At 36.3% G+C, this 288,358-nt stretch overlaps 1 protein-coding gene across 2 annotated transcripts; it reads left to right on the top strand.

Annotated features, from left to right (window-relative positions):
* Positions 1–117,977: 117,977 nt before the first annotated feature.
* Positions 117,978–251,868, top strand: TUSC3 (tumor suppressor candidate 3; the record flags this gene model as incomplete). 2 transcript variants are annotated; one of them, XM_082051659.1, is made up of 10 exons in its annotated part: positions 117,978–118,103; positions 162,681–162,850; positions 173,133–173,250; positions 175,545–175,685; positions 175,939–176,079; positions 187,088–187,177; positions 227,519–227,582; positions 240,521–240,595; positions 242,946–243,036; positions 251,749–251,868. In XM_082051659.1, the coding sequence occupies 10 exons, from the start codon at positions 117,978–117,980 to the stop codon at positions 251,762–251,764; spliced, it is 1,032 nt and encodes a 343-aa protein (XP_081907785.1). In that variant the 3' UTR covers positions 251,765–251,868. The 2 variants fall into 2 exon arrangements, with proteins under 2 accessions (XP_081907785.1, XP_081907786.1); XM_082051660.1 differs by lacking the exons at positions 117,978–118,103; positions 173,133–173,250 and having other exon boundaries at positions 162,713–162,850.
* Positions 251,869–288,358: the final 36,490 nt, after the last annotated feature.

Raw genomic sequence — 288,358 nt, 5'->3', positions numbered from 1 at the left:
AATCTTGTGAACAACCAGATTAGGCAGGTATTCTCAAGCACAAGCAAACCTGGTACCGAACACCACATGAAGTGGTTATATAGTAGAGTTCATTAAGGTGCACAGTAGGTTTTTTTTTTCAGAAAATGGCAGCCAGACAGAGCACTGCTGATACTACCACTGTTTTATCTAATTATATCACTCACCCAAGCTGGGAAGGTCACAATTCATTCTCTTCACCTGTCAGGAGGGATTAAAATTCACACCTAATGTCTCTTCTGCAGGTGCTTCTTCATTAGCACTTTATTTTAGGTTGGTGGTGTGCTTTTGAAGAGCCCTTCCTTGTGTCTCCATTTAGTGCCCTGTGGTTAGCATTGTCCAATAGAGACTGACATGCTCGTGGACTTTCATGTAGGCTGTTGTTTTGCAATGATGTCTGGGTTCCCTTTATATCAGATAAACAGCATAAGCAGAATTAGTATCTCCAATCATGGCTCTTTAAGTCAGATATAATTATTACATGAAATAAATAACAAACCAGTAGTAAGGTTATTGCAATAGTCTGAGGGCTGATCCTAAGTAGCATTTACAGACTATTTTCAGGAACGTGCAGAGATATTACTTCACTTCTAACGCATCAGGATAGTTTGAATTTCTTTGAAATTTCCTTTTATTTGAAATCCAGAATTACACTTTCTAAAGGCAAAAAATAATTATGAGAGTCAAAACATAAAATATGAATAAGACTGTTCTTTGCATTGGGTTTTTAAGGAAGTAATAACTTCTCAGACTACTATCTACATCATGGGACTTGTCTGCCCTGACCTATTTCAGTGAATGATACTCAAATAAAATATGCAGTAAAAAGTAATTTAATAAAGGTTATAGATAATTATAAAGAGCAAATAAGAAAAAAAAAAATGTGATGGATAAGAAATAGGACAGAGACACTAAACTTATTTGCTGTTGCGTAAGCTCCCAGCATCCAAGAAATATGGCTATCACTGCTGGAACAAGTGGAAACTTGACTTGCAGTATCTTTCTACATTAAGAACATAATACTACTCAGTTTGGCTTTTTGATTTAGTTACAGCCAGATCATTGAAAAATAGACTGGAAAATCATAGGTATAGGTAAAAAAGTTCTTTTGCTGTGTTTATTCTCTGCAGTACAGAGAGTTACTGCCTAGGATCAACTGATGGTTAATTGATGAATCAATATTTCATCCAGACTGTCCATGCATCGTTACAGCGACAGGAATAATGACGTTCTGATATTGCAATTGAAACTTCTAATCATTGTGCATTCCACAGCATTGGGGCAAATATTACTTGCATAGTCATACACATATAGTAAGCAAGAGAGAGTAATGAGTATTAATAACTAAAATATCATGTTAAACCATTCTACTAATAGTTCTGTAAGAGGAGGAGGATCAGCTGATCTTGACTTGAAAAAAAAGTAATCCAGCTGAAGTAGGAATGTCAGGAACTCTGGAAAGACTCTTCCTACTTGATACCTTGCTTTCTGAAAGTAAATTGACATGGACTGATGTGATCTAAATCCAGCTTGTGTATAGTTTTCATGGTTGACCAATCCAGCATACTGTAAATGTCCATGCTACAGTCTACCTGATAGAATAAAAGAGTAATTTCTGGGACTGCTGATAGGCAGAATTATTCTCAATACTGCAATCCCTTGGGAAAAGGTTTTTATCTCATCAGAAACTTTAGCCCCAGCCTTAAAAATACGTATCTACTAATATACATATGTATCTACATCTGCTTATCAGTAAAACAAAACCTCTCTTACTTCAGAATGTGCTAATAGTCAAATAAAATGCATTGTTAAAACTAATTATCAAATTAACTGAGTTTCATTTCACAGTTCTGTATATTAAATATATTTAGGATTTTCAAAGAAAATCTAGCTTTTAGATCATGGCAAAGAACAGTGACTGACCAAACCATTTCACATTATGTCGTGCAGTTCAGCAAAGATGCAGATGTACTCCATAATTTTCCTTGTAGATGAACCCTCCATGACTCCCTCAAAACACCTACTAATTTAAATGCCAGTTTAAAAAATGATGTAACAAGGCAATAACGTTTTCATTGGCTGTTCTGTTATTATGTTAATTGCAGCACATAAAGGAGACAAGTCAGAAGACACTATCATTTTATCTGTGTAACACCATGGAACTCCAAGTGATGGAGACTTTCCAGACCTAGTTAATTATTGTATCATATCTTACAGTCAGAAAAATCCTTCATTAACGGATCATTAATGTAATAAAGTCTAATATACAATAATTAGAAAACAGAACTAAGGTTGACTTGGAAATCTTAGATGTACTGTTTCTCTGCATATGCACTAATTTGATAATTACTCCATGCATTTGAGGTGAGAGAGAATTTGAAATATGCTAAATGTTTCAAAAAAATGCAGATACTTCCCCCTTAATAAGCTGCAGTGCTTGAATTAAGTCTGCAGAGCTATGAATAAAGCAAATAGAACGTAAGAGATATTGAGCTCCATATAGCTACTGAAATCCAATGGGGAACCAAATTCAGGCCACACAAATAAAAGTACACGCTCTAGACTACAAACGGTAGTCCAGGCCACAGGCACTTAGAAGATGAGAGCATACCTGATTGCACGTACCTAGTTGCAGTGCTAGGTGCGCTCGTCATTGTCTTTGTGAAGGTCACACTACCAATCAAACCAAAATCATGGAACAGATGAAGGTGGACCCTGTCAGGTGATATGTGTCTGTTTTAAACTGTAAACTAATTATAATGGTCTCCTCTGACCCTGAACCATGACTCTTTTGTCATGTTGGACTTAAAAAGAAATAAAAGAAATGTTCAGGAATCTGTCTGTTTAGCTTTCCTACTTTGCCTAGAATTATGATTTCTGAAAATCTTCTAATGTTCTAAAACATGTTTTAAACCTCACAACTGATAATGGTTTCTGTGTAATATTTCATGTTCTTTACTTCTCGGTGAGAATACTTTTAAGGAGCAGTGGAGTTTCTCTACCTTCTCGTTTTTTCCTTCTCTTTATTTTTCTTTTATTTTTCCTCTTAGCCTTCCTTCTCCCTTTGTCTCTTTTCTCTCCTCTTCCTTTTTTTCCCACCTTCATTTGGAGACACAAAAGAGGGAGAGTTAAGCCAAAGAAAAAAGTTTTTCACTTTGCTCTGAAGCAAAGTGAAATCTGAAGGGAGATTTGTGGTCATCCTAATCTCTGTTGGTCATGAGTCCCCAAGCCTGGGTGCTGCTGTTGAGCAAGCCATCTGCTGCTTTTATGGGCTTCACTCTCATGATTGACAGCTTCATTGCTCCTAAGAAATGCAGATGTCAGGGTATAACTTTGTTGTAAAAAATACCAGCAGCCCCAAAAGTAACCAGACAAATAAAAATGTACTCTCCGGCATGTGTGGACGTAATATCTCTGATTGCCCTAAGCTAACATATATTTAAGCAGAATAGAAACCAATGTGTGTTCTTTTAACACATTTGTTCTGAAATGCATGTGATGGAAATAAACGGGAAGCTTTTTGTGTGACTTTTTTTTTTTTTTTAATCAATGAAATATGCAGTTATGAGCTGGAAGAGATGCATACTTCTATGGGCCAAATCCTTGACTAAGAAGATGCTATTTTTACTTCCTCATTTCCTGAGTGCAGCTGCACCTTCAAGCCAAAAGCAGGAAGCCTGTAAAAATAAGTCTAGAGTTCAGTTCTTAAATCCATTTTAAAAGCCTTATGAAGACCTATTGTTTTAAACTTTGAGTTGGTGGAAGTGTTATGTACTTTTGTGACTCAGAATATTCCTTCAGGCACCTAAATTTGGGCCTAAGATCAAACACTGAGCATACTCCCTCAAAATCTTTGTTTAGCTATGAATTTCTTCAGATGCTTTTTGGGCTCTTATAACTGCACCATGGAAGTTGCTTTAATTTATCTCTGAAAGACTAGATAAGATTTAGTATTTTGTATATGGGTTTTGTTTATTGGCACATTGCAGTGTAAGAAATTAGTGATCAAACCGAGCAACATTCCCCTCCCAACCTTTTCTGTTACAAATAGCTAAAGGAAACGCTTGATATGCTTCGTTTTTCCTAAATTCTATTATTTCAAAAGAATCACCATTTAGTGTTTTCAAGGCCATTTGTCTTTGATTAAACATTTTTGTTGTGTTTTGTAACAGAAATTTTTAATGCTCAATTCCCAGTGCCATGTCCCTCACCATTTCAAACTATTATTTGAAGCCTTTGTGTGGCAGTCCTGGGCCCCAGCTGCTCAGCTGTTCACAACATTTTCTCCAGCAGCAGCAGCATCTGCTGGCTGCTTGGCAGGCTGGGCAGCAGCTGTGGAGCCAGGGCTGCCAGCACTGCTGGGGCTGTGATGCGGCTGCTGTGCCGACAGGCTTGGGTACCCCTCTAACTCTTCAGCAGAGGACTTTGTGCACTTGCCTCTGTTTCAGTTCAAGAGGCTTTAAAAGGCCATTAGAAGATTTTTTAATTGTTGCAATAAAAATGAGGTCACTGCCAGGTCATCGCAATTTCCTTCCAGAGTCCCAGCCTTCAAACTCATTCTCCTTGAATGTTAAAATTTCTTTGCTTGATAGGCAGGCAAGCAGGCTGTCTACCATGCAAAAAAAACCTCTTGGTTTTGTGCATGCGCTCTCACACACGACCCATATATTTGTGAACAGGTTTTCAAGGATGTCCCCAGGAGGCATTATGCCTGCGATTCCTTGCCACCTGGAGGAGTTCAGGTTAAGCTGGAAGAGCGTCTCTACCTCCAGTTGTATTCTAACTGTTCAGAATGGCTCTCAGATTTCATTTGGCACCCCTGACAGAGAAATTAGGCTGGAAAGCTAGGTTTAAATATAAATAAAGGTATATGTGTGCCTTTGTCTGTGTGTGTTTAAATCATGGTTTATTAAAGCAAAAAAGAATGGATATCAATAAAATATGACTTCTCTTCTCAGTAAACCATGTTCACATTGCTTTATTACCTTTAATCATGTAGTGCAAACACAGCTGGAATTCTTTCTTTATTCCTCCACTTTCTTCATTCTAAAATAAGCCTTTTAATTTCATTATTATAAATAATATTAATGAGATATGTAAGAGCTTTAACATTTTATAAACTCTGCTGTATGTCTGTTTACTTAGTCATTTGCATATTCAAGCAGCCTCAGCAAGCACTAAAGCCCTGTTATGTTTCAGGTTCTTAAATATTCAGATTTAAATATCAAACCTCCGGCTACCTAATAATTATGATGAAATGCATACTGTTTTCTAGAATGATAATAGACATTCCAGTAAAAGATATGCCATCAGCATTCCAGAGATACTGAGACTGGTGTGTCACATGTAGTAAAAAAATCTCCTCCTATTTTCTCTGATATTTTGCCAATTAAAGGCATGTTCTGTTCCAATGATGTAGGGTTGGTAATAACATTTCGTACATGCTTTCCCTCCCCGCCTCAAAAGAAGGAAAAAAACTCACCTATTCTCCCCTCAGTTCCTACCATTATCACACCTGCTGGTAGAAGGTCTGACCTATACACTCCCCAAGTATTTTTTAAAGAATATATTTACTTAGTAAATATTAGTGAGTTCTGAAGGCAGTTTATAATTCAGATCATGGACTGGATACACATTGATTCTTCGTTTTCAAGAAAGATTTAAAACATATACTGTTAATGATTTAGCTCTCTAGTCAACAAATGCATTACATGTGAAAGTGCAAATGCCCCTGGCCAAGCACCCTGGGAGACAGCTCAGATGAGCTGTGCAGTGATTTGGCAAAATTCCATCTCAGGTCTGTACACCTCTTTAAATGAAGCTTTAAAATGGTACAGCATAAAATGTCTCTCTTTGGCTTATCTCCCTTTTCACACAAAAGATGCTGATGGGGAGATGGAAATTAATTTTGAGGCACACCTATAGCCTACTATTTTGCCATTAGGACCACGCATCAGCAGGTCAGGTCTGCAGTTCCAGTCTGGAGCACACACCTGCACATTGAATGCAGCTCCAAAGGTCCTGCCACAAGCTTGTTCAGCTTGGTCCCTCCACACGTCCTTCCCTCCAGGGCACGTCCCAAAGTACACAAGATTTTTGTAAAGAAAACTACTGTGGAGCTGCACTACTCGCAGGATTAAACCCTACCAGTTACTAAGTTTGCAGAATTGAGCTCTGATTCATGCAAGAGCAAATAGTTCCATCTACCAGACTTCCTTCCTTCTGATTACATTAGATATATCTATTACAAGCACTAACTTTTCAAACTGGATGTCACTTCTAGGCATTTTGTCCATAAGCACTCAGTGACTGTAGCAGTGAAAGAGAACTTTCAAGGCTAAAAGGAGGTTATTTAACCTAAGATAGAAATTCAAAACATTCCTGATTTTCCTATTAAAAAAAAAATCCCTCTCTCGCAAATCAAAGCTAACAGAAAAGATAAATAGCTTTTGTTGTTACATTTTGAATAGAATCAATCAACATGTCCTTCACATCCAATATTAATATTCTATTTTAAATCCTTCAGGCCTAATCTAGCTTAATATTTTATTATTTAGTTTAAAGCTATGTGGTCTGACAAATTTTCCTTTTGCCTATGAGAGTAGAATTGCTTAAGCATGTCTGTTATTATTGTGGTCTTCATCATATCACCTAAGCTCAGACTTGCCTGGAAAGTTAGAAACAGGTTGGTATACTCATCTGAAAAAAGCCTCACTTGAAAAAAATATTTTCAAGATTCAGTTGATTTAAATGTTTTAAAGGATTTCTAAGAATTGGGTAATGAATATTCCGTTTCAAAATTATCCACAAGCCACTAAATTTAAAATTTAGATTTTAAAATTGCTGAACACCATCTCAGCTCAGAAGAAAGCTTATTAAAAATATACCCTGGCAAATTAAAGCAGCCCTCCATCCCTTAATTAAAGCTCCATTTCTTGCTATATTTTCCATTAAAATTTTAACAGACATTATTGAAATCTTGACGATTAGAGCTCAATTATAATCTCTCCTCCACAGAATTAGGTCTTTCTGCTTGCTTTTTGTCACCTAAAGTAATTTCTCTTAAGACCTTTCCTTCTTCACAGATCAACCATCACTCAGTAATTTTGTCATATTTTGGCAAGATCTTTCTTTTCATTTTCCATATCTTGGGCTTTCTCTTCTTTTTTTTTTTTTTTATATCTGGAAAGGTTTCTGCACTTCTCTGGGCTTCTTGTCATCTCCTGTAGGCTTTTGTTGTTTCATTTGTTTGTTTTGTTTTGCTGTTCATTTGTTTCATGTGGTTTTAGTATCTGGTTGGATTTACTACTCCACTCCTTTTATTTTCCTACATTTTTTCTATTTACCGTTTTCCCGTATTCATCTTCCCCCTCATTCTCTGAAGCTGGCTTTACTTGTTATCATTTGGCTTTATCTTGGGGAATTATGAACACTTGCAATTTGCCATTAGCTGGTGTGCCATGAGAAGAGAAGGACCCAAGAGTTGTATTTAAGGTTATTTGAATCGCTTCTTGTTAATGGCGGCAAATAGACAGTGGAAGAAGGGACTGTCACCACTCACCTGGAACTGGGGGGACTGTCCTTATCCCCTTGTGCCTCTTGGAACAATGAACTGTTACACGTTTTAAGCAGATATCCCCATCTTGAGTCATGACTGAAGAAAGCCATAGCATGATGTGTCTTCACACAAAGTATTGGGCACAAAAGTTTAAAATATATGCTCTAGTGAAGGAGCCTCCGGTCACTCCCCTCCACTCCCTTGCTAATAGATTGTGCATCAGACAGCTGGAAAGATGAAGGGGCTGGGAAATTTCTTGAGGTCAGACCTTCTACCAGTAGGTGTGATAATGGTAGGAACTGAGGGGAGAATAGGTGAGTTTTTTTTCCTTCTTTTGAGGTGTGGAGGGAAAGCATGTACGAAATGTTATTACCAAGTGGAATTTTGTTACCTAAAGCTAAATTTAGCAGAATATTAGACTTAATTGCTCTTCAGACAATTTCTAAGGGAGCTCAGATAACCACAGGCAGTTCTTTGGTTTACTAATTTTTCATCTTCGTGGGAGGACATTGTTAAAGTGTGCAGGCAGGGGGCCCTGGCCTGAGGTTTACTGAACAGAAAATGAGAAACTACTGAGCAGAAATTGCTGGACATAACAAATAACAAAGTGAGAAGCTGATAAAAGTTACAGATAGAGCTGGGAGGAATGACCAGCTTTCGCAGACGGTTAAGGGGCAAGTATGCGAGAAATGGCCAGTCTTCACAGATAATTAAAGGGCAGCACTGAGGACCTTTTGGAGTGTACAACTTTGTGTTACCAGCAGCACCTAGGTAAGGGTATTAGTAATACCAACTGGGTATATCAAGTTAACCATAGAAGTAATACGAGTAAGTCATACTATATAACACTGATCTTACCTAGGAAACAGTACCAGAAATACCAAATTTAGGTACAAACATGGCAAAGGCACTGGGGAAAGTAGTAGTTATGGCTGGACTTTTTGCTTGGAAAAGAGCAGAGAAAGGGAGGGGGTCAAGGTGTTCGGGGAAAGAACAAGAATTGGAAAATGGAAAGGAGGACTAAAGGGTCTGCTCTGGTGTAACTGATCATAACCATGCCTTTATAAGCACTTGTTTGTGCCTAAGGCTATAATACACTGTACATATGTGTGTGTATTTATATCACATAAAGTTAATCCATCTCTTCTTTCCCTCAAAGTTTTGCAAGGTAATATGGCAGCAGAGGAACACGATTTAAAATCTACAAGGTAGAGACATGTTCCACAAAGTCTTGAGAAGGCAAAACTGGATTGCATTTTACAAGTTTGATAGAAAGCATGTCTCCTGATACAACTGTGTCTGTAGGACAGACAGTGATTTCTAAACAGGAGCATTAGAAATACGAGTTTGCCAACCTGTATGTCTTTAGCCTGCATTAACATTTGATAACAAGCACCAGGTCTTGGAAGCAAGTTTCATATACTGCTTCAACTATTTATTGACTGAATTTATAGATTGTATAAGATACATAACCTACCGGTGACAAGGGCATTGGTTTTTTTACCTTATGTTAAGAATTCTATCTTTTTCTTTTAAACACAAGTACCTTATAGGATGTTTTTAACTACTTTTCTATTGTATGCATTTCCTGACATAGGCTCAAAATAGGTTTTTTTTTGAATGATCTAAATTTAAATCTGTTGTTGTAATGAGAAGTCTTAAAATACAAAATATTTGAAAAGAGATTTGAAAACATTTAAGATTTCTAGTTATGTACCTATAGTTATTTGTAACAAGGAGAGGTAGGAGATTATTTTTGTACTTTCACTCTATGGTGATACTATTTTACTTAGACAAGTAGATTCCCGTAATCTTTAAGCCCCTAATGTCTGGAAGCAAGACTGCTGAAATACTGGGAAATTTTAATCAGGTCTGAACGCAGGTTAATGAAAATTCTCACTGTATATCACATGTCCCTTAATTTTGGCTGTATTTGAGAATCTTGGATAATGAAATTACAGTTCCACATTCTAATATATTCCACCTAGAATACAGTGGAAAGGCTGAAGAAATAGTTACTAGCTGTAAATTAGGGAAACCCTATCAGATGCATTCTCAGATTAAGCTTGATACAACACAGCTGGGGCTCACTTTTGTGTTTAATTCAGTGTCATAAATCATAAACTCCTCTTCACTCAGCAGGCTTGTTACTGCACTTTCAAATTCTGGTTGATTTGGGTTTCTTGAAAGATAATCATGTTCATTTTAAAGAAAGTAGAAAAAATTGACTGCATAAATGCCTGTATTCTCACATATTGAAGTTTTTGTAAATTAGAGCTTGTGAAAGAAGATTCTCTGCTTATGTATTTGGGCAGAAAGTAAGATTTCCCAGGAAGAAAATTCTAATTTAAAACAGAACCAGGTGTCACTAAAAGTTGATAGACTTCAATATTTTTTATATAATCTAGTCAAGTTTTAGATTTTTTTTTTATAATGAGTTAGATACTTTCAAAGCTACTCATTAATGTCAGCTCTCTCTTGAGCAGAGCTCTCAGCTCCATGAACATTGCTATTTCAAAGCCATTGTATCACCTATGGAAGGCCTACTTGAGGTCATAATAAACTCAGCAGTAATGAAAGCTTCTCTAGTCGTAATGTACATAAACTCTGACCTGGATCATCTGTACAATTAAATTACCTGATTTTCTAAGTATTTCAACTCTTCAGTCACTTTGTAGAAGCCAGTCAGTTTCAATACAACACCTTTGCACCATTAAGTGGATCCAGCACCGTTGATTCACTTAAGATAAAATCACTTAGTTACCATAAAGTCCATCATGTCCATGGCTATAGAAAATTTGAAGCTTTTTTTTTTAAAATGGATACAAAAGTCAGAATGTTATCTGAACAATGTTTGTATTTCTGAAGTTTCTAACTACCCTGATGATAAAGCAGAGTCTCCTCCAGAGAAGCACTTATGAAATAAAAATAAATCTGCAAATGTCTTGAATCTCATTATTTTAAATGCTTACTATATCTTCAATAGAATAAAATGTAAAAATATTAAACTTCTAGAAGGTATCTGTGTATATCTAAATCCGAAGCAGAAGTAGATATCGGGAAAACATAAACAAACTCATTTGCTGAACAGCTCTGTGTCTCTTAGTAACTCAATGTTTCACCTTTATAAAATGCAGATACCTACATGAACATGCACACATTCCTGCACATGCTTATACATGTGTGTATAAGAATACATGTATTCTTGTTCTGCACTGGTTATTTGTTCAAGGTTAAATGATTCACGGGATGACCCAAGAGCAAAGCATTTGAAATTAGAAAGATCACAAACTTACAAAACTGTCTTATGTTGTCATTGGAAACAGAGAATATTATTCCAGTTTCTTAAGAAAATGGTGTAACAGTAACACAGAGAGTGTCTTTAACACTTACTACTCTAGAGAAGCATGATTGTCCATAGAGCTTACCTAGGTACTTTCTTTTGACATTTTCTCTGTGAATTATGCTATCAAATGTTGTATTATTTAGCTTTTCCATTACTCATTTTCTTAACATGAGTTGAAATAACATATCTATTTGAAGAACCTGTATTTGTAATAGATGTGTTAGTGCTTGACTTGGGTGTCTTGGGTATAAAGCATTTAAAGGACCTTTCAGATTTGAGAGCTATGTTTCTGTCAACCACAAGTAGAAATACAGCCAGTGATCTCATTTAATTTCTATTTGATACTCTTTTCACAGTGAAGAACCATAACAAAATGTAGCACATTATTTACAACCGGTAGTCTCTAGTTAGAAAAGGCTCAGGGCTGGGATCAGAACAAGCTATGAAGGTCAGGACTGAAATACATTCATTTTTAAGGATGCGATAGAAAGTTTGAACTTCATTTGCTAAGGAGTATGGGTCACCGACTTTGCCCATTCTGAACAAAGTATGTGTCAATGAGATTGCAGTGAAAGGAATGCAAATAGAATCTGCTTTATACCCATGGATAGTGCTCCTTCATTTGCAAGAATGTTGAATTAATTCAAACAATGAGAACATGCTGAATAAACAAACATCCTTTTTTTATCTATTTCATTTTCTCTCGGAGCTATTCATGTCACCATCACCTAGGATACCCTGGAAAGGTACATCTGCTCATACTTCTAACTCAGCCCAGGTGGGAAAAATTGCAGAAGTTTGGAGGCAGGAATTGTCTTCTTTTCCAGGCAAATAGCAGATGAGATATTATTATTATTACTATTGTTATTATTATTGTTACTATTATTATTATTATTATTATTATTATTATTATTATTATGCTCATTTGCTTTTTTCACTTATCATTTTCCTGGAGCATCAGATTTAAAGGAAGTAGGTAACAGGGCATACTGAAGTAGTGCTTTATCGGTACACTCACATGTGACTCCTCCTTAAGGAAGGCACTGTACTTCAGAGAAGCTAAGTAAACCTAGGAGTGCAGTACTGACTGGGATCTAGCCGACTAGGGAGCAGCTCTGTGGAAAGAGCTCTGGAGGTCCTGGTGGACAATGAGCTCCATGTGAGTGACCAGTGTGCTGCTTCTGTGGCAAAGCAAGACAGCGGAATGCTGGCTGCATCAACAAGGGCATCACCAGCAGAGAAAAATAAGTCATTGTCCTGCTCTACTCAGTGCTTGTCAGGCCACACCTGGAATCCTGTCTTCAGTTTTGGTCCCTGCTACACAAAAAAGACATGGACAGGCTGTAGAGTGTCTAGAGAAGGGCCATAGAGATGATCAAAGGACTGGGAAACTGCTGTATAAGGAAAAGCTGAGAGAACTGGACTTGCTCAGCCTTGAGAAAAAAAGGCTTAGAGGGGGACCTTACCACCATGTTCTAGTGTCAAAAAGGTGGCTACAGAAAAGATGGAGACTCCTTATTTGCAAGGAGTCATCCGGGAAAGATGAAGGATAAGAGATACAACTTAACCCTGGGGAGATTCTGGTTGGACACAAGGGGGAAATTTTTCACAATGAGATCCACCAACCACTGGAACAATCTCCCAAGGGAAGTGGTGGATTCCCCAACACTAGAGACTTTTAAGATTCAGCTGAACAGGGTGCTCGGCTGTCTTGTCTAGACCTTGCTTTTGCCAAGAAAGGTTGGACTAGATGATACTTGAGGTCCCTTCCAATCTGGTATTCTATGATTTTATGATTCTATGAAATTCTGTGGGATTAAACATATAGCATATGCTTGAAGTTCACTGTCATTCAAACTTTCTTTTTTTTTTTTTTGAGAAAGGCATATTACAACGATAAATGCTAGGGGAGGGCTCTAAAGTCTTTATCTCAGCATGGTAATAGTGTATATTACTTTGAGACTCTTGTCTTGTTGCCTCCTTCAGTGAACTTTTGCAGGTAAATTATTGTAAACAGCAAAATACTTCTTTCTGTCTTACTTCCCTAATTAGAGCAGCAGGCAACATGGTTTTATGGAGGCAAGTATGGTCTGGAATTCAAGATGCTGAGGCTTCTATTTTCCATTTGTGACTGTCAGGTTCAAAGATGTGGATCACTTTGTGAATAGCCAGTATTTCTAAGAACCTATAACTTCCTTCAGCTCACATAGAAAAGGAAATACCTGAATATTTTCCAGATGAGGAACAGAAATAATCTTTGCTTTTGTTCTTTTATGTGTGTGGTTGTTTTTTAAATAAACAGCCTAGAATCCATTAAGATTAAATTTAAAACTTTCTTTTTATCCTAAGCTCTTGTGGTTTTGAAAAACTTAAACAGAATGACATGATAATATAAAGTCTGTTAGAAAACTAGAAACAGTAAAAGAAATATGCAAAAAAAACTGGCTTTAACCTTTATTCAAACCAGCCAAATTAATATATTAGTTCTGCAGTAATTCATCCAAAGCAGCACAGTCAACACCAAAGAGATCTAAACACATGGCAAATGCCATTTTTTCACAACTGTTCTTCCAAATATTCCTTTATGTTGACAGTATGCCGTATGGTAATAATATACCTATAGGCTCTACTAATAAGAATATTTTATGTTTTATAACACTTATTTTGATATGAATAATGTATTTCTTTTGGTGCTTAATAACAATATCTTATTGCTGATTGAGCCAAAGGATAACCTGTGTTTTAAGATAGATTTCATATAATAGATTTACAAAAATTTCTAGCTAGTGTTGCTTTCAATAACAGGTTGTGCTTACATATCAATTTAAAAATACTATATCCTGGTGTTCATTGAGCCCTGATAACTCTCCAAGTAACATCCTCTTTCTATTCCAAATAATGTTAAATCCTGACTAGGACGAACTTCTAACCTAAGCATTCACTGTTTCTAGTTTAGAAATATATAATAAGTAGACCCAAATAACAGCTTCACTTCCTCTGAAGTGACTAGATAGAGTTCATTCACTCTACTAGGTGGTGAAGACTTGTTAAAGTCCTGTGGAAGCAAATCCTGGGAGGGTCAGATATTTTTCTCTTGGTAGTGAGATTTTTGGTGGAGGTAGTGGTGGTTTTATTTTTTCTGTGACTTCATTAAACATATTGTCAGCACACTCCTATGCAAATCCAATTGCAAATAATATAAAAATAAACAAACAGGAAACATACGCTTACACAATGTAATGGTAAACTAGAAATTTAATAAACAAAATCAGAACATCTCTTATTCTTCTCTTTTCTTAGTTACAAGCATGAACTTTTTATCTATGCAACATTTAAAGTCCTGGAAATATATATACATGGAACTTCACTGAGGTAAGTAAACCAATCTAATATGATGGAAATCACTAGAAGCACAAAATTACTTGTATGTATGAAATGGTACATTTGGGAATGATTAGTCTTCTTACACATGTAAGAGACTGTTTTTTCAGACTTTTACAGAGGTTGGAGGTTTCATGATCAGGATCTAAAGCAACTGTTTTGTCCACAACCATAACAAACTGCTGATCAATGAAGAAACACAGAGACAGGGAAGAAAAAGACAGAAAACATTCAGGAGGGGTTGCTTTTCACAAGGATCTCTATAAAGAAAAGATGGTGCTGTGTGAAAAGTAGGATTCATGCCCCACAAAGTGTTCTCAGTCTTCAGAAAGACTTTATTTATCTTGAAATATGACAATGCTGTTGTGCCAAAAAATATATGATAGAAGCAGTTCACTGAAGATAGTGAAATGTTTTGTTTCTAAAAATTTATTCCAATAAAACATTTTCAAAATGTCACTGTGTTTACATTTCAGAATACCATTTTGTTTTGAATTTTCATATAGAATATAAACATGCTTAGCTGAAAAGTACATTCTTATAATAACATTAAAAACAATTTAAAGGAAAGCACACATTTTTTGTTAGAAAAAAGTGATGAGAAAATATTTAAAATAACTGTAGAGCAGTATCTGCACCCTGGAAAAGTCCAAGAGCATTGCTGCATTCTGTGGTAGATATAACTGCTCTAATTACTTCACATTCATCGTGGAGAGTCAAGTAAATGATATGTTCTGTTGACACAGGCTCTGACAATCAATTTGTGTTAATTGTACATACTGGAGGTTTACACGTATTAATAACCATGGTCTTCGTGTTGTGCTATTCTGCAATGCATAGTTACAGCGAGTTTTTTTGAAAAAACTTTTCCCAGAAAGATATTTTGTATACCAATACTGATAGCTAGAACCCTGATGGCCTTCTGACTGAATCCGTATTGTGTGGTCTGTGGATGCCACCTAGTCTGAGTTTCCAACTGCTGGTATTACACTGAAAGTAAATATATGGACGTAATTCATGTGAAAGACAAAGAAAAGTAATTTCTTGAGAACTGACACTATTATTAAGCAAAAAGAAATTGCTGTGAAATCACTATCTGAAATACAGGGAGCATCTAACTTTGTCTACCAGTAATAACCTTGTCATATGAGTAGATCCTCATCCATTCATTCAGAAATAGACACTCTTCACACTCTGACCCCAAGAGGAAAAGGCAGTGGGCTTCCTGGGAGGAAAAGAGTATTTATATTTTTTTCTCTCTTCTCGTCCTTTCACTTCCTGTTAAGGCTGCTGAATTATTACTGGTGTACAAGCACACTTGGATAATGTAATCAACCTCCTAGTTATCTAATTACTTATTTAATTAAAATGATGTTTGGCCATTGTGACTAAGAGACTGCTGATATCTCGGAATCCACATATGTTATTTACTAACATTACTATAATATAAAATAAACACCCATTTTACCAAATTCACTAAAAGGCCAGTTTCCTACCTACACAGTTTCTGTTCTGAGAAGAGGACTAAAGTATAATGATAATTAAAAAGCCTAAAAAGATTTTATTCTGCTTTCTAGTTCACAAATTAAGCTCAATGTACTGTTGTCTCATTATGTTTGGTGGTATTGTTGATTGCTAATACTCTATTTAATCTATCAACAATCGCACTTCACTGAAGATGATAGCATGCTAGACCAACTTTCAGGTTAAATGAAGGAATAATTAAATGTCTTCCTATTTGGACATATCTGAAAGAATAAAAGCTACTGATAGAGACACTGGTCTTCATAAAGAGGCTGGAAAAAAAAACTCTGGAAAAGTAAAGTTGTGCCTGGAACAGATAACAAATGCAATGGCAAAGGAATTACCAAGCGGCATGGAAAGTCTCAAGGGTAAAGGATTGAAAAGTTAGAAATAGTGAGTTTAACTGAAGGAGGAAACAGCTTCTTCTAGGCAGATATCTGGCTGGAAAGAGAACAGGAACTTCTGAAGAATGAAAACTGTCTTTTGTTGTTTATTCCACTTCTGTCCAGGGACATAGGAAATATTTTGTAGGGAAAAAAACAAACAAAACCACACACACAAAAAAAAACAAAACAGAAAAAGAAAAAAAGATGCAGTCATGCAAAATATATTCCTGACTGTATAAATCAGTTTCTCCTCTGATTTGAAACAGATCTTAGGCATCAGCTAACCAACCGGACTACAGGCAGCTATTTTACACCTGTCAAGGAAGAGTGGTCTCTTGCCTTACATTGTGTACTGCACAATGTCAGATAGGTGACAGATGATTACCTTGTAGTTTGCAAGCACTTAGTAGTACTTGGAAGTGGTTCTGGGAAAAGGAATGTAATTTCAAATAAATCTGAATTTTTGAGGTGCCAGTATCCATTATTTTACACACACATTAAAATTCCACTTGTATCTTGGTTTCACTGGCAGAAAGGCCATCATGTGTGTCCAGTAAAACCTTAAAGGTAGGCAATATAAGAAATACTTTGTAACAAGAATGATGGGGAAATGGATGGGATCTCTGCATCAGCAGAACCTGAGGCAGAAATTCACCGTTCTCCTAAAACACTGATGTTGCCTCTTCCTCATTGTTCTCAACAGAGGAATGAAGAGCATCAGTGTGACATTGTTTCTGACTGAAAAGATATATTGCCAAGATGATTAGTAGATAAAAGCTACTACTAATGAAAATCAGTAGTGTTATGGCATGACGCTTATATATCAATTACATTCGGCTATATTCACGTGTTGTAGCCACATCACAGCCAGTGGTCATCGCACACTTAATTTCTATGATCTACATACAGATAAAATAAACACATCAGAGTAAAGGATGTCAGACAGCCAAAAACCCTGTAAGTGTGAAGGATTTCCAAAGAGCACTGATGCTATCATGAGCATGCCTCATGGATTTCTGTTTTCCCAGTAGTATGATTAGTGTTTTAATTTAGCAGATATAAATCTTTTACTGCTGACCAGCGGAAAGCACATGCTTATGCAAAACTATCACAAACTGTTTGTTCAGCATACTTGTTTGTGTCAGCTTTGACAAACTCTCAGTATAGAAATGAATTTATTGGTATTATGAATTAAGTACTTGCTCAGGAGCCCCACAGCACCTCCAGCTCGAGCTGCTCTGCTTTGTGCCTTTCTGCCAAAGTTCAGGGGATCTCCTGCCTCTTGGTGCAGATTTCACTCCTGTCGTGGGAAACTGAGTTACTGCTTATATCAAGACAAACAATCCATGCCTGCCATCCCAGTAAGGGGGATTGATTCTTCCTGCCCTTTGTGTCTTCTTTATCCATGAAATTACTGGCTTTGCTGGATCCTGCCTTTCTGCCTCACCCTTTTCTGCTTTTCCATGTGATCTCTGACAGACCTCTTGCTTACTCCCAAAAGGAAAGTGAAGCATTTAAATTTTATTTAAAAAATGCTCAGATTTTTCAAAGCTTTTGTGGAGTGGCGGAAACACTATATACACTGGGTCTACTCTTCTAGTTCAAGACAGTTCAATGAACAAACATTAACTGAACTCAAGTATAATATGCTAAGGACAGGTCACATGAAAAAAAAGCAAGCACAAGAATTGTTAAAGTTTGTGCTGTTTAACACACTTTAAAAGCAGATAACACAAAAGTCTAGGTGAAATTCTAAATTTAACTGTAATTTGATGCAATTCCTTTTTCAGTTAAGTGGGTTGTATAGTTTTGTGTCACATTGGAAGAGAGAAGTGTGCCAAACTATAGCTAAAATCTTGCAGGAAGAAGTCTTTAAAAAAGATGAAAATTTCTGAAAGTGATCCATATGGTCATACTGCTAAGGTTAAATGTGTTCTCTGAACCAGAGACCACATAATAGGACCAGACTTCTAAGATTATCTTCTGACCAACTCTAGTTTTAGTATTTACTTTAATTTCCTTGTAGATTTCTGTAGCAAAGAAGGGTACTGCCTTCATGAGCCTCCATTTAATATAGACTGTTCCTCCTATGAAGTTTTGTTTGCCTTCAATAATGCATAAATTAGATTATTTTTAAATCAATTAGATGGATACAAGCTAGACTGTAATACTGTTATTGCATTTATGAATAAATGTTTTCTGCATTTTCATTACAAAAGTCTATATGATCTGTAAGAAACCTTTCTATTTTTACAAAGAGAAAGCATAATCCATTAGATTCATGCTCATGTCAGTTCTCAGTAACCCCAATTAAATAATGCAGCAGTATTCCCATGAGTAAGGCTTTGTCCTGTTGTCATAAGACAGAATCTATAGCTATATAAAGATATCAGACAAGAGGATTGTTTCCCCTCTAAATCTGATTATACCATATACTCTTCTTTTTGTTGTTTAAAGATATATTCTGTCAATAAATTTTATAATTGATTTTATACACATAATTATATACATTAATTTAAATATTTCTTGCAGCCACCTTCTAGCTAGTTCCAGTATCTCAGATATTGGACATAAACTGTAAGGAATATAAACTAAATCATAGAAAACCAATGAAAAGTAAAATGCAGTGCTGAACAGAACAGCATTCTGCCTCAAAAAATTACCTCAATCTTTTTTTCCTATTAAAGTCAATCTTTAAATGGTTGAACCTGTAAATAATGTTTAAGTGAAGCTCTGAAACAAGAGAAGTGAGAATGCTTAATTTATTCTATTAATATCTGAATAGATATTAAAAAAAAGCTATTTTCTACCGAGCATTTTTTGACTGCCTACTTAATGATATTGTTCTTGGAAGAAAATGGAAATTCACTTCTGCTTATGCAGCCAAAGCAAATCAGTTTCGATTTTCTCTCTGAGAAAATTTTAAATTCTACACATAAAATTTCAAATACAATACTCTTAAGATGTGTTTTATCAGTTTGTGAAAAAGGATTATAAGACAGTTATCCACCACAGAAAATTCAATGACCCAGAAGACACTCTTTGTCTTGTGCATCGAGATAAACAGACTACAAAAAATTCTGTTTCCATATACTTAAAATCTTGCTATTTGAAGAAGTAAGCACTCTTCATAGTGCTTATTAGTATTTTTTTTCTCAATTTTTCAATATGCAAACATTGAACTCCATCCTGCTGGTTTTATTCTCAGGAATAGTTTCTGTGGAATCAAGCACACAAAAGGATCCCAGCCTAGCAATATGCCCTCAAGTGCCTAGTTTCATGAGAAGTCCTATTGATTTCAGTAAATTATTTGAATATATAAAATTACTCTCAAGCTCAAGTACCTGTAGCAGCTGTGATCTAGGAAAAGCAGTGTAGCTTAAGAACATTTCCTGTGCTGTCCCTGCAATTAAATTCTATACATAATTTATCATATTCTACAAGTATAGCCCATCTAGTCTAGTCTATTTAATTTCTCTAACATATCTAACATCCATATACATACAGATATATAGCTTAAATATAGAGTATATTATAGTATCATAGCATTACTCAGGTGGGAGGGCCCTCTAGTCCAACCTTCTGCTAAGGAAGCAGGTCTAGCTGTGAAATCAGCCCAGGTTGCTCAGGGCTTTACCCAGCTGTGTCTTGAAAACCTTCAAGAATAGAGCCTGCCCAACCTTTCAGGATGACACAATGGACTTTCCTCATGGGGAAAACATTCCTCTAGACATGCAGTCTGAACCTCACATTTCAGTTTACACCCATTGCCTCTCATCCATGCACCAGTATGAAAACCTTGGTTCCATTTTCTCAATGTCCTCCTCAAAGGTGCTGCAGGGCTGCTCTTAGGTCTCACACAGTAGAAACTTCTCCAGGTTGAACAAGCTTTGGTCATGCAGCCTCTGCTCAGAGGGTTAGTGATCCAGTTCTTACCAGCTTGGTCTGTTGTTCTCCCTTAGACTTGCGTCTTTATTGTATTTGGGGGCCCAAAGCTGGATGTGATCTGAGTGCTGCATAGAGGGGGATAATCCATTCCCTTGACCGACTGGCCATGACTCTGCTAATGCAACCCAGGAGGCTGGAGGCCCTGTCTGCTGGTCAAATGCTAATGGTTTATGTTCAGCTCTCTGCCCACCATCACCCCCATGACCTCTTCCACAGAGCTGCTCCAGCCCAGCTGTCCCCAAGCTGTATCTTTGCAAGGAAGTGTTTCTTTCCAGGTGCAGGAAAGAAACAGGTGCCTTTGTCCTCACTGAGTTTCACAAAGGTCCTGTTGGCCTGTATGTCCAGCCTGTTTAGGTCCCTCTGGATGGCAGTCCCGTGCAGGAGCATACCAACTGTTGTCCCCAGAGTGGTGTCATCTGTATATCTTGGTTATGCACATATTTTTTTGTAGATATGTGCATACATACATAAATATATATACTTACACACATTATAGTTTGTCTACCAGTCTATCAGACATAATATACTGCACACAGTATTTAAAAATAAAAATAATTAAAAAATAATAAAAATTAAAAATAATTTAAAAATAATAGTTATAGAATTCTGATTACACTTTAGTTGTTTCACCTTGTGTTCTCTTATTTTGGCCATGAATGAGGGACTAGAGTGCACTGTCAGCAAGTTTGCTGATGACACCAAACTGGGAGGTGTGGCTGACTCGCCAGCAAGACCTGGACAGGCTGGAGAGTTGGGCGGGGAAAGATTTAATGAAATATAACAAGGGCAAGTGTAGAGTCTTACATATGGGCAAGAACAATCCCAGGTTCCAGTGTAATTTGGGAAACGACCTATTAGAGAGCAGTGTAGGGGAAAGGGATCTGGGGGTCCTGGTGGACAGCAGGATGACCATGAGCCAGCACTGTGCCCTTGTAGTCAGGAAGGCCAATGGCATCCTGGGGTGTATTACAAGGGGGGTGGTTAGTAGGTCGAGAGAGGTCCTCCTCCCCCTCTGCTCTGCCCTGATGAGACCACACCTGGAATATTGTGTCCAGTGCTGGGCCCCTCAGTTCAAGGACAGGGAACTGCTGGAGAGAGTCCAGCACAGAACCACAGAGATGATTAAGGGAGTGGAGCACCTCCCTTATGAGGAAAGGCTGAGGGAGCTGGGTCTCTTTAGTTTGGAGAAGAGGAGACTGAGGGGTGACCTTATTAATGTTTATAAATATGTAAAGGGTGAGAGTCACGAGGATGGAGCCAGGCTCTTCTCAGTGAGAACCAGTGATAAGGCAAGGGGCAATGGGTATAAACTGGAACACAGGAGATTCCATTTAAATTTGAGAAGAAACTTCTTCTCAGTGAGGGTGACTGAACACTGGAACAGGCTGCCCAGGGGGGTTGTGGATACTCCTCTGGGGACATTCAAAACCCACCTGGACACATCCCTGTGTAACCTCATCTAGGTGTTCCTGCTTTGGAGAGGGAATTGGACTAGATGATCTTTCGAGGTCCCTTCCAATCTCTAACATTCTGTGATTCTGTGATTCAGTGTGATTCTGTGAATGCTTGTTCGACTTTTACTTCAGCTGGATTTAGGTAGCCTCTGGGTTTTGTGCTGTAATAATTACCTAAATGCATTTTCAAAACTGTTTGGATACCAAGTATACTAACCTTTTTTTTTTTTCTCTCTTTTTTTTTCTCTAAGTCTGATTAATATGCACCTAAACATCTGATGGAGTGTAGTGATGTTAAATTAAAATAGAACTCAGAGAGCGTAAGATGCATACTTTCAAAATTCACATGCAAGTTCATCTTATTAATAGTCTTCTCTAAATGTTTCCTTTATTCCTCCACGTCTTGTATGGAATTCTACTTTGAAAAATGATGTTTTGTTAGTGTTAGTGGAATGCTAATTAACTCATCATTAAAGAGGGAAAAATCCAAAGCTATGAAACAACACTATCAGAGATAACTAGGTGGTCATTTATCTGCAGAAGTCTTGGTAAGTCTATTCAAATTTTTCTGAGAGTTAATTTACCCCTCTAGTTTTAATGCATGAAGAATCACTAAAGTTCAGTGGGCTACCAGTGTCCTGTTAGGAGAAACCTTTACAGAACATTCCCACCTTGAATTTCTGTGGAGGATCCTGAAATTGTGCTGTCTTGTGGAAGGTAAATCACAGGTGCAGGTTTCCACTTTTTGTGGAAGATCTCTAGCTGACCAATGAAGAGCTGAGCTTCCTATGCTAGCTTACAAATGCATCCTTATTTAAAGAAACTCTTCTTTACAATTTGTCTCCAAACGCTTTAGAAACTTCCGCAAACCTTAATAAGTTCATTACATATGGTGATTTAAAGTCATCCTATATGCTTCTTCATGTAAATAAATGCAATTACACTTAACTATTTTATCTGTCTTCTACGAGCATATTTTTCATATTCAATCACATTTTGAAGTCTTCTTGTCCTCTCTTATCCACAAAGTCTTTAAGAAAATAAAAGGTTTGTGGTTAAATGCTGTAAAGGTGGAATTCTAGCTAAGTGCTGCAAAGTTGTCTGAAGGCTTCTTATCATCAGTAGGTGACCTCGATTTCCAGTGATTCTGCAGAACATTTTCTTCCACCAAGGAAGAATTGCTCATTTTCTTTTCTTGGTATTTTTCAACAACCCTGAGTAGAAGATAGAGAGTTAAGAGGAAAGGTAATAAATATGGTGCTAAAGACCACTATGTAGAATTAATAAATGAACGAAGCAACGTTTTGAGATTTGCCTGTGAATAGACCTGGGTCTGTCCACCTATACAAGCAAGTAAGAAGCAGTCAGCAATTGACTGAAGGGATGTTACATCAGCTGTAGAGACCACAGACAGTCTATTTACTGGCAAGGTCCTGGGTATTTTAAAACTTAATATGATGAAGTCATTCATTTCAGGCTTTGAAGTGTGTGGATAACATAGAGCACATTTTATGATCATATTATCTGTTTTGAATACAGATCAGAAGACTATGTATAGTATATAAACTGTGTATTTTATGTTCTGATGGAAACATATATTTAATATGAAGAACAACACAGTACAATAGATTTGATGAAAAATGCAAGTTGATTTGCTAATGGCTCCTCTTTAAAGAAGACTGAAAATAGTCTAAATGGCATGCATATTTTTTTGCTGTTTCTTGGTATTACTTTATTATTGAGGAAAACAGAATATATGGTATTCAATCTTTGAAGAATATAAAAAACACAAGCATCAACATGTCAAATGCAGGAATGCGAAATTCCAGAAAACAACCAATTCTGGCCCATATTCAGTAAAGAGTTAAACATTGCTGAAGAAGACAGAACTACAAAATTATAGTTGTTATGTTTTTAGTTTCTCCATACTGCATTTAAAATGTACATCCAGCTGCTTCATTTTTTTACTGCTTTCTCACATTCTCTACTTACATTCTGAGCTCTTCTTTATTTAACATAATTTTGTTCTTTTAATAAGATTTTTTCATATTTTCATGTGCTTTCTGGATTTTTCTTCAAGCTTTTTATATCAAACTACAGGTTCTGGAAGACTTGATTTACTTAAGCACTTTCCAAATCTTTTACTTTGCGTTTCAGTTCTTTCTTCATGGCTTTACTCTTTGTGCCTGATCAGACCATCATAAGTATTTTTAGACAGGTGGTATCTAGGCACCCTATTACTATTAAAGGTATTAGAAAGTACTCTAAAATAATGCTATAAAAAGAAATATTCATCAGGAGGAGTCATGCTGCAGAGATACAAGAAGTGCTGACAAAGGGCTGGTTGTTCTAGCTCCCATGAAGTACAAACCTGCAGGACAAACAGTCTCACAGTTAAATGAAGCATGAAGAAGTGATTTGGCATAACTCCATTTTTTAACATGATGTCACTTTTGTACAAACAGTGCTAACAGGCGTTTTACATCAGTAGCACTGCACAGGCACACATAGCTAACAGACTGAGAGGATATTGGGAAGGGATACAGAGAATCTTATAATCCTGCAGACCAGTTATGAAGTTGGTCAGTGAAGATGAGACACAATCCCATTTTCTCACCTGTGCCATGTCTGGTCTAGAAGAAATCTTTTGCCCCATTCTGCTCATGTAAGTAACACAATAACACCCATTCCAGCCTAAGAATACACACCTATGTATACACAGTGCTGTTGCAACTCCAGAAGAGTAACAGATGATGCTGCGCTACATGGAGAAGCTCCCATTCTCATATCATCATTATTATCACCAGCTTTTCATGCAAAATGGTAAAAAGCATTTATCATTTGTCATGAAAGAAACCAACTGCCTCACACAAAATCAATCCTGATCCTTCCTCTTCTTTTGCTACCAGGATTCCAGCTGCAAAACTTCTTTGTAATCTTTCCATTTTATCAGACCTCAGGAAGGATGGGATTTCTTTCATTTTGTTGCTACTTTTAATTACTTCACAAGAATAGTACTACCCATCCCCCTGCTGCTTTACTCTCTGAGATGAACTAAAAGCTCTTAGAAGCTGTCGTGGTGATGCTGCACAGATTTCTGTTGTAAACCTGAGGTAACTACTGTTTCTCATCTCCACTTTTCCATGTTGTAAAAGAGGTGAGATGGAAAAAGGTATCATGAGCTGGAGGTGATATCAGTGAGTAACTGTTACCTGACAAAATAGCACTCAGCAGCCTGCCAGTGCTGGATGGAGGCCAAGAAAGAGATAATCTGGCAGCTCTTCTTGGCTAGGAAAGCCCTGCTGCTGCTTCCTATACATTTTTTAACCAGAGATGCAGCCAAAGAGTTACTATCCAAGTGTAAAATCAGACCCACAAACCCTCAGTCACAGGGTCAGCATTAGTTCTGAAGCACCTCAGAACACCATTGAGTCAATACAGTAAAAATCACAGGGAAGATAACATCCAACAGGAGTAGGTTCCCAACACCATGTCAAATTATGTTTTGACCACAGACATACGCAAAAAAAAAAAGGATTAAAATAATTTAAAGCAAATGTCACTGCCAGTTCCTTCAAGCTTTCAGAAGTCTCTGAGATTTCATGACCACATACATTATTATATTATCAGATTGAAACAGAGAAAAAAAAATTCCCTCCTTTTCTGCTCTTATTTGATTTTCCAGCTTTGAATGAAGTTGTCATTGAACTGATTTAGTCAGAAACGGAACCAAATACTGTATTCTTCCTGTACCTGCAGAAGAAGAAACATCTGTCAAAAAATGGATTAGTACTCCACTAAAACAATTTCTAACGTTAAGCTAATAACTTCTACTTCATTGTCATTAGCAGTTAGAGCAAATACTTCCTCATTGTTCTTTTTTAATTTAAAGGACAATTAAATTAATCTAAGTTCATACTATTTGGGATGTTACCTGTCTCCCATTTTTATTTTTAATATATGTTGGTTTTTACCTGCTTATATATTCATTAAAACTTCCTTGCTCTCATTCTATTTGCATTTTTGCTGAAACACTGTTGGAGTTAATCCTGAAAATCATAAACTAAGTTTGCCCTTTTCTATATAAGAGGGCCACGGACCACTGCCAGGTCTTGTGTGCAAGTGGTCTTGATTGGCTGAATTAATGGTATATCAAACTTTTATCTGTCCTTCTATAGGCCCCATCTGCTGCTCACATGCCCCTAAGGGGAGACTTACTGTCTGTGGAATCTGGGGTGGGTATTTTCAGTCCAGAGTACGTGACATGAATATGACAGCGGTGTTGCAGCACCAGAGTTATTTTTACCTCTCCTGTAGCATTTTCTGGAGTATAGTGGGAGGCTATGTGGGAGACTTGAGTCTGTTAGGAGAGTCCAGAAGACTCTCTAGTCTAAAAGGAAACAAACTTGTTTCTGCCTTGCTATAATTTCTTTTGGAAATTGTTGTCTTGGAGTCAGGAAGTAAGTTAATAACTAAAAAGGGTGAACAGCTGGTGGTCCCATGCTTTGGCATGCTCTCTGGTCTTGCTTTATTTAGCAGTATTTATTGTAGCTGTCTTGAAACAAGGGCATGCTCTGAAATAATGCTTTTTAATAACAGTGTGATTCATGGCAGGAAAGATTCTCAGTGACTTTCTGATTTCTGGCCTCCTTGCATAGGTAGGTTTGGACAGGCACTGACCAGTGTTTTCCTAGTATTGACATAATCTGCTGGAGCTGACAGCCTTGGGCTAGAGGATGCTGTGAGTCTGTGGTGGTGCTCACTGTCAGCCCTTTGAATTCTCCTGTCTTGGATACACATCTGCCCCTTTCAGCAGGCAGAAAATCAGCATTCTTCCTGGTTTTGGTAGATACTTTCCAGATTTGGGATAGGCTATTAACATTAATGTCTACTGTTGCACTGATTTAGAAAGCATTGCTTCTCACCATGTCTTGCATAGTGCATGTAATATTTCAGGTGTCTAGTACACAACTTGAGAACTGGCTGGCTGGGAGTCAGATTCAAGTGCTCAAAGTGCGCACAAAGATCATAAAATGCTTTCCTTGTTCAGATGTGGGATTTGGCTACTCCATTCCTGTCAAATGTCTCACAGACATTCTGATCTACTAAGGCTTGTTTTCTAAAGTCCATTTAATTAACCTTGTCACCCATTGTGATGTCACGGTCTAAAACAATGCACATATGGTTGCTGCTGTTTTTAAGTTGATACAAAAATTGGTCTGTCTATCACCTGGCAATTCTGTATTTGCCTATAACATAAAGGCAAATGTGGCAAATCATCCATATACACACTTGTTTTTGTAGGCAAGGTTACAAATGTGCCTAAGACATGCCTGAACTGTCAACCCTACAGGTCACTCTCATCCAACAGAAGTGATACAAACTGCCCTTTTCCACTTATATCATGACCTACCACTTGTAAAAACAAACATAGTCTAGTTTTTGCTTCTTGATGCTTTCTAGTTTGTACAAAAGTATATACATTTTTGAGGTCATGATTCATAACACTGTTATAAAAGGCTGTAGTTGCAATGAAACAGATTATTTTTCTCATCCACTGGAAGAGTCTGATCAGCATATACTAGTTTCCCTTTGTACTCTTTCTCTTACACTCCGTTTTGTTTCCTCTTTTCTTGGCAACTGCATCTTCAAATTATGGCCATGTTAGTTAGCATGGTCTTCATCTAACTGGCAGTAATTAAATATATTTTAAAAGTAGGTTCCCTCCTTTAAGCTTTTGTTTTCTGCTTGGTACTTTTTTTTGTTGCCAGCAACTGCTTTGCTCAATTACATCCACCTTTCTCCCTAACGACTAAGGTTTAGACAGAAGCTACACAAGGCTGTTGGTGGACATGACTGAAATACCAAGATGTTGAAGCTTGTTTGCAAAATGAGGCAGGTTGGTGGAAACAATAGGGAGAAGAATCAGTCACGGTCCTGAAGTCATACCCTTAAAATCATAGGGAATATCTTGGGGCACAGGAGCATAAAAAAAGAAAAAAAAAAAAAAAAGAGAGCTCTTCATAATACCTCAGATGGTTTTCCAGGTGGTTCAAGAAGTGTGTCTCTTGTACAACCTTATAAAAACACGTTTGCTCTAGATATCTTACCTCATGGTTTTAAGGCAGAGAGAAACACTGAATTTCAAATGTACTCAGTAAGTTCGTGACAGTTTCTTTCATTAGAAAGGAAATGAAGTTTGAGATTGTCAGAAGGAGCCAGTTCCCTGCCTGATCCAGGTGTTTTTTGGTAGAGTTTCTGAGGTTGAAGGTTTTTAAAGGGTAGGAAACGGCTGCAGACTTGAAGCAATCTTAATGCTTATTCTTTCAAAATATGTTTTAGGTGTTTGGTCAGTAAATTCTTCACACCGTTTGACTCGTTCATGCACAGACCTTAGTGGAAATTACAGTTTCGTATTTTGAATGTTCATTTTCATCCACCTGTATAATTCTAATATCACTGGAGTATTTCCATCTTTGTAATCTTAAAAGTTGGATTTTTAAGCAAGGCAGATATCACTGTATATGGCAATTCTTTTGTCATGGCAATTCTTTTGTCATGGCTATATATGTCTGCTTGACCTTGTAAGAGACATATAAATAACCATCTTGTATAGTTATTGGGCCATCTGCTACACATTTGCATTTAAGAATAAAAGACTGCAGTTTGGTGGTATGTATCATCCCACAAGGAAAGAATTTGGGTATGTGCATTCATGTGTGAATGCACGTACATATTTATTGTCTTGATTAAAAAATGTACCGACTAATGTCACAGGAACTTTAGCTTCCAAACCTGATGTGCTGAGTTGTTAAATACTGGTAATGTGTCTTCAGATTCACTACTACAAAATAATTCATAAAGCTGAGTCAAGAACTGATGTTCTAAGTTTAATTTAGAGCAGGTTAAAACTGAATCGTTACACTTCCATTTCCTCTCCGATGTACCTAATGAACCAGTTTTTCAAGCAAAAAAAAATTAACACATTTCATTAATGCTTCTGAATATATCCTTTTCACGAGCCCTATAACCTCTCAGAAATTGCTGGAATATGGTTATAAAGCAATTTCAAAAAAGTTCAAAATACTGAATTAATTGCTGTCTATTATCCTGACAGCTGTGAGATGAGCTGTATTTTAACATTTTGCTGATCATGTTTCTCCTGGAATACACCATGATTAATGATCATGATGATAAAGTAAATATTTATTAAAGGTAACGGTTAAGCAATTAACAGAAACAACAGCCAACAGCTATACTGAAAAGTATGAAAAAAACTGAGTCCTTTTGACTGAGCATTCTTGTGGATTAACTGTAAAGGAGAACAAGACATTTGACAATAATTAATTTTAGATTCTTGCCTTAATATTCATGATAAAAAAACCTATTGTCCTGGCTGTGACAGTCCCCTACCAAGACAATGCTCTGGAATAGTCGTTACAGCATTATCTCATCTCATCAAAAGTTTTCATCATTTGGAAGAGCAACTGCAAACCAACAGTCTCACCATTCAGTGCATTTTAATGTGTTGCTGTGTGTTATCACCTGTCCCTGTGAAATTTCTGTGTGAATCCACTATTCATAGATATACTTACATTACATTACAATAGTGTCTAGTTTCCCTCTCTGAGACCAGAGTGTTATAAATTCTCCAAATTAAATGAAAAACAGCTTCTGCTCTTGGAAGGTTACCATCTAAACAGAATAGATGGGCAAAGATCAGAAGAAAGGAAATATTGTTAGACACATATAAAAGGTGAGAGGCTGAGGTGCAGACTCAGGAGATGCGTGAATAATATATTCTGTGGGAGGACTGAAGAAAAAAAAAAAAAACAACAACACCAAAATCACAGTTCTTTTTATTAAAAAAAAAAAAATAAAAAATTGTTTTATATTGAGAAGTGTGTTTCATTCAACATGAAAAAAAACCCAAACAAAACCAACTTTTTTAAGGAAAACCATGGAAAGAAAGCACTACATTTAAAGGCTGTCACTCCATTTCTAAGAAAGATGTCTTGCTCCCTTCTACCCTTAATTTTAGTTATAGACCTCTCCCAGAAACAGTTTTCTCTTTATCTTAGCTCTACCTTACTAGTCAAGTTCCTAATCACAGTACTCTTTTATATGTTGAAAGAGTATGAAATTAAGTAATTTTTTTTTCTATTGGCTTCAGTTCTACTTTGTATAAATACCTAAAATATAGAAGTCTGCCATTTTTAGTCATCATTAGAGTTATTATTTCTCTTTTTCAATGCATATGTAAGTATTCCACATAAGATGGAATGTCTTCATTGGAAAGCAGTTGAAAGCAGTCTACACCAAGCTGTTACGCAGAACTTTAAGGGATAAAAACAAAGTGTTCAAAGTCTTCCAGGATGAGGAGATAATTGAGGGAGGTTCCGTTAATTTCCAGGAAATTACATTTTATATAAATGCTGGAGTTTGAATTCTAAGGGGTTAGAGAAAGCAGACTTGATTTTCTCTTATTTTCATCAAAAAGTTTTCAGAGTCCAAATGTTTTGGTGAGAAATAAGGTGATTTTCTCAAGTCACATGTGAAGTTTCTAGTAAGGACAGAATAAGAAGCATGTGTTTCTGTACTCTAGTCCATATCACTCATTCATTGATTATTGAATTCAAGGTACAGAAAATATGGCATATAACTTTAAAAAAATTACCATTTCATGACGCTTCTCTTAATTCAGATTCCTCACAGACATCAGCTTTTTCAATGTCTAACATGGAGTCACGTTTGACTCCAGAATCAAAATGCAGCATGACTAAGAAAAGAGTAAGAATATTTTTTAACTTCAAAGACTTGAACGTCATGAAATTTTGTTTCCTGGGAAACTGCAGATTTTACTTTGGTAGAGGCTACACCACAAAGAAGGTGTAAAAGCCATCTTGTAAATTGTCTCTACAGATATAAAAGCCATATACAAGATACTCTGGTTTAGGAATACCCTCCTTCCTGCCACCGAACAGAAGTGAAGATAATTTCTTTCATCTCATATATATGAACTCACAAAGGCAATAGTTCTCTAGTGTCAAAATGTAAGCAAATCAGAATTTAAGTATTATTGCTATCCATGAAAGATAAAACTAAAATCTGAAACTATTTCCAGAAGTCACAGTGAGGCCCATTCTCCTCTATGGAAATAATGAAAATCTAGAACATCTCCATAATTTTGACTGGAATCACATTCTTGCCTTTCACAGTTGTTTGTTTTGTTTTGTTTTGTTTTTTTTTTTTTTTTTACATGCTGTAAAGGGTCATCACCAGTAAGAACCCATGTCATTCTGCTAAAGTTTAGTGTTATAATGATTCATGTCAGCTGAAAAGTTGATATCTAGACTATGGTGTCTCCAGTAATATTCACAACAGGCCTCCTTTGTAGCACATCACTAAATGCCACTAAAACCAAATGCCTGAATATAAAGAAATATGTTGTTTATATTCTCTGACATTTTTCTTACCAAAAAGAAAGTCCCAATACTAGATCTTCTGTGCTGAGAATACATTTTTTCAAATAAAAACTCTCACCACTACTTCTATAAATTGCTGTGAATTCATGTTTGTTTCTGCCCTAGTTGATTCCCAAAATCAGTTCATTTAGCATGACGTTACAGCAGTAATTAACAAAATGATGACTCAGTGCTTTCATTTGTAGTGTAGCGTGGTGAGATTATACAATATGCTTTTCTCTTATTACTATTTTTCCTTAACCTCTGTTGTCTTCTTCTGTTTACTAATACCTCAGATTTGGTGAATCAAACTCTCAGATACTGGAAATACTCCCTATCTTAAAGGAGCAGCAATGAAGATTTACACAATTTCTGGAATCAGCTATAAAATCCCAATCAGATAAACTTTCTTGGAATATCAAAATATTCTTGGATTCCTCTAGATGTAAATAAAGTATCCTGTATATTACACAGAAAAACTGAAACTATTGCACATATCGTATTTCTGAAGAGTCAGCCACTCGTAATATGAACCTCACATTCCCCTAGTGACGGATCCAACACCATCAGCATGTTACACCCTCTTCCTTCTGTTAACTGCTTTCCACAGTTGCATGTAAGCTTTATTTCAAGTATGTATTGATGTTAACTATTAGTTTGAGTAACTCAGAACAGAGAATGACTGTGCATAACAGGATTTAACCTTGTGCACAAGCCATAACTAATGAGTAAAGGTCTTCAGAAACTCCTGTCCTTACAGTTAAAGTCTGCCCTCTAAGCTGCTGACATTTTAGTGATAGATACTAAGCACACTTATCATTCAAGCCAAGAACCTCCATCATAAGTAGCACTGGGAATAAACATTCATCATGTAGGCTTTATTGTCTGCAAGGGTTGTTTTTATGTGCTTAGTTTAGAGCTCTCTTTAAAACATTTTGGCTTGCATTGCAAAGTAAGTGAGAAAAAGCATTACATTTACTATTAGATGGCAAGAGCTATATTTTGAATCTGGCATCTAGACCATACCTTTCATAGGCTTCACTGATAAAGATGTTAATATTCTTCCAAAAGCTATGGATGCCTGAGATAGAAATAACAGAAGTCACTACATAGCAAAGAACAGTTAGATTTTGGGGTGTTGGGTTGGTTATGCCTGGAATACAAGTTGTTCCATGAATACCTTAAGGAAAGATATAAGTCTTTGACCTGTGCCCTTCACACGGTAATCCACTCATGAAATAAAAACCAATTTCTTATAAAGAGTTAAAATTTTATTTTGTTCTGCATCTTAAATTATTTTTTGGTGCCAAGGATGAAATTGCACCTTTACCCCTAAGTAGCCTGATTAAATGATCCAGATTTAAACCACTATTCCAAAAATTGCTGATTGGGACCACAAGCCCCAGTCTCCTCTTAGCTGGTGCTTGTCTGTTCTAGGAGAACACTCCTTTTTATGAAATTCCTGAAAAAACATCCCATATAAAACACTGTCTTCAATAGATGAAACCACATTTGGAATGGAAATAACGACTTAAGCTATTACTGCTGTCCATACTCCATTTGGCGCTTCCAGTAGGTTCCATCAAATTGGATGGCTATTGGAACGTCCCCTTTTTTTCTGCAAAGAGTTTTCAACCAGACAGTTGCATAACAAAACAAACAAAGAAAGAAAACATAGCCTCAAGGCCTTAAAAATTCCAAATCCTAGTACAAGGGGAGCAGCTTTAACCTGATGCTCCATTAAGGTCATTATGGAAGAGCACATAGATAACTAAGATACACTGCATATTCTAAAAAAATAAAGTCGTTATGTGAGAGATTATTAATTCTGAATTTATTTGGTGATCTCCTCATTACTTTCTTGATTAGCTCAGCGCACCTCTGAAGCTTGGCACCAAAGAACAAAGACAATGTTTTAAAAAAATTGTGCAAGGTCCTGGCTGATTTCTTGGCTGAATCAGCAGCACAGGTGGGACGTAATTTCAGGCAATACAACGGCCTGGTATAACACAGAAGCCACAACATAATTTTATGTGAATAAAAAATTCCAATGAGGCACTCCTGTTCTCTGATACGATTTTAAATGCTTTTAAAAATGTTCTGCCGTTCATATTAACTTTATTGACATTTGCTGTAGCTATAAATGAAACAGATGAAGAGTTGGAGGAGTTCTTCTGAAATTACTGTCAGCTGTGAAGAATATGGTAAAGCTTGTGAAACTTCTCTTTAGCGATTTCAAGACCTGCTTCTGAGACAATGAAGTGCATCTTATACTATACAAAGTAGGGAATAATTTCCATGGAAAACGCTTTGAGCAGAGATATTTATCATGATGGCTACAATTTGCTTCAATAATTTTTTGATTGCATGGAGGTAAAATATATGAAAGTAAATGAGAAGAGCAGATAGAAATTGTTATTAATCTGTGTTGCAGATTTCGTTTAAAACAAAAGCCAGATCTTCACCCAAGTGAAACGTCCATTCTGCTGCAGCTAGGAAGAAGGTAGCCCATTTATAATCATACTATTCCAGAGCTTGCTAAGGACCATTTAAGTGATAAAACTGGCTTCAGCTGCTCAGTTACTCTATTTTATTCTCAACTGCAAATTCCTTCAGTTTTTCTCAAAGCAATCAGTGAAGTACTACCATGCAATGTTCTTGCCCCATGTATGTGTTAAGACAATGCAGCCCACTCACTGGCCAGGGAGAGAGTGCACATGCCTTGCTAGTCCTGCTGTCACACTTCTTCATTCCTCCTCAGATTATCGGTGTCTGACTGTGGAGAGTGACTCTGGACCACCTGAATTTTTAAAAGTGATTTTACGGGCAGGCTAGGTCACAGACCAACACTCTTAGCAAAGAAGCATTGCATACACAGCAGTGTATATAGCTCATAACTTCCAATCATGACGAAAAGGAATTCTCTAATCATAGCAATAAGATCCACCAATAACGTAGATGAAAGATGTCAAAATGTATGAGGCTTCTAATATATTATTTTTCTTACATTAATACTACAGGGCTGTAGACATTTTTATTCAGGCCCTTTCAAAATTTTTAGCTGTGCTATAATAGTTATCCTTTCTATATCCCCCTTCACAGAGGAAGCTTTCTAAGAAATTGAATCCTCATGGTTTTATGGGGAAGTTTCCACCTTTCATCTAAAAAATCAGAAACAAGACAGCATGTTTATAAGCCAAGGGGAAGATACATGTGCTAATTTTATCCTCCCAATTTTCTACTTTAATGCTGAAATCGATTCAGAGAATAAAGGACCTAAAGTATGCCTTAATAAAAGTATCCTTTAAAAAACAAACAAACAAAATTTGAGGTTCACTCTCTGGAAATTTCAACAGTAAACTTTTGATCCGTTATCTGTTTGGCAATGCCATTATCCAACTGGCATCATGACCACATAGAAAAGATCTTCAAAAGTTCCTGAGCAGAACAATAACTAGCAGAATGAATTTATACCTATGTATGTGTGTGTGTGGTTTTTATTCAGATGAATATTTGCAAGATGGCAAATATAGATATATTTTAAGGGTTTGTTTGTGGTTGTTTTGGGTTTTTGCAATGCAGGTAGGATTTACTCTACTATTACTTTTGTGAATTTGTATGAGAGCTCCATCATTTAAAGCAAAATTTTATATGAATGTGATCAGTGTCATCCTTTTTCATAAAGCATAGTTTATGTTTTTTGTGGAGGGAATTTGAGAGATTTTTTTGTTTGATGGTGTATATTCACATATAGAGAGACTGAAAAGTAGACCAAAAGTCTGTATGCTCTTTAGTTAATAGCAGAAAGGGAATGATATAGTTAATTGCTACCTATCTTCTCTCTGCAACAAACATAATTAATATGAAAATACAATATTATTAGAGAAGAGACTGAGTTGATCAAACAATATGAAAAATAGAATTTATGAATGTTTATTACAAAGCTGGTTTTTTCCTGGTATCATTCATCATATAGCTTGGTGAAAATCAGGATAAAATGTTTGCAGAAGTATGAACCAACATTTGATACAGAGGCAACTATAGCATTGTACTGAAGGTAAATTTGTAATGAAGGAATTAATTTTTTTCTGAGGATCTTTCAACAGTTTTCAGCAATAACTGTTCACACAATCATTCTCTGCTATCTGTAGGTCTGGGACCAATGATCAGATGAAAAGATCCTTGCTTTAAATTAATATTACTAAGCAACAGGTCTGGAATAAAAAAAACATTATTTATGAAAACAACTATATGTATACACAGGTTACAGCACATGGAGTAAGAAGATTGGAAGACAGCAAACCGTTGAGATAGAGGAAATTAACTCCTAGAGGTTCCAGCAATTCTCTGCCTGCCCTTGCCAAAGGTTGGTTATGACAAAATTAATGAAATGACATAAAAAAACAAGTCTACACCCTGTATAAACAGAAAGGCAATATTTACGTGACATCCAGACTTCTCATAAAGGTAACAACAAAGATGCTAAGAGTTTATGCTAAAAAGATAATACAGAATACATAATTTAATCATTTCAGAAACCCAGACGGACGGGTCTCTCCTTCAGATACAAGATTTCATACATATAAGTACAATTATAGAATGAAACAACACAAACACACTGTTCCTGGGAATATACATACGAAACCTGGGTATGGGTCCTGTACCTGAGGCAACGTAACATCATTCCTGATTACCCCTTTCCTATCTCCACAAAAGTACTTTGATATTTTATCATGAAGAAACATAAGTGGGATATTAAATCTCTGTAGCTGTCGCACTGTATCTGACTGGATTTAATGCATTTTCTCTGCCTCATTATCTTTCCAATGTCGTATGGTTTAGCGTATCAAATTCTTTCACATAGATGTAGAAACCTGCATTTACAGTACTGAAGATCCACGTCCCCCAATTCTTTCCATATGTACATTTTTTGACGGTGCTTTACACTGTATCTCTGATTTTCATAGCTGGTATTGAGTTTATCTTCCATAAGGTGTAAACGCCTATACACTGAAAAATTAATGTCATCCATTTTAGCTCATTATATCATCTGCTAATGGCCTGGTATCATCATACATTCATTGACACTGCTGATTTCATACAGCATCAGCTGTATGTAAGAGATTTTCCTATTGTATAGTTTGTTTCACAGTTATTTATATTATTTTCCTGTATGAAAAAACATGTAAAAACAACACATAAAGGAGAGAGGTATGACTTCCTGAAAGATTTATAGCCATACATGACTGAGATCTATGTTCAACGGAACAGTGCCCTTATCATAAGGTACTTCTGCATTGCCCTTGAGTAAATCACCTGCTGTGTGTTGGTAGACTGGCATGCTTACAATGTTGTTATTAATTTAATTACTGAAAAAGCCAAGCACATTTTTGGATCAAGCCTTGGGGTGTTTCTTAGTTTTAAGTGCAAAATAGACCTTTTGTGTGATCTGTGATCATTATTCCTACACCTCGCCCTCAGTGTGGCCTCTCCCCTTCGTGACCGAGCGATCTTGTGGCAGATGTGAAGAGCTTTCAGAGCAGTAATTGTTTGTGTGCCCTTATGGATATTATACCGAATTACACATCAGTCTCTAATTTAAACTTAGCCCACTGATGTTTTTCCCTCTTGTAATGTCTATAAACATTTGGCCTGTACCCGGCTGAGCTATTGTAGCTAAAATTGTTGCTGCTGAGCTAGCACTGATATTTGCTTCCGCATAAATATGCTCTCTCTTGAAGCTTCTCATTGAAGCTATGTATTTGTTTGTGGTTTTCATATCTCCTTTAAAATATTTTGACTTTTAAAAGATTTTTGTGGATGTTCATTTACTTTACCAATTTTTCCACACTTTCAAAACACTGTTTCCTTTTCCATTCCCTTTCAGACATGCAAACTGGCTGTTGATTGTTGCTTTTGTGGTAGAGCAGAAACTATTTTAAACTATGCATGTATATTTTTGTTCCTATTTATTATAAACAGAACTTGAGGACTGTTTCAACTGTTTTAGAAATATTTACTGTTCCCAGTAAATAAAACTCAGCAATAATTCTTTGATGTCAGAGATTTTATTAAAAATATCCTATCTCAATTAATTTTATACATACCATTAACACAGATGTCAATTTTTTCCTTTAACATTAAAACTCAGATGTTCTGATATCTTCCATTTAGTTACAAAAATGCATGTCATATGCAGTTTTATCTTTCATGCTGACACTGACTTTCATCTCTTCATCTGGCATATAACACTAAATGTCTTTACCTTTTTCTCCAATAACATTAGACCAGTAACAGAATCCATCTCTGTCTGCTTGGATTTTGCCAGTAAATGTCTATGCAAAAGGAGTAATTTCTACATCTTTAGAAGACATGTCCGCCGGTGGTTCATTCCTAGCGGTCAAATTTTAGTAGGCTTGGGTTACTTTGGCATTTTTAAAAGACTGCATCATGCTTTGGTATTTTTGTTTGAATACTGCAGTGATTTAGGTTCTGTGTCCATTAATTCATCTTGAGATTATGATCTCAATTTTCATTAAAAGAAAAAAGCTGCATATTGATATTTCCTATTCTCCTGCTTTTCATTTTCCATTTGAACTAAAATTATTAAGAAGTTTTGACAGAGAATAACAGTAGGTCAATGCCTTAAATGTTAAGGTAAGCTAGATGGTACGTCCTAGTGATAGTGCTGGGAGAAAGCTGGAAAAATCACTTTGGATAAGAAGTTTCCTAGTAAACGTCTGTCATTACCTGCAGCAGACTTGTTAATGAACTACACCACAGCTGGAATACAAAGTATAAGGCTAACGTATGGCATTTGCTAATTTTGGCTGCTTAAATCTAGAGAAGATCTATCTGATTAAAATGTGGTAAATTTTGCCATTCTGAAAATAGGTTTTGCAAAAGAACCCTGCAAAGGAAAAAGAGTTGATTATGCCTGTATTTCCCTCAGCTTTAACTTTTAATCAAAACTAACAGATTAAGTAGCCACAGAAGTCAACCTGTCTCAGTGTTTTATTTGTGCAAAGTAGAACAGACAAACTTATACTAAGGCAGAAGGTTTGGGTGAGATGTAAAATGCACTGGGACAGAACTTGCAAGAATTGCTGAGTTTCAGGCTGAAATTCTTAAGGACTGTATTGAAAAAAAAAAGATCTCCAGACTTCATGCTGGCCTGAGCATTGCCTCACCCCCCATCAGAGCTCCAAAACAAACAGGTGGAACCTGAGACTTCTACTGGACCTTTTGACAATAATTTCATTCAAAGAAATGTAATCTTAAGGAAGATCCCTTTCCTTTTTTTATTATTATTATTTTTATTTTATTTTTTTTTACTACGTTATCTGTCTATGGAATGTGCTATTACCTTTAGCTTTGTAGTGACAAATATGAGAATTTGTTTGCATTTTTATTGAAAGAACAGAAATAATGAATATTTATTACAGATGGGGTCTATAGGGCATAAATTACTATTAGGTTAAACTGTAAATAAATGCATTTTGGTTATTTTTTAAATTACTGCTTTTTTTAAATAATCAACTTAAAATAATTACGTGCATTACTTTCATTCTCTGAATCTTGATACTTATGCTATGCACTTGTTTTATTGTATAAAGCATTTCTAGATACTCCTGGTTTTAATGTTATTAGAGTAGTTGCTTGGGGATCACTCCTGACATTAAGCATAACTTTATTAAAATTTAATTAGAATCAAATTCTAAACATCTCAGGAACAAAAGTCCTTCACAAGTCTGTTTATGGGCAAATTTTTGCATACTTCATACTTTCCCTGAGCACTGGCAGGAAAATTTTATCTTCTGATATGCAATAACTTAAGTTGCATATTTCTTTATTTTTTAATAAGAGAGTATAGAGGTCCTGCAGAGTGCAGATTACTCTGTTATACTCAGTGTTAATATATTTACAGTGGAACTTAGACTATACATACAGTAATTGAAGGGTTTTTAGGAGAAATATTTAAATAATATTTAGTTTTAACAAAGAAATTTTGAAGGTGCACACACTATTTTGATTTTATATACCCATCTTGTGTATGGCATATGACTGTACTTTATACATTAATTCTTCAGTAGGGAAAATGGAAAATTTTCAACAATATAGGCAAATAGGACAAAACACCCAGATGATGTAGACAACAAGGTAATTGCTGCTGCATTTTATACTACAGAGAATCAGTTATTACAAAGTAAAACAGTTGAATTAAAATCAGGACTATCTTTTTTATACTGTTTGTTGATGTCTGCTAAAAAAAGCCCAGAAAATTTGAGTAGAAGGTAATGAAAACGTATGAGTGTGTGTGTGTTGCAAAAAGCAAACACATCATCAGCCCTAGTATTCAATACTTTTATAGTCCAATTAGAACTCAAATAAGAACATTCATTACAATTACATCAAATGAGAAGTCTTGACCTTTGATATTTAACAATATTAATCTGGTAAACACTTTCAGGAAGCTTGAAAAACACATCTTTATTTAGAAAGTAGAATAAAAATTATCTTCCTGCATTTTGTCTAAGTCAAATGGATGTTAACAGTTCAAACAAAAATGCCTTTAAGGATGAATTGTGAAGTAATGCATAGCAGTTGCTCAAGTCCTCACTGGTTTACACAAAGAAATACTCGTGAAATTAAGAAGTTGATCCTTTTGAACCTGTTAAATTACTGTTTACATTTTTAAAAATGTCAACTTGCAGTTCTTTCCCATGCAAAACCTAACTTTGAAAATGCAGACTAGCTTAAGTTGAAGGCATAGGCTGAATGAAAATCATTACCTTTCCATAAAATTAACAAGATTTTCCTGCTCTCCCACTAATAGCCTTATCCTTCAGGGATGACATTTAAGAGCTGTGAAACCCCTATGTATGTTTTTGTATTCAAAATCTTATTTCAACTTTCTTCAGTTCCATGAAGGCATAGAGACTTCACAGAAATGAAAACTGAATCAGCCAAATCTTTATTATCTGCCTTTTTTTTTTTCTTTTTTTTTTTTTTCTTTTTCTTTTATTTCCTTCCTAGGGGATAGAGTCTTGCTAGGAGACCTAGTGGATTTTTGTGAGATGTTTCACTCTTCCAGGAAAAAAGAGCTAAGGGGTAGCTGATACTAACACCTTTGTATCCGAAATTCCAACTAACTTAAAGCTTCTCCAAGATATTTAGCTTCTCGGATCACCTGCATTTGGCTGGTCTTTGAGATGTTGGCTAAAAGCTTCATTTCCTTTTAACAGGATAAGATAGGGAAAGGATAGAGGGTAGAGACTGGATGTCTTCATGAACTCAGTAATCATGAAATTAGAACTTTTTCAGGCGACAAACATAAAAAGGACTGGAGAAGCATAAGATCATATGGAAAGAGTGCAACAGAAAGGGTGACCAAAAAAAAAAAAGAGATCGAAAGAAAGCAAAACGGTTATCTGATGAAAAGGAGTGAAAGCTGATTATATCAAAATATCATGTAATCAGTTTTATGGAAGAGAAAATCTAATGACTAGGCATTCATCTAGAGATATTACTAAGTTTCAGACACGATAAAGGAGAAGAACAAGGAAGGGATGCAATTCAGGTTCTACCTTAAAAGATCTATAGGCACCTACTGAACCTAGCCAATGCAATATATTTCAAGATCCATAATTAATAACAACTGATAACCTAAGGAGGATACAGAGGACAGAAAGATGCAGGAGAAAGTATTTATGTGTAGCACAGAAGCTGAGAAGGAGCCTTAACTGGAGCATGGGAGAATTCACTGATCACCCTTTATGCTGGGGTAAATTAAACTACAGGAACAAAACGCATATGTCTAGTGCTTGAAGATATTAGAAAAGTGATGACTTAGTGATATTCAGACACATTTTTCCAAGTCTTGTCAAAGTTGATTAGAGAGCGACAAGCTCAAGAATTTGTATTGTAGGGAATATATGACTACTGGGACCACTGAAGGAACAAAGGGAAGTTTTTTGATGGATTGATTCTACCTGAGGTATTAGTCATTTAGGACTGAAGCTGGCATGAAAAAGCACCTTTTACTAAAGCGAATGATTTCCACTTTTGGTTGTAATGATCAAGACAAGGGAAGTAAGGACACTGAGGGGTTCAAGAAAGGAAATGGAATTGACCTGTTAAAGGTGATTACATGAAGCCACATGGCCATTGTGTAGATGAATTCCAAGAAGTCAGACAGAAAATAATAGACGACCCTGAGATTTGGCAAAATATAAATAAAATTTTAACAGCTAAACAGAATCACAGAATCACAGAATGGTTGGGGTTGGAAGTGACCTCTGGAGATCATCTAGTCCAATCCACGTGCTAAAACAGGTACACCTAGAGTAGGTTGCATAGGAATGTATCCAGGTGGTCCTGAATGTCTCCAGAGAAGGAGACTCCACAGCCTCTCTGGGCAGCCTGTTCCAGTGTTCTGTCACCCTCAAAGTAAAGAAGTTTCTCCTCATATTCAGATGAAACCTCCTATGCTTCAGTCTGTAAAAAACACTTAGGGACTAACCTGAATTTACTCCATAAGCTTCAGCTCATCAGTTGGAGAGTTCATAGAGTATTTTTCATTTCAGTGTGTATGTATATGTATTATATACATGTGTATATACATATACACAGATATATGAATTACCATTATGCAGCTATGAAAGACCTGAAATACATTAAAAACAGTTGTAGATGTACAAGTGACCATGTGCTAAAGAGCAGGATGTCTGTGATCCATTGAATGGCTAATGAGGATCTATTCAAGACAGATGTAATATCATGCGTGGAGGATGAACAGATCAGGCAATTGCCCAATGTAGCATGAAAAGATTTGAACATTTAGCATCTGACCTTGAAAACATGCTTAGTGTTTGTCTAACCTAAATACCTATTCAAATGCATGATAGATACATGACAGAAGACAGTGCCAATAGAAAAACCTACGGATATCAAGAATAGTCATCACTTGCAATCCCTGGTTGCCAGCTGCTGAAACCTCCTGTGTGCTGTTTAATCACTGCTACACAATGTTATGCTTGTTATTTGCCAGGCTGTGGGATAAAGGACACTGAGTGACAGCTTTGGTATTTGACCAAGCTTTCTGGCTGGACAAGGTTAAGTGAGTGTTGTCTCTGGACTGATGTTAGAAATAGTTTCTAAGCAGTCAACTGTGGTTACTGAAGAAGGAATCTCTGCAGTGCCATTAATGGCTAATGAGCCAAAATGTCCAGTATCCAGTGGAAGACAGATCCTGAAACAAGGCACCAGCAAAAATACCTGGTTTTACTAGTGATGGGGAAGTATTAATATAATTGTTTAATAATATTTTCATATAAACTCTCTATACAATTCCAGGGCATTCATGTGCAAGAGGGGTTTTAGTACAGAGATGGGGTAACAGCAGAACCAGAGTACTGGTGGTCTTCTGGGAGAGTAAACAGACACGCTGGTTTACTTAATCTAGAAAAATCAAAGTCTGAAAGTGAAAACTGAATGTCCCAAGGACTACAAACCAGCTATGGGGAAGACTCTTTAAAATAAGCAAATTCAAAACAAGAAAAAATACATGTAGGTGTTGAAAAACAAATAGACAAACCAACTCAAACCAACCAGCCAAACAAACAAACAAACAGAAAAAGAAACACCACCACAAACCCAAAACCAAAACCCCCAAAATCCCAATAACTCATTTGGAAATTAAGAGGAAAAAAATGTTCCTCCTTTCAGTGCAGTGACCTTCCAAAACAGCTTTAAATAAGAGTGGAGTGGAGACAAACCACTTAACAAGCTTTGAGGCAGACCTTAGTAAACACAAGAATAAGATTATGTATTATGGTGATAGCAAGACAATGGGCAAAGTTCCTTTTACTGGTGCCAAGACTATTTTACATTCTTTTTCTTATAACCTTATTATTTACAAATGAATAATTTACTTCTTTCATACCATACCCTACATATATACATATACATATACATATACATATACATATACATATACATATACATATACATATACATATACATATACATATACATATACATATACATATACATATACATATACATATACATATACATATACATATACATATACATATATATATAAAACAAATCCAACCCCTTGTGCCTTTATTTCTGTGATATCCCTGTTGTCTCTTTCCAGCTAGTACAAATCAAATTCTGCCGTTAAATAAAGCAAAAGAGGCAGCAAAGAATAATGAATCAAGCTCTAGGAAATTTTCAGCTTAGGATATGCTACTACATAGAAAACCTAGAGCTACTAACACACTCTTCTGTTCTTTACCATAACACCTGAGGATAACAGAAAGCAAGAGGCCTAGTGCAGATTTTATCTTAAGACTATGCAGCAAAATGTTGGAGGCTACATACAAAACTACTGTGATTTCTTTGATGTTGCCAGGTGAGTTTTCCCATGCTACGTTTATTGCAGTCTTTCACTGCACGTGGACACGACTAATGCACATTTATTAGCATATCTATGTAAAAAGTTCCCTATCATATTGCTTACCTACTGGAAATGCCTAGTGACAACACAATGATATTAAGATTAACAACCTCGTGATTAATACCAGAGAACACATTTGCAATCAAACCGTCTATATCAATGAGGCATGTGGAGAACATTCTGTACATGAGTTCAGCAGTCCATGGAGTGGTGCCATTACTGACATAAAACCACCCATTATTCACCTCATGAGCTCTGTTGCAGTGTTTCAGAAAGCTTAATCTTATATAAAACAGTATTTCTTATGTCTTAAAATAGATTCTTGAAATATGGTTTGAAATTTGCACGTTGGCAGCCAACTTTGACCACTCTGTGAAACAGAGTGCAATACAATGTGATCTCTGCTCCATGACTGCAGGCAGAGAACTACAGAAAAAGGTCAGTGGACATTTTGCCCATTATTCAGATGAAGACGCAGATGTAGAAATGAACAACTGCTGTGTTGCTTTGGAAAATGAAAATCACCATTAACACAGTACAATACAGTGGAGGTTTTTCTGCTTCTGCCATTTCTGACTTTATCTTTGGAGACAAGTATTTCTTACCGACTTTAGGCACAATTTGTGAAACAGGTTGCTTTGAAAAGCAACCTAATTGCCTTTTGAATAAACAGAGAATGTTCTGTTCATTGTTTTAAAATATGCACTGTTTCTTCTAAAGATTATTTTCATAGGCAAGATAACAAGAAGAAAGAATTTTAAGAGTAAAGAGTGCAGATGCTGTGCAATCTGTTCTAGCTGTGTTCATGATCTCAGTTGCTGCAACTGGTCTTTTTCTATATGTATGTGAGAAACAGCTATTAGGGTGCTCATTAATCTAAAAAAAAAAGCCTGTATATACATGAACAGGAAGCTACTACTAGATCAAAGTACAAGTATATAGCAGTGAAGAATATAGGTCATTTTTGCTGAGGTTTACAAAACCTGCAGCTTCCATGCCAGCTTTGTGCCTGCAGATCTCAAGGATCTATGAAGAAACTCTTCCCCTGAAATCCCTGTCACGAGTCACCCCACTCCCAGGAGTTTAGTTGTGTGTGTATGATGGACCCAGGGTCCAACCCTGATGTGGCTTAGCTGTGCTACCTTCACTCAGAGTGCAGAGAAAGAGCCATGAGGCAATCTGCAGAGACAGAAAAGGGTAAACATTACAGAAGTAGAATTGCTGAGACAGGATCATTAATAAATCAAGAGGAAAAATGACAGTAAGGAATGGTATAAAGCTCCAAAGAAAAACAGGGAAGCTAGTCAGTTTTGCTGGAGGTTGTTGGGTCGAGTTGTAAGTGTTGTCAGTTGATGGGACACAGCAGTTCAGCAACATCTAAGACCAGACCCATGTAGGTATCAAGACTAAACCTTCTTGACTGGAGGCCACCTTTCTGGCACCTGTATGCTGTGCTGTATCATCTTGGTGTGCTGTACCAAGGGAGGTGAGCATGACAATGCTTGCCCAAAGAGCTCCCTAAAACTCCTTTATACCTTAAAGTTGCATGTACCCCCCTTGCAGAGTCTCTTTGCACCTGGGTAAAGATGCCTGGACAAAGAGTCCCAATGGAGGGACTGTAACATTACAACAAATCCCTTGTGCTTCATCATGGAGGATAGGTGGCAACACCTGGTGAAGTTCAGCTCCCTAGAGCATGTGGCTTTCTATTTGTCAGGCAGGATCTTAGTCAAAGAAAATGGATAGACCTTTTATCACCACGCCTTACTGAAGTGCAGACTCAAAGGGCAACTGATACTTTTACATTCGTCACCCAGTTGGTGAAACTCAGCTTTTCTGTTAACCACCCACGCTCTAGGGATTTTTCTGCCTGAGCTCAGCTATAAGAACACTGCAGACCTCATGTTTCAAATGTCATGAACAATGGCTTTCAGCATTGAGGAACTGGAACTATTTCTCATCTAGAAGTAGAGAATGACTGTAGAAAAATGCGGTTTCAGTTAGCACATTGACAAAAAATGCTGAGACTGTCTATGTAAGCTTTAAATTAAGCAAAAGGAAAGAAGTATATCTAGTTTTTCAAGCAATGACAGTTGAGCACTGGATATATTTCTGTATGATAAAGAAATGGGGATACGCAAAAACAATGATTGTAGCAGTATAAACTGGTAACTCAATGTTGGCATTACAGAGAAGGTTTGGGAACCTGGACTAAGACATGGCTGAAACTTTGCCTTGTTTATTACAAATAAACTGCTGTAGTCTGTTCTAAAGCAGCATAGACATGACATAGTTTAATGTATAATGCACTTCTGTGAATCGATGTTGACCTTACCCTTGGCATATGTCTTTAGTCTTCTATTTCTTTGCTTTGTTTCATTAATGATGAAGCTTCTCTCTATTTGTAAATATCAATGGTGAATGCACACCCAGAAGAAGAATACGTTTGTTTGTTTGTTTTTTTTTAATTGGACACTGAGTAGGGCTGGAGACTTTATTTTTGTTCATTTGAGTCACGTAATTGTAACATATATATCTACCTCATTAACATAACAGAAGATCTACTCCACTGCCACATTTGAAAATGTCAATTTCCAATTCAATATGAAGACCCTTCTAGTACAATGATTTATCTTAAGGAACAGATATAATTAATCTAAAGTGTCATAGTAAGTAATACCCTCTTCCACTGGTGTGTCTTCTTTTTGGTGGCATTATTTATTGTTGTTGCCTTGTTTACCCATGTAATATAGATTATCTTAAAGAAAAAGAATAAAAATACATATCAGGAAACACTGTTATTTAATTTCAATACTTATTTTCAGGAAAGGACCTTCGTCTACTCTTTCTTGTGCATCTAAAGACAAACACATCCCATTCAAAAATTATAATGACACATATATATCACATGGACCGACCTGGATTTGGAAAGTGCAGACAATAATAAAGGATGGTTTAAAGTGTCATCATCCAGCCAAAATAATTTTTAGCTTGAAAATAAAGTATGCCCAATGATATTCAATACTCAGTTATGAGCTTGAAATGATGTTTGTTTATTCCTTAGCTTTCATACACACCAAATATACAGAGTGTTAGAGCTCTTTATCTACAATGTATCAGTGTTAAAAAAATTTTGGTCAACAAGGAATAGTTAGTAATCTTGTGATTTTGAAACAAAATATGAATTTGTTCAGATAATGTGATTCAAAGTGATAACATGATGTAAAATACCTGTGATTATAGAAGCTTACTACAGATATCACTAAAAATTCCAAATTATAGCATACAGCCAGGTGAATGATTAGGATGTGGCCATGGATTGACTGCCAGCAGAGAGCCATTCCGTGCACCACCTGCCATCTCCTTTCCCTTTCGAGAGCCCTGAAGAGGATTTCCGTGTTTTGGTGAAGGCTTTCCTATGGAATGCCAGAGTAGCATTCTCAAGAGTCAGAAATGATCTGTCTTTCTCTACAGCATGCTGCTCTTTTCTCCTCCTCATAGCGAGGAACAAATTTAATCCTTTCAGAGTAGAAATCTCAATCCAGGTGCAGCACAAGAAGCCCATGTTCTGCTCCCATTATAGAAAACTGTACACTCTTTTTTATGTTTTTTTTTTCTTAATACGGTTGCTGTCAAGGACCAGAGCATTTTATCTGTGGGATTACAAGTCAAACTTTTTTTTCTATTTCATTGTCCTGTGGGATATTAACTATCCCAATGTTAAATAAATATATAATCTGGTATACTGTGTTGCTGAGTTAAAGATTTTTCTTCAAAATTATACATACAATAAAAATGAATGAAAATATAAAAATATAGTAGTGGTTTCCTAATTCTTTTGAATATGTTATTGACTTTAAAATATTTTCCCCTATTTATAAGGCTCCTAGAAATATTAGGCCTTAGTTCTTAATTTTTTCTTTTATTCCTTTTCCTAATGGTATAATTTTTAGGTCAGAACATCCTGACTCATGATTTTGTCCTAAATATAATTTAAAGACTGTGGGTGTCTGAGCTTTTAGTGTGTGTTTTCACAATGAAATGAAGTTCCTATTTGTATTTGGAAAGCTGGTTGTGGATTTGGCTTTTTAAAGCAGAACTTGAAAGATCTATTTTCTGTGTTGCTTTTACTTTATTGGGATGCAAAACTCTCTGGGACTCTGAGGATGGCACTTCATAAAGGGAATTTACTATTATTGCTTTTTTCTCCACAGTAAAAGCTATTGTTAGTGACAACTGAGTTGTAGCCTTACAGCTCACTGTCCATTATTATAACATTGCAAACTACTCCTTTTGGCTTCAAAAATCTTATTCTTAGGTTAAGTCAAAACATTTTGGTTGATTAGTTGACTGAAGCTGGTTCAGCTTTTTATTAGGTAGCAAAACGTGTTTCACAACCAGATTCTGTATGCAAACAAAACAGCATTTATTTAAAAAACAGAATGTATTTTTAAAAGCTTATTTTTCTTAGAACACAAATAACTTGAAGAAGTTGAAATATTAAAATCAGATGTTTAGCTGTTGTAAATATTGTAGTTTTATTCATTTAAGTGAAGCTTTGACTGTTCACAAATGTCAGTCCTTAAATGTCTGTCTCCTAACTGGTATGTGTCAATGAGGAATTATCATTCATAATGGACTGATCTTAAATGATGGGTGGGAGTCAGTGTCTGTGTGTGATTGTGAGTGCTACAAGTTACTTGTAAAATTAAGTCATAGACAACGTTAAACTTTTGATAAGTTTTCTAAAAGTCTAATTACAGTTAAAGAACAACTTCAAATTAGAAGTTTTTAAATGTTATTTTGTTCTCATCTCACTATTACTTAACATTAAACAGTAAGTAATTCAAAGGTTTAATTGTAATATAAATTCTATACAAAACCATTTAGTGCATTAATATGTAACTTTTAGGTTTATGGATTACTCCTTAATGAACTAGAATTATTTATTATGGCTGAGATTATCAGGGAGACTGTCTAAATTTTGTGACTCTTTTATGGTTTACTGTGTTCTGACTGTATATTGCTGGAGGCTGCCTGAATAGTTAAAATGGGTTTATGAAGATTATGTTAAGTAAACTGAAAGACAGGACAAGCAGCTGACACAAGTCAGCCTTAGGTGCCCTGTTTTATACAACTTCAGATGGAAGAACTTTTCAGGGAGAAATTGATTAACTGCCTATATTCAGCATAGGAGCCTTATTGTAATATAGGAAATGTTTTCCTCCTTGATAAAATAATTCTTTGAAAATAGACCAGTAGACCTAAAATTACTCAATAGTTTCTTCTAAAAAAAAAAAAAAAGGTAGGAAAACATAGATTAATACAACTTGGAAGAAAGTGATACAGATTCTCTTTATTTCTCTTCTCACCTAGTGGTTAGGATATTCATTTTGGCTGATGGAGGCACAGAATCAATTTTCTCCCCTGTTTGAAAGGGATTAATCCCATATTGTAACAAGGACTCCTTCCCACAATACCATGATGTATTTTGAGGTGGTTTACACTCAGTATTTCCCCTTGACTGTGACCCTGTAAGTATTGGATATGTATCAAGAAGACTGGCTCTAGAAGCTGACAGCTTTAAGTCATTCCCCCAGGTTTGACAGACTTTGTCTTCTGAGCCTAGTGGCATGTGTTAACCGCAGATACTGAGTGAATTCTGCCTTTTGAATATCTTCCAGCTTGATGATTTGACCTGAGACACAAAAATCTTATTCAGAACAAGCATTTCAATTAAATATGCCACACAATTAGGATATTGTGCTGCTGTCTTTCTCAACCATTGAACATTTAAGTAGAAAAACATCACCGGGTGAAACTGAAACTAGCTTACTCCAGAGTATTTTATTATATGGTACTTAGCACACTTCGGAGTTAGATGAAATCTGACGAGTCAGAGTACAACTCTGAATTTGGGTCAGGCACCATGGGGGGTAGGTATGGGGAGAGCACACAAATCACAGGATGTGGTGTACATGAGAGAAGGGCTGTCATCAGCATCACCTGTGAATGGTATTTCATCAGGCTCTTTTATTTGTTGTTTTTTATTTTTTTTTTTCCAGTAATTTTCAGTAATTTTTTCAGTATATTTTAAAAACAGAAATAAAATTATTGTGTTTCATATTACAAAAATATTTTGTCCATCTAGAGTCATTATACTTTGCTTCGCATTTCTGAAGTTTTATGTATACAAATATATTTAGTTTTGTGTGTGTGTATGAGACATATGTATATATGCATATGTGTGTACATAAATATCTACATGCATAAGCTCAAATAATTTTTTTTCTCATTTATAGGACCATGATAGATGGCATTTGCTTTTCCTATTTGCTGTGTTTTGCTGTGACAGATTCCTTCGAGTAAGGAGTGCTTGGATTAGGTGTAAATCTCTGAAATGAAGGGAACCAAGTGCAATCCAAACGCCTTTGCTTTTCCTAAAGAGGAAGAAGGTGGTGAGCTGAAAGGCCCTGAGAAGAGTGAAGTCTATAAGCACTTTGGGATTGGTCTATCAGAGTGGGAGCTGGCTAGGCTGGTAGCAGCATAAAAAAGTCTAAACAATACAGATGCTTCAGCAATCAGCTCTCTTTATTCTAAACGTTTAATACCTTTGAGGAATCAACAGAACGTGCTGTATTTGGCAAAAGCTCTATTAGTTCTTCAACCAACTTTTGCCACAGGGTCCCAGAAGGAAGCTCTTTAATGGAAACCTTAAAACTCCTATATTAATTCAAATTGGTCCCCAAATGTAGCTCAGGCTGTAGTCTGAGTGATATTTCTGTAGCATATTCTGCTGAAGGTCACACACCAGAGTGGGTGCACTCAGTGAGATCCTGCAAAGAAGAGGTCCCAAAAGGTGTCTCTTAGCTTGGTAACCATGACAATAGCTTTCCCAAATACTTTCTGCTAATGAGAGTCCAAAATGTCACATCTACTTGGTATTTTTTTTCAGTGTATTCCGTGAATATCATCAGTACTTTCAAAATGGAGATACTGAGGAAGAGCATGGTTGCGATCAGACATCCAGAGGTTTGTACACTGGGCAGGTGACATGGGGCCAAGCGGGAGAGAAATAGAGGGTTGTGTAGTGGGACAGAGAGGAGGTGTAGTCTAACTCGTCACCTAAGGAAAAACACGAATGACAGACCACAAGCAGCCAGACTACACATGATGAGATCTCACTGACCTATGAAGACATGTAAACTTATGGGAAGAAAAGTCTCCTGAATTATTTAAACAGCAGTTAGTGGTGTATTGAGAACCTGTGAGCAAAGTCAGTCTCCAAGGGTTGGTTAGTGTCTATATAACATAGTATCTGAAGTATTTTAGTCACAAACCAGAAAGCTTGCTCCTTCTGGGGGATAATGGGGGAGAGAAGATGCAGGTTGCACATGGAAATAAGTCTGAAAAGTCAACAGTGACCCTCAGGGATGGGTAATTGCATGCTGGCCCTTGGCCTCAGGAGGAAAGGCTGGCAAAAGCTGAGGGACTTCCCAACACCTTTCAGGTTGCGTTCCCTCCCAAGAGATGCTGTCTCAGCAGGCTTGGGGCTCTTAACCCTATAGTTGGACAGGATGAGCGTGGAGCCAGAGCCATGCAGCACCATACGGTATGTGATGGAAAGGTTTCTTCAGTTGTGTGCCAAAGGAGGCAAGCTCAGCAGAACATCTAGGCATCACACTGGGGTTTCCTGCTCCTCGCCTGCAGTGCCAAAATGCTGCCTCCAGCTGTGGATGTGATAGTGGATGACCATCGGGGGAAGGTGCATCACCTTTTAATCACTGATATTTGAATTAAAGTCCAATAAAATGTCAGTTCTCACAAACATTTCTCCCTGTTACACACTGCTACCTGTTTTAATGGATGCAGAAAAAAACAGTCCTTTTCCATGCCTATCTGCAAATATTTAGCATATATAACTTCTGTAGCTGTATTAAGATAATTCTATGGCAATGTTCATGTAGAAATACGTGTATATATATATATATGTATATATATATAGCATATCTTTATATTCCAATAAATATTCTAAGATTTTTGTTGGGTGAAAAAATACACAGTAAAAGGAAAATCTGATTGCTAATGTTACAGTGGACTGGATGATGGGTACCAAGGAGGGCTCTTGATGAGGGCAGAGTAAGAAATAAGCAACGTTTCCACAATATTTGAGAAAGGAGTGGATGTGTTCCTTTCATTTGGTATGTTTTTTTTCCATTTGAACAGATGCTGTTGTCTTTTGGCAAAGTACCCCTTCATAAGGTCAATTCTAAAACATCAGGATTACTCCTCTTGATTTATGCTCTTATTGTTTTCTGCATAAATAAAGCTATGGCCTCTTCCTTCCAGTTAATGTGTCCCTAGCTTAATTAATTTTGAAAGCGGAAGAGGGTGCAGAAGAGAGCAGATATTAATGAGCTGCACTAACAACATTAGAGACAGACTGAAACTAGTTATTAAAAATAAAAGTAAGGTTTGTTATATGCTTTGGAATAGCTGCAATAACTAAATCCAGAGTAAACCCAGAATTTTATGCTATATGCCTATCTGCATATAGCTATGGTATCCCAGGAAAAATTTTGATCCGAACCTGAGCTGTGTTTAGTCCATACTTTTAAAAGTCCATAAACATAAAATTCCTGCCTGTAAATGACTTCTTCATTTTGAAAGCTAACATTTCACTTACTGCTAAGAGAGGCCTTGCAGTTAAAATTTTGCAGTTTGATGGATCCATACTTCAGGGATTACTTTCTCTGGGGATAATTCTATTTCCTCATCTATTTTTATACTGCTAGTACCCAAGTGTCCCAGTTAAATGGCCATTGTGCTAGGTACCATACATTCATATATATTCAAAGCATGTACATTTTTCTGTCAAGAGCAAAATGTTGTGGAGAAGATGAGAAGAAAATAATGTAGCAGCCTCAAAGATATGCATGAAACACAAGAACAGCTAACGGCAGGAAAAAAAAAACAACAAAAAATCCCCAAAAAACAACACAACAACAACAACAACAACAAGCAGCTGATAATTCACAGTATTCCAACTCACTTTGAGGAGAATCTGCCCTGACATCTTCAAAATACGGAAACTGGGGAGACTACTACAATTACACAGCTAAATAGGTGGCCCAATCTGTTGTGACTGTGTTTTGTATTTATTTCATTTTTAATATCCTGTGAGTTGGAAAGATAGTCTATTACCTCATTAAACTCCATTTTGAGCTGCTGCTGTTCTACATGAATTTATTTCTTTCATTTCCTTGTGACTTCTTTTACTGTTCTGCCCCATTTGGGATCTTTTTTTTTTTTTTTTTTTTTTTAAACTTTGGTTATAAAGATTTCCCTCAAGCTTTTTAGCTTTGACCCGGCATGGTATTCCTCTTCTTCCTATTCATTACCCTCAGATGGTTACTTGGTTACTTTGGTCATATTTCTTCCAACAAGTACTAACCCTATTTATCACGCCCCAGGAAACATTTGGTCAAGCCAAGCATGAACAGGCTTTCAAGAGTTTGCAGAGAATCTAGGAAGGGGACTAAATTCATCATCACCCTGAACACAGTAGAAAAGGATAGATCAACATGATTAGATTTTGTATTCTCCTTGCTATGACTCCAGAGTATTTGCAGTACAAGCCAGAACAGTGTTCGACCAAGTCTTTCTGCCTACTGAGTGCAGACATATTCACAGCAGAAGTCATAGTACAGTGCTAACAGCTGATAAAAATGTCCCTTTTACTCTTTGACAGGAAAAAAAAACTCATAGACATCAGGCAAGAAGGCTGTGTAGTGAGAAAGGAAGATGCAGATGCTAAAAGAATGCCTTTCACATAAGTGAAAGTGTTTATCATTTCAAGTTGTTACACAGAAAAAGGAAAGAGAACCAAGTTCCAGGGCATAGGTGAGGAAAAGATACCCAACCAATTAGTCCTAGCTCTACAGGGGAAACTTTAACCTTGCTTGGAAGGGTGAATAAGCCTCAGTGCATCTGAATGAATCAAAGCTTACTTAGATAATGTAGAAATCTCCTTTCTCCATTGCTACCTGTATAATGTTTGGGTAGTTACAGCATATATTAGGTATTACAAAGCTATTATAAAGTTAGATTGCATATAGACAAAACATACACTTCCCTGTAACTCTCAGAAATAAAAATTATTTTTCCATTGTTAATTAGTTCCATTAGAGTGTATGCTTATGCAGGATTGATTATAGAGTAAAAATCATATTTTCCACACTGTCCTCCATGATTACTATATTTAGCATGTAATCATTCATTCAAGTGCTTATTCCTGTGAAGTGATATTCCATACCTTAGGATACTGTGATAATTATTCAAGCTGAATATCTCTTCATTTTGCAGATAAGGTAAAATGCCTTGCTCTTTATACTTCAAACCTAAGTACAACTGACATATATCCAAATCCCAAGGATAAGACAGGAGAAATTTTACTTCCTACATGGATTTGTCAAGAACACTGGCTAGTATGAGACAGAAGTATGCTTGCCATGACTTAGAAGAAGGTAACAGGGAAAGATCTTCAGTCAACAGAGCGAAAATCAGTTTACAAGGAAATATTAAAGCCTGGAAGTAGGTTATAAGCAGAATTAAGCTGTTGCAGCACAGCTTCAGGAAGCTCATGAGTGAAGTGCTTATCCACAGAGAGAAAAGGTAATATGCTTATGCCATAACAAAAGTGAGATAATAAAAGTGATCAACACATGGTTTTCTGTCTGCAGAAAGAAGGATGTAAATACAGACTTGCACAGCAAAGTCAAAGAAAATCTGGACTGAGTCAGGCATAATATATGCAAAAGAGAAGAGCAATTTTTATTTAGCAAATGAAATAACTCCCACAACAACCAAGATTCCATATGTGCAGTGGTCAAAATAAAGTTGGATGCCAGCAGCTATTCAGTGTGTTATGTAAGTCATTCAGATATTTTCTCTTCTAAGCAGTGTGAGTTGTTACATTCATTCGATGGCTGATGGCCTCAATGCGGCTTCCCATAAAGAAAAGGAAAGGAAATTAATTAGAGATGATATAATCCCTGGCCACACTAGGAATACTCACCATGACCTTTCTTTTCTGGTCTTTGTCACTGAAGTAGGCAATAACAGCTAAGTAACAGTTCTAGCAGTAGTAAATCTCCTTTCAGTACTGGACCAACTGCTTTGCCTTGGGCCTGAAAAAGGAATGGGGAAAAAAAAAAAAAAAAAAAAAAAAGACAAACTGGCATTCTTTGCTACTTGTGGAACATACCTACTATTTCTACTCTGTGAATGCACAGCCAAAAATTATCACATAGTTATAATTTTAACATCTGCAGAAAGATACCATTACAACGATGTATTTTCTGAATCTCAGCAGATGGGAAACTCACAAATTTCCAAGTGCTGAATTAAGCTTGCAGACTGTCATGAGGGATTTTTACTTGCATGCAATGTGACATATGATCTTTGGACTAAAGCAATCAGGTCAATTAAAACAAGTCGTGTCAGTGTGGAAAAGAAAAATAATTCTTAAGTATGAAATGCATTTTAAAACTCTCATCACCAAGATCTCTGGAATGGAAATAACACTAAGAAAATAGAAGGAGTAAACAGTCAAAAATATATGAGGAAAAAAGTTTAGACGTTACTTAATCATTGGTATACTAACAGTAGCACTACCATCTAAAAGTGGAAAGGTTTCTGCACAAAATATCTTTTCTGATATAAATCCAGAGTGACTCTAAGCCAATTACAATAGAGCCAGTCCAAGATTTACGTTCAAACAATGTAAACCCACATACTATTTGGACCTCTCTACTGGGGCTCCAATTTCTGTGAAAAAATGAATGCAGTGTATTCTGGAAGGGAGAGGAAAAAGAAAGTAAAATACATATATAATCTCCTTGAATGTAAGAAAGCATTCATATGACCTTTATTTTACAGTCCCAGTCACCCAGCCTGATGATCTCTAGAATTCTAATGTCTGGCAGAGGTTATTTTTGTAATGATTTCTATTGACGGTGAAATTATAAATAACTGTATGTAAGAAAGAATGTGTCCAATTCAATATCGCTATATACATCATTATGCATAGTTATTAGTAGTATCACCTGCAGCTACGCTTTCATGTTTTAAATTCCTTTTGGTTTCAATCACCCCTAGTATGCACAATACATTCTGAAGCCACGCTGTTGAATTTTAGTCTGTCATCAAATTAGTAATTTCTGTCTATTCTATTAATAATACAATTTTTGTATGACAAGACCTGGAGAAAGTTTATCTCAGCACCTTGTGTGGTGACTGTAAAACTGATATATCATTCACAGCACCAGCAAAGCAATCCCATATGAAAGTGGAATAAGAATCAGTTTCCATCAAAGTAGATTTTTGTTGTTGTTGTTGGGTTTTGGTTTTGGTGGTTTTTTGTTTTGGTTTGGTGTTGTTTTTTTTTTTTTTTTTGTTTTGTTTTTTTTTTTTTTTTCTGAATCTCAAGACATTCACCAAGGCTCACAAAACAAGAAATTATATTAATGCTGTCTGGCTTTATTTTAAAGGTCATAAAAAGCATTTATCACCCTTAACATCTTTCATGTCTCTGTAATTAAATTATATTGTTCATGTGTTTTTCAGACACTCCTAGTGTCAAACCCAGGGAAATATAATGAATACTATTTACAAGGGCAGAATTACAAGATTATTGGAATGAATGCTGTATTAACTGTACAACTTAAGGGTGAGTGAATTTCCATCAACAGTATTCATAATTATTACAGCTTTGTTACTTTAGGAAAGAGTGAACTACTGAAATAAATCTCAGTTTTGCCTCAGCACTTAGTCAAATATTCAGTAAGTATGGGCACAATACTTATTTCTCCTCAGTGGAATACGCTGGGCACAGCCAATGAATGCAGCTGTCAGAGACTCTGTCAAGGTGCTTTCACACTCTGCTGTGCAATAATCTGGACAGGGGGCCTGAATGGCAGCTATTATGGTTCTGAATTTGGTTATGAATAGGAAGTGGCCTCCTGCGTAGCTGCTTCTGGGATTTTGTCAGTCTCATGGTTAGAAGTCTTTTTCAAAGTTACTCTTCCCCTGTTAAAATACACTTGTTCTTTTAAAAAATGTTTTATGATTTTATACATGACTTTTCCCTCCCAGTATTTGTATTTTCTGAGTTTACTGAGAACAATGCAATTCCCTTACACATCTATTTTTTGTTAGGCTAAACAAGCTTTGTTCTCCCCTCAGGATTTCAATAGTCCTTCTCAGCAGCTGTTCTGGTACAAATTCATCTTTCTTGAATATAGGTGACCAGATTTATATATGGTATTCCAGAGGGAGCTTTAGCAGGTCCTTGTAAAATAACAGTAATATTTTGTAATATCAAGTAGAACGATCTTTCTGTTTATAGTCTCTACACCGTCTTCATGGTGTATTACTTTGATACACACTAGACATCCCATAAACAAGACCTGTAAATTGTAGAAAATCTTTAAACTTATTTCACATTGGCACAAGAATGTTATTGGTACAGGCCAATAACAAAACTGTTATCTGCTACATTGCAATAACTTTGTAATAATAAATGCCACCCTATTTCTACCACTAAACTCTAGGTTTTTTCCTATAGAATACTGCACTTCTCCAGCATTTTCATGATGTTTGCCAACTTAGTTATCAGCAAATTTCATAAATACAATTCTTAATTTACATCAAAGCAACTAGTGTTATTAAGATCTGTCCTAGAACCAAACCTTGCATAACTCCACAAAACATTTTCCCGTATCCTGATATTTCCCATTTCTCCATATTAATTTCTAAAGTTCTCCTTCCATATCCTGTCAACATCTGTAGTTTACAGTTCTGTACTTCTAAAGTTAACCAGTAATTTCCCATGTAATTAAGTATATGACTTCTTCAAGTAGATTAAATATGCAATCAGTTATTTCCTCAAAAAGACAATGCACTTGTCAATCATTATTCACTGTTGGTAAACACATTGCATTGTATTACTTTATTCCATTAGCTTATATAGCTTTAAATTATGACAATGTTAATGGGTTCTGTCAGGTTTTGAAGGTGGACATTTTTTGCCCTCTCACACTCAGCATGGAGTGTGCTAAATTCTGAGGTTTCCTTCCACTTGGCTAAACAATTCAGTTACTTTTAGCCATCAGGGTTTCTCTGTCTTTCCTAATAGCATATTCCTTAACAAAGTTTAGCTTTTCAGCAAAACTTACTTTGCCTTTAAAATTTAACCATCCCAAGTTCATAGTGAACACATTTCTTCTTTTCTTCTTTTTTATTTAACAGTTGTTTTTTTAAATATTGTTGTATTTACTATTTTCAAGATCAAATTGCATTTCCTTTCTTTGACAATCTGCTTTTTTATATCGTTGCTGCTGTTACTAATGCACTTCGCAATAAATTAGGTCTGGAATATTTTTTATTAAGGTTTTTTTTTTCTCCTTTATTTGAAACACAGTTTCCAGAAATTCTCTGTGCCTTTAAAGCTTTCATGCTGAGGTCTTTAATCTCTTCAGCCTAGATGTCATTCCTAATTCCTTTACTTTCTCAAAATTTTCCCATTTGAAGCTAATATTAAGTTGCAGACTAATCTCTGGTTTTATTAGACTAAGATAAAATCCGAAGTGGCATAATTTCCAGCTGGTTCAATGAAGAACTGCAGCAGGCATCACACCTCAGAATACTCAGAGTACATTAATGGTCTTCATTTTCCAGTGTCTATTTGAACAACAAGTTTGCAACACTGAAAAATGTTCTGGTAGGATATATTTCTCTAGAAACAGAATATTAAAAGAATATCTAAAACAGAATACATGCCTTTTTTCCCCCTCTACTGATAATACCCTGTCATGAGGCAATATTTGTGGAAATAGTCTAAGAACATTCTGTTAATCAATATTATCAACATCAAAACAATAAACAGGTAAGAGTAATTGCAAGCATAACAGTGAGAACATTTATTGGAAAAAAAAAAAATAATACTAAGCCTTTAACTGAAATCTCTGTTAAATATACATTCTTCCTGAAAAGAATCGTGATACTGGTTTTTAATGGAAGCTACACATTAGAACTAGAGAAAAATATTGAACAGTTTGCTGTCAAAAGTTGTAGTTTTGCCAAGACCAAGATGTTTTCCTGGAAGTATTCCAATTTCTGACCAACCCTATTATAAATACTTACTTGGGGAGCTGAAGGGTCTGGACTTTTTGCATACTAAGCAACTTTGGTCTCCAAAGTTTTTATTGCGAGTAGAATATCTTGCAGGGTTTGATCCTAAAGGAACTGTATATCTCTCTATAGTATCTACAGAACAAAATTCCAGTGCTGAATAAGCCTCTGAAAACTGACAGAAATTAGAGAAGAGGTTCCATCAAAGTAAGAATACAAGCTAAAGACTGTCTTCTGAATCCATAATCTAGAATAGTGAGTCCCATACTATTATATTTATAGCTTGGGGGTCAACATCCCTTAGTCTGATAAACTAGATAGGTACAAGAATCCACCATTTTAACAGTGAATACAGATTGTGCAAGATACAAACTAGAACTAAAAATATAGTCTGACTGGAAACTTGCCCTAAAAGTTATTCAAGGATAAAAGAGCTACCTTGGAAGAGAGATAAAAATTGCATAAAGAATATTTTCTACTAAAAAATACCAGTCACATTTTTTTTTGTTTTCATTAAACAGAGAAAAATGTAAAATTCAGTTATAAGCATCTGAAAAATGAAATTGGAACAATACTTTAAAAAAGGAAATGAATAAAAATCATCAGTGTTGAGGAGGTAGAGTATTGCTTGAAAATACATTAACATAATTTTTTCCTTTGATTCATCTGGTGCTTTCAAGACATTCTATAAGTCAAGCAAGTAGTTGTTTTCTGGAGCAATGGATAACTGATATCAACTCTAACACTGTATGGCAGATGCTGGCTTTTAAAATAGTGGTTTCTGTAAAAGCAGGATTTGGTGGAATCTTATTCCGTGAGTGTTCCTGTTTGGCCACATTATGAACCATTTATTAACATTCATATTCAGTAAGACACATGTTTAGTCCCACCTACAGGTTTCAAAATTGGGGCATCGTGTCAGTTTTGCTGCACGTGCAACATGGAATTAATCTACAAAAGTACTGATATAAAAATCTGATTTAGAGTGGTGCGGCTGAATGTTCAGAACTATTTAGAGTCTGAGATGAAGTATTCAAAGTCTGGAAAGATATTTCTGGCTGCTGCACTGGGTGGTTTTTGAAGGATTTGTGAACAGTCCAGACCTCTTGAATAACTGCTGCATGCTACCCAGCCAGATCATATTTGTGCTGACTGGGCATATTCTATGCACAAAGGCAACTCAATTCATTCCGCAACTTGGAAATCCAAAGCAACATAAGCATTGCTGTATCTCCACCACATTCTCTTCACTTCTGTGTGACAGAAACTTTCTCTCCTAAAGTTTACTCTTGTACAAAAAGGAGAGGCCTACCAATAGGAGGGATCAAGCTCAAAATTGATGATTTTTAAAATACCTTACATTTGTTAACTGTTTAATCAGCACTTGTTTGATACTAAATGAAAGAAAGTAATTTAAGCAATAAAATTATTCCATTTCCTTTCTCTACTTCCCGCCAAATCTATTTTGGTACCTACTAAAATGGATTATTATTATTGCTATGTGGTGCATAACAACTGATGAAAATGGTCAGACTACAAAGCCTAACAATGCATAGTGAAAGATGTTTCTTTTTATTTTAGAGTGTCTTTTATGACAGCAGAGCATATTGATTAAACAACTGATAAGGCTACATCATAAAACACCGAGATTCTTGGTACTTTATGAGGAATTAGCACTAAAAACTGCACTGGAGTTCTATCTGCATATAGTCTTATTGAAAAAAACGTGCAGTCAGTGTCTCATTATTACCTATTCTCTGAGATAACTAAGCAGTATGATGTACCTGACTTTGCAGACAGACAAAAAATGAAAGAGAAGTCTAGTCAAATGTCTCTAGCTTTCTGGTAATAATGATTTCTTTTAATTATTATTATTTTAATGTCATGTATGAGTTCACTATACTGAAAGAATGATTTTATGTTGCTTCAGTTCATTACTCTGTGCTGATCCTATCACAAGAATGTTATTCACTCCTTTCTTTGATAATTAATATTGATTGCATGTTAGCCTGTGAACAAGTAAAATGGCTTTCAGTCCCAGTCAATAGAAAATCTACTTAGAAATTTAATAGATATTTCTCTTCACATCTTTTAGCTTGCTTAATGGTGCACCTCTCTTGCCCAAAGCAGTTCTTATTGTAGTTAGAAGATGATGAGTAGAGGAGGTAACTAGTTTTATCGTTGCCCATCTACAATTTCATTTGCTTGCTAACGCTTCCACCTGAATCTTTCCAAGCTGCTTTCCCTGAAAGAAGATACAACACGGGAAAATAAAAGGGAATGTGAACAGACTTTTTTAAGCCCTAAAAGACCATTGTCCATCCAGTGCTTATTTGCTTTTTTTCCTTTCAATATTCTGTTGAATCTACTATATTCTGATAGTGGGAGCCCAACCAATATTCTTCTTGTTTTTCAGGAATATCCCAAAAAGGTTGACCTTAAAAAAAGAAAAAAAAAAAATTGTTCTGATCAAAGTGGAGGAGGGCCTGAACTAAAAGCACAGCTCTGAGATTCCTGAATTGTATTAGCATAAACCTCTGACTCCTAACTTTTCATCTTAGTTCCAGCATGACACTGTTGGAAAATGTATAACTCATTATACAAAACAATTATTTGAATAAACCAAACTGACAGACCAGACTACTTCACATTACAAAGAGAAAACAACAGGAGAAAATGTGGAAAAATAAGTTAAAAAATTTACAGATCAAATACCACGAAGTAAGATGTAAAGCGGTTATACTGGAGAATTGTTTTACTTTATCATTTAAGAGTTCTATATTTTTTAAACAGAAAATTGTCCAGCTACATACATTTAGAAACCAAGGCATGCATCTAATGGGTTGATAACAACAGCTTTAGAGTTCGAGAAAGACCAAAACCACACCTTTGAAAATGGAGAATAGGGAGGTCCTAAAATGATGTCTGTTTTGCTAAGCATAGATTTGAAACAGAGTCCTAGAAGACTGTGTCACTTTATTTAAATGTCAGAGAGTGGTAATCACCTGCTAAGCTGAGCAACCATTGTCCCTAAGAAAAAACTAAATTAAATCATATTTGAGTAGACAACAGACAACGAATGAAAAAGAATATTAATTGATAGAAGATACACTTTAGTAATCATGCTTACCACCAATAGCTATTTCCTCACAAGAATACCCTCATTTTAAAAAAGTATTTTCTATTAACCTATATACTGAAGAAATCTAATGGGTACCCTGAAGATTTGGGGTGACATTTACATTCCTAACAGTGGAGCATGTCTGCTGGTTACTGTGTATGAACATGGTTAAGATACTTTTTGCCTTTAAGAGCATGGGTTTTTTTGCTTTTCCCACAGATATAGACCAATGAGGTATTGAACCAAAGGCTACATTAGCATCTAGCCAGGCAGAAAATAGTCCTGATAAAAAGTAGCATAGATGAAAAAGGTAGAGGAAAAATGATACAGCAACATATAGCACAGACACGATTTTGGTTTGAGTGGGTAGCAGTGATAGACAGGCACAGGAACACCTGGCTGGCCACAGTTCCCCGGGGGCATGCTGCAAATAGCTGACCTAATTGCAGGTGCTGGGATTGTTGTTAAAGTCAGCAATTGCCAGCAGTTTCCAGAGAATAGTATGTAAGGAATTTTTTGAATTCCAAATTGTGGTAGAGTCAATTCAAACATTGTCATCAGCAGAAATTTTTTACATTCACTTTACCGTTTTTATACACATGCTATTCTCTCTTACTCTGCCAGCAAACTGGCTCTGCCAACAGAAATACTGACATGGGAGGAAAGAAAGAATAGGAGCTGCCTGCCAGCTAGTGTCATGTGAGAGCAAAAAGCCTCCAAAGATACAGTCACAACAGAAGTTAGGTGGCCCTCTAGCTATTTCTAGCTTGGTCATGGTCCTCCAAAGCACATTAAAAAAGTCCTGAATTAAAATTCTCAGGTGAGGACCATCATGCTTTTATGAAGATCACTTCCACATCAAATAAAAGGCATCAGTGTATTTCCTAAAGAAATGTATTTTTCTAAATTCACCCACAGATTTTATGGCTAGAGGGAGTAATTAAGAACAGCCATTCTGAGTTAGTGAATATCATGGAATTTCAAGGAGTAATTTAATTATCTCAAAAACATAATATGGATGAGTTAAAACAGTTTAGGAAAATTAATTAGCTTGACTTAAATTCTCCATGGAGTAGTTGATAGACACCCTCTATAGATAAAATATCTCAGAGATTAATTATTCTTACTGTTAAAATATGTGTCTTATTTCTAGTCTTGATTTGTAAAACTTTAGGTTCACTCTTGATACATCTATCTGTAATGGAGCAAACAGCCAGATCTTCTTTCAAGCTCTCCTGAAGCAAATATACCTATGCCTTGGAAAGAATAAATTTGAATTTGTAACTTAGCACACTCTGATTTGCAAATTCTATCCAGTGGAAAACATGACTAATCCCATATGCAAGAATAAGAGAAAAATAAGAGAGGTGATGCATGGAGGTTCGGAGATTAGGCTATTCCTACAAGAAACCCAGGATGCTTTTCTTTAAAGAAATGCCAAACATTCCTCTAAATTTAGTTAATCCTAAATAATGTAAACATAAGATGCATGTACGCATGGACTTGTTTATTTCCTAGACAATTACAAATAATTGTGGGACTGAAATGTAATGAATAGTATTTTGCTAAGAGGATAGTGAATCTAGCTATTCGGAAGCCAATGCCATCCAAATGAAAGAAGAGTTGACAGGCTATTATTGGGACATCAGAGATCAAATGTTTTTCCACTTCTTACTTTCTGTTTTTCACTTTGTTGTAGCTATTTGTGTAGCTGCTTCTCTTGCCACCCACGTATTTGCCCTCTGAATCCAGATACAGAACAGCGCATCAGATGACCTCTGTGTATTGGTGTGGTTGCACATACACTCCCTGGTACCGCAAGCTGTGAGAGTGAAATGGAGACTTTTTGCTTTAAAACACTAAGCTATTTAGGGAAAATATTTTAAAATATACTAAATAAATTGTGATGAAGTGGCAATTCCTAAGAACTAGTCTTCAAAGTGGAGTCATTTCTGTGCAGAAGTGTTGGAATATTAATTCTGAAGTCTATGAGTCCAAGTGGATCCAGTGTGGGAGGAAATCCTTAGCTCTTTAAAGTAAATAGAGTTTCAATATAGATACCAGTAGAACTCACAATTTTTAAAGGAAATTTAAAAGATCTTGGAGATGCCTGTAAGCTGCTGAGAAAGCTGAGACAAGGAAGTTCTAAAGAAACACTCATATTTGCAGAGAAAAAAAAGCACCAAATTTTATTTTTTATTATTTGGATTCGAATCGATAAAGCCAGTCTCAAGATGAGCATTTGTAGTGGTTAAAGAGTGTGTGAGCTTCGACTGCTTGAGTTTAGTACAATATAACACTTAAGAAACCTTACCAATACAAAACTCTGTCTGCCAACAGTATTTTTATCCTGCTATCTGAATATTCAGGCAGTCTTCTGAGAACAAAAAGTTTATCCTGAGAAGTAGAAGATAAGGCTATGAATCAGCTGGTAGTTTTTTTAGCCAGTGAAAATACTGACTGAACCATCACTCTTGGATTTTATACTGCAAATATACTTGCATCCAAATCAACTGTTATTAAGTAAAGAGCTTATTGAACTCATTGCTAAACAAAGGAATCTCCTCAGCGTACACATCTCCAGAACTTATAGGCTTGCAGCAGGATTAGTGAAATACCATTATTTGTTTCATCATCATCTTGTGCCATGGGGAAAAATATTATTTTTTTTAATATATAGTTATCAATTTTCTTCAGTCTTAAATAGAGTATTTTTCTGTCAGTTATATAAGCTGACATGAAGTTATTCACAGTATTTTACTAGGCAAAACTGCAATTATCAGTGTGTGTAACAAGAAAAACAAATTTTTACCAACAGAAATAGCTATTTCTGTCTAAATTAGGGTGCCACATTTACCTCCATTTCGAATTTTTTTAGTTTTTAAATACCAGTGTGATATAAAAGTGAACACTGAATTCCAGCACTGCCTCACTGATATGTTGAATGCTAAAAAATTTGTATCCATCTTCCCGTCAAGAACTGTAAATCTATTGTCACGTGTGGTATTTGGAAAGTTGTTTGCTGGCTCAAGTGTCTTATCATAAAACAGTTTTCAATTCAGTGTACTGACATTTTAATTTGTCTGTTCTTTACTGCTCAGAATTAAGGAAGGGGCATCATTCCAAGATATTTCTCCAATATCATTTAGAAGCAACATGTCTTTTGACCTCTGAATTAGACTGCAAATCTCTTTGCATACACAGTATTTTGCAGTGCTGAGTTACTTCTTCCATTAAATCTCCAGCTGGTTTACTTTGCCACAGAGAAAATGCAACCACTTGTTCAGCAAAAAGGAGACTACCATGAAATAAATTAGTGTTTTTTCAAGGAAATTAAAGGTTTATGGAACACCTTGACTCAATGTAGAGCTGTATTGCTATTCTAGAACCTGCTAGTCAGCTCAGCATAAAGCATCTTCATTTATTTTTAGTTATATACATAACAAGGAATATCAAGGTCAAAGTTTCTGTCAGGAATGAAATGATGTGAAATTACTGAGTTTATTTACTCCTCACAGTCACGTTGAATGTTATCTGTTATGCCTACCATATGTGTAACCATTAAACATCTGACCAAAGACCTTTCAAACATCTTAATTTCCATTATCTTTGGAAAACAGTCTCAGTCCTATGAAAAGACCCTTGTAATCAAGCATTAACACCTATGTAGAAGATGCTTCACTACAGTGTGATTCTCCCTGGAAACTGTTCTTAAAATAAATGTGTATTTTTAACCAAAAGAAGTACTGAGATAATGTGCTTAGGGACACATAGATCATGACCAAAAGTGGGTACCTAATAATCATGATGAAGTGAAAATAATTCATGAAAAAGAAGGAGGAGTAGAAAAGGTTGAGGCAGGGAAAAAAAGGTGGGGGGGCACATCTCATCAGAACTCTCAACTCAAAAGAATGTTATTTATCCTTACAGAAAAGTCCTATGAAACTTTAATGGAAATATTACAATAATGGCTTGGTCTTCTGTATGTTATTTCTCTAAGTAACTTGTGCATAGAATAATAACAATGAACAACAGTGTTTTCTTTCAAGAAGTTTGAGATAGACCTGGAGTTGGACCAATCATTGTCTCTCTGTTGTCTCTCCAGTAGGGAGAGCTCCGTTCACTCTGTTCTCTGCCTTTTCATCATTCAGGAACTAAATGGCATCAAACTACTTGAAGGGCATTTAATCTCATGGCCACCTGTAAGAAAATTGACTTTACCTACTTTAATGTCTAAACATTGATCCCATAGCAAGAGCAGTGGTAGGGAACATGATCTGCCCCGGTGTTTATACATACAAATTATGAAAAAAAAGGTATTTGTTAGGTCACATATATATGTGGGGCTGTAGTCCAACAAACAAGTTCCTGTAGAGGAAGTGGATTTCAAGTGTAGTGCCTACTCTGTGGTCTTCATTTGTGTAGGTTGCTAATCTATATTAAGTAGTACTGCTTTCATAAAGACAGAGAATGTAATGGAGCAGCTGAGGCCAACTTTAAAAACTGTCTCCTTCCATCCTATTTTCTAGTCTGCTGTGTAGAGATACTTTCCTTTGTATACTCCAACTCAGTGTAATTTATGTGTGGTCTCAAGAGATACCCCACAGCAGAACTCGATATGCATATTTTTGTCACCTCTTTAGTTCTGAACCATTCTAAAATTTAAGAAAAAGTAATCCATGCATTTATGCATGTGAGAACAGTGGCAGCCACTGTTAATGAAGTTATAGAGTTATAGAAAAAGAAAGGTATTTCTGAAGTGCAGCATGGAGCTGAGTCAACCCTGAACAAATTAACTATATTCAAAATTATGATGGAGACTCAACATCCATTGCAAAGTCTGGCAGAGATATGTGCAAGAATCTATGTGATCTCAGGGACACTAGAATCAAATGAAACCCAAGTCTGGGTTTATGAAATGAATGCTATTTATAACTTGGCCCTGTACTAATGCAATTATACAACCATTCTTTTGTTTAAAAATTGCATGGACAGATTTTCTGTGTTACTGTGGACTCTCACATCTAAATTACATCTAGTCCTGAGCTGGTGAAACACACATGCTGCTGTGCTATGTCATATATTTTTTGCTGGCTCTGATTTGCACTGCATTGTTTCTACCTTTTTTGATATGGTCACTGTATAGAAGTAATGCTCACATCTAAGAACTTATCTGCAGACACAGGATATTTTCTGTGTTTGTTGGTTTGTTTTGGTTTTTTGTTGTTTTTGTTTGGGCCTTTTTTTTTTTTTTTTTTTTTTTTTTCTGAAACATCCAGTTATTCCAAAAGCTTTGTCTTAATAGCACTCAACCAGGCCGTCATAGTTTGGGGCAGACATGAGCTACTGGCTTGGAGCTGGAGTAGACATGATAGGATTATTGAGGATCACGAGGTAGAAGGAAAGGTTGCATTTCTTCTCCTTTATATAATCTGTAAAACAGGATGGGCTGCATAGGTTCTTTTACCTAATATTTTACATTAAGAAAAAGTCTAAGATATGTATGTGGTCCCAATTAATGTCATAATGTGACACTGAATCAATGTCTCTATGCTAGGGTCTTCCCAGTAGGAATGACACAGTCAGTATGGAATTTCTCTCATGTATAAACTGCAAACATTTTAATGGGTAAACATCAGTCAATTGAAAGAATAGACTCTAAGTAGGTGGCATTTAAGACCTTAATTGTCCTCTGGGTAAACAGACAATCATTTTCTATCTAATTACCGTCTAATTGTTCTTTCATGGAAAAGAGAGGAAAAACATCAAGGAATGGATCTGAACAGCTTTAACTCTGAGGCTTCAATGAAAGTCTTACACAAAACGAGGTATTGCAAAAAATGCATCTGCTGCACTCATGCAAGTTTCTTATGACTATGCCTTACAGAATGCATTGTTCTACAACAAAACTACTAAGGTAAAAAGATATCTGTAACTTGGCAACATTCAGATACAACCAACAGAAGAAGTAGCTTTTGCTTACTGGTAAGAATGGAGCACTCCGCGGAAGCCCTTTCTTCATCAGTCCATGGTAGGTTGACCCTGGCCAGTGGCTACACACCACACAGTTGCTTGCTCATCCTCCGCTCTGCAACTGGATGGGGGAGAGAATAGCAAGGGCAAAAATGAGAAAACTCATGAGTCAGGCTAAAGACAACTTAATAAATGAAGGAAAGAGGAATTAAAAAAAAAAGTACACAAAACAAATTATACTAAGGCATTCACTTGTTGTCTCCTATAAGCAGGCTGATGCTCAGTCAGCCTCCAAGAAATGGCTACCTCCCCCAAAATTCTCTCTCCTCTTTATTTATTTATTTATTGATTGATTAACATAGTGTTATATGTTCCTGGTTGTGTCCTGGCTGTTTCCCTTTCAAACTCCTTGCCCACATCCAGCCTACCTGCTATGTGAGGTAAAGTGGGAAACAGAGAAAGCTGTGAGGCTGTGCAAATATTGCTAAGCCCAAACACTGGTGCTTTATCAACATTATTTTAACTGCAAATCCAAAATACTGCAGCATAGGGGCTGCTATTAGGAAAGTTTACTCCTTCCTAGCCAAAACCAGTATGCAGTCTTACCCCTTTCCTTTCTAAAATCAATCCTTGTATTTCTTCTCAGCGCACCCTTTTTGTCATTTAGTTGGGTTAGTGGGAAACGTTATCATCCTAAAAGGTTCTAGGGACATCTTCACCTTCTGTAGGTGTCCCACCTATACCTAGATAAGTGAGTGATATAGATCACTACATGAAGGTGTGGGTCTCTGGTTAAGATTAATTATTTTCTCCATCAGTCTTAGAAATGTTGCTGGACCTTAATATAAATTAAATGGACCACTAAAACTAACACGCCTCATAGAGTGTAGAGAAGGCAGTTGGCTTCTGGAATCTGGAAAGTCAAAAGCATCTCCAAATACCACTTGGTAAGTCAAGTTTCATTACATATTGGCCATCACCCAAGCCCAGTAGCATTTCACTAATCTGAGGTATTGGATGTACATCTGAACCAGATATTACATTTAGCTTCCAGAAATCAATACAGAAATCAGATATGCTGGTAAGGTTCCGGAACTAATGTAATTAGGCTGCAGCATTCTCTGTGTAATGCTGTAATGACTAACTGTAGCATCTTCCATAATTTGCCTTTTACTGTGTTCCATAACTGTTCAAGATCTGAGTCATTTGTAAAACTCTTCCAGGTTCAGGTGTTTCTGCTATAGAAGTAATCACATCCAAAAGCTTTTAATTAGCTATCCAACTTCTCCATGCTGGCCAAGAGCTGAGTAATCCCAAATGATATTTCTGGTCCTTTAATCAGATTTCTGAGGTTCCAGCTGCTTCTGAAACAAGCCACTTGCCATGTGTCTTCTATGTCTACCACTGTTTCAGGATAGTGACATGATAAATTTGAGTCCTTCTCCATTTTCTCACCAGCGAAGTCTTTTCCTAAATTTCCCTACGTGCCCATCATTTCAAAAGTCTTTAGACCACTAATTGATTTTCACCAATAGAAAATAACAATACCCGATTGCCTATTTCTCTATCAATAACAGGATAATCTTATTAAAAACTTGCTGAGTACTGCTGCTGACTGTAGTTTTTTTTCCAGTGAAAGGACTGGAAATTTCTGTATTTTATTTTGTCCTGATACATGGTTTATAACATTCTTATTTGTCATCCCTTGTTTCTCTCAGGATTCTTGAAGGTGGGTCAGCAGTGCCTGCAGGCTGTTTTCTAGTGAGTAACATAAAGGTTGAGAACTCTGTAAAATCTTCCAAATTTTGAAGATCTTACTGATTCCGCTGTGCAATAATAATCTACTTTTGAAATGTCTTGTTTAGTGTACATTTGCACCATGCAGACACAGTGTCATGGACAAAAAAACAACCAAACAACAAAACAAACCCACAAACAAACAAACAAAATCCCCCCACCTCCTCTCCAAAAAAACCAAAAAACCAAAATTAAATTGTGAGCACTAAGCAGATAATTGGGTGTATGGGGAAGATGAACATCCAAAACTGAAGCAAACACTGACACTAAATGAACCTGATGTAGGGGCAGCATGGTGAAAACTGAAGAGGTGTCAAAACAGCCTTTGCAATGGTGTTGCAGCTACTTGTGACCCCAGGTACCCAGGGGGTGGCACTCAGCTAATGCAGTGGACACAGCCCTGGGGTTGTTTGCCCACAACAAGGGATTGTCCTGTTCCAGCCTGGGACACCAGTGAGGGGCTGGCAGTGATTCCAGTAGGCTCCAAGTGAGTATAACCAAGAATCTAAATTTTTCTACTAAATGTATTTAGGGATGCAAGTACTGGAAAGAGGATTTGCCAGAACCGACTTTTGTAAATCTGTCTGTGACTCAGCCTTTAGACACCTGATTTTCCTGATGTGGAGGTTTCTTGTATATGTTTCCTGTTTCCTGTCCAAAGAGACACCATAATAATTACCTCTGTTACTGTAAACTTAGCCAGTAACATATCAGAAAAGAGATCAGCAAATTCAAAATTAGTTACTCTTTTTCTATAGCTGGAATATCAGATTGCTTCAGGTGAAAAAATAAACAGTTATTACTCTCTACACCTGGTAACACTAGAGAGCCAAACCAGCCATAGGGCTCAGGTAAATAGCTGAATAATGTGCTAGGGAGGGATTTCCATCTCGTATATCTTCAACAGAAGTGTTAACTAAATCCCATTAATGGTATCAAATTTTGCCTTCAATTATATTTGTGAAACCTAACAGAGAGAATAGCATTTACAGAGACACTATTTTGCCAATAAATACATGACAGACTGAAAGGATATATCATGTCTGAGATCTCAGGCTGAGCATGCAGGGCTGCAGCTGGGAGAATTTGATATTTTACCTAGAACATAAGCAAATATGATACACAGTCACTGATCACAAAAAAGTCCCATCATGATGCTATTATACTGACAGATGTCAAGACTGTTCTACAACTCAGGAAATAAAGATAGCCCTGTTGTCTCATGGTCACTGTATTCCAGCTTAAATTAAATAACACGTGTGTCATGAACCCAGCTCATATCTCAAAAAATCTACATTTTCTGAATGATTACATCATCACTTCAAAATTGGCTTGTTTACCGAGAATGGAATAAAACTTGCTGTTTCTAAGAAATGGCAAATACTAGCTTGAATATATTTTGTAGCCCCTCTGAAATGTCTGAAGTGTATATTTCAGAAACTCACATAGAAAAGAATGAAAAGACTGCTGTGCTGCCATTAAATAAGAAACCATATTGTAAAGCTAACATACTGTTTCCATGATTAAGGTGAGATTTCTCAAAGATGCTGGAAGATTGGAAATGAAGGGACACTTACCTGCTGAATGAGGCCTAAAAAGAAAAAAATGGCTCCTGTAGTACATGGCTAATCCTTTGCTATCACACACTGCTGTAATATTTCACTTTAAAGTTACCTAGAGAAAATATTTGTGAAGTTATTAACATTTGTAGTATGAAAGTCCCATGACAGCACTGCAGGGAAGTTTTGATGCAGTTGCTTGTATCTTTTCACAGAGCTCTGCACTGTGGATTCCAATGATTTTATAACACTTTTAGCATGCACTTAGGAAAAAAAAAATAAAAAAAGAAAAGAAAACACATTCCATCAACTTATATCGACACTTGCAAAGATCTCATTGCAGAGACCTTGTAAATCTAAACCCCAAGCGTTTAAAATACAATAAAAAAAGATTTCCATAGGTTATTATTTTTAGGAGAACATGATTTTTGAAGGTATAAGTTTGGGCATCTTGAGTAAACAGAACTCTTCCATTTCCTGGAAATCAATTTTATTTTACAGAAACATTTGTACTTATTGATAGAAATGCCATACAAAAACAGCCAATTACAGACAATAACAGAATCAAAGAATGGAAGACAAACTTTTGGAATATCAAAAAAAAAAGAAGAAGAAGAATATTGAAAACTGGAAGTTGAACTGCAAGCTCAAAGGTGCTACACAGTAGTAGCTTAGAGAGAAATATATTCAGACAAGTACTCACAAATGAATGACCTTACAGAGTCAATCACAACACAACCAGAGAGAAGTGCATGCAAAGAGGAGTGCATTCAGCTTCCAGTCCTCCCTGAGACACTTTCTGAGTGCACCAACAGACGCTGACACCTCTGATCTTCCCCACAGGGGACTGGGGCATCTGTACTGAAGGTCATCTCAGACAGCCCCAGCCCCACAGCCCTGCACCAGGCACCTCTGGCAACAGCTAAGGAATGCAAAAGAGCTGTGGGGGCCTCCACCCACACACCTTCTCATTGGCTTGGGAGCTGCATTTAAACTCCTGCTCTGGCTTTTCTTTCTTGTATTCTGCCTTCTAGGCATGTGTGTGCCTCACCTTCCATGTTGCTCATCCTTGCTTCACCTCAACTGGGCTTGTTGATTTGACTTCTTGGCTTGACCTCAGACCTGCCTTGTTGCTACAGGCTTTTTCAGCAGTCACTGAGCTGTGGCTGGCTCCAGTTACTGCTGTGGGACTTGCCTTGCTTTTCTGAACTGCTTAAAGGCTCTATTGTTTCCTAGTGAGCCTATCTGGACATCATCCTCAGTTCCTTGCTTGTCCTCTGTTGAAGAGTACCTTAACTCCAGGTGCTCCCTACCACCTTCCCAGTAAGTAAGTGTTTCAGATGTGTATAAACAGTCTTTACAGAGCCTATTGAATCAGTGAAGAGACCACCAAGCTGAAAAAATACTAGGAAACCACTAAAGCTTTAGTTCTGTAATACAACTTAAGGAATGTGGAAGCAGCTTTTTTTGAACGCCAAGATGTAAATAATGTGTCAACAAGTGAGGTATTTAAAGTAAATCAGACATTCTGCAAGATGGAAAATGATAAACACTAGCATCTAAGAAGTAGGATTTCAGTTGCCTCTTTGTTCTCTTCAGTTAATAGTTATACAACATAATAACATGGCAAAATATTTTTACTATAAATAGTCAAAGGAGATACCACAAATGTCCATTTGCAACACTTAAATTTTACAGGCATAGGTATGGGTCTACATGACTGCATAGGCCACTAAGGTCTGTATATAGACATAAGAGGTAAAGGATTTATCTGTTAGCCTTTGTCATCGTTACACACCTAAATATTTAAGGGCACTTTGGAATATGCCTTTTGTGGATGTAATGCTAACATCTGAATAGAAACAGACTTGTACATAAAAACCTTAAAACACTGATATTAGCACTATAATGTATACCCCAAAGGAAACAGACTGGTCAGTATTAGAAGATTCTGAATACTTCACATAATTATCTCCTGTAGATTTTTCCTGCAATGCTTGGAAATACTTTAAGCTTTGAAGACAAAGAATGAGGTCAACCATAGATAGGCTTTTAATTGTAACATTTGAATTGTGGCTTATAATAATGAATGCAGCTATAAGCACTCAGTGAATTTAGAAGCTATTTCTTCACCGTTATGCCACACAGAGAATCTGTTTAGCTACTTATCAACTTAAATATTTCTATTCCTGAAAGTCATCTTTTTCAAAGTGGAAAAGATGCTCAGATTCAGGAGGCACCTTGTGCATGTCAGAGTTGTCTTCTAAGAGTAAGTTTATTAAAGTCTAAATAAGATCATATAATCAGCTGCTTATACTACCAGTAAAGAGGCATGAAAATCAAAGGGAAGCAGAAATCTGAACAAGCTGTGTATAGTCTCTGCAAATGTTCTTGTGTTACACTCCAGCTGAATTTTGCTTCTGGTTAAGAAACTGTAGGGATCAGTCATCATTAAAACCGCAGAAAGCAAGCTGAGCAAGCCACTGCAGCATTAGCCTATGCTCACCCAGCTGAAACCACAGCACTACAGGTGCTGACATTTCTTTTCATTCATCTGTGCCTCTGTTACTTCTCAGTAGGCCACCCACTGTTTGCTTGCATATTGCTGTATATGCACATTGGAGATTATGCACTATCATGCTCTATTTCTCTAAATTTTCCTTTAAATAAAAAAGCCCTGAGGCTTTCTAGGTGCATGGCTTTCAACCAATATAAAGCTTGGATTAATGATGCCTATAAGTTAATCTCTTCTCTGATAGGTGTTTCTCAGTTTAACACATGCATATTTTCTAAAATGACAAGTTTACCACCTGTTGGTTCTACTAAGTAGTACTGGTGTCAGTGTAAGTACTGTTTGCTTATCAGAAAGATTCTGATGATTAGAAGTGTGGTGAAACTCAAAACTATTGAGTCAGTCAGATAATATTCTCAAAAATGAAGTTTTCCTATCAATAAGTTATTATCCTGGAGCAAGTACAGAAAATGAACTACACTGCATCTCCTAGTATAACAAAATTTTCATGTTTTCATGAGAGAAGTAGTTAGGGTGGCTGGTATTATGCTATTATCACTAATAATTAGCCGTTAGTAAAAAAAAATCAAAAGGGTCAACTGAAAAATGAATGCAGGCTCAAAAAATAAAGATATTCAGCTGCCTGACTTTAAAAAAATCCATTGCAGTATTTCTGCCTTTCTGACAAGGGCAATGAATGTGTTAGTCAAATCTGGACAATGAAGTGGCCACCACCAGCCTGTATTTGCACCAACGAAGGAGGATTTTAGGTTTTTATTTGTTAGATTTTCTCATAGTCCTCTTCAAATGTGTTTATGGGGCTTGTACATATGTATATCTTGCAGAGCTCCCCATGCTTCAGTGCATTGAATCCATCCTTCTCGTACAAGGAGAACCTTGTGTACTAGGGTTTAGGCAGAGGGAAGGTTCAATTGCAAAAATCACTTTTTGTCCAGCTGACTAGGATTTGGATTATAAAAGCCATTAGTGCCATTATCTGCCTGATGTTCTGACTTCCCTGCCTTTTTGCTAGGACATTTCTCTCACTTGTAGGTTAGGGACTGAAGTTTTGCTTGTTTTCCTACTTCAAACACTGTTGTACCCCGGGGTGTCAGAATGATGCTGAGCTTGGCTTTCTGGTCATGTTTCTCACACCAGCGATCAAAGCAGGTAAGAATCTCTCAATGAGAGTACAGTGTGTTTATCAAGGAGCGACCATAGGCACACAAATAAGATCTGTATGTGTGATACAAAAAAGCAAGCTGAGGTGTCTGTGTCAAACTAATAGTGGTGGAATATAAATTTGTAAAGACACATTGACCTTTGTTCCAGCAAAGATGTTGTGGATCTAAACTAGCAGTGACCTTGGCACTAGACTGAATTGGCAAACTGGAATCCAAACTTGTGCACACTTTAAAGGCAGTGCTGTGTAACCTTTCAGATTCTCTATGCCTCCATCAATGTAAATGTTGATATAATTAGCTTCTAACTTTCCACTATTCACAAGGAAACATAGCAGGTGCTTAGTCATTGTTTATCTGCTAAGAAAATGAATCAGTAATTGATTTTTTTTCTAAATATGTATATAATTCAAAGAAGTCTGTGCTAGTTTTAAAAATGCAGGGACTGGAGTTATCTTCTCGTTGACAGGCTGGCTGGATGGCTCTTACAGCTGCTGTGCACGCTTCTTCACATCACTCCCTGTATGTGTAGCACTGGCATATGAAGGTATCAATATCCATTTGTATCCTTCTGAGCCATGAACGCCCTCAAGAATTTACTATGATGATTACCCCTAAAACCTGGTAGCTGTGTGCTTCATGATAAAGCAACCTTAAAAGAGCATATTTCAGAAAATTAACAGCCAAAGAGCTTTATACTGTGCAAAACTGCTTCAAAGACAATTCTGAAGGTTTGGGTTTTTTCAAAGTTGAAATATTTGTCGCAGATATTAAATATTGCAGAGCTAAAGATTACTATGAAAAGCACTAGCTAGCACATTGTCCTGTGAACTAACAGAAGAGGAAGGAAAAAATATTAATCTCAATATAACATGTAACCTAGTTTTGTGATCAAAACTGAATGATAGATACCACACTACATAACTGTAAAGGCATTGGATTGGAAACTCTAGAAGATGGGGGAGAGGAAGCTCTGACTAGTGCTGTAAAAGCATTTTTGTCATTGTTTTATATTACACATTACACTGACACTTAACATCAACTTTAAAAAAGAACTTTCCAGACCCATTTCTGAATTCTACAGCAGTCATCCCATAAAGCAACTCTAGCTCTTCTGGAGATTTTTCTCATGACTAAAACACAATTAGCATATGAGGAGTAATACAATATTGATATCAGTCTGAAAATGTGTAGACTATAGATCTGTTTGACCCATTCTATATGGTTCAAAGAGCATACAACAGGAAAAGAAAGTCATTACTGATTTCTGTGGGGATGTTTCATAAAACTTTTAGGATGTTTTTTATTATTCCAGCAAATTCCTTCCTCCTAATATCAAAGTGAATAAGGTTTGACAGGTAGAATTAGTAATAACTAATGTTCTTTCTTTCATTTTCAAGAATCACTGAATATTTATCTATGCTTTGAATTCTAAGTGCCTAATTAATGGGATATCCAACCTTCTAATATTACTTAGACACAAGAACTAATAATTTCTGTGCATTAAGAGGAACATATTCACTAAATCAACAAAAGTTCAAGCTTACAATTTATTCTTTTGCATCATATACATATACATCTATTAACAGCCTTGGAGCTTTGCATTTTCTATAGAATTTTCTCTTTTTGTCCTCCTTTTAGTGAGTCTTTCTAATCTCTCAAACAGGCTTTTTTGTTACCTTACTATAGGGTGGTACTGTAAGAACTTGATTATGTGTGGGTTTTTTTGATTTTTTTTTTTATTATTATTTTTTCCCCACTTACTTTTCTAAGCACAAAGGCTTACTGATAACTCTAGGAAATAACTCTGAGAAACAACAGTCATGCCAAAAGAAAAGTACAAAAGTGAGAGGGGAATAGGTGAAGGTTTTGTTAGGAGCTGAGGCTTGGAAAGGAAAATAATCTTCTGAGGCCAAAGTTATGTATCTTAAGGACTGGGGAGAGATGGACATATAAAATGAAGAAACAGAAGATATTAGCTCCAGGATTAGAGTTATAGCATTGGGGATTTTGGAAATGTAAAAATGAATGAGACTTTTTGGGTGTTCCCTAATACTTCAAGAGCAAAATGAATGAGTAGAGCCCAAGAACAGATGAAGGAAGGATGAAAGAATCTCAGGCATCAGAAGACTAGAGGCTTTCAGAAAATTCTAGGATGAAAGACCTGTTTACACCTAGCTCTGTGAGCCTGCAGTCCTCACAGACTTCAAAATGGGTTTAAGGAACTGCTGAGATACATCTCTAGCTAAAGGTGCTGTGGCCTGATGAGAGACAGACACAAAGGGAAAACTGAAAAAAAGCCGTGATCCTACCCCGAATTTGAAGAATCCTGCTGTTTGGTGGTACTCTAAAGAAATAACTCAGTGAGCTGATCTATATGATCAGTGATGATATGCTTGATCTGTTTTGTCTGGTAAAATGAAATATAGATAACTTGTCAAAATATAAGATTTCTCTCTGGAGTCTGAAAGGATCAAAGACTATTTTCATGTCAAATATATTTAAGTGAAATGTTGGAGAGAGCATAGCATTCAACAGAAAGACTTGAACTCAAATATCTGTTATTGAAGGCCTTAGCTTATTGAATCAATTTTCCTTGATCATTCACTGGAATGAAGTTATATATAAAGCTATTTGTTAACCATTTTTACACTATTGCCCTTGTTTTTCAGCATAGGATTTTGGTAAATTTTGACTTGTAACTGAATATGTTGTGCTAAGGCTGTCCTGCACATTTTGCAGGAGTTTTTAACAATTTTAATAGTTTAGTAAAGCAGCACATACCAAACTGGGGCTATGATGTGAGGGCAGGAAGAGTGGACAAAGTGTAAAGCACTGCAATTTGCTCTTTCAAGCTGTTATTATTATACAACATGAAGTTGTTCAATTTGACTGAAATAGGATGTGGATCAAGAGGTACATCTGAATTTATATCTATTTGCTTGTGTTAGTTACACAGATCATTCCTATCCCAACTCCTATGTTTTTCCTCCTAATAAACCTTATGAATCAAGCTAAAAATGAAAGACATAAGGTTAAAACCTCTTCCATACACCAGTTCTAAGGTTCCAACAACTTTTTTGCAGCATGTGTTTAATAAGAGAGGAAATTAAGACACTGCAGAAGTCTGAAGGGAGTTGCTGGGTACTGAAGAATAGTAAGCATTTTTTCTATGAATATGGGTGCCAAAAGCTTTTCCTAATTCAACAAAAAATTCTCATGTCCTGAGATCCAGGCTTTATGGAATTTGTGATGGAAAAAAAAGTCTTTTGACTATCCCTTCTGGGACTGAATCTGACAAATTGGATGAATTAATGATTATTAATTTCTCAGTTTTGGAGACTAGAAGAAGAAATGTTATATTTCTGTTAGCAGAGCTATATCTTAATTGCTTTTTGTATTTGTAGGTGTATTGGCACTTGATAGATTTCCAGCTCCAAATCTGGAGTCACATGAACTTCAAACAAATTCAAGACTTTGGTTTCAATTAAGTAACTTGCTACAGTTTCTTTCCTACAGATATTTAGGACTTCTAACACCACCAGCAGCCATTAAATAAGATCAAGTGTTAGTGATGGAGACCACAAAAGAATTTGTGTATGGATCTACAGAACAGATATTTTGGTGGAGTACAGAATTAATTCCAAACAGCCTCGGTGCCATTACTGGGAATATAATGAAGAACAGGAACTCCAAAGACGTGAACGAACTATGTGCTGAAAGTCTATCCCAATATATTATTTGAACATTGAACTTTCCATGGAGTTTTCTGAAAGGTTAGTATCTGATCTCCTTTTTATCCTGCTAGCCTCTGACTCAGGGTTATGACATAGATGTGCTAGACAGACATCAGAAAACTGCAGGCATAATTATCTTTTGCAACATGTATGCAAATCCCACCAATGTGAATGGCTTTAGAGGACAGGATTTGGGTCCATGTTCAGAATTCTGTTTTCACCAGAAACAGTTATCTTTGGATTTAAAAAATGTTTTTGTTTTAAAATACAGTCCTTGAAGGGAAAGTCTGTTTTGTTTTGTTTTGTTTTTTTTCTCTTCTTGAATACTAGGGAGGAATATAGAAGCATATCACTTGTGCTGTGCTAAGAACTGGGTGAGAGGCAGTAGTGTTTAGACAGTGAAAAGCAGTTAAAATTTTGAGGGTTTTTTTGTAATGTAAATCAGCAAAGAGGGAGGAAAATTGTTCAGCAATTCTTTCCTTCAAGGACTTACATCTCTTTGTAGGAAGAACCACATAGGACTATTGTGGTATAAAATCCATGAACATCAATTCACTTCTCATCACTGTGCAGGAACAATAATCAGACTGTGTTCCAGGGCCAAGAACCAATTCCCTCACCAGACTCCTTTGCAGAGGCTCATTTCCTCACTGTTTCCAAAGTCTGGCTGTCTTTTCCTTCTTCCTCTTCACAGCTGGAACCACTCAATAGACTGAAGGAGCTACTGTTGTTGCCTGTTTTGGGAAGTGGCAGATAATAGATGGAATTAGAGCCCAACACCATTCTGAAGGACTCTAATACCATAGTTGGTGCTTAAAGTGATGGAAAGTGGCATATTCCAGCCTTTGGCTTTCTGCCCTTCTGTTTTCAGAGTATTTCTCCTTTTTGAGAGAAAGAACTGTGCCATGGTATCGCTTATTTCAGACACTCCAGGTGGACCTATAGAGCTAGGACATTCTCCAGTTGAGTTAAAGACACTGTCATTGTATGTGATAAAGTGGTGGTTACCACCCCTGCAAAAGGTGTTTGTACTACACTGCCACTGAACTCACAGCTGCAGGATTTTCCTACCAAACTCCCTCTGATCACAGCACTTGTCCAAGCTCTGACCCAAAGCAAGTGCTGACAACTGTATCCTACAGCTTTACCAAATCCCCTAGTGTACCCTTGTACCAAATAAAACCTGGAGATGACACTTAATATCTTCATTTCCACTAGACAGATAGAAATAAATTCAGACTTTGTTCAGTGAGAAATAAAGTCAGACCTGAACTTGCCTGAACACAGATGCAGACAGATTGCCTTGAATCATATTGCACTGAATATTAGATGACTTATATTTGGTAAGTTTTCTTTGTTTTAATTTGGGAGGGCTAAAAAAGAATTAAATACTAAATGTTATGCCAAAATGAGTCCCAAGATGGACATTTGTATAAAATGGTTATTAACAACTTTGTAACACTGTTGGCATTAAGAGCAGTTTAAGGAAGGCCTGGAAGAGGGAGTGTTTGGAGAAGAATAGTAAAGGGGTGGATAAATAAGGAAGAGGACAAGCATTAGCCGATAAACCATGTTTCACTTGCCATCTCCAAGTGATTTTTTTTTTTTCCCCCCCAGCATACCTTTGCTAGGTATAGAATGGATTTCTACATATAGATCTTTGTTCATTGATTCGTGTGGTACTTAGCTAGGAACCTTAAGTAATTGTTTTAAATTTGATAGCATAATTTTGGTGTTACACACGTTTAGTGGTGATTCAGCTTATTGATTGCAGAGAACATGGCACATTTCTGCTATTTATTTTCTGTCTCATAAAACTAGAATTTCAGTAACTTTTCAAGAAAGAATATTCTTAATATAGGACAATCTTGGTGATCATAAATGAATCTTAGGTGGAGAAATTTTACTTTAACAAAGTAAGTAGTTTAGGGTGCTTTCTGTTTCATAATATTTTGTTTCTTTCATGTTCCATACTTTCAGGAAATGCTGACAGGCTTTTTTGGGGAGCTCAGTTATAGTCTTGAAACATTCCCAAAGGCTTAGCAGCTATCCATCCCCTATAGATCTCTGCTTTCTGTGCCATTTTCAGCTGTCTACTTGAGAAGCTTCATTTCCATATGCTCCAGATTCAAGTAATTCCAGATATAGTTTCCCTGCTGAACTGAAAAATAATTTCCTGACAAGAGTTTCCCAAATAAGCATAATTATTTTGAGGAAAAAAAAAATCCTAACAAGACTGAAAAGAAACTTCTTCCTTTTATTTTTTTTTTTTTTTAAATAAACCAATGTTCTCCATTTAGTTGTGAGTGCCCTCCGTAATATACTGAGCCCAAACTGAAACAGCATCAGTTAATTGCCTATGCCTCTTTCCTAAAGTAAAAGTTCCTACTTACTCTCTTTCCCCTCGAAATACTGGGAAATGGCAATAGAGTTGCAAGAATCCACAATACTGATGACTACCACAGTGTTTGTTAATACATGGATATAATTTAATGAGTTTCATTCCTCTAACTTACTAATGCAAAGAAGTTTCATTTAAATTTCAGCTTACTGGGCAAGAAGCACAAGGTGAAGGAGAAGTTTCACTCTTGAGATCAAAGCGATAAAACCCATATAGATGCTAATCCTAGGATTTCCAGAGGCTGAATATCATTCTAGCGAATGCATTAATTAACTGTTACTGGCAAGGCTACAAATTACTGTTTCTAAGATCATTTTTTCAAGCTGTCATTTCTCTACAGCATAATGTACATGGAGTCATTTTGTCTTTCTAACTTTGGTCCGGTGCTGATAGTGGAGCACTGTAAATGGGGCAGCTGATTACCACCAGAAAGTTTACTGTTGTGTTTTGTAGATTTATATCTGCATGTTTAAACCACCAGAACTTAAAAAAAGCTACCTGCTACCCCATTGACAGAACTGCCAGACATGTGGGCTCTCCCAAGCAGTTTTTCCTATGAAGGATTGTTTTGGATGACCTTGAAGTCTGTTTGGGATTTCCAGATGTGTTGCAGCTCTGTGTCTACTTTGCATCCAGGAAATCCCACACAGGTTCGCCATGAGGAGGTCAGTCCAAGGGCACATAAACTGCACAGGGATGTTCTTGAAAGCTGTCACACTGACTGCCATTGCAGGAGAGTAGCCGGTCTGGGTTGTAGCAGACCCAGCAATGTTCAAAAGAGTGGAATGAAACACTGATGTGCTGCACATGTGCAGTAAGACAGTCTGAAACCCTTCAGCTGATTACACTGCTGCTGAGTTATGGTGACATGTACCTGCAAAACCAAAAAGGGGTTAAACTATTTTCTGGGATTTAAAGGCTACCATAGAGGGAAAAGAATGAATTATTCTCCATGTCTGTGGTACACAGGGTGAAAAGGAATGGCCTTAAATGGCAGCAGAAGGCTTCCACTCAGACATTGTTTTCTTATGTGTAAGAACTGCAAAGCACTGAAATGGGTGGCTTAGGGACTCTGGAGTCTTCATCACTGGAAATACTTAATGACAAGTTAAACAAGCACCATCAGGAGACAGATCTTGCTTTAGAGAGGACACTAGGCTAGATGATCTCCCCAGGTTCCTTCTAGGTTTATTTTCCTATGATTGTATGCATAATAAGTCTGACATGTCCCAAAAGTTTCCAATTACTGTGCATGAACAGACCATCTGTGCAAAGCAATCTCAATATGCCTGTTACTTCCTGGAAGCATTTTACTTACTGAAACAGAAATATAACAGCTCTACCCATTTATACGAATGTCTGTCCAGAGTCATTGGGAAAAAATCTGGTAGAGGCACCAATCCAAAAATGTTTTCTTTATTTACTTGGCATTGCCTGTTGAGTTTGACTAAGACCTGATTCTCCCAAGAACAGTGTATGTTGGAGATAACACTTCCAGGATATTGGGTAAGTTGTAATTATGCCTTTCCTTGAAAATCCCATCCTGTAAGCTCTTAAGGGAAAAGATTGCCATTAGTCAGACATGTGAAGTGGTATTTGTATGAGTGTTTCCAGGATCAGGTCCTTAACAAGAATTCTTGTTACCGTGCTGAAATAGTTGTTCTTGTTTCCTTCCTCATGGAAGGAAAAAAATACATCTAAAGCAAAATTACAGTACTAGTGGATAGTATTTGCTGTCTGTAACTACAGTGTCAACATGATAGGCAGTCATTTGTAAACACCTGAATTGAATGATTGAATGTGGAATCAAAGCCTTTAAGCAAATTGAAATTCCTCAGCTTCCAAAAAGGTGAAGTTGAAAATAAAAATTGCTCTTGGATAAACCACTTATCATGGAAGGTTATGTGGGTAAAGGCCATGACATTATGGATATTTGAGAGCCAGCGAATCAAATCTTAAATCCCGCCAAGATACTTTTGAACCTTTCTTAAAGTGATAAGCATGCCTCCAGCTTATATTATTCCTGTAGAGTTGCATTATTCTTATAGACATCAATATTATAATAATTTTTGAGGTTTACACAGCAAAGAAAACTATCAATACATACAGAATATTAAACTTTCAAGACTATTTGGTAAAAATATAATATATATTTAAGATAGGAACCTGTCTATTCCAAGAGTGGAATTCAGTAAAACAGCTTGATCTTCTTAACGTTAAGAACAACAACAAAGTATATGAAGATATCTGTCTTTTTCTCTTGTTCTCTGCTATTGCTGCTGTTCTTCTGATAGTAGTTGGTGGTTCTGATTAGATCTAGGGTAAGTTCAGAGACACAAAAAATGTATCTTGTCTGGTGCTCATGCTCCCATGAGTCTTGCAGTCTTGGCACCACTCTCATTTCTAAAGGGATAACACTGTGATAATAGAAATCAGGAGTTGGGGGGAATTCAGTATACCTATTAAGCCTAGAAGAATGAGGCAGAAAAAAGGTGGAGGATACACACAGAAAGAATAAGAAAATTTTCCCCAAACTCTCTAATATTAGTTTTGTGTTTTATAGTTACAGCTGATCTTGTTAAAGTTGCACACTTTAAATTGGACCCTGCTGAATCAACTGACACAGAAAGAAAGCTAACAAACACAAAATAATGTCTGAGTTTCACTAAAAACCCAAAGGATATCAGATCCATCCTTCAGCCATTGGGGGATTAAACTGAGTTCTATTCACAGGAATATGCTGAGAATCAAGCTTTCTAAACTAAATGTTTAGTATAAACATTTGGTGCATTGGTACATTAAAAATAAACCAAACCAAACACCTTTTTTAATTCATCCAAGTTGTTCTGTTTTTACATAATTAACTTTTTTAATAGCATGCTAAAAAAAAAAATCTTGGATGCCTGTTCCCTTTACACAAGAAAAGACAAAGGTCAAAATGAATAAAATGGATGAATGGGAAAGTCTGCATGTGGAAGCAGTGAAGGAAGGGTGTAAGAATAAAATTGGCATGGGTTAACAGCATCTTTGTCAGAAGGTCATGAATATTACCATACATCTACATGCAGCTTCCAAGACATCTAGGTCAGAAAAACAAGATGGCCTAAAACAAACAGCAAAGGAGACATTCCAAAGAAAGTGAGTGACAGATTGAACCAAGCAATCGGTTAAAGCTAGTAAGACATGACAGCAAGAAAATAAACACCCATGATGAGTGGAATCATTAGACCCTGAGATAAGGAGACACAAGCCAGTGAGTAGGAGCATCATGCTCATCAGCACCCCACCAGCAGAGATGCCTCAGTGGCTCACTGGCTTGAGGCTGGAGACAAAAGTTCGAAGCCACTGACAGCTCCCAATGGGTGCAAAAAACAGCACTGTGTCCCCAGTTGAAAAAGAACTTTGAAAAGGTGGTGAGGACTTGAAAGCCAAAGTGTTTTTTTTCCCTTTCTGCACCCTGAAAGAGCCTTTCATCTGGCACCTAGAACACTCCTGGGAAAGTGACTTTGGCCCCTGCAGTAGATGAAAGCTGAGACTTAGTCCTTTGCTTCCCAGCAATTGTTAAGAGGGGGAGCAGAACCCTTTCCAAAGACACAGACTTTGGGGAAATGGACGTGAAAAGGAAAAACACCACCCTGTTCAGATCTTTGGAAGGGAGGAAGGGTAAAGAATTTTTTTTTTAGAGGATTATTTTGGGTCACAAACAGAGAGTCACCTTAGTGCTCTGAAATAATATGCCTGAGAGAATTTGAACAAAACTTGTACCCAGTATTTTCTATTAACTCTGTGGCTTCCTGCTCAGCTTGCTGGGTAGCTATGTCCCTTCCCACAGCACTGACTTGCCTCCAGTTCTGTGTTGAATTTTAAGCTCCCTAAAGCAAGTGCTGGGCTTAACAGGCATCACTTGCAATAGTTTCATTCAGAAAACACCTTTTATTTTTTCAAGAAAGTTTAGAATCTTGTTCCCCTGCTAAAATTTAGAAACATTGCCTGAAGTACTGGGATTTGTTTGTTTGTTTTTTGTTTGTTTTTGTGGTGGTGGTTGTTTTGTGGTGGTTGTTGTTTTGTTGTTATTTAGTTGTTTTTAAATTAATTATGGGAACTGCTGAACGCTTCAGCTTAAATAAAGTTCTATACCTTCCAATTTGGAGTAAAGGTGGCAAGAAAATATGCTCTGTCCTTCTAGACAAAAAAAATAGCTGGTCAAAAGACATAATGCAAAGGGTGGTGGTCAGAATAGAAGTAGAGTTTAGTTGGAACAAGTTTGCAGTTTCAGGGACAAATTCTTAGAGTACATGAGCCTGGGTAGTTTCACTTTTATACTCCATCAAAGCCTGTATCTGTCATCATCTTCAGTAATTCTTTCAAAAGCAAGTTTTGTTTGCATCTTTGTTGCTAGGATAGCTCCTCATTAAAATGCCTTTAAGATAACTCAATTTGAGCAAAATTCAGGAGAGAAATATGTCTGTGGAATGCTACTTAGCTCTGTGCTCTATGACTCCAGTTACAGAGCTCCCTCTGACAGTTGTAAAGACAGGCTCTTTGCTTGATACAGTGTATGTTGATGAATTACTGCTTAACCACTAGTCTCTGTGTTTATATATATCTTCTTTATCTTGGAAGTCTTAGAGTGTGAAAGAGAAAATTCTTTTTGTTGTGGATTTTTTGTTTGGTTGGTGCTTTTTTTTTGTAGCAGCAAGCCAAAAGAGAAAATCAGGTAGTTGCAGTCTAGAAATTTGTAACAGCCTGATGATAAATCTGTGTCACTCCTATGTATGATTGAAGTATTTGGTCTGTTCATGGCTGCCTATTTTAGGATGACATTAGTTACTGCAAATTTGTAATCAAGCTAGATAAATCTGGGGGAAAAAAAGAAATATTACGGATGTATTGAACCATTTGTATGTCTCTGCCAGTCATAACAGCTGTTAGAAATGTCTGTTAGATGCTTTCATCAGCTTTGCTTTCATCCTGTGACTAACATGATAGCTATAAAAGGGATGTGCAGGCTTTTACACTTTCTTTTAAAATTTATTTCATAGGATGAGTAACTTCAGTAAGAAGTGAATAAGAGGACATGCAAGAAGTATACTGAATAAAGAAGAAAATTGAGACATAAATTATATAGTCAGACCCTCTCTCACAATGAAAGAACATTAAAAGAAACTGGAAGACAATGCACTGTAAAACTAAGTATATTTGCAGGAAAACACTAAATTAGAAGCACTACAGTTGGTATAGACTTGATCATTGGCTTTAATGAGCTTTAGTTTCTTGTTGTGGGATGAATTTGAAAGCTGAAAAAGGGAATATGAAAGGGACTTTTGCCTACTGGGAGAATTGCACATCTTGTTCTGTCAGGGTTTAGTTTTGCTATATTTCTGCCAGTGGAAGGCTTTGCATTGTACGGCATCAGCTCAAAGCTGGAGAGAAATTCCCTTGCTTTGATCACAGTGAAGGAGGGAGAGATTATTCTAGACCCCTACCAAAATACAGGTCTGTCTGTCACCAGCCTGAGTGCTAAGAATAGATCTAAAATACAGCACCAGAATTTTTGTTACAAGATATGCACCTGAGGCTAAAATGTATCCATTTCAATATGCAGAAGATCATCTGGCAAATTTGAGAAAATAATGCTTACCTGAAAATAATTACTTACCGGAACAGATGGGAAAAGTCCAGTGGGGCAGGCAGGCAAGGCAGTTAAAGCAGTGGAAACTTTTTATCTTCAGTGAATTTTTTTGACCTGTGGGAGGACACGGAAACATAACAAGGAAGTTGAACAAATGGCACAAAGGATAATAAATCTTCAAGGGAGGCTGAAGCACTTGGAAGTGTGAACAGAGAAGGAATTACTTATCTCACCAGCCTAGGGAAAGAAAATTTTTTGGGCTGAGGTTTGTCTGAACTGGCAAGAAAACCTGTAAAATGAATAATTTTGAGAGGTATATAAGTAGCTTTACAAATGACTATAAACACAGAGAAGCACTGATAAATGAGGGTATGGCAGTAAGTAAACCAGTGTCAGATATCGGAAAGATGTGTAGTCACAGGTGAGAACTTCAGGTAAGTAATATAATTAATGAAAGGCTTGGATGAGACAACAAAACAGGAAGCAGTAACTGAAAAGCTTGTGCTCAGTTCAGGACCCCAGACATTGAATACTGCAACCAGAATTACTAGTGTAGAACCTGAAAGCAGTTATTAACATGGCAATCATAGCAGAGCACAGCTACTGACAGGAACAAATCATTCAGGAAAGACAGATATAAAAGTGAAGATGATGAATACCACTGCATGTGGTACTATAATATATAAGAAATAAATAATAATAATAAAAAAGATAGCCAGGAATAAACTCTAAAATCTGCTTTAAGACAAAATTCATTTTAGGAAAGGTTAATAAACCAGATTGTACTGGGATAGTACTGTAATAGAGTCTCTGGATCAGATTTGGATGGAAAAAAATGACACAGAAATAAGGCATGAGAATAGTATAGAAGGCTATGTCAGTATTGTAGACCTTAACTTTTAAAATGATAGATCTGACAACATAGTTACAGGTCTGTACGTTCGTGAATCTTGTAGCTGAAAAGGTTTTTCATGGGCTAAACACTAACAAAAAGTGATGCCAGGAGTAATTTTGGTAAGATGTGAAAATGTGATCAAAACATAGTTAGAGAGGGGTGGGGAAAGGTGTGATCAACAATAATATTTTTTTTCTGTTTCTGTTAAATAGAAGATTGATAGGGTGATAAATTTTGGATTTCAGAGGTTCACATTGATCAGTGAAGAAAACTGGCTAGTAAAAGTATCTGAACTAAGAGCTTAGGGGCTTGAATATAAAAGAGGCTCAGAATTTCTTGAAATCAAATGAGTCTGATTTCTAAGCGAGGTAAAAATATTATCAGAAATGTAAATAGATTCAAAATTCCTTCACAGGGCATATTAAGATTAAAGGGCAAATTTAGAAAAAGTGGGACAAAAAACTTGATTCTTTTTTAAAATAGCTGAATGCTAGAGATCAAGAACTGTAGGGATAAAATGAATATAGCTTAAAGTGGGCCCAGGTTTGACCTTAGAACACTGAAAACAACAGTAAACATTAAACACTATATTAAAAAAAAAAAAAAACCAAACCAAACCTACACAGATAAAAGCAGAATAAAATAATAAGAGTAGTCATTAGCAGTTTGGATGATACTGATACGGTGCATTATTTAGATACAGTCCAAAAGACAAAATGAAACCTTCATCTCAGTTTTTCCTAAAAAAGAAAATAGTGTGTAAATTGGAAAACAAGACTAGTAGAAATGAGGATAGAGAAATTTCCGTTGCCGTTTCAAGCTGAAATCATTCTCTAGTAGTTTCATGCACTGGTATTTTAAGGAACCAATAAGCTCTTACTAGGAAATTGTGGAGAGGAAAAAGCAAACAAAAAAAAAACAACCAATGAAACAAACAAAAAAACAACAAAAAACCCCACCACAAACAACAACGAAAACCCCAAACCAAAACCCAAACAAACCAACCTCATTAATGAACAAATGGAGAATCTAGTTTGGTAGCAAGGATTTTTAGGTGGTCAGCATGTACTGCATGACTGTCTATGCACATAGCTAAAACAAAGATGACTTTTTTTTCCTAAACAAGGCTGAAAAGAAAGTTGGAAGATTCTTGATGAAACTTGTGGGTATCATTAAGAAAGAAAATTGTGTCAGTTCAGGAAACAGAGGAGATAATGTACTGAATGTGCTCAAAGAATGGATGGAAGTCGGTGCAACACGCAAGGTACCTCTTACGCATTAATAATTTCTACTTTGACCTCAGTCTCATTACAGAGAAATAACCGAGATGTAGAAATGGTTGAGTGGAGCATCCATGAGCTTGGTGTACTAGAGCGGCACAGGATACCCAGACTACTGCGGGCATGTGGCTGTGTTGCAATAGGAAGGGAGAGAAGCAGCTGTGGTTACTTGATGCATTGGTATTTCCAGTAGCAGTGAGGCAAAGAACTAGAAGTCTGCTCAGTTCAAGGAACCAATGTCTGAGGGGCTGAGATTTCTCTACATAAATAAATCGGGGGCTGGGGTATATTTTGGGAGGGAGCACTGTTTGAACTAAATGATGATGCTGGTGGAGAACAGGAGGTTTAAACAGGTCTCAAAAAATTAATCTAGAAGTTAGAAGGTTTAAGTACTGTAGGAGGGATGGTCTGAATGAATGAGGCTTGCCAACTGGAGCAGTAGGAACCAAGAAAACTTCTATTCCAGGTACTGCAGTCAGTCTAAGGAAAGAATTGCATCCTGTACTGAGCTGTGATACCTTAGGACTAAACCTAACAGCTAGGGAGGTCCATTCTAATTCCTTACTCCTGGAGTAACTAATTCTAATTTTTTCCAGTGCTTTTTCCTACAGAATTCTTCCCTCCTCCATGGCTTTTCAAAGAGCTTTACATGTCCAAATGAATTATGCACCTTCAATCTGACAGACTTCATTTTTATGTCATAGACATAATTTTTTTGGTGAAATTATACTGACTATTCAAACACATGATGCAAAAATCAATAGAAATTGAAGAAAATCTTATTTGGATGTACAGCTTATGTGTAACTCTAGTTACAGATTTTGTTCATTTGTCCTTTCAATAATTTTTGGGATACATTACTGGAAGTTATTGCAGAAACATTGAAAGGCATTCGAGCTATACTATAGTAAAAACAAAACCAAGAACCTAACAAAAACAACAGAAGCAACATCAAGAGAAGACTAAAATCCTGGCTCTAGCTATCAGTTTTATTTCAAAACTAGCTCATCCTTGGTTCCTGTTGTGTCACTTTAGCAGAAATGTTAGTGCCTGGGTCCCTGTCTGGCCTTTGCAGTAATTAGTGCTAAAGTTCTGTTCAAAGCACTTCTAAACAAGTTGTCATCCTTCACGCGGCTCTAGTTTTCAGCAGAGCTAAGCTTCTCTTCAAAGTATGAAACATCAAATGAGCCTTAGCATTTTCAGAAACAAACCTTAGTTTGATGCTCCCTGTGTCTTTTTCCCCACAACCTAAGCACTCTCGTGGTTCAGTGAAAACTAATTTCTTCCTCTTGGGAACTCCTGCCAAGGACTGGGAACACCACATAGTTTTGATTTCTTTTGCTGTGGAAGCATACAAGCACTACATTTCAAAGAACCTCCAGCCAATTTTATTAAGGAAAATGACATCACTCAGCAGTACTGAAATTCTAGTTCAGTGCACACAGGGGAAAAAAAGTTAAAGAAATGCAATAAAACCTCAAATAATTTTAGTTACTATATTTAAGTTTCAAATCTCAGATACCATAAAAAATAAACCTTTTATGCTTGTAAGCTATCTGCATAGAAAATGCTATTTTTTTGTTTTGTTTTGTATGTTGTTGTTTGTTTTTAAGCTGTTTGATAAACTTGTAGGAAATGTCAGTATCAGAGATGAAAAAAGCAATTAATTTGCTGATGTAACATATCTGCATACTTTTGCACACACATGAGTTTTTATGTCCACATGCTGGCATCACTGCAAACTACCAGCTGAAACATGTTAGACAATCCCAGAGCCAGTAAGATCTCCTTTGGGTTGCATGAGGCCCTTCATCTGGCAGATGAACTCAGTGCCTACACAGTATCACAGTATCACAGTATGTTTGGGATTGGAAGGGACCTCAAAAGATCATCTAGTCCAATCCCCCTGCTGGAGCAGGAACGCCTAGGTGAAGTCGCACAGGAACATGTCCAGGCGGGTTTTGAATGTCTCCAGAGAAGGAGACTCCGCAAACCCCCTGGGCAGCCTGTTCCAGTGCTCTGTCACCCTTACTGAGAAGAAGTTTTTTCTCAAATTTAAGTGGAACCTCTTGTGTTCCAGCTTGATCCCATTACCCCTTGTCCTATCATTGTTTGCCACCGAGAAGAGCCTGGCTCCATCCTCGTGGCACTCACCCTTTATATATTTATAAACATTAATAAGGTCACCTCTCAGTCTCCTCTTCTCCAGACTAAAGAGACCCAGCTCCCTCAGCCTTTCTTCATAAGGGAGATGCTCCACTCCCTTAATCATCTTTGTTGCCCTACGCTGGACCCTCTCCAGCAGTTCTCTGTCCTTCTTGAACTGAGGGGCCCAGAACTGGACACAATATACCAGATGTGGTCTCACCAGGGTGGAGTAGAGGGGAAGGAGGACCTCTCTCGATCTACTAACCACCCCCCTTCTAATACACCCCAGGATGCCATTGGCCTTCCTGGCCACAAGGGCACAGTGCTGGATCATGGTCATCCTGTTGTCCACCAGGATCCCCAGGTCCCTTTCCCCTACACTGCTCTCTAATACGTAATTTCCCAACTTATACTGGAACCTGGGGTTGTTCCTGCCCAGATGCAGGACTCTACACTTTCCCCTGTTAAATTTCATTAGGTTATACACTGCACTGTATTAAACATCATACAATTTGCTTGAGCCTTCGATGAATGTACTGTCAGACCATATCACTTCAAGGTATCTTGCACTGAAATTCAGACTTAATTACTTGTTGATTGTTTAGAATGTTTCAGTTTGTATGTACCCTTTATTAATTGGCATATTTCCCTCCAAATTCTGATTTTGTTCACACACTTAATGTTTTATGTCTTTTTTTTTTTTTTTTCCAAAAAACTCATTCCTTATCAATGATGGTTAGTTATTGCCTGGTACCTTTATTGCTCATATCTGTTTTTAAACACATTTCTGTGAAGCTGTCACTCAGAGCTGCCAAGTTTCCTTGAAGACAAGTAGCCCATAACATTAGTGGTAGAAGTCATAGAGTGTTTTTGGGAAAACCTATAAGAAAATACTGTTATGCTGACTTTTGCTCCAACCATTACAGTATCTATTTCCCTCTACTTAATCAAGACCCTAAAGGAGCAACAGTCTGACAGATTTTCATGCACTTTTAAATAGTCTTTTTAGATGTACTTTAAACAAGCACGTAGATCCATACCTGTCACAACCAAAATAAAAGTAATTCAGAAAGCTGTATAAAAAAAAAAGTCACACGCACACAAAAATGTATGGGTTGGTTAAGACCAGGGTTAAGCTTACGGGTAGTTTGTTGAAAAGACTCAACAACTTCATCTGGAGCTGAACTTGGCCCCTGAAGACAACCAAAACATTCTTAAATTGAATATCACAACATGTCAAGTATTGTATGGCACTAGAGATACATTTCTGTGCCTACTGCTATAATGCTTAGTCTTTTATCCCTTAGACTAGGAGAATCACCACTAGTTATTAGCAATGTTCTATTAATAGCACAAAATCAGGCAAGTCTGTTTCTGTTCAGTAGAAATCACAGATATGCTGCAGATGAAAACATTGATCACTCTAATGCAATATATTCTGCTTGACAATGATCAGTGTAAGTCGGAGAAAAATGCAAGAACAATGTGGTAACCTACTTTTAGAAGTTTCTTTTCAATTCCCCCCAGTTAGTGATTGCATGTGTCCTGAAGCAGGAAAATATCAATGGATTCCTTTCATTTTCTCTAACAAAACTGTGGAAGATCTTATGGTGAATTTTGAACTTGCCTATAGAATCCATACATTTTTATGGTGAATTTTGAACTTGTCTATAGAACCCATACATTTATAAAAAGATCTGTAGATTCTATAATGAATTAATTCCACATTCAGATAAATAAAGCATCTCCTTTATTAACTTTTAATTGTCTGTCTTGTAATTGGAGCATGGCTGATTTTTAATGACAAGATGAAGTTATTTTTATTTTAGTTAATTTTAAAATCAAATGCTGTGAATGCAATTTCATTTATCCTTTTCTTGTTTAGTTATTCTATTATCTTTAAGCAGTAGGAAGATTTTCTGTTGAGGTATACAACTCGATTTTCGTTTTGCCTTTCACTTCATAAAATAGTCTTGTAGTATGAAAGTAATGCTTCCATTTCTGGATGACTGGCTTCGGTGGCAATGCTGATTTCAGAAGTCCCTGTCACCCTTTGATCCCTCACCATGCCTGCTCTTGGTATTGCTCCTGCAACTCACGAGGTTGTCAGCTGTGTCAAACCTAATTATTGTGTAGCCATGTTCAACGTGGATCAAAATACTGTCTTTAAATGCTGATGTCTCTTCCTCCCTTCCTTTTTCTGTGTATGTTTATGTCCCCTCAGTCCACAGGGTAATCCAGCAAGCAGTTGAATGAAGGGGATAGTGAGCTGTCACAATTCACCAAGGCAGAAACTCCTTAAACCATACTGTTTTCACAAACCCTGCATCTTCAAACTGAGGCTTCTGTCTGTTAGAGAAGCTACTTACAAGATAGAATTTTTCCAGAGAGTCAAGTAGAAAATTTCATTGCTAATATATAATCATCTGGCAGGTATGCTGATGTTTCTGCATTAAACCCCTTTCAGAGAAAGAGCTTATTTCTAAACTTCTGCTGATAAAGGTACAGTTCTTGCAGATTATGCTTTAGTTGGCTGTAAATGTTACTTTAACTTGTTTGAGCAGACTTAAACTGATAGCTTTCCCTTGTACAACTCCACTGCTTCCCAGTTCACATCAAGTGAAGATCAGTTTCTTATTTCTCTTACAGTCTTTCAAATATAGGGTATAATTTTCCTTCTGAATTAGTCGGGGAAAGGTGGTTGTGTGTAGTCATTTTCTAATTTCATATAGAGCAGCCAATAACCCAGATTGTAGTAAATGATGTAGTAGATATTTGTCTGATAACAAGGTTTAATTTGCATTTGATTTGCTCAAATGTCTGTGAGCTTCATATTTTATTTCATGTTCTTACAGCTGTTGCTTAAGGCTTTGCAGATGAAGCAGCAGAGACCTGATACCTAAAAAAACTTCATCTTATAAAGGTTGAATAACAGTTGAAGCCTTCTGTGACTGTTCCAAGGAGGACAATTAAATTATTTTACCAGCAGCTTAGTTCATCTAGACGTGCTCCTTGTTCAACTTTTTTTTTTTCCTGAAATTTCAGGCAGGTTTCAGCCCATTATTTACATCCAGGATATGCTATTTCTGCCTCAATTCCAGTGATGTTTATCCTGATCTGTGGCTGAGTACTGTTTTTTTCTTGAAAGTTGTAAGCACTTAAATGTCTACAGAATCTAGTTGTAAGCACTTAAATATAATCTACAGAAGCTGTAGATCATGCCCCAAAATCACCTTGAGTTTACAACTGCACAGAGAAAAAGTATTTTCTCAAGTTGTGTAGGTCCAAAGATGTTAAACTTTATAGCAGCCTTGCCCACACAAAGTAGATGACATTAATGGTGGGCTTTCTTGTGCTAAAGACACTTTATATTTTTCTAGAAATCTAATTTTGTTTTGTCTTTGCATTACTAGAGGTGAGAACTGGTCATTATAGAAATTAACTAGATCTGGAATCTCAAAACCAGATTTCATCAGATTTTATCATTCAAATTTGAAACCTGAAATTTCAGCTTGAGACAAGGAGGGAATGAGAAACACTGACACTTTTTTTTCTACTGTGTTCTTGGATCACTGATATTTGCAGACACCTGGTCATGGCTATAGAGTATAGGCAATTCAACCAAGCAATTCATCTACATTAGGGCCAACATTACACCAGCTGTGCATGTATTCCACAAATGATTTGACTTGCACAGGGTGCATGGGATATATATTGTCCATACATTTGTAGTTCAAGTCTAGTTGGTCTGACTCTTCCAGAAGGTATGAGGCTTGCTGCACACATGCTAAGCAGCCCCTGTGTTCATACCCTTACTCAGAACTGAGTTCCAGCTAGAAACAAGGCAGTCTTTCCTTGAAAATTAGCTGGGAAGTATTCCGAAAAAGAGTAATGTGGAAAATAAAACTAATTTATAAACAGTGTAATTTTCTTTTTAAATTATAATACGAGTTAGCTGTACATAAAATGACTGTTATTGTGGCAAGTATTTTGGGGCGGGGAGGGGGTAGGGGGAAAGAAATGCACTTTCTTAATAAAAGTGAAGCATATTTGAGGCTTTCTTTTTGGCTTAAAGTTTAGCACTGAGTCATCTTGTTGAGAAATGGTAAAGGTAAGAATATTTTTAAGAAGAAATCAGTCCTTATTTAATTGATTAATTAATCCATTATATAATACATGGCCAGTTAAGAAATCATTATACTGTGAACAAAATTTCTGGTTTAATATCATGGATTATTTGGTTAATTGGAAGCTTTGCTGCTGATCATATTAAGGTGCATGTTTAAGAGCTGAAAATAATATTGATGCATATCACAAAAAATTGAGCTTAATTGTCCTTTAGAAAGGTGTTCCAAAAGATTTATAAGCATTTTACTTCAAAAATGTAGATGTGGTCATAGTAACAGTGACCAACATTCACTTTCTACCAATAAATTTTTTGTTTTTTTCTTTTTTAGGAGAAGAATGGAGAAGGGAAGAGGGAGAGGGGTGCCCAATCAGAGCTTTTCTGTAATTGAATACATAATGACAAATGCTAGTCCCAAATCCATTCTCTCCCATCAAACCTTGAGTGGTGGGGACAAAATTTAGCAACCTCACTGACATTTCGAATAGTGTTATTAAATAAAGATTTTTTAAAAATATCTGTTTTCAAGAAAACATAGTAATGCAACATTTGGTAGCTTTGTTTCTTCTTTATTAATTCCTATAGTGCCTGGTACAGAGGAACCCCATGGCCTGCTTAAGTGTTGTTAAGAAATGTTTACTACTAGTGATGAGAACGTTCTGTAGTTTTCCATTTATGTTTCTTCACCAAAAAATAAAGTGTATTTATTTCACGCATTTCACTTGCAATCACAGCATATGCTCACTCCGTATCTGGGTTGCAGGGAGCATTTGAGACTATTACAAAGTTCTTCATGTGAACAGTTATATGCTCATAATGCTCTCTACAGGGCTACTGTTTCCAGATTTGTGGAAACAGAAGAAACTAGGTTTGGCATTTTCTCGTTACTCATGGGACTCAGACATTTTCCCAGTCTTTAAAACTTCGTTAGAAACTTAAGCCATATAATTGACACAGATTTCTTTAAAAAATCGAAGGTATGTCTCTGCTATAGCTTGCAGCAGACTAATGGATGTTATCTATTATAGTAGGAACCCCCTAACGCAATGGAGGATGGAGACACACAATAAGCAGTGCAAGTGCAGCAGTGACCTGACCAGAGCTGGCTTTGGTGGCCAGTAACTCCATGCAACACATCACCTCTCCTGTCCTCAGTGACTGCTAGAATAGACCCCAAGTCACAGACTAAACAAACTGAGTGGACATTTTAGAGACTAAATGAATGATATCTATTTAAATTGAAGGAGGGGAAGGGGATTGGTGGTTAATGAAAACACACTGGAGAGTACAGGACCTGAGCATGGTGTTGAATAAGGGGAGGAGAATGTACTGGTTTTGTCTGGGATGGAGTTAGTTTTCTTTATAGTTGCTGGTATGGTGCTGTGGTTTGGATTTGTGATTAAAAGAGTTTTGATTGCACAGGGATGTTTTATCTATTACTGAGCAGTGCTTCCACAGTGTCAAGGCCTTTTCTGCTTCTCATGTTGCCCTGCCAGTGAGTAGGCTGGGGATCCACAGGAAGTTGAACAAAGGGATATCCTGTACCATGTGACAACATGCTCAGCAATAAAATCTTGGGGAAGATGGAGGGAGACATCTGGAGTTATGCCATTTGTCTTCCCAAGTCACTGTTAAGTGTGATGAAACACTGCTTTCCTTGAAATGGATAAACATCTGCCTGCCAACGGAAAGTAGTGAATTAATTCCTTATGTTACTCTTCTCATGCACACAGCTTTTGCTTTACTTATTAACCTGTCTCTATCCTAACGCCAGAATTTTCTCACTTCCATCTTTCCAATTCTGTCTCCCATCCCACTGGGTGTGTGTGGGGGTGCTGAGTAAGCAGTTGTTGCATTATACTCCCAATTCAAAATTTTATATTTGATATGATTAGATACTTGAGGCATGGTGTTACTAGAGTTGTTGACATGAAATGGTGACAGTTTGTATTTCTACGTATGACAGAAGTAATAAACCTTTTCTTAATAGCACCGCTCTATCATAGCACTGACTGAGCAAATCAAAACCTAGAGTGCAGAGAAACCTCTGATTGCCTTAATGCTTATCTAGAAATGTAAAAACTAAAAGAAAGGGTTCAATTCTGTGAGGAATCACTTGTCACTGGAAAAGAGTTGAAACTTGCAAAAGTAAAAGTTAGGTGAAGCAGATAAACATCTACTTGACACTGAAACTTTCCCATCTACAGGGAAGCTCTTAGATTGTTTCAAGAATACAAAGGGTTTATTGGGCACCGGTATGTAACAGAAGACATTGTTTAGCAGACTGGCAACCTATCCTGTACACTTTAAAAGAACTTTCTATGCTCACAGGGCGTACTTTGAGTTCTCAAAAATGTTACTCAGTGGGCATCTATGCCCTGACCTCCAGTGTAGAGAAATATGTGTTCTTTTGTGTTTTGACATTAAAAACTGCAGTCTATGCAAAGTCTTGTGGAAAGACATTTTGAACAACATGGAGGTTCAACACATCTTCCTCCTAGCTGTTATATTAAAAGATTTATGGGAGCTTGTCTACAAGTGGGTATTAGTACAGAGAATTCAAGCATGCACTTTACAGCACTTGCTATTTGATACTACTTCCATATGTTGGCACTAATAATGAGCATTAGCTGCTCACAAGCTAACTTAGCTTTCAGTGTTTCACTGCCCTGGGTATATGAGCGAGCAGGTGAAAGCAGATATTTCTGTCTACACTATCTCCAAAACAGAAATGCAAGGGAATAGAAACACTCAAGTTGAAAGGCTTGTCTCTGGATGCAATGGTTGGGTTTGTTTAATGTTAGAGATTAGTAAACTACACTCCACCTAGACCTAAGCTAATACCCTGTGCCCTTAGTACTCTAGGAGTCCATTGCTCAGATGAGTTCTTTAACTCATCTGCCTTCAGAACAAATTCAGAGTATACAGGCTAAGAACTAATAATGGTTCAGTTAGAGGAACTATAAACTCACAACCTAAAGTAGTTGAAGTTAACTTCAGATAAATCTTATAAAGGGTTGCTATTGTTTTATTTGGAGATGTAAGCTAAGCAAACCTTTTCCTTTTCTCTGTAGTAAGGGTTGTTTTAGAAAATTAGTTAAGTAGTTGTATGAACGGTAAACCATTAAAAACACTACTTTCCCTATCACTAATCTTTGTGAGAAAGATGGATATTTTTCTTTTTAGCATGAGCTAAAAACGTTATGTTAATGTAGAAATAGGGGTTATACAACTTTATAGCAAAAGGCTTGACAATTCAGAAAAGATCAGATCACCTTTCTAGGGCCCCAGCACACTCACTGGTAATTGAAGTGATCATTGTGATCATTCTTTAAGAGCTACAACCCTTCTTGCCACTGGCAAGTACCTTCAAAGATGCTGATAAGCCAAGAAGGATGGGTTTATTGCAAAAAAGCTGTATATTACCTCACAAGGGGCCATATTGTGCCCAGAAATTATGCAAATGTATGCAGAGAGAGAGGGCAATCAACTTTTTTTTCTTCATCCAAAGCCTGTGAAGCTTACATAAGGACAGTGCATAATTGCAGCCTTCAAACTTGGTGGAGCACAGGGATTTCTCCCTCACTACATTTCTAGAAGCATGAGACTGCCCCAAAAGGCAAGTGGGAGAAGAAGATTACTTCTTCTAAGACATCTGCATCAACTAGAAATATGTAGAGGAGAAAACATAGCTGACCACTTTGGAGATCAATTACCCAAGCAGCATTCAATTGCCTCGTCTTTATGGCTAAATACAATTAAGAAGGTACCTTATATGCAAATTATCAAAACACACTTGATTTACTCATTTGCCCTTGAGGCATTACTAAGAAAAACCCTAAGCTAATAGTGATTACCTCTAGGAACAAATTAAGCAATGTCTCAACTTATTCCCAAGGGTGAATTCCCTACATCAGTTTCTGAACTGTGAAGTCTTTAAGCTTAGTCATGAAAATGCAACTTAGATGTTATGAACCCTTTAATTCTGGTCAAAGAGTTGCTCATCAAAATCTACCTATGAAGTCTTGCAGTTACTTCTGAAAGTGAGATGTTCTGGACCTTGCTGTACAGACATAGGAATAATCTTTTATCGTAATTTTAATTTCTCTAAAAACTGTCTGTTTGAACTTTAAATTGACAGAACAAATATTTCAATGAAATATTTCAAACATCATTAAAAGAAACTTAATTCCTATCCAGACATTACATAAAACCCAATCCTAATTAGGAATACTAAGGTCTTGCATTCACATTTTGTTTTGGAGATACTAATGCTGCAATTTTTAAAATTTTACATTTTTAAAATTCTGTATAGGACTTACTGCTACCTATGTTTTTAGTCCTGGCCACAGAGCTATTTTACATGGCTAAATTACCCAATTAACTGGGTCAATTCTTATGTTTTAATACATAAATACCATAGGCAAAAGAACAGCAGAGAGTTAATTTAGCTAAGGAAGAAGAATTACTGAAATTAATGTACAGACTTTGATCCAACATTTTGGATAGTTTTGACTGATTACCATTGATTAGTTTGGCATGCTGCAATGTGGTGGGAGAGTATATAATGTGGTAGAATCTGCATAAGGAATAGGAGCAATCATATTTCTAGACAACATAATATGTGTGGTGAAAACCCATCTACCGGTTATCTGCTTCCTAACTGGATGAAGGATACAAGTTACTTCCTCTTGTTAATACAGGACGAGAACTATATTTTACTATATGCACTGTGCTATTTCTGCTCAGATTTTGTCCTCTTGACATCAAGACTCCAACTCAATTTATATACCATTGTTTGGGGTAGCTTTGTTTGCCAAAATATTTCACTCAGAGGTCTGATTGTAGAGTTCAACACTCAGAGAAGTAGATGCCTATTATTAGTATCTACCCTGAAACACACTAGTGAACACAGGTATTGTTTAGCTGTGTAGTTCCAATACTTAATATTCATGGGGGTTTTGGGGAAGATATTTTTTACTTGTGTTTAAGGCCAGAAGAAGCATTAGATCATCTTCTCTGACCTTATGTATGATATCTTCCATTGAATTTCAGCCAGGTGACGCCAACAGTTTATTTTATAAAAAGACATTTTGATCTTGTACCAAAGATCAACAGTTAGACTCTGTCTCTTTCCCTCACTTTGAGTAAGTGCACAAACATCCTTCTTCTTAAAAATGTATGTCTTCTTTTTATCTTGACTGCATCTGGCTTCTAGTTATTATGGTTTATTAAAGCCTTTCTTTGCTGACCTTTAATGCCAGGTATGTGCTTCTCAAGGAAAAACTTATGCATTGTGTCAAGTCACCTTTCAGTTTTATTTTTGACATGCTAAACAGATTAAGATTTTAAGTCTCTTTCTCCAAGGCATTTTCTCAGCACCCAGTGATTTTTGGCTCTTTTCTCTGCCTTTTCCAATTTGTCAAATGTGAACGGCAGTAGAATATGTAGTATTCCAACACTGCAGTCAGCAACATCACTCTGAGAGGCTAAGTCCTGACTTCTTTTTTTTACAGCAAAGGATCAGATAACACTGAAGTTACTGTGAACTGATTTTCTCTTGTAAATCCTTTTCAGGATTCCCCTGTCCATGACAAAGGGCCACAATTCTTCCTTATAGATGCATAATACATTATTTTCTTGGATATCTTCAGCCCGCTACGTGTTCTAAGTGATTCAACAGGACTGTTTTGTTATTATCACAAGTCTCCAGGTTTTGTCAGCAATGTGTTTAAAGACTTATAAAAATGTTTAATAGTAGCATTCAGCTGATCTCAGCAGAGCTTCACTAGAAGCATCCTTATTTGATGTTTCTTTATTAACAGATATTCTGATATGACAACTAGCTGTTCTAGGTCTACTTTATTGAAGCTACTTAATTTGTTGAAAACCGTGATGTTGTATGTAAAAAAAAAAAAAACTGTAAAAAGACCAAGTTTATTAGGTTTACAGCTACCTTTATTCCCCAAAACTGTAATATCATAAAAAGTTGAATATAGTCCATGCAGATACATTATATCCCAAATAATTCAAAAACTCAGAAGATTTTGATGGATTTTGAAACAGCTGTCACTACCGCCTGGCTCAATTTCACTAGGACATTAAGGATTTTATGGTTGTCATCCCAAATTTTTTAATGTGGAGCTTTGGGATGAAAATTCCCTATTTTTTCTTTCTTTATACTCATCTACAGTTTCTCAGCATAGTAAAACACACAATGTTGCTTTGTTTCTCTTGTATTATGCTATGTATTTCAATACTAAACACAGAGAATTTCAACAGAGTCAGAAGAAAATAAAAGGGCAAAACTTACAAACAAAACCAATGTGCAAGTGTAGCACATGTGTGCCTGTATCACCACACATTTTAGTCAAGCATCTGTTCAAGAAGTAGCTAGAGAGATTTAGAAAGTAACTGGCTGTACTTCCATATCTTTTGCATTTTTGTTGTTAAATATTCAAATAAAAATATACCAAGAGAACACTGGGTTTGCAAATTGAAACAAGCACACAACTAGGGAAATACCAACAGAAAAGCCTCACATATGCCATTGTTTCTAGAAGTCTGCCACATTAAGATTTAGATTGCATAGCAAGAATTTATATAGAAAGTCTGTAGCAAAGGTATTGTGCATTGTGAGCTTTTCAGTTTGGTCCAAATTCTGTTCAAATATCACATAAGGAATGAAGGAGCAAAGCCATGATGTATGATGTAAGAGCAAATTAAGAGATGTGTTCATGTGGATGGTAATAGGTACACAGCTCAAATATGTTGCCTTGCCAGTGTGTTATTTCTGAGTAATGAGGTACTTCATAATGCCTCAAAAGAAGTGAAGGTTGACAGTGGTCTCAGGAAAAAAAAAAACCAACTGTCTCTGGCATCAGTGAGCTAAAGTGCCTGCACTGCTCCATAAACCTGCATGGTGCCATGTACCTGCTCCTGTGAGCTCAGGCTGTTCCACTACCAGTGGACAATCCTAGAAGTATTTGCGCCACATGAAGAATCAGTGGGAGGCATCGTTACTCACATAGTATCAGAGAAAAAGAAAAACAAAACCCCAACCACACACACAGAATCATGTGGCCAGGGAGGAACTGATAAATAGCTGGTTTTATAACACCTTACTTCTCTTGCAAGTAGTGCTGACATGAAATAGACTGAGATACTTCTACCTGGAGTCCTAAAACCAGTAGCAGTGGATGAACTGTTAATGACAGATGTGCTGCAGACCTTGATTTGGCAGAAGAAATGAGTTCTACATAACATCTAAGAGTGACTGACATGGTAAGATGGTGGAGATAAAGCAGGGGAAATGGTTTTTGCCTAAGTTTACCAAGGAGCAGCACCAGGACCCAAGGAACACCACCACCAGAATGCAGACTCCCCTATGCATTAAGCTGTGTCAACTACAGCTTTGCATGTTGCTAATGAATGTAATCTGCATGTTGTTCAGTTGTTGATAGTAAAGTTACACTAGGTGGCATAGTGTGTCACTCTATTTGCACTTTGAAGTGTGAAAGAAAGCCAAAATAGCAATTAAACTTCACTCTAAGTTTTAATAAACAACCTCCTTTAAGAAAGGAGTGAATGAACTGTCCCCACAGTTGGCTGACCTTACTGGGGAGTGACAGTAGTCATCAGCTAATATATAACACTTATCACAGAAAATAGAAAAAGTAACTGGGAAAATCAACTGGAATTAAAAAGTATGTTCAAGTACTTGTGACCACCACATTACCCATTATTAGAAACCTAACTAGAAGGTCAGGAACATAATGGCAAAGACCATAGAAGTTTGCCATTCTCCTAATCCCTTAGAAGTTCCTAAGCAGCTAAGTGGATTTTGCTTTCTGAAAACAAGTAATGAACAACCAGGGAACAAATCTAGATATGTCAAACAGGAGTTGAAAACTAAACAAAAATGAGGAAAACACTTTCCAGAGCAGAAGTTTTGCAATATCTGCAAACCAGATCTCAGAGGCCCATTATGGATCACGAAACTGTGCTACATATCTTGCAAGCAATTTAGCCAGTATCATGTACAGATTACAATCTAACACAAATGACTTAAAATACATTGTCATTTATAGTTAAAAAAAAAGCAAACATATAATTGCTCAACTTAAATCACCTGTAAGAAATAAAAATTAGTATAGTAAAGGTAATTCCTTAGTGCATTATGCATAGCTAGTCAATTGAGAACGTGGAGATTTTTTTGTATCCAGCATTTTTTAAATCTATAAATGTAGACTTTGTGCAGACACAAGTTTTGTCTGAGTTGCTGCTAGAGAGGAAAACATACACATATTCTTATCATAGAATCATTTCAGTTGGAAGAGACCATCAGGATCACAGAGTCCAACAATAACCTAACTATCCGCTGTTCTTGCACATAAATTTGACTTGTTAATGGTAGGAATTTTTAATTTAAACTAATTTGGAAGTAACTTAAGACTAAGAGAATGTTACTCTCTATGTAAAGGAAAAAGTCACAGCATTGAAATCTGGTAAAGGCTTTAGGGTTAGTATTTCACCTTGTTCCACAAACTAGCAAGCATGAGATCACCATTCCTAAAGGCTGTTTCCAAATCTGGCTGTCCAACTATGTGTAATTGCAGTAAGTCACTGAGACTTAGTAAGCAATTGGTCAAACTAAGTTGTCAAAAGTAGTAAGACATTAGGTGCCATCCTTCTTGCCTGAGGATCAGTCTGAAATACCCAGCTGAACCCCAAGGTTCAAGCAAAAATTATATATATATATATATATATATATATATATATATATATATATATATAGGCCTTTCCAAGGGAACCCACCACCGGCAAGGTCTTATTATCTTTTTAACAATGAAACAAGGAATGTGAGTACAGTACAAATACTGAGTAGATGGAAGGAATTTCCAGAACATACAACGGGTGGCATTATTGACTTTACCTTTCAGGAGAGGCATAGGGGGGAGAAAAAAAGGTAGGAAGAAGATGAACTTGAACACTCAACAGAGCATAGCATTCAAAGTACCTACAGCTTTATTTAAGCTAAGACTATCCAGCAGCACATAGGAGACTTTAAATTCTGAAAATAGGCTCTTAATTCTTCATTTACCATATGTTAAGGGAATTAAAAAGCCAAGTCTTCAGATTTTGCTTAAAGAACTCTTCTGTCTTCTGTTATTGCCTGGTACTATATTGTACGACTGTTGTGTTAAGAGGGTAATAACTGTAGCAGTTAGCTTGCAGTTAAATAGAAACAGGTGATCTCAGCATTGGAGGCTTAACTGCCATCAGCCTGAAATTGTTTTCCCAGACCCTTAGGAGACTGTCAGTAAAGCCTACAAGATTAAGATGCTTACATGCCACAGAACTGCCATAAGGACATCTACTTCTGTGGGTTCCATAAGAAACTCTACATTGTTTCTTTGGACTTCAAGATTAGGTTTTTAAATTTTAAAGGTAGTATTGCAGTTCAAAAGTTGCAGATATTATTCTGAATTTCCATAGTAATAAGCACAGAAATCTGAGTAAAATATGCAGGCACACTTGTCTTGAAGGTTAGTTATCTATAGTAATGGAAGGAAGATGTATTGGCAAACAGTACCGTGTCAGTCAAGTAGCCAGTGTCTGTGCCCAAGTGTCATATGATTTCTAAAGCAGACCCATTTTACCTGTTTAAGTTGGGACTCCATCTAATTCTGGATGGAAGCACACTTGAAGCTCAAATGTTGAATAATGTAGGTGAGGCTTTGAAATGAATTTAAAGAACCTTGCTTTACCTTGGGCTTGCACCTAGTTTGGATGTAAGGCAGGTCTGGTGTGAAGTGTATGTTCAGGCCTGTGCTTAGAAATACAGTGCAATATATTCACTGCAGCTATAGTTTCCTTCATGATTATTTTTGTTCTCATCTTCTTTTTTTATGTTGTATTTTTTGTTCATAATGATAAACTGGTAAGCTCTTCTGAAATTTAATCCCCTGTTAGCTTTGTAGCTTCTATGTTAATCTCTTGTTAGCTTTACTGCTTGTACTCCTGGAGATGATTTGCATTCCTTAATCCAGAGCTGAATCTCTTTGCTCTGAGTACTTACTTTTGTATGGATATGTATATTTTAAATAATTAGCTGAAAGATCCTCCCCATAAAACTTAACACAGATTGAAGACATTTTATATAAGCTGATATTTAAATGGCTTTCAAGCCAACTATGATTTCTTTTTCTGATTTGTCTTTTCATCTGGTAACAGACAAACCGTATGTTTATGATTTTTAAAATTAATGCTCAGCTCTAATTCTATCATAATATTTTTGAGAAGCTTGCTTTAGTGCTTCTGAAAGGATTGCAGCAAAACTATGGGCTTTCTTCCATCTGACAAAACTGTAAGGTGAGTAGGCTGGACTTGTGAGAATCCTCCATTCCCTGGGATCATCAGGAGGCACAGATCTGCTGCCTTCAATGTATTGTAGCATTCATGCACCCAGAAAAAGGGATGTGACCACTGCAGTCTCCCACTTAGATTATTTGATTTGCAAATAGATCAACATGAACTAAAGCAGCTCTGCCTTGTGTAGCTAAACCAGTAGTGCCCAAAGATGCCCAGGATTTCCATCTCCTTGTCTCCCCAGTAACAGTGGCAATAGGAGCTCTGTTGTATCAGGAACACTGCAAAGACTGTATCAGTGTTAAAGAACAGATAAAATATCAGTTTTTCCAGATATCTATTTTCTTTCTGATAATTCTGGCAACATAACTCCCAGTCATACACTCCACAACATATATTACACACATTTTTATCATGATATTTTTACCATGGGTCCACAGAATATATCAATAGCTGTACTCAAACATGTAGCCTGATATCTGATATTGAACAGTGAGCAGTTGTAGATGACCATGGAAGAGTAGAAAAGTGGAATATAAATGGTATTTCTTGTTTCTTTGAGATTGCCATACTCTAATTTTGGTTAAAACTTTTAAGCTTTCAGTTGAAACTTTTTAAGATCCATTCTGTCCTTTTTGAACACCCTTCAGTACTGTACTTCTCATTTCTAGTTTAGCACTGACTCCAAAATGATCAGAGAACCAAACTGTTATAAAGCTGTTCTAACCAAATATAAGAAATTTTCCTTATTCCATAGTTTCCAGTTTTACTGATATTGTGGATTTACCAATTTTTAACATAACATTTCTGCTGAGTCACTTTTAATCTCTAACAGGAGCTATTAAATGGTTACTATTCTCATTTGTATATTTACATAACAAATGATTCTAGCTATGTAGTATAAAAATATACATATAAATAAATGCAGTCAGAGAAGATATTACTCGCACAAACTGGCTGCCAAAAAAGCATATTTACATGAATTTGACACATATGACCATCAACAAATGTATTAAGATGAAGTGAACCCCACTTAGCTGGAACTCACATTCAAAGGTATCTTCATGCGATAAATATGAATCCATGTCAGGCAGAATACCAAGGCACAGGACATAGGGGTGAAGAGGTTGGATTGGTTACCAGGACTAGAAGTTACCTTAAGCTCTTAAATGATTATACATGCAATAGAAATCTTACTGAATACCATAACAACCCAATCATCAATCCCTTCGAGAAGGCAAACTTGGATGCATGCCCTGTCTGTGGGACTGTAACCCAGCTCTGACAGGCTGGAGGAATTTTCTTGGGAGTTGGCCTGGCATCAGAGCCTGCTAACTGAAGAGAAGAAACTAGAAATCAGACCAATCATCTATGTCCTGTTGTACTTTTCCTGTGTCAGTTTCCAAACATAATATTTGATTTCACTAGCTTGGCCTTTTACTACAATAAATTTACGTTTTACATCAGAGCATTCCAGATCATATAAGTGATCTCAGAAGAGCTACCAAGTGGCAGGAATTTCATTCATTAGGAAGAGACAGATCTAAATGGTGAGGCTGGTTTATCCTCATGTGCCCAGCACAAGGTCAGATATCCCTTAACAGCTTCTCGAGGCTTCAAAGACCAACTGGAAGCCAGTATTACAGATAACTGTATAGGGAGAAGTACCTTGGAAGAGAAACTATTAGCTAAAATCTCCTTGCACTGCAGCAGAACAGTGAGGCTGCTGGTGGAATATTTGGCAGGCTACTTGAAGAAAATAACAACTCAGGTCATGACCTAACGTGAAGTTTATTATGTTCACGTGCTAGGCAGACTATTACAATGAAAAGCTAGCCAGCATTCCCCTTGATGCCCCTTCTATAACGAAATGATAACAGAATGGGTAGTGTTGTCAGATCACCACAAGCTTTTTTCTTTTTATTATGTTTCCTTCTTTTGTTTCCCTCAGGATGTTTCAGGGTTGTGGGTTTTTTTTGTTTTGTTTTGTTTTGGGTTTTTTTTTTTGTTATTTACCTCAATATATATTTTTATGGCTATAGTAATTCCTGAATGTTCACTTTTTTCCTATGGTTCACACTTGTATGTGCTGGCCTGTCAGTTATAAACTGGAAGCTGCAATTAGTTAGGCTAGGGCAGTACCAATAGTGGAGGCAGAGGTCACGTCTTGTAAGATCCCCAAATTGTGATTCTTCATAAATTAAATGGTAAGTGGTACTAGCAGAAACACTGTTGTTTTCTAAGGAATGTAACAGTCTGAACAAACCTTAAATTTATCTAGAGGGAAGAAATGCCTCCTTCCATGCAACCACAACAAAGACACACAATCTATTCACTTTTACCCTCACTATCACAAGTCCTGAACATAATTTATCAATTTAGTATGCCCGTATTATGTGGTTTTCTTACTTTGTTGCATTGACTGCAGAGCAGACACATACCCGGATGATTTTTCAATATCGTCTGATGTGACAAGCCATTGTGGAGGCTCCTCCAGGCCAGCACTGCTCTGAGACCCTGTGGCACACACAGCTCACAGCTGTAAAGCCAAATTAGCTCAGGTGCCCTCACACCATTTGTGTCACTGTGCTTAGATCCACACAATGCACATGTAAGTGGTGTTCAGATATTTTATGCTTGCAGTGTGGATATGTTCTTATAAGACAATGGTCACTCAGCTCTCACAAGTGTTTTTTCAAAGAAAAATGATCAAAAAGGTCAACAAATATTAACACACCTCATGATCCTGAAGGTACTAATAGTATAGTATGACAGAGAGTAGATTTGTTTATTAGACTGTCTATAAACTACACTTTTTATCTTTCTATGTGTACTAGAAAATATATTACTGAGGGAGAATATAATTTGTAGTGATTAGATTAATTAGACTGCTGGGATTCATATTTCAAGAGGTTCTATCCTTTTCATGCTTATATAAGCCTAAATTGTGACTAAGCCATCCTATTATTAATAATACAGAGCTGAAGAGCACTCACATCTCATATTTTTTTAATATCCCCTAATTGGGAGAGATGATTCAGTCCAAGATTTCCATTAAAGTGCTTTTTTTTTTTTTGTTTGCCACGATAATGATAACTAAAGTATGACACGACAGTTACCTTAAGTCTAGTCAAGAAATGAAAGTTTAGTTGTTTGTTTAAATATTAAGTGTAAGTCCTTGCTTATATAGCAAAAGATTATTACAACACTACTCTGTAAGGCTACATTTTTGCTGATTAATTTGTTTCACAGTGTATGGTGATACACTCATCTGCTGACATAACATTCATTGCCCATCTTTTAATTAAATTGTTAAAGAATGATGTAGGATACTAGATTGTGAGACTACTGATTATATTTTATGAATTTCAGTCCACTTCTGAAACATTAGATATAAAAGCTGATCTGGAGCCTGTGCACATTTAAAGTATAATGTCTTCTTTGGGTTTTAATCTCAACACACCTTTTCTGCACAGTTAGTTGGCACTTCATTTTTATACTCTGATAGGTGTTAAAAATCTATGCAAATCACATATTTATGTATAGGCAGAAATTAAGAATAAAGTTATTTTGGTACCAGGCATAAATTCTCAGGCATTATTGCTTCATTCAAATATTTTATCTATTGATATAATTTAAACAATCATCAGAGTGTAAATGGTAAATATAGGACACATTACTCCTGTCTGTGCTAATTTTTATCATGAATAGAGATCTAAAGAACTTAAGCGTATTGATTCTGTAGGACTGATGAGCACACCCAAATCATGGCAAGACAACCTTATTGCTCTCTGCAATGACCTGAAAGGAGGTTGTAGTGAGGTGGGTGTTGGTCCCTTTTCGCAAGTATCATAAACAAAGGATAGGATGAGAGGAAATGGCCTCAAGTTGCACCAAGGGAGGTTTAGATTGGATATTAACAAAAATTTCTTAATGGAAAGGGTTGTCAGGCATTGGAACAGGCTGCCCAGGGAAGTGGTTGAGCCACCATCCCTGGAGGTGTTTAAAAGATGTGCAGATATAGTGCTTAGGGACACAGTTTAGTGGTGGACTTCACAGTGCTACGTTTATGTTTGGACTCTTATAAATGTGCTTTCAGTTCTCTGAAAGAGGCCACTGAACTTCATTCGGTCACTCCTGAAATAAGCTGTAACTCTGGACTACAAAATATGTGTAAAAATAGTATTCAGTATTTATTTCAAATGATAGAGAATATCTAGAGAAGCCTTTCAAACTGCACATTGCTAATATTATTGGCATTTTGCACTTTACTTTGTTTGAATGAATCTAACTTCTGTTTCTAATCACTGCTGCTTCTTAATGTCTTTTTTGTATATGTTAAACAGCTATTGTCAGATGCCTTTTCTCTACAGATATACCTGTTGACTGTAATCATATTATGCTGTAGTCTTCCTTGGAATTAAACAGTTTGAGCTTCTTCAGGCTTTACTGTAAAATAAACTAGAGCTCACATTAATCTCATGAATAATTAGTCTTTATACATTATTCTGGCTTCAACTGTATTTCATGAACTGTAGGTACTATTAGATACAATGTTCTAAGTTTGGTCTCACTGGTTTCTATAGAAAAACAGTAATACTCTTCTAATTCACTTTGATATCTCTCATCTTATGGATGGAACAATTGTGTTACAGAACCACCACATGGCTACTACATGGCAATGTGAGGTCATATTATTTGAGTGACTAACATAACGCCTAGGTCACATGTAATTGCTGTTTTTCTATCCTGTAACTGTTCTCTAAATTTGTTCTTATGGTTTGGTTTTCATTTACCGTTATTAGAATGTAGCACTCAAGTTTAATAAAGCAATGTAAATGATTTTTTTTCTTTCTTTTTTTTTAAATGCAAGAGGATGCAGAATGAAGCTTCAAAAAGACAAGGATATCCTCCTGTGTTGTGAAGCTGATTCTATTAGTGGCTGCAGCTGTAATGAAGCTCACAAAATAGGTTCTTAGGAACCTGTTAAATATCATATCTGGCAGACTTCACTTAAACATGCAAGCATCTGAGCTCTGCTTTGACAGTGGTCTTACCATAGCAGCATCTGGTATTGGGTCACAAAACTACAGATAGCAGCTGAATCACTGTGTAGGATCTGTGTTATGTTTACAGTAAGCTGTTTGAGATGGATGGCTTACAGTTTTCTGTAAGAGGTCAGAGAGTATATCAAAGCTGGATGGTGAAATGGTGAGGTAAGAGGTTGTCTTTACCAGCTGAGGGAGAAAGGATGTATGACTGGCAACAGTGGTCCTTGAAGCTCTCAATATACACAGCTTCTGTAGGCATGTTAGCCCTTGCGTTAGGGTGGGCAGTCCTGATTGATGTTATGAAGTTCACAAGATGCAGATTGGCAGTTGTTACAGGCACTGTCATTTTTATCCTTTAAGATATCATCCCAACCCCCATTAGGGAAACAGAAGGACATAGTGAAAAAGTTGTCCATCAGTCCCATGTCTTCACAGACTAGCAGAGGAAGCAGAGTGAAGGGAGATTCTTCTCATGGCCCACAAGTCTTCTGATACTGTATTCCCTCTCTTCCCTCTAATACAGCCATATAGGTAAGCTTTAAAATATGTGTAAATGAAATGTTAAAAATTTATCTATTTATAGCTTGAAAGACTTGTTCAGTGGAGAAAAACTTTTTTTTTTTTTTTTTTTTAGTGTGATTATTACATAGCTTGCAGTATTCAAATAATGCTGAAATGATTTCAGAATGATAAAACTGAAGTGCTACTGGGGGACAATCATAGCCTGTAAACTGAGCTGCCATCCCAACGGTATCATCTACTAGTCTTCTCTACTTGGCAAATCTCTCCTGAAGACTTTCAGGAGAGTGACTAAGGCCTGTCTCCAGTGGAATTGAGTTTTTTAGGAAACAAATAGGTGTCAGCAAAAATCGCTCCCATATTAAATACAAAGTAGGAGACATAACATTAGTTTGAAATAGAACAATAGTATTAAAAGTAATAATAGTTAGAAGTTTAGGAAATTCAGTGTCATTTTCTCTCCACAATAAGTTAGAATTGCTTTCTGTGAGGAACAGATATCCACAGGGATGCAAAATAAGTTATTAAGAAAATAATATTTTACACTGATTATTATAGGTCATTAAAATGTTTCCATTACCTTCGCTTAATATCAGATGTTTAAAATCATCCTCATATGCTTGATGAACATAATAATTTACACATTCATGTTGTTGCCTATTTTAGCAAGTAAAATATCTAAGATAGTTAAACTTCCAAAATCCTTTTCTTCAGGGAATGTCATATGCAAGAAACTTCAATAAGCTTGGCTGGTTTTGTTATGCTGAAGAGATACACTTTATTCTAAGTTACCATGTTTTGCTTTTGTCTTGCTAGAACCATTTGATTTTTCTAGATGGTAGGGAGAGATATTGAAGGATGGAAATTATTATCTTAACTAAACTTATTGTTCTGGATAAAACAATAAACAATACAGAGGAGTTTCTTACAGACAGAATCCTGCTTCATCATTGAAGAATTTTGTTTATTTTTCTAGGATCTTAAAGAGGTTCATACATTGCTATCCATCCATGGTCTAGCCATCTCTCACAGAGTCTGGGGCCCTTTATCATATTTTCATTCTTCACACATCCTCTAGAGAAAATTGGAGCTTTTACATTCACATAAAAAAGTCTGAAAGTGCTGAGTACTAAAAAGGGGCAATTAAAATTTTGTGTGCTATCAACATTCACCTAAGAGTATGCTTAGATGAATACGTGTTAATTTTCTCCTAATAGCATTCCTTAAGAGATTATTTATAACAGGAATGTTGCACTCACAGCTGACTCTATAATTGCTCCTTTAAAGAGACTAAACACTGATTTTTAGTTTCATCTGATATTCTTGTCACCTTTGCAGATTAAAGATTGTTTTGAGTATCCACAATAAACTAAACAATATTCAGTGGTCCTTAAATTATATTATTTTGACTAATCAAACATTAATTTGTTCTTCCATGAAAAACACACAATCTGAACTGGTGTTTAACATAAATATTTAGTATCTTCAAGTAAAACAGCATCTCAATACTCTATTACAATTATTATTGGAACACATTAAACCTTATGCTGTGCAATAAAAAGACACATTATTGATGTGGAAATAATGTCTGTTTGTGTTAACTTTCCTGGAGAAGAAATAACTAGCATTCTCAAAGGTGTCATTTTTATTTAAACCTTTCCTCAGGGAGACAGGTAAAAGAGATTGTCACTGAAATAACCACCTGTGCTGCTTGACTGGGGATTTTTTCATATGTCTCTCTTTTTATTTGTTAATGAAATGTTCACACCTTAGACTAGTCAGTATTTTACGTCTTCAATTTTGATGATCCTAAAGACATAATACGAAATGACCTGTGAGCTTAGTGTGCTGCACCACATCCCTAAATTAGCATTCACTATGATAGTTCTAAGACAATGATTGAAACTGGGACTATAATTTTTCAATATTAAAAATGTTGAGAAGTTTTGTGCACTTTGTCCCTTAATATATTCCTGCCTTCCTCACAGGTTCTATACCAACTATGCATTTACTATTATTTCTCCAGAAATCGAAAGCCAGACTTTGTGTGGCATGAGAAAGCTCCTATTCTAGGCGATCATTAGGAAATGTGAGGTTCGAGGCTCTCAGGGAAGTAATTGTAGTGACTGTACTTCAAAATGCAGACCAGGTTACATTCGTTCACCCAAAATATTAAATTCACCAATTATATTTCTATGAATGATGTTAATTTGTCCCAACTTCTACCAATCAACAGTTTGATGCCTACTCTGAAATAAGCTGCCTATATCTCAATGAAAGTAAGTGCTCTCAAAGAGTGATTCATCTGATCCTCCAAAAAAAGTTACCTGAAATAGCTGGTATCTTTGACCAGTTTAGAAAAATCTAACTCAAACAGAATTAGGTGACCTTAGTCCACCCCGTATCACCAGCAGGGATCACATTGACATTCATGTCATGGCTGTTGGTGTTCAAGAAGCATTTGGACAATGCTCTCAGATACAAAGTTTAACTTTTAGGTTGTTGTGTGTAGAGTCAGAAGTTGGACTTGATGAACCCATGGATCCCTTCCAACTAAGGATATTCTACGATTCATATCAAACATCTATTTTGGTCTTGATTCTGGAATAAGCTATTAAAATGCATGAACAATTTCACATCATTTTTTATAACTAAATGCTCAACTTTGAATTTTCATATAAAATAGAATAGCTGTTGAGAGGTTATGGTGGCACTCTTTTAAGAATTACAGGTGACAATTGCAGAGTATTTAAGTTTTATTTTGCTACTACTTGCCAACAATGGACAATTTCGAAAAGCTTTTTAGCCCAGATGGTCATGAGCAAGAACTGGACAGCTGCTCCACAAATCAAATATACAGCTTCACCATCATTCTAACCTATTTAAGCTATTGAATACACAAACTTCTTAACAAGAAAATAAAATGTACATTTTTAATTAATTAGAAAAATTATATGAATTTGCAGTTATAGAGTTATTAATTATTTGCACATGATTTTGGTGTGCATTGGGGAACTTAAACATTTTTTCTGTATGTTTTGGTTTTAACTTTCCTAGCTCAATTTTTTTTTTACAATCCAATATTGTTGATGTACATCTGTAACTTTTCTTCGATGTTAATAATACTTCTATGATTTTATAGATGATACACCACTGCCTACATATAAAATAACTTTTGGAATAAGATTAGCCGAAACCATGTTAAACAACCAAAACAAGGTTTGTAACAAGGCTAAAAAAAACATTCAAAATACAACTATGAAGACAAAGATCCAACTATAAATTTATTCATAATAATAAATTATTTTCCTAATTTAGTCTTTAAGTACTCATATTCACAGAGAAGCACACTACATTGACACTTTCTTGATGCATAAAAACTCAGTCTGCTTGTAAATTTTTATTGCATGTACTAACCTAGCAACATTATGCATTATATTCCTGCCTGCCACATATTTTTTCCAGTAATGCAATCTGAGCTTGGGTCCTGCTCTTAAACATAGGAAACCTCATTGCTGACAAGGACCTATATACACCTACATATATGTTTATATCTTCACACAGAATATACACTAAGAAAATTCTTGGTTATGCTTAGATTGCTGTTTTAGTTTTCCTAATATATGGATTCTTCTATTATGGATGTGAGTCTGTTTATCCGAGATAATATGCAATGCATTCATCATAATAATATGAAATTAATTTCTGAACAAAGCAAAAGGAAAGTTTGCAAACCAAAAGAAACTTAAATGTATGATGTGTTGCTGTAGATGTAAATTATTTTGTTGTTCAATTCCATCTAGTAATTTTTTGTATAATATTTCTTGGAATCTTAGTTGAAGTTGGTGAAATAGGACAATGATAGAAAAATTTACATCACTTGTATATAAAAATAAGAAATTTACTAAAATTAAATGTAAAGAAAAATATCAAAGTGAAGATGGTATGAGGTTTTGTAGTCAATCTGGTTTCATAGCACTTATAAAGCAAGTTAATAAAAGTTATGTGCAACAATGAATATACAGTATGCTTTGTTGCAAGTACTATAGGAGTATTCCCAAGGAAAAGGTCAGTGCCCTGTTCAGGAAGAAAGATTAGGAAGATATTGTTAGCATGGTTTCAGTTAAAGAATGCTTTTTCAGCATTACCAGCCTGGCCCACCATTGCCTTTCTTTTGTTTAGAAAAAAACCCAAAACAAAACAAAACCAACCAACCAAACAACAACTAATAAAGGAGGAACCTTATTAGGTTTACTCTGTAAACTGACAAACTTGGATGGCTGACAGTAGCTAGATGGTTTTATCTTCTTTACTCAGAGTAAACAAAGTCCAGAACAGGCATCAGCAACTGCTACACTAATGCAAACAATATGCCCTGTACAGCTTTTTCTAATGGCGTGCATTAGGATCTGTGTGATCCCAAACCCCAAGAGCTTCAGTATCTTGAAAATCACGTCTGTGAGAGGTAGCAGTCCTATTAATGAGGGCAATTAATTAACAGCTACTCACCTCTCTGGGAGGCACCATCTCCCAGCAACACTGAAGTTTTCTTTTGCATGCTTCATCTTGAACAGGAGAAATAACAAAAACCACTCAGTACACCACCCTCCAGACCTGACATGGATGTGATGTGGCTCATCGGTCAGGGATAGATCAATGGGGCATGAATGAAAAAGAGCTCTCTGAAAGCTGATGGCTGAAAGCCAGAAGAGAAGATATCTTTTCATTTGACTGGAGTAAATCCATCCTTCAACACTGAAGTTTGTGACTTCTGGTCTGTGACTGTTAAATGACTATATAAAAGGAGTAAAAGATTGTCCTTAAGAAACTGTGTTTGTCCAGAAGTTTGTAACCTTTTCTCTTGGAATTAGCCCTTGCTACTGCCTTTGACACTTCGTCTGTATCATAGCATACACAACATACCCATCTCCTAAAGAACAGGATTATACTAATATGGATCACCTTCCAAGTCTATCACCTCTACAAATTCCAGATATTCTTCTTCTAGGGAACAGTTAGGCTACTGTTTTCCCCTCATGCAATAATCTTCACTCTTTAAAGATTTTTTAAGTGTTTCTGGGTTGCAAGGTCTGATTTGAGCTAATCTGATCTGTTGGTTTGTCATGTTCCTGTCGGCTGCTCCTCATTTTACTCTCTCTAGCCAAACTTCGCTGCACTTCTTGTCTCCAGAGCCACACATCGGGCAGCTGCTTGCTCCCCTACCTGTGTTCATTTGCTGTTGTTTTAGGCACCCTCACTCCATTGCTCCTGCACTCATCCTGTCTCTGCTGAGTCTCACGCTGCTTTTTGTTCTCTGATAACCACTCCAGCCCATTCCCACAGCTCTGCTGATGGGCTATTGTATCACCTCTATGTCTTCTCTTCCGTTTCCTTCTGTTTCCAGTCTTTTGAACTCATTCCTTCCCCATTTGCAAATGGGGAGCACCTATTTACTGAACAGCATAAATTTTGGGTAACTAAGATCTGGAGTGACATAATCTGTGATTTCTCAAAAAAAAAGGCACATGCACATCAATTTTTTTGAAGACTTATGGCAGCCCTGGTGCCTGAAAGTCAATAGTCAACAGGTGTTGGGCCAATCTTCCTAAATCCTTGAGAAGTAAGGCCCAGATTGTACACCACTTTTGATTAATATCATGCAATGACAGTCAGAATAGGATGGATGTGGATAACATGCAGTCTGAACTCTCTTGAACTTAAGCACTTGGATCAGTTTTAAGTGTCTAGTAGATTACTTGAATATGATCTATAATTCCTATGGATATAAGTATCTTCTCAAAGGCACACTGCAAATATAAATAAAGGGAACACAATGGCCTATTTAATGTTTTAAATGTTCAATGCTAAGACATCAACAGTATCATCAAATTAGCACCTGATATTATAATCAAAATACCATATAAAAATTCTGTGCCCAAAATAAACAGATACTTTTGAATACTTCCTCAGTGCCCCAATTTTCTATTTTATTATGGTGTTTTCATTATAAAATTAATAAAATTTTTGAGTGGTACAGCAAAATCTCTGAAGAAATTAATATTTCTGTCTTCAAAGTCTTCAGCACAGATGTATGTAAGTAACTAATGCAGAATAAGGCAAAGAGTTGGAATCCTAGAAAAAAAAAAAAAAAGAAAAAACTTAAGCATATGCTTATTAATTTAACATTACCAGGCCGTACACTGCAGTGTGTACTTTCATGGAAAAAAATATGCAGTCACTGACTTGAAGACTATGCCGTGAATGAGAGTATCAAATTAAAGCTGCATGGTTAATGCTCTGGGAATTAAATTCAAATTAATTGTATTAGTGTATTACATTAGTATTATTTTCTGCAAAGGTGGCTTTCTGTGCAAATAGTGAAGTGTAAGCATGTAAATGTGTGGAAAAGAAGGGTCTCCCGTCATATTTTTCTCTCTCTCTCTTTTTTTTTTTTTACAGAGTCTCGATTTACAATTGTACTTGTGCTTCAGGTAGCTGTGGCACAGAATTTGGAGTAGCAGGTAAAGCTACTCACCCCAGCCTCTCACGGGCTGAAATACCCCTCACCCTGCTGGGATCTACCACTCCTGCGGCCACAGCCCTAGTAGAACATCCCGACCCGTTGAGGTCATCTGCCTCCGTCATCCATCATCAGGGCTGAGCGTTTGGCCGCCTGCCAGGTGCCCAGCACCGAGGCTACCTCAGCCACGGCCCCGGGACCAGTCCCTGCCGCGCCGCGCTCCGGGCAGCGCCGCCGAAACGGCGTCGAGGCGCCTCAGCGGGCACGCGGCGAGGCCGGCGGGACAAGAACTACATTTCCCAAGAGCAGCCGCGCCCCGGGGTGATGCGATTGGCCAGAGCCCGAGCCCAATCGGCGGGGAGGAGGTGGGCAGCGGTGTCGCAGGTGCTGGCGGCCGGGCCGGGCGGCTGGGGGAACATGGCGCTGGGTACCAGGGCACCGCGACGGCTGCTGCACCTGCCGGCCGGGAGCTGCCTCCTCCTCCTGCTGGTGCTGCTCCTCCTCCTCTGCGGCCAGCTCGGGGGAGGACAGAAAAAGAAGGAGGTAGAAACGTTCGCTTCTTTCGCCATCGCGCCCGGCTGAGGGTCTGGGGCTGCCCTGCCGCGCTGTCTCGCCCGCGTCAGCGCCCCCGGGCGCCGGCGGCGCCTCCCTCTGCCCGGCGGCCCTCGCCCTGCCTCCCCGGCTCTCCTCCCGCCGCGGCCGCGGGCCGCCCTTCCCCTGCCCCGCCAGCTCCTCTCCCTCCCCTGCCCTGAGGGGGGCGCCCGTGGGGCGCGGGGCGCAAGACGCCGGGCACCGCTCACCCCGCCCCGCCGAACATGGCCGGCTGCCGGCGGCGGCGTTTCCAGGGCAGCCGGGAGCCGGCGCCGCGGGGCGCAGTGCTGGGTGCGCTGTGTCTTGCATTGAGGTCCCGGCCCGAGGGGATGCCATCCGTTGTCGTGGGCCTTTAACTCCCCGGTTTTGAGCACGTAAAGGCGAGGGCCGGCGTCCTCGGCTGGCTGTGCAGCCAGTCAGAGGTGAAGGGCACTGACCTGCGGCAGGAGGGGGAAGTTAAACCCCGTGTTTGTGGTGCCAGCTAAAAGAAATGCCCAGAGTTAATGATACTGAAGTCATGGCAGCAGGTGTGTGCGTGTGCTGGGGTAGGTGTTGATGCCGTCTTTGAGGCCTCTTCTGGGTAAGACAGACGTGGAGGAAGGAGCAGTTCTAGTTCAGTTTCAGTAGCAACAGCCTGTCTTCTGCAACTCGTGGATTTAAATAGGGAAATTTACAAATTTACAAAAATACTTGCCTTTTTCCGTTCTCAGTGCTGCTAGAGCTTTCTATACTTTTCTCTTCCTAGCTTGCCCTCAGTTTCAGGCCAGATTCTCATATACCCAATGCTTGGTCAACCAGTAGAGTCTCTTTACAGTTCCTCTATAATTTCATATAGGGGTGGAGACAACTTTTTACCAAACAGTAGAATTTTTTTTTAATAGCTGTTTTCTGTTGTTAGTGTTACTGGAGGGCCTGTGCTTAGTGGTGGTGGAGGAGAGGGAAAGAACAATTTTGCTAAGAGGTCCTCTCTGTGCCCATTCTGCTCAGACAAAGAGGAGGATAAACAAAAATTTTTTTCTTCGTGTTGATTTTCTTTAAAGAATTATGTAGGCTACTAAGGCTTATAGGTCAAAGAAGTAAAATGAGGGGGAGCAGAGAGGGAGGTGCTCCTGTTTTCCTTCTGGTGTCTGCTGACATGACTGAGGGAATGGCTTAAAACTGCATCATGGGAAGATCAGCTTGGATATTGGGAAAAAGTTCTTCCTTAAGAGTGTGGTCAAGCACTGGAACAAGCTCCCCAGGGAAGTGGTCATAGCCTCAAGCCTCTTGGTGTTCAGAGAGCGGATAATGCTCTTAAGTGTATGATTTAACTTTTAGTTTTCCCTGTGTGGAGTCAGGAGTTGGACTTGATGATCGTCATGGGTCACTTCCAACTCAGGATATTCTATGATTCTAAAAAGCCAAAGTTAGTATGTAAAATTCTTATTTAAGTGTCTAAATAGCAGTCTGTGGTTTTACCCAGTTAAAGCATATAATTGAAATAATTGAGATAAATCCCTGGATATCAATGTAAAAAAACAAATACTTTCATTCTAGGCATTCTCTTTTTCCTTCTTTCTAGAAAGAGTAGACAGTAATGTGTTGCTCTTCTCTTGCTATAATTAACTTATTTTCAAAACTTTGACTTTTTTTTTTTTTAATAAAATGTGTTTAACGCGTGACAGTCTTGATTCTGTCTTGCTGTGGTGCTGGCATTGCACCTTTTGTTGACACTTTCATGTGGAGTGGCAGGTGTGCTACCAAGGTAGCAGAGATAATCTTTATTTCTTTTTAAAGAAAGTAAATAATGGAAAATTAAAATTGGCATTTACAATTACTCTCTATGAAGTTTCCTAGTTCTACTGCAGAGGTGGTACATAACAGGATTGAAATTGATATGTTTTGCCTAGCCATTTGGTACTGTAGTTCAAGCTGGTATTTCTCCTCTGTGAAACATGTTTATAATTTTTTTTCCTTTTTAGCTGATTTAATTGGTTAATTAACACCTCTTGGTCTTCTGCATCTTTTCACCTCAATTTTTCATTGCTGTTTAATATTTTTCTGTTTATGCAATGGACTATACTGCTACTACAGACAAAACACTGCTTTTATGTAGACACACTGTATCTACAACTGCATCTTTGCAGCAGCTGGTGCAACACTGTAAACGCTTGCTTCACTTTAAATGCAAAGTTAAAGGAGAGTTCAACTTCGTGGTATTTGGGGTTTTATACATTGTACGTATATTAAAAGTATCACTTTGTATATGTCTGTATTATGTACATTGCAACTAAAGTCTGTCTCCTTTTCTTGCCCTACAGACCTCATATGGAAAACTATAGTAGTTTGCCCAATATATATTGGTGGAAAGCATCTGTATGCAAAAGATGAAATTGAACTTTCTTACAGGAAACCATTTGGAAATAACATTTAAAAACTGTTCTGAGGAAAACTGTATGAATTGAAAGAGCACAGGTTCTTGTGCTATGGGAAGTTCCTGTTCACAATACTGTTCAGAAACACAGTGATAAACGGCAAAGGTGATGGAGGTTAGATGTGTAAAGTGAACTTAGTTTTTCTACACAGAGACTGATAAGATTGCCATAGCTTTTGTAGAAGTTGGAAAAATGGTGGAACACACAGTGAATTGTTTCAAAGTGAACACTGCAAGATGGAAGTTAATGTAGTAGGGTTACAAGGTATATTTAATGAGATATTATAATAAAAAGAAGTCACATCTCAGTTTCCTCTTTCCTGCTTGCTTTATGTATGTCTTTGTTGGGATGGCTATCTGGAAAAAAGGGTTAAGGACTAGATCAAGGGTGTCAAACTCATTTTCACTGGGGGCCACATCAGCCCCACGGTTGCCTTCAAAGGGCTCAATGTAATTTTAGGAATGTATAAATGTAACTACTCCAGCATCGATACAGTCCTAAAATTACCCTGGACAAGAGAAAGGAAACTTCTTTCCCAATCAGCTTTTTTGGAAACCTTGAGTACTTGAAACGTACCTGAAAGTAGGAAGAACCTGAGATGTTGGAATTGGAATTTAAGCGATGAAAGTATTCTTGGTGAAGACAATGTGTGAATGTGTGTGGGTTGTGTTGTTGTTGTTTTTTTGTTTGTGTATGGGTTTTTTTGTTTTGTTTTTGTTTTTCCTTTTAAAGCATTGACTACATGAAAATGTTTGCATAAAGTTTGAATGATTAGAGATGTCTGGATCAATTGTATGAGCCTGGAAGATGGAAATAATGACTTTGCAGAAAGGAGAGGACAAAATTAAGGTATTAGGTGTTTTTGAAGGACTCATTGGTAGCAGAGAAAGATGAACTGGGAAATGAGAACACTGGCATAACTTTCTGTATTTATGGTGAAATACTATGTTATAGCTGTGTTTATAGTGGAAAATATGTAAGTTCTTAAATTACTAAGTTATAGTGTCCTATACAGTAAAATATTCTTAATGATAACTAAAGAAACTTTTTCCTGTGGCAAATTACTGAAAGGTGCTGAGGCCCAGCTTAAATTCCATTAAATTTGTAAAAAGTTAAAGAACTACTGGAGAATGGATTTGAGTTAGCTGATAGGATACTATACTACTTTGGCCTATAAGCCTTAGAAACCTACATAGTTTTTAAAGAAAATCAAACTAAACAAAAATGCCTGAATCTAGCACAGAGAGCAAAATTTATTTTTGAGCTCTCAGGTAGATGATTCAGAAGCTTAGTAAAACCACTAGTATGCAATTGGAGTAGCTATTTTTCTATAGGTAAATTTGCCATTACTGCTAAATGTAACTCAGGGAAGCTGTCTGTGTAGACCAGCATGTCAGTTTCATTCAAGTGGAAGTATCTGGTTGGGCTGAAATCTACTCCAAAAGATGCTGATGACATATAACAATGTTGTAGTAATCTTACTGTAATGTCTTAGTTTGCCCTGTAGTATCTTACTGTAATGTCTTAGTTTGCCCTGAGTATTTTTGAAGTGTTTCAAGACTGGTATCTCTATCACTGTTCCTTACCTTTTCTTCCCTGTGTCTCTTACCCTTTCCCCAACTGGGTGTAGAAGTCACAGCAACTGTGAGACGTTGTAGAAGTTGAGGTTGGAAGGACAGTCTAATTAATCCCATATCCCATAGCTCAGCGATCCTTTTATTGCTCCTGACAGATGTCTGTGTGATGTGCCCTGAGAAGCCTTTAGTGGTGGTGACTCTACAACTTCCTATAACTGTGTCCTATTGTTAAAAGGATTTTTTTCCTAAAGATCTAACCTGTGTGTTCAGTCCCCTCACTTTGAGCCTGTTATTTCTTGTCCTCCTGACCATAAGCAATAGATTATTCTTTGCATAGTCTTCTCCATTTAGATGGAGATTAAAGGTAGCATTTCAGTTTTTTCAGTTTGGTGTTTGCATTTTTTTGGTATTTGATTTTTTTTTTAATTATTATTTTTTAAGGCTTTGGGTATTAAATGTGACAATTTTCCTGAAAGAATCTTCAGTCCTGAACATACTTTTCTCTGTTTTATGTGAGATTAACTGGGATAGATTGGTGTGATCCTCTTGTTTCTGCACCATGTGTTCATGTTTTCCTTTGGTTTTACATATTGATCCCATCTTGTTTATTCAAGGTTATCGATGATTATTACTGTGTTCCTTCCCTTGCAGCCACAGAATCTTCTGCTTTAAAATGCCTTTCCTACTCTAATTTGTGGTGGTGTTTCACCAGAAATGTAGCAATTGTCAGCCTCTCAGAGCTCTGGCCCACAAAATGTGCAGCAAAGCCTGCAATATTCTGCAATAAATTATGAGAAATATGTTCTGGAGCGAATGGATAAAAACAGAAGAAAAAAGATAGATGATGAATGAGGAGTGTTCAGCATAGGTTCAATGGCATGTGTTGTATAAGAGAGATTCTTGATCTCTCAGGGTCTGTTATACTAGTTCAACAAAATAATAATAATTAAAACTTAAATTTCTTTTTATCTCTTGAAATTCTGTTTAACATTAAACTTGAATATAAAGTCTGTTTGGTCTTCTAATCATTAACATTTTGGGTTTGGTCTCCAGACTGTGGAGCACTGCGTGTTTTTGCCTTTTGAAACCGCATGCAGGAGAATGTTTGGCAGTTCTACTGAGTATAGACTCCTTTTAAAACTTTCTTGAAAACTGAGATGTGGCAAAGGTTGAACCTGTGAAGGGAAGCTCGGTCCTGACTATAGAGTCAGCTTCAAGCCATTTTAAAGATCTATTTTCAGTGGAGGGTTTATATCCAATTGTGTTATTTGCCATTTTATCAATTGTTGCTGTAGAGAGAGGAGTTTTTTTCAATCAATGCTTAGAGCTTTAAAATAGCTGTTCTGGGTTTGAAGTGAAATAACAGTGTTGAGTCATGGCTGAAAATGTAAAATTCTTTAAATGCAATTCTATATGTTTTTCTCTACTCTCTCCTAAGAAGAATGGGAAAAAAGTGTTGCAAGAATTCTTTATTTTCTACTGATTTTTTACAAGCCTCTGTCTTATTTGCCTCTGTCTTCTATTCCTAATTAACTGAAGTTTTGGTGAAACTTAACAAAGTTAACTAGCAGTTCTTATTTTAACAAATCTGTATATAAAACCTTGATGCCTACAGTGATTGCATACAATAAGTGAAATAAAGGATGCTTAAAGCAGCCTGATAGCATTTTCTAGTTGGATTACTGAAACTTTTCTGTCCTAGATGTCTCCATTTAGCATCCTTGCTGTCGTAAGACAGATGGCGTAATTGATCTTTTCCCTGTTCTGTTCTATAACCATTAATATAGCACATCCTGTGTAACCGCATGGAAAATACAGATTGTATCTGCTTGAGTTCTAAGTGCTCTGGCAAAATCAGTCAGTACAATTAGAGTGGGAAAACATTAGGGTTTTTTGTTATTGTTTTGGATCTTCAGATTTATTCTTTTCATTTTTAAAAGTGTTTTGAAGGTCACATTTTATTGGCTAAGCTAATGATCAGACCTAAACCAGGAACTTCACCTAGTATTTGTTTTAGGCCTCTTCCTCTTGCTCTATGAAGTCTGAAAGCAGGCATAATAAAAAAGCATTGTTATATTTTCATCTAATGCTATGACATATTTTAGGAGATATATAGATATATACATGTCTTCTGTAATGTTTAACTATATTGAATGTAATAACAATTTTTTTTTTTTTTTCTGTTAGAACTTTCACTAATGAGGGATTGCCATGAAATAAATTGAAATAAATTTTATAGTGATCCTTAAACCTGCATTTCAGATAGAGAAACTCATGTTTTTATATGCTATTATCACAAGTCCTTCACATTCTGAGAAAGATAAGCAAATTAATACTTGCATTGAATGGATTGCTTCTCTTAGGAGGGAATTAAAAAAAAAACAGGCAATATTTTGGTGACAGAAAATAAGCCCAGAGATTTAAGATGGAAAAGATTTGCACCCTTGCCAGTGCAGGCTTCTTTGTGGCAACGCTCATCTTCATGATTGCTGAAGTTGTGGCGGGACTTCTATCATTTCTCCAGGGAGAGTGTTCTCCCACCTAATAGGATTTACTGTTACGTTTGTGTTTTTTGTTTGTTTGTTGGTTTGTTTGTTTGTTTTCAATTTCTTGATGATGATTTTATCAATAATACCATTTTGGAATACCCCACGTTCTTCGTCTTTCTCTTAAGCAGTTTCAGTCCTTAGCCTAATTATGCCATTCCATTTCTTCTGAATCTAAAGCAACTTATTTTTGATGTACTGATTGTTAAGCTTAGCAGAGTTTGCCTGTATTGTGTAAAATATTTGTATATCAGTTTCATAATATGTGCTAATTACAGTTGTGCAGTCTCTTTGTATAATTACATTTTGAGCTCACAGAGTTGCTCAAGGTTGGAGGCTGTAGCATCTGCTGCTTGAAAGATTAAAACTGTTTCCTGCTCTGCTTTTAGTTTGGATTTTTAATAATTCTATATCACTATTGCTGTCTACACTACTATTACAAAATTAACATGTATTTACTTTCCTTACCCAGTTGCCTTACATAGGCCAAGTATGACAGGGTCTAGTCCCAAATCTTGTATATTTATATTTCTCTTTAACTTTTCTAGATACTGATGTGCGTGTGTTCATGTCTGAGCTATGTAAATGTCTCATCGTTTGAGATTTTTGACCTTGTAGAGCGAAGGTGTGGGTAATAGAGTAAAAAAATCTTGCTTGAAGTACAAGTTTCATTTCTGGGTTTTATTTTATAACTTCTACTGAATATTGTTGTAAACTTGATTGTATTATGAAGTCCTTTGATACTTAGCCTGTTTTTCATGAGTCATGAAAAGAAATGGACAGTTGTTCAGCTAATTAATTAGCTAATTTCCTCAGTGTTGCATGTTATCAGGTCCTGCTCACTACACATTCAGACTTTTTCACATATTTTGTTTCTTAGATCTTGTCATGGCAGAAATACATTGTGAATCTTAAGTTAAGCCTTTAACTCAAAGTTACACTGTCCTCCAAGAGTCTGTTTGTTGAAAATAAAGAATTTTTAAATTGCACTTGGTTTTCTGCAGTATGCTGAAGAATATGGTTATTTTAACAATAAAGGATGAGAGGTATTTTTTTGGTTGGTGCTGCTTAAACATTTCTCGGTAATTGTAGCTGTTTTGTTTACTTCAGTGGTTCAAATTATTACTTAAAACATTTTGTTCTTCCCTCTCTTAGTTATCATAAACTTTATATGGTCCTCCTCTACTTTTTGTAGTAAACTAGAATGAAATCTAAATTATATTTAATCCATAATTACTAAATTCACTGGGGTACTGATGCACTAAAAATATGTAACTTACAATAGTTATTCTTTTTAATCCTATTAAAGTATTTTTATGTGCATCTTCATCTTTCTATAAAAGACATAACTGGAGACTCACGTTCTTCAAGAGAGATTAATGTGGGGGATGATAAAACTGGGTAGACAGGATGCTTTGAAATACAGCTCCTTTCTCTACGCACTTTTTTCGAGATTATCTAACAATATAAAGAAGGTAGTTAAATACAAGTAGAAATCTGGTGACCGGCAGAGGTAATGTTTTTTGATATACCGCAGAAGTTGCAGGGCTAGGGCTGCATACGATGAAGGAATAAATTAGCAGCATATATGTAAGTGTTTGTCCAAAGAGAGGAATTCAAGCTATAATTTGGTGGGGCAATCGTAGAGCAACTTAGTAACAGAAGGCATAGGGCAGTACTAGGATTCTGCATAGTCAGTGATCTTGACCTAGGGAATAAGAAATGAAAAAGGACGTTTCCAAAATCTTGTCCTTCTCTAGAGTTTGGATAATACAGTCAGAACTGTAAGGCTGTGCTGTGCATGCTGTGCTCTCCAGAATTTGGTATAATTTCCTAATGCAGAAGATGTCCTAGTAAAGTATTACGCCAACTTTGGCTACAGGAGGAAACGATAGTGGTGATGACTGTATGATAATTCTTCAATAAGGACTATGTACATGGTCCTTAAAAATTGTAACAATAAAAAAGCAAAACAAGAATGTAATCACTTGATTAGAGTTGTGGTTTCTTTTTTTCCTTTCTCGACATGGTGATGTGTTTATGGTTAAAGTGGTGTATGTGCTGGTTTCTGTTCGGATTGTGTAAGGTGATGCAAGCATGCCTGTTAGTTGTGGTTTACAGAGTTTGGTTTCAGGGATTTTTCCTGAGATGTGGGTCTTGAATACCTGTGTGTTAATGAAGATCGTTACACTTCTTACTTGATCAAACAGTCTAAAATTTAGAAGAGTGCGCAAATGCACACAGGAATAAGCCAGTTTTTTTCTCAAGCATGCTTTTAAAGTAAATCATCTGTGATGCCTTTTACTGAGATATTTTTGCATGTCAATTTAGTATTTTCAGATTGTGCTTAAGATCAGAGGCCTAGGGAGTTAATATACTTGCTACCTACTTTATTAGTCTCTTTACTGGGGCCGTAACTTTATCTTACTGCAAAGTCTGGCATGTTTTAGATGTAGGGCACATTCAGAGGCCTGGAGAGCACTGAGAATTCTTCCTCCTCCTTTACTGCCATGTCCGAGAATTTTTTTACTTGTAGGCTATGCAATTTGGTAGTTGGATATAAAGCAGAATTACTACAAGTTGCAGATGCCTGTAGTTAATGAACTTCATTACCTTCTTGCCCACACATCTAGCTAGTGAAAAACAAGTTACCTCAACATGCAAACCTTATGTCCAGTGTAACGTTATGCATTCAGGTGACTTAAATAGAAATCCCATCCCATGTTTTCTTGAAGTCTGTTTTGGAAAACAAAGGCAACTTGCTGAAGTTAACTTATTTGATAAAGCTGTTTTTTTGTTAGTTTTGGGCTAGAGTATAGAAAAAGTACGAGGGAAAATAAAAACTATTGAAAGCTGTCCTGAAGTGAAGAGGGCATGAATTGCCAGTTTTTTGTTTTTTGTTTTTTTTTTTTTTTTTTTGTTTTTGTTTTTTTGTTTTTTTGTTTTTTTTTTTTTTTTTTTTTCTTATTTTACTACAATAACTAGACTGGAAGAATTAAGGGATATATTAATATGGTAATATGACACAGAATGCAGCGCTTTTACTGTGAAAGTGTGAATAAGTGAAACTTTTTATTTGCTCTTGTATTTTTCTGACCTAATTTCTTAAAAATGCTTTATATTTTCATTAACCATTTATGTTGCCTTTACACTGTAAGAAGGCTTTCAGGCTATCTATGAATCCAGAGTTGAGTATTATAAAAATCAGTTCAAAATGAATCAGTCTTTATGGTGATGGGTAAGTGAAGTTGATAAGATTTCTTCTTATTGGCTACCAGCCATATGCCTTAAATGGAATTGCTGTTAATGGCACATGAAACTTTGTTAGTAGGCAGATTCCTCCTGCATGTTCTCTCAACGAGTCCTAGGTTCTTCTAGTTTATGCTGGAATGTGACTTGCTCAGTGAGTGGCATCAGGTAGGGGTGTTGAATCTGATCAACTTTTTATTTTCTATGAGCGGTTGATCTGAATTTGAGGCAAAATGCCTGTGAAATATGGTGCCACCCAAATTACATGTAAAAATATTTAAAAAGCACACAATAAGAGACATGCATTTCTAAAATACAAGCTTTGATCATCCAAACAAATATTGTTTTGATCCAACAGGAATATTTTTATTGTGCTATTTAGATGTGTCCTTTTATTACAGTTAAGCAGTAGTTACCACAAAATCTAGATGGCAATATTTGCTAATTTCATTCAGGAAATTGTTCTAATGGTATTCTTTTTCCTTAAGGAAACATGACATGACCTTGCCATAAAAACAGTAAAAATGTTTATGAGGTTTAACTATTAAGATTTAAGAAAATCCAAGGTCAATGATCAAATGTGTTTAAAAGTGAGGGTCCGTAAATCTTGTAGTAATGTTAGAGGATAGAAACTGGTAGTGCTAAGTTGTCTGAATTTATTATTTTTGCATCACACTTTAAATATTTTAGTCATGGTTTGAGCTCTAGGAAACCGTCCAATGGCTCAGCTTAAATGCATTTAATTGGAAGGTTTTTCATCCTTCAGTTCTATGTCTGATTTCTACCAAAGCTTCCAAATGAAGTGGAAAGGGAACGGCCGGAGCTCCATTGGAATTTCAAGGCGAGCATCAGTCCTAGGAAGGTTAATCCAAACTCAAGACGTAGAACTGTTAATGCCTCTTTTTTGTCCACAGCAGATGGATTCAGTTACTGATAAAGTGAAATTGCTTTGAGTGGGTGAGGCAGAAATTGTGCAGAAATTCACAGGAGTGGTGCATTAATACTGATGTTATTGTGTAAATATTTTCCTTCTGTTGTGAGACACTTTCTATCTAAGCTAGGTGTGAATAAAAGCTCTTGTCTATATTTGTAAGTTTTCTTCAAATTCTGCTTATTTGTAGCAGTGCACTAACTTCTTTAGTGGGCAATTTGTTTAGAAACAAAGATAAACCATTATTAATATCCGCTGGACAGACTCCAGATGTTATCATTGTTTTTCATTTCCTTTATGCTTTTTGGTTTCAGGCATTGCTAATAATTTTCCACTTAAAATGCATGGTAGGTTTTCTCGTTTTTCTGTTTGTTTCCTCTAAGCTGGATAAATCAGTCAGTACAGATAGATTTTATATATAGATATATACACACACACACACACACACACACACACACGTAAATGCATACACACACTGGTTTGCCCTGGTCTATATGAAATAGCATTTACCTTTGTGTTGAAAGCTGTGAATTTTTGTCTTCTTATAACTCTAAACCTAGATCCTGTAAATGATTGAAGTGTTTTATCAGATCTCCTGGAGAATGTAGCTTTCAGAATTCAAAATTATCTAAGATGCTCTTGTGTAACGGTGTATTGGTTCTAGAGGCTGCTAACCTTATTCAATTTCTTTAAAAGTAATAGACATCTGAAGTTCTGCTTTTTCACATATGGAGGACAATTCTTATCTGAATTGGCATCTTGTGTTTTAAGCGATTCTGTGCACAGACACTAGGCATTCTTAAGTCATTGTTTGCTATGAACTTGTAACATTCGCAGTAGGATTTAATTTGTCAATGAAGTGCGACATCTCAACTTCTTAGACAGCAGCGTTGTGGTTAGAGCGTGTCTGGAAAACTGAAACAATGGGAACAGTTGATACTCATTTGATTTCTGGGAAGTGACATCCTGCTTCACATCAAGTATCCTGAACACTTGACTGTCTGCTCCTCTGGGTGCTTGGATCCTCTGAAGGTAGTTCGCATGATTGTTTTAATTCAAGCAGCAGCTCCTACTCTGAAGTGAATCACTTGTTTTCCTCCAGCAATGCATAGTTTGTGCTCTGAAATGGTCTCTTGAGTGTGTAAACTGGATTCTGTTACTGAAATAAATCTGAAGTGTGCACTCCAGAAATGCAGATAATGCACTCCAATTGCTAATCCACATACAGCCCTTGGAACCAGTTTAGAATTCATTTGAAGCAAAATTCTTCAGGATGTGGGTAATAACGTTTCAGTACCAGCTGTTTTGTTCTACAAACATATATGTTTTCTTTGTGCTACTCACTAATGTCAATCTAGTCAAACTGTCCTCTTGCACAGGTACAGAGCTTCAGAGAAAGATTCACTGGGCCACAGAGGAGCAACAAGAGGGGAGATAATTTTCAAGCCGAATGGTGATCATTTGGAAGAGGGAAGTCCTGGGTTCCCACAACTATTTGTACATTTAATCCAATAACTGTTTAGTGTAAAACATTGTAATACAATCTGTTCAAATAGGTTTACTTCTCCACCATCTGGACGTGAGTGTTGCCTGCCAAACCTTTAAGTTGGGGAACATATGGAGGGCAGTGAGAGAAATCAAAGTTAATTTTAAGTAGTGAGAGTTCTTCAGGGTAACCTCTGTACACTCACTTTTTCTATTTAAGCTGCTAGCTACCACCTTCTCAGCTGGAACTCCCTTTGTCAGTGGAGGTGGCTGAGAGAGGTATAAGTGCACTGTGCCCAGTGCTCCGAGTGCCAGCCCTGAACATTTGGAGGTCGTGGGGACCTTGCTGGGAACATAAAGGTGCTCAAATCAGCATTTTTCTTCTGCTGATCTAAGCTGTTTGTATATTACAAAGCTGTGGAGGAGATTACACAAAATCTGACTATACGTACCCAGTGACAGGCAGGAGAAGCTCATTCAAATCTGGCAGTGCCAGCTCTGGTCTCAGTTCCTGTTTGCAGTAGATCCAAATTCCTCAGTTAACTGCTTCTGTGTGGCTTAGTTAAACTAAGTACTGTGTTATACCTATAGATACCAACTGAAAGAGAGCATAGCACAAGATTATAGTGGTGTTTGATTTAATATATAGGTGGCCCAATATCACCATATTTGACTCTGTTTTAATGGTATGCTAGATGAGGGGAGAGGCACTAAAGCTGATAAATTTATTTTAGTGCAAAATATTTTATACTGTAGAAAACATATTAGTAATGGGCTATACCACAAAACAATGAGGCCTGAAGTCATCCCACTCTGGGCTTTTATTAATAGTTGGGATATTATTATTGGAGGCTTAGCAACCTTTAGTGCTATCACTGGTGGTACTGAGGAGACATTTCCACCCATATAAGAACTGAATGATATTTCCATCCTCAGCCTCTTCATAAATTTAGGACAAACATGCTGATGCCTTAGCCATGTTCATTTTACAAGAGCCTCAAGTGAACTATGATGGAGAGATTGTAAGTCCAATTATATGTTGTGTATTAAGATGACATGTGGAACTTTCATCTTTAATTGCATTTTTCTTGTCCCACCACGTTCAAGTCCTATAATTATGGATGTGTTAGTGTATTAATCTATTTGCATATATCTTAAATGATTAAAAAAAAAAAAATCTAGCTGAAGCTGTTCAGTTATAGCAACATCATTTTTTTAAACAATGAATGCATTGTGCTCTCATGCAGAACTCCTGCTTTCTTGGCTGAGGGAGAAAATTACAAGTTCATTAGCTGATACAGCAGCTTTGTTTTCCAAAGTAATTTGAAGTCTGTGTTTCTCCCAAGGAGTGAAAATGGAACTTTTCTTGAATTTAAGTAACTGTTCTGATGTAAAAATGTTCTGGAGGAAACACATTTTTACTCAAGTCTTTACAATGAATCTTGAGTCAACCAAGAGTTAAAAGAGTGTGTGTTAAAAATGAGCTTAGAGAGAGATTTTCAGCTGGTTTTCATCATTAGATCTATAGTCACTTTTTCTAAGAATGAAAAATGCATAGACCTTTAGAAATTTGATTTCAGGTTGATTTTGGAAGTTAATTTCAGAAAGTAAAAATTTAGACTTCATGTTATGTCCATGCTTTTTTGACAAGACAACATTATTTTGGTAAACACATCATGCTTTTAGTTTCTAATGTAGATGTTAATTCCAGTTACAGTTTCCTCAATGTGAGTTATTGAGTTATCCACTATAAAGTACTTGAATTTTTAATATTCAACACAGAAATTAATTCGGTGCTTGGGTATTTAAACGGCTTTTTCTTAACATATTTAAACCATTAGGTTTTGCATTGAAGCTTCCTTACTACTTGTACTGTTTTGATTTAGCATTCAACAATGAACTTCTGTTTTAGTCTTCTTAATTTCACTTTTCTATTTAGATCAAAATTATGTGATGGTATCTATGAATAGTCTTGCCTTTAATCAGAAATAGATCTGAAACTACAAAGTAATTATTCTATTAGGAGGATTAAGGGCTTTATCTGTTATTAGAGATTGTCTACCTCCTGTTGAACCACAGAATCCATTCATTAGTTTAGCACCATGCTATGTCCTTTGTCTTCTAATGAATGACTTACCAGAGAGGGTAGTATTCTGATGAAAGGAACTCCTGCTCAAGTAACTCTGTAATATTTCTGTTCTTTAATGTACGGGTAATTGCAAGCATGCAAGATTTTCATCTGGATGACTGACACAGAAAAAAGGAAAGCTTTGTAAAAGGTTTTGTTATTTGAAAATGTTGAGGTATTAGTCATAGAGAAGAAGAATGCTAAATTTAGTGGTTCTATTTTTTTTTTTTCTTCCTGAGAAATATAATTTTCTAGGAAGCTCTGACAGGAAAGTGACCAATAAAAGGATGGCGTAATAGAATAAAACTATGCAGAATAAATGTCAGAGATGGTGAAGACTGTATGAATAACTATTAACAATAAAGTGACAGTGAAATAATGTGACGATAGAGTAAATTTTTTCTCACGATGGGAACATTAGTCATGATGAAAATAAGTTAGAAGTATTAGGAGGTGTACTACTTTGAAAGATACCTTAACACCGAGATGGTGGGTACTGGCTCACTTTCTTTTGTAAGATTGTTTACATGTGCTCAGGGTCTAAGCCCCTTACTGGAATCTGTTTGGGCTCCATAGTAGATCAGCTCTTCATCAGCCAATTCAATTACGTGAAGTAGATTACAGAGTGGTTTTTGCCATACTGGAAAATTCATCTACCAAGACAAGCCCAGTGGATTTTGACTATATATGTGCCATGGGTCAAATATGGTTATCTTCCTGATAAGCCTATGGATGAAAAAGGAGGTAAATACTTGTATTTTTACCAACTATCCATCTTGTCTAGAGGGCTGATGCCAGAGGTGGGAACAAGAAAATGAAAATGATACTTGGAAAGTAGGAAGCAGTATATTTTCCAAATTAAAAAAAAAAAAAAAAAAAAAAAAGCTGATTTAGGATTGAAAATCATACTTACTATTTCATCCTGCCTTTCAAAGTGACCAAACTAATTTGTCATGTCCTTTCTAGCCATTATTATGTCTCAGAGCTGGAATAGAATCTAGGCTTCCTGACTGTCAATATTCTCTTGCTGATAGTGAAGGAAAAGAAAGAAAGGGAAAGAAAAAAAACAAAACAACAAACGGTAACTTAAGAGAAATGTTTCCTCTGGAGGCTGGGCTATGTAGAAGTGTCCAGTTGTGTTGCTCAATAGCATCTAACATACTGAGGAGTTTTTTTGATCCATGGAATTCACACTGAGGTCAAGACATTCCATGCTTCTCAGCTATGGAGTTAGAATTATGACTTGATAGTGTGGAATTCACTTAATGCAATCACGTTTTTTAGGACGGTTCATTGGTTGATGCTCTTAACACAATTTATGGATATAGAGTGTACATTCATTCCTTCTACAGACAGATGGGGAAAATGTGGAAATTGTTGCTGTGGCAGTGTGGGGACTATAAAATCAAATGCAAACATTAAAATGTACAATTTGATAGTTTAGGTGAAGGCTTCTAATTCTTTAAAATTTATGGGTCCATAAATTACATTAGCAGATTCTTCTGAACTCTTGTAGGAAACTTTTAAAGTCTAATTTTTCATAAAGTTCTACTCAAACAATTTTTGCTGGAAGTTATTGTGTATTTTAAAACTAATCACAATACATAGAGCTCTAGGTGTTTATTATTAACAAGACACTATATATTATATCTACCAAAGAGCTACATATTTAAATCTCTAAGGTCATACACTGAAATGTAAACAGGTTGGTCCAGATCATTGCTTCCAATACTCTGTTCATTTTGGTGATGGTAAATATCCAGTAAATTTGTCAAAATACTGCAGTGTGAACAGATCTAAGGTATCATACAGTTCTGTAGTCTCCTTTTTTTTCTTAGGAATTTCTCAGGGAAAAGCAGCATCTGCTTTCCATTCAGGTTGCTGGCTGCTGAAGTGGTCTCTTGGTTATACGGAGTTAGACATCCTGTGTTTTGCGGGCTCAATCTGACCTGTTAGAACAATCCATATGGTTTCACTGGTGCTGTCACTCTCAGCCTTTCTTGCAGTTCCTATGTCTGTATTACATTGTGCTCATCTGAGCACAATGAGTCTTTGTACTCCTGAAATGCACGTATGGCCACATGAAAGGTATGCTGGATCACATAACAAATACTCGAAATAATTAAATTTAAACTGGCTGTTAATAAAAACCTACAAAATTGTGGAGCACAAAGTGCTGTTAATTTTTGAGTATATGACAATAATATATATTTTAGGTGTGTGCCATAGATATATACCCACCTGAAGCAATAAATTATAATGTTCCTTCAGTAATGGATGACAAAACTAGTGTGCTATTACTGGTTTATCTAAATAATCCTCTGTTTAAGGAAAATTAGTCTTGTGCTTCAATTTTGGACTTATGAGAACAACTGGCTAAATTAAAAGAAATATTCTTTGTGACCTCCTGAGCTTGGTGTCTCCCAGTATGTCTGTTCTCTTAGGTGTAGTCAGCCACATTATACATAATGTTGTTCACATAAAAAAATCTTCTGTAAGATAGATATGAAATAGAAAAAAAAAAAACCCAAACAACTACATATTTCATGTTTCAGATTGGCTTCTTTTGCATTCAGGGTATATCCCTGTCCTTTGGTTGCTTTAGTCTGTCTAGTCATTCTTTTCTCTCTGCTTAATTGTTTTAGTTTCTTAACCATTTTCTCTTGGGTTAATTTTTCAAAAAGGGTGGGTTGTTTACTATGACTTCGTTTTTTTTTAATTATTATGTAGAAAGGGGAAATTTAGACCACTGAGAATATTGCTCAGTAATATGTCTGTGTGTCCTCTAGAGACAGATGGCCTAGCAGTTACCACATAACACTACGTGTTTGATGCAGAGGAGAAAGAGGTGTGCCTTACTTTTAATGGCACCATACAAAGAGACAGCAAAAAGCAACACTTCCTAGCAAGGGTTCCCAAGGAAGCCTGAAGAAAATAGTTGTAGAGGGATTTTTATTTTTTTTTTTTAACTTAAGTGGAACTAGAAGGTTTGTAATGAGTGGATCATAGATATGCTTCTGTGATACAGAATGGAATTTCCAAGCGCAGGTTATTTCATCGTCTAGATAATATTTAGGTCTTTTAATAAATGTGCTATCTCAGCAGATCCTCTTCATGTATCTGATAGTCATCCTGACCTATAATTTCTCCTTGAAGTTCCCCCATGTACTCAGAATATTTTTTTTTCCTAAATTTATGGTAAGGAATGCAGTTATTCTGTTATAGCTGTTGCTTTTTGCATTGGATTTCAGATCAGAAAAGTATTTATCTTTTGATTATTTGGACTGTTTTTATTGGCTCTCTTCCTTCTGTTCTTGTTATCCCTTTCTGTAGAATTCTCTGGGGTAGCAGTTTAGTGTACATGTTGTCCTTTGATATTTGTATATAAAACCTGTAAATAAAGAAAAAGCATAATAGCAGATCAGTCTCTCATAATCTTATTTTTTCCTCTTATAGAGATTTTGCAGATTTTTTTTTTAGAAATAACTTTCAAATCTTCTAGTGCAGTTTTTCATTGTCTTTTTTCTGTTTTTATCATTTGTTTTTTCAAAGAATAACTTGTCTTCCAAAGCCTCTGAGTTTTTCTAAAATGCAGTGTCATTATCTGCAGTCTCAATTCATCAAAAAAAAGTTACTTTTCTTCTTCCTGTGAAGAAAAAAACCAACAACCCTGCTTAAACAAAAAGTGTCCTTAAAAAAAAAAAAGAAGTCTGCTTAGATAAAAAGTCTACTTGTTTTCTTCCTGTATCCTAACTATTTTTCTGATTTTTGTTTGTGGGATGTGGGGTTTTTTTGGTGTGTGCTCTTTTGTTTGATTTGTTTTGGTTTTTGTGGTTGGATTGCTTCCTAACATTTAGGTCCTCTTTCTTTTGGTATTTATTCTTTTAGTTTTGTTATTATCTTAGCTTACAGCTTGTGCTGAAGAAAGTAATACCCAAAATCTGCTTTCCAGTTGCTATTTCGTGTGACTGAAAATGCCTAGCAATTCTAATCTGATAGCATATTCCTATGTATAATGTTCTCCTGGTGTTTCCAAACACTGCAAGGTAACAGTAAGGATAAATCCTTCAAGTACCACTAGTACTATTTCTAAACGTAAGATACTAAAGGACTTTTAGCTTTACAGATACTCAGCACAGTTAATCTGAAAGATAAAATGTTTTATTAGTTCTGTTGGACCTGGCTTTTCTAATAATGACATAAAGTGAAGGAATTGTCAGAGATTCAACACAATTCTTTTTCTCTGTGACCTATATCCTTTTGTCATTGAGATTTAATAGGTTCCTTATTTTTGGCTCAAAGGTCTTCATTGTGACTGATTGGTCTTGAGTTTGTTTCTTCCCTGAAAATTCAAAATAGGCTGCATGAATAAGCTCTATAAACTTATTTGTTTGCTACACTTGGAGAAGAAAAATAACTGGGATGACATGGTGTGAAATGCTATCAAAAGGAATGTGATCTCTGTTAGATGCTTTTATTTTTCCCTTTACAGTCCTTATGGCAATTCCCTGATATGTACAAGGCTAATAATGGATTCTGATCTCATCATGATCAGTTTCTGCATTAATCTATAAAAGTGATGATTCTCATTCATTAAGCTCTAATCATTGCCTCTCGTGTTATCCATCTATCGACAGGAGCCCTCACGGAAGTGATTTTTGTCCTGTTCCCTTGTTCTGCTGAAAATGGTTCAGATTGTATCTCTTTCCAGAATGGCAAGCTGTGTGCCATATTGTGATAATCAGAAGAAATCTTTTTTTTTTTCCCTTCCTTCCTGAGCAGTTGTAAAAATCTACCTTGTTCTATGAATATCTCATAATATCCAATCAGCTTGTATCTCAATATAAGATGGGTGAGAATGACTTAACTCATTCAGTCTGAGTTCACTTGTTCCCAATGTTTTTTTCTCAAACAGCATCTACAGATGAATGTCTCCGGAGGGGAAGTGTTGCCCCCTCACCAGCTCATAGTCTCCTACCCCTTACCTGTTTTGTGCTCTGGTTTTCTTGAGTGTAAATGTTTTCTACTAATGGGCCTTTCCATGAGGAATGCTAGTTCGCGATTAATTCTGTAGTCCTAGATCTTGCAACTCTCTTTCAATGCCTTACAGAATAAGACTGTTAAGGAATGTAGATCTGTATTACAACTGTATCTGGAGAGGATTGACGTGGCTCCAAACTGCAAGTATCTTATCAGATGTAAATTCTGCTGTTGTATGCCTTGTGTCGCAGGAATGTGTTCTTCTTAATCCAGAGGTTGGTGAAACCATGCATGAAATAATCTGTTTAGTTTTTGTGTTCATTCGGCATCCTCTCAGACACTAACACAAAGAAAGTGAATTTCAAATCCTCCAGGCTTGTCTGAGGAGCTCGGGCAAGTCTTAGGGTTCTCTGAATTTACTGAAGAGAGTTACTCTTCAAAACACCTTGCTCTGTAGATAATTTGTTCATTTCTGAGACCCTGTTGACCCTGTTCTGGCAGGAAGTAGATTTTTTTTTTTTTTTTTTTTTTTTTTCCCCTTTCTTAGCCTTGAGCTCTGAATGAGGTGAAACTACCAAATCAGTCTGGACTCAAACTTATGTTTTACTAAGCACAAATTCAGTTGCAATGATTCCACAGAAAATGCATTATTCAGAGAGGTTCAACCTTCTTAAGAGTAAGGTTTTCCTTTTTCCACTATATATGGCACCAAGACTCTACCAAATTATTGGTCTCTCTACTTAAGAAGCAAAAGAGCCCATTCTGTTGCTGAAGGGCATTTTTCTTTCAGGATAATTGGGCTGATATTTGGACATTTTATTATTGATATTCTTAAGCTGTGAACAGTCTTCTAGCTTTCTGGAACTGAGAGTAAATAATTTAAGATTGAGCGGGGAGAAAGCTTTTGGTCATTTGGCCTTTGAATTGGTCACTACCCTTTTATCTTGAAACAGATTGAAAATTGCAAAACTGGACTTGATTTTACTCTTACGTTTGGGTCTTCCTATGCGATATACTGACACAGAGATACCTGATATGGCATGTCAGACTTAGCCAGTTTTTCAGATGGTGTAAGTATTATACCTTATGTGCTCTGAGCAGGCATTCTTCCCTCCTGTGGATAATCATCCTTCTGCAAGTCATGTAGTTTTTGAATTGTAGAAGGAGCAGAGCTGTTCATTCTTCTTTTTTTCTCTTGACTTTTTCCCAAGAAACCTGAGTTGTGGACACGTTATCTGTGATCTAGTAGTTTGTATAGTGAAAGAACAAGCAGTGCGGGCCACGAGGTACAGCAAGAAGAAAATTTTCACTGTATTCTGAAGGAAAAAATTATTCATAATGAAGAGGATGCCCAGAGAGGCTGTAGAATCTCCATCCTTGGAGGCTTTCAGAACTCTACTGGACAAGGCCCTTGGTGACCTGTGCAACTCCTGAAGTTAGCTGTGATTTGAGGAGGAGGTTGGATGGGATTGCCTCTGGAGATCCCTTCTTACCCCATTTTTTACCATGGTGTTATAATAAATAGGATAATAGTCCTTCTTAAGGAAAATTGAGGTACTTATCTTCAATAATGGATACATTATGCAAAGAATAAGGTTTTGGTTTAGAAAGATAGGTCTTATTTTTCACCATTGCAACTATATGACTAAAATTAATTCTTCTCATGATTTCAAGGAGAGTAATTAGTTACCACAAAATGTTGAAATGAGAATGCATTCATAATAATTTTATGCACTTGAAAACCGTGATATATTCTGATTTATCAAATACTGTTATATTAACTTTTTTTGAAGGAGAAGTAATGTCTGTAATACTTGTGATGCTGTTCCTACTGCAGGACAGAGTGCTGCTTTGCTGCAAGGACTTATTGTTGGTTCACTGTTCAGTTTGTTGTCCACCAGGACCCTTAGATCCATTTTTTTTTTCTTCCAACTGGTGGTCCTGTAAGGTGTGCTGGTGCATGGGGCTTTTCCTCCCCATATTTTAAAGTGTGCATTTTCCATTGTTGAAATTGAAATTTCCGTTGGCCCATTTCTTCAGCCTGTCAAGAGTTCTTCTCATGGGCAGCACTATCATCTGGTTTATCAGCTACTCTGGGTCTTGCATCATCTGCAGTTTTAATTCTCTAAGTTCAAGACTTTCTGTAGTAAGTATAAGATTTTAAAAGAAAGTGTTTTGACTAGTTGGATCATACAGATTCTTGGACTATGCATGAAACATAACACTTTAAAGACCATAATACTAAACTTATACTTATTTTTCTTGATTCTGAATTAATCATTTCTGCTTGCATGGCTCTTATGCATCTTTTTTAAAGATTTCCGTAAGATAGTCCTGGATTGCTGTGGCTATGGGGAAAAATAATTGGGTAATAGGAATATAAGGAGACAGGATACAATATTTGATCACATGGTGTATGTCTGTGTAGAACACTGCAGTTTGTATCCATCAGATCATCAGTACTTCAACAGTTGATTTAAACCTAATTAGCAGATGTGTTCTAATGATGAAAATTCTAATGACTGCATTCTCTGAACAGATTATCTGCAATGCACTTCCTGATTTTACATGGACTTTTCATTTGCTTTGTAAACTGAGAAGTGACTGTTTTCATTTCATGTTTTCATAACTTTGTAAAAGTGTGCTTTCTAGATGCAGTATCAGAGTACAGTTATTCATTAGAAATTCTGTACTGAACGCATATGTGATGGATATGTGAACAACGCATTGGATTTGTGTATGCTGAAGGAGTGTACCTGGGATTCCTGGTTGTCTGTAGTAGTTCTGAAAGGTCCAAAATGTAAACAAATGTGAAAATTCCTCAATCTGCCTGGACCAAATTTCCAGGAAAAAACATTTCTGGAGAAATGTCACTGTTCTGTGTTTTTTCATCCAGAAACTGTTAAGTGCACAACTGCATACATTCATGGTAACCATGAATGAACTGTAACAGAAAGTGCCTGAAAGAAGTGATTTAAATATATGTGGGGAAAAAATATTAAACTTAATATGGCCAGTTGGTAAAGAGATGACAGTTGTCATTTGCAAGGTAATCTCCTACCATCTGTTCTGAAGCTTTATAAGAAAAAAAAATACACGTCCTTGAACAAGCAGCAAGATGATCTTTTGCCTGCATTTATTGCATGGCAAAAATTCTGGTTTTAATGACACAGTAACAGTTCATTTCAGTGTTGAGAACGGCCTGTGTGAGGGCATGAGATAGTACTTTCAATGGTAGTCTTTAAAATGTGGAATGAACTTGTGATGGAGGTCAACGCAGTATGAAACCTGACTGCTTTTGAAGTACATTAACAGTTTTTCTTGAAAAATTGAACTATGTTCATATCACAGCAGTTTACATTAACAACAACACAACATTGTTTTATGTTTTGAATGGGAGAACCATGTCCTGGTTCCCAAATCATAATTTAACTCTGAAACTACCTTAGTAAGAGAAATGAACTTTCATTATTTTGAAAAAGTAGCTGTCTATATTGTATTTTTATTAAAGATGGAGTAGAAAAAAACATGTGGAATAGGTCTTACACCTTCAGAGGAAAGATGCTGACAAAATATCATTCAATGTGTAAGATCCCCACTATGACAACAGATAAAATGAAACACCAAGAATATTACAAACAAAAAGATGCAACTCGAAGTTCATGGCACTTGTGGTTAAAACTGTAGAAGCAATAAGTATCAAGAATGTATGATTTTTAAAAAGCATTGTAGGTGATTCTGCATTATATCTTGATAGAAGGCATGGTGCTGTGGTGAGTGGTAGGCTCCCCAAATCATTAGATCTTGAAGGTGCTAAGAATAATAAATGCTAATTTCAGATGATTGTTTTGGATGAGATGGAGTAATTTTTATGTCTAATATATTAGTCATCTTCCGTCAGTCATTTGGAGAGACGAGTAAGTTTATATGTGACATGGATTATTTCCTGTGATTAAAAACTAATGGAGCAGTTGCTGCCTGGTTGCTCTGTGTGACTGGGAACAAAGTATGAAGGTCACTTTTACAAGATGATCCTGGAATACTGTGGTGATGGGGAAGGAATTATGGCAGCCGTTTGAAAGTGAATACCAATTCTAAGCTGTTGTTGAGAGGGCAACTGTGATTTCTGAATAAACGGCTGAGGAAGTAATTAGTCCATGACATTATTGCATATGCACATAGTACTGGCCTGGATGAGACTACTGGTGGAGTATTATAGCCAGTTCTGATACCAGTGCCGAAGAATATGTTTGACAAATAATTAACTATTTAGGAAAGAATTAAGACAAATGGTTGGACTCAATGATCTTAAAAGTCTTTTCCAAACAAAACAATTCTATGGTTCTGTTTGTAATCTGCCTGGAAGAGAAAGGCTTGAATTCAGCCCTTGGCTAAACCCAAACTTGAAGGATGGCTTTGACCACAATCTGAAAGTATTTATATGAAGGAAGATGTGTTAAGAAAGGTGTCTCTCATCTATCAGAAAATTTTATTTTTGCTTTGACAGCTGAAAGCTGAAGCTTAGGCAAAGTGAGGCAAGAGATGAGGTGCAAATTTTGTGTTGTAAGATATTTCATTATCTTCTCTTTATTTTGTATTATTTGTCATTTAGATTTAGTGATTGTAGCACTTCTTTTTGGGTTAGCCTATGAAAAAGACCTATAAGAAACATGATTTCTGTAACTGATTTTTGTTTAGCATTTCATTTTGTATGCTGTGTCATTTTTGTGTATGCCACATACTTCTATCAACAAAGCATAACTGCATTGCAAAGTGACAAAATAGATATGCTGTTATCTTGTTAATCATTGGCTTTTGGGTATTTGAGAGTTGGTTGGATAGAGTTTGTTAGAATATTAGCTGAATGTTTTTATCAGAATAGTCAGCACTGAAATGAAGTGCTGACATTCTGAATGCCATTTGTGTTTTTCAAAGTCAGACCAGATGAATAATGCAAGTCATACTTTCATAGCTGTTGCATTTTCCCACAACCTGAGGAAATCAACAGTACACTGATGTCTAATCAATCAATTGTTTTATAGGGTTTTCATCGCAAGCCTCGAAGTTGGAATTAGGTTGGTTGGTTGTTGGTTTTTTTGTGTGTGTGGTGTGTGTTTGTGTTGTGTGTGTGTGTTTGTGTTGTGTGTGTGTGTTTGTGTTGTGTGTGTGTGTTTGTGTTGTGTGTGTGTGTTTGTGTTGTGTGTGTGTGTTTGTGTTGTGTGTTTGTTAATGTAATTTTTCCAAAACCAATGTAGTTTTCTTTAGAACATTTCAGCTTTGTTTTGTCCTCTCTGATTCTTCCTCCTTCTCTGTCCCCTGGGTGATTTGAATATGCTTGTATTATGTGAAGGTAACATTCGCTCTTAGGACAAGATGGCTTGCATATATGCAACCCTCAGTTTTCAATTCAGTGATCTGTCATATCTCTCTCACCACCTTTGCTTGTCAAAAGAAGTTTAATGAATTACCTCAAGGAGACGTATTGGATTAAATAGTTTTAGAAACTGCACTTACGCTGTCACCGGTTTCAACATGAGATTTCATATCTGTATGGTGGTAGCACCACTTGAATGTTATTGCCATCTTCCTTGATGATCTTGGGTTGCTTTATGTGCTAGTGTTTGAACAAGAATATGGAAACAAGGCTGACCGCTTGCTGAGGATGGGTGGATTTCACAGTTAATTGCACACAATGATTAGAACAGCATTATTTTCACCAGTTACCTCAGGAAGTGATCGGTTGTGGTTTAGGCTGTAGAGGTGATACCAAGTTCTGGAGACTATATCCAGACAGTACTTAGTAGTAAGGTCTCTGCCATGAGAACTGACAGATGGAATTATTACAAGAAAATAAATTGGCAGGTAAACTGAAACAATTTTTTCTATACCATTAATTCAGGGAGAAATGCTTTAGGGTTTGCAGAAATTTAATAAATATGCATAAGGTGATATTGTGTGTTCCACATCCTTTACATTTATACTGGCTTATTAAAGATTTAATTAAGTTTTCTAAAAAGAGAGAGGGTGCAGTCTTGCAAAAAAATGTAGATGACAATGTGGGTTCACAATAATTAGGGCTTCAGGGATAAAATAAAGGCTTTCTGCGGTTAATGAATATTAAAGCAACAGCTGCTTTGAAAACTTATAAAAATGAGAGTTTTACTTACCACATCTGTCTTCTGTTTGTCTTCTAGCCCTGGCCGTTCAATATTTGTGACAGATGACATACCATTTACTTCTGCAACTATGGATAGTAAACAAAAGATATAGTAGACATTTTACTTTACTCTTTTTGTGCGTAAGCAAATTCTTTTTACTGACTTCCTTCTCTTTGTTATTCTGCAGTCTTTCTTTGTTGTCCATTCATTTAAATCTTAAAAACACGTATCTCTGGATGAAATTTATTAATATTTTGCTGTTGAAACAGCACCTCACAAAGCATTGCAAAGACTTCTGTTCTCTTAAATCCCTCTTTAAGTCTGCTATGCTGTCAAGGTTCTGAATCCTTGACAGTGGTTAGACAATAAATGTGACAAAGCAACTGTGGACCATGTTAGCCCATGATCTTCGTTGGTCTCTTGTATTCTGCGTGCAGACATACAGAAATAATCAAATGGGATCTGCTTTGTTTTCCTAGAGTCCTAGCTTTCAAACTCTTAGACACAAGAATTGTCTCTGTCATGTGCTTCTCCAGTACCTTAGACAAGTAAATTCTGCTCCTTGACTAGGATTTCTTAGCACTCTGATTATATAGATTAACAACAATCCTGAAGTTATAATTCCTTACACGAAATTAATTAAGAGCATAAATTAAGCCAATGATATTAATCTTGTGCCCTGTACAATGTAATTTGGTCTATAAATTCTGTATCAATATAATATTGGAGAAGAAATTGTTCTGCAGTTTAAAAGGTGTGTTCAATTTTGAGTGCAATACAGCTGCCAGGGATTCTTTACAGGCTTTTGTTTAAGGCCTTGAATGTAACTTCTTGCTTCTTTAAGCTTTACAGCACATATTAAAGTATACTATTCAACCATATGCTGTGGGTATGGCAGAAGCCTGCATCCTTTATGGTTCCTCTTGACTATTTTACAGGTCTGCTTTTCTGCTTCTGTTGTTCTTGATCCTGTGTTGCTTTTAGAATATCTTCTGGAAATCTTTTGGATCTCTTTTTCTGAGAAGAGGAAATTCCATGGCTTTCTGAATCTTTCTTGTCTATTCTGCTTGCTCCATTTACAATTCTGGTGGCCTGATCTGCTGGCAGTAAGTCAGTAGTCCTTCTCATTCATTTCCATGGGAAAAGTGGGCATTTTCATGTCAATGAGTAATGGGAAAGAGAAAAAGGAGCTGTTAAAGGCAATATGGACTGTGAGAAAAGATGAGCAGGTAACAGAGCTTGTTCTAAGTGGTTTCTACATTTGATTCAGGAGCAGAATTCTCTCCAGCACAACTTTCCTTTAAAACCTGCAGCCTCTGTGAAAGCATTGGCTTGCCTCTGGTATATAGCTTTTTGCATTAATGTTTTAAAATATAACCTTTCCTGAAACTTCTTATGTTTGTTGAAATTTGCAGTTTTAATTGTCTGAACACTGTTTATTTGTATCTTGTTTCTTTTCCCTGCTGGTCTATTCAAACACCATTTAGAAGCAGCAGGAGAGTAGATTTTCCTTTTGTGTTAACTGTATGTTGTGTTTTTTGGTTTTTTTTTTTTTTTTTTTTTTTTTAAGTGGAAACTGTTATATGCCTGAAAGAAGGTATTTGGTTTTGTATAAATATTAAGTTTTATTTTAGTGTTACAGGTTTTGGTAACTTATCCTGAAGGCAGAACTGTGTACATGCAAAGTGACTTAGTCATGTTACAGATTACTTCTCCCCCTGCTTTTACAAAGAGCTGGTAAAAAGCCATCTGGCCCACAAGCCCTGTCTGTTCTGTTTTGTGGAGTCTTTAAATACTTTTATTTCTGTACTCTTATTTGTCTTTTGAACCATATGTTTACATGATTTTTGGCAAAGAAGTATTTTTTGTCAGAAAAATATTGAATGTCTTTTTTTCACCTTGTACCATAAAACAATGAATTATTGAATATTTTGTGAAACTCAACAAGCCAAACTAACAATGTGTCGGTTTATTTCAGTCAAGTTGGAATGCTATTTGGATTGTGGGTTCAAAGCAACCCATTTGTATGGTTAATTAATATTAATACAGTTTCACTCCTGCATATGTAACTCTGTGTGTATACATAGTTCAGAATACTTAACTACATTATTTTTAAATTTTCTATTTATTTTGTCCTATACAGATTTCATAATTTCATATCTTTTATAAGTATTTTCCTAATTACAAATGTGTTGTTTTGCAGAGTAAATTCAGTTCAGTTGAATTATATTCTTGTAGTGGGAGATAAGTACTTCTGTACCAAGAAAATAAATTGGAATGTAGTGCCTCATGTACTTATTTTTAAATGTGATTCAGACCTACAAGTTTATACCAAATCATGTGATGTTCTTGTAAAAGGATAGGTTTCTGTCAAATGGAGATAAAATGTGTTCTCAGTCTTTGTGTCTGTAGGGATTAGGACAGTAATTGCATCTAATTTCTGGTGATGCTTTCTCCTCCCTGTGGTTGCTGATGTATTATTTTGCTGACAATGTGTGGGGAGGAGTTGAAGTGTCTGCAGCAGAATTCTTAAATCTGAATGTAATTCCTGTTACTTTGTTTCATCTCTAGCCTTGTCACAATGAGAGTTTTTTCCATAACCGTTTTCTTCTATATATAGAGGGGGAAAAAATTGTGTAACTTGAGAACTTTATTTAGGGATGTGCACATATATAATGTTAATCTTTCTTCCTCCCTCCCCCTCAAAAAGGGGAAGGAAATTTTGTCTTGATGAATCACAGGATCACTTAAAGTTGGAAAAGACCCTCAAGATCATCAAGTCCAACCATAACCTAACTCTAGCACTAAACCACGTCCCTAAGAACATCATCTATACATCTTTTAAACACCGCCACGGATGGTGACTCAACTCTTTCCCTGGGCAGCTTGTTCCAATGCCTGACAACCCTTTCTGTGAAGAACTTTTTCCTAATATCCAATCTAAACCTCCCCTGGCACAACTTGAGGCCATTTCCTCTTGTCCTATCACTTGCTACTTGGAAGAAGAGACCAACACGCGCCATGCTGCAACCTCCTTTCAGGTAGTTGTAGACAGCAATAAGGTCTCCTCTCAGGCGCCTTCTCTCCAGGCTAAACAGCCCCAGTTCCCTCAGCCGCTCCTCATCAGACTTGTGCTCCAGACCCCTCACCAGCTCTGTTGCCCTTCTCTGAACTCTCTCGAGCACCCCAATGTCTTTCTTGTAGCGAGGGGCCCAAAACTGAACACAGTATTTGAGGTGCAGCTTCACCAGTACTGAATACAGGGGGATGATCACTTCCCTAGTCCTGCTGGCCACACTATTTCTGATAGAAGTGAGGATGCTGTTGGCCTTTTTGGCCACCTGGGCACACTGTTGGCTCATGTTCAGCCAGCTGTCAGTCAACACCCTCAGATCCCTTTCTGCCAGGCAGTTTTCCAACCACTTTTCCCCAAGCCTGTAGTGCTCCATGAGGTTGTTGTGATGCAAGTGCAGGACCTGGCACTTGACCTTGTTGAACCTCGTACAATTGGCCTCAACCCAACAATCCAGGTGGTCCAGATCCCTCTATATGGCCATACTACCCTCCAGCAGATCAACACTCCCACTCAACTTGGTGTCAACTGCAAACTTACTAAGGGTGCATTCAATCCCCTCATCCAGATAATTGATAAAGATATTGAACAGAACTGGCCCCAATACTGAGCCTTGGGGAACACCACTTGTGACCAACCACCAACTGGATTTAACTCCATTCACCACAACTCTTTGGGCCTGGCCATGCAGTCAGTTCTTTACCCGGTGAAGAGTACGCCTGTCCAAGCCATGAGCTACCAGGTTCTTCAGGAGAATGCTGTGGGGTACAATGTCAGAAGCTTTACTGAAGCCTAAATACACAACATCCACAGCCTTTCCCTCATCTGCTAAGCAGGTGTCCTGGTCATAGAAGAAGGTCAGGTTGGTCAAGCAGGACCTGCCTTTCATAAACCCATGCTAACTGGGTCTGATCATTTGGTTGTCTTGTATGTGCTGCATGATGGCACTCAGGATTATCTGTTCTATGACCTTCCCCAGCACTGAGGTCAGACTGACAGGTCTGTAATTCCCTGGATCCTCCTTCGGCCCTTGTAGATGGGCATCACATTTGCCAAATTCCAGTCAACTGGGACCTCCCTGGTTAGCCAGGACTGCTGATAAATAATTGAAAGTGTCTTGGTGATCTCCACTGCCAGCTCCTTCGGTATCCTTGGATGGATCCCATCTGGCTCCATAGACTTGTGTGTGTCTAAGTGGTGTAGCAGGTTGCCAGCCATTCCCCCTTGGATTATTTGGGCTTCATTTTGTTCCCCATCTCTGTCTTCCATCTTGGGGGGCTGTGTACCTGGAGCACAACTGGTCTTACTCTTAAAGACTGAGCCAAATAAGGCATTTAGTACTTCAGCCTTTCCCTCATGCTCTGTCGCTGTTCCTCCCATATCCACCAGAGGGTGTAGATTCTCTTTAGCCCTCCTGCTGCTGCTGATGTATTTCTAGAAACTTTTCTTTTGTTCCCTTTTACATCAGCGGCCAGGCCTTGGCCCATCTAATTTTCTCTCTGTATAACTTCATGACATCCTTGTAGTCCTCCTGAGTAGCCTGCCCCTCCTTCCAAAGGTTATAAATTCTCCTTTTATTATTCTCCTTATTCCATGTTGGCTCACCTTCTGGCACATGGGGACAGCCTGCTCCTGCTTCTCTAAGATTTCCTTCTTGAAGAGCAACCATCCTTCCTGGACTCCTTTGCCCTTCAGGACTGCCTCCCAAGGAATTCTGCCAACCAGCCTTCTAAACAGGTCAAAGTCTGCCCTTCAGAAGTCCAAGGTAGCCGTTCTGCTGACTGCCCTCTTCTCCAAGGATAGAAAACTTGATCATTTCATGATCGCCATACCCAACGTGACCTCCAACTGACATGTTACCCCAAAAGTTCTTCTCTGCTCGCAAACAACATGTCCAGTGGGGCTTCTTCCCTAGTAGGCTCACTGACCACCTGTGCCAGGTCTTCCATACACTTCAGAATAGCACAGATCTGTAGAAAAGTTTGTGTGGTTTGTGGTGGTTTTGTTTGTTTGTTTGTTTTTGGTTGTTTTTTTTCAGTGTCCAGTTCATGAAGTATGAAATCCTGACTCCCTTGAACAACATGGAATATAAATTGTGCCAGACTAAAATTTGAATGAGCTGATAAGTGGTATCTGCTTTTTCTCTGACATCTTTTTAAGACTGTAAAAATTTCCAATGATTAAAATCTCCCTAATTGAATATATTTAAAGCAGTCCAATCCATGTGAATGTTCCTGATTGACATTTATCCTTGTAATGACATGATTTGTTATTTGTTCTTGTGTATTCAATGAATATTCACCCATATTGTTGCCTAACAAATTGATGAGCTTTGCATTTATTGCATCTTGTAATTGTTCTTAGGTCCCTGTGATCTTCCTCTCAATAGCAATTACTGTTAATCTGTTGAAAGTATCACCCTCTTATTCCCCTCCTGCTCCCTAAACTAGAGTGAGCTTATCGAATATTTTTTTTTCTCACTTGATCTTTGACTAGTTAGGCCTCTTAGGTAATTTGTAAATGAGCTGGCAAATTGACAAGTGAATAATTCAGAACTGTTCTGTGCATTTTAGTCAATTGCTTCTTCGCTTTTAATGGGTTTTCCTTCTAGTAGGAAGTTATGACTGTTGTAGCCTAGACCATTGTGCTCTCATAAAAAGGAATAACGGCAATGTGTCCTGTATTTTTACTAGAATAATTCATTTTCACTATCTATCTGAATCTTTTGGGCAGCTAAGTTTGCTAGTTCATGATTGTGGCAAATGGTGTAGCATTTGTGGGGAAACTAGGGAGGTGGCTGTCTTAGGGTCACGTGAGAGTACTGAAGACCTCCTCACTCATAAAGGCAACTTTTTTGTAGGGAAACTGTTTCTTCAGTGTCTTTAGGCTATAAAATAAGGTTTCTGAGGTGCATTCCACGTGTTTCCGCCCCCCATTTTCCCTGATTTTAAAAACTAGGTTTGATGCGAGTTGAAAGTAGGATGACATGGTTAACTACTGTGTTAATTTTGACCTTAAAGAATGCAGATTTCAAACGCAGAATATTTATATGTGAGAAAATAAGTTGAATTAGCTGTAGTGTATCTTTTCAGCTAGATGCTAAAATAGACAAGATGGGAATCTGCATAAATTTTATTCACATGTGTAGGGATGTGTTCTTTAAACATAACACAGCCTTTGACTTCAGTAATTTTTTGGTGTTCATCCTTTGTGGAGTTATTTTAAATACAAAGATAATGTTTTCTACCTCAGGATGTCCCTCAGATGCAAATGGTGAGGGCCGGGAGAATATATGCTAGGATATATGTGTTTGCTCAGTTCCCTCAATGTTTTGTAGGAGTCCACTGTTGGATGTGGATTAGGCTGATTTTTGGTCTGAGCTGGTTACAGCATCTGTTATGTCCTTACAGTGTTGGACTGGGGATCAACAGAATATTTCAGAGTATATAGAAGTGCATTTAATTAATCAGGGGCAGTGATGTCTCTTTTTCTACTGAAAAAAAATAGAGTGCAGAATTATCCTTTTAATTACTTTGAAAAGCAGATCTCTAGGTCTGCGGAACATCAACTTTTATAGTCATGCTTCTTTTCTAGTTTTATATTTTTCATTATTCTACATCAACAAACTCTCCACAAAAAACAAACTGCCAAATAATTTTTTCTTTCCTTTTCTTCTCTGTCTTTAAATACTCTACATTTCAAAAGCACAACTATTCTTTCTGTTTTCCTTAACTTTAAATACAGAATAATGAGCGGTCTGTACTGTGTCTGTTATAGAACTGAAACTTAATATTTCTTGATTTCTTGAAATTGAAATTTTCCTCTTTAGTAAAAGAACTTAATATTTTTTTTGTGGAAAATCTGTGGTTATTTCTAACTCTGATATTTCCAGATTTAGCAGATGTAAGAGCTATCATTTTTGTGTAATGAGAGCACTAATGATATTTTATGTAATCTTTATTTATTTTCTACCATGTTTGTACATTGAAAGCTTAATCATATGGGTACTTGGGTTTATGGGTAGAACATGAAGAACACCTGGAATTTTAAGGAAAAAATGCAAGTCAAATCTAAGTCAGATCTGTGGTAGGTAGATGGAAGGTCTTTCAGCATCTTTGATAATAAGTTTTCCACTCTAAAGATTGATAACTGTTTTGCGTGCAACTTTTTGATTATAATCTTTGAAATTCTTTATTTGCACATAGACTAGTTTGTGCATAGTTAGATCCCATTTCAGAAAGTACGTAATTGGCTTGTCACAAGATAGAAAGTATTTATTGCTTATCACTACCACATATTTCCTCTGCCATTAGTCTTTTAATTTGCTACTGTTCAGTTGCTGTGAAGAAACAGATGACAAATTTAATTCTATTTTTTAGCTTCCCAGTGTGCTAATCAGCAAGGTAACCTTTCTTATTAACAGTAAGGGTGCCAATAAGGAATAGGTACTTGAGAAACCTTTCGTTAATACCAAAAAGACAAATGCATGACATCTGCTTATGTGTTTGGTTTTTGTTTGTTTCTTTTAGTTTTGGGAGATGAAGTAGCCAGAATGTGCACATACCCAGAATGTTTTTCAACTAGATGCTTTGTGTGGCCTCTAGATCAGCTTAACTGGTCTTTCTATGCTTGTCTGGAGCAACATATTCACAAGAACTCTGCTGATGTGTTGATTTAGTTAAAGGTCATTTAGCTTAATCTAAAGTTCTTTTATGTTATATACCCTCATTTTAAATGTCTGTTATATAATAACAAAGTAAGGTAAAGTACTGTTATATTCTTTGAAGGAGCAATTTAAAAAAAAATTAAATCATTTATTATTCTTAAGGGCATTCTAGCAAAATTATTTCAGTATGTTTGATTTGAGGTCTTATTGTTTTACTGTTCAAGCAGTTATTTTCTGATTACAAAACAGTGCTTAAGTGCCCTCACAACAATTTAATTTCAGCCCTTTTGTTCCTCTTTCTTCCAGTGTGTTTTCACTCATTTATGGAACCAAAGCACCTCTGATTTGGTTTGTGTTCACTATGCATTTTAAATTTGAAATGGTTGTTGTATTAGTTTGTTCTTAGCTGTTTTCTTTTAACAGGACGTAGTCCTGCCCCTACCCAGTCTTCCTTTATGACATAATTCACTGTAAAATCTTGATGCTTTTTCCATAGCTAGCAGTTTGTAAGCTTATTTTTTTAAAATAAAACTTGTTTTCATTGTAGCAGTTTAGTCATCTGTTCTGTACTTTCAGCGACTGAAAATATAGCATCTGTATTTTAACCTGCTGTTTGAAATAACTTAGAAAATTGGAGAAAAGGAAGAAAGTTCTTTTTTTAACATTACCAATAGTTTTGTTGTCTGACTTGATTGCTGGGTAATTCTTCAGTGGTAGCACAGTACTTCAGGACTTTGAGAGATTAGCATCTTTGTGATGATTCCACGGTGAAGAGAGCTTAGCTAGCAGTGGCTTTGTAGAATGTCTCTCTAGAATCCCTGTTTACAGAGTGAAAAGATGTGGATGCCATTTAAGCTCTTTAAATTTTTGGAGAAAAAAAAAAAATCCAGTAATACCCTGAACTTTTGTTGCTCTTTTGTCTTCTTTCAAATTGTGATTTGTTGCAAGCATTCCACTAAAGGCAAAGCAACCTCAAATTTCTAAAGTGTTTTACCTCTGTGTGGTGTTAACATCATCATTGGTATATCAACTTTCAATATAAAATCTTGTTCTACAAATATGCAGAGGAATGTGCAGGTACAGGTGGGGGATGGGAGGCGGGAAGAGGACTGGTGTATATCACTAGGAAAGGAAGATTCTTTCCAGTAATATAGATTTCTGAATTACTTTATCATGAAAAAGGGAACAAATGCACTTTGAACAAAAGGGCAATCTTTTTAGTCTCTATGCTTGTCCCAGTCCCTTTTCCTCAAGATTCTACTTTCTGTATAGGGCTTGCTTTACTCTCACAAAGAACAAAAAATTGAGTGGAAATACTTTTCAGTAATGGCTTGTCACTCACATCCTGTAAATATCATGCTTTCCATCTAATGTTCTGAAATGGAGAATGTTCTAAATAAAGGCTGAGAGACCTAGGACTGTTTATCCAAGAGAAGAGAAAGCTCAGGAGGAATCCTGAAGGGTAAAGTGTAAAGATGGCAGAGCTGGACTCTCTTCATTTGTGCCTGGTGACAGGACCAGAGGCCATGGACACAAACTTGAAACAGTTCCTCCTGAACGTCAGAGAACACTTTTTCCACCGTGATGGTGACTGAGTGCTGGAAAGGGTTCTCCAGAGAGGTTGTGGAGTCTCCCTCCTTGGAAGTACTCAAAAGCTGTCTGGCCATGGTCCTGGGCCACTGACTCTAGGTGGCCCTGCTTGAGCAGGGGGGTTGGACTAGATGACCTTCAGAGCTCCCTTCCAACCTCAGCCATTCTGCAAAATTGCTCTGGAGTTGTGAACTGAACCTTCAACCAGACTAGATAAGAAATGCAGACTGTTTTCTCCATGTTCAGACTTGAAGCCTGTGTTCTGGTTGCCTGTATTGTATCTCAAAGAAACAGCAAATTCAGGTTAACATTGACTCTTTAATTTTCTTCCAGTCTTTCTCTTATTAATACAGAAAGTATTACAGGACAAATTATTCTGGAGAGTTTTTCATGCTTTTTGCAAAGGATCATACTATCTATTTGCCTTTTTCCCTGAGCAGCATCTCCACGTTCCCCATATAGGACATGATATGTACAAAACTCTTTAGTATATGAACAACCTGATCCTTTATTACTGTGTTCTTACGGCTTACTCTGTAATGCTATTTTCTTTAATAGATCTCTTATTTTAAAGAGATTCAGTTGAATAAAATAATTTGCAATGACTTTAACAGGGAACAGTCAGTCATGTAGCATTGTTTGGAGAAATGATCAGCTGACCTTCACAAAATAGTGCTTGAGAGCAGCCCAAGAGGAATATAATTCAAGAAATAGAGACCTTGCTTTCATGTTTTCCAGGACATTTTGTCCTCTAATCTTACAAAACAATAGAAAAATGACTTTTTTTTTGGAAAAAGGAGAAATGGCTTGTGTCTTTATGTACAATTAAGTTTGGTTTGAGTAGAGAAATTCTGTTTCTTCAAATTATCTATATAGTTTAAATAAGGCTGCCTGTTGATTACAGCAAATATTAAAGAAGTGAATGGAAAAGAATGGGATCAGAAATTACTTGATTTTTAACAATAAGCACAATATTAATGATGTGGCTGAGAAGTCGATATTCTTTGTAGCAGAGGAGAGATACACAAAGCATGTAGTAGTTCTTGAATGGCTTTCAGTAGTTAATTCATAATTCTCCATGGTAAACTCAGCCAGGCTGCTGAACATTATGAGATGAGTATTACAGCAAGCTGAACTTAATAAAAAATTATTGAAGGATGTGTGGAAGAATTTATGAAACTCAGAAAGGCAATGCTAATAGCAATTCGTTTAAAAGGCTGGCTTAGCTAAGTTTAGTCTTACCTAAAACTCACAAATACTTGAAAATGGCAGACAGAATGAGTATGTTAGTGTCTCACATGCTTTGATAATCTGCAGCTGTGAGATGTGTTCCTGGACTTAGAAAGAGTTTTTATTTGTGAAATAATAATTGTGCATAGAATTAACTTGAAGTATTTGCTCCAAAATCTTAAGCTTAGCACTCTAAAAGGCATGGTTGTATCCAGTTTCCAGGAGGATTCTGGATACTGACAAAATATAGTCATTTACAATGTCGTTATTGATGATGTTATTATTGAATTATCTGTGCAGAAATATGTTAGTTTCTAACTTGTTTTTACATAATTTTAATATTTTGCTAAGTACTTTTTCCAATCTTTTAATCAAGAACTTTTGCAGTTGTTTCGCTAGGTCACCCTGAAGTGTTTTCCGCTGAGAATAAATGGATTTTTTTTAGCCTTTCTATATAACAAGGACTCTTGGAATCATCCTAGTTGTCCTATATTATGCTCTCCCGAGACTAATATCCTTTCAGTGTAAAGGTGACCTAAGTAAAATGTACTTTCAGGTTTAGCTGATGATTTTGTTGTAGTATCTTTTCTCTAATTCATAATTCATCCTTTTGATATTTCTCATTATGTTTTTAATTACTTCCATGATTGTAAAAACAATCAAACAAACCAAACCAAAGCACCCCCCAAAAAAAAACAAACAAACAAACAACCCCAAAAACCAACAGCACAAATAAAACTCACAAAACAAAACCAAAACAAAACAGGAGGGGAAAAAGCCTGTAGTTGTATAAGGCATCTTATGTAGGCTTATTTCTATAAACTCTTGAATGGTTTAAGTTGTGTGTATTTAATTCAATATAGTAGGGATTCTCTTTCCTGAAGTAAACTGTATGCTTGTTTGCAGTCCTACTCTGTAACTCATGCTGTTGAGTTGACAGACTTTATTTAAATTAGGTGAAGTTTATGAATACTTACATTCATTGAAAAATAAAATCTTGTGACAAATTGTGAAAATTTTGAAAACTATTACTTACAAAGAAGGGTGAATTTCCTATATTTTGAAAGAAATTGTCAATTTAGCATTGTACTACATGGAAATTAAGGATCTTTTTCAAATCAACTGGACAAAATACATCCATGTATAACCATTATGCAGGTTACTTTTTATCTTGTTTTTTCTGAAGTGGAAAAAATATTGTTATTGCTTTCTTGTATAATGATCAGAAAATGACAGCTCTGTGTAACAGGAAACCAACCAGCTTTTCCTTAATTTGCTAATAGAGCAAATTATGGGCCAAAATAAAACCCTCTAGTACTTTTAGTTCTCCATTTATCTACTCAGCCTGAAAAGGTCATGTTTAGGCTTAATACCACAAAATATAGGCTATTTTGCATAAAGATGAAAATCAGTGTCTGATTCCAAGGAGCAAATCCTCAGTCACAGCTAAATGGCTTCAAGTCAATGGAGCATAATATCAAGTCAGTCATACTGTGCCAGCTTAGATGGCTTCTCGGTTATGGTCAGGCAATGGCCTTTTGTATATAAATAAATAATCTGAAAGGGGAAAAAAGTATCCTGATAAATTGCTGTGTATATTAGTGGTTAGTAATATTTGCATTAACTCATGCTCATATATATATATATTTATTTATATATATTTTTTTTTAATTTTTATTGATTTTTTAAGTAATAAAAAACAACCTTTGAAAGATGATGGAATGCTGCAGAGGAAGAAACATTTGCAGTACTGGTACAGCCATTCTCAACAGAACAATTAGCTTATGACCTTATCACTTATAGAACAGACTTCACTGTGTTTCTTATGTCTCCAGAATTTGATGTAAATGTTGCTAATTTCTGCTGCAGAAAAGTATGTTGCTCCCTGGAATATCCAGGTACTTAATCCTGGAGTTCTCCATTAGACCTAGAGTTTCTGGTGTTGTAAATTGAGAAATTACTTTTGACAAAGGTTGTAAATTTGACATGATCCGTGGTTTCTCTTCCTGATCAGAGACAAGTTCCAACTCAGGAATAAATGTTTTGGATAAAGCTACTGATGCGGCCTGTCTTACTTTGAAGAGGATTCCATTTTGATAAAAGTGAAATATGTTTTAATTTTTTACCAGTTTCCACAATAACCTAGAAGGTGTTGGAGAGGAGAGTGAAGGTTTAGACAGATCGAAGAAATTACTCTTCTTTAGCACCTTCAAGTCCATGAGCCATGTGAGGTCTTGTTTAGAAGGTTTGGGCTGGAAAGTAGTCATCTATCTTCTCCCCTTTTAGTGTGTAGGAAATTATACAAACACATACAATTACCTGAGTATATGGAAGTGTTGTTTGTAAAGGCTTACAAATGATAAAACTATTTTTGATCAAGGCTGCTGATGTATTGGTAGTGTAAATTACATTTATATGCAGGCATCAGGTGAACAAGCGATAACAGAAGAATGAATGAATGAATGACTGTAAATTTAAATAGGCTGTAACAAAACTTTGAATGTTAATTCCATTGTCTTTCTGCTACTAATGTAATGGAGTCAGTAATTACATATCTGTGAATGTTTATCAGATACATTTTTAGAGGAGTTAACTGTTCTTACAACATACTACTGAGATGCATTTATTAGTATGGTTAGTTTCTCTATGCTATTTTTCTTAGTGTAAAGAAAGACCAAGAAAGAAGACAAATGGTAATTTTAGCTACCTACATCAGACTGAGGGACTTGTGAGATTCTTTTAATGCCTTATCAGTACAACCCTTTTGTTTGTTTGTTTTTACAATAAGTGTTGTCCTGAAATAATTACCTACAAAGCTAACATTTCTTGGGGATTTGGTGCACCTAAGTGAACAAAGCAGAGTCTTCATCAAGGGTGGTCATTCAGTCTTCATTAGCCAGTTTTAGTAAGATACACATAAAGGAAACATGTAAGTCAAGCCACCTAAATTGTTTATTTGCGACATTATCATTTAAGAAATACTCAAAAATCTGTACTTCATTTATCTCCAGTAGCAAATATAGTATCAATTAATTAATTAGAATCTTCTCACTTTACTTCTTTCACTACAGAAACTGTGAAATTTGAGCTAGTGGACTGAATTAGAATTTTGGCTTAGTAATAACTGATGCCTCAGCCTTACTAGTCGTCAACAGTAGATTGAGTGTCTGCCTAATTTTTTTGAGGATTTTTCCTAGTACTGGTATCTCATCTTACAGATCTTGACCCTGCCTCTCTGGAGTTGAAGTCTTCCATGTTCACATGTCTGATAGTATTCAGGAGGCACCTTCTTGCATCAGAAAGTGCTGAAACCTGAAAGAAGCAAATGGGTAGAGCGACTGTATTTCACATGAAAGGAAGCTTGTTTGGACATTGACACATTGTGTAGTATCGTTGGGACTTTGTTCCTTGCTGTATAGAATGGTCCTTTATGCCTTAAATTGCCTGTGTGATGTTTTTCTGACTGAAGACAAGTAAATGAAAGGAGTTCTAAAGAAGAAACTTAATTCAAAATACATTTTCAGTAACATAAACCCATTGGAAATATTTTTATGTGATAAAGACAATCTGATAAAACTTCCGTGAGAAACAGGAAGAAGCCTCCCTTTGCCATACTCCAGCTATTTTGCTATGATGTGTGTTTCCCAGATCAAGAAATCTAAATCAACAAGTATTGAAACCTTAAATATTTTTGTTTGTTTTAAAAATAAGAGGTTTGTCTTGAAAATGTCAGTGGCATCCGTTGGACAGACAGGGCAAGCAGCATTTAGGAAAATTTGTGACAATTTTTGTGTTATATTTAGTTTGGTGGGTTTTTTTCTTCCTACGCATCCCCCCGGCACCCCCACAAGAGACATGGTTTTATTTGGACCAAAAGAAATTTAGAAAATCTGGCTGAGGAAGATTAACAGTCAAGTGAGGCAAAATATGTGTATACAGGGTGGTTGTTATTGTTGTTTATGCTTTGTCTTTTAGGCTGCGTGTCTTGGGAGACTGAATAAATAAAGCTGTGTTTTGAGTAGCTAATCTGCTAGTCAACAGAGTACGAAAGGGAAGGCTTGTAGATGCCAAGCTCTGTTGGGTTAAGAAGCAGAGAGGAGATACAGGGGATCACTGGGAAGCAATCCCTAATAGGGAATTGCTCCAGGTGCAAATGCCAGAAGCGGGGCCTGCCACCTTCTTCTGTTTTGTAACTTGTCACAGTTTGCCTACATTTCTGACAGGTGGCATAGTTTTTTTCTTCACATCACTGAAACTGAGATCTATAATAAATGACCTCTAACTTTGTTCTTTTGCTTTATTCTTGTTTCAGTGTTATGGACAACTGCAAATGGAAAAAAAAAATGCTACCCATAGGGACAAAAGCAGAATTATTTAGAATTGCTGACCCAAGCAGTTTATTTCAGTGGGGATTTGCTTATCTGCTTAATGGGATTGAGGCCAAACTACCAGTGACTTTGCCCCTATTCCAGTAACAAAAATAATTTTCATAGGTGATTTCTTTATGGAGAAATCACTGTCCTAAATCAAGAACTGCTTTCCTTGTTGCATGAGAAAATTCCTGGATTCTGGATTTTCTCAGTTACATTTTTAAGAGCAGTTTAGTTTTGAAAAAAATGCTATTGTGCCATATGTTTACACCTGTTACAAAATAGCGTAGGAACAGCAAGTAATATTATAGTTCTATTTGGTTTACAGATATTAGCATTTATGTTGTTTCCACGCGGATCACACATTCTTTTATTCTGCTTGGGCCATCAGCTAATGAAAATAAATAAATTATACATAGCTGCCTGTTCACTGATTGATTTAAATGTTCTCTATGCTTTCATAAGTAGACTGTTATCTGTTGACTTTTCTGTAGTTATTTGCACCAACAAAACTGCAATTTTCTTTCTAAAGGAAGAATTTTCCTTCTCAGGTTTATACTTGTGTGTTTTTCGTTTGGTTTGGTTTTGTTTTTTTGTGTGTTTCAGCTAAAGCAGTTGTTTTAAGTCACTGGCATAAAGCTAGTAGATGCTCGAAGGAATTATCTAAATAATTGGGTTTAAACAAATGTAGGATCTTTACCTGTGTAGACAGTGGAAAGGAACAGAAAATGAGCATCCTAGACCACAAATGAGATAGTGCGTCTCATTTTCTGGACATGAGCAACAGTTGTTCGTGTCTCTCAGTCATCAGGAGATGTGTTTTGTCTAATGGGTCTGATTTAGTAATCTTTTTTCCAGATTTTCTCTGGAAAATGTTTCCCCAGGGGTTGGAACAAGCCAAGTTAATAAAATTTTTGCAAATGTCTAGAATCCTAATGGAGATTTACCTTGATGACAGTCCTATGTATGGTTTGTATAGTTGGGTGGTAACTGGTAAAAGGAAAATACTGGAGGACATGTTCAGTTTCAGTACTGTCATGGCAAGAATATTTAGGGATAGATCATTGTCTTTTCTAACAGTGCTTTCCTGGGTATTAATAGATCTTTATTTTAGATCTTTATTTTTATCATTATTCCGCGAGGGTAATAGGGAAAATTCTGCCTTTTGTTTCTAAATTATTTCTGGTTTTTGTTTTTTTAATTTTTTAACACTATTCTTTCACAGAAGATAATTTTTTACTGAGGTAGAGGCCATCTTGTACTTTTATTCAACAATCTCTGTTTGTTTTTATACACTTTTCAATATTTTTAAAATAAAGATTTGTAAATTACGTTCTGAATTATGAAATCCGTAAGGCCAGTCTGCTAATGTTTGTTTATTTTTTTTTCCTCCCTTTTAACAGACTGATCAATTTTCTGAGTGTAGTGTCTGAGAACTGAATTCCTTTTTCATCCAAAGTTAAAGTAGACAGTTGATATGTTGAAATGTGCCATATTTCCCTAACACAGGAACTAAACTTTAAAGGAAAATGCACAGCTAAAATGGGAACTCATTTAACACTAGATTCATTTCTTGGACTACGTTTGTGAATGAGATGAGGAAAAGATTGATAACTTACTCAGTGGCATATATTGTGCAAATATTCTGTAAGTAATAAAACAATATCAGATCTTCCCATTATAATGAACCTCACAGTATTGCACAAGAGCTGTGTGAAGGTGACATTATACATAGCTGAATATGAAGGAAACAGGGCAATTGTTTATTGGCAACAGGCTTCCAAGTGAGACTTTGTATGGGACGTCCCTGAGTGAGACTCTTTTGATATCACTGATTCTTTTGTAGAAACAAATTGTATAGCAGTAATAGAGCTGTGGGTTTTTTTGTTGTTTGTTTGTTTGTTTTCCTCTCTTTAATGGTACTTCATGGATTTCTATTTCTTTTCTCTCAATAAGGCCTATTCTGAAAAGTCTTTCTTTTTTTCTGTACCAGGAAGGATATGATATGCCCTTCTTGTATTAATTTAAAAGTTGTGTCTTTTTAGTAGTTCCTTCAGTTTGTCTTTTTGCTTCAGTTATTAAAGCTTTTGCAAATACAAATAAACATCCTTTTTAGCTCCGTATGTTTTGTTGCATATTACCAACTGGAGTGCCTGATGCATTTTTAAATGAACAGAAAGATTTAATCCAGGCACTGCTAATCCAAGAAAATCTTACAAATGAGTAGGCTTCATTTTTGTGTAATCGGCTTTTTGGTTCTTTTTAAGGAGAAGAATGTACGTAATAGTTTTGAAGCAAAACTACTAAAACCCATGTGTTTTAGGGGAAGAAAAATTGTAGCATTAATTGATTCATTGGTATTCTCATGGTAGATAGAGATATAATCTCTCCTTCACATTTGTGGTGACAAATATTAGCTAGATTCTGAGAATAGGAATGAAAACCTAAAATATTTTTTAAAAATGCTTTATAGGGTCAAATATATGTGGCTATCTCAAAACTGTTCATGAAATACGCAGATCAAAACTTCTTTGGAATTAAAAGTTCTGATGACCAGCTATGCCTTATAAGGAACTCCAAGGGCAATCTTCTGCTAATTTTTAAGATGGAAGACTGAAGAGGCAAAATATAATTTTCCTTTATCCTTGTAGTTCACTCCTTCCTTTCCCTCATGTATTCATCTCTGCTCTTATTTATAGCCTTACTGATTTGTCAAAATGTTACTAAATGAGCTAATTTTTCTATTTCATTCTTTTTTTCTTTTAGAAGTCCTAGAAAAGCCACCTTGTCTCCTTGCTCAGTTATTACTGCACAGTATTTGAGTTCTATCCTTATCTTGTCTGTCTTCACATTCTCTATTCTCAGAGTGTCTCCATTTCAGTGTGTTTTGTAAAGCTGTTTTTTATTTCCCTTCCACCGCGGATCCTTGTCAGTTTGTAGACCATTTCACAAACTCATGTATATTATGTATATTTTATTGGAGGTCTCGCACCTTCCAGTTTTCTGGACTTAATTTCTCTTTTGTGCCCCTTTTTCACTCTCTTTGTTTCTCTCTGTCCTTCCTTCCTTCCCTCAGCATTCAGCTTCTGTGCAAGTCATAATATTCCAGTTTTCTCCACTTTTTTAGCTCATGTTAGATATAGGCAGCTTCCACGGTGTCCTTGAGCAGGGAGCTGAAGGCTTAAAACAAGATGGATTGTTGCATTGATCCTGATATGCTGTATGTGTAGCAACTCACCTAGAGCACAGTCAGTGCAACCTCACTGAAATTAGGTAACTTAGGAGACTAAAAAGTCTCTCCTAAGCATGTTTGACATCAGGCTTACTTGGTAAAAAAAATTCTAAATAGATTTTCATAGGAATAGGTAGATGAATGTATTTAACATGAGGGCCACCTTCTAATATGTCTCATAGCCTGTTTTTAAATTATTCATGTGATGGAATACTTTCATGCAAAAGTACAGCTACAAAGAAGCATTTTTTTTCTTCTACACTTAGATTTCAGCTAAAATATCTCAATCTTGAAAGCAACTAAAATGTTCATCTCACAATAGAATGTGCCTAGATGGATTTATAAGACAGTGCACCCTTGTCTGTAGCAAAATATAGAACTTAAATTAATTTAAATTCAATACAATACATATTTGTATGGAAATTCTGAACGTAATAACCATTTCTCTGTCTTTCTAGCTACATTTTTCTTTCATCTAAATATCTGAGTGAATGACAATATCCTGCTGTGATTTTGTCTAAATCACAATAAATATAACATAATGCAGCATTTTCCAAAGCTTCCAATTTTTAATGAAAGTTAAAAGTTGCTGTACTGGTATCTTTTATTTAGATAGCCTTACTCTTTAGACAGCCTTACTCTACTCCTTTGCCTTTGTTAGCAACCTGCTTTATTTCATTTTATATATATTTTTTGTTTAAGACCACATCAAGTTGAATTTTTAAATACCTAGAATCTGCTTGTCTACATACAACACTAAATTGTGCTATAGGCTATATAGAGGTCCTCCCAGCCTCCTGCTGAAGTCCCTAGGAGCTCTGAGAATGCAAAGACAGAATATGGGTACAGAGCACTTGAAGTTTAAGCTTAAACATTCCTTATCCTTGTCTTCAATTACAGAATCTCTTGGCTGAAAAGGTGGAGCAGCTGATGGAGTGGAGCTCAAGGCGTTCAGTCATCCGTATGAACGGAGACAAATTCCGAAGATTTGTGAAGGCTCCGCCTCGTAACTACTCTGTGATAGTGATGTTCACTGCTCTCCAGCCGCAGCGGCAGTGCTCTGTTTGCAGGTAATTTATACCTTAGTGATCTTTTTCATCTTCTTCACCACAGTTTTCAAGTGAACACTTTAATCAATGTGCAGTACACTGAGGATAGTTCTTTACATGGGATAGATGCTTACTATTTAGCAGGCTCATTTGTTTGTTACAGCATCTTTTCAACTGCCTTTTAGTCTATATGCCAAATTTTAGAAGCCTTCCTATTTTTGAGTTTTATTAAATCACAGTTGAATAAAAAGTACATGACTAAGGAAGACTTTAAGAAATCTGCTTTATTTTATTATCAGTTGACCATGATCTTTTCAAAGATGCCTCATGACAGAAGTGATCCACTACCATTTAACAATATGACATTTCACTGATTTCTTTAAATAAGAGATATCCAAGGCTCTGATGAAGATGGGAGTTACCCTGTAACTTTGCAGTTTTGGAGAGTTCTTACATGCAAGCACCTTTTTCCACAAGGACGTGCTTATTGTGGAATACTGTCTGACACTGCACATTGATATGTTCTGGTGACTCCTTTTAGAATATGTGTAAGAGTGGCTCTGGTATTCTTCTAAGTTCAAGATCTTTCTCTGCATGTTCTTAGTTCAGTAAGTTAATCCAAAATTGACTAATGATAGGCATGGAAATAGGGCCAAGAGACTGAAAGGTAGTCATGCACTTAATTACCTTACTAAATCAGAAGCTGAGCTAATAAAACCTTATTCAGACAAAATATGCCTTAGAAATTATTGTTTAGTAATAGATGGGATTAATGTGCAGGGAGTTCTAAACAGTATTTAAATAGGCAGCAAAATACTCCATAGAACTACGAAATACATAAACTACATATGAAGAAGTGTTATTTCTTGGTTTTAAATAGAAGCACTTTAAACAATACACAAAGTTGGTAAATGCACCATCTTGTTAGATCGCTTAGGTGTTGGAATATGTGATATTTACAGCAGAAACTTTAACGTCTGTACCTGTAGTCATGTGGGTTTTATTGGATTTTTTTATTATAGATTGTTTGTCATGGAAGTCAGTTGGCCAGTTTTGAGGGAGAGTATATAAATTGCATTCCTGTGACTTCATCTTCCACATCTGAACTGTGAAGGTGAAGGAGTAGGTACAGAAGCTTTCCAACATTCTTAAGTCAAAGTAGATTTTTCTTTAAAGCTTCCAGCACTTGACTGCTGTTATTTTTTTTTCTTTGTGTGGCCAGAGTTCAACTTTACGAGATGAAATAGGAGTTGAAAGTTTACCTTATGGTTTAAATCCCTCCTTATTTTCCTACTCAGTAGATAAAGCTACAAGAGATGCACTAAGTTCAGCTTTATAAGGGTCAGTGTATTCATCATTATAATGGCCATAGCAAATTTTTTCCCTGTATTATGTATATCTCTTTTGTAGGGCATCTGAAAACAACATAAATATTACTATTATTAAGGAAGTTAATTTTGCTTACGACTGTATATTGTTTAAGGAAGTCAATTTTGCTTACAACTGTATATTGTTTACTGTGCTGAAAAGAGCTTATAAACTTTGTCCTGTAATATACCAGGCTAACCATTTATGTACAGAAGAAACTGAAAATCTTTGAGCATAAAATGAAGGAAAAAAATCAACATACTGCTTTCAGTTGCTTTTGTTTAAATAAATGTGAAGTTGTGATCCGCTTTTTCATGTCAAATAAAAGGAATTTAATGAGGTTGATCGTAGTGCACATAAAACCATTATCAGGAAAACTGATGTTTTCAAATCAATGACTAATTAATGGACAGGAGCACTGAAAGGATATACAGAACTCAAATGCATGCATTACTTTATTGTTAGCTATTTACTAGACACTTTGCCTGAAGGAAAAATAGATTTTTTTAACTTAATCTGTAATGTTCTGTGAGGATGCTTTTGTCCAAGGTTGAAGTTAACTGTTCCTCATCAAAATATTTTCAGAACAATTGCATACAAAAAAAATCAATGTCATATTTCAAAAATGAAAAAGCACCTAGACTAAAATCTTTACATTGAATAACTTTGTCACAAGAGTTGGTATTTTTTTTCCCCTATAAATTGAGCCTGGTTAGTTTATGCAGCACAGGATTATTGGGGAAAAAAAAAAAAAAAAAAAAAAAAAAAAAGGTGTTATCTTTTCCCTTTGATGGCTAGATTTGACATTTCAATGTTTTGTCTCTTTTAAATGTCCAGTTTATAAAGAACAGGGGTGCAGTATTTTCAAAAGGGAAAATAAGATGTTTGTATGCTGCTGTTGCTTAGAGCTACATCAAATGCTAAGCATAAAAACCACAGCATTATGCAAAAAGATAACAGGATGGGGAGCAATGGTAGGAAATGTGGTCCTCTTCTGGAGAAGAGCAGTGAAAGCTGGTCATCATTAGAGCAGACCATTGCAGATTTGGACATTTGAGGCCAGAAGGATCATGTGCATCCTATATTGTTAAAATAAATTTTATTTTTTGTATAGCTAATTTTGTATTTGGTTATATTTAGAATGTTTGTTGTTAAAATGAGCCCCTGCTTACAGTACAATCAGTATGAGTTTTCTGACAGGTGTTTTGAATGACTGTGCCACCAAAGATTGCATTTGGGAAGCTAGTGACGTCTTTGGCACTCTTCAAAGCAAATGCAAAGTCAGTGTGGTGGTCCAAGTTCTCTATCAGACTAAGGACTATTGTGCCTCTCCATTTGTGCAAAGTACTATAGTTTGAATGTTGCCTAGAAGGTATGAAGAAAGGATTTCTCCCCACACCAACATCCTTTTTAATGCTGGAGAAGCTCCAAATTTTGGATGAAATTTGGTTGAGGTGATCTTAGCCTAGTCTTAAAACACTTGGAGGCATGATACTTCAACATTTTTTAAAAGTCTTACCTATTATGTAGCAAGGACCTGCATATGTAAAGCTGACCAAATTTGTCTCAGGGAATCCAAGGCTTTTCTGTGCACAGCAAGGACATTGTAACATCAATCACTTAAATATCACTTGCTCTTAAAATGCCACATACAAAGAAGTCTCTGAGACTCCAGATATTTGGATAAAACTTTTCAGTGAAAGGATTTGAATTTTTTTTTTTTTTTTCAATAAAACCAAAGCATATTATTTTGTAGTAGTTCATTCTCTAGTAAAAGTTACTCAACATAAGATCTTTTTTTTCCAATGGGATGAGTATGGTTTCTTTACCATTGCAGGAGATTAATAGATAAGATTATCATCTTGAGAAAGATCAATTAGAATTTTTTTTGACTGCTCTATTTGCCAGTTTTTTGAAACTTGCCTGTTCATCCAGTGCTAGACTTGTTTCTTCCTGATATACATCATATTGTGGTATTTAATGCTTTCCGTTCACTTAATTTTGCTTGATTTGCTTCTAATTTTTGGTACTATCCCTTTTCAATATACACTTTTAAAAATTAGAACTCATATGTCTGAATTACTGATTACTCTGCCCAAGACAAATTCAGTTGACTTATAGATGTTTCTAAAAGACAACTACTAGTTTGTCATCTTTGAGACAGTATTCATCTTAATGAAATATTTTCACAAACCGTCGACTAGAAAATATATCCGTAGGCTATCTCAATCAATCCAGCCTAACACATGAAGGCTTCTGTAAACCAGCAGCTCTGTGTATGCATTAGTAGTGCTTCTAGTCATGCCTCTGGAGTGTTTTTCAAGGAAATTCTGTCTTTATCCTAAAGCGAATTTTGGAGCACAACATTTTCATCTAGCTTTGTGGACAAGCAAGTTTCAATTTTCTGGTCCAAAGAACTGTTGAAAGCCATCTGATGTCTTCACAACTGTGTGAGTGGTAGCATAAATATCAATGTTCCTGTTGACACATTTGTTTAGGCTCAATATAAAGTAGCTTGTATTGAGAGACAAATTAAACAACAGATTAGATGTCCTATGTGCTTTCAAATGTGAAGTCATTGGTGGTAGTGGGATGTGTTTCTAACAGTTGGAGATGTGTGGGTTTTTTTCCATGCTCGTTTAGAAATGTGCTTGATTAAACAGTTTTGTTCCCAGGAAATTAAACATGGTTAGTCTTAATTGACTTGACGTGTTATTACTATTCTTGGTGTATATACTCTGCAAAAGCACAATGGAAGGAGATACTAAAGAGTCTCTTATGAACTGTGATGATTAATGAGTTTGGATTATTTTGGTTTGGATGAACAGTCAGAAATAATCTAAGTCTAAACAGTGATTCCTCAGGATATAAGACCAGCTTCCCTTTTTCCTTTGTGCTTAGGTTTTCACTCAACTAGATAGTTGCTCTCTGTTACCCACATCATTCTGAAAAAAATCACTTCTGAAAAAAAATCACTTATGTATATAAGAAGGAGAACAAAATAATAGTCACTCTAACAACAGCATCTTCACAGAGATGAAGACTGTCTCCCAGACTGTACTTTGTATTGTATCCAGGCAAATGATAAATACTAGTCTGACTTGAATGCATTTTTCTGTGAAATTCTCTTCCGGCTTCTCTGCTCTTCATCTTCTTGCCTCTTGCAATCCGTTTCCCCATTTTATTATCACTACATTTTCCCAAAGGGATCAGCATCATTTTATGAACAAGACTTCAATGAGTGTCGCCCCGTCTCCACTCAATTATTAGTGCTTTGATTTTCAGCTGCACATGGGCTTTGGGTCTAGCCTGCTGAAACCATCACTGTGCTGACTGTTCCTCTGCATCTTTCATAGTTATTATTCCCTCATTCTTTTTGTTTGTTGCTGTAACATCTAATCACTCCATAAGCAAATTAGATGAGGTCTTTTGTTTTACTTTCTAAGCTCTACTTCTTTCGTCTCACTGACAGAAGCAACCATCTCTGCTTTGCTTATGGGTGCATATCAGAGATGTCCTGTTTTTTTGCCAAACATTGAAAAGATCAGAGCAGTGTCAGGGGCTAAAGATGCTGCATTTCAGTGGATAGGGTCTGTAGCTTGACTTTTGCCATGAGTTTGTTATGTGATAAAGGTTAAAACATGTAAATTAGACATGTACATCTCTCTGTGAATTTCAAGCTACCTGAAACAAATGGATTTTGTTTTACAGGCTTTCTACTATGCTTGTTTATGTCTCTGAATTCCCCAATATTTCTTTTAAAGATATAACTGAACCTGTTTGAATCATTGCAAATCAAGATTAAATCCTAGAATTACCATCATAAATGATCAGGAGGAAAATGGAGAAGTGCAACAGAGGAAGACTATAGTAATGCAGGTGATCACTTGAGGAGACAAACTTGTAAACTGCACTAAATTGAAATTTGTGTTGTTTCAATCCTGGATGATGATTAACAGTATTTTACTGTGGAAGTAACAAGCCTGGTTCCACATTCTTGGAAAACACAATTTTGTACAGACAGTATTTATGAAGAAGCAGCTAGTAGTGGTTGATAACGGACAGGAGTTTGTGTAGCCAGTAATTCTCTTGGCCCCCTACATTGACTAGACTATTGTATTTTTCAAAGTGTCAGCACTGATTACTTCCATTAGTTGAAGTAGTGTCTGTGTCTATAAATACATGTGTGTAAATACACATATGAAGTATATACATAAAATATATATGTAGCATGTGAGGGAGATTGCAGATGTGGCACATGTTTTCTAAAGACTTTTTCTGTTGTATTTGTGTGACAAGGCTGAATTCTGTCAAATTATTAATGGCATCTATTGGAACAAGTTACTGCAGAAAACCTGCTGCAGAATGAGCTCCAAGTCAACTGATTAAGCTATTCCTTATGTTTTTCTTAGAGGATTATGTAAAAGGTAGGGTATAATTCAATATATAGTTTGTGTGTGTTTCATAAAGGGCTCTGATTGTAACTACCTTCTGCTGTTGACTCACAATGTGTACAAGTAAATGATAAAATATATGACAAGAGATTCCACATAATTTTATTAACATCTGCCCTATCAATGAGACCTCTGAGAGGAGGTTTTTAATCTAGAAAAGACAGGAATTCTGTTGTTTTCCCTGTTCAAGAAGGTATCTCAGAAAATTGTTTTCAAGTAGCTGACTGAAGAGTTAGGTCAACAGCAGAATTTTGACAATCAAGGAGGAGTCATCAGAAGAAATGAGATCCTCTGCCTTTCATTTTTTTGTTGGTTGATCAAGAGCGGGTAGTGAGAAAGGCATTGACATGTTTCTTAACTGCACTAAGAACTTTTATTCAAAGAAGGAACAGGAGATGTGGAAGGAGCAGTTGGAAGTTCTGCCATTGTTTTTTCAATGCACTTCAGGATCTTGATAGAATCATAGAATCATTTTTGTTAGAAAAGATCACTGAGTTCAACTGTTAACCTAACACTGCCAAGTCCACCTCTAAACCATGTCCATAAGCACCTCATCTACTTGTTTTTTTAAACACCTCCAGGGATGTTGACTCAAGTCTTTCCCTGGGCAGCCTGTTCCCTTGCCTGACAACCCTTTTGGTAAATAAGTTTTTCCTAATATCCATTCTAAACGTCCCCTGGCACAACCTGGGGCCATTTCCTCTCATCCTATTGCTTTTTACATTGGAGAAGAGACCAACACCCTCCATGTTACAACCTCCTTTCAGGTAGTTGTAGACAGCGATAAGGTCTCCCCTCAGCCTCCTTTTCTCAAGGCTGAACAGCCCCAGCTCCCTCAACCATTCCTCACAGGACTTGTTTTCTAGACCCTTTACTGTTTTCATTGCCCTTCTCCAAGTCCTGTTTAATAGGACAGTAATTTTATACTTGACTCATAAGATACTCTTTATTCTTCATGTGGTCACAATTTTAATTTTCTTATTTTCTTTTGTATTTTGTTTTGTTTGGTGGTTGTTGTTGTTTTTACTTTGCAACTTCTACAATATAAGACCTCATAGCTACTTTTCATCTGTAGAATACTGAAAATTTCATGGGATGCTGCAAGCAGAATAGCATGGATTTCAGCTTGCTTTCTCTTGGTATGGATATCTAGGTTGCATAGAAAGTGTAGCTTTCAACTAGTATCTATACTATCTTCATTTTGTTGTGTGTGGAGAATTTTTGGACACTATTTTATAGATTCTTCAGTGCTTTTTGTTGTGACATTATAAGCCCCCCAAAACAAAAATGAAAACAAATAAGCATTCTGAATTTATTATCTTCTTGATACTGAGAAGAAGTTAAAGTATGAACATAATCCCTTCCTCTCTTTGTTTTGGGAAAACCATTCTGAACAAAAACCAAAAGTTGTTTTAGAGGTAAATTGTAGCATTGATCACAGTTTACTTTAAACAGATGGAGAAGAACGGGTAGGTGACCTGGTAGTAGATTCTTTGCCAATTGTACATTTGTGTTTTGTACAGTCCATAATAGTGCCAAAAAATAATGCTTTACTGCTTTCTTTGGCAAAGAATTCCACAGTCTCTTTTATTGGTTTCCTCGTGTTCTGTTTGTGTTTTCCTTACTAAAATGTTGGACTAATACAATAAATTAATCTAATTTAATATAGTTCAGGCTATACAAATCTGATTATCTGCCATAGACATCCACATAATTAATATTTTTAAACAAAACTTTTAATATTTCTTGAGCACCACTTGTGTAATGTAAGAAATTTTTGTAGAGAATTTGCTTAGCAGCTTTTCTGTATGTTGAATTTTCCAAGTAAATCTAATAGTAGTATTCCATTTTGGTCTGGCCACTGTTTTCTAGTAGCTGGTTAATATTACTGTTGTGCTAGTTCCTGTGTTGCTGTTATGATGAAATTCGTAAAAGGTGACTGTAACAGTACTTAGAGCTAAATCTTACCTATCAAAAAATCCTGTCAAAATAACAAGAGCAGTGCTAACATGTTATTATCCTGGTGAGTTCATACCAAGTGTAGTTCTGCCCTATGTCTTTGTAGTAGTTCATATAATTATTATAATAGTGTCATATAATTAATATTACTTCATAGAAACAGATGGATAGAAATGATAGTAACTAATGATAGAGATAAGTGGATAAGAAGTGACAGAGTTTATATTGCCTGATATTAATTGGAGGTTGAATTTTTTTCAGCCAAGTGCTTATGCTTTTTACTATTATTGTATCTGAAAAGGAATAGCCAACACTACAAAAAGATATTAATGTGATTGCATCAGCATTGTATTAATTGGAAATTATATAGTGGACTGTAGCATGTTCTTCAGTTCTGCATGTAGGAATCCTGCCCCTCCTTGTTTCACTCTCTCTTCAAGAGCTGCCATGAGGGTGTATTACAAAATGCTTTGCTGTCTTCAGTCTGAGGACGAAATTGTTCTTTGAATCTGTTACAGAAAAATCTAAGACCGCCTTTTGCAAAATTATACTTTCTGAAGTATACTTTCTGCCTATTATATTCATTCAAAATAGTTCAAAATTACAAAATACAGGGAGGTCAACAGGAACAAGAGTGTGCTCTCAAATAGTAGAGGCATGACTGGAGTATTTGAATTTCCCAGAAATACTATTTCATCACGAGTAAAAGGTAGACTAAGAAGAATGATGGAATCAAGATAAAGTGATTTTTATCTTGTTCTTATAATAAAAATGGTCTGACTTTAATATAGCAAGTTTAACAGAACAGTGTCCTACAGATACTGAAGATTTTACAGCATTCCTTTGATGTTGTCTGACTGCCCTCTTCAGGATGACAGTGAATATCTTAGTCTGCTTAATGTTAGCATCTGTTTCTAGAAATAACCAATCTAATGCCTGAATTACATTTTTTTAATAATTGCAACTTTGCATGTTGAATAAGTGTGTTAAGTAGCAAATTTTACTCAATTAGGTAATAAAGGTGAAAGTTGAGTTTTGTTGTGGTACATAAGACTTTTTCTTTAGTGGGGTAAGGCATCATAAAATTTTATTTTAGCTTATTTTTTTTTTATGACGGACATTTTTTGTGTACAATATGTTCCTTGATACAACACAACTCTGCTGTTGTATAATAAATTTCAAGCCTAAGGCTGATCTCAGTTATGAGAAAATGGGAAGGGTCTTATGATATCTATGGTCCTATCAACCCCTCCCCACTCTTTGCTCTCTCAGAATACAATATGTATTATGTATGCTTAGTGTGGAGTTTTTCTTGCGACAGATTTTTGCATCTACTACTTTTAAGTAAACAGCATTCTGCACCATCAAATATATGAACTGGTTTTGTAGAAACACTGTTTTGAGAAAAGCTGCAGAATAATTTTATTTATACAGCTTTGGCATTTTACCACATGCGAAGATAAGTTTCCGACTGGTAGAACCTTGGTTTGGACTCTACAGCAGATATGAATATTTAGTAATATGGAAATAATTAGCAAACTAGCCTGTGTAAAGCCAAAAGTACTGCAAGGATTCTTTCAGTTTGTCTTTGTCCTCCTCTGAATTATTTGTTGATAAGAATTTGTCCTGTGGAAGAACCCATGGTTTTATGGTTCTGTGATGGTGTGTTTAGAGAATGTCTCTGATGGTAAGGATCGCAGAATTCTTCTTCTGGAATGGCTTTTTTCCTTTCCCCTTGGTGCAGACAGAGCAAAGTTGTTTGGTTTGTTTTGTTTTCTTTTAGAATGAATGAATGAACAAACAAAGCTCAACCAACCAAAAAGACCTCGCCTGAGTATAGAACCATGAGTAAAGCCAAAAGGAGGCGTTCTGACAAATTTGAGTAGCTACAATATGATTTTCTAGTGGTGACAGGAGAGATTATGTAACCCTATATGTTGTGCAAAATCATCCTTTTTAGCACTTTTAAAACAAGTTTTATGAAAATTGTGTGTTATGCTACTTACAAGCCTATTGTTAATTTAGTTGATATCATTTCAACAGTGCTTAGCAGTTTCTGTGGCTCTTTCTATGGCTCTGCTATTTTGGGAAAATTACTACTGTCACGTTTCTGTGTTATTTTTCTATTGGTTTCAGAATTCGTTATATGCAGCTGCCTTCAGCAAGTAAATCCTGATATGGTACTCAAGGGCCATGTAAGCATCTCCTTGCATGGATCTGTTAGGAGATTTGCGTGGTGCTTGCCACTCAGGCCACTCCTGTTTTCAGAGACTTTTAAATACGGAAAAAACTACTTTTTGTTATCATCTTGGAATGTCTCTGATATAGTTGCACTTAACAGATTTCTAATTTTGGAGAAGGCACATTTGGAGCAAAATGCTCTATAACTAGCTGAAACTTTCTTTAATTGATGGTACGGGTGTTGAGAATGGTACTGCAAGTGTAACTCATCTAACTGCTGCATCTGGTTAGAGAATCAGCAAATGCCACATGGATGTATGTTTGTTTCTTTTCCTTAACAGGCAAGCTAATGAAGAATATCAAGTACTGGCTAATTCATGGCGCTATTCATCTGCTTTTTCAAACAAACTGTTTTTCACAATAGTGGATTATGATGAAGGGGCAGATGTTTTTCAACAGGTAAATGTTGGATACAATAAAACAATCCTAATTTTTAGAACTACATGCTGATTCGCCAAATGATACCAGACAAATTATTTTTTGTGTGCAGGTGTGTACCTCTGTGTTTTGTATACAAATTTTTCCTGGTTAAAAACACCAGGCACTCCAGTTTTCATGACACTAGCGAAGACAGGTTGTAGCACTAGCCACTTCTAGGATTTTCTAAGTATATTTTATAAGGTTTGTTTGTAGGTTACATTAAATGTATGCATTTTTTTGTTTCATTTTTTCATTATATGTATGTGATTTTTTTTTTCATTTCTCTTTTTTGTTAATGTCATTTTTTAGAATTAATCGCAGTGCAACTAACATTTGCATTTACAAATTTGCTTTATCTCTAGGGGAAAAAAGCTCTTAACTAAAAGAGCCTTTTAATTGCTTTTAGGTAATACAGTATTCTTCAACTCTAGTAATATTTGTATTAATCTGGAAGTTCTTCAGGGAAAAGAGATTGGTTTAGATTTTATATATTGGTTATGAAGAGTGAAAATTCAATTGTTAGAGAACAGTCTAAGGCTCCCTCTTAAATTGAGTAGTCAAGGCAAAATACATCCCTTGCAAATTAATAGTAAATACTGACGTGCTTTTCTCTGATATTTGTCTGTTTATTGAAGCTAAAAATGTAGATTGGAGAGTGACAGATTTTGAAGTTCTCTGTTTTTACCACCTTTTGGTTAAGTGTATGCTTTAAAATTTTCAGGGGAAAAGTTTAATACTTATTTTTTAAATTACTCTGTTTAGTAAATATTTTTGCTTTCAATTGGCATCTTGCAATGTGTTATGTAAAGAATGGCTATGAATGGCTTAAGATATTGCTTTAAACATTTTAGTGCCTACAAGTTTTAAGATCATCTTACATTATCCTACATGGTTACAATAATAGAAAATAGGCTCTTTGATCTTCCCTTAAGACAATCAATACATATTAAAATAGTCGGTCCAACTTATTCCATGTGTAAAAGGGCACAAATTCAGCTTATTTCAGGTGATATGCATTAAAAGGCAAGTAAAATTTAGACCAAATTAGATTAAAATATATAATTTTTTACTGTCTTTGAGAAAAAAAGTGCTTAAGAAGAAGTGGTAGCAATGGCAATTTAAGATGGGAAATGTAAATCTGACCTTATGTTTATGTGTGCAAACCAGTCATGTAATACTGATACCATAACAAAAAAATCTCAGAAAGTAATGTGACCGATTTTTGTTTCAGCTTTTACTCTATTTGTAAAGAAATGACAGAGCAGTTGCAGAGTAACTGCCCCCACACTCTACACAATGTCAGAAGACTTCTGTATCTCAAAATGTTTCTGTGTCTTGTAAAATATTTTATTAAATTGCTTCACAACATTTGTCTTAGCCTTTCTCAGAATACTTTTTATTTTTGAATCAGTTCATTAAAGGGGGCACAGATGGAAAATAATTTAATAGCTCATAATTTCTATTGATAAAATTCAGTTCTGTAGTTGATTAAATATAATGTTTTGATTATGTGATAAAAGTCATTTTAAGGAATTAAACAAACAAGTTTACTCTGCATTTGCTACTTAAAGATCTTCATATTGTCATCTCTGAGTATTTCGCCTGATTCATTTTCATTTTTTTTCAAGTGTTTTATTTCACTCCTTCTGAGATGGACTGAACATGAAGGAATTTTATGTAGTAAAATTATATTCTCCTGTACCATTTAAAGTGGCTAATGTAAATCTATTTGTTTATCACCCTTGAGTTTTTTGATATGATATTACTAGTTCCAATGACAACAACACGTACGTTAACAGTCATGTAATTTCTAGGGCAAGTTAGGTGTATAAGCTAGTTATCTAAAAGGACTAGTCAGTAATCTAGTTAATTTTGGAGGGCTAGGTAAGAGAAACAGTATCAGCCTCTTTGAACACTTTTTTCCTCCAGTAGAATTATAGCCTAATATACTTTAAAAGAATGGATGAATGTGGGCTCTCTGATTTCTTAATTACAAGAAAATTCTTACAGTGTGTGAGAACTTTAAAGCATAAGATATTCAGAAAAGCTTGCAGATAAAATACTCTGAAAAGTTAAACATCCCAAAGAATCTGTGGGAAAGAACATTCTGAGGACTTTTTTTGGAGAACTATACATGAAGATGTATAAGAAAGAGTAACGTATGGAGGCAAATAATATTTTTCATGCTATTTAGAGTTGTTTTATACATAAAAGGTAAATATTTTTAAGGATAGACTTACTAATTTTTTTTCTGCTATTTTTTGGTGTTGTAGCTGAATATGAACTCCGCTCCGACTTTCATGCATTTTCCTCCAAAAGGTAAACCCAAGAGAGCTGACACGTTTGACCTGCAGCGAATCGGATTTGCAGCTGAGCAGCTAGCTAAATGGATAGCTGACAGAACAGATGTTCATGTAAGTCTTTTGACAATTTTAAAAGTTGAAGCCAAATGTATCTTTGTAGTCTGAGACAGCCTGCTGACAAATTCCATCTTTCCTTAGTACTTTTTCTTCTGAAGGCTAGGTTCTAGAACACATTAAAAAAAGGAAGAAAAAAAAAATAATAGAATCATAGAATATCCTTAGTTTAATGGATATATAGTTGTGGTACTTTTGGTAACTTTGGTAACATTTATTTGCAATCTGTGTTTGCATTTATCTTTTCCAGATTAGAGTGTTCAGGCCTCCTAACTATTCTGGTACAATTGCACTGGCTCTTCTGGTATCTCTTGTTGGTGGCTTGTTATATCTGCGGAGAAATAACTTAGAGTTTATCTACAACAAAACTGGCTGGGCCATGGCAGCTCTGGTATGCCGATTTTCCTTACTAATATGCTTTTTATTAGTTTCTTGTTTTAGCATATGTGTCTTCATTACTTCCACAGTAAATTACAAGACATTGCATTAACACATTCTTCAGAACGGTACTACATTTGAGGGCTAATTCTCCTAAGCAGTTACTTTTAGGGATTCACTGAAAATTAGCAAATTCTCTGATGGCTGCAGACTTTTGTTTGAACTTTAATGAGAAAATATTTTTAATTTGTGTTACTAATGCTCACTGCTATCATTCAACTTGCCCTTCTTTATAAAAGCGGTAATGTTGTGATTGGTTTAGTGTGTATATTCATGTCAGGCTGTATCACTTTAGAGTAATGAAAGGTTAAGAAAAGTAACCGAGACTTTTATATGTTTGTAAGGAAATGATAAAAGAACTAAGAAATGAAGAAAAAGGTGGAATTCTTTCCAAAACTGGTATCAGTGGTACTGACCTTAACTTTCCACTGTTAACATAAATAAGACTAGGATGCTGTTCCAGGGTTAACTCCAAGGAAATTCTAAAGCTAGCCAGTTGTTTGTTTGAAATATTAGTCAACTAAATCCTCAAGGCCATAAATAATGAATTAAGGTTTAGCCTGCTTAAAAGTGTATTGCAGTGTGCTTATTTACATCATAGTTTTCGAATAACTGAGTAGACTAATGCAAAATGTGGACTGTGCTGCATAGTCAGCCGTCTTGGTTTTCGATAGGAAATAGCATGCAAGGATGGTAGATGATGGTTGAGGTGTGTCAAAAAGTACTCATTACTCTGGCATCATTGTGACTGACAGAAGAGGAAAAATATGAGAAGCAGCATCTAAGGCTTAATTTTCAAGGAAATAGAGTCAGGAGCATCGTTATCAACACTCTGATAGTGTCTGGGGTTATCAAGTCCAATCAACATTTTACAGCTTAATTGAGCTCCTTTGTGTTAGCAATATGTTAATTGAGAACAGTACTTTTAAAAATTTTGTCCATGTGTTTTGTACAACATAAGCCAAGCTTTTCTTCTGTTTTGATATAAATGACTATTTATTCACTTCATTGTTTTAAAGACTTTTTCTCAACTTGTGTCAATATGAGTTAACCTTTCTTGAAAGCACATGTCTAGGATTATAGTTGAAATATGAATTTACTTGTGCAGCAGCATTAATATTTTATTTTTATCTGGGCTCCCTTTCTCACGAAAGTGTGGACCAGGTTGTCATTTGGGGTCAGTTCCAACCTGACCTATTCTATGATTCTGTGTAGTTTAGCTCTACTAGAAGTATGTTACTGATATATCCTATAATCCTATTTGCCTTTTCAAAGACACATCATATTGATGGTTTTCTGTTCTGCTTGGATTAAAAAATATGAAAAGGTACCTTCTTTTTTGACATTTTCAGCTGATGGACCCATCTGCAGCTTTTATTAAATCAGTTTTGTTAATGTATTTCCTGTAAAATTCTGTTTATTTTAACAATGAATAGCACTTAGAGATTATTTTAGAAAAAAGTCTTATATTTGAAAGTATACAGCAATTAATCTCGTCTTTGAACTGATGCTTCACTTTTTTAGTCATTACTGTTCTTTTTCCTTTATAATGTTGTCAAAGCCCTATACTGCAAAATGTTTTATCAAAGACCATAGAGTTACCAGAAGTCATTTTGGCTTTAACATACAAGTTAATATTATAAGGTCTTCTTGGTGGAATCAGCAGGGACTCTTGATTCCAGGCTTTTGTACACGTGACTTCAGTTCTGTGAAAGAGCTAGAATATGTCAAGATCCACAGAAGAAAACAGACAGTCATTAATATATTCAATCTAAGATATTGTGTAGTTATGATTCTCTTACATTGTGCTTTTTTTCTACCAGTGAGATTTAAAGCTTCTTTTTTCATAAAAGCTAATTAAGAGGAAAAATGGAGAAGATGGTGTCCAGTTAAGCAGAGATAGTCATGTCTCATAAAATGCTTTTATGAAGTGTATAAATAACAAAGAAATACTTAATTTTAAGGAATTATGTTCTTTTTTTTTTCTTTCTGAACTTAAAAAAAAAAAAGGCAAAAAATAAACAAATAATACAGGGAAAGCCTGGCGAGATGCATAAAACTACAGGAAGACCATGTTTTTGACAGTATTGGCAATTAGTTTGTTCCTTATTGGCTGTTCTTATTATGGATGTTGCAGAACTGAGAAGGGATAACTGGGAGCCTTTTTCTGAAAGCTGCAGTTTTGAGTTTTGATTGGTTTTGGGGAGGTGTTGTACTGCTAGGTAGCTGGCATTCATTAACCATATGGAAAGTAATATTTTTTATTTCAGCTGAAACTCATTCATAGATATTCTAGAATTCAGTAACTGAAAACTATATCATTGCACACACGCAAGTCTCTTGTTTTCTTTTGCTTGTTTTTCAGAGCTTCTTAGTTTGTTTTGAAGAGTTTTCATGTTCTGAAATGTTGGATAATTATTTAAATGAAAAATGGGCAGTGCCTCTCTGCCCGATTGAATGATCTGATCCTAAAAATCAGAAAAACATTCTCAGCATAAATTGCCACTGCTGTTCTTACTAACAGGATAACACAGGATCCCAGAAAGGCTGACTGAATTTTTATTTGACATCTCTTTTGATGCCAAAAAGTTGTGTCTCATAGATAATAGTTCCAGCACTGTTTCAGGAAAATATTTAGGAATGCAGGTTTTAGTGACCCATCTAATGTTTTGATAGACTATTAGAAGCAAGACCAGAGCTTTTGTCTCATACGGTGATTCCAATGCCAACTCACACAAGACTGTTGAATTGGTTTTGTCCTCAACATTAGATTGTGCAAGTGCAATGCATCCCCCCATAGAAGCACTGCAGACTCTGGTAGTACCTTGTATGCCTTAGGCATTTTTACTTGCAACATTACTCAAAAGACCTTTGGAATGGCAAATCACGATGACTGAGTCACAGTGCATAATATCCCCAAAAATGTCTTTTGAGATCACATCCAAAATTTATCCCCTAGTTTATTTTAGACTTTAATTCAAGTCCTACTATCCATCTATAGATATTTTTCCCTCTGACATGCTAGCATAAAGATGAGGAAAGGCTTCAGTCACCAGGTATTTACAGAGCCCTGTCCTTTTATAATGATAACAAGAAGCAATTCAGATTCTCATCAAGACTCTGAATTTCGGCATAAAAGGTCGGACAATATAAACTGGGCAGATTTGTAACATTTTTAGATAAGGAATTGCTACATTTTAGACAACAGTACTGGTGCTGAGAGTTATTTTTTTCAGTTGGCTAGAATGGGGCTACTAGGGGGCTTTTCTTTACCAGGCTGCCACTTTGGTTTTCTGCATGTGATTTTCTGTTTTGTTGTATATGTATATTTCAGGAATATATATACCTGTGGAATCTGGGAAGGCAAAGTCTGTGCTCAGATTCAAAGGTAGCTGCCTAGGAATTTGCTCTATCGGGCAAAATAAGTCACCTGAATGAGGAGAGAAAGCATATGTTTACTGTTGTCATAACAGTTAATGGTTATGAGAAATGTGTTCTGTGGTGATACACCCCACAGTATGTACTGTAGAGTACATTCATCATCAGTTATTACTCCAAAAGAGCTTTAAGAGTATCATGGCTACTAGTGGCTTCTTTACGCCCTTCTGGGAATGAGGATAAAAAACTGTGCTGGGTTAGCTGAATCGAGGCGATTTTCCATGGAGTGAGAAACTTGTCTTCTTAGTAGCTAGCATGGTCTTTCATTTTGGATCTAGGTCAAGAATAATAAGATAGCACTCTGGGACAGAGTTAATGTTTTCCTCCAGTAGCTTTCCGGTGTTTGGGATTTGGTACAAAAAGAATGTAAAAACTCACTGGTATCTTGGCGGTTGCCAAGCGGACAAAGGACTTTTCAACTGCCCAGCTGCAGGTGCAAGGGAACATAACGGGACAGCACCTAGATTGACATCCAGATTAATCAGTGAACTGTTCTGTACCATTAATGTCACACTCCATATATGACTGGGAAGTTACTGGGGACAGTCCTTCTTCAATGGCCACTGTCTGTGAGGGGTCCTGCTTCCTGCTCCTGTTGCCTGATCCATGACTTCCCTATGCCCGTTTGTAAACTCCGTGTTTTACTGAACTTTCTGTGCTCGCAGTGTCCGCCCTTTGGCGTCCATTGCTGGAAGCACAAGTTCCAGTAGCTAAGCATTGCTCTGTATAGCTTTGTGTATTTTATTATGGTCTTTTTATTCACTTATCCTTTATTATTCTATTAAACCTGTTTCAATTTAAATCAATGAGTCTTTCTTCCTTTTAACTTCATTCCTGCTGGGGAAGGAAAGGTGAGAGAGAGTGGCTGTTTACTGTTTACCCACCACCCAGGGTTAAACAGTAACAGAGAGTAATGTGTTTTATTCAAAGATACAGCTAGAAAAAGTTAGGCACCTCAATGTGACTGGATAGGCATCCAAAAATAACAGCAATTTCTTTCCCATTGAGGTTTTAGAGATGCACAGTACCATTTAAAGGTACAGAAACCCATTTTCTTCACTTCCATTTGATACTACCTGCCATTGAATTGTATATCTCTTGTTGGAGATTCTAATAAGTGACAGGTTGTTATTTAAAAATTGAATACAGATCTTGCAGCTCTGCAGCCTTTGAGTACAAAAGCAAAGTTAAACTGAGTAGAAAGGGTTTTATTTCTTTAAAACAATAACACTGAAATGGCTAAAACATACATATACAGAAAAGTATAAAAATTAAGTATAGAACTGTCTGACCATGTACTTTTAAAGATGTGTCGTGCTAGAAATTCAGTGTTCTGGTGGTACTCTTGATGCTTATTTACATTGTGTCTATTCTTGGGAGCCTTGTAGTACACACACAAGTGTCCCATGGGTGAGCTCAAATCAGTTTCCCTCTTAGCAAAACTAAGGCTGAAGTTGTGCTCTGTGAAGCCATCAAGATAGCACCACTTGCAATTTGTTAACAAGGTTGTTAAGTAGTTCTGTCTGCCCATGCAGTGTATCTCACCTAGGACTGGTAGTAAGTGTGAACTTCATTGCCACTGAAGATACCCTGTGGACAAGCCATAGTGCCTTGTAACAAATAATTTTTCCTTCCCTCTATGAACCACAGCAGTCAATAAATCTACTCGGTTTGCTCTTATCATTTGGATGCAGAATAAGCTACCTAAAACTGGAGGCCCTTAAAATAGCTATACTCTGAACTCCCCTGATAATTCATGTGGCATGCAGCAGTTAAAGTGGTGTTCTTGGAGTCTGACAAGGTGAAAGGAGGGAACCTGTGGATGAAAGGGGTGTCTGTGATACTCTTCTCTGTAGAACTGCTGAAGTACAGATGCTAGTCTGCGTAAGTGGAGTTGAAAATCTTTCTAAATGCTCCGAGAAAAGTGCCTCAGCTTGAGTCTTCTGTTCTCCAGTTTCCATCTTTTGTACTTTGACAAGATCCAAGAAATTTGCAGAAAGGGGCCATTTCTCTGTATTTATTTCAGTGGAACAATTCATATGCAATGTAAACCATTAAGATAAATATGAAGTCATTAATCACATATTACAAGTTGCTCATCTTTGTGTTTTAACCCCAGCTGGCAACTAAGTACCACACAGCTACTCAGTCACTACCCCCAGGGTGGGATTGAGAAGATAATCAGAATGGTAAAAGTGAGAAAATGCGTGGGTTGAGATAAAGGCAGTTTAATAAATAAAGCAAAACTCACGCATGCAAGCAAAGCAAAATAAGGGATTCATTCACTATTTCCCATGGGAAGGCAGGTGTTCAATCATCTCCAGGTCAGCTGGGCTCCATCATGCATAATGGTTACTTGGAAAAACAAATGCCATCACTCCAAATGTGTCTACCCTTCCTCCGTATTCCCCAGCTTTATATACTGAGCATAATGTCCTGTGGTCTGGAACAGCTCTTTGGCCAGCTGGGGTCAGCTGTCCTGACTGTGTCCCCCCTCAGCTTCTTGTGCACCCCCAGCCTACTCGCTGGAGGGGCAGTGTGAGGAGCAGAAAAGGCCTTGGCTCTATGTAAGCACTGCTGAACAATAATGAAAACATCCCTGTGGTATCAACACTGTTTCCAGCAAAGATCAAAAACATAGCCCCACACTAGCTACTGTGAAGAAATTAACTCTATCCCAGCCAAAACTAGCACATTCATTCATAGGAATGAATTTGGTGAAGTTTTATCCTAGGAAATGCCAACTCACAGTAATGATGAGTGAACTAAGCGTTTTGGAAATTCTGGATCCCGAAGCGTGGGATCCTATGGAAACTATGGGGTTTGGAATGGTAAACATTGTGTGTCAGTCTGATGTATTGTGTATCATAGATGGATGCATCTCTCCTACAGATAAAGGTGTGTATTTCAAGTGTATTTTGCAAACACAAGTCTGTAGTTTCCAATGTTTATTTTTACCTGGATGATCATAATAGAACATAGAGCACAGCAAAATGAGCTTGAATGTCAAATGCATAACAAATACTTGCTTAAGAGTTATGATGTAAATACTCTCTTCTTAGTCTGAGCTGGCAGAGTATGGAAGATGTCTTCAGGATAAACAACCATATTTTTAACTCTCTACTTTTCAATAACATTAATACTTTGAATTTGTTCCTCCCCTCTATTGTGTCTACTTGATATTTTTTTTCTTAGATGTTACTATGTTATGAGGCAGTGTAATTGTATTGGCAAGCATTAAAGATCTTCAGTAACTTGAGTGATTTATCTGTTAAGTATATAAACTGGGGTGAGGTTTTTTTTGATCTTTCCATGTGGTAGCAGATTTCGCTCTAGAGAATGTAATTTAGATACAGTAATTTAAGAAGAAGTACAAGGACTTTTCATAGAAAATTCACTTTCAGAGAGCCACAGTTTGTGCAATCTATGCATCTGTTCTCTTTTGACGCTTTAGTTTTCATCTAACTTTTGGTCTTTCAAAATATCTTCCACTGCACTTTTGTAACCCACATGTTTGGTTTCTATACTTTTGTACTTTCACATAAGCTATCTCCTGTGTGATTTATCACCAAAATTGCTGTATAAATTTCTCTGCTAAAACAATCTGCAAGGTATAGAAATAATTATCTGTTACCCTTTTTCAGTAATGGAAGCATATATTCTCTTCACCGCTTTGCATATTATTAATGAAAACATAAGCCATTTGCTATTAAACAGTACCAGTATTCTTTCATCTGCCATATTCATTACTATATTGTCACGCTCCAAATCCTGCTAAGGGCAAAATGAAACACACCTTACATTTAAAGCCACGAATCTGTTCTTAGTGTAATTGAAATCTTGACACAGCAACAAAGAATTATGATGAAACTAGATATGCAAAAATATTTTTTTTTTTTTTTCTTTCTATTATCAGGACAAAAAGTCACAGTAATAACAGCACTTCCACCATTTCTCTCTAGATCTGGAGGTCATTCATTGGCTTCGATTTGGGGCTAGGGGATGCTATGGTGAATTGTCAGTGTTCTAGGTCCTTTGCTAGGAGGACTATAAGGCTGCTGCTTTCTTCCTTCTTGCTCTAGGCTTCACTTAGGGATACTTATCACAGTATCACAGTATGTTTGGGATTGGAAGGGACCTCAAAAGATCATCTAGTCCAATCCCCCTGCTGGAGCAGGAACACCTAGGTGAGGTCGCACAGGAACATGTCCAGGCGGGTTTTGAATGTCTCCAGAGAAGGAGACTCCACCACTTCCCTGGGCAGCCTGTTCCAGTGTTCTGTCACCCTTACTGAGAAGAAGTTTCTTCTCAAATTTAAGTGGAACCTCTTGTGTTCCAGCTTGATCCCATTACCCCTTGTCCTATCATTGTTTGCCACCGAGAAGAGCCTGGCTCCATCCCCATGGCACTCACCCTTTATATATTTATAAACATTAATAAGGTCCCCCCTTAGTCTCCTCTTCTCCAAACTAAAGAGACCCAGCTCCCTCAGCCTTTCTTCATAAGGGAGGTGCTCCACTCCCTTAATCATCTTGGTTGCCCTATGCTGGACCCTCTCCAGCAGTTCCCTGTCCTTCTTGAACTGAGGGGCCCAGAACTGGACACAATATTCCAGATGTGGTCTCACCAGGGCGGAGTAGAGGGGAAGGAGGACCTCTCTCGATCTACTAACCACCCCCCTTGTAATACACCCCAGGATGCCATTGGCCTTCCTGGCCACAAGGGCACAGTGCTGGCTCATGGTCATCCTGTTGTCCACCAGGACCCCCAGGTCCCTTTCCCCTACACTGCTCTCTAATATGTAATCTCCCAACCTATACTGGAACCTGGCGTTGTTCCTGCCCAGGTGCAGGACTCTACACTTGCCCTTGTTAAATTTCATCAGGTTATTCCCCGCCCAACTCTCCAGCCTGTCCAGGTCCCGCTGGATGGCAGCACAGCCCTCCGGCGTGTCAGCCACTCCTCCCAGCTTGGTGTCATCAGCAAACTTGCTGATAGTACACTCAATTCCCTCGTCCAAATCGTTAATGAATATATTGAATAATATTGGCCCCAGCACTGACCCCTGAGGCACTCCACTAGATACTGGCCTCCAACTAGACTCCGCACCATTGACTACCACTCTCTGGCTTCTCTCCCTAAGCCAGTTTGCAACCCACCTCACTACTCTATTGTCTAGACCACACCTCCTCAACTTAGCTGTGAGGATGCTGTGGGAGACTGTGTCAAAGGCTTTACTGAAGTCAAGGTAGACCACATCCACCGCTCTGCCATCATCCATCCACCTTGTTACATTCTCATAAAAGGCTATGAGGTTGGTCAAGCATGACCTACCCTTGGTAAAGCCATGCTGACTGCCCCTAATAACCCTCTTATCCTTGATATGCCTTGAGATGGCACCAAGGACAAGCTGTTCCATTACTTTCCTAGGGACAGAGGTGAGGCTGACCGGTCTATAATTACCCGGGTCCTCCTTCTTGCCCTTTTTGAAGACTGGAGTGACATTTGCTTTCCTCCAATCCTCGGGCACCTCTCCCATTTCCCAAGACTTGGCAAAGATGATGGAGAGCGGTCCAGCAATGACTTCAGCCAGCTCCCTCAGCACCCGCGGATGCATCCCATCTGGACCCATGGATTTATGAATGTCCAGACTATTTAATTGCTCCCTAACCCAGTCCTCATTGACTAAAGCAAACTCCTCCATTGACCTGGCTTCATCCGGGGTCTCAGGGGTACGGGGCTCCCCAGGACAGCCTCCGGCAGAGTAGACAGAGACAAAGAAGGCATTCAGTAATTCTGCCTTCTCTGTATCTTCTGCCACCAGGGCACCCACCCCATTCATCAGTGGGCCTACATTGCCTCTGGTATTAGTTTTATCTGCTATGTATTTGAAAAAGTTCTTTTTGCTGTCCTTGACCCCTCTCGCCAGCTGTAATTCTAAGGAGGCCTTGGCTATCCTAGCTGCCTTCCTACATCCTCTAGCAGCAGCCTGGATGCATTGGATGCTTGTTCTTTTTTCTGTTTGTTACCTCTAAAACTAGTTTGGGCCAGCTCCCATGTCTGTGTTTCTTTAATTCACCTTTGGCATAACATTTATAGGCTTGGGGTCTCCAGTGTAATGCTGTGGCCTCTTTCATATCATTCTATGCTGGTGCACTGCATCCTGTGTTTCCACTTTTGTTGTCTCCACTATCATCCCATGCCTATACTACATCATTATGTTGGTCATAATTATTTCATCCTAAATAGAATAGAAAAAAAAAAAAAAAAGCCATACAAAGATAAGCAAAAGTAATGTAAAGTAGGCCTAGCCCCCTGGTCTTTGGAAAAATTGCTGTTTCAGCTGAACAAGTTTAAAAAAAAATTCCAGGAAAGCCAAGACAGATTTGGAAAAAGCCTGACAAGATTCAGTCCTAAGGCATTGCAAAGTTTGTTAAAATCATATTGCTAGAGGTAGCAATGCTGGGTTTATGGGAACACAGAGCTACACCAGCTTACATCTTGAATGTTACTAAACGTACTAAATACTGGTTTAGTTAGCCATCATGGTATGAATTTTCACATTCGTGATCCATCTGCTTAAATCACTATGACTGTGTGTGCAGGTGGGAGTATTGCTGTGCAGTAAAAGTAAGCATATATGTAAAAACTTTACTTAAATTATCCTGGAGTTTTTGTAAGAATTATATGTACTGATAAGTCAGAAGACATATTTAGATGATCCATATTTCCCATTCCTGTTTTTCTCATTTGGTAATAAAAAGATACTTTATTTTCCTCTTTAAGGTAATCATAACAACTTACCATGACTGTGATGTTTGTTATGTAGATTATGCAGTATGACCTTCTACAAAAATTGTCAGTTTTTACAGTTATACATTCCTAACCTAACTTCACACTTCTTTCCATAGGGAATTTCAGTTTTCTGCGAAATCAACCATTGTTATTTGTCATAGATAAAATGAATCACAGTCATATAGGAAGCACAATGAGAATTTAATTAAATGGGACAGAAGTGTTTGTTTTGTTGTTTTTTGGGTTTTTTTTTGTAATTGGATTTTTTTTCTTATATTTTATATATAATTTCATATACCTGAAAACAAACAGGCAAGCTAAACATTTGTATTAGATTACAGATAGAAATAACTTCCTGAAGGGTTGTATAAAACTTGAACACTAGTTTGTAGCATACTTACAATAAATGCCTTCTACTACTATGAATGCTTTTTGTCATATAGTTGCATAACTGTGGCAATTCTGAGTGCACATAAAGACAGGATTATTTCAATTGAGATTTAGAAAATCTTCATCTTGAGCTAACTCATTTTCTAGCAGAAGTCATTAAGACTTTTATGAGAGCAACACATCTGAAAACTCCATGCTACTATTCAAGTAGAGGTACATGCTATTTCTGGTTAAGTAAACAATTATGTATTTAAAGTAAACATCAACAGCAGAATGGTTTTCTATTCAATTCCTCTGGGAAATAAATTAGTTTTCTTTTTCAAATTTTTGTATTCTAGTGTGTTGTATTTGCTATGACATCTGGTCAGATGTGGAATCACATCCGGGGACCCCCATATGCACATAAAAATCCTCAGAATGGACAAGTGGTGAGTTGATTCTTTTATTTTTAAGAGAAATATTATATAGATAGTTGCTGCCTACAGTAAGTCTACAATAGCAACTAATTGCAGTTCTGTAGCAGTGTATGACAGTCTGTCAGAGTCTTAAGTCTCCAGTTGCAAGCGGAGTCTGTTTTGGAATGTAAGATGTTTAGAAAGTGCCACCATGTTTGATTTGAACAAAGAAATGAGTAGCCATGTTTTTCAAAATTTTTTCTGTCAGGTTCTCAACTGTAGCGAATATGTTATAATAATTCCTTACCACACATTTGCCACTGCCCAAGGTAAATGAATATTGTGTCTTTTTGTAGAAGTGTGCTCCCTCACAAAGTGAAAAGTGAGTTTATATTTTTTTTTCCTCCTTTTCAGGCTCTATTTATACAAGCCTTTGAGCTTTGTAACTTCTTGTGGTCTTCTTTCTTGAGAATTTTATATGGAAAAGGAAATGGCAAATATTTTCATGTGCTTTGTACTATTTCCCGTCATGCCTATAACTCTTCCACTGACAGTTACAGAATGTTTTTTCCTATGTATCTTTAGTCCTTCAATTTAAATTCCTTATCAGCTTTACGAAGAAATTACCACTACTTGACTACTGCCAAAATTACTGTTCTATCCTGCTGCTGCTGTCTTTGAAGGAATTCTCTTACTTGCTCACGAATGCTCACTTGCTCTTACTGCTCACGAATTAGCAAACATTCATCAGACTTCAGAAGGAGAAACTCTCTTTGACTACTGTGAAGGAAAACAGGACCTTGGCTAATTTCTGCCCCTCTGTTATTTACTGCTTTTTAAGCAAGTTGTTGGGGTGGAATCCATGAAACCTGCAATAAAGTTGGTTGTCAGGAAGCTTTTTCATAACTAGTGGCCTGTTGAGCTATTTTCAGCTTTGACCATTGCTTCTTAAAGGAGATTGGCTTATATCTTAAAAAATTGGAGTAGCAAAAAATGATGGTTTGAATTTGATTACTGATCTGCTTTTTATCAGGAATGTAGCAGCATAACTATGTCATTAAATGACATTATTTTATCTGTCAACTTTGTTATGCAGAAGTAGAACTGATAGTGTAATAAATAATCTCTGTAAAACACTGTGTATTTAAATATTTAGAGTTTTTCATTACTGCCTCACAATATTAAATTTGAGATTCTTTCCTACAGAGTGACATAAAGGGGAAACAGCATAGAAAAAGCACTATTCATGACAAATTAGTTTTTATCATATCCAGTTTTATACATATCACCATTCTTAAAGGCTTGTTTCTGAAGTATACCCTACATTAAATAATTTTATAATACACTATATTTAATTGTTCCTGAATTTGTGTCATCTTGTCTCAGTTTTCAGAGTGTGAACTAACATCCTATATGAGTGTCTGAAAAGCTACTGGTTTGGAAGTATTAGCATACACAACTAAATAATGCAAATAATGGTAAAGATGGTTTTAAGTTCTAGATACTAACCCTACTGTGTTAGTCAACATACATACCTTATTTTCTGGTTTTGCTCCATTATATGACTTCAGGTAAGTTATTTTGTGCCTCTGATTCACGTGTCTCTCCTTGTTCATATTTGTTAGTACTTTCACTTCCTTCGAACTGTGTCTGTGTCAGTAAGTAAAACCAGTCAGATTCTAAGAATTAAAAAGTATAGATGCAGGATCACTAAGTTCCTGATTTATTTAAGGTAACACTGTTTTCTAAGTTGCAACTTAAAACTCTGATTTTCACCAGTGTTAGAAGCTTAATAAGTATTCTTTAAACCTTTACCTATTTTGCATTGCCTTTTTTTTTTTTCTAATAATACTATTGAACATTTCCCTCTTCCATTTTTCTAGCAGTTATCTGTGTTCCTGTGAATGTGAAGTCATAAAAGTACTTACCTAACACTTCTGTGAGATTTATTCAACCATGATAATTCACTGTAACACTCTTCTGCATTAAGTCAGCAACTGCTGTCTTTACATCTGGATGAAATTTAACTCATCATTTTATTTCCATTCTCTAGGATTTAGTACCAATTCCAAATTTGCATGCCAATTTTGTACAAGGATTGCCTGTATTTAATGCTCTGAAATTTTCTTAACAGTCTTACCATTTAAAATTCTGTTTTTAACAGGAGGCATAGAATAGCTCACAAAGCTTATTTCTTGTTAGGTTCAAATTTACTAATTCTTAGCTTATTTCATAGGAGTTAGTGGTTCAGTTCTGTATTAGCTGCAGAGCCTGATATGCCACCAGACTTTGGAAGTGATAACATTCTGCCTTCATAAATTTTCCTTGCCTGAGATATCTACTATTATTTGCTTTGTTCTTGTTATAATTTTAGTTGACACTTCATTTCATTTCCTTAAATTGCTGTTTTTTCAGAAGATGAAAAGACATTTGTTTGCTTTGCTTAAACAACTCTACTTGCTAGTGCTGGTATCTTGTACAAGTAACATTACCAGTTCTTAAATTTTTGGCTTGTGCACACCATTTGTGCTTCTTTGCTCAATTAGCTAAATAATTCTGTGATTGTTTTCTTTGAAAGTTTTAAACCATATTTTTGTAATTCCATCTGTGTCTATTCTATGAAGGTAAGGTGGTCTCTTATAGAGGTTGTTGCAGTTACTTCCTTTATTCCCCATTTGCTGTCAGCTAATTTTAGGTTTTTGGTTCCACATGATAGCAGTATCAATTTTTACGTAGAAAACTGAATCACACAGTACTGTCATTTGATATTTCAGTTCTGGTTTAGGTTGACGAAACTGGTGCTAGTCTTCTATCTTGACACACTCTTTATCTTTATTACATTTCTGGAGTTGGCTGGATTGCATGGAGCTGGCAATTAGCAGTGGCAAAGTTGAGAGCCTCTGGGTAAGGATTAAGGGACAGACAAAAAAAGCAGATGTCATTGTATGGGAGTCTACTACAGGCCACCCAGCCAGGATGATTACACTAATGAGTTATTCTTTAGGGAACTAAGCAAAGCCTCCAACTCATCTGCCCTTGTCCTTATGGGGAACTTCAGTTTGCCAGATGTCAACTGGAAATATCACACAGCTGGCACCAACAGGTCCAGAAGATTCCTAAAGCAACAGGATGATAACTTCTTGGTACAGGTACTCAGGGAAATGACCAGCAAAGGGGTCTTCCTAGACTTGCTAACAAAGAGGGTCTCGTGGGAGAAGTGGCAACTGGTGGCTTCCCTGGCCACAGTGACCACGAAGCAATCACTGGCCCCTCATCTAAGAAGGACATCGAAATACTAGAGAGATTACAGAAGAGGGTGACTAAACTGGTGAGAGGCCTGGAGCACAAGGTTTATGAGGAGTGGCTGAGGGAACTGGGACTGTTTGCCTGGGGAAAAGGAGGCTGAGGGGAGACCTTATCACTGTCTACAACTACCTGAAAGGAGGTTGTAGCATGGAGGGTGTTGGTCTCTTCTCCCAAGTAGCAAGTGATAGGATGAGAAGAAATGGCCTCAAGTTGCACCAGGGGAGGATTAGATTGGATGTTAGGAAAAAATCCTTCACGGAAAGGGTTGTCAGGCATTGGAACAGGCCGCCCAGGAAAGTGGTAGCGTCACCATCCCTGGAGGTGTTTAAAAGGTGTTTAGACGAGGTTCTTAAGGACATGGTTCAGTGCTACAGTTAGGTGATGGTTGGACTTGATGATCCTGAGGGTCTCTTCCAACCGAAATGATACTGTGATTCTAAAATCTATGCTAATGGGAAGAAAACTGACACCAAGACGTCAACTCTAGATTTGTCAGCCATAAGGAAAAGGGACAAGATCCTCGTGATCTCCCACTTTTATATGAAGTATCATGTGAATGGGATGGAACACTTAGTTGGTCAGTTTTTGGTCACCTGTTTCAGTTCACTGCTCTTGCGGGATATGCATCCATCCTTATCAATGACCTTGCATTCCATTGCTATGTCTACCAAAACATGTATCTAGCTTTCAGGAAACTGCAGTTAGTGAAAAGACTTTAGCTGACAGGAAAATTCACAGGTACTAAGGGAACCGACCAGGAAAGTTGCCATCCTAGATTTGATTCTCACAGAGAGGGTCTGGTCAGAGAAGTGGTAACTGTCAGCTCCCTTGGCCACAGTTACCACAAAGCAGTCAGGTTTAAAATCTTTGCTAATAGAAGGAAAACTGCCAGCAAGACCTTAACACTAGATGTGAGGAGAGGAGACTCCAGACTGCTCAGAGAACTACTAAGATTCCCTGGAAGAAGCTTTTGAAGGTGTTGGGGTCCATCAGTGTTAGTTGTTTTTTAAGTACAACTACTAAAAACACAGGACCAGGCAATTCAAAAATGCTGAAAATCTAGCAGGCAAGGCAAAAAGTCAGCTTGGTTGAGCAGGGATCTTCTTCTTGTAATATAGAAAAAAAAGAAATTACGTGGTCAGCGGAAGTAAGGTCAGGCAACATGGGAGGACTACAGAGATGCTGTTCGCCGTTGTAGGGAGGAAATTCACGCTGCCAAAGCTCAGTTAAAACTGAAGCTGGCCAGTACTGTGAAGGACAATAAAATGGCTTTTTAAAACATATTAGTGGCAAAAGGCAAACTAGAAATAACGTTGACCCATTACTCGATGAGCATGATCACCTTATTAGGGACATAGACAAAGCTGAGACGTTTAATGCTTTCTTTGCCTCAGTCTTCAACACCAATGATGGACTTGGGGGCCCCCATAACTCTGGGTTAGAAAACCATGGCTGCATGAATTATAAACTCCCATTTAATCTGGAACCTTTACAGGATTTGCTACTCCAGCTCGATCCCTGTAAGTTGATGGGGCCTGATGGGATTCATCCGAGGGTGGTTAAAGAGCTAGCTGACATCATAGCAAGACCTCTCTCCATGACTTTTCAATGCTCCTGGGAATCTGGAGAGGTCCTGGAAGACTGGAAGCTGGCAAACATTGTCCCAATCTACAAGAAGGACACCAGGGATGACCTGGCAACTACAGGCCTGTCAGCCTCAGTTCTGTGCCTGCCAAAATCATGGAGAAGTTTGTTCTGGGAGTTATCAAAAAACGTCTGAATGGCAGCACACTCATTGGTCCCAGCCAGCATGAGTTCATGAGGGGAAAGACCTGCTTAACAAACTTTGTTTTGTTCTATGACAAGGTTACCCCACCTAGCTCACCAAGGGAAGCCTGTTGATGTGATATTTCTGGATTTCAGTAAAGCCTTTTATACCTTCTCTCACAGTATCCTCCTGAACAAGATGTCCAGCATACAGCTGGGTAAACACACAATGCAGTGGGTGAGCAATGGGTTGATGGTCTGGGCTCAAAGGGTTCTAGTAAATGGGGGTGTATTGGGCCGATGTCCAGTCACTAGCAGGATTCCACAGGGGTCCATCGTAGGGCCAGTGCTCTTCAATGTCTTTAGAAATGACTTGGACACAGGACTTGAGGGAATGCTAAGTTCACCAATGACACAAAATTGGGAGGAGCTGTCGACACTCTTGAGGGCATAGAGGCCCTGCAGAGGGATCTGAACAAATTGTATAACTGGGCAATCACCAACCACATGAAGTTCAACAAGGGCAAGTGCCAGACTTTGCACATGGGACACAGCAACCCTGGCTGTACATACAGCTCCGCAGAGAGGGATCTGGGGGTTCTGGTCGATGGCAAGTCAAACATGAGCCAGCAGTGTCCCTGGCAGCCAAGAGGGCCACCTGTGTCCTGGGGTGCATCAAGCACAGCATTGCCAGCTGGGTGAGGGAGGTGATTTTCCTGCTCTGGTCTGCATTCATGCGGCCTCACCTGGAGCACTGTGTGCAGTTTTGGGTGTCACAGTATGAAAAAGATACTAAGCTACTGGAGAGTGTCCAGAAGAGGGCTACAAAGTTGGTGAAGGATGTGGAGAGGAAGCCATATGAGGAGCAGCTAAAGTCACTTGGTTTGTTCAGCCTGGAGAAGAGGAGACTGAGAGGAGACCTCATCACGGTCTACAGCTTCCTCACAAAGGGAGGAGGAAGGGCAGGCCCTCACCTCTTCTCTTAGGTGAACAATGACAGAACCCAAGGGAATGGCAGGAAGATGTGCCACGGCAGGTTTAGGTTGGACATTAGGAAAAGGTTCTTCACCCAGAGGGTGGTGGGGCACTGGAACAGGCTCCTCAGGGCGGTAGTCATGTCTCCAAGCTTGTCAGTATTCAAGAAGACACTGGACAACACCCTCAGACACATGGTGTGAACTGTGGAGTTGTTATATGCAGGGATAGGAGTTGGACTTGATTATCCTTGTGGGTCTCTTCCAACTCAGGACACTCTATGATTCTGGAGTTCTTCGTCTTTTGCTTAATAATTTTAAGATTAGGCCTTTACTGTCTGTGTGACACTAAAATCGATATGTATTGTACCAGGATTGAGAGTGCAAACTAGACATCCCATTGGTGTCGACATATAAGCAGTCTTGGGAGAGTTCTAATTTTTATTCAGAGCTTGATCTGTATAGCACTGGTGGTGAGACAAGTAGAAAGCTGGAGAAAGCAATTACATATTTTTGAACCTCCTGCAGAGGTAGTTCTGTTGCTGTTTAATTGACCTAATAGCGAAGAGTTCTCAGTAGATTTTCACCAGCTTTTAATTAAATAGCAGCAATGGCTAAGAAGGCATTTATGTGTATGTATCCAGGGATTAGCAGCCATTTTTTTTTAATTGGGATACAAATTCTAAAATTTTTATTATGCAGTATGCTCAGGGCTGCACCTTTAAAATAGTCAAAAGTTTACTATAAATGAGGTCAAAGGACAAGCTCTATAATACTGAGTTAAGATGTTTTCCAAAGCTCATAATTTTTTTCCTTCTCTGAGAATAAATTATTAGAAGTTAGAAAAGTTTTTGTGTGAAGAAGGAAACGTATCTTTATTGTCAGATATTAGATGGTTTTCCAATATAAGATGATGTTTTGTGATATGGATAATGGTATTATTTGCCACTATATTAATTTGATTTTTTTTACGTGTTTTATATTTTAAAAGCTTGTCAAAATCACTTAAGCATAACAGAAATTATGTCCTTAAGAAGTAATTTATATCTGTTTGGCAGATCTTTTAGATAGGACCCCTTCCAATATCAGATCAAATATAAATATTCAGTTATGGAGTTTTCACAGCCTTTTTTTCCCTGCTTACCTTTCACTGTTTTATAACCACTGTTCTTTGTTCAGGAACAATCTCTAAAATATCAGTTTTCAAGTTATCTTGCTGATATGAGTATGTGGTAATCTGTATGTTTCTTCAGTTAAATGAAAAATATATTTGACTGCTAGTATCATTTTTGCATTTGTCAATGCAAAATTAAGGTACTCTCTGTGAAAAATAAATGCTTAGAATGTCAAGATCCTTAATTTACTTTAATTCTCTACTAAGCAGGACAATATGTCATTTATTAAAGTATATTCTTCTGTGTTTTCTGACATGACTTTTTCATATGAGTCTAGTTAAAATAAATGGAACTGTTCCTTGGAACAGTTTTAAAGAATGACTCTCCCTTTCAAGTTCAGTAAGTCACAGTAAATACATTGTCCTTTTGCCTTCAATCTGTCTGGAAGCATGTTTGAGGTACAGGTCACCAAGATTGTATTTGTAATGCCTGACTTTTCTGAAAGTGGCCACATTGCTTGGTGCTGGTTTCAATACATACAAAAGTCAGTTTGCTTTGTGATATGTTCTTATATGCTTGTTTTGATTTTGGATTAAAAAAAAAAAGTTCATGCAGGTTATTATATCAGTATCTAATATAAGATGTCCAGATTGGCATCACTTTTACCACAGCAATATTTTGATGCATCTGTCAACCATAATCACAACCATAGTGCTATTGAAAATACTTCTTACCCAATTTTTTATGTTAATAGGCTTGATAGAGATAAGAAGTAGGTTATTTATGTTATGAGTGTGCTGAATTAAATGGCTTTCCTGTGTTCATCAAAGTGGTATGTCTACTCAGAAGTTGCAACTAATAAAGGGTTTCTCAAGCCTTTAATTTAAAGTTCTATCTTGATTTAGTAAAAAAAATTAACAATTGGCAGTATAAGATGTGGAAATGGTGTAAAATAATCTAAATTCTGTAACAGAACATCACATTAACAAATGAGCAACATATGTAAACTAGTGTTAGGAAAACTATTAACCTGTATAAGACTTCTGTCCTATGATCATAGCTGGCATTTGAATAACCTTCTGTGTAACAACTGTTTCTACCTTGACATTAAAAAAGGGAAACCTTATGCAATATTTAGTACCATGTTTTATTGTGGGAAGAAAAGGAAATGGGAAAAGGGTCATGACAGAAGGGTTACTCAGATGATGCAATTCTTGCAGCATACATGCTGTAAAAGTTTGGATAGTACCATTGTGTTGCAAGTACTGTAGTTTTGGATGAGTAAAGATAGAACGTGTTCCCATCAACTAAACTGGATTTTAGACAAGTAATCAGGCAGCAAGTAGTCTGTCATGATAAAATCCAATAAGGAAAAAAAAGTGCTAGATTTTAATTGTGGCTTGTAACAACAGAAATCCAATTTTTATTGTCACTTTCAAGTAACAAACACTTCTGTTCCCACTCGCCTTTTCGTAAGTGTAGATAGACTCCTAGAAGCAATTTAGTTTAATTTGGAAAGAACTGTTTTGTACAGAACTCCTCTTTTTTTATGTCAGAAGTTAACAAGACCTCAAGTATGTGAAATTATGAAGTGTCTCAAAATAGAATGATAACACATACGGAAAAATACACAGAAAACCAGAATGACAAAAGGGAAAACTTGCTCATGTTATTCTGTTACTACTAGAACAAGAGCCATTTTCTTAAAAACAGCTTGACCACCAGGTAAGAATCTAGTTTTTCTGTCTTCCTGTCTTTACTGGTTGTGTAGATGTTAAAAGGTAAGAGCCTTCTCTAATAAAATCATTTTGATTGGAAGGTACCTCTGCACATCATCTAGTCCAGCTGTTTGCTCAAAGGTGTTCAGGTTGATCAGGACTTTATCAAAGCAAATTTTGAATGTCTCCATGGTTAGAGATTCCCCAGCCTGTTCCAGTGTTTGACCGTCTCTATCATTTTTTTTTTAATGATTTTTTTTCCCCCACTCAGGAACAGTCAAGGTAGATTTTATCTTTCTCTTCAGTAAAAGCTGATTTAGCTGAGGTCTTAATTAGAATTTAACACTGATTTTAATGAAATGAGACTTAGCCCAGCAGTACACCTTCCCAGAGCTCCTGACAGTGTAACTTTGCTTAAGTAGTACTAGCACTATTATGAGATTGCTGCAATATCCACACCATAAATGAGAAAAAAATAAGCCTGGAGTAGCCATAGAGATTTTTCTCTCAACAGATTCTGTTCTCTGAATAGAGTTGTGCAGACCTTCTTCCTGTAGCTAAAAAATAACTTAAGAATATCTTACAAGTTTTCAACAATTTTGAGAGAGTGAGGAAGGGAGAAAGAGAGGAACTCCACCATATTTTCCCTATTGCACAACACAGTCTTTCACTCCTTTAGATGGATGATTTTGTGAATCTTTCCTCTTCCCTGCTCAAACATAATCTATAGTACAAGGGTGAAGGTGTTCCTTTTGCTGAAGTAAAATTTCAGCATTTGAGAAATGCCTCGTGAATTACTGTGCAAGTATCAAAATATTTTCTATCCTACAGAGTTTTCCAGAGTTACAGACCTGGTGCATTTTTCCACTGGAGAGCTCTTGCCTCTCTGCATAGTGTTGCTAGTAAGCTCTAATGCTGTCATTTCAGTGCAGCAGATAAGGTTTCTCTTATGCCTGTGAACCATGTCAAGAGAAGAAATATGCATTTGAGTGTGTCAATGTAAATGAAACAACATACTTCAGACAGTCCTTCATGGGCTAATTGACCTATAATCTCTGGTTCAGAGACATACTTTTTTATTTTGGTTATTCTTTTCTTTTATGGTAGTTATTATTTATTGAACATAAGGAACATTTTTTTTTTTAAATCTACAAGGCAACAGTTATTTGCTACTTGATATTTTAATCAATATAAAATGCTTTTTTGTATGTTTTCATTGAAACAAAAATTATTCTGACTTTTTTTTGTCTAGTTCTGGTGCCAAGGTTAATTCCTTTCTTTGGCTAATCTTTCATGTTTACTGACTGTTCTGGAAGGAAGAAACAATAGAAAAAGACATAAGGACTAAATTAAAAGGTAAACAGAATATTTTATTGTACATGCAGGTTGTTCTTCTGAGCCTCTAAAAAGCAGTAGAATAGTACTATACATCCCAGCTTTTAGATATAAAATATTTCTTCAGAGTTCCTGGACATTAAATGATAGGACTTCTATGTGTTTTTTTTGGTTTGTTTTCTGTTCTTTGAATAATTTATAATAATTTCCTTTTAAAATTATTTATTTATATATGTGGACACCCAGACCTTGTAGGTAGTCTAGTGAGCGACAGGTTCACATGCCTGTTTTCATTATTTTCCCTACAAATTCTCTTCAAGCATTATGAGCATTCCAAGGTTAGTGATGATACCACTACTGTTCTTTGTACCTTTCACATTGAGATTTGGAAGTGTGCTGTTGTTTTGTGTTGATTTTTCCCCCATTGCATAGCAGCTTACTTACATAAGAATTCAACAGAGTCTGAACCCAGGGAGCTGAGAAGACAGTTTTGTCTTCATATAGTATGCTCAGATAGGCAAAACCTATTCCTATGCTAAAATTAAAAGACAATAAACTAGTACTTCATAAGATTGTATGTAGGAATGAGAAGCAGAATGTGAGAGTACACGCTCTGGTAAAGCCAAGGGTTGACTACTGGGTTAAACAGGTTTTGATGTTTGTTTGTGTTAGGTTTTGTGTTTGTTTGTTGTCCAAGTCAGTGGTAAAATTACCACTCATTTTTAGAACAATAGACCTGTTCAAAGCACTTCTGAAAATCGTATCCAAGGAACATGTATGTATTTATTTTTTTTTTTGGCACAGTAATGCTTCAATAGCAGAAACAAAATTTGGTCTAGCTTTATGATAAACAACGAGAATCTTTAAATAAAGACCTTGTTTCCTGAACTTTTAAATTTCTCAGATTAAATTATACAGTTTATCTCATGTTCATTGATTGGTATTGTACTTCTGTTGTAATTATAAGATACTTTGAATGTATGTATATACTTTAATCTTTTCAATCTTCATTGCAATATATCCTGAAAATATAAAAGCTGTTCCAAAATTTTTGAAGACTGTACTCACTGAATCTATAATGTATCTCTTGTCTGGAATGCCATCCAACATGTGTTATTAACATTAAAGCTTTCTACTGTTCTTTTATGTCCAAAGGACAAATTCAAACGAAACTATTGGGATTCTCTAGTATACTCTAATATGTGAACTATAGTCTTACAGTTTAGGATCCTGATAGTTAAATTATTTTTCTATTAGTTCAATTAGATTTTGCTCACAAGGATGGCTTACATTCCTGTTACGTTTTCAATGCTTGTATGGAGAAGCAGACATTGCTAAGTCAATTGTCTTGCTGTGGCTATGTAAGTGATAAGCTATATTTATTTAAAAAGTCACCAAAAATGTTTGAAAGGGAAGTACAATCTTCTAGCTCCTCCATCCATCTTCTTGGAAGATGAGTAGGAGAGAATTTAACTCTTTGACCACATTGTTGAGGAACAAGTTCACAAAATGAGCAGGATTTCCAGAAGCTTTAGAACAAGGAATTATTTTCATTTTGCACTACCCCTTAGATAAGCGCACTCCTGTCTGCCACTTGAAAAGCCATTGCAGAATTGCCATACGAATCAGTTAGAAAAGCTGGTCTAGAACCCTTCTTAGGAGAGTTTACTTCTGCGTAACACAACTGAGACTGATCTGTTCTTTGAATGTTTTAAAGGCATCTTGCACTAAGCTAATATGATGATCCAAAATGGGTTGAGGAGCAGATTTAATGTACATCACATTTGCTTATTATTTAGTGCTTATGGCATTAAACTTTCACACTTATTAGAAATAGACTGTAGTTCTTTTGTATGTGTTTGTACTGCAAAGAGGAGGCATTTTTCACTGTCCCCCTTAAAAGTCTAGCATTAATATCTATATGAAACCTGCTAAAGAGTGAAGTGCCTTAACATTAGATACAATGCAAATTAAAACGTTATTTACTGAAGGTCTTGCAAATCTAGGTTTTGAGCAATAAACAAAACCATGAAATAACCTCCTTCATATTTGCAGGTCCTGAGGTAACTTAGTATAGTAGAATGCTCTACATGAAAACAGCATTGTCATTTAAAAGAGGGAAGTTGTCTGTATTTACCAGCCCTTTACACTTCTTATATATATGAGTCAAAGGAATAAAAAAAGAATTTGGTCTATATTTTTTTATAGTCACTGTTCTAGAAAACATTCCAAACAAAGTGTTCGTGTGCCTTTTGCACATCCATAGTTCTGTAGTTCATATTAATCAGACTGTGAAATCTCTATCAGATAAAAGAAGAAATTGTTGTATGGTCTTCTCTGTGGCTAAATACCAGAATCATAGAACTAAATTGTTTTTTAAATTGTTGTTTTATTTGCTTATAGACAGAGAGCAATTCAATTAATGGTATAATGGCTGAATAAACTCCATCTGATCTTGTCCGCTGCTGTCATTTATGATATTATTAAATGCTGGAAATGGGGGAAAAAACCCCACAGATTGTCTTTAGAACACAAGTAGGTATACTACCATTAAAATACCTTGTGTGTAAGACCAGAACTTTAATATTGAGGTCTGGAAATGTGCAGAAATATTTAGGCATAGTACTACTCCCAACCCTTTTGTGTGGCACTGTAATGGACTGGAGAGAGCTTTGTCAGTGGTAGCTACTTCACCTTCTGAATGTATATGCAACTAGATGTATGCTGCAGTAAGTGGAAATAATGCAAGGATTGGATCAGTCGCAGTTTAAGAATGCATTTTAAGATTTGATTAAGGACAAAATTGATTTAAATTCATGCTGCTAGTCATTTAATATCCCAATAATTGATCACTTGCATTATTATTAATTACTTCTGGAAAATGCAGAACCACAAGGACATGATGTGAATGTATATGCCACTTTAGGTAGTGGTCACAGTGGGACCATAGTGTGTTTGCTGCTATGGTCTTTGCACTGTATCCCTTTCATCTTTTAAAAGCACTATGTTAAATTCAGGCCTACAAATATTTTTAAAACTTTGAGTAACTGGAAAACTAAAAACAGTACACAGAATTTAATTTGTATTTTTTCTGGCTTTTTTCTACTGTCTGATTTCCTTTTCTCTAATCCTACTAAAATATTGGAAAGCTTCATTTACTGAAGAAGAAACAATTTAAACCCCTCCAAACAAACCTTTTTAAAGATGAGGAAAAAATTTCTAGAAGAAACAGATTAGAGAGACATTCAAATCACTATTACTTAGAGGATTATTTTCTGGATAAGTTCAAAATTGTGTAAACTGAAGAACATACCTTCCAAAAAAGGTAGCAGATATAGCATGGGGTAGAATGAGTTATGAAAGTAGATAATATGACTGAAGTAGTATACGCACAACAGCAAGGAAAACAAAAACCACCACCAAATCACCAGAAAGAACTACCAACAGAATCCTGCATTTTACTGATACAGGTGACCAGTGCATGTGACTGCTGATATATTTAATGTCTTTAAAATTAACCCTCTTTTCCATGGAATTTATTCCCTTGGAGAGTTAAAGGATAATGTAAGGTCAGCTTATTAACTTAAATGTATTGTCAAGTTAACAATTTCAGTCCAAATGCATAATACTGGCTTGAGTTTATTTTCACTCTCCTTTGCCCTTTGCAAGTAACTTTAATGCTTAGTTCGTAGTGCATGAGTACACAGCACTAAAAGGGGCCTTTGTACATTGTTTGGTCATGGACAAGTGCATTTTATCAAAATATTTGACTTTAATTAAGATTTTGCTCCTGGCCTTGTTGTACAGTGCTGTTATACCACCTTTTGTATTCAAATGAAACTTCTTTTAATTGTTGGGTAGATTGCAGGTGCAATACTTTGAACGTTGGTTTTTTACTTACTTTTTTAATAGATCACATTAATGAATCATATTCAGTCTGTAATTATATAGTGGATTTTTTTTTTTAATATAGCTGAGTTCTTTTCAGATAGTGAGAACATAATTTGTTGAAATTGTGCTGACTTCTGAAGTGTATATCTTTCATTTTTTCCCTAAAATGTAGTGCTATTTTTTTCCTCGTTTCCTTTCTGCCATTAGGTGAATTCGTTTTTGCACTCAGGTCATCAACTTGAAACTTAATAAATTAGTCCCAACATCTAGAGTTCCTCTATGTGTTTTTAAACAGACTGTTCTGTCTCCCGTTGAGCCAGTTATTCAACCTCCTTACAGTGTTTGTTCCAAACCCATTTTTCTTCAGCTTTACGTGTAACAGAATGAATTGCCAAAGTCCAGATAAAGAGTAGCACATTTTCTTTGTCAAGAGGATTAACTACCATAAGAAAGAGATTGTGCCTGATGAATCTAGTTTCTGAATCTAGTTTCTGTGTCTTTGGACTGTGCTATATTTCATCTTTTTTTTTTTTATGTTCCTTCATATGTTTAATTGTTCTTCATTTCAAAATTTATTCAGAAGCATTTCTTGTCATTGAAATGTAACCTCCTTCCAGATTGTGTTTAGTTTCTATGTATGCTGTTCTATAGCTTCAGACTAACATGCTCAGACTTGGCTAGAGTGCATACATAAAAAATTAAAATTGCTACTGGGCTTTAAGGTGTGTACTAGTTTTGGAATTCTGCTTTTTATATGGTATAGCTCCACTCTGTCAACTGTGGACCCTTGTATCGCTTTTATTCAGGATAAGCATTGCTGAAAACAGAATTTAGAAACTGGATGATTACCACCCTTTACTGTGTATCAACCTCTTTGCTTGTTCTCTGTTTTAATGAGCTACCTGTTTTCACTTCATTTGTGGGGCCACCTCAGTTTTACCTCCTGACAACTTTTCATTTTATTACTAATCTTCTTGACCTTTTAAGAGGGAAATGTATCTGCTAATTAGTTGCTTTCCATTCTTTCTAAGCTCTGGTTGTTCATTGTATTCCATTTGGGATTATTAATCGGTTAGGTCTGGAATCCTTCCCTGAAAGGTCACAAAATAATTTATCTATTTATAAGGTGTGGCATACACATTCAAGGCAGCTTAAGAAACTTAAACTATTAGTCTGAGTCATTCAATTCACCTGATTTTTCTAGAGTAGATGACTCCCCTCATTTTTTACTTCAGTTGAATTATTTTGAAATGTAAAAATCTTAAATTGAAAGTTTTAAATGTGTGAATATTAATCTTTCAGTTCAATTTACTGTATCAACTCAGGTCATTTTATCTGAAATTATTTTATATTTCCTGTGTCTTTACAGTGACCTTCTTTCTTTGAAAAATGCACTTCAAATAGTATTGGTTCTTGTTGAACCAGTGGGTAACTGAGGACAGAATCTGCCAGGTGTCACATACCAATCAGTGAGGTTTACTGTTAGTAGTATCTGTTTCAGTTCTGTCTAGAAAATTAGTCTTCAGTTTACCAAAAGGAGTTATTTTTTCTGAATGCTTTTCAGTTTTTTTACTTTGTAGTATCCTTCTCTGTGAGCAGAGAAATACTTTGTGAGTTAACTCTTGACCTTGTTCTCCTCCAAAGCCTGAAATGTTCTACTGAGGCTCAGCTTATCTTTTCATTTGCATTTTTCTAATGAGTTCACCCACATCAGTGCTTAGTTCAAATAAGGGCTGTTCTTTCGAAGCCCAGGCCACTTTCATTCCCACCTCATATGCTTTGGTTCTCATTACACAGGACACACAGACTGTGATCCTTTTGGATGAAATGAAGCCAGAACGTGAACTCCAGGAGTTCAGCCAGTACATTCCCAGCTGCTGCTGCTTTATTCAGATGTCTATAGGACCAAAGAGGAACTGATGTGAAGTAGAATCACTTGAGATGCACAGTGAGGATGTTGGGTTTGGAGAATTAATATGCACTAGTCACTAATATAAACATAGCCTTTGAGTCCTTAGCAGCTCAACATAAGTATCTTTCCATCAGTAATGATAGTATTCTATGAGTCAAGTTTTGAAATTTGTTCTGGTATAAAGGGTGATGTTGAGCATGAGGTTCTGCTTCCATGAACACATTTGAGTCGCAGTTTTGTATCTGATAACCCTGTTCCTAGGAGAAGGTATGTCTTACATTTTATCAGACACATTCTGGTAATAGATCGTCAAATGAATGTATATATATTTCCTGCTTATAATATATGTATATATGAACGAAAGCTAGATAGAGCTTTGGGTCATGTCTGCTTTTATATTAGTAGCTCCATACTGGTCTTTTGTCTATTGCTTGAAAAGACCCAACCTCAGTAGGCTTCTCAGAATCTTGACCTAAATGCTTTACTGCCTGCTTTGCTTTTAAACATTTAAGGCTTTGCTAGACTGTATGTCAGATGAGAAAATATATTTTCTGAAGGCCTTCCTTAAGCTGAAGAACTTTTGTCTTCATATCTTGTAATTTTCTTTTGACAGTTTGTATGCCACTTTGAATGCATGCTTACAAAATAATATAACCAAAGGGTAAATCACTTTTTTATTTCTAAATTTGTAAAACAATTTTCATGTTGAGAAGAGATTCTTACTAATATGTTATAGGAGAGTCTCTGTGTAATTAATAGCTAACTCAAATTTCACAAAAATTTTAATGTATTCTTCAACTTTACTTCTTGACTTACTTTAGGCCTTGTAGAGATAAGGTTGGTACAATTTTTGTTTAATTATCAAATCAAGATTTTTCTCAACTGAGAAACTATAGAAGTAACTTAATACCTAAATGCCATTAATGTGTGATAATAAGAATTTTAAAATGTATTGTGGCCTTTGTACAAACATCTCAATGATTTTCTGTCATGTTTTCGAGTATCACAGCGGATGAATCCTGGCTCCTTTTGTCATATATTAATTTTTCATATGCTATGAGGATAATGTCCTTTCTTAATATGCCATGAGTATAATTTTGCTGTATTTAACAGACCATACTATAGAAATATTTTTATATCCTCTTATTTAAGGCTTTACAACACCATATTCAGTCCTTTGATATTTTTATAATCCTCTACAATTCTTTTGAAATTTTAGTAAAAATACATATTCAAGTTGATAGATAGATCCTAGACATAAACAATTTAAAAAGCTCAGTCTTTTAACAGAAATAACAAATACCTATGTGCATATAGATGTATTTCGTAATTGCAGTGCTTCATTTTTTCATAGTAAAGGTCAGTTCTGTTATTTCTGATTATTTTATTCTAATTTGCCAAGCTAAAAAAAAAAAAGGGAGTAGAATACTTTCAAACATACAGAAGTTGCATTTTAATATCTAGCCCAAAATAGTACATTTCTCAACAGAAATTTTGCCAGAAAAGGGTTGCTGGTTGGTATTAAAAATACCAGTTTCAAGGGAGAAAAAAGAGTAACCTTCAAACTTTTTCTGACTTTGTCTCTTATCAGTCATGCAAGTGTCAGAGTCATAATGTGAATACTCAAGAAGGCTTTGAATTGTCAATAGAGGAAGCTTCCTCTTTGAGGTTATATTCGCTGGAACAGAAGAGATAACACCATTATCAGTGTTTTTATAGTGTAGCCAATTTCTCATTGCATGTACTGAAATGCAGTTTTTAATACAGTTTAGATATTAGTATAATGATAAATATGTCAGACTTTTAAACTAAATTCTGAATGTTTCTGTCAGTCCAGATACAGCATGATATTCCACTCTGGTCTCTTTCAGAGAGTTTTATAAGTATTTTGTGGAAAAAAAAAAAAAAGTAATTTTCAAACATATTTCTACTTCCTTTTTAGGAAATTGACATTAAATATGCATTTCTTTCTGAGATGTGTGTTGATTTGTCAGCCAGTTGGAAATTCGAAGTATAGCAGTAGAATATAAACCTACAGAGTAAAAGCTAGCAGACTGTATAATATACAAATACCATTACAATCTATTTATGATCACCATAGCATGAATTTTAATGCCTTTTTTTTTTTTAAGGTGCTCAAGCCGTCTATTTTAGCTGCTGACTGTGTGAATTAGTTTGAACTGCTGTTCATGGGCTTGTTACTTTTATTTCTTATATACTGTTATTTTTTAATGTGGGCTAGCTAATGAGCAAAATCTCAATGCATTCAAAAGTATTGTACAAACTTTGCATGATATAGAATTGTGCTAAACTTTTACATGTGGCCTATTTCAAAATTGTTAATATTTACACTGAAATTGATCAAGGGCTTAACTACTGCTAGTGGACTGTAGAGAGCTGTAAAGAATTTCTTTTCATTTCCATTGACTTGTAGGTCACTGTTAGCAATAGGTCAAGTAACTAAATTATTGAAGATCATTTCTACAAGAAATACGTGTTATCGCCACTGCCAGATTTAGGTAGTCTTATGAATCATTACTATATTTAGATATTCTGAAGTCATATTTGTGTTTTACTCAAGTGAAATTCTCATCTTCTAATGTACAGGTTAGCAAATAAAGATTGACAAGTGTGTCAGGGCTTAGAGTTTCACCAACAATCTCCAATATTTCCGTGTATGAAAATAGTTCTCAATACATCATCATGACAATTAAAATCCAAAAATCATCAAATATGCTAAGTTCCTGGAGGATTCTGTGTAGGCAAAATTGTGGCTCTGCTGAAAGTTAGACCTTTTTTTGGAACTAATTATTAGTGAACATAGATCTTCATTTGGTGTTAACAGTAGCCTATATCTTATAAAGTTGGCTGTGTTTCCCTGTTAGCATCACTGAAGAAGCTGATAACAAACACATTGTTTTTGACAATAAGAGTCCAAGTGAATTCATATGATAGCCTTTAGATCAACTTTGGATGTTGTGCTGAGAACTCTGCCAGTGGAAAACTTCTGTGTCAGAGTATTACTGATTTTAGCAAGCTGCGTAGCTGGTAGTATATGTTTTGTAATATACGTGAAGGATTAGGCTATAATATTTGTCTTATGAAACAAGGACTAAATTTTGTCTTATTTCCACTTTGATTTTCTTAGTTGCCTTATTTCTTCTCCTGCCAATCTACTTGTCTCCTGGAAAGCAAAATGGTTGAAGCACTGGTTAAGTGCATTTTTTCTAAATCTTCCTGTTGCTGATGGGGTAATTCATTGAACTAAAAAGCTAAAGTCCAATATCTAAACCAGTATTATTTTCAAATATATACTTACCTGGTTCACTGCATACCTAACTTAGCAGGTTGAATTGCAGTAGTTTTTGTAGTTCTTGCAGAAGCAAGACTGATTAAAAATATCTTGCCTATTAACCGACTTTTCTTCCTGTTATTTAGCTTGTATAACAATAATGTGCAATCTTCTTTGAGAAAATATCCAAAGACTGTCATCTACTGAAGAGTAATTCAGATAGTAGTGGTTCAGATCAGCTTTTCTGCAGAGGATATTTTTTTTGCCTAATTGTATGCTGTTCCAGATACCTAAGGAAGTAAAGGAACTTCATATTTGAAGTTGTTCTTAGCTTTTTGCTAACCAGCTTAGCTTACCTGTTTTGGAGGACATAATAAATAAAAATCAGAGAACCTATGTAATGAATCTTGAATTACTATTAGAATGTGACTGAAATATCTGAAATTACTTCTCTCCAAAAGCATACTATAATTCATTTTCAGTGATTCCAATGAGCATTTTCTGAAAGTGGAATGGGGAGTTTGAATTGAAGAATGGCACTAGCAAGTATTTTATAGCAAGCATTGCAAAATAAGTCATATGTCATTGAACATGGGGAAAAAATAGCCTTCTTCATTCTTGGTTGTAGATGGTATTGTTAAATATGATTAAATATGATTGCTTTGGCTTTCTAATATGTGATATTTTTACATTTAACATAAAAACAAAAAGCTTATATCGATACCGATATTAAATCAAACACTGATACTGAGTCAGTGATGTACAAATTGGTCACCTCTATTCAAGAAATATATGAAGCTGGCCAAGCCAAAAGAATAAGGATTTGTTTTTTATCATTAATCTCTGACTGTGACAATAGAGTTAAACCAGAAGTTACCTGAAACTTTCCATGAAGTATTTATGCCTTATGATTACTGTATCATTATTTATATTTTCTAATTTCCAGAACTGTTTTTGGTTTTTAAAGATACTTTTCTACTAGCTTGTAACATGTATTTTATTGTGCATTCTTTATTCCTAGTTTAAGAAATACATAACTGAGTGGATGGAGTGGATGTGAGGGTGAAAAAATCCACCTCATAGCTAAAGTGGTGTATTTCTTAGAATGGTTAATGAATTATTTAAGAATAATAGACTAGCTATAAAAACTTCCACATGCATGTGCAAAGGTGCGTATGTGCATCTATATTTATGTATCCTTATGTATTTCTTCTTCATTATTGTAATTCCTGCCCATAATAACTCTGTATCAGAGTATTTAGCTTTTCTTTGGTTCTCTTCATCTCTTTATATGCTCTGACAACTTACTGCTTAATGCTGATTCTGAACTTCTAGGTATTTTAAAAATATGGAAGCAGTCAGCATTCAGATAGGTGCAACTGATACAGATATATGCAACTGTTTACCATATATAGGAATATATTATTGAAACAAACAAACAAAAAAAAAACATTACTGAAGTACATTTTTATAAAAACAATGTGTGGCAATAGGAGGAGGTCTTGTATATACTCAAGTTCCATGAAGGCATCAACAGGAATGAGAGAGCTACTGCCGACAGTTCACTTGAACTGACAAAGTTTTGTCATCAAATAGGTTTGAAGAAATTACACAATGAGATCTAATAAGTTCTTCTCATGAACAAGTAAGGAACTGATAGATATAAATTATCTCTTTTCAAAGTAAAAGGAAATCAGTGCTTTGCATGAGGGTATATGTTATGATCTTTGCTATTTACTGTTCATCCTTTTCCAAGACCTTAGTAGTTTGATGTTGTCCTTAAGTTTGGAATGACAGAGACGGGCCAGCTGTGAAGAAGTATGGGGGACTTCTGTGCAGAAGAACTGAGTAAGACTGTTATCTGCCATTTTATCGCTCTGTTGCAAATAACTGTAAAGTGATGTGGATGAAAAAGCAGATCATACATTTTCCCTATGCAAGTAAAATGCCTGTAAAATGATTGATGCTCAGCAGACTATTTCTATTCAGGAGTAAGGTCTTTTGGTTAGAATAACATAATCAAAAGAACCTCTAAATACTCAAAGGACAAAAGAGCAAACAATGTTTAGAATTATTAGGAAGGAAAAACACTTTCAATGTTATAAATGCTGTGTGTTATGCACAGCTTGAATACAGTCTGGAAAAAGCTCAGGAGATGACACAGGGTGAGCTAAATTATGGAAGTGGTTCTGTAGAAGGAATTTTGACAGGCTGATTTGAGTGAGGTGCATTAAATAGTGACTGACATGGAGACAAGCATGAAGGGAGTAATTTTCAGTTTATTTGAATTAAATTTGCAAGTGACATTTTCAAATAAAATGTTTCTACATATTGCAAAGACAGCTGTGGAACTCTTTCCTGAAGGTTATCACATATATTAGAATTCTACCACTTTCAAAAAATTACTGTACAAATTTATAGCTACTAAAATCCCTTTGAGGTGGTAGCTTCAAGATAGGCTGCCAGAAAACCAGCAGTATGTTTTGGGAGGTAGCATCTCAGGCAGAGATTCAAGGGGACCATTCTAGATCATAACATCAACATAAACATTAAACAGTAGTGTTATTCATAGCATCAGTCTTTGAGTATGTGAAAGGAAGGATATCAAGTGCAAAATCATTCTTCCTTTGTCCACAACATTTAATAAAATAATAGGATAAAATTTAACTGCAAATGATTCAAGTGTGTCTACTTCAAGAGATGTAAAACTACTAGAAGCATTGTCACAAGAATGAAGATTTTCAGTAGCTGGTCATTAAAAAGAAACTAGTAGGTTTTTATTGTTACATTGCAAGATTGAAGAACTTTCTGTGTGGTCAGGCTAGAGCCGTCTTTGTGTCACACTGGAATACCTTCATCATTCACATGGTGTACATAGTAATTTGCATCCTTTGGAGCTAGCGAGATTTAAAGAGGATGGAAAAATGAGATGTGTACTGGTAGGGAGCAATACGTAGTCATGCTAATACATGCAGTTGCACTGCAAGCCAGCTGTTCATATTAGCTTTCGAGAGAATATGGATCACTGGAGAGAAATACTTAAAAAGATGTTCACTAGTAAGGGACTATTAAACTGTTTAAGCAGAGAGATAAAAAATGTCCTGCCTAGTGTTGAAAATAACTTACATTTTGGAGTCCTTTTTAAAGGCAGATGCTGCATTCCCTATTACTTGAAGGAATTTTAGGACATGTAAAAGATGCTTAGATTGAACTGGGAGAAACTTACCTCCTCCTAGCAGAAGCTGAGAGATAGTAACAGTCCTCTAAGTACTACCTTTACTGTCTGTTTTCCTCTTGATGTGTGATCAAATCCTCTTTACTTTGTAATCTTTGAGAAGAGTGAGCACATACATGCATTACATACAATAGCTTCTAGCCTTCACAGTTCCTTGTTGAGATGGACATTGCAGTAAAAGTCAGTGCTTTGTGTTTTAGTTGCCTTTTAGAAGAAGTGAGGAGTAGTTCCCTCATGAGGGAGAAAAATCTGTATATTCTTAAAAGGGGCAGAGCAAAGAACTCACCCCAGAGAAACTTCAAATGCTACTAATGGGATACTGGGCTGGATGTGGAGCATTACTGTGTAGATGTCATGAAGTGTCTCCTAGATATTTGTTCTTATTCAAGCACTTAGTCATATTTTGGTTCTCTAAATAATTCTGTCTCCGTATCAGTTTAGAAGGATCTTTGGAGGGAGGCATTTCTAACCTCCAAAAATATGTATGGCAGTTTACCTGCTGGATCTCTTGTCTGAGGTTATTTGCAGAACCCTTTCTTTTATATCGAAAACTTTTTTTTTTTTTTCCTTCCATCAGCCAGTTGAGTCTTCTGCAGCTGAATTAAATGTTCTGTAGAAATAAATGCATTAGGTTGAAATTCTTTAATATGAAGGGTTTACATCATAGTTTGTTCTATGCAATTATGTGGCTTATTGTATACTATATATCTTTCTAAATATTGACGTTCTGAAATTCTTTCACCAATAAACCATCAGAATGAAATATTGGTTCTCTTGAAATCAATAGAAAAATGCTTATTGACTTCTTTTGAATCAGCATTTCACACAAATTATTTTAGGTACAGAGAAGAAACTTCTCTGCTCTTCCACAAATATCGTGGGACTGAAAATCTGCTTAGGTCAAAGTCACCGTGAGGTTTTATAACTAGAGCTTCATACCATGTATAAAATAAAGAAATAGCTATGTGGCAAAAACTTTTTCTTTTTTTTAATAAAGATACTTTGAGAAATCACCTCTTGTGTTAAGAGTTGCCTAATTAGTCTATAAGAACTGAAAAAAATCTTGAAAGTTCAGAAGGGTGAAAGGCAACAAAATTCACTATGAAGCAAACAGTTGGTCCTATAACACAAGGAACAAGCCTTTGTACTAAAGGGGTGGGATGTGTGGAGAAACAGTCTTCAGATTACATGTTCCTGTTGTTAAATTAAAGACAAACCTGCCTGTATTGATGAGTTTTGAAAACTGACAAAACCACTGAGATTTCTTGGAATTTTTGACTGGAGTTTTGTAATTCATTTAGAGAAAACAAGAAGGACCACACTAGGACTTGCTTGTTTCAGTCAGTAATAAATTAGTGAATTAATTAAATTCAGAGAAATACAGCAGGTTGAGGCAGTGTTTTGCCTGTGAAACCCTGATTCAGGCTCAGCTAGTGAAAGTTTCACTCCAGCACACATCTAAAATGCAAACTTGGAGCTTTTGCTTAGTTTCGGTGGGCTGCAAGTACTCTGAAAGTATTAAGAAAATACTATATGTGTTGTAAAAGTCTTAAATTTTAATCTGATTTCACATGCTGTTTTGAAATTCACTTGTGACAGAAGTATCAGTAAAATTATTTGGAAAATGCTATGTATTTTACATACATTGTCCAAGTTTATGTACAATGGGATTAAACTTCAGGAAGTCAGTGAGTAACCAAACAATTCTTTGCTGTCACATTTGTGAAGGCTGTGTTTTGCATCCTTACTTTATGCTAGCTTTGTAAGGCCAGACATCATGCTCTTTCCTGCCACTTTCCTAGAGAACCATGTCTTGGGCTCACTGTATATGCAATAGGTGTTCCCATGCTAGAGGTTTTTATTTGTTATTAATTTTCAGTTAACTGTTACAGATGCCACAATAGAGTATAAAAGTTTTTGGCTTGGAACAAATGTTTGAGCAAAAATACACTTCTAACAGAAAAAAACTATAGCAGTTCAACAGTAATGTAAATGTTTTAAAAGTCTAGAAGTTTGGATCTTTCCAGATTCCAAGAGAGGAAAATAATATTTAATGACCTAAAAGTTGTTGAAGTTTCTTTATGTTCTCAAAGCATTCAGTCATCTGGTACTGTGATGCATTTAAGTATCTGAATGCTGAATTTGTAACTACTCAAGCCACCTAAAAAAAAAAAAAGACAAGACACAGTGGTTCATAACTAGAACATTTTAAAAATCTGCTTGAACTTAAATCTGACAGTGCTTCCAGGTCTTTCACCAGTTTATCAGGCTCTTCTCGTACATTAATTTTAATTTGAACAATTTTTTCATGTTAATTGTCTAGACAATATATGGCCCTTAACTTGTTCAGATTTCCTCTCCATCTTCTATCTTCAAATCTCACTCTTTTTTTTTGCCTTGGTGATTATTTTCGTCTTAGGATGTAAAATTTTTCTTCCTTGTGCATGAAAACTATTGACTTATTTTTGCACTTTGTCATACGATGAAACAACCCGTGCACTAGATGCATGCTTAAAGTTGCTGAGAAAATTGTTGTCTCTTAAAGCCTCCCAGGCTTCCCTTTTCAACCTGTTTCACCATTTCACGTAATAGCACTAGCTTTATTTTACACCTGCCTAGGCAGCAGATCACTCTGATGTTTTTGTATCTGCAACTTTTATTGGAAACTTGGTAGCAGACTATTCAGTGTAATGAATGGTCCAGTATAGTGTATAGAAATGTGATGTTGAGTGTTGCTAAGTGTCACCAAATAAAGTGTCCCTAGTTAGATACAAAGAATGCCTTAATTCTGATATGATGGTTTTTTTGGTTCTTTTATAGTTCTGAGGCTTGCTATAGCATCTTTGGTCTCCTCAGGTTTTTTTATTCTTACTGTTCAATTATTATTTCTGCTTTTATTGTTTCATAAATTCTTTTCAGAACCACCTTCAACATAAAGCACTAAATATACAAAGCATCAAAAGAATATACCATGATTTGTAAATTCTTTTCACTTACTGTTGGTCTTGGGACTCATGTCAGTTTTCTCCAGATATCTAAGCTGCACAGACTGAAAGCATCTTTTCACTTCCATTCGGCCTGAGGACATCCATAGAAAGAGTTTTCAGATCTGGAACTTTTCTTACTTTGATTGGAAGAACAGTTTTGTACGTGCTCTCCTTTATATTTAATTTATGTTTATATTTCACTGTGGTATTCTTTCATCTGCATAGTCTTCATGCAGTGTTGTGATTCTTCTTTGGTTTCTTCCATTATTATTTCCATTCTAATCCCTGTTTCTCTCTCTTTTTCACTCTCCCCACCCCGCCCCCACCCCCCACTGCCCCACAAGTGGTAATTTTCAGTTTAACCCGCGAGAGCCCTCAAAATCTTAAATATCTCACTGGATTTAGTCACTTTGTTTCTGTCTGCTTCATGGTATACCAGTTTTTCAGATATTTTTGTGAGCAGTTTAACTTCTGGGGTCTTTTTGTTTTCTTTATTTAGCCTTGTCCTGTCTTTTTTCATTCATAGTGACCTTCTCAGACAAGGTGTTGAACTTTTGCTTTTACTTTTCTTCTTAGTGTGTTCTCATCTACCTCTTTCAGACATCACAGTGCTTTCCCATGGAACTTATGAATGCTACTGGATAAAATTTGTTGTTGACATCAGTATCGTCCCTTTTTCTGGGTAAATTAATACCCATTTTAAAAAGTGAACCATCTAAGGTTTTTGTTTTTCAAGAATTTTTCCCAAATGAATAGTACTCATTTGCAAACTGCCTTCATTTCTGCAAAGCCATTATCTACTAAAGAAAAGTTATTTCTTCTCTGTTACTTACTGCAGATAAAAGAGAATCATTCATCATGAGGTATTGTATCTGCTCTTTCAAATATCTACTTGGTATTTCAGTCTACTTTGTTAATGAAATTCATTAAATGACATTTGCCTTTGACCTAAAAGCTTATTTGTCCACAGTGGCCTGTTTATTTGGGGGTTTTTGTTTGGTTGGTTTTATTTCAGAACAGTAAATATGTCAAGAAAGTACAACTTTGTTATTTTATTAATTTAGGCAAAATAATGGAGCATTGAACAACTCTGACTTCTGATATTTGAAGAGTAGGAATAAGTTTATTCTCTCTGAGCTGAAAACTGCAATTTCACAATTCAATAGTTGTAATATTGTTTTAACTGCCTTGCATGCTGTAGTACAAGTGTCAAAGTCTCACATGAACAAGCACTTATTATGTCTTAAGAGAATTTTTCATTTGACTTCAAGTAATTCCTAGGTTTCTTTGTCCCATGGACAAGGGCATTCAGTGTTCTATTGATTTTTCCTATGCCAGATATTAATTTTTATCACTTCTTTAGTAAAGCTGGTATTTTAATTATTTCTAGATAAGCTTGAATGTAACGATCATTCTGAATGTCTCTAAGACTTCTGTTGTGTTTGGCAGTCCTGGAAATTTTTGGTTCTTGACTATTTGGGTGGGTTTTATTGAGACAGCTGACAGAAGGAACTTGAAATGCAACTTGTCTTGCTGACAGCAGTATTTGATTTGTATTCATTGCAGGCTGGAATACTTGCTAAGGATAGCTCAGCAAATAGGTCTGCGGTTTTGTGTCATAACATAAAATTTTTAGCTACTGGCTTTTATGGTATATTAAGTTAATGCCTGCCATCCTAAACAGAACTTCATAAAATTCATCATCATAAATTTGATAGTTGCTGAAATACAGGATGTTTAATGGCATAGTGCATCCATTGAAAAAAAATGTTCTCACTCCCATATTCTAATAATTAGGAAGCATCTGCCAGTGCATTAAACATTGAATTTAAATAAGTGAATCCAACGGCAGCCTTCATAAATCATGGATTCCAAGCATTTGTTATTGAGAAATAAATTCCCGTTTGTCAAGTGTGTCTACTTTCAAATTTTATATTCTAAACATGGAGTGATTCCTTTGTTCTCAGTTTGTCCTGGTAAAGGCTTTGTTTTGCTCGGTTTCTGTGTCATGTCAGCAGTACTTCTTCCAATGTGCCAACTACAACTAATATACCATGCAAAAAATTGTTTTGGGCAGCACAGAACAATTTTTTTTTAATAACTCAGCTGTAAAATTCTGAAAAATATAGGCTTATTCTAGAATATTGATATGAAGATTAAAAACAGTACAGCGAAACTTGGATTTGAATTGATTTTGACCCTTTTTTCTATGCATTCAGTTCTGATTTGAGTTTTTTGTTGAGTCATGTAAGGCCTGTCCTTTTGCTTAGTCCCCTTCTCCAAAAGACTGCTTCTTTGTAATCCTAAGTGCCAATTAGCAGAAACAAAGACCAAATGACAGAGATTGTACTGGTAAGAAGATAAATAGCATATACCTCTTTTCCATTGAAAAAAAATGAGTGTAGATTTGAGTTTTCCATCATAATGGAAGTTAATAAGTTAGCTTGTAGAGGAATGACAAGTAAAGAGAGATTAAATACAAAAAAAGGTTTTGGAAGAAGAAACATTGAAGGAGTGTAAATAACTTTCCCTCAAGTAATGCATGCCAGTCTGAATTCTGTTTTCTTAAAAATTTGATGAGATGTTCTCTTTATCCCAAGAGTAATGTTAATATGTAATGCTGTGCAGTGCTATGATGTGGTGAATTTAAAATGTCAGTATTTTGTGCTTTAGATCATTGAAATGATATCTTCTTATAACAATGACAGATGATGTTACACCTAAATTTGAACAGAATAATAAAACTCTTGCTGTAGTGAAAATACACTTCCTCTTTTTATTAACTTAAATTTTGATATTTTATGTGCTTGCATATTTTAGTATATAAAATTGTTTTTAATAAAGAATATTCATTTTTAAGGTTTTAGTCTGGCAAGCTGTCACATAGTGACAAAATCCCAGAGGATATAAAATCCTAGGACATGCATGTATATATGTGACTGTATGTGCTATATGACACATAGTAAAAAATTGGTTATAAAAATATTATAAAACTTCAGAGTTTTTGAAATAGTTTTATTTTTCATACAGGTATCATTTTCTTTTTCTTACCAAACTGCCCTGCCCCCCCCCACCCTGGGAAATATGACTAGCTGAAACCATTACTACATTACTACAAATATTACTTCTTGTCCTTTAATGGCAGCTCGTAGACTCATTTTCTTGTGTTTGTGTTTTGTCAATTAGCTGTCAATCTTCCTTTCAAGAATAATGCACTTTTTTACTAAAAAGTGTAATTTGAAAGGGGCCCAGAGTACCACAGTTATACTTAATAAATAAACTTCTGAATTCACTAATCTCTTAGTTTATACAGTGTTCACTAACATACCTCTTTCTAAAGTAACTATTAAGGTTTATAAATTCATATATAGTCTGTGCTTCAGATGGTACTAAAAAATACTTCAGCAAGAAAGACTACCATGGTTTTTCCTCTCTGGCGTCTGTCTAACTACTCAGTCATATAGACTAATGTTTCAGGCTCAATTTTGCATGCGTGATCGTGCCTGCTTAGTATGTGTCACCTTCCTAATTAATTAGCATTTAAAAAGCAGCATTCCAAATATGCAAGTATTTCCACTATGCTTGACAAGTTTCCCTGCTATTGCAAATCCAAAACATGACTTAACCTACTATGGAACTTGTAGCTTGCAGTCATATACAAAACCTGTAGTTGAAATAACTTAATCTCCAAACTATGTGTGGCTGAATTAGGGGCAGCACAGGATAATTTTCACATTCTTCTATTTCTGGTATTTGGATTGTGGCTTTGGGCCTTTCCTTCTGCTACAAAGTAAACTTTTTTGTTTGTGTTTCTTACAGCTGTTTGAATTCAGCGAAGTCTATTTTGCAGTTAGTGTCACAGTAAAGTATCTCTGTCTTCACTTCTGCTTCTAGCACTGGCATTCAGGTCAAACTACCTTTTTTGGCGTCACAACTTGGAGTGACCAACAATGGAACCTGAGGGAATAGCAGGAAGATGTGCCAGGGGAAGTTTAGGTTGGACATTAGGAAAAGGTTCTTCACCCAGAGGGTGGTGGAACACTGGAACAGGCTCCCCAGGGAGGTGTCACAGCCCCAAGCCTGACATTGTTCAAGAAGAGACGGAACAACGCCCTCAGACACATGGTGAGAACTGTGGAGTTGTCCTGTGCAGGGGCAGGAGTTGGACTCAATGATCCCTGTGGGTCCTTTTGAACTCAGGACATTCTGTGATTCTATGATCTCTGTAAGGAAAACTTCCTTTGAGTCTCCTATATGGTAGGTGTTTTTCCTGTGTTACGCCATGACCCGTATTTGTCAGCCCACTAGTGGTGTGCAGATCATCACACTTTCACACTCTTTTGAACAAAAGGATTCAGGAGATGGGGTGGGGAAGAAGAGTTCTCACCCTACAGCTGGACATGGGGAAAAGTTATTTAACCATATGATTATTTGGATTTGTGTCATCAGTGCTGCCTAATCCCTGTTCAAAAGTAATTGTAGGCACATGGCAGCATTTAGGTGAATATTTTACTTTTGACTATTAGTATTATTTTTTTAAAGAGGGGGAAAAAAAGCTAAATGAGCAATGACATATATCCCATATTGTACTTAATGTTAGAATGAGGGCAAAAAGTGCAGTGGTATTTTAGAGTTAGGAAATAACAATGTGTTTGTGTATTTAGGGAAATGCTGTTCATTAAAAACTTCTCAAAATCTCTTCTGTTTTCTAATTAGAAGAAGTATCACAGTTTGGATTCCGTGTGTTAGGCAAGCAGTCCATACTCTAAAACCAGTTTCAACAGCTGAACTTCAATTACAGCTTTTCTTTCATTAAAATCACTGGTTTGATTGTCTGGCTGTGATGAAATGTGTAGGAATGTCAGTGTTCTCAGATTTTTTTTTCCCTCTTAAGTTGATTTAAAAATTGTCACATTGTTAATAAAAGCATCACAGTTGCAAAAATTTCCTTTCCTTAGGCAAATAAGCCAAGTAGTGTCATGTAAACTTCCTGAAACTACCAGAATGCTGTTCCACAGATCCTGGAAATCATACCTTAATCTCTGTTCAAGTCTCTCCCGTGGGTGCTGTGTGTCATAATGCCCATTAAGAGGGAAGACATTTGTTGCATGCCAGTCTGTTGGGCAATTTAGAAATTAAGTGCTATAAGGGTAGCAATGTTTTTATTCCTAATGAGAGGTTAAGATTTGGATTTTTTTTCTGAAACCCACAAAGTAACGATTCATTGAAGGATTGCTGTATCTTCTGTCTTATTATTTAGTAATTAATAAACATAGGATGAGTCCTCGGAATAAATTCTTACTCAGTCAGTTGTATCAAAGCCTCTATAGCTGAGCAGAGTGTTCACATTTTCTGGATTTGTGAGATCACCTCTACTAACTAATTCCCTTGATAGCACTTCTAGACATCCTAAATCATAAAATGTCCTGATTTGGAAGGGACCCCTAAGGATCATCGAGTCCAACTCCTGTTCCTGCATAGGACAACCCCAAAATAATGCAGTAGAGCTATAAAAACCATCTAGGGAAAACCAAAGCAGCATCATAAACTACGATTTGTGTACCACAGGGTGTTTCAAAAAGATGGACCCAACATTTTACAACTACACAAAACTTTACGAACAGTTTAATGAGTTATCAAGTTTTAGTTACCTTTTTATAAATGTTCTGTGTTCCTTCCACCTGCTGTACGGACTACAAGAGTTTCATTCACGGGTGATTCACAGTTGCAGAGATAATAGTAATTTCAAACTGGGTCCATCTTTTTGAAACACCCTGTATTTTAAATTATACCAACTCCCCTTTCCGGCCAGCTGGTCCACAAAAGTAGGCAGCAATTTCTCCACTATTCCTCTAGGGCTGGGGACCCAGCTCGTGTTTTGTGCTCAGTGCCAGCTGGAGTTTGTGGCGGGCAGCCAGCACAGCCCGCTGCAGCCAGCCAGGCCTCTGGAAACTGCCTGCTGGCTCATGACTCTGTTTTGGTTTGGGGCAATGGTGAACGCAGCAGTGAGCTCAGGGAAGATGTAGCTCGTATTCATTGAATTAATATATGAGTGAATTAAGGAGTTTGAATGAGATTACCATATCTGTATTATATAAATTAATAAAAATCAACATCAGATTTCTTAAATAGGGTAAATTTTATCCATAACTATTAAAATTTGCCCTCAGAAGTGGCTGATATTTATGTTTATGTTCAATAAGTGGGAGTCCGAACACCTGCAGTGTTACACCATGGATGCTGAGATGTGTAAAATACACTGTTTTATTTGTGGGGTCTAATGCTGATTTTCTAGAATATCCTACTATTTTTTACAGTGAAGTAGTTGAATTTAAGCTGAACAAAATCACTAAAAGTGCGCAATCACCACCTTTAGTAATACTGTCTTCACCATTTTGGATGTACTGGTGTGTGCACTTTAGCTGTTTTCTTAGTCCTGGTCTCATTTACCTGTAACTGAACTGGGTTGGATTTCATGTAGAGACATTGCTTAGAGCATTTGTTTACTGGGAATATAATAAATGAAATTTTCACCAGAATGGCAATCTGTTGGCTGTATTTGTATTATATCTGTTCATAGTGCTAATAACTGTCTAAAAGAGTCAGTTTCAAGTGGGTTAGTGCTAAACTAAAATGTTTCTGTTTCATTGTTAAATAAAACAAAGATCCCTGAAAGAACTACTGGCTCAAATACCTGGCTGCACATTTCTTACTATAGTTATGTAAGGTCTACATTTTTCCAGAAACACAAATTAATTAATGCAGGATTTCTGTTAGCAATAAGTTTAGATTTACTTTTTGTTTAGCACTACATTAAATTTGGAAGCAGTGAAGCATCATTTGTAGATATGCCCTTTTACAACTGGGTATCTACAGTGAAAGAATACCTACAATAAAAGAAATTTGCCTATTAAATGCTTGCACATTATCCTAACTGTTGGAAATTAATGTGATTAGAATAGTCAAGGGTTTCTGAGCTGTTTAGTAAATGAACTGCAGTCAAGACATTTTTTTATTTCTTTAGCTTTTGAGATGTTACTTCCTATATTGCTATATATGAAGCATACATAAATATAAATTCATCAGTGTCAGTGTTGTGTAAGTTATTTAAAATAAACTCATAGCCACACTACATCCCCAGTCTAAAAAAAGGTTTAAAATTATTTTTGCAAATTGTGTCCATATGCTAACAGATGTTCTAAGTTGGCAACCATTCTCACGCATGTGAACAACTTAGGTCCAAAACAGCATCATCTCATGTTTTTCACATCAGTGGTCATGATAAGGGCTTCTGAGGGCTGGCTGCTGCAGGGAAAATAGGCTACTGTACATGTGCTATCCCCAGCAGATAACAGTATCTTCTATGATGGAAAGAAAACAGGGAATTACATTAGGTTTCTATTTTCAGATTTTCACAGACCTGCCTAGGCTAATAACATCATATGAAGTCTGCTATTGGGTTCTTAAGCAAGTTAAAACTCTGATCTGCACGTATGAACTGAATAGATTCTACTGTGTAGTAACCAAATCAGCATATTTGGAGAGGATTGCCTCAAGTGAAGCCATGCTATTCTTTGGAAAACATAATATTTAAACAAATCTTAGAGTGTTAAGGGCCTGAAAGACAGGGTTTTTTTGAGCTGCATAAAATTTTATCCTAATCTTGCTGGACAAGAAGTGTTACATACTTAACATGGAAGAAGTATTTGTCTGGAGAAATGTCAATATGACCATGAAAGCACACAATAACACATTAAATGAATATACCTTGGTGTTTGGTCTCGAAGTGCTTGCTTTAGTGAAAGAAATATTTGTTCTCCGTAACATATTTAACGCTTTTCTGTATTCACATTTACAAAGCTAAGGTGTGTAAATGGTATTGTGAGAAAATGTTTTAGAAGTTTTGTTCCTTAAACACTTAAACACTGATGAAAGTCGTTCTAGTCCTGGAAACTAATTTGAAAACATATAAAACACTGATGTGATGAAAAATGTTGTGAGATTCTCTCTTTATCCCCTCTAAGTTAAGAGAAAAGAACAAATTCTGATAGCTAATATATGTTCTTGGCAAAATTGATGGACTTTACAATTCAGCCATCAGAATGGTCTATTTCACTTAATGAAGTAATCCATAGCTTTCTGTAATGTTCCTCTCTCTGATGAATTTCATCTTGAATGTTAATGTAGTGAAGGAAGACAGGATGACCATGAGCCAGCACTGTGCCCTTGTGGCCAGGAAGGCCAATGGCATCCTGGGGTGTATTAGAAGGGGGGTGGTTAGTATGTCGAGAGAGGTTCTCCCTCCCCTCTACTCCGCCCTGGTGAGACCACATCTGGAATATTGTGTCCAGTTCTAGGCCCCTCAGTTCAAGAAGAACAGGGAACTGCTGGAGAGAGTCCAGCATAGGGCAGAAAAGATGATTAAGGGAGTGGAGCACCTCCCTTATGAAGAAAGGCTGAGGGAGCTGGGTCTCTTTAGTTTGGAGAAGAGGAGACTAAGGGGGGACCTTATTAATGTCTATAAGTATATAAAAGGTGAGTGCCACGAGGATGGAGCCAGGCTCTTCTCGCTGGCAAACAATGATAGGACAAGGGGTAATGGGATCAAGCTGGAACACAGGAAGTTCCATTTAAATTTGAGAAGAAACTTCTTCTCAGTGAGGGTGACGGAGCACTGGAACAGGCTGCCCAGGGGGGTTGTGGAGTCTCCTTCCCTGGAGACATTCAAAACCCACCTGGACATGTTCCTGTGTGACCTCACCTAGGTGTTCTTGCTCTGGCAGGGGGATTGGACTAGATGATCTTTTGAGGTCCCTTCCAATCCCAAACATACTGTGATACTGTGAAGAGAAATTTATAGTGTTTGTCGTATTTGCATGGAATTTGTAACTCTCTGTCTTTGGGGGCAGTTAACTAGTGTGTTGCTTCACCTCTTTCCACATATATTAGCTTTAATTTCTCCTGTTGTCTCCTCCAAGGGGTAGTCTACATCTGGAGGTTTCTTCAACATAAAATCCAAATTCAGCTTATGGTTAAAAGGGTAATTATTATAAAAATTGTCTGCTTTTGATTGGTTTCTAATACACTTTATTAGATGAGCGTCATGTAAACCCAGGACAAGTTATTTCTTAGTTACCCAGCTACTTCATGAAGTAGCTTTATTGTATACTATTACCAAACGCAACACTTTAACCCAGTCCCTCTGCCCCAGCATCCATCATTCACATAGTCATAAAAAATAAACATCATGATGTTTATTTTAGAGAATAGTACTGGAGCAACTGAAATAATATTTCAGTTTTGATGTTGGGTGCTCCACAAGTTAATTGTATTGCCTTAAGAATTAGCATATAACTCACAGAGACCTTATTTCCATTTACTTCATTTCTGTTTTATTTACATTACATTAACTGAAAGGAAAGAAAAAGCACAGATTACGCTTAATTCAAGTACTTTACTGAACCATGACAGCTATCACTCTTGAAGGGAAATCACAAGCATATGCTGTATTTAGGGAAATTTAAAAACATATTACATTGTTGTTATCCTTAACTTTCCTAGTGAGAGATTATATATATGTGCCATCTGCAGCTCAATAACACTAAATATTTAACAAGTTTATGAATAGTAGATAAATATTTAACACCGCCTTGTAGAAATTTGCATGCATTGAACAATTGTTTGTCACTGCTAAAGAAAATGGCCTGAACTGGGGACATGATTATTTCAGTTAGGAATTCAAATTGCTTCTGTGGAATCAGACCTGAGAAAGGAGAATGTTAAAGCTGGAAAAGGACCAGTCATTCAAACTGTCAGTCACTCATGCTTTGGTTCCCGCTATTAATCCTACCAGCGTAGCATTTACTGGTTCATCCATTGTGTGGCTGCACAGCTCTTCTGCTCAAACCACAGTTGCACCTCTCTGACGGACTTTAGCTTTGTGTCTTATATGGCACACACCCTCTTGATGCCTCTGATATGAAAGGGAAGTACCGATTTATGCATAAATGTATTTAAAGCATTTGCCTAGATCATTTGCAACCAGACTTCACATAGCTTCCAGATATTAAATCATTTCAGTGTCAAAATGTAGGAAAGATAGCAAAACCAGAAATCTTACTTCTCAGTCCCTTAATAGTTTGTAACCTCAAATAAAATTTCATTAGAATATGTGCCTTGCATGTGCGTCATTCAGCAATCTTCTTATGGAGGGAAAGAAGTCTGAAAATAAAGAAACCTCACATGTGACCAAATCCTTTATTTTGTTTATATGGATATAATTTCAAGAACTTTACCCAGATAAAATCTGCTGTGGAACCACAAAAAACTATAGAGAAAACTGGTCGTGTACTGTTGAAAACCAAATTTGTCAAAATTCCTTAAAAACATACTATCTTTAAATGTATTCTATTTAAGTAAGAACGAGGCAGAGATGGCTATGAATTTCAAAATATGATGAGTCATTGACTATTGCAGCATACAAAACTGGTGTGTGGGTACATTTGCATAAATATGTATCCATACAAATATAATCTGTGCTTCAAGTAGCCTCACGGTATTGTCACATGCCTCTAGGGAAAAACACAAGGACAAATGTCTCACAGTTCTCACTATTCTCTCTTCAAGAAAAGCGGTTTGCCATCATTTTTGCATTAAATACTGTTTTTCTGTCTTCTCAAACCTTCTCAGTGAGGGTAACAGAACACTGGAACAGGCTGCTCAGGGAGGTTGTGGAGTCTCCTGCTCTGGAGACGTTCATAACCCGCCTGGACAGCTTCCTGTGTAACCTCATCTAGGTGTTCCTGCTCTGGCAGGGGGATTGGACTAAACGATCTTTTGAGGTCCCTTCCAATCCCTAACATTCTATGATTCTACTCTGATTATTTTCTGTTGTTTAGAACATAGGTTTGAAAATTCGTTGTGAAAAAAATGCACCCTGTAGTTCCTTCATGAAGGGGTTATGACCCATTACTCATTAGAAATGGGGTGAGGCACTGTTGTAAACTCAGGTGATTCACATTATATAATTGAATGCAAATTATTTTGGTTATCTTTCAGCACTGGAACAGTCTCTCACTTTCTTCACTACCATTGCTCTGACTCACCCACAGTTATGAAGGAGATGCACCATGCTGCTATTTTGAGTATTTGGAGAACAATGTCTGGGGAGGCAATTTGAGGAGCCTATTGATCATACATAGATATGTTTGTAACTTTAAAGAATGATCTACTTAAGGACATTTGTGATAAAATAAAGAAGTTAACAGTTAAAATGATTATTTTTTTTTTTAAGTTTGTATGGAACAGTAAACATCTGCCTTATTTAACACTTTAAACAACTGGCTTTCAACTCGCACACTGTCTAAGTTAAACTGAAATCTCTTGCCTTCTCACATAAAGATGAGATTTGTTTTTTTCATTTAAGGTGGCTACTCACTTTGCTTTTATCCATTTCTGCCCCCTTTCTGAAGACAGAGCAGTATTTAACAGTTTTCTCTTACTAGTTTTTTAATATACACATAATGTTTCCAGAACTAAATTAAAGAACTTCCACTTCCTTGCAAGCAAGGCCATGCCTTTAGCAACTCACATTTAAAGAAATACAGTTACAGCATGAATCCCTATGAGACATTTAGCCAGAAATTCATATTCATCAGCTAGTTTTCAAGTTACGGTCTCTGATTCAGGTCTTCTAGGCAGGTTTTGTTTGTTTCAGGTTTTGGTTGATTTGGTTTTGGTTGGTTCAAGTTTCAGCATTTGCAAATAAACTGTATCTACTCCATGCTTTTTTTTCTTTATACTGAGTATCAGGTGGTAGCTAGGACTTCTGTCTGTCAATTAATAGCAATAATGAGAATATCTTTGTTTTCATTATTTGGTCTTATTAAGGACTTGATCTTCTGAGGGACTGGTCTTGTGATTCATTTTGTACCTTGAAAGCTTCTCAAACAGCTCCTAGAAAAGCCTCAAATGAGAAAATATATTTTACATCATGCAATAATTTAAGGAACAGGTAGACACAGATTTCTGACTGAGAATGTCTTTCCAATAGCCATATCCTTGTGATACCATTGTGATACCAGCCGTGCTAGCAGATTAGATCAAATCACCATAGAGCTGCTGGAATGTGTAAAACTTGCCTTCTCAGGTGGACTTAAGTTTTTAAAATCAGAATATTATTTAAAAACGTGAACAATCTAATCAGTTTTTATAGCTTTTAGTCTTTGTGGTGTTTCAACTTCTCATTGTAAGCAGTCTACATGTACCGCATTGCAAACCGAGTTTGCCTGGTGTGAACTCTAATCATCCTCAGATTGAGAGAGAATTTTTCAGTCAGTTTTTCAAGTGTGAATAACTAATGAAAAATCATGCTTGAAATTTTCAGTTGAGAGCACATTTGCTGGCATTTTTAATAACATCATTAATGTATGGGTTTGATGGCTGGATAGTTGTAAAACTGTCTTGTTTCACTAAAAAAATTATTTGTAATTATTTGATATTTTCAAGTTAAACCAGAATTAACACAAACTTTAGTGATTTTTTTTTTTAAAAGTTACTATGCTGGGTGATGATGACTAGTACCTAAAATGTGATTCCTCCCCAGTGTGGAACAGATTTCTATCATCAGAATTGGTAACATAAGATTTCCTTTTTTTGAAGGTGAGACTCTTCCTCCCAGTTAGGATGAAAGCTACACAATTAATTGTCAGTAAACTATTTAGAGGAAAGGAATGATTTCTCTATATAGTCTCTGTATGTGTTTGTGTATATACTTTGGATTCTGTTCCTTCAGTGGTTTTATGGGGAATTAAACTGCTACCATAAAGAGAAATGTAATTTACTTTAACAAAGTAGAAAGCACATCAGTAAAAATCATATATTTAATGTAAACATTTTACAAATACAGAAGGCATTTGTAGTCTTAGGAGTCATGTGACAACCAGTTTTATTCATCGGTTATAATAATGTTGTCTCAATGTTGAATGTATTTCTTTAGTTCCCAATGTGCACTTTTATACAATGTGCATTTTTATACATTGTGTGTGTAGAGAAAGAGTAGTAGGCATTATGTTTAAATGCACAGTTTTTATTTCAGTTCTCATTATATTGTAATAAGAAATACAGTATGTATTATAATTGTAAGCTGGTACTATGATTGTAAGAAGAAATATGTGTTTACCATTTGTTAGGCACACTTGAATCCAAATCCTGCAAGTGTATATGTATGCCTATGTGTATATATATATTGCTTTAGCTGCATGAGAAATAATGACAGAGGGTCAATATTTGCAGTTTGTGGACATAACTGAGTTAGAGTACACAATCTGTTAAGGATTTGAGCTTCATCATTATTTTTGTTAACATCTAATATTCCTATTTCCTTCCTTTGTTTCATATGTGTGTGTGTGTGTGTGTATATATATATATATATATGCATATAGCCTTAGTGAGATTTTTAGCGGGCCCTGCAAAAAATCAAGAAATACAGGTTGGCTCATCATCATGTCATACTGCAATGAGACATTCTCATGAGATCAGTGATTTTTATCTTGTTAAATAAGAATATGTCTTCTTTGAGAGATGGAATATTTAGATACATTAAGTTCTTGCCCACTTTAGCTTTGAATTGGTTGTTTGAGCACAATATAATTGAATTTTGAAAACAATAGATAATCATCTACTGGGTAAAAACTTCTATAATACCTTACAAACTGCATGTTTTGACAGTGCATCAACCAGAATTTAACCAGTGTGGATAAAGGTGCTCTTTTATATACTAAAATATCAGGGTATTTCAAATCTGAATCTTGATGAGGCTGGTATTCAGGCAGAATTATTCAGAGTAAAATGAATTAAAGCAAAACATATGAGTTTAAAAAAATGAACAAACAAAACCCTGAATCTATAAGGCAGGAAAAAAGTTTCCTTTTTCTTTACATTAACAGGAGTGAGCATTTTTCTTTCTATTTAATTGGGGTGAAAATTGTATATATGCCCGAAAAGGATATATGAAAATAATATTTTGAGAACATGGATATATTTAATTTCACATAGGATAGTGTGACAAGATATGCTCAGCGTTTGTAATGGATATAGTAGAGGAAGAGAGAGCATCTCCCTCATTTTGTTCATGCTTGCAGCCCTTCAAATTGTTGCTTCCTTTTTTGCTGTCATAGCTAGTTAACAATGAAGAGTAACAACAACTGAATAATATGCTATATGTTCTTAATAATAAATATACAAAATGAGCCCATTAAGAATAATTATTTGAGGGGAAAAATGTAGACTATGTTAGGTTTGCATTTAGTATTAACATCTGTGATTGCTTTTGCTACGATTCCATATAAACAAGGCATTTTATGAATTAGGATTTTTTATGGACACATTTGCACCTTCCTGGAGAAACACAGTTTAGACTTTGTTTGAGGAAACTTCACTCAATCTGAGTAAGGCTAAAGTAGAATGATCTTTTTAAGGCAAGGTTCAGTTTTCACTTCTGTAAAGACTGCTGAGGCATGTCATTGATTTCATCACCTCCCTCTCCTGAGCAAATAAATGCATGTTCTTTATTCCACACTAGAAGCAGTGTGAAAAAGAGTCCAGCATAGTGCACTTGTGTATGAAACATTACATTTACTATATATTTCTTCTTTGCCTAAATACACTATTTTTAACACTCCTTTTCACTATACATACATAAGCTGTGCTGTTAACTTGTAGCTGTTGCTGTCTGTATTTTTCTGCAAAACAGGTTTTATTTTGATTCTCACGTATCCAATTGTGCCATTTTCAATGGATTTCTTTGTTTTAAAGTGGGTTGTTTTTCATTTTTATTTTACAGAGTTACATACATGGAAGCAGTCAGGCTCAGTTTGTTGCAGAATCACATATTATTCTTCTGCTGAGTATCCTTCAAAATGGTGATGAATAGAAAAAAAAAAACAAGCTGAAGCACAATATGCTGTTAAATAAAATTGCTCTGACAGTGAATATCATTGAACTTCTGAGCAGGTATTGTATTTTGGCTTAATATGTGTTTAAATAGATAGACAATGTCATTGCTGTTTACTGCCAACTGAAGCTGGCGTTGCTTTTCACTTATGTGTACCTTATTATCTCCTTTGTTACTCTTATGCCTGTTTGCTAATCACAATGTTTTTCCTTTCAGTGTTTTCAGTAGCAGCAACTACTTTTATTCTCTATTTCACTCTTTATAGTAAAAGTTAAAAATTTGATATTAAAAATTATTTTATTTATTTTAACTGATAAGGAAAGTGTACTGCAATTTACTAATTATGCATGAAGATAAATTGTCCTGCATTAGTCTTTGTTGTTTTTTTTTTTCCCCCCACCTAATCTGAACAGTTTACTACAATGTCTTGAAACAAATAACCCAATCTTGTTTGTTCTGACATTGTCTCCTCACAGAAATACTCAGACCTACTTTTACTCTTCCATTCTTAATTAATTTTGTTTGGGTTGTTGGTTGGTTGGTTGGTTCTTTGTTTTTTTGTTTGTTTGCTTGTTTTGTGTTTTTGTTTTGGGTTTTTTTGAATATGTCTTAAAAATCTGTAAGAAAAACTCATATACTATCTGGTTTCTTTAAACCCTGCTTCTAATCACCTTTGTTCATTGAGTGAAAACTCCATTCACCATTAACCACTATTAAAATACAGTGGTTCCATCATAAATACCTTCCTCTAAGGAGAGCAAGAGGAAGGAAATAACATTTCCCAATTTGAAGTAATAACCAGACCTTAGAGTCCGATGATCATAGCTACTGTCTTGTTCTCTCCCTGAAGTTATGTTGGCTTCGATCCTGTGCTTCCTCTGGCTTCCCTGTCTGCCTTCATCTTTGGCATTTAGTATCCAAAGAGAACGCCATAATTACATCTTTTTGCTTCATGACATTAATTTACCTGGCATGAATTTTGCTTCCTGTGAAACCTCATTTGCTCTGTAAATAGCCATTACAAATTTAATTTCAAAGTTGTCATATTTTGTAGAGTAAATGCAATATTCACAATTGAACTGGAATTCTGTGTCCTGTTCTGGGTCCCCCAGCACAGGAAAGATGCAGATTTACTTGAGCAAGTCCAGCAAAGGGCCACAAAGACGATTAAGAGACTGGAGCATCTCTCCTATGAGAAAAGGCTGAGAAAGCTGGAACTGTTTAGCCTAGAGAGGAGAAGGCTCTCAGGGGGATCTAATCAATGTGTATAGATACCTGATAGGAGGAAATGAAGGAGGAGAGAGTAGTGCCCTCGGGCAAGACAAGAGGCAATGGGGCAAATTGAAAAACAGGAAATTCAGTCTGAAGACAAGAAGATGCTTGTTAGTGTGAGGGTGGCCAAACTCTGGAAGAGGTTGCCCAGAAAGGCTGTACGTAGAGTCTCCACCTGTGAAGAATTCAAAAACTGACTGGACATGGTTCTGCGCAACCTGCCCTTGCAGGTTTCTTGTGCAGAGGGGTTGGATTAGGTGATCTCAAGAGGTCCCTTCCAATCTTAACCATTCTGTGATTCTGTGAGTTCTCCAGGTTTGATATCATACCCTAGTTAATGTTGTGTCAAAATCACATTGTATTTGTTAAAAGTTTTGGAAGCACATTTTTATGTTCATTAGTTCTAAATTTCCACTCCTTTTCCTGGGAAGAGAGAGTTAAAGATAAATTGTCTTACCTAAAAACTGCCAAGTGATTATTAATTTAATTGCTACATTTTTTGAAAAGTACACAGAGACAGCTATTATGTTTCAGATGAAAAGTTTCTTGTATAATAGATAGTATGCATCTTATTAGTATAATCTTTGTTTTCTCTTTGTACAGCCACAATTTGTTTTTTAATGTTTTTTGGTTTTCCCAAACTGCCACAATTTAAACAAATCTGTTATCTAAAAAAAAAAATCCAGTTGGCTCCTTGAGAATGGGAAAAGTAAATGCAAAAACCAGCTACGATTAAAAAGAAACAAAACTTCTGTTCATGACATACTTTGTTTGTCTGACTCAGGCATGAAAGTGATATATTTTTGTTGGCAGAGACAGTCTTTAAACTGGGAAGTTGGCTAACTACATTGAAGCAGCTGGCTGAAAGAATCCTTTCAGTGAGGTTGTTCATTGCCACTTGCAAAATGAATTCTCTTAAGGTTTCATTTCATGGCTCAGTACTGTTAAGCTGAGTTTTCAGTGACACAGAAGTTTCACAAGTGACATGAAATTTTGACAGATTTTAAGTTTTGCATGAAAGAATTAATATTTCTTTATCCTTTCAATGTTGATAGGAATTATTAGTTGCTTCATCGCTTCTTTATTATTTGTTTATTTGGGAAATGTTGATAGAAAATGTGGGAATTAGAAAAAAGTATGCCAGATTGATAAATAGTCATACATTCTCTTTATCCTATAAAGTTTAAAAGGTGCGTTCAATTTTAAACCAAGACATTACTATGCTGGTAATGTACATGCTTCATCTGTTTGCTTCTTTTCACTTTGTAATAGTAAGAACAAGGACAAGGTTGTCACTTCGTGCTAGATCTTGAAATGCAATGTTGTGTTTCTCTAGAAAGTGTATTTTTAATACCTCTGATGAGAAAATATGAATTTCCATTGCATTTCTATACTTGCTTTTAGATAGTGATTCTACCCAGTCTGCTAGATGATTTCCATATGAAGATCTGCTGTTTTTTCCCAAGCTGTAGCTACATAATTAGGACATGGGTGAGGAGGACTTGTGAAAATGTCAGATAGTCCTTTTCAATTATACAGAATTACACAAAATTAAATTCAGCAAAACCTATACAATGATACTGATCATACCAGGTGTATGCCCAAAATTTTTATAACCTTTTAAACAAGTAGTTTTAGTCCTAACAGATGGTGATTAGTAGTTACACAACGGAAGTCACTGTGATAATACAACATGTACAACGTTACATCAGTAAAACAATTAAAAAAAAAATTTAAAAAAATTGATTTTTTTTTACTTAATTTTATTTTTGTGAAATGTGTTCTAACAGCCAAAATACTGATATTACATTTAGCAGAAGATCAGACTAAATGAAATGGATTAGATGTGACACTTTCTGAAGAGATTAAAAACTCACAATAAGCAAACTCCTCAGAACAAGGAGACATTATTTAATTTCCAAAGTCCTAAACTTAGAAGTGGTTGATGGGAGCCATCTTACTGAGTCCATAGTGTCTTACACCTTGAGTAAAGTTACCTTGTAGAAATTGAAGAAAAATATCACCGTATTTTGACAAAAGCTTTGTTGAATTCCAAGCTGCAAAATAGTGAATACAAATTTGGGTAGACTTTTAAAAACTGAGAAACAGTCCTTCATGTAAGAAGTCACGTCTGTGATTCTGATATTCGTTTTACCTTATTAAATGAGGATTTATAGATCTTTCAGAATCACTTGCCCAAACTAGTTTTCGACTGCAGTGTTTGAGGTGAAATTTTTCAGTGGTCCAGAGCATGTGGAGACACTGAGCTACACTGGGCTGGCTGACTATAGAGGCAGCTCCAGTCAAACTCCAGCAGAGCATGGCATCACTGCCTTTGTTCTTATTCCAGGACCGTTTTAGTCCACAACAGTTTAGCTGTACCCTGCCAAGACAGAGATCTCATCTATCTAAACTGTGATATATCCAAATCCACAGAGTTGGCTTGGCATCCCAATGCAATATTCCCATTAGTGGGAATGCAATACAAAGTACCTGGTTGCCCATGCTGAAACTAACCCAGAGTTGATAAGCTTTGCTGCACACACGCCGATGCCTGCTCAGTCACTCAGAAGGCACTTCAAAACAGGCTGTTGTCTTAGGTATGGAGCAAATACATAGAACTGACATCCAAAACTGTGTCTGAGCTAGTAAAAGTCCTTGTGGGTGAACACCTAGCAGAGAACAGTGAAAGAACACACATGGATATGATGGTGCTTGTTATATTACACACTTCTGTGACTTTCAGGCTATTACTAATAAGAAGCTTTGAGGGGTTTATGTTATGCTGACAATATGACCGTTAATTATTTTTGTCATTATTTAGCTCCCCTTTTGGAGAATTAAGTTCAAGAAATAATTATGGAAATGGTATAAATGTTGGTTGAAGGAACCACTGAAGATCACATACTCCAATCTTCCTCTTAAAGCAGGATTATCACCAACACTGGATCTGGTCTTTCATGGCTCTGTCTAGTGCGAGTGTTTGAAAACTCCAAGGACGGAGATTGCATAAGCTCTCACAGCAGTTACAGAAATGAGGTTTTTCCTAATGTCCAGTCTGAACCTCCCAAACTGCAATTCATGTCTTGTGCTGTTTTCTGTAACAGTCTTGTCTGTCACTCATAAGATTTTCGCTTCTCTTTGGATCTTTTGCCAGCCTTATAGAATTAGTGGAGTCTTCAGTGATGTTTTCATTCAAAAATGAACGGAATGTTCTAGGAGGCAGAATAATGAGATCAATTATGTTTAAGCTTTGTTATTGCCTAGAAAGAAAGCAAAAGGCAATGTTTGCTTTTGTTCATGCTACTTTACAGCTCATTCCTACCCACAGATCGGCAGGTACTTTTTTTTTTTTTTTTTTTTTTTTTGCGCAGACAGAATGCAGTAATAATTATTTCCAGAGAAAAAGTAATACTGAATAGCAGTTAGGTATAAGTTTGAGGTTGCATTTAATCACCCATAAAAATATGCTGGTCTTTTAAATATCTGCTTTCAGTTTTCTTTGAAATTGACCAACTTTGATTTTCCTTCCCAGGAGTGACAGAACCTTATTATCATTTGCAATTGGAAAGGAAATTTAATGTAATACGTAACGGAGTTTATCCCCACATCAGGCAGATGGTCACTGTTTCAAGCAACTGGGTAAAATTTACACACATTATAATTTGCAGGTTAGGTAGGATTATATCAATATTGGACTGTCCTGTGAAGTAGAAGTGTTATCAGTAAGTCATCACAGAAATGGATGTATACCTGCTGTGGAATACATATTATATGTCAGACTGCACAAACAAAAATTATTTAAATAAGAGCATGGTATAGATTTTATTTAAATAGAAATCAGTTTTGTTAAATGGATATGAAAGCAGTAACTTATGTGGAGATATCAACATGCTAGACTTTGTGCAGCCTGCAATGCTAGTTTTTTGCTTCTGAAAAGCTTGAATATCTCTGAGGACCATAGGACTGCATAATTTACAAAGAGGAATAACTTTGTTCACATGAGTAATCCTGGTAATACAATCTCTTTGTTGGCTAGATATCTAATTCTACCACAGAAAAAGGAGCACGTATCTCAACACATTACGGTTTAACAATAGAGTGTAGCGTCTTCTCAAATTATCATCACAGTTTATATCCATGTGAACTGTGATGATACATACTATGTACATCACACAGTATGCAGAAGTTATTCGTTTTAGTTGTTTTGGTCGGGTTTTTTTTAGCCTACAATTTGCACAATAACTATATTTGTAACTTTATTTAACAAGTGACTGGAAATAGTGATTAGTCTGTCCTTCTTTATTATTTCCCCTTTTCCTTTTGTTTGGGGCTTTATAGAATTTATCATATAGATTTCTCTTCCTTTTCTCGTTTTCAAGTTGAAAAATTCTACCCCTTCTTCACGCAGAAGATGTTCTAGGCTTCTGGTGTCTATTCTTTTACCCCTTTCCTGACAGAAATGGGGTCATAGATAATAAGAGTCGGCAGAAATGATCAGCTATTTATAAAAAAAAAAAAAAGTGCAGGGTAGTTCAACATTCTGGGAGAGACAAGGTAAAGAGAAACTACAGAGAAGAATATTGAAGTCCTATTGCTACAGTTAGGGAGGATAGTTATTAAGAAGACATAGAGACAGAGGAGATATAACAGTGGAATTAAGAGCTGTCATTTTCTAAGAGGAAAAATGTGAAGTGATCTGTACGATCAGTACTACTGTTGTAAGTATATATGTTTTCATACAGATAGAGTATGTTGACTGTTGTGAACCGAACATCCATTGGAGTGTGCAGTGTAGAGCTGTAAATATGGCTCTGGCTGTGAAGATGCAGTAAGAAAGGTAAGGAACAGTAAGACTGGAGAGTCTGAACTTAAGTAGAAAGATATCTGCGATTCTTTTGTTTCTCCCTGTGGTAGACACTACCAATACTACTAATGAACATCCATTTTCATCAGGTTATTATGTCATTCCCTTGATAAATAAAACTGATTTGGATGTAATGTGTCATTTATTTCCTTTTGCCATAACAGTAAATCTTTTTTATATGGCGTAAGTTTAAAAGTTCCAGTGAATATTTTCATTATAAAAAGTTTCAGTTATTAAGCAAATTACTTGTTGCACAGGAGATAAATCTAAACCATTATTATAGGAATTAGCAGTTAATATTAACCTGATAACCTTTCTCATTATTGTTATTAAGCTTAGTTAACTGTGATGCTAATAAAACACATGCATGTAAGTAAACATGGAAATGTCTTTTCAGTTTATTAATTTGGATACCCAAGGCAGAGTTTAATGTGACAGCTGTGTGGGTGGAGATGAGATGTTGATTGAGAAGGAAAAAGAAATTTGAGTGGTTACAAAGAAAAATCTTTTCTGTAGCATTAAAATTACACCTATTATGAAAGACATTTCCTGTCCTACAGAGTGAATTAAGATGAAGTGTATTAAGTGCCTCTGTGGTGTAAGGAAACTTAACCATACAATGAATTTAAATGGGAGATGTCTTTCTGTGCATCATCATGGCTCATGCGAAGTTACTGAGCATAAGAACCTGAAATTTTGAGTCAAAGTCAGTAGAACAATACTAATTTAGCTCTTGGTAGTAAGACACTATCAGTCATGCGTAATGGAATCAAATTGTGTTCCCCAGAGATTATGTAAGAGGGAGAGATGATGACAACTAAAGCAGTGAGATAAGGTTTTTATATTCTTGATCTTCAGGATAAGAAAAAAAGGAAGAACACCACAGTGGAAAAAGATAGTACTAAAAGTACAAAATTATAGCATATTTAAGCATGTTTCTTAATTAACTGTGAAAGTCAATATCCAAAGCAGCAAAACATTCTGCATGTTTTCTGTTCTTTACCTGGGTTATCCACCACTACTGTCTGTTAACCTTGTAGGCTCTTCTGACTTTTCTGGAGTATCATAAGTACTTTTAAATAGCTCAGATAAAGTTTCTTTTAGGCAATGCATCTTTGTTTAAAGTTTAAGAAATGAAGCTGTTAATAAAAATCCTTTGATTATTTTAATCTGTAATATACTTAACATTAAGGAAACTAAACTACTGTTATATATCTACCTGTTCTGGAGGTGACTATACTTCTGTGATTTTTGTCTGTAGGCAATTAAAATGATAGAGACAAATTATAAAATGTAAATAAGGTTAGAAAAAAATATTTATTTTGTACAGTGGCAAACCACATTATAAGAATTCCTGAGATGGACAGAACTAACCTTGAAACTCTATCAGATGTAATTTACAAAGTCAAAAATATCATCAATAATAAATGTAAACCACATCACCCCAGAGTTAGTTTTAGGTAATCCTAAAAGATGACAGCAATATGAATAAATAGGATGTAAAACAGGCTGAAAATCCCTCAATATTTGATTAGTGATTTAGCACAAACTTAGGTGTCTATATGCTGTCTTGTTGCAGTTGAGTTAAAATGGATTCCAATGTATTTCTCTTCTCCTGAAGCTTTTAAATGGCCTTTCCCTTCTCAAGTGTCTAAGAGCATCACAAGAGGAATGGTTCCATCAGATTATCCATGGACTAAAAAGACAGTGTCATAAATTGAAGCTGAAACTAATTGGATGAATAATAAACTTCTTCACTCTGGAAATCCCAGGTTGATTGTCTGCTCTGTTAAAATGATGAAAAGGCATAAAAAAGGAAAGTGGTATAGTTTGGTTGGCATTTAAATGGTTGAAATGCAAACTTCCAGCTACTTCACTGTTGGGAGTTGTATATTCCAAAGAGTTGAGGGGAACTCCAGTGCCAAGGCTTACGTAATATTTCCTAAAATTCTTGAAAAGCCATTTGGTATAGCTGAAGCCAGAAGGTTTTAAGCTGAAAGCATGTTCAGGGTTACTGTATCAGTACAATGAGATTTCAGGCCATAAAAAGAAAAATGAAGTACATTTTGTTTGTGTACGATTCATGCTTGAATTAAATTAATATTCAAATAAATAATTTTCAGACTATGTTCCATTTTTTCAACTTCCGAGTTAGGAATCATCTGTCTTCACTGAGATGGGACATACAGTGATGGGTATCTTAAATATGCCTCTTTCCTCAGCCCTCAAGGCCTGTTGAATCATCCACTGGGATGGTTATGGTTTAATTGAGAAATGATTGCACATTGAATAGGGTAAGTGGAATCTTAGAATCATTGCTCGTTGTTTCCTGAACTGGAGCAACGTCTTGAAAGAAATAATGAGACTAGTTTCATTGCAGAACCATGCTTTTTGTCTTCATTGGTTTTGTGAACCTATGATAAAAAACTCAGATTCTCGAGCTGGGAAAAGCGGCTAACACCTTGTTTTCAAGAACTGCATGTAGCTGAAGAATATTTCCTAAATAGAATTGCTAGAACGCATGTTATGTTTGGATTTTTCAAATGTAAGTGGAAAGTTAGATTCACGTGGAAATGGTTCCGATAAAGAACCTGTAATGTGGTCAGTATTTCTGAAATTATTGAAGGTATTTTAGAGGTTTAAGTATTAGTAGGAAAAAGTTAAAAGACAGCAAAATGCGGCCCTCTCGTAAGGAGCCAGTAAAGATTTTTTCATGTTCTAATCATCACCTTCCAACCCTTTTCACCCCCAAAAAAACTAAACAAAGAAAAAACAAGAAAAACCACCATAGATTTTCCTGTTGATCATGTTATTCCTTCAGAAAACATGTATGTGCTTTTCTTTGTTCTGTGTATGATAAAGCGAACCAGAAGTTTTTAAAGTTTGTGTGATAATTTCTCCCCATTTTAATTAACAGTAAACTGAGCACATACTTCAGTGGATGAATATTTTGCTCTCTAGTTTTCTTGCTCATATCTTATTAAACAACTGCATGAGCTGCAACTAAAAGGTAGTTGTTTCTTTATGGGTATAATGCCACTTTTTGTGCTCTTGGTAGAAATACACCAGAATAAGAATGAGACCACCAAACTGTTTTCACAAAAGTAACCAAGTGTTAGTCAACTTATTTTCTTTACTTCTTTTATTCCTCATTCACTACTAAATTTGTAAAGTAAAGATATAAATCGTATATTACATTAATAAACTTATGAAGTATCAGGTTTTCTTCTTTTTGGGCATTCTGTCTGGAATTAACAGTGATTAAATTTTCTGTTTAAGTATGCTGATAGAAAGTGTCCAGAATTTACTAGTAATTGCTTTCATTTTGTAGGGTATCTATCATTCTGGACTTTATTGATCCAATCTTTTTTTTTGTGTTTTGTTCCTGTGGGTTTTTTAATACTTCCAATCAGGCATCTTGTTTTTTTTCAGGGCTGAATGTTATGTTCTATTATTGCTATTTTCTGAATAATCTCATGAATTTTGGTAACTGTTTTTTTAATCCTGCATTAAAACTCTTCTTTATGTATCAAAACATTCAGAACCTTTTCAAAAGCACTACCTAAATGATATATGTTGTCAAGTTCTGTGAAAAGCATGTTCCAGCTGGGAAAAGGAGCAGCAGAAGTTTAATATGTAAAAGTGAAATCATTCCAAATTTGAGAAGACATATAGCTGGATTTACACAGGAAGAAAATGCTACAGAGAAGTGCATTCATCAGAAAACATGAAAATCTAAATTTAAATCATATGCTAGCAATGGTCTGAGTGTCACGTTCCCCCCATCTTTTCAGAATAGTTTCTTAAAGAATAATGAGAGGGTTAAAGAAATTAGAAAATAAGTACATCTTTTCATGCCATCTCATTTTTTGCAGATGGAAAACTGTCCAAATAAGTAGTTGCTAAAATTTTGCATTCTGCACTGCTAGAGAAATATGATACTGTAAAAGATTATTTTCAGAGCTAGGACTTTTGCTTTCTTTTTTAGAGTATCAGAATAATGTAAAGACATAACATCCTGTGTTAGAAACAGGAGCAAAAAATAACAACTATATAATATATGTATTATAGATATATATTCTATATATAACTACATATTCTGTATATTCTGTGGTAAGAAGCTAATTATTGCATTGAAACCACAGGTCAGTAAGACTGAATTTTTACTTCACCATCACAGAGCTGAGGCAAGTGACATTCTTAGAGTGCGAAGGTACAAAGCTGATGTTGTTGAAGCTAAAAGGCAACCAGTGGTGCTGAAAACTCAACAATGATGACCAAAGTTAGAAAGCAACAACTGAAGCAAAAATAGTGACAATGTGAGGGAAGCTCTAGGGGTAATGATATGAGGAAGGGAAGGGAAGGGAAGGGAAGGGAAGGGAAGGGAAGGGAAGGGAAGGGAAGGGAAGGGAAGGGAAGGGAAGGGAAGGGAAGGGAAGGGAAGGGAAGGGAAGGGAAGGGAAGGGAAGGGAAGGGAAGGGAAGGGAAGGGAAGGGAAGGGAAGGGAAGGGAAGGGAAGGGAAGGGAAGGGAAGGGAAAAACAACACTACAGCACAGTTCAGCTGGTTACAGATCTAAAATTCTCTGTTGCAGAGCAAACAGTTACTTTCATGACACTGTTATTCCTAATGGTAAGAAATGTGAATTAAACTCATGATCTGCTAAGAAAATAAGAATTACGTTACAGAAGAGTTGTCTGCCAAATGGCTTTTTAGTGTGCAGTTGCTTGGTTGGTTTGTATTTCAGATGCAGCCAGGTAAAGGAAATAGCAAAGGACCACATTACATCCAATGTTGCATGGGGTAATCAAGCAAATAAATTTACAAAGTAGTCCAAAACTTTTGCAAAAAGTAACACTTTGGTGAGAGGTTCTGGCAGGTTACCGTCACATCTTGGGTATGGATTTTTTTTTAGACTAAGAATAAAAACACTACTATAAATCTAAGTAAGGTATTGGTAAAATAAAGTTATTAGATAATACTACATTAGAGGCTTTTCTTAATAGGGTAGAAATACATATGGAATTTGTTTTCTCAGCCTTTCTTGTTGCAGCTTCTTCAGTTCATTTTTATGCTTTTGTAACTTTTGAAAGCAGAGAACTGAATAATTCTTTCCAATTATTTTTCCTACTTCAAGCTTAGCAGTAGCACAGGAGATTTCCAGTCTCTTATGCTCACGAATCTGCATCTTAACAAGCAAGATTTTTAGAAAGTAATCTTTGCCTTCCCTTCCAATTTGCAGTTTCATGGATTTCAGGGTTTGTTTTTATCTTTTTTTCATATTTTGCAACTTTTTTTAATGTATTTTGTCAAGTACAGTAATAAGCTTCTGGAAGACTTGAATAAAGCCATTTATTCATAAGACTGACCCTGTGCCTTATACCTTGTGCATGTGTAGGTAAGTAGTTTGGGCTACTAGTGTGTTTCTAACCAGTGTCTAATTTAGGACTGTAGGTAGATGTCTATATCAAAGAGGTGGTGTTAAAGCTTGTATTTCCTTGACGTTGCCTATTGGGATCTGCTTCCTTTCACCATCAGTCTTTGCTTTCTTTAATCCTGTTTTTCTTCATTTGACTTTTATCGTTCTATATATAAGAAATTTGGAAGTCTCAAACCTGAATCAGGCTGCTAATCTCTAATGATGTGTGATGATGTTAACATTGACATTTCTAAATCCTTTTACTCATGCTCAGGTTAATTGAAACTATATAATTGAAATTTCAGATGTCTGAGTATTTTGGGTTTAATTTTGAATGTTTCTAATGTAAAAATGTTAATATGAACATTGATAGGATTAACACAAGTATATTGTTACAGGGTGCAGATATTATTTATGGATGTAACATGTTTGAAGTATCTCTCATGAATTATCTGTGCGTGTAAATAGAAACATCTTACAGTTCTTAAAGTTTGTAGTCATCCCTGGGATGAGTAATGCTTAAAAAAACAACCCTATTCAAGAATCAGTTAACTCTGCTGAAGTTTGTATTTCCTGAAATTGTGAGATATAGCTCCCCTGATGCATTCGTGCTTCACTATGGTATTCAGGCAAGTCTCCTCTTCAGAACAGATGTTACGCACATTAGTAACCATCTCTTTTTGTTTATACAGTTTCAGCTAAACAGTTAAGTGAGTGGTTTAAGATCTTGCTAAATTAGTGAAATTGTTTCATCATTAATTACTTTTTCACATCTGTAAAAGTTATAATGAGACAATAAAACACTGAAAGTGACTGGGACTTCGCCTCTGAGAAGTTTCTCTGCTAAACTATTAAGCAATATGACACTAAAGAGAAAGCTAATGTCTTATCTAAAAGCAGAGAAAGATAAAGCAATCCAGCTGCTTCAGTTTACATCAAATAAATAACCAAAGAATTGTGTGCAATAAAATTGAATGATTTCTGATTCTTATAGTTTTAAAAAATCCTTTACTACCAATTTACAGAATATTGTAAGATATTGGGGAATAGTTATTTCCATAACTGTCCAAAATTTGTGTGCGCTCCTTGACAGCTCATCCTTTAAAGTTTTTGAATCTTCTTTCCTCTTTTATGTAGAACACACAATGGAAAATCTTACTACACATTTTTGCCACGGGTGAGTGTATTGGTACAGTACAGAGTGCAATGCACAGTTTTATATTTAAGTACAGTCTTTCATCTTATGAATTTCAAAGCTTTAGTTCGTAGATGTACCTTTGTGGCTTTCTGAGGTATCCACACACCTGCTGTTTTCCTTGACAATGTTGATATAGACGCTGCTATCACCATGGGAATGGTACTCCTGAATGAAGCTGCTACCTCCAAAGGGGATGTTGGAAAAAGGAGAAGTAAGTTATTTAGTACAACTAAGACAATGTTTAGACAATTAGAAGACATTGAGAATTACAAATTAATATCTCATTAAGTTTGTAGAAGCCAATTTTTACCTATTGTGGGGTGGAGAAGATGAAAGTAAAAAAAAGAATCCGTTGACAAAGCTGCATTCACATGAAGTTGTAACAGTAAAAAAAAAATGTTTTAAGCATAGTCAGCCAAGGTATAGCTTGGCCTAATATCTTCACCACATAGTATGGAATAAATGCTTTTTGGATTTTGATTTATATTGAAATTCAGTGGCATAAAGAACAGGAGTTTCAAAACATTTTTTCAAAAATAATTTAGACATTTAAGGTGCTTAAGATGACAGCATCCAAAGGAATGTGAAAATTCTTTTACTTGGTACGCTTTGCCAGTATCACGTTTCCAAAGGAAGGTGAAAGCCCAGCAGAAGATGTAATACAGAACATATCCTAATCTGCAACATCAAGATTCTTAGCCTGAAGTGCTAGTTTTACATTTTTCTGAATGTTGTTGTCATTCAAAATATTTGCAATAATTTTTTGGCAATGAGTTGTGTAAACATACAGTATGAAAATATTTCATCCAGATTTAAACTTCCTAACTGCTATGTTAACCAACCTTTTACTGAGTATGACATAGGTTGAAACAAATATGCCAATCTGCCTTTGTACCTTCTATGTTTTTTTCATATCCCCTGCCTCTTTGTCACATAAGGTGTTGAAGATTTTGAACGCCACCAGACATTCTACGCTGCTTCCTCTTGCTTTCTAGATCGGTTCTTTAGCTTCCTCTATGTAATACACAGTATTGCAGATTGGGCTGGCCAATTATTTTCTATAAAAGAATTATGTAATTCTTCATAATAGCTGGTTGAATGTTAGCTAGACATCTCTAATTTATAGTGATTTGCAAGTCTACTTTATTGAGCTGTAGATGTATAATTTAATACTGAATATCCTCTACAGCGTCTAGCTTTAATACTGATGTCAAAAAAGACAGTGACATGAGTTTAATTGGAATATGATCTTAGATCACAGTTGAGATCTGGGTCTGTGAACTTGAACACAGCAAAATGAGAAAGGGCTGCAGTACAAATTCAGACTCTCTGCTGTGACCGTTATGTGAATGCTTTCCTTGTACCTGCCTTGCACTGGTCATGCTTTGCAATCAATTAATCCATGCTTTGGAATCATATTTGTGAATGGTAATTTCTTTATAATGAAGTGTGTTTATAAGATTTGTACATGGGTAGTTTTCTCAAAATAGCTGCAGAAATTTTATATTTCAATTGACGTGTGTCAGTTTCCACATGGTCAGTTTTAATGAAAAAATGCGTCTTTGTCAGCTTCCCTGTCTTCATGGTTGCTCATCCTTCTCTCAAAGCCAGCACACTTTTGAAGCATGAATATTACCATTAAATAGCAAAGGTTTGGCTAAAGTAGGAATAGTATAAGAAAAAAACGTTTTAAAATCGAAGTAGCTCACTAGAACCAAAACATTACTGAATGTAGATGAGCTGCATCTCAATTATATACATCAGCTTGTAACATGTTGCCTTTTTTTTTAACTTATTTACATGCAATTGAGCAAGCTGTCATGATCAAAAAGGTTTTATGCTATTATTACACAGAGTGCCAACTGGTATTCCAAATTTTATTTGCTAATTTATGCGCTTACTTTGCTAATTCATTTTTTGCCAGAAAAGGCTCAAAGCACTTGCATCTGGATGCTATCAGAAGGTCTGCGTCATTGTTATTTATCTTCAAAACCTAAAAAATTATATACCTATCAAGTTAAAAGTGATTTTGCTGCCAGCCTTGGAACTTTATCTAGTTCTTAGTAGCTAAAACATTTCACTGTTTAAAGTAGTTGCTAAACCGCCTTTGCTGTTACTTCAGCCTTAGATGGTTGATTAGAGATAACATGATTATATTAGTGAAGGAGCATTTTTCTAAAGATAAAATTGTTTTCCAAAAAGAACAAGCAAATACCTGGAATTACATTGCCTGATACATATAATTTACAGGGTTATTAAATCCATTATCAGCAGTAAGGTGTTTGCATCCACATACATTTGAGTTGCAAATTGCTACACATTTTTCCTGAAAATACATTTACACTGACAAGTCATTTTTTTCTTTATAACCATAAATATTATTTTCATATGTGTTTGAAATCCTGTCAAAAGATAGTGGGCACCAGTAGTCAATGCAGTAACATGTTTTTATTTAACTGTGTCAAAATTCTCTGTAAATGATTGACATAAATAATATTCTGTGTAGATATTCCAGTTTTAGATTTTTTGTGTGCTAATAAACAAAGTTATTTTCTTTCCAGTAATATGTCTGGTAGGCCTGGGCCTGGTCGTCTTTTTCTTCAGTTTCTTGTTGTCGATATTTCGCTCCAAATACCATGGCTACCCATACAGGTAATCTCTCATTAGATTCTTATCTTATAGATTTTAATAACTTTGTATAAGTTTAAGTATAGCTTTCAGGTAAACAGCTTTGATTTTTACCACTGCAGTCTATGAGAGCTGGAAGAAGCAAGAAGAATAAAAATTAATTCAAGCAAACCAAAAAAGGACTGGAAAGATAATGTTGTAAGATGACTGATAAGGCAGATCAGATAAATGAATTTAAGCACGCACATGTGACCTACACACTGCCCCATGAAAAATGCAATATAAAATGTGCTTGAGTTTATAAACCTTTATTGGGTATTTATTTGTGTGTCTTTATAACTAAGATATACGTAATGCACAAAAACACCAAACCAGTGTACAGTGCTAAATCACTAAAAGTACCTTCTTTTATTGTCAGTCACACCAGAGAGGTAATAAAGCATTATAGTATTTCTGAATTATAGGGACAACTGTCAATTAAACAGTTACAATTTGTCTGAGAAGCAGAAAAAGTAGAAAAATAGTAAAGAAAACACAGTTCTTGCCTTTTGTAGGTGGATGTTTTCAACTGGGAGGTCACCTGCAGAGGTAGTCTAGACTTCTGATTCACATCTTCTTGCTGATCCGTTATATGGCCCATTGCATTTTCTTGTGATCCTGGTACCATTTTCAGATGTACATGAAAAACCCTGGCTAGATGAAAAAGTGCAGTTAAAGAAATCTGCAGTACTATAGTAATGACGAACGAGGCCACTGAGTTAAAAGCAATAGAGTGACATTTCCTGACTCATCAAGTTTGTGGAACAAGACAGAGACCTGTTGATTTTTCTCTTCCAAAGCTTTGTTTTGTAGGATGGCTAAATAATTTTAATGAAGAATGCTTTCTCTATTGCAATATTCTCCAGGAATTTTGTTTGATTGACTTTTGATTCTATTTGAATTTTTGCTGGTTTTCCCATTGCTTCAGTCTTTGCTCCTTTTAAACTTCTTTTTTTCCTGTAGAGTTCTCTATATATACTTATGTATTCAGTTGACATAATCTTAACATGCAATACTAGGCTTTACAATAGAGCATGACTGCTGTTTTCCCTCCTCTAGTTGGCCACAGTGCATCTAAAAAGATTAGTTTCTCCTTATTTCCAGTGAAATTTGTTTCTATAAACTATTAGACTAGTCCTTCACAGAATATTACTCTACATTACTGTTACCATGTTTGGAAGAGTAAGTGGATGATGTGTGTTGCAATGTAGATACAGTAACATTTTGCGGAAAGATCTGCCATGATGAAATGTCGACTAATAGATATGTAAGAGAAACATTAGTACAGCAGATTCAGAAAGTTATATTTTGAAGTAGAGGACAAAAGAACTATCCGTTAACAGTTCTATTATTTTTATAGCCACTGTTAAAGAATCATATGAGGAATACTTCAGTTTTTCACAGATACTTCTAATTATTGATTTCTATGACTAGGTCTTGTGATTAGTGCAGCAGCCCACTTAATGTTGTGTTGGTAAAAACTCCAACTTGCAAAGCCAGTTTAGATCTAACATTTGAGCTAATACATAAAATTTTTCTATTACTTTTTCCTGTGAGACTTTAGAACTATTTTCTTTACTGAGCTTGGTCAATTTATGCAGATGAATTGACATTTAGTTTAGATTGCCTCGGTTTTAGCATTTAATAACATCATTCTCAAGACAAAGAAACTCTTACTTGCAATATGCACAGAAGGTGTATTTCTGCTTTTTATTCCTTTCTGCTAAGGAAAGAAGTCTGTAAAGGGCCCAGTAGTATCATATTCCAAGGCTTCATCAGTATGGAGTTAGTAGTTTGCCATCTGGGATAGTCTGTATGGCTTCTCAGCATCCTCTCAGGAGACCGCCTTCTAGCTTGACTGACGTGGGGTAAAAGACAGGATCCAGTTTTCCTAAGCACGAAGTATTCATACATCCCATTAAGTGCTTAAGTCTTGAACCTAAAACAAGAAGGAATTAGGAGCTTGATGTGCAGCTCATAAGCTCATTTGATTTGCACTGCCAAGGAATGTCAACCCACAGTCTCAGCTCACTTGCATCTTCTCATAACAAGTTCACTAAAAGGGAAAAGCAGTTGTTGTGTTTGTTGCCGTGCAATTTAATAGCCACTAAAGAAATCTGACAGTCATACTAGTTTCATTTTTAGTTCTTTCATCTTAGGAGTATTCTTATCACCTGTTAACAACATGTTTATATGACTGTGCCAATTTCCAGACCTTGCATGGCTTCTGTGAATGTTTGCACTAGGGTTTTTTGACTGCTGTATGATACCAAGGATGTCTGAGGTTGAACAGTACCTTGTGAGCATTAGTATCCGCTGTGAGCTGGCATATATACACAGTACCATTGATGTTCTTGCAGAGCTAATTGCTCAGTTGTACTACATATCTTGTAGTATCACGTACATATAGTAAGCTTTAAGAATCTTAATTTAAGTAATGTAGGGGTTGTCCTTCTTTTCTCCCTAATTTGTTTGCTTTAAATTTTGGGTGGGATGGATTTTTTCTTTCCTCCCCCTGCCCTCCCTTACAACCGAACCTGTATTTAGTGAAATATCAGACATCTTTTCTTTAGAGTGCCCAGCAGAAGTTGGAGCCATGTGTAGATTTTGTACTCTTCTGTTGGTATCCAAGCTGCAAAAAAGGGACATCGAGAACATCAGGGGTTTGGAGGGGAAGAGGAAGAGAAAGAGAATTCTGAATTCTAATAAACGTTTAAAGAAATGTAGTTTAAATGCAATGCATGTAGAAAAGAAGTACATGTATTAGTATGTTAAAGTTGGTGAAGAAATAAATAAAAGAAATCCAAGATATTGCTGAATTAATGATTCATCACACATTACAATCCTGTTAAAATAGATAGTGCTGTATCATGTTGTTACTGTGAAGGAATTATTAGATCCATAAACCAAATCCCACCTGAAGGAGCTAAGTAGATTCAATATCACAACTTTTGTTTGTTTGTTTGTTTGTTTGTTTGTTTTGTTTTTTCAACATTGTTACTGATCCTGCAGGATTAAGCAAGATCTTACAGGCTTACTTGGACTGTCCTAGATTCTTCATGTTTTCATGGGTATAAATTAATCATTCAATCTTTAATCCTGACTCACTGCAGAATTACTGGAAACCATCACTAGAACTGATGTTTTTGCTTTGCTATTATCAAATTTCATTTGCTAGTTTGCCAAATGTGTCATTTACTTATCTGGTCCTTTCCAGTGTTAAATCTTTCAAGTTTCTGTTGGTCTTTTGGGTAGCTCGCAACCCATTTCCTGTTATTTTAAAGAAACATACTGTTGATTCTTTGACACTTCAGTGATCTCATCCATGTAATCCTCATGGCAATGTCATAGTGTTTCTTAGGAGAAGCCTCTTTGGTTTATGTCCATAGTCCTTATGAATTTTAATGAAGTGAACCTGCAAAACACTAAGGAGGACCAAGTATATAAACTTTGTTATTTTCTCTTTCCCCTTTGAATTTAATATCCTGCATTTTAACTTCAGTCATCTCTGCCGGTATACAGTCATCTGTCTCAATTCTTTAGGATCTTCCAAGGAGTTCCATGCCCCATCAATCAATCCCAGTGTAGATATATCTTAAGATGTGAAATATGTCTGTCTTTTTACTTTCACTGGTTGTAGATTTCACCTTGAAACTATCAGTCTTTATGTGGTAAATTGTCCTCAGGCTAGTAAAGCTTTGCCTTTAACAATACTAACAACAACGCATACTAATGATCTGTCATAAAAAAAGAATGTTTATGTTGGCTTGCCTAAAGCAACAGTTAAAGAGAACTGAAATTGTTTTAATGCTATGTGCATCAAGCATCAACTTCACTGTTCTACTTTTAAAAAGTCAAGTATACTACATTGTTTCTGTTCTCTGGCACTGAAAAACCAAATAAGTCCTTTCCGAAGCAGCATGCATCAATAAAATTGAAGCAGTAGCACAACCTGCTGTGCATCCTCTTTCTCTCCAGTGACCTCTGTGTACTGAAGATAAACCAAAACAGAGGTGGATAAACATAAAGCAGGAGTCAAAAACAGGAGAAAGACTGTTATTTCCATTTCTAGTGTGCATATATTAAAGTACTGGGAATGCTGTTATTTCTTTGACCCTGGTAATGCCATTGTCATTGTTAATTTCTGTGACAAACACAAAAGTGTCCAGAGGACTGCTAGATAAGTGCACAGGTCTATCAATGTGCTCTTTAGAGGGCATGTATGTAGGAAGGGAGAGTAATTTTGTTTACCTTTTTTTCGTCCACTTCAGACATTTTCCAATTAAGGTTTTGATTCTTACTTCCATAGAATTTTCTTCTTGAAGGCTAGGGTTAGGGAAAAAAATGATTTAATTAAGATGCTGGTAAAATACCTTTATACAATAAAGCATTGGAATGGGAGAGGTGATGCAAAACGGAGGTCATCATGAAGGTTACTTACTGAGCAAACACAATTGTGATGGATGAGCTAGCATGTAACAAATCTCTCTGCTAGAGTCATTTTTATGATGGCAGGGCTTTTTCATGCCTGCACTAATCCACCTTTTTATGGGAACTAGATGAAATTTTTCATTTTGCTAAAACTTTCATTTTAATTGCTGTCATTAACTGTTGAAAGATAATGCAATAATTTTATTTTATACTGTTGAACATTTTCTCCTTTATAATGCTTTCTGGATAAGATTGTTGATATATCTAAGAGAATCTTTTCTGGAAGCATTCTCACCCCAATATTTGAAGTGAATAAGTGATATATTAAGTATCAGGTACTCAGTGATTGAGCAATAAAATTTCTTTATATCAACACAGAATTTTATCTGTCAACTAATACACATGGGAATGACAGAGACTGTTCTTAACTATAAGCCAAAAGCATGAACTCCGATTTAGCTTTGTTAGTCAGAGAAGAACTTGGAGGGCTCTCTGGAAACCTCGCTTTAGGCAATTTCAGTCCAAAACCCACAATGAATGTTAAAAAGAATGAGAAGGATGGTAAGAACAAATCAGAAGACATCAGTACACTAGCACAGTATTGCATTATAGGGAATGTTAGGACTGCACATATTTGTAACACTGGTGTTTTTTGGGAGGACAGACAGATGCAAGTCTTATCCACTGTTTACTGATGTTAAAAAAAAGTCCCACTTTTTTTCATTAACTAGCTGTCAAGGGTTTAGATTGTGGGGTGACAATAAAACCCTGGCAGATGTATTGTTAACCCCCTCTTCCCCCCTGCCTTCCCCCTTTTGCCCCTCCCTCTCCCCGCTTCCCACCAAGGACAGGCGATCAGGAGGGAAAGAAGGACCGAGAGAAGAGAGTTGGAAAAATTAAAAATGTTTTACTAATGCTACTAATAAGAATAGAGAAAATAATACAAAATATACAAAACCAATCTTGAAAGTCTCAGCAACTGTAGAGTCAGCACCCAAAGTCCTGGATTGGACTCTGCAGCCAACCGGAGCTGGATTCAGTCTATCACTAGGCCTCAGTTCGCAGGGACGACTAGCAAGGTCCTCTCCTAATGTCGGCCACAAGCAGAAGGGAAAAGAAGGAAAAGGGACGAGATCCTCGTGATCTCCCACTTTTATATGAAGTATTCATGTGAATGGAATGTTATACACAGTTGGTCAGTTTCTTGGTCACCTGTTTCTCGTTGTCCCTCTCGCGAGATGTCCATCCATGCTTATCAATAACTTTGCATTCCATTGCTAGGTTTACCAAAACATGTATCTGGTTCTCCAGGAAAATGCAGCTAATATGAAAGCTTTAGCTGACAGGCAAATTCACTAAAAAAGAAACTTGTTTTTTTAACAAAACCAGGACACTAGCTTACATTAAATAGCTTATTCAAGATTTTTTGGTACCTGCAGTTGAGTGTTTCATTATCAGATTAACCTTTGTAGCCATTGTATTTGAGCATTGAAAAGAAAAGTGTGAAGAGTTTTTAGTCAAACCATTAAAAAAAAAAAAAAAAAAAGAAAAAAAGAAAAAAATCAGCCTTCTGAACTATGTATTGGTGGAATGGAAAATACATATTCTGCATTGATGAGAAGAGAAAATGAACTAAACTGTAAGAAAGCATGATAAAAGATGCCTTATTTTCATAAAAAATCATAAATGTTAAGTCAGACATGAAGTATTCATTCATTGCTTACAGAAAAACAGTCAATGCAACAAGAACAGAAAAATTGCAAGATGCCCCAGAGCTTGAAAATTCCTCTCATTTATGGTATACACCATACAAGAGATGTTTGTCCTCATTGTAATTCAATTAGTTTCAGTAAAGAAATCTGATATAACACTGAGCAATTGAAATTAAATGAAAGTGAATGAAATGGAATAGTTATTTCTTGGAAATATGCTGGTAAAACACCAGTAAGTAAAAGAACTAGTATAATATGCAGACATATAAAATTAAGTTTATTAATAAACGTGAACACTACTAACAACTGTTCAGGTCTTCTATGTTGATTTCATGCATAATTGAATTGATTCACCTGAAGTTTATGAACTGGTAAATCTACCTCTGATAAACACCAAGATTGACATTCAGGTCTTAGTGCTCAGCAAAATAAGCTACTTTCTTCTAAATGGAAGAAATCAGGGTTATTTTAAAAGACAGGAAAACAATAACACACAGTTGTCAAAGCAAAACATCTTACATTTATCATTTTCTATACTACTACTCTTAATGTGGGTAGACACCATGTCCAGACCTCATTCAAATGGAAGGCAGAACAGCTCAGTCTCCTCTGTTCATCCAAACCATCCAACAGGACACTGAATTCATGAACATCTACATGTTCAGTGCTGGTTTCTTGTCCTTTAAAGAATGGGAGATCTGAATTCCAGGTGTCTGGCCCCATAGCAGATCTCTTAACAAGGATGCTCTTCTTCTGTGGCAAACAGTTTGCATGCTTTTCTATGATCAGGACCTACCTTACCTGATTGCCACCATTAAGCATCTCCCTTATTGCTTTTGTGGCTTTCCTGAAATTCTAGTTTACAGTTTACTCCTACCTATTTTACCCTTTCCAGTTAGTTGATGTCAGTTTGGCCATACTTCCCTCTTCTGTTTCCTCCTGCTTTGCGTAAGGGGACATGGTTTCATCTATATTTTTGCAGATCTGTCAAAATAGATGTTGTCCAATTTGTTATTCCAGATTTTTCAGAAACTCTGCCCACCCACACCACCTTCATTTTGGGTATTGTCTAGTACTTTTTTTTTTTTTTTTTTATGGTGTGTTGGCTTTTTGTGTTTTTTCCACCTTGGACTTTTTCCTTCTGTCTGTACCTAGCCTCCTAAACTTGTTTTATAACTTTGATATAACTATCAGTGTTTACATTACCTTTATTCCATAGTATATCTCTTAGCTGCCAAAGATGCAGTTTGCTTGCAGACAGACAGTAAGGAACAATAGATATATTAACTAAAGTGACATTGCTGTGTTTGTATTTCCTACAGTTATATCATTCATTCTTCTACCCCCCCCAGCCTATCAATTCTACCTTTCCTGATTATTGTAATTTTCAACTCTTAACACTCTGCCCCCCAAACTTTTTCACTACCAGTTTTCATCCTCTTTATTCTCTTCTCCCCTTAATTCCTTCTTTCCTGTACATCTCCTCACTCAGCTGTCCTTGACCTGGGTTATCTCTTTAGTCTCATGTGCTCAGCATTCTCTTCTCCACTCGGCACCCTACATTCACCTCTTCATGCGGTTGCACTTGCTAGTCTTTCCCTTTTGACAATCACTTTACTCTCCAGCACCCAGCCAGTTGCCATCTGTTTTGCCTTGGTTTGTATGTCTTGCCTAATGAGCTTGTCAACTTTTTGCAGCAGGGAACATCTTTATATTGGTACAGTCTTTTAAGCTTATGGCACTTGTATTCATGTTTTGTAATTATTAATTAATTATGCTGGGAATGGAAAACTGGTCAAAGTACTACAAGATGTGTACACTAGAGCACACTGCATATCTATAAGGAGATGAAAGATCTTCCACGCAAAGCTAGAGGCAGTGAAGAAACCCTTCCATTCAGTAGTTTATTGCTTTTGTGTTCATACAGTTAACTTGGTCTGTAGGCATGCACCAGTCTGCGTTCCCATTTCCCAATTTATGAGATAAGCCTTTGGTAAAGTACTCAGAAAAAATACAACACACAATATGTATCTACTTTTTTTAAAAAATACGAAGTTTCACTCCAGGGTTAAAGAAACATCAGTGTAATCTGAAATTATTGATATTTTAACAAAATAAGAAGCTTAAGAGTCTGCAACCCTACAGAAGCTTACTAAATCCTCTGTACCCTCCCCACTCTGGGACCACTTCAACAGGAAAAGAAGAATGTTTTAAATAAATCTGAAACATCTCCTGGGAAAGGTAGTTCTCAGTTTAAGTAGTAAGAGCAGATGCAGAACTTGATTAAAGAGAACAGATGTTTGAAGTGCATTTTGCTTTTTAATTTTTTTAAATACGCAAATTAAAGTTTCAGTCACTTAAGTTTTATTTGATAACTTTCATGCTTGCTTAGTAATTACTAAATGGGATATAAAAACTTAAGAGATTATTACACAAATGTCAAATGATTTTTCAAATGAATGTTTTGAAACCCTTGTTTATTCTTTTCAATAATTATGATGCTGTGGTTTGTATGCATTTTTTCAGCATTTAATCATGTTTTCTTTCTTTTCAGCTTCTTAATTAAATGAATTCAAGAGGGATTCATTTAGAGCTGCTTACCATGAAGATAAGCTATAACTGATAGAACCTGCCCACCAATGTTACATGTATTCAAGAATCTTTTGTTGGTTCATCTGTTTTTGTGATAATTTATATAATATGCTGATAGAGTGAATGCAGTTTCATGCAATTAATGCATAATTTATAGAAACTTACAGTAAACACCTCATTGGGAAGTACTAAAAAGTTATGAATATAGTGTGCTCAAGAATTTAAATAAATTTCATTATAATGAGCTTCTGTTTAGTGGTTCCTCATTAATTTTAGTACCTAAATCCAAATGGTATTGCCAAGATTTTTCACCTGAAGTTTCATATAAGGTTTTGAGAGGTGGTTTAGAACTAAACGAAATCTTATTGTTTCTTCAACTACTATTAAGAGAAATACCATGGTGGAAACTGTAATTCAATGACTACATGCACTTTGCTTTGAAACAGTATCACGTATACATAGACTCTGAGCACCTCAGACATGTTGAACCATTAATATAAAATTATATTCTACATATTTTCATCCTGAATTTCTTCTTTTCCTGACTCAGCTGTAATCAGAGCACATACATTGCCAGTTCATCTCACATGCCAAAGGATGCAATTCAAAATGGTTTGTGGAATCCTGAAGGCATGAAGGCTTAGATCAGTCTGAACTCAGATCCTTTTAAGCTCTTTGGTGGCAAAATGGAAGGATGGGAGGGCACCAATATTTTGCAATCCACAACATGCTTTTCTTTTTCTTGTAAGTAGCTGCAGAAGGAATGTATTATCCAAAATTACGTTTATAAAGCAATACAGATGAGTCTGTTCGAACCAGAGTTACAGCATTTGCCAGTTTTCTGTGTTCACCCGGCTTTATGAAAAGCATGTGTAGGAATTTTTAATGCCATTTAAAAATGCCATTTTTGTATCTACTCACATTTCATATTACATGAAGCTAGGGCAGAATTTGCAAGAGCTTTGTATCAGTGCTAGAAGCTTGTGAAAGGGATGGAGGAATTATCAAGTGTGGTATCTAACAACAGCCTTGGTATAATAGGCATTCAGAGATCTAGTGGGGAAAAAAATAATCAGTATTATACTGTTGCCAAGCTATTGACTTGAGAATGGCCCAGGAGGATATGTGGGTGACAAAGTGGTACCATATGTGAAAGACTGCATGGACGTCTTACAGGAAAAAAAAAAAACAATTGCAATAGGGCTCCATGGTTTGAAGTCTATACTGACCTAGTAAAAAAAAAAAAAAAAATCTAATTCTGAAAGAGAATTAGAACTGTGCTGCTGACCTCTGATCAAGATGACAATAGTGATCAGGAAGTCAGACTTGAGAAACTGGAAGTTTCATACAGGTAGTAATAGTGAGAGATAAAGACCACATCTTAATGGGATTAAGTATTTCAGCTTGTGATGAGGTGTAAAGTATTCCGGTGATATGTGACTGCTTCCTGGAATATCTACTAAGTCTCAAATAATAACTAAATAAAAAGTAACAGCTTGAGTAGTGCATGGGTACTAAAATAAGAGATATTAATGGGAGAAGTACTGCCACAATGCAGTAGGGTTAATACTGTTGCAAGAGAGGAGTCAGAAGTAAAATCTGAACAAATAAGCTGAAGCAATGTATAAATGCAGTGAATAAAAAAAACGCCACACACAAAAACCACAAACAACAACAAAAAATGTAACAGTCCAAATAGCAAGATGCATATGACCAGCAGTGGGCTGGTAAATACTGTGTTAGAAGCCCAGGTAAAACATGTGCTGCAATTCAAAAAAGAAATGAAAAAAAAAAAAAAATTGCATTATAAGAAATTTACTGAGAGGGAGTTCTGTGTTTTGAATGCTGGCAAGGGGAACAGGAAAACTCACAGCACATCACAAGTCAACTGTAAACATGACAGGTCTAAAAAAAAAAACCTGAAGCTGATGCTCAAGGTGGTAGCATGGTAGCACAGAATTCTTCAAATACATCAAAAGTAGGGGACTGTATAGGGAACGTAGTGAGAGCGCTGTTGACAAAAGTTTAAGAAAGTGCACTCACTAATAAAGACACTGACAGAGAAACCAAATTCTCTGTAGCAGCTAGGCCAGAAGATCTAGATCAATGTGGTCTAGCATCTTCTGTGTAATTGCTTTAAATAGATAAGCTAGATCCTGGTAAGACCTCAGGACCAAGTGGCATTTATCAAAGAGCTTTGAAAGAAATCAGATGTGAGGTTGTAGAACTGCTAAGCAAGGTGCCTTTACCTGTCATTATAGATTGCCTCTGTATCAGAGGACTGATGAATTGCCTACACAGCTGTCATCTATATAAAGGAGAGTCTAGAGGAAAGACTGAGCTACAGACGAATGAACAATTTCCGATCCTGACAGGATGGTCAAGTCTGCAATAACGAGTAAGTTTACTGAGAGCAAGGATAAACATAGTCATCTAAGAAAGCTGTAGGACTTGTTTCTACAAGAATTTAAGCTCACAAACCTTGGAGAGGTCTAAAATAGTGTCAGAAAATGCACATGGATAAAAATTCTTTGGCAATACTTTATTAAAGAACCTAACCTGAAATTGAGAGTAATGTCTTCTTGAAAACCAGTTAAAAGGTACCAAGCAAAGGATAGGGTTATTGGTCACTTCTCATGATAAAAAAAGTCAGGAATGGGACCTTCCTGAAGGCTGGTGCTGGGACCACTTGAATACATATTCAGTGACCTTTAGAAGTGCATATGCAGTGCAACCTGCATTCTAGATAAGTTCATATAGTACTGTGCTGATAGAAAAGTCCACAAAAATTTCACAAAACTCAACAAATGGATAAAGAGCTTACAGGTAAGCATCAATGCAAGGAGGAAAAAATAATTCATGCCATATTCAGCTAAAACTCAGCAAAGAGGCAGGAAAGTTATAACTGAACAGATTTTAACAGAATTGTCAGTGTGTACTCACAGCCAAAGAGAAGATGTTTGGTGTCATCAGGAGGGGTATGGGTTACAAGACAGAGGACAACACCCTGCAACTACACAAAATCTCTGTGCACTCCTGTTGAGTGAGTGCTGCCTGTACTTCTGATCTACACATCTTAAAGACACAGGACAGTCAAAGGTACAGAAAAGGCACTGGGAACTTACCAGGGACATAGTGTCCCTCCTTATGAAGAGACACTAAGAAGACTGGAACTCTTCACCTGGAAAAGAAAAAAAAACTGAGGAGTGACTATAATTGTGGCTTACAAGTTTATAAACACATTAGATAACAAGCTGATTACAAAACATTCACTGAATCCTACAATACTAGAACTAATATGCAGCTGATTTAAAATAAAATAAAAGGAAGTACATCCTTACTAATTTTTCAAATTCTCTGCCATAGGAGTTTGTGGAGCTAGATAATATCAGCAGGTTCAGAACAGGGCCAGAAAACCCATGGTCACAAGAAACTCTAAAGGAGAGGCAGAGACAGGTATTGGCAGAGCTCAGGAGGAGAAGCAGCATTTCAAAAGACCCCAATCACAAGGCATGTGGTCAGGCAAACCCTGTAGGTAAAAAAGTACAAAATTTAGCGGAACAAAAATGCACAGAGCAATGTATTTAGATCTCAAGTGCTGAGCAACAAGAACGCGTACAACTACATTTTTAAATATATACAGAAATGTATCATTAACAACTTCAAGACACTTTCATCACGTGATACAGCAAAAATCTTGTGATCTTCTTTTGATGCTAATGCACAACATTTTATGAAGTGCTAGAGTGAATGGTATTTGTTGTAAATCTTTCCTGCCTGTTATGTTCATAAAGAACTAATAACTCAGTTCCTGTCGTATTCCATAGGTGATCACTGCCAGTGCTATGAGTGTACCACCCTCACTACAGCATTCACAGTACTATTGGTACACATTGGAGTTTCAGTTAAAGAACAAACTGAGGCAGTGAGAAACAACACAGCCATATCAGAGGCAATAAGAGCTGCAGGTCTACAGGCAGCAGGCAACACAGTGCCCTCCATTTCTTATGCTTGCTCTGCTGCGTGCTACATGGCACATATGCTTCCTCCCCACACCCAGGGTAAGATATTTTTCTATAGACCTTAGTAAGCACTTTCAAACACCTTAGCTCCATTTTCTTCCATCCTTGGGTACCAGCAGCTTCCTTCTTATGTTCTGTTTCTATAACACAGGCCTTAAAATTGTTTACAGATATCCAGCTGTTGTTTGGGGAACCCTAATTGCACATTTGTTTTGTTACACTTTGTTAGCTACTTTAACTTTGGTGTAATTGGACTAACGTACATGTTGTCATTAAAGGGACCATTTAGATGAAAATTAAATTATGTATAAATCTGAAGGTGGAGATAAGCAAGCAGTATCTCTTCAAAGTACCCAGATTCTAAATAAGCAAGAGTGTGGTACTAAAAAGCTTGATGGCATTTTTTACTAGTTCATGTTTGCAGCTGTAGACACCAACAAACTTGTGAGAAAGAAATCCATACTTGAGGACCAAACAAAGATTTAAAGCAGCAAAACATTGCAACTGAAGTTGTGAAGAAAGTGGGGAAAAAAAAAAATAAAAATCACCATTCTCTTTCCAATCAAATTCAACTCCAGATACTCTTCAGAACAGCCAAATAAAACTCTCTCCACAGTTGTGTAAGTGACATTAACAAGGCTCAGTGTCCTCTTAAGGATCTAGAACGGACCTCCACATGGATTCAGGGGTCTGGCCAGGCAGAGTCATACACAAACTTGGGACCTCATCCTTATAATATTTAAGATGCCTTTAGACCAAGTTGAAAACTCTGGTAGCTGTTCTTCCAATTCTTTGTAATATAATGAACAACTGAATATGATTTTCCTCTTTGTGTTTGATACTACTGAATAACAATATTCATAAGAAAATGAGAATATTTTATGCCTGTGATGAAAACGTGATCTAGATTATTCCTGTTTGCTCTAATAAGAGTTGAAGATTTTATATACTTACTTTTTGAGGCTTTAGGTTTGGTTGGGTTTTTTTGGTTGTTTTTGGTTGGTTGGTTGTTTTTTTTGGTTAGTTGGTTGTTTTTGTTTTTTTCACCACTCTATTTTCTGTCCTAAAATAATTTCACCCCCGTATCTATCCCAGACACTTGCACAAGAATGCCTTGTTAGGAGTTCTTAATTAAAAAAATATTTGAAGCTCTGACTTCTTATTAGAACCTCTAAAATCCAAGAATAGACATCCACCTATGCACAGTCCATTTATGAGCAGGCATACCATATACTACAGTATGTGCTACACTAAGAGCTACTCAGGTTCAGAGCTCATTGTCTGCTGTGTGTCAAACCAAACCCAATACCATCCATAGAGGAAGGTTAGGTCAAACAACTCAAGTCTTTTGCTTTCTGATATTGTCATATAAAACCAGTATTTGCAGGGGAACAAGCCTTTATAGAATGGTTTTTAATTGTATATTACCTATGCTAAAAAATTAATTTCCATGTCCTCCATTCACCCAAGTGAGCTATACTATTATGCAAGATATAGCTAACATAAGTAAGCAAACCAAAACTTCTTTTTGCATCACAGTAAGTGTGTGATGCTGAAGAAGCACTTTCCGATATTTTCAAGGGAGGTTTGTATTGTGCACTAGCATAGATCAGTACACTTTTGAGACTAGTAACTTCCATAACACTAGGCTGTGTGCTGATCCCTCTAAAACTACTTGAATTAAATAGGAAATATTTCTCTGGTTTGTATTTAGTCTTTCTGCCTTGCATTTTAAAAATGTTTCACAAGTATAAACAGTAATGAAGAAGTCTCAGAAGTTCCCAAGTTGGAAAGCTTTGTTTTGTCTTCTAATAGTTACATTTTTGCCTTAGGAGTCTTACTCGAGAGAAACAAAAAGCCTCAAGGTGAGTCTTTACTGAGAAGTACTGAAGGTAAAAACAGTGGAAAAAGCTTATCTAGGCTGTAGCGCACACATCTCTGTAAGTATTTGTTTCCCCTCTGGTAGCACTTGGTGCAGCAGCTTCATTCACTGCGTTTAAGGATGGAGAACAGGAAGGTATACATTATGTTTAAGAAGAGCTGTTCAAGTTCTACTCAGTTTTAATTTGTTTTGTAATAATATGTATTTTCACTAGCAATGGAGTCATTTTGCAGAATGAAGGCAAACAGAACTGTTCACTTCTTATCTGAAAATATTTTTGTTGGTCAAAGCTAATGGAAGTTATTGTTAGGATCAGAGGAAGCTTGTAGCCAGTTTTTGCCCTCAAGAGGGCTATCTACCATTAACACATCTGATGGCAAGTAATGAATCACCTCGGTACTGAGGTTAGATTTGGCCGTCCATCTCTGTCAGTAGAAAGTCCTCCCTAGTCAAGGTATTTAGAGCTAAGAATAATTGTACCTGGTGCAGAACAGACTTTTGCCCTTCCTTTTCTATAATTACTCACTCTCCTCAGCTGTGTTTAACCAATTCTTTACCCCTTCTCCCTCTTGGTTAGGGTCATGGCAGGTTGACAGTCCTACTACTGTAGCACTTAAAATCTTCCTCAGCTAATTGCTGCTCAGATGCCCTGTTTTCTCCAGGCTCTCCTCTTGCATCTCTAACTTGCCACATTTAAGCCAGAGCCACGGAGCTCAACTGGATTGTGACTTTTCTCAGAGAATTTTATTAACTCCAGAGGTGTTCAGCCACAGGCCAAAGCTTCCTGCCCTCACACACAACATTTCCCATGGCCACTTGACCCAAGCAGCCTCTGGCCTTTGCCAGCTTCCCTGCTGGCCTCCTCCTAAGATGAGCATCTCTCAGAAGAATTATAGGGTCCAGGTGTTGTCCCTGCATATGACAACCCCACAGTTCACACCATGTGTCTGAGGGCATTGTCCAGTCTCTTCTTGAACACTGTCAGGCTTGGAGATGTGACACCTCCCTGGGGAGCCTGTTTCAGTGCTCCACCACCCTCTGGGTGAAGAACCTTTTCCTAATGTCCAACTTAAACTTCCCCTGGCACATCTTCCTTCTATTCCCTTGGGTTCTGTCACTGGTCACTAAAGAGAAGAGATCAGCACCTGCCCTTCTTCCTCCCCTTGTGAGGAAGCTGTAGACCGCGATGAGGTCTCCTCTCAGTATCCTCCAGGCTGAACAAACCAAGTGACTTCAGCTGCTCCTCATATGGCTTCCTCTCCAAACCCTTCACCAACTTTGTAGCCCTCTTCTGGACACTTTCCAGTAGCTTTATATCCTTTTTGTACTGTGGTCCCCAAAACTGCACACAGTGCTCCAGGTGAGGCCGCACCAGTGCAGAGGGCTTGGCTTTCCTAGTGTCCTTGCCCTTTGAAGCAGAATGGTCTTTGCCATTTCACAGCTTATATATTACAGAACCACAAGAAGAAACAAAGACAAAAATCAGCCTTTGCCGTACAGTATCACATCAGTCCAGAGAGGCCTTCCAAGTTAGTGACCTCTTTGTTTCCAAGGGACAGGCTGAAAGCACAATAGAAAAACAGATACAGATTTGCAATAAATAAATAGATAAATCAAGTTGACAAATAGTATTTTTCATGCAGACACTGCAATTACTTGCATCTAAGATCTTCAATTAGCATATTGTGTGACAAATACTGGACTACAGAGAACATGTAGAAAGAGCAGAGTAAGCACTTCTCCAGCACTTCTCATCCAGTGAGAGCAGGATGTAGTCACAGTTCATTGGCTTTATAATGCTGCCTCTATCCTGAAGCCGTCGTAGGTTGATGTCAAACTTACCCTCACAGCTCAGTTACTCAGGAATTTTTTATAAGTTCTGCGAATTTTAATGAGCATTTAAAATGCCTCAAGTTAAGAAATTGAAGACAGTAATGGTACAACTTCATTCTACATCTCTTTTGGTAATCACATCTGTCAAAAGCCGTAGCCCAGCACTGCCCAGTTCTTGTGTAAGAGTGGTCTCAGAGGAATTTTCTCAAAGGAAGACAAGATTTCCTGCTGGGCATACAGCTCCTTCCCCAGACTGGTTCCACAAAAAAAAAAAAAAGTGTGTAAGCCACAGGCACAGGCACACACATCACAGCAAATCCTAAGATTACATTTTAGTTCACAGAATAAAAGCAGTGAAAGCATTCATGCCAGTGCAGCACAGTAGTAAACAAAGCCAATATAATTTATAATGAAGGTAGACAGACAGCACTGAAAAATCTAGCCACCACAGCTTTGCATACAGGGTTTACCATGTTTTAAACTGTTGCCAGGTGAAGCAGTTCTTAAGGATTCAAGAAAATTACTCTTAAGTGGCTACATACTTAGTTATCCAAGTGTCATAAGGTCCAAGACCTCTGCACCTACACAGACTCCTGCTAGGAAAAATCTCAAATCTCCATGGTTTCTCAGGAATGCTCAAGACATCAATGTCCTCTGACAGACAAGTCATAGTTACTCACATCCTAGTGTTCCTATCCATGAAAAACAACAGCAACACTTAGATGCATATGCTCTTCAGGGATATATCAGTTATCATCAACAGGCCAACCAGCTGATACAACCCAGGAACTACTGAGATAAAGTAACATTGACATTTCTTTTTCTTGTAAGTCCCTCACCAGAAATTGCTTCTACAAAGCAATCCCAAATAACCTACACCTCTTCCCCTATATATATTCCAGGACATCTGAATGCCTCTGGAGTTTCTGTTTATTATGAAATAAAGTTGCGTGAAAAACATTTTGATCACTAAGAGCTCTTCAACACCAGCACATAATATAAAAAGGGCATAATATATAACCAGTGCACAATAAGTCAAGGTGTCCAGTATGCCATATTAAACCTGTCTTCTGATAAAACCCCCATTTCATGGTCTTTCTTTCAGCTCCCTTTATTGCCATATCTTAGGCATATTTAAAAACCCTCAACATTTCCTTTAAAGGGTTCTGTACTGCTATTAGTGCAGAAGTATAATAACTTATTTTTCTGAAGTGGCTTAGTACTTTCAAGTGTCATTCACACTGAGGGATACCTGAAGAAGTGCATTAAGAGACTTTGGTTTCAATTGGTCATGCTTTCTGAGTTACTCTTCCTTCAAACACCTCTTCTGTCTGATTCATTTCAGGAAGACATTAACATTTAATGTCATTACAGGCTTAAGTAGATATTTATCATCCTTTTGAGGGAGGGAATTTCCTTTTTGCAGGTTGCAATTTTTGTGACACTAATATAAATCAGCACTGAAGGGTGCTCTAGTGTGTCATGCATTAATAAAGACAAAAAACTGGGCAAGATAATAGAGATAAATGAAGATGTATAATAGAATGCCTTGATACAGAATAGCTTTTATCACAATTTGCAGATGGGGCAAAGCAAGCAGCAGTACTCCCATGAGTGTCAGAAGTCTAAAAGCTGAAGTACTGCTCAATATGCAGATTTATAATATTATGTCAGTGGCTTTACAGATAAATTACAGCTACAAAATGTACTCTTGATACACACCAGGCTCTCAGTTATCACGCAATTGCTGCAGTTTACTAACAGGTATATATATACAGGCAAGCTTTCCTTGTTTCCATCTTTGCCATGCTTCCTAAACCAACGCTTGTGTTGTAAAGAAATAATGGAACTAGGCCTCATTCTCTTCAGAAATATTATTTACATTCAGATATGTTGTGTGCTTGCAGTCCTTTATTTAAACCTATGTGTTACAGTCAACAGTATATAGTATTCAGGTAAGTAACTGAAAAGTCTGCTTGTAAATAACATAACTAAAAGCAGAAAGCCATAATTTTGTAAGAAACTGCTGGTATTCAGTGCTTAGTGCTACAGCCTGCACAAAGAACCCAAACAGAGTATTTTTAGAAGACAGACCACAAAATAAAGCTTTTGCATAATGCTGATTATTGGAAATGGCTGGGAAGAGTTCATTCAGCCCATACTCTGTGCAGAGAGGATGCTGCAAGTGATCTGAGCTTAACAAGACAACTATCTTCAGTGTTATTACCTCCACCAAGGAAAGGTTTCTCCATTTCCAGATAGCCATAAAACAAAGAGTATCTGATGGTATCTAGCGGAGAAGATAACCAACTTTCTAAAACAATTCAGCTCACCAAAGCAGAAAATATAGTTGCCTTTTTAAATTGCTACCAATGTATTCTTTGCTACATATGCTGCCATCACCTCTCAGCTAGATTAAATGCAAATATTTTAAATTAGGTATTTTATCACATGGGCTACAACAGCTGCTGTGCGATACTGGGTACACCTCTTACAAACTGTGCAAGTGACTGCTCTCAACAGTGAAATACTAAGAAACACCTAAGGAATAGCAGTAAAGTCTTATTTTTCAGCTTTGAAGGGAAATTGATTGCAATTATATCAAAACCCAATAATAAGAGGGCTTCATTCTTTCTACAGACAGTATTTTTCACCAGCTAATAGCTTGTCAGCTGTTGCGACCTTAGAGTTCAGCACCAAATATCACATCTACTATAGCGTTAGGTGCCAAAAATTATGCAAAACGGTACAGATGTTCTAAGCCACAATCCTGTAAAGGTACATAGAAAAGAACATGTAAGTACAACTATTCTCTGAGCTAAAGAGAAGTAGATACATACTTAGAACCATTAAGGAAGGTATTTAGATGTGTGTGTACCTAGGGCACAAATCAGGAAATATTAATGGCTTATCAGTTGCTGAGTAACTTTGGGAATTGGAGAGCAATTTGTTAGCTTCGACATACAGATGATGCTTCTTAAGCACCTTGAAATGAAAGGTGGTGTTCACACACACAGTATTAGTGTTTTCTGATTTATTTTATTTTTTTTTTAAGCACTAGTAAATCTTCAAGTTAAAGCTCTTCATCTCATATCCATAATTTGTACATAAGTATGAACCATAGTATTCCCTCTTAAATCTAATACAGTCCAAAGCACTGGAAATTTATTGATGCTTTATTGTGTTTTCTCAAGTACAGTTAACCCTTAGAGTAACTACCTCTTAGGGTTACTAATGCTTTTTATTGAATCACTATAATTTTCTTAGTACACAATCAGCTTTTCTTGATCCCATCCAACATAAAAGGATTCAGCAAGAAATATCCAGAAAATATTACTTAGATCCTATAATGTCTTGTCCCTTTAGCAGTTCATTGCTGTAAATTATCTAAAACATGTTTTATATTTGTCCTATTTAGCCTCAAGAAAACATTAATTTAAAAGCAAATCTGATTATTGTTCACAAAAAAAAAAAAGGGACAATGCTACACAATTAGTCATGCCTTTAGAGCCTTTAGAGTAAATATTTTAGAACTAGAGGATACAGGAGTAATTTTGCCTGTGGATCTGACATGTAGCCTTCTATGTAATTAGGATTACAGCTTTGTGAGATAAATAATAAAGAATAATCCTGGCTTATAAAAGCAACAATTACATTTTACATGAATCATTTCTTATGCAAAGAAGTTGTCTTCCTACTTAGCAATAATTGATTGTTACCAGTTTGCTGAGTTTAGGAGACTGCTGGCCTGAATTCTTCTTCACTTGTGCTTCCAGCAGGCACAAATTTGCACTAATTATCAGTATCATCTTCAAAGTTCCAATAAAAAATGATATGGCAAGCACAAGAGTGCATAGTATTCCTGATAAAGAGATTAAATCAAGTTCAGAAGTTAATACTAAAAAGCAACTTTACAAGTTATAGCTCCTATACCTACTATTTCTATTATTACTTTCAACACAGTAAGCCATGACTATAAAAGCAAAAGAGAACAAGAAACATGAAACAAAAAAACAGGGAACATTTCCACTTATAAATGCAATTTATGATTTTCCATTATTTCCAGGCAGATGTGAGCTCAAGAAGATGGTAAAGGTAATCAGAATGTGAACTGTTTTGTGATTCTGTAAATAAAATCAATTGATCAAAATGAAAATAAAAAAGAACCAACGCAATACTGGTTTTCCCCTCCATCTGGACATAGTTGTCATGAATACTGTAGGGCAAGGTACAGGTCATTTGCCCAATTTACTAGATAGCCCTACGGTTTTGTTCAAGGTGAATACAGACAAAAAGGTACGTTTTCTCCCAGTCAGACGCAACTCCCTTCCAAAGGGTGCTGCACTTTTTCTGCTGGAACAGGCTTCTTAGAGCACAAGGTCAGGTGGCAGGCCTGGGGGGACACCAATCAAGCAGGGTATTTACAGCATAGACTTGAGGTTTAAAGCACTCTTAAGAAGAGAGCAGATCCACAGCTAAAACACAGATATGGTAGAGATCATTCCTGTCCAAGGAGCACCCATTGTAAAATGATATCATGGGCAAGATAACTCAGGGTTCAATAACTAATATCTAGTTCCATTTCACATAGCAGCTCTGCATTATTATTTAGAGCACCTTAATAGAACTCAGCTTGTAAAAACTGCAAGGCCTTTGGCATCCTAGATTCAAGGAGAAGATAGCTGAAATTGAGCTGTTTCTATCTCTGATCAGCTCAAGAAAATCAGGAATCTCAGATAAACACAGCACTTGAAGTGGCTTCACATGTCACAGACAGCAGTTCTCACAAAGGAAACTTGTATTTCTTCCTATCTGTTTCTAGAACAACACAAAAAGCCCAGAGTCCACAAGACATACAATAAGTGCTTTTACAGAGAAGGCTAAGTTACAGCTGAGGTTTATCTGCATATTCACAGAGGAAAGATTTTCAGAAGGCAACAGGCCAGCACAGCCCTAGCTATGGGCTGAAATCCCATGGCTGTACCTGGGACAGCCTCCACCCCTCAGAAGAACCTCTACAACATTAAATCCATACTCTTCACATTCCAGAGGCTTCCACACACCTGCAAAGCTTCAGCTGCCTCCTCTTGCTCTTTTATTCTCAGTATGTGAGCCCATTTCCTTCACACTGACCTTATTTGTGAGGTTAACCCCAGCCTTGCTACAGCATGTTTGTGAATCCTACTGGTGTCATGTATATATATATATATTAGTTGATTCCCTAACAGTAGGTGAAGTTGTTACACCTGTGAGGTGTGGGTACCTTTTAGAGTAGGCAAATGAAAATTATCATTGGCTTTTTTAAATTGGAAACACTTCCTCTAAAATATGCATATTAATATAACTAATATAATTAGGAAAATAATAGATGTATCTTAATGTTTTCATATTGTATTTCTGTGGTTTGATTCTACTCAAAATACAGAATGGTTCCAGAATTCGAAACATGTAAGTTTTGAAACTATCAATATTATTATAACAATGAAAGACATTACTTGCACTTCTTTTTGGTGTGTGTTTGTTTTTTTGTTTTGGTTGGTTTGGGTGTTTTTTGGATTGACATCAATGCCCTTACTAGTGTATTTGAGCTATTGCCAGTCTCCTCCAAAGGGTACATTCATTAAATTTTAAAGCTCAGATGTGCAGTAAGTGACTGCCTGTGAAATGAAAACTCTGTTCTAGTGAGATTCAAAGCTGAATACAAGCTCAAAGGAAAAATGCTTCTCTTGTCAAATCCTTCTTAAAACTTTGAGCGGATTTCTGCTTAATAATCTTCAAATTCACTTGCCTCCTAAACTAGAGATGCTTGTTTGTAGCAAAGGTAAGACTATTTTGTATTTATTACTGAAGCTGGGCACCACTTCCAGGTTGATTGTCAATAACCAGATGCCTTTGTCTGAGACACGTTTATATGACCTGGAAAAATAATAAGTAATTGTCTACAGGACCCTAGCTATAAATAAACACAAGGCTTCTGTTTTTCATGCTCTGGCTACCAATATATGGTTCGTGTTGGGAAAGTGTTATGTCAAATACTTTATCATTAATGTAGTGAGTTTTTTCCTTCTTTGATCTAATTCCCTTTGATCTAGCAGCTAGTCTTTAATTACAACTAATCTTTGCTAATGAAAAAGGAAAAAAAAATCACAGAAAAGGAAATTAATGGCCAGACTGTTAGACATAGGGCATCTCTGACAATATCTGCAGCTTTTTCAATGTGAAGCCATTTGATGGACTTACTGCCTGCCATTGCTGCTCTTTTCCAGTGTCACAGGGGTACGGTCCATCAAAGTAACTGTTCATGAGGTATGTTGTACTGGTGCTTGCTGCCAGGTTGAGAGATGTAATTACACAGCACTGTGTAATGTAATTGAACAGCACTGTGACTGAATCCATTTCCTCCTTCTTCCTTTACAGTAACAGAGAAAAGCACTGCAACAGACTGCCCAGGGAAGCGGTTGAGTCACCATCCCTGGGAATATTTAAAATACATGTAAATGTGGCACTTAGGGACATGGTTTAGCGGGACTTGGCACTGTTAGGTTAATGGTTGGACTCAATCCTAAAAGACTTTTCCAACCTAAATGATTCTATGATTCTATAAGAAAAAATATTGACAACGTTATGGAATGCAGAATGCTACTGTCCTCACAACTCTGAATATTAAGCTTTTGTATACTTCTCTAATTGCAAAGGACTGTAAAATTTGTGGGAATAAAAAAAAAAAAAAAAAGGCAAGTTTAGTGGCAGTGGCTGAGAGGGCTGAACATCCTGCAATTACAAGTGACATCCTGCAATTACATTGCTCTCTGCAGGGCCACCCAGCCAGACATCACCTATCTACTCTTAAAGCCCTTGCTGAGTCCCTGTAGTGGTCCAGCACAAACCTGGATAGCCTCTCCATTTGTGATCCACTCCCCTTGCACTTGGGATGCACAGAGCACACACACTGTCCACACAGCTCCCACTCCTCCTTTGGCTGGAGGTCTGCTGGAGAAACCATCATGTTCTCCAAGCTCTCTCCTTCCTTTTCTGCCTCTGGAGGCAGCTCCAAGTGCCTCTGCTTGGAACAGAGGAGCTCACTCTCCTGTGAATCAGAATGCACAGTAAAGTTTCTGTGGTTACTTATTTACTAAAATCCAAACATTTGACCTTAATTAAATAATACTAAAAACCTTGCAACATTTCTCATATTTCATCCTACAAACTGCATTGATTCTGTAGATTGGAGAAGAGTGGGGCCTAAAGTTGTTTCAAGGACTAAAAAAAATCTGAGTTCTTCCTATGAGCATCAAGAAAATAAATGAAAATTTGTCAAGTGTCTATCCTAGAGAAATACGCAAGTCACAGTTGTGGTTTGCCCATGTAGTTGGTAAGACATGATATGTCCAAGGTAAATGAGAACTTTTAGGCACCAAAATCTGATCCTACTAGGAACTATTGATCAGTTAAATCAATAAAATAAAATAAAGTGAAACAGAAAGACCAGGCTAGATTAGAATAGAATAAAAAAGAAAAATAAAGTTAAATGAAAAGAAATGAAAATTAAATAAAATAAACCAAAGAAAAAGAAAACACTTTGTACTAACTGCTGGAGTCTAATCAAAATATACTATAATGGTACCAAATCTATTGAATTCAGTGGTGCTGTTTCTAAGCTATGTCTAACAAGGGGCAAGAGTGCTACAGTTGATAAGATTAGCCACTATTGACAGTTACACATACATCTTTTGGGTAAGTATTCATAGTTGTGAAATTTGACTGCAAAATAGAATTATCAGTTGTGTTAATATTTCAAGGATATTAACTGTAAATTGTAAACCTATTTTGATTATTTATGTGTTTTTAAAAGTTTCCTTAAATGCTTGTTAATAACTTTATTGGTTACTTCAGTTATACTTTTATAAAATACAAATTACTGTAGAGAATGTTCTTCCTTCTCCCATTCTTTATGTTTCTTTTTAACAAATATACTCATCAATTCACAGGGAAACCTGAATAGTTTAAAGGTTCATAAAACCTGATCCTAAAAAGCTCTGTTTATTCAGATAGTATGTTTAATAGTGTCTGCACTTTTTATCAGTCTGTTCCTAAAGTAATAAGCTGCACAAATGTTTGGTAGAGATTGACACATTGGAGACCTGTTACCAGGAGTCTTTGCTTTCTGATCTTTTCCTCCTCTGATCTCTCTTTGTATAGCAACTTCTCTTCTTGCCCTGACAAGTGTTGTTTCCCAAGTAATGCAGTGAAACATCATTGATCACTGTTTTGTTTTGTTTTGTTTTCCCAACTACATGTCCTTCATGTTTTCTTTCCTATTTATTTTTACTTCTTGTTGTGGTCCCACCCAGTCAGAATAGTTGACATGCATTGTAAAAGTGCATGTAGCTGCTGGGGGAACTGCTGTAATGTTCCTTCCTTTACTCAGAATACCACAGGAATCCACTCATGAGGTGTGTGAACCCATTTTGAAATATTTGAAAATATTTCTGACCAGATATGTGCAATAAGGTTCCAGGTTTTTGGAGTTTACTAGCTTGATTGCTCTGAAATAGCACAAATACAATGAGCTTCACCTACATTCTGCCACATCTCACCCTTACATTTTCCTAGACATTTAAAAATAACAAATTGGTTAGACTACAAATCACTTTTTGAGAAGGGGAAGGGTAATGCAGTGAATTATCTTGAACTTCTAAAAGTAAACATCAGCTTTGCAGATGTTTATTTTCTAAGCATGTAAATATTCCTACCAATCTAACCGTACCTGCCTTACTTTGTCTGCATCCCACAGCATTGTTATATTGTCTTGTTAAACAACCGCTGTATCCCAAAGGTCTTTGCGCTTGTTTGACAGATGATAGAGTAGTGCTTGCACGTGTCACTTGTAAGGGGCCTTTGGACCTTTGACTCATGAGAGCACTGAGCCTTATCTTAACAATGCTTCTATATTTTTTTGAGGTTTGTCAATCACTGGTGTTATCAGAATTATTTCTTATTACTACTTCTTTCAGCACTTCAGGAGGATAAATCAGTTCTAATATTTCCACAGATCCATGGAGGACCATTAAAACAATAGGGAAAAGATGTGAATGTACATATGAATGAAGTTTCTCTGATGATGATGTTGTGGGATGTTCTGCTTGTGACTATTTCTGCCTCCTAATTTGCATTATTTTTATTCTGCAAAGAAAAGGAAGCTGCAATTCATAACTACTTTTATTTGTTTCTCGTCAAATTCCTTGGGATTTACCCATCATAGGAAAAGTTTCAATTGCATTGTCAGTATTCATTAAACTGCATTTTGACTTGAAGTTCTTGTTCTGGAAACTTTAAAAAAACTATAGCTCCTTCAGCAAAACTATTTGAATTCCTTTAACCCTGAGACGTGATGTTTTACAGGCTGAAAAGAGGCAACATATCTTACTTAATAAACAGCACAAAAAATGATGTAAACAATAATATGAGGAAACATTTATAGACCCTGAAAGAAAAGTAAATGTTAGATAAGAGAGAGAAGAAAAAAGGGCCTTGAGAAGTGGGGAAGGAACTGCCAAAATTAAATAACCTACCACAGTCAATAGCTTGGCCATGGAGAAAACCCGCTCCCTCACTCAGCCTCTTGTCATTAGCATAGGCTGAGCCTTGCAGCTGGGTTGGAATGAGCAAGGTGACAAAAACCAGGAGGAGCCAGGAAATATCAGCAGTGAAACATAGTGAATAACCACTCCTTCACCTGGTCTCCTGACCACATTTTAAATTGGAAAGAGAGATATTTACTAAGTTAACAGCAGTGAGTACACAGTAAGCCTCACCTAATTCCATTTCAGTTTCATCTCTGTCTTTCTTAATTCTGATCCTAGACTGGTGGTAGGAAGAAGGAGATTCCTGGCCTTGTGTGGCCCCAGAGAGGACATCCAGTGCAAGAATCCAGCTTATAGGACTGATTGTATCTATATTCAAAGACATTATGCAGATAAATTAATTTATTGTATTCTCTATTTAGCCAAATTCCTCAGCACGTTATATTCTTCAAAGTCTCATTAACCATTAAGTTATACATATTCTTTTAAGTGTAAGCTCATTATAACTTCTCCCTTAGGTATTTAACATCTTTGGATGCCCACTGTACTTAAATTTCAATTTTTTTTTTTTTAATTTAATCCAGCTATCAGAGAAACCTGACTGGTTTTAAACACTTTGATTATAGCTTTTGAACTAGGTCTTTGGCTGTTCTTTCTACTGATTTACAGCTGACAGATGATTAAAGCTCCATGTGTCCAATCACCAAGAAGTTATTTCCCTTTCTGCATTGTCTGATTGACAGGAAAGGTGAGAAATAAAAGTTCAAACAGACTGTAGCAAATGAGATAATTTTAAATTTACCACTGTGCAGAGAAAGCAGCACTTCGCATTACCAAACAGAGAAAAAATAGTGCCCCAACTGTCAAAATTTTGACACTGTCAGAATCTTTATCCAATTATAGGATTGATTTTCTTTTTGATAGCAGGAACTAAGTCATGACTATGATGTTTCCTGGATTCAACAAAATGCAATACATGATTTTCTGTGGTGTGTCCTTTGGAGATTTAAAGGTGTTTCAATGATGTGCAAAATTCTGAAAACCAGTAGTGGGGAAGGGAGGGCAGGGAAGGAGAAGCAACGAGACTCCTAAGATACTTGTAAAAAATAATTCTGGATGGAAAACTTAATTAAAAGATAGTTGATGTAACAACACTAGAAAATTATCAGAAGCAGTTTTTACCCACTAGACAGGGAGACAGACAGACTTTGCAGAAATTGAGAATGTTGTAGCTGATCAGCCTCTCACCATTTGAAGGTGTTCAGGAATTTCACATGCACAGGCTTCTCTTCTTTAATCCCTAGTGGTGTTCCTGGGTTGAGAAATAACTGCATTGGGATTATGTGAGTCAATATGCTCCAGTGCAGCAACTCATCACAGAAGCACTTGCATCGTGTATAGATATGGAGAAACGCACACAACTATGATGCAAATTTAGGCTTCTTTGGAAAGAGTACAGAGAACTCATATTTATTGATTATGTCTCTCATGGGACACTAACTGAACAATATCCCTTCTCACTTATTAGGCTGAAATTCTATTTCACTGTAAACTAAGCTTATTAATTTTCCTAGGCTTTTCACTGTTTCACAGGGAAAAAAAATGAGTGAAACTTGGACTACTGCTCTTGCCTGACAAGTACTTAAACTCAGTATTTGAAATCATAATTGCCTAATCAAATACTCCTAGTAATTTAGAGTGCAGCATAGTTGGTATTCTCAACTAGAAGAAACAGGTAACAAGTATTCTTTGAAGCCGTTAAATTTGTTTGGTTTTCCTGAAAGGATGTTTGCTGTACATTAAACTAATTAGTCTGTGGCTTAACTAATATTAGAGCTTTGTGCCTTTGCTGTGATGTTGTATGAAACTAATGCTATTGGAATATTAATTCTAATGGTTGTGTCTGCAGAAATAATTCCTCTTATTGTCACATCTCTACACCAGCAATAAAAAACAAAGATCAAATCCTGATGAGTGAGATGCAAGCAAATTTCATTTGTCTCAGTGTCTTTGAATCTAAACGAGTACGCACAGCATCCACTTGTTTTAGAAGTCTCTTGAGTAGACAGTCAGGTTTCCATGAGATTACATTTCCTGCTTCAGTGAATATTTGGGAATGTATTGACCCACTTCACCTCATTTGGGATTATTTTATGTCTTGGAGAATGACTGAAAGAGAAATGTAGTTAGCAGGCTACACCTGATCTACAGTGTTGTGATTCTCAAGCAGGAAACCGGTGGCAAGTGACTGATAAGCACTGTAGGTAGAGCTATGCTCTTTTATTACACATTCTCTGAAAATGCTGGGCCTGCTTCCCAATGCACTGTGCTCACAGTGATGCAGAGAAACAATGCGATACCTCTTCACTTTCAACAACATGTAGCATAGTCTCAGAAATCCACAGGCAGTTTGTCTAGGGAGCTTGTAATGGTTAATGTTGTGTTCCAGACATTATTTCATTCCATGTTTTTAACCCTGGGAATATTTTTTGTATATGAATTCCCCCACCCTGGACTCAAATGAAAATGCTAAAATATTTGAATGCTTTGCTAGCAGAATAGGAACAAACTTTTATATTTTATAAATTTAGAGATTTTTATTTCAGTCCCAATTTTCTTCCATATCACAAATGATTCAGCTCTTCGTCTTTGAGATAAATGCAATAGTAATAACCCAAATTATTATTTTGATTATTTTAGTTTCCATGAGCACTGTATTCAGTGCTAGATTTGGTCATGTTCCAGCATCATAACTGCCTTACAGCAGGGACTGTCTTTGGAAGTGTTGTGGGATCTAACCTTGAAATACTTCTCTAGCAAGACAGTAATTTTTAGTATTTTTCTCAAAGGTGAGCTATTTGATCAGGCTTTCTCTTTTTCTAATAACAGTTTTACATCTGCAGAGCTCATGGTATCATTGGGTCCATCTCATTTCCCCTGTATGGTGGAATTTCAGGACAGTACATCCTCCTTCCGTATAACAAGTTTGACTTATGTGTCAACATTTAAGCGATTAAGATAATATTTTTTTCCCATTTAAAAACATGTTAAATTGTGAGGTTACAGGGGTTTGTATGAAATTTCCTAAAATATGTCAAATATTTCTTAGTACTGGCATTATCCATGAAAGGTAAGAAACGTGAAACATAAGCTCTGTCCTCTGTGGGCAGAATGCCTCTGGCAGCTAAAACTGAAGGTATGGACTTCGTTACCCTACATCTCCAAAACAGCAATAGTTGCAAAAGTCACAATTTTGCCTTAAGGTTATTTCTTATCTTACCAAATGCCTTCAGGGAACAGTCGATCTTTGTTCTCTCACACACACACACTGAAATACAGTTCACATTTCATTTACTAAGGGGAGGAGAGGTAAGAATTTTTTATATATTTTTATCTCCTCAGAAATGTTTATATAAAATTTCATATTAGTACAACATAAACGAAATGTATATACAAGAAATATAGTTGAGAGTTGACAAGGTGAGCAGGGACCCTCTTGCCTATGGGCAAGACAGAAAGCTTCATGAATATTCTCTACGTTAGTTCTGAGAGGAGTGAGAAATCGAACAACAAGCCAGATTGGACAAAAGCAAAGGGCAATTTACCCCTGAAAAAGGGGAGAATAAGAGAAGTACAAATAGAGCTGTTCTGTTAGAAATTCCATCACTTCTCAAGACAATGTGCACCAATTATTGAACCAGCATGTGACCCAAGCAGTGGAAAGTGGCTAATTCTTATTTGATTTAACTAACCTTCCAATATCGCTACAAAACGCTACATCTCATGACCTGTTCTTGCCATCATATTCTGTAGGCTCCTTGCGTTGTAGCTCTTTGATCTGTTCAAATGTCCCAAAAAAAATCTGCCTAGTGGTTGTTTCCTGCTTCCTTTTGTTATCTGCTTCAATCAAGAAATATCATGTCTTCCGAAATGCAGTTCCAACTCTCAAAGAGTTCAAGTCTAAGTTCAGAAGGACCTGGGCATAAAGCATCATATTTTATAGCAGTGAGAACCTACCACCTTGACCGTCAAAGCATCCTGTTTCTCACTGAGCTGGAGGGTTCACAGGAGACAAGGAGGAACCTCCTTTCATACAGGCTGTATCCTGCCTTTGCAAAAGTCTGTCACTTCCACTCTGCCATGAAATAATCACAGGGATTACTGCCTCCCACAGGAGCAATGGCCTACACCTAGACAGAAATAAATGCCCTTGTTCAGGCCTCTGTGGTTACTCAGATGCAGGCTTGGGGTGAGCCCAGCCTGAGATCCAGGACAGGTCTGAGACACTGCAGATCATCAGGACTTTGCAAGTCAGGGAGGTGCTGCTTTGCAACCGGTCTGCTCCACCTGGAGTCACACCAGGGATCAGGGTTAGTACTGCTCCTGTAAGCACACCAGAAAGAGGCCCTTTCTCCAGGGTGAACCTGAGGGTAGGAAAAAGAAGAATGTATTATCAGAAATACCGTTTTCTACTATATATCACCAATCTTTCTCACTTCATTTTCTAGTCAGCCTCACAGTTCTAGCCCTGCCTTTATCTACATTTTCTTTTGAAAAACTAATCTTGATCAGGAGTACAGCGCACAGGTACTAGTGAGAATACTTTTTGTGATAAAATCTGGAGCAAATATGCAGCAATGTGTAGCACTGTATGATTCATTTTATGTTTATCCAGATCACAGCAGTATCTACAGTGACTGCCAACATGCAATTCCTATTTAAACTATAAGAGCTAGTATGCTGTACAAGTAATGTCTGACTTACTTATCACACTATAAGGAATGCCATCAGCATTTCTGTTGTATGGTTATTTCTACCTATGGTTACAGTCTATATGTGTAAATACATGTCCTAATCTTAAAAAAAAAAAAAAAAGATCATTACCTGTTTGAAGAGGAACATCATGTGAACAATCAGTAAGTTTCACAGGGGATCACTGTTCCTGCTAATTGGCAGTTGTCCTAGAAAAGATGATAGTACAATGAATTATATAAACTGTACTATACTGATGGTTCAGGATCTTTACACTCCTTTTAATCTACTATTTTACAAGTATCTACTGAACTAAAGAAAAAAAAATTGGAAAGTTTCCCAAAAGAAAAAAATTATATTACTAAGAGAATGGCCTTTCTGACAAGTGTCAATTGACAGTGCCAATTATTCTAGCTGCATACAGAAAATATAATAATGTCTTGAAAAGAGAGTGACGTTCAAATTCTGTTCTAAATTTCAATCATACAAAAACATGGTGGATGACTATGTGAAAGTAATGACTTCTATTTGCCTGTGGGTATCAAGTTTGTGAATTTTGAGACAGTGATGATGTCAATACATGAGTGTCAGTACAACCAACTGTGAACTCCAAAGAAGTCTTTTTTTTTTTTTTTTGGGTGATGAATATTGAAAGTGAGTAATCCAATGCATTAGTTGTAACAATGCAAACAGATTGATTACGTATGTGCCTAGCATGGGGGCAGGCAATTCTGCTGTGGATCCAAATTTATTATCAGCTTGGGAAGAAGTCTGTTGGATACAAACTCTGCTGCATATATAATGACACAAGGAATCCCCTTGGACCAATTAAATTTTTTGTTTACATTTCCATTAGGTAAAATTGTTTCCCAGTTTGGCATTAGTTACCACACTTAGGCAGCTGATGCAGGATTTATTGCTCATGTGTTTTTCAGTGGTCATAAATCCAATGTATTCAGAGAACTGTTTCTTAGCAAAATAATATGATCCATTTTTTAAGCTTCTACATGTTATTGACAATTAGATCCAAACTCACACTCTTTCTGTCTCCAGAGTTTATGATGTTTGACGTTTTTATTGGAATATATACTCTTCATTAACTTGCTTTGTTCAGTGTTGACTTAAGTTTAGAAATAGTACATAGCCTGTGAATAGTTATATTTCTATTTAATACATCTAGGGCAAATGGGAGGCAGGGGGATGGTGGTAGAAAACCACAGAAGGACACACTTAGAGCCCTGTTTTTCACAAACTCACCAAATTGCACTGTATTTAACTTAAACATGTTTTAGTACATGTAGACCAATATGATGAATGCTACTGGAATCCTACATTATTTCCATCCAAATTATTATTCATTTCGTATTTGGCATAAGGTCGATTTAGTCCAGGGTCAGAAATAGTAGTGAGACACTCTCCTAAAACATTTCTAGCTCATAAAGATAACCAAGTAATCACAGACAGTCAAATATAACACATCCAGCCACACCCCGAGGCAAACTTGCTGATTATGAAAGTGATGATCTTTTTTCCAAAACAAATGGAATGAGTATATTGGAAAAAATAATGGAGTGCAGACCACATTTCCCAAGATGAATTTTTAATTGCATACTTTAACTTCTTTGTCAGTGACTACATCATTGTTTTTCTGTGTATTGTGTGTTAAGGTGCTGTACAGTGCCAAATAAACCAAGACAACTATTACTTATAACTTGCAGATTCAAGATGGCTTGTCATATGATACCATAAACATCAATAACAGTGTCTGGACAAAGTTTATAAGGCTTCATTTTTAAAATCTCATTTTCAAATGAGAAACACTTCTCAAGTACAAATACCTAAATTCTGCCTCTTTTTTTTGATAGCTAAACTTTGTCCATGTAGAAATGCAGTCACATTGCTTAACTGAGAAAGTCCTTCAGAAAATTCGTTCTGCAGTGTGTGTCATAATATTCCTGCTATTTTTTGCTTGTATTCTACATTATTGTGCCTAACACTTGAAGGATATAGTGGAAATATCCCAGTGGGTACAGGGCTTAGAACTCAACCAATCTTTACCACTTTTTTTTCATGTATTTTACTTTGGGATAGGTTTGAGCAAATAAAACTAAGGTAAATTCAATAATGTATGCCATATATGTTATATCAGATAGAAAATACTACCCATCAATTTCAAAATTACTGGTGAAGCAATACAACATTTTAAAAGATGTTGTGATAAAGAACCACAGCAGCTCAGGGCATTTCTGTCCAAGTTGTTTTCTATTAAAGGTATTGTTTCATATCATTCATCTTCAATATGTTGTGTTTCCTTTGGGCTTCTATTACTATACCTGCTATGTCAGTCCCATTGTAGCAATGACAGTGATTTATCAAGCACATTAAATCTGCAGTATCTCTGGCTAGAAAAGCTAGTTTTTCAAATATTAAATCTCAGATGTGTCACATTTAACCTGCCCTGAACTCCTGAAGCAAATCTGTGCTGCTTTTTAAAAAGACCAAATTTGATTTTATTAGCTAACTTTTTACCTCAGTGTAAAATAGAGCATTATCAGCTGCTAAAGTAAGAAGTATCATTGGATAAGAATTACTTATAGAAGGAAAGCAAACTCATCCCAAAGAGTCTGTCCCTTTTAAGCTTATCTTAGCCCTTACCCTCTGATATGTCTCTGTCTCCTTCAATTTTCTCTCACCATAAAAACGTCTAGCTGTCTCTTAAGATGATTTCTGCCATTTGCCTCACTGGGCATGTTGTACCAGGCTGAGCAGGTTAGCTTGTGTTACTTTGTCAAACCAATTCCTAATTTAGAGCTATCTCTTAGATCATCTTGAAGTCTTCCCTTTTTCTGTGATCACTGAAGTTGACACATCTAAGAGAGCACACAAAGGAACAAAAAAGATGACAAGAAGATGCTAAAGGAAAGATGAAAAAAAGCAGAGCACATTTAGCATTGACAGATTTAAATGAACAAATGTGAGATGACAGATACTCAAAATACAAGTGTAAGGAGTAGAAGAATTTTTCATGTCGGTCAGAAGGAAATAATCAACACTCATGCAATAACTGTGTATGATGAATATTTTTATAATGGTGTCAAGTGTTTTCCAAACAGACTAGGAAAGAAAAGTTTATTTTCTGAAGAGCTTGAAATCTAAGGTGGACATTTTCAGAAGCATGAGCAGAATGGGTCACCAGCACCCATAAGCTTTCTTCTATTCAGTGTTGTGGGGAATGTCTGTGCTTCTGAAAGTCTTTTCTTTCTCCTAACTCTTCTTTCTAGGCATAATAGATTAAGTAAGGGTAATGAAAAGAAACACAATGGAATGAAACGTAGCTGAACTAGATATACATATATGTCAGTTGTGTGTGTAAGAGTACATGTTCAGAAAAATAAAATGCATTTTATTTCACTTATTTACATGTGTAAGGCTCCTTACCAGTTTCTTTTTTTTAGAGTTGATAAGACTTTTTTTTTTTTTTTTTTTTTTTTTTTTTTTAGGGGGGGTGGGAAAATGTTTCCTTCTTTAAGGCAAAGATATTAAGGATATATCAATCTATCTACCTTTAAAAATTATTATATTTTCCAGCAATGTAATCTCTCAACTATAGAATGTAGTATAAAAGCTTTGTGCTGGCTTTATATATATGAAGAAGTTTCATTCTCTAATAATAAAATTTGTATTTACTGTATCTCTGATGTAGCTTTAAAACCTAAAGTTACTTTATCACACTCACAAATAACCTCACCTACAGCCAAATCTTCATTTTATTTGAGTCAATTGCAAAACTCCCTTTACCTGCAATATAATAATACAGAGCCAATAGATATAGCCTTTAGATAAGTTATCATCCATTCCTGTTAGGCATGGCTATTGCTTTCCATGTAAGATTGTGTACCAGTGGGCTGAACAACCAGCTGAAGAAGCTGAACAATGTTCTCACCAGTGCCAGAGTTTCAGTCCCTCTCCTCAGGGCTTTCTTTTATTGATTTATAAAACAAACTATTTCAAACAAAAAACCCAAGCCACTTAAAACAGCCAGAAAATTTCCAGCTTCATCCCAACTACTTCTGTCCTTCAGGCAGGGTGATAAGGTGGAAATACTGCCTGCTACCACCTTGCCTTCATAATTCTGTGACAGGTTCCACATCAACCCCTCTATACATGGGGAATCAGGAAATTATTTCATTTCCATGGAATACTTTTCACAATGGTGCCATTAATATTCATTTCCTGCTATCACATATGAGGAGAAATGGAAGATGTAGTCAGGTTTTGTAGCTTGCTTTATTTGCTGCTGTATTTCAAAACTCTGTACTGTGGTTATTGTGCAAACAGTGAGAATATTCAGCTATTGAGTTGTTTCACTATACCAGCTCAACCCCTACAGCTTGGGAACAGTGTCTTGGATTTTTTTTTTTTTAATCCATTTTCTGCAGCTCTCAGATTGCCACTGGAAGGTGGTCATGAAGAACGAAATACTCATTATAACTCTTTCATGAATATAGTGTTCTTGAACTCTGATATAAGTAGGGCCGGGGTTAGAAATGAAGGTGAGAGACCAGGATGGAGAACCACTGGACTGGATCTTACAGGCTCAAGAGGAAACATACAGCATGACACAACATCCCAGGTTCACTTGAATTTTCTACTAATCCTCTGCTTTTTACTATTATTTTTCAATTAGATAGCATTACATAAACACGTATTTTAGAGCACGCATTTTCAGAGGTGTCCTGGAGACTAGGAGGTCTCCACCTTCATTAACCTGCTTGACCTTCGGGAATAATACCTGGTGTTCCAGGAGAATTATAGAACATGGTAGTTTGCATGAAACTCGGCTTCCATGTTTTTCTGATTCATTGATGAAAGTTTGTTTGATTTGATGAAAGCTGTACTCACAGGTTCGGTACACCAAGGACCAAAACCAGAATTGGCTCTTTTAACGCCCTGCTTTCTTGTGCAGTTCTGATCACATTTCTTACTCAACATATAGTTTATGATGGTCTTTCTAATTCTCCCCATTCTAGTAACATACTAATGCAGAAAAACTCTCTAGATTAATTTATTGTTTTTACGGAAAAAGCAAAATCAAATATTAAATGTTATGGAGCAAAAGTTAAACCAGTGAAAGCCTGGCTGTTATGATTAACAAACAAAATTTTCCCATGAAGGTGTCTGCTCTGCTACTATGGTTCTCCCATGTGTGCAGCCTCTTCCAGAAGCTTCATTTTGATTTGTGAAAGGAGTGGATCTGTCTGAGGAGAGCAGAACTAAGTTTTGCTGAACCTTTCTTCTGATGAATAAGCTCCAAACCATCTTGAACTCTGTCTCTACACATTTGATTAGGTCAGGTTCTCCCACTATCTCCTCAAATACAGCAATCAGACAGTTGCCCGCTAGGAAAAGGTTCCGCAGTAAATGCAATGTAAATTTCATAGCACAGAGTAACTGCTAAAACTTTTCTACTTAAATGGAGGCACCAGGGGGGTTGGCAGCAGGAACGCAACAGTGGTATACACTTTCTGCTCCCAGAATAAAAGGCTCCTCAGGGTTATGTGAGGACTGTCATGCATAGCTTCAGATAGGAATGCATTTTCTTATCTCTTGTGTATCAGTGAGAGGAGATGTCTTTATGAGCATGAATATTAATTATTTGTATTTTAAGCTTAGTTTCTGCATAGGTTTTAATCTGGTATTGTGCTTGTAGAAAATAACAACGAAGTTTTGAACAAGGGTGAATACAGAGCTTGAGGATGAATCTTCACCTGTATAGTTAGTGCCGTTTTCTCAAAGGTATGTAAGGGACTGTTAGTCTCCAGATAGCAATGCCAAATGCAGAGGTGGACCATCTTCAGACAAAGCATGTAGGGAATTGGAATGTAATGAAGTCAGCCAAAAGCTAAGTAGCAATTAATAACAAGGAAGGGACTCAAGTATCTTGCTTCTGTTGAGATAGACACTATGATTGAGCCTCAAGACTCAGTTTGAGAATTTATATGAGATTTTGACATTCTTGATAAGAGTTCACCAGCCAATGCATTTTATGTATTTCACTGAGAATTATGTTTACTTGCAAACTTGTGCAGAGACCCAACTTTTCTAGGCTTCTTTTTAGTATGCTTTCTGTTTGCCTACTAGCCCATCTTCACATTCATGATAATGTGAGCAACTGGAAGTGAGTATTATATTTGACATGAAATTTTTTCAGGGTCTATATATTCACACAATTTTTGTCTAATTCTACTGAACATATATCTATTAATACAGGATCATATTTTTCTTCAGTTGCTTTTAGAGAGTGAATTCCTGTTCAGATGAAGTATGTTTTGCCTCCAAGTGCAGAACTTGACTTTTATAAAGGTGAACATATCCTATTGCTTTTCCTTACTCTAGTCAAGGGTGCATTTTTTTTTTCTCATGTTGATCTTTCCTTCTTCATGCTGAGCGCATTTACCGATTTTGTAATATTAATGTCAGTTGATTTTATCCATATCCTGTAATTTTTCTGCTAAGATCCTTAATGAAAACATTTTAAAACATTGAGTCACAAATTTATCTCATAGAAGATCCACTAATAATCTTTTAGACAATAAACATTCATTGTTGTGTTTTTTAGGTCTTGTGAATTCTTTATCCAACTTCCAATATCTCTGTTCTCTCTCCACCATCATCAATTATTTCCTATAAGCCAAATGAGTTTACTTATGGAAAAATTAAAGAAAGTAATTAAATTAGTGTGGCATGATCTTAATTTATTAAAGTTATGCTGCATTTTATTAAGTTTTTCATTTGTGTCCAGGCTCTATTTTACTCTTTTTCAAGCCTTTTTTATAAGCCAGGACATTTTACCCTCTTTGTTAATATGAGTTCTTCTGGGCTAGGATTATCCAGTCTTCTCAACTAGTGTGCAGATTGTGAGAGCAAACTCCATCTCCATACTTATTCATATGCCTGTTTTGGTTTTGCTCTGATGGTCAGTAATATCTTGTAACTGGAACAGTGAAACTACATGTTAATTCAGTTTCTAATTAATGTACCAATATCGTTTAGCCACCTCCATCTTCTCTCCCTAAAAACAAATTTTGTTTTAATACATCTTCTAGTTTGACATACTTTTCTTTGCTGATCATCTGTCCTTTTCTTCACTCCTTTCTGATGCTATATACAGTTTGAATATCTACCTCAAGGTGTTCATGCTGGTAAGTGTACTCTTTTTTTCTCCAAGGATTTCTCTGACTTTTTCTGAGATATAGATCCTATTTATAGCACCTTCAACTGAAATAAATTCTTGGCTTCTGTCACACTTATGTCCCTCAGCAGTTTTCTTGGTCTTCCCTAAGTCGTTCCATTTTTTTTTTCCCCTAACTCTATCATTTCAAAATCAAGTACCTTAGTTATTCTTATTTACCATTTAATGTACAGTCTTCCAACTTTGGTTGTTTTAAAACCAGCTGTATCTTAAGCACCTATGAAAACTAAGTTTAAAATAGCATTTCTTCTTTTGTACTCTAACTTTTTGATGAAGAAATCTCTCAATGACCATCTCCAGGGCTAATTGATCCTATGAATATTTGCTTCAATTATTTGTCAGTCTACCTCCAGTAGCTCTGAAGATTCTCATGGATGTATAATTTCGTAATATTTCTCTAGAAACTCCGTGAAGATCTCTATCCTTATCTATATCTAATCCCAAACCTCCGAGTATCCTACCTGTAATTCATCTTTTTTCATGGTCCTCACATGATTTTGGCACAAAAACATTGTGCTTTATGCATCTCATATCTTCTTATTTCCTGAATTTTTTCATATCCTTAAGATACAATCAGCTTACGTCTTTATTTCTGTCTTTTTTGAACAATGCTTGTCTTTTCATACCTGTGTCCCTGACACAGCTGCTGTTTTAATATGCTTCTGTTACCTGAAGAATTATTATTTCTCAGGTCATGCACCAACAGTTATTCCTGTTTTGCACTGAGACTGCTGGCATTCATACATAGCATTTCAATTACTTTTTACTGACCAGAAACTAATTTCCTTAGCTGGATTAATCTTTCACTATCAGTTTTAGCTAACTGGCTACAGCTCTCATCTATATGAGTACCTTCTGTTTTCTATCCATTCTCCTGACGACTGATAATCTTTTATTCTTTGCTGTGCCTTATCTGATTTCTTTCTCCCTGTATATTAAAACTACAAAAATATCTGTAGAAAGAACATTAACCCTTAGAAGTTAAAGTAACTGTTTATCTTTAGTTTAAAAGTGATCACAAAATTGGCTTTTAAAGGCCATGGATAGGATCACTCCAGAGGGATGGCAGAGATGCTATGTTATTAGAAACTTAATTTCTTTTAACCCAAAACACCCATTAGTGCAAAATGATAAACTCTAGAAGCCATTGTTGATCCTCATTGCTCCATTTCACTGTGTTTTCTTTCATCATTATTTGAATCTGAGCACAATGACAGGTAAAGAAGTCTGCTTTCTTTCCTTCAAGCTTTATAGAGGGAATGATTTTTACTTCAGCTCATTTCTGAAATGAATGCATAATGAACGTTGTAGAGTATATGAAAGCCAGCTAATACTGAGATGCCTAAGAGCATATTTGCAGGATTGCAAATGACTGAGGTGCCATCACCTAGTGAAGTACTCCTTGCAAGTATTTTACTCAGATTTACTGCTGAGATGCAGTAAATGCATGCAATTAGTCCATTGCAAATGTAAGATAAATGGATTGACTTATATAGACTGTTGAAAACATAAATATAATTTGAAATTCCACTGAAAACTACTTTCTTCAAGTTTTTGTTTTGTATTATGAAGTGATGACTGGCTGTAGTTTCCCTAGAAAAGTAAGCCAGCAGTGTTTCAGCCAAATGGCTTACAATAAATTTTTATTTTGCTTTTCTAATTATGTTATTTAACCTCTGTCAGGTTTGATGTAATTTACAGTAGCTTAGTTTTAGTATTTTTAATTCCTCTTTTTAGTGTTTGCTATAAAATTATAATTACAGTGAGTGACTCTTGGTTAAATAAGCAAAATGAGTGAAAATCTGCATTAGCCCAAGTCATTCAGACTCTCTAAAATGCTTTCTTATATTTCCATGCTGATTTTCACTTACTGAATCTTCTTTTTCACCTTTTAAAACAAACAGGATTCTTGTAGGACTGCAAACACACTACAAATATTTATTTATTTATGGGAATCTACAGATGCTGAAGTTGCTCAGGCTCTTCCAAAGTCAGGTTGAGATTTTGCATGGGGTTTCCCTGAGAACAGTATTTCATTGTTTCCTCCAAGCCTTCTGTGTTCAAAAGACCGAAACAACTGCACAGAAACCTCTCTAATTCTTATTTTGTGGCGTATATTCAAGCTGCAAGGCTATGAAGTTATTTACACTATTTGGCCTCTTTCTCCCTCTTACAGGAGAAAAAGCCTCCAGCACTGTCAGCACTGTCAGCGGGTCTCCGCATCTGCATCTGTTCTCAGTGCACTTCGACATACAGAGTGGCCAGAAGCCTTCTTTCTCCATGGCTGTGCGCTGTGTTTTCTTGCTCTACTGACAATTCCGTCAGCAAGATGGGCCTTTCCTCTCCTCCTTTCCAACATTTCCACCCCAGATAGCATACTGCTTGGTTTTGGCCCAGCAGGGGGCTAGCTGCTATGCTCTCACATAGTCTGTGGCTCAATGCCTAATCTGATGCCCAGTGACTTCGGGTTGTCACTGCCTTTATATACTTGAGAGTGGAAGTGGGAGCAAAATCAGTATTTGTGCAGAAATAAGAAAATTTGGTTTTGGGCATCATATGTCAGTGATCTCAGACAGAGAGCTGATGAAACATAAACTGTAATAGCACTTAATGACCTTGAAAAATCTTAAAGATGCTCATCCTCTGGACAGATGGCTAAGGAAATTTCAGCTGATAAGACAAATGGTAAGTACCCATGTGCACAGAAAATAATTACAGGATTTATTTAACAGACCTTCTCTGTAGTTACTGTTTCACTAGGTCTTTTATAAGAAACCAGTGGGTTTGTATTTTTCCATGTTTGATCTGATCTTGATTTAAGAGGAAGGAGAATTTTTTAAAAGTAAAGAAAACTCTGTTCATTCACTTTCAGGTTATGTGAAGGTGAAACCAATGTTGCTTTTTCATTACACAGATAACAGACTAAAGGCATCCCAAAAGTGCAGCTTCACAGTTGGGAAATTTGACTGATAAATAGTCAGCAAACTTCATAGAAGTGAATTCTGCTACTCAAAACTAAAGCGTATTTTTAAGTATTAAAAGTCCACTGTTTTCACTTTTAATGATTTTTAAAGGTTTATCCTCCCTTTACCATCATACTATTTCCTAAATTTTAATGTGGGGACTGATAACTAAATAGTTCCTAAAGCTAATCCTTCAAATGTTGAGCCATCTCTTGTAATTACCTCAATCTCCAGATTTTATTAATATTTGCTAATTATTGCTACTCTCAACTAAATGACACAGAACACAATATAGGCCCAAAAGCAACAATCAGGCATCACTGGCAATTTTAAAATAAAACACTATGTTTTCCTAAAAATACAAGAGTTAATTTAGGGAAGTTCCATGGTGGTTCTTGTACAGGAGATTGAATATCTTGGTCATTCTAGCTTCTTAAGGTCTTTCAGTCTACTCATATCCTTTTTTCTCAAGGCAATGTACTTAGGGGCAGACGTGTTTGTAGGAATCATGCCCAAAATTCAAACAGAATGAGGAAAGGGTAAACCCCAAGTTCATAAAGGTTCAACTAGATTATGATACAGTGATTCCTCTTCTTCACTGGACAAAATAAAGGATTATCCATCAGGTTTTGATGTTACAGTTTTCATGTTTAATAAACTTCACATAGCAAGACTGACAGCTTTCTGTCTTTGTAATATCATTTTGTATGTTTGTATGTTGCCATTGTTTGTCTAGAAAGTAGTATTGCTGTATTTTTTTTACTTACTTAAAATACAGTTGTTCAAGACTTAACTAAGATGATAGAAGTGTCTTTATTTCCAAAATTAGTCTAGCACCTTAGCTACTATCCTACTAGTGACTAATACCGAAAGCAATTGATATTGCCCAGATAATACTTGGTAAACCAGATGTGCCTAGTTTACTCACATTGACTGCTACATTCACTTAGTTATCTGAGAGGAAGAGGACATGTAGGCTCCTAGAAAATATGTGTTCTGAAGACCAAAAATGACAAGTAGGGCCAGAAATTCCTAAACAAGGCACATTTTTTAATATGCTGTCTGGGTCTATATTTCAAAATGACTGCTAATTTGTCATGTTTGTGAATATGAAGAGTGATAGCCTGCTCCTCAAAAAGTGCTGTTTACTGGCAGCCCTGTTGACTAAATATGTTTTTGTCAACACACTCGAGGAATTTGAGTGTCACATTGTTATTGTTTATTCTAAGACACAGTATGCTAAGCAAAATAACACCCAGATCTGCATGCTAATAAGTGTTAATTGGTTCCTAAGCTACAGGTTTTGCTGTTCTCCAGAATTAAACTAATTTATAAAGTTATTAAAAAATAAAGATGAGTAATACCTTGTAAGTAAAATAGTTTGGGATATGCCCTTGATAGTTTTTTCCTGTTGTAAAAAGCACACGTCAAAATCATTGAGCAACAAAGATATTTGAAAGCCTGTAGGAAGTAGCCACTTTTTGCCCAACTCCAAGTGAACGGGGAAGGGGCAAAAAGTAAGCATCTTTTTATAACATACAAATGCTTGAGATTCCCAGGGCTCTCTTTGAGAAAGTTAAATTTTCAGTCTCCTGTGGGGATGACAGGGAAGTCAATGCACAGATAAGCAACTTGATGCTACTCCATAACCCACAGCACTCGCAATATGGAGAGTCTGAAAGGTCCATTATACTATAGGTGACATGAAAGAATAGTTTTCAGGACAGAATGTGGCCCAGTGGGATATTACAAGGACTAACACACAGATGGCTTATTAAAAAAAAAAAAAAAAGAAAAAAAAAGAGGAAAACAACCACAAAAAAGCATCTCTTATTATTCTTGGTAGTACTGGAGGCATTAAAGTAATATTATGAGCTAAATCATAGTTAAATCATAGTGTCAGTGGAGGATTTCATTAAATATGTCCTGCTTAGCCTTCCCCAGAGCAGGAGGGACTCTGTTCTTTTTCAGGATACAATTTATTCTCCAGCATGAAATCTAGGCAAACATCAAAACAAAGTAGTTCCCCTGCCTACCACAGGTAAGGAAATTGAAGAAACACATACTCCCCACTGTCTTCTCTTTAATCCCCCCGCTTCAGGCCTGTTGCAGGATCCTATCTCCCCCCCTGCAGCTCTCAGTTAGATCTGAGCCACTTGCTGATTTTTATAATCACCGGTTTCTTTCCCAGTAGGCCTTATAATTGAATGTGTGCAGCTGACTGCAGGCTAAGTGGGCCCTAAATGGCCAAGCTTCCCTGTTAAAGGAACTGGTGTTCCTTCGATAGACTAGCCTTGTCATAGCAGAAGAGGCTCCTCCCACAGGCCTCTCATGGACTACCTCATTTCTTTTATAAAATTCTTGCAAATTTCTGTAAATAACCCCTATTATTTAATGCTGTGAAACCCAGCCTAATTAGCCACATCCCATGTGTCCGTCTATCAGGCTTAGTATTCACAACATCAGCAGCAGACAAAGAGCTCTTATTCTTGTGTCACTGTATTTTCTTTTATCACCTGTATCACAGAAAACAAACAAAGCCCCCAAAACCAACAGAGAAACATCCTGAAGATAATTTAATCAACACTTTCCAAAAATAAATGACCCTTTTAACTTCCTCTCCTTGCTTTTCTCCACGTGTTCAGATTCTGTCTTTGGAAACAGTGCATCGGGACACAAGAGAAATACGTGGTCAGAGAGTAACTTGGATTTTATGCAAGCAGAGTATACATTGATTCTAGAAACTGCTTTGGCTCCTGTCTGTCCTGACTTATCTAGGCTCCTGCCTCGAACACCTCTGCTAACTGCCTATACCTGAGGAGAACTTACAGCGGTTCTGCATTTCTAAAAAGGACATAATACTTTCCTACTTTACAGTGCTACTGTGAAGATAAATACGCTAGAAAAGAGGTTGGCTGAGAGGGTAGTAGAGAAGATTGTTAAGATAGATACTTAATTTAATGAAGAAAATAATGTACTATTGTCCCTTGAATAAAACACTTAGCTCATCTTGGCCTCTAATCATATTTACTTAATCATTTGAAGGGAAAGTTTTAATTATACAGTTGCTTTTAGATCTTTTAAAACATAACATTGAATCACATACATTCACGCATCTGTGAAGCAGATTTTGTGGCACAGTGTAGTAAACTGCAAGGTCTGTAACATCAGTTAGTGTTTTAGAAAGTCACAAGAACAGACTGCTTAGGCACTATAGCCTGCTAAGCTTGCTTCTAATGGATGATACATACCAGATACGAAAGATAATGCTCAAAGAGGGAAAATTATTCAATATTGCATTTCTCTGTGACATCTGCAGCTGGACTGCTGGTATCAGCTCAGAGAAAACAAATATTTAATTTTATCTGGCCAATCATCATAATAGATCACATAGCCAATTATCTTGGATACAAACCAAACAATGCACAAATGGAAAACTTTTTCTGATAGAGCACTAGCAACAGACAATGATTTGCTGCTTTCTAGTCACGTTTCTTTTATGTATCACATTTAGTTGCATAAAAAAAATAAGCATATAGATGAAAATGTAGATCTCAGTCATGTTTCTGTATTAAACCAAATCGGCTTGCAAATGAGGTAAAGTGAATATTAATTTAAGAGACATAGAAGTTAAGGAATTATACCTCAAATAAATGGTGGAGTACCCCTCATGTTCGGTTATATTCAAAATAATGAAAATTGGCTTAAAATGAATTTTAATGCAAATTAGAAACACTATAAAGCAGCTGCTTTCAGTTTTCTTAAAGTAAGTAACCATTAGAAATGTCATTCAATGCAATCATATCTCCATATTCTCTGGGCAGTGTATTATTCTTCTAGATGATTTTAGGAAAATGACTCTCTGAAATTCATATTGGGTTGTTTACATTCAGCAAGTCCAAGGCTTGAAAAAAAAACAGGCAAAATAAATAAGAGGAATCTGTAAAGCTATCTTGCTGAGATGATAATTGCATTTTGACTGTGGTTCCTTGTTTTTGCAGTACTAACACATAGGAAATTGTATTACATTAAATAATAATTGTTTTTCTAAAGAGATAAAGTTCACTTCATGCTGCAGTACGTTAACTTCATACAGTAGCACACTACTGCATTAATACATTTAACTCAATTTTCTCGAATGCCTTTATTGCATAGATCTATGAAGCTGCATAACTTGGTTCTGCTAGGCTTTGTAGGAACCTCTACATTAGTTTTAGTTTATATGGATATATGTCTCTTGAGGTGCATGAATTCAAAGCCTCAAATGGCACCTGTTTTCCCATC

This window comes from Streptopelia decaocto (genome assembly GCF_964273445.1).
Source record: "Streptopelia decaocto genome assembly, chromosome: 4".
NCBI classification, from domain to species: Eukaryota; Metazoa; Chordata; class Aves; order Columbiformes; family Columbidae; genus Streptopelia; species Streptopelia decaocto.
Note: the sequence above shows the minus strand (reverse complement) of the source record. Positions and strands in the feature narration are given on the sequence as shown.